This window comes from Leopardus geoffroyi, chromosome D2, assembly GCF_018350155.1.
Source record: "Leopardus geoffroyi isolate Oge1 chromosome D2, O.geoffroyi_Oge1_pat1.0, whole genome shotgun sequence".
NCBI lineage: Eukaryota > Metazoa > Chordata > Mammalia > Carnivora > Felidae > Leopardus > Leopardus geoffroyi.
Genome location: NC_059334.1, coordinates 79,968,614 through 80,252,786, shown reverse-complemented (window position 1 = coordinate 80,252,786; position 284,173 = coordinate 79,968,614). Strand labels below are relative to the sequence as shown.

The window sequence follows — 284,173 nt, the reverse complement described above, 5'->3', positions numbered from 1 at the left end:
AAAGGGGCCGATGATAAATACGTTAGACATCGCGGGCCCGAGAAGTAGAATGGAAGACATGACGCAGGTTCCTGTTTAACAGAGAACACAAACTGCCATAAATATTTACTGACAGGATTTTACGTATAATAATTCAGCACCATCTTTTGGTGATACAGGTCTGCTTAGGAGAGGATGGAATTCTTTTTTGGGGGGTGACTAACATTTCACTTAAAGCGGTTCCAAGTTGGTGTGCCCTAGCGAATCCCTTGGGGACGTTCATCCCTAAAGATCGTCCGCAGCTGTCTCCAGGCCCTGCTCCCCTCCTCCTGAGACGCTCTCACTGAGCAGACCCCAGACCCCGGCCTCCAGAGCAGTTCCCTCCTGGCTCCGCCTCTTCTGTCTGATCTTGAAATGTTGGGGGTGGGGGGAGAGGGGGGGGACACGCTCTGTCCTCAGCCCTCTTAGCTAGCTGTCCTCTCCTGTGACTGCGTTACCCAGTCCATGGTCTACACCGCCACCTCTATGCTGATGGCTCCCAGGCCTCGGCTGGTGCGTGTCCAGGTGGGGCCACCACATCTCCACACTAACTGAGCACCCCCCCTCCTCCCAGCCCTTGGGGTCTGACCCTGCCCCACTGGGCCCTGCCCCGCTGGGCTCTCCCCTGCTGGGGTCCTCCCCCTCTGGCCCCTCCCCCTCTGGCCCCTCCCTCTCTGGGCCATACCCCGCTGAGCCCCTCCCCCTCTGGTCCCTCCTCCCCTGGGCCCCTCCCCCTCAGGGTCCCTCTCCTGCTGGGCCCTTCCTCCTCTAGGGCCTCCCCTACTGGGCCCTACCCCGCTGGGCCCCTCCCCCTCTGGGCCCTCCTCCTCTGGGCCCCTCCCCCTCAGGGTCCCTCCACCACTGGGCCCCTCCTCATCAGGGTCACTCTCCTGCTGGGCCTCTCCTCTGCTAGGTCTCTCCTCCACTGGGCCCCTCCCCCCACTGGGCCCCTCCCCCGCTGGCTCCCACCTCAGTCACAGTAGCCAGCCAATGTAGACGAAATCTTTGAGCTCCCACCTGATCCCTGACGCCTGTCCCACCAACCCTGGAACCCACCTCCCCTGCCCTCCCGCTCTGCTTCTCGCAAGGCGGTTCCCTCCGCCCCTTCACTGCCTCCTTCAGGCTCTTGGAGCCTGACTCCAGACTCTTGGAGTCTCATCCTTGGACCACCTTGACTAAACAGTCACTCCCTACCCCTTCCCAAGCCACTCTCTCACTCCTCTCCTCTTCCCTACCTCCCAGAAGCCGCCATTCTGCTGCCTCTGCCCCCCCCCCCCCCCCCCCGATCCCGACCGTTCCTCGCCACCAGCCCTGTATTAATCATGGTTTTAATTTCTGTATTTCATGATGCTTTGACTTCTCGGGGGTCCTTCGGCCCTCCCGGGGCCAGCTTTCTCCTAGAGAGGGCAAACAACCCCCTGGTGAGTGAGCCTTTCATATGCAAGCCAGCCCCATCCAAGCCCCTGCTCCAAACCACCTCCTTCATGGGTCATCCCAGGTCCAGGGGCCAGACAACCGGGACAGCCCCTGGCCTGAGCCCATCCAAGTCACTGCAACCAGCCCGTCTTAACCCTGCTTAGCCTGATTACCTGCTTAGCCCATTTCTTCCCTGGTCAAGACATGACGGTGGCCTGCTGCTCCCACCTCCCTGCATCCCCTTCTGTGACCTGCATCCACCCGGACAGGACGAGGCTAAGCCAGGCATGCCGCTGGGCCTCTGGAAGAGCCCCTGCCTTCCTGGGGGGGAGGGGGGGAGCAGGTGGGGCTGCCCACTCCACGGGGCCCTCCCACTTCTGTCTGAGGCTTTCTCAGAGCCCGGGAATCCGGGGCTGTCCCAGCAGCCAGTTCTGAGGTTAAGAAGAGGCCCCCCTGTGGCCGGCAGCTCCTCCTTGCGCTGCGAGTTCGAATCATGACTCAGGAATGGGGAGTGGCCGCCTTCCTCGGTTGGGGCTGGCCTCCAGAGCTCAGGGGGGCAGCCAGACATCTCACCGTTGCCATGGAGACCATTTGTTTACTCCTACCTCCAAATGAGATAATCTGGAGAACTGCCATTTTCTGTACTTTCAACATAATGGAATTCAGGAAAATTCCAAACCCAAGCCAGCCCCCAGTTCTAAAGACGGAGACCTCGGCAGCCCGCGTGGACGTCAGGATGTGGGCAAACTTCTCTGGCCGGCCTCTGATCTCCTCCTTCCCCTGAGAGCATGTATCTCACCGATGCTCGATCGTTTCCTGCCTCCCTGACTTTGCCCGAGCTGTTACTCTTCCCCCCCCCCAAGGGGCCCCCTCCCCGCTTTTCAACTGAATCAGCATCTTACTCCGCCCCAAGGCCAAGTTCAAGTGTGGCCTCCTCCTCCGTGATGGCCTCCTGGATTCGACCCACCCTCCCACTTCTTGACCTGCATGAGAAGGTCTCCCCCATATTAGTCACGCTCCCAACTAGTGCATCCTTGGCTTTCTAGCTGACTCCATGGTCATTCCCACCAGTCGGCCCACAGCAAAGCCTGGGGAGCCCTATCCCCAGATAGCCAGCAGTGGAATGAGGGAGGCAGTGGGTGCCTGGAGAGAAAAACGAGCCGGAAGCCTTGGAGCTGGATAATACTGGGCAAGTGACTTCACTTCTCTGTGCCTCAGTTTTCCCTAGCTACCCACCAGGCGTTGGGGCCTAGAGGATTTCAGGGGCCCTTTCAGATCCGCCCCTCTCTTTGATTTATTGCCTTTTGGAAACCTGCCGCTTTCCCCACGGCGCTTAACGTCCTAAGGCGTTTTGCAGAGGCAGTGCGTGGAGAGGAGGTGGAGACAGGGGTGAGGGTGGGGACTGGCAACCCGCTCCCTAACCTTCTGGGGTTCTGGGGATTGCTGCCCTGGGGAGCGGGAGGCACGGAAATGCAGCCCCGCGCTGCCCCCGTGTGGCCTGCATGGGCACTGCAGCGAGGAAGCCTTGCTCAGCCAACCTTTGGGAGGGCTGTCCTGGCGGATGTCCACCACCCATCGGGACGCTCGCTGTCTTCCCCCTCACCTCTCGCCTAGGCCAGGGAGCCCCCGGGAACCAAGAGTAACCCCAATAACAGGGCGCCCAAGGGTGGAAGGGCGCAAGGTCTCAATTCAGCCAGTTAGGAACATTGTTCTGAAGGCACCCGGGTGTGGGAGGAAAGGGTGGTCTTGGGGGCCCCCAGGGGTGCATCCCGCCTGCTTCTTGGTCTCCAGACTTTTAGGCATGATCACGCCCAAAGTGTCTGCAGGGAAAGGGAGGCTTGGAGAGGGCCAGTCGCAGAGCTGACTCCCCATCGGGTGCTCCCTTCACTCCATGGGGGACTTCCAGAACTCGCCTTCCCAATGGGCTGAGCTGAGACCCTTTGTACCTGGCAGTGGTCCACACACGTCCTCCCCAGCCCCTCCCCACCTCGCTCCTCCCACCTGAGATGCCTCCCCTTCCCAGCCCTCACCCCCGAGGGACCCTTCCAAGCACCCAGTCCTGAGGCAGCCTGTGGGTGGCCAAGGAGGGCCCTGAGGGAGCCATCACCTACCCCAGTGGGCCTCGGAGGTGGGGGTGGAGGTGATGGGGAGGGCCTGGGCTTGCGGCTTCTGCCCGCAGACACACAGAACTCCATCCCTGCCCATCCTCTGTGCTTCTGCCTTCTGGCTTCTCCCTTGCATCCTCCCCTGGCTGGGCTCTCCTCTATGCTCCCTCGCCCCCCCCCCCCCCAAAAAAAAAGACCTGCCTGCCTGCAGGTCTCACCTCCTTAAGCCTTGCCTCTGTGGCCTCTTGGTCCCAGGAGGCAGACTCTGCTCCCCCTGTCCCTGAGCCATCCCTTCCCAGATGGGGAGGGAGGAGCTCGGTGGGTCCAGGGAGCTGCTGGGCTCCCCCCACCTCCTCTCCCAGAGCCTCCCTGTGCTAACTGAGCACCTGTCCCGCTTTAGTTTAGACACCCTAGGGGTCTGGGACCTCCATGTGTCCACGGGAACTCATCCTCCTTGACCCAGTTTAACAGGGCAGACCTGACCTCCCCTCTGTCCCTTTGCCTTTGCGTTCTTCCTGTGCCTTCCCCCCATTTCCTCCCCACTTGCTGTCCTTCCAACAGCAAGGAATTTGCTGGACTCAGCATGCTGGGCTGTACTGAGAACGGCTGGGTTACACTGGGCACAGCTGGGCCGGGCTGAGCTAGGGTCCTGAAGGGCAGATCATAACCCAGATAAATCCCTCTGCCCTCCATTGCCAGGACATTTAAAGACACACAGTCTAACCATCACAGGAAGTGATCTCAGTTTACTAGCATCTGCGGACAGACACTTTTCTCTGGCTCCTCGGGCTCACGGGCTTTCGTACGTCACGGCAGCTCCCAGACTTCTCCCTCGCCAGCTGGGGGCTGCTCCTTCTGGAACATTCGAGCTTCTGGGCTGGGCATCAGAGGAGAGAACTCACCCCTGCCTCTTCTGAGAAGTGAGCAGAGAACAGTCTGCTCAGATTGCCGGGGCCAGAGCTTGCCCGGGGCAGGACGTCTAGAAAGTGCCCAGATGGAAAACCCATTGTTGGCTTCTCTGCCGTTTCGGTGGAATCCTTCCTGATTCCAGCCTGGCCCTTCCTTTGTGCCTCCCAGGTTCTACCTGCCCCCAGAATACATCTGCACTGCACCCTGTGAAATACCCTTACGTTGATCTCCCCGTCCATCAAATCTTCCTGCTTGTCTAACCCCCATTGTCCTCACTCAACTGTTGGTTTTAGTTTTTAAATGACATTTGGGGATCACTTTCAGTTTGGGGACTTCAGTGTGGTTCATTTTCAAGTCTTATTTTTTCACGGAATCTTGTTCTTTGCATATGGTTTTTATTCCTTCTTCACATGATCGTTTTAAGCATACTTTAAATATGATTTACGATCTCAGCTGAACTATTCTGTTATTTAAATATGATTTATAAATGACTTAAATTTATATATGATTTAAATACACTTTGTAGTTTCGCACATTATAAAACGTAAGTCATAAGTATAAATATGATTTATAATTTCATTTGAACTGTTCTGTTATTGCAAGGACTGGGGCGGGGGCAGGGGGCTCCAATCTTGTTTATCTGCTGACTTTGCCTCACCGAGAGTTGTTTCCTTGTGTAGTTTGTGACTTAAAAAAAATTATTGAGTCTTTCTTCAGGTAGTGTTACCAGTTTTTGCTATGGGGCTGGGGGCGGGGGGCTTGTCTCACATGCCCTGGGGGTGGAAAGTGTCTCCAGGAAAGCACTCGTCTCTGCTGTGGCCTTGATCCAAGGGGTCACGTTTCTGAAATCAAATTTTGCCGTAACTTTTTGGTTGGGGATGTCCTTGCTTTTTGGGGAAGTATAAATTGAAACTTTCCATCTGGAGTTTTGGTTTCGAACGGGAGCTTTTTTTCCACCTTCACCTTTTCTGAGCAGAGTCAAGCTTTGTTCCTGAGACTTATCTCTGGTTTTCCTAATTCCTCTTATAAGGAAGGGCCAGTCTGCCAGGGTCCTGGCTTTGTTCTGAAGCCTGAATTCATCTCTGTCTTTTTAATGTCAGGGCCGTATTTCCTCTCCAACCAGCTTCGAAAACCAGGGAGGTTCTTAAAAGGTCCCCTCTACATGCCAAATGAAATGCAACTTGATTCTCGAAAAGCAATTCGATCTTCGTAAATAAATAAATAACCTCGAGCCCTGAGGACACATACTTGCATTTGCCATTTCCCTGGGTTTAAGTGGTGGTGGCTCTTCAATGTTCCCTCTGGCTCATAGTTCCTAACTTTATTTCTGGCTCAAGAAATGCTCCCTTTCCTTCTTTCAAGTTTGCCTCTGAGTCGCAAAGAACTTGACGGTAGATTTGGGCGCAGAGATGGTTAGCAGGGCACAGATGGGAATTTTCTAGTTGGCTTTTTGTTATTAATTCCTAGGTTAATTTCATGGGGATCAGAATACTTACCTGTGAATGATGTAAATCTCTTACCACTTGTTGGAGCTTGCTTGATGACTCACTATATGGTTCATCTTATTAAATGTGCACTTGAAGAGGTGCATTCTGTCGTTGTTGGGACCGTGTTAATTAGGTCAAGCTAGTTGTGCTGTTCAGACATCTTCCCGCTTTCCTATTTCTGTTGAGAGGACTATGCCCATGTCTGCTAATATTATTGTGGGTTTGTCTCTTTCTCCTTTTTTTTAAAGTTTATTTATTTTGAGATAGAGGAGGGGGAGGAGCAGAGAGAGAGAGGGAGAGAGAGAATCCCACGCAGGCTCCACGCTGTCAGCACAGAGCCCGACGCGGGGCTCGAACTCACGAACCGAGAGATCATGGCCTGAGCTGAAGTCGGACGCTCAACCGACTGAGCCACCCAGGCGCCCCTAGTCCATTCACATTTACCGTAATTATTAATATATTGGGAATTTTTTAACTACAATTTTACTATTTATTTTGTATTTGTTGCACCTAATTTATGTTGCTTTTCCACACCTTTGTTTTCATGTTTTCTTTCTAGGTTAATAGCTTGATGATTTTATTTTCCCTGTACAAACTTGGTACTAAATTATTCTTTGATTTGTATTTTCACAATTGTCCTAGATATTACAATATATATCCTCTGCTTATTACCATCTAATATAATGTAAGATTTTTATTTCTGCCACACAAAGTTAAGGTCTTAGAATGTTGTATTTTCTCACCCTTTCCTGTTACTGTTAAGGATTTTAATTCTACATGTATTTTATTTTTATTTTTTTAATTTAATTTTTTTAAATTTACATCCAAATTAGTTAGCATATAGTGAAACAATGATTTCAGGAGTAGATTCCTTAATGCCCCTGACCCAGTGAGCCCATCCCCTCTCCCACACCCTCTCCAGTAACCCTCTGTTTGTTCTCCATCTTTAAGAGTCTCTTCTGTTTTGTCCCCCTCCCTGTTTTTATATTATTTTTGCTTCCCTTCCCTTATGTTCATTTGTTTTGTCTCTTAAAGTCCTCATATGAGTGAAGTCATATGATTTTTGTCTTTCTCTGACTGACTAACTTCACTTAGCATAATACCCTCTGGTTCCCTCCACGTAGTTGCAAATGGCAAGATTTCATTCTTTTTGATTGCCGAGTAATACTCCCATTCTCTCTCTCTCTCTCTCTATATATATATATACCACTTCTCCTTTATCCATTCATCCACCGATGGACATTTGGGCTCTTTCCAAACTTTGGCTATCATCGATAGTGCTGCTATAAACATGGGGGTGCATGTGTCCCTTCGAAAGAGCACACCCGTATCCCGTGGATCAATGCCTAGTAGTGCCATTGCTGGGTCGTAGGGTAGTTCTGTTTTCAGTTGTTTGAGGAACCTCCATACTGTTTTCCAGAGTGGCTGCACCAGCTTGCATTCCCACTATAAATATTTTAAATCAGAATGCTATGCCCACCGTGGGGAGCCCTGAAAGTCTCAGAGCACAGGAACAGGAAAGATGAGGAAGGGGGCCATCACTGCATTTGGTCTATTTCAGGGAGGAGAGGACGTATACATCATCCAGATAGCCAAAGGCAGAACCTGCCTGCCTCATCCCTGCAGGATGACCTGGGACTACAAACAAAACGAAGGATAAAGGTGGCAAGTTCCCTGGCTTGTAACTTCTTCAAGGGCTGTGGTCTCAGGCTAACAAAAGATTCAGGAAGATATGCAGAAATGTTTTCCTTCATGAGCAGGAACTTCCCTTCCAGATAAGGCAGAGCCAGATGGCCAGGAGCAGACCTTCTGGGAGACAGGAGCAAGGAACAGGCCGCAACAAACCCCGACTAGGGAACACGGGCTCCGGGACCTGGTGTGTCAACTTCTCCAAGTGCGTGGGCCAAGGGGCTGAAAACAAAAGGGGGCAACGGTGTCTGTGAAAGACGGCAAAAAGCACAGTTGGGAACTTGCCAGAGCCCGGTAAGAAGGCCTGGGGCCTCGGTGGTCCCTCCCCGTCTGCAATAACCTTGCACGTCAAGTTGCCCAAAGGCCTGGTGCCAGCAGCCACCCTGGAACCCCGCTGGCCCCCAATTAGGAATTTATAAGCAATTCTGGGTTTCTAAGAATCAAAAGCATATTCCTGCCCCAGGAGAGTATGTCCAGACCCAGAAACAGGGGCGGGGGGCTCCTGTGACTCAGTCGGTTAAGCACCAGACTTGGGTTTAGGTCATGATCTCACGGTTTGTGAGTGCGAGCCTTGCGTCGGGTTCTCTGCTGTTGGCACAGAGCCTGGTTTGGATTCTCGGTCCCCCTCTCTCTCTGACCCTTCCCTGCTCATTCCTATAAACAAGCAAACAAACAACCTTTAAAAAATTAAAAAAAAAAAAAAAAAAAAAAGATCCAGAAACAGTCACACAAGGAAAGAACAAAATAAACAAAATCTCTGGTGAGTTACATTCAGGGTGTCTGAAGGTGGTGTTGGCCTTCGGTGACCCACTTGTCTTGGGTTCCCCAGGACTTTCCTCTTTTCAGCCATGATTGTCCTGCTCTCTGGAAACCTCCCCATGGCCCCCCAGTTGGCCTGCTGGGCTGGCATTGCACGGCGAGCCAGACTGGGGGGGCCAGAATTCTGTTCCTCTGCCGAGTCCAGCCGCCCCCCACCCTCCCCCACTGCCACTGTGGCTCCAGTGTGCCTGAATGGTGGGCGGGCTGGGGGGGATGGCGAAGGCTCCTTCCTCTTGACTGCTCCCTCTTCCTCCCCTGCTTCCTAGGCTGGAAATTGGAGGACATATATTGAAAATATTAAAACAGAACATAAACGATTGACCATCTATTCCAGCAGAGAAGACACAAGAAGCACATGGCCTTCTAACCTGACCACCCTCTGCAGGGCACCGACCTCAGGGCTCTGGGGAGCAACAGACTGGTACAGGTCTCTGGGGGCCTGGGGAGGAGCTGAGCTGGAGCCGAGCCTCCCCCAGGGGGTGCTCCCGGGGAGGAGCGGGGGACTCCCGTGTGCCCTACCTCCTTCCCTGCCCGGCCCAGGGTGGAGAAAGGTTTGCAGTGAGGCCAGGACACTGAAACTCAGAACCCAAAGGAAAGTCATTCCCACTCCCCTGCCCCCCCAAACATGTCGATACGTGTCTCTGTTCCTCCTATGCTGCTTATCAGCATTTTTCAGTGTTTCCCTGATAGCCTGAGAGCTTTGCAGGATTAGCTCAGCAATCAGGACAAGACATACTTCCCAAGCTTGTACCTTCCCCTTGTATCCCGTTTCACTGGTCCCACTGCTTAAAAAAGAAGTGTCAGGGTCGCTTCTCATAAATCATTGTTCATAATCAATACTTAATACGCTGTAGTGCATTTTAAAAGTACCCATAGTCAGGTAGAGCTGGTTTTTCAGGCTTTCCTGGGCTCCTGGCCGGAAGCTTTCAGCCAGGAATGGGTGGGGGAGGCAGGAGGAGAAAAGAATCAAGCCCTGTGTGTGTGTGTGTGTGTGTGTGTGTGTGTGAATATCTTGTACCCTGAGTGAGGCTCCAGGGTTGGGTCCCGCAAGGTGCAGAAAGGATGTTCCTTTCCACGAAGGTCCCCTAGAGCAGCAGAGACCGTCTGGATCCCCGGTCCCCAGGTAGTGGGGCCCCACGTCACCCCCGGAGTGTGTTGGCAGAAAAGCAGCAGGTGGCTGCAGGGGGCAGGGCAGAAGAGGCCTCTGGGAGGGTGGGTCTTCGGTGTTCAGACGCTGAGTGCCCATCAGGGCTGGGGACTGTTCCAGGGCTGGGAACGTAGCCCCGGGCAAGATGAGTGTCTGTCCTCAAGGAAATCAGGGCACTTCCTGGAGGAGGCAGGAAAACACACAACCAGTTGAGGTCCTTTCTGGGGCTACCGTGGGCCACGGAAAGCGTGAGCCAGGGCAGTGTGGGAGAGCGTGGCTGGGTGCAGTGCTGCCTGGACAGGAGGCCAGGGCAGGAAAGGGACGTGGGTGTGGGTGGCCCCGCTGAGGCCGAGAGGGGAGGGGGCATCACTGTAGTTCATTCCGGCCAGACTTCTCTCCAGAGTTCTGGACTGCCACATCCAGCCGCCTGACGTCTAGCGAGCACCTCACACGCCTGACCTTCGCTGACCTTCACCGCCTCAGGCACCTGCTGCCCGCCTCCTTCCCTGCCTCAAGGGCCGATACCTCCGGCCTCCCCACAGCTCAGGCCCCCGGCCAGGAGCCGTTCTCAGCTCTGCTCTCCCACCCACGCCCCATTGGCTGGGATTCCGCAGGCACATCCTTGAACTAAGTCCCGATTCTGACCACCCCTTGCCTTCTCCATGGCTGCTGCCCAAGCGCGCACCTCCATCATCCCGCTGCACTGGCATGCCCCTGCCTGGGACACTCCCCTCACCTGGCAGGAAAGCCACCCTGACCCTCTGCTCTTCTTTTTGTCACGGGGCTTTCATCTTCTCTGCAATTATCACTTAGTTACTAAGTTGCTTTTGCGTACTTACTATCGCTTTCTCAAGAGCTCCGTGGAGGTGAGGAGTTTTGACTGTTTGCCCCCTGGTGCCTCCTGTTGTAAGATCTCAGCTCAGTGCCTGCCTGACACACGGTCTGTGCTCCGTAGATGCTGCTGCTGGAAGTTGGGTGAACTTGAGTCCCAGTTGGCCGCGGAGGGAACGTGAGTTTTTTTTCTGGCCACTGGAATCGGCAATGGGAAGATTTAGGCAAAAGTGTGATGCGAGCTGCTTTACGCTTTAGGAACCCCACCCCCCCCGCCCCCACCGCCTGCCACGTGGAAGAGGGACCGGGATGGGGGCAGGACACCCAGGAGCAGGCGGGGATCCTGGTCTCTTTTGCTCCGGGGTAGGTCCTGGGGCAGTGCTTGCTGCCATGGTGGAAATGCTCTGTACCTGTGCTGTGCAGTGCTCAGCCACCGGCCCCTTGTGGCCACTGAGCACGGGAGACCCGCTGGTGTGACGGAGGGGCTGGATTTTCAATGTCACTTTATGTTAATTCACTGAGACTTAAATGGTGACACGTGGCTGTGAGGCTCTGTATGAACACTGCAGTCCTAGGATCGGGGAAACAAGGCAGCTGGTAGGGGAGGTCACACGTGGGATGCGTTTGGGAGGGAGACCCCAGAGGCTTGGACTGGGGCAGAGGGAGAGAGGCTTTGGCCTGAGCGGCAGACAGGGACGGCTTAGGGGGAGAGGTGTGGATGGGAACACACGATGCTGGTCTACTGCAAGAGTCTGGGGCACGGGGACTCTGTCCCCTGCAGGGAGATGAGCCTTCATCCTGAGGAAGAGCCGAGTCCTCGGAGGGAAAACGTATAGCTGGGGCCCAGAGAGGCCGGGTCCTCCCTGACATGGGCCCCCAGCGGCTAGATTCCGTTTGTTGCTATTAGGTGAATGGGCACTGGACTCCCAGGTTAGGTCCAGGTGGAGAACACGACTGCCTGTCCTGCCGCCCGGGTTGTGTCCGGTCAAGTTCATTCTTGCCGTAGATGGTGGCCCACGAGCAGAGCCCAGGGTCCCCGCTGAGGGAGCGCCACGCCAGACTTTCTTCCACAAATACTCAAGTAAAAGCGGCTGATGAGAAGCCAGTCTGCCTGGAGGCTGGGATTTTATGGGTGATTAAGTCTGGGTCGTGGAAAGAGGCAAATCTTTTCCCACAGGACTTCCGATTCTCCATCTGTGTCCTGTGGGAGCCGAGAGCATGTCTGTGGCAACTGATGGAAAGCTCTGAAAATATCTAGACCGACTATAACAATGAAATTAACGGGGGGGGGGGGCATCTCAGTTGAAGGTGGTAGTTTACAAAACACTTTTCTCAATGCTGTTTGCACCTCAGCCCCTGTTTTTAAATGTCGAGGGTTTCAGCGAAGCCCTGAGTCAAATGTTTTAGGCATGTTGGTCTTGAGGGTCGAATTCCAAGCTGCCTCTGGAACCTGAACCCCAGCTTGTATCACAAGGTCCCTTGTTAAGGACCTACTGGCAGGCGGTCAAGGGGAGAGAACTCTGGAAAGAGAGCGATACTCTTATGTCCCACGTTGATCTGAATGGCCCCCGGCGTGCAGAGATGAGGTGGCCTGGAGCCCGGCTCTTTTACCCGCTGACCCTCTACACCCCCTCCCTGCCCCCAGCTGGGAAAAAATACGCTGCTCATTTTATGTAATTCAAGCAGGCATTTCACTGACCTGCAGGGTATAAATGGACAGTTCTCAGTCCGAACACGCGGGTAGCTTGGGTGATTCACGGGTACCTGGTACTCTATTATTGTTTTCGTGAATTGTCACTCCCAGGTTACGAGCTTGGACCTGAAAAGGGCCTCTGAGTCCCCGATGTGAGAATGCGGACTCCATTTTCGGGTCCCTCGATGGGCCCAGCAGAGGGCAGGCTGGTCCTGGGAATGTGCTTGGAGGCGGCTCCCAGTGAGAGGCGCCAGCTTCCCCGAAGAGCCCGTGGACGCCTGACTCCCTGACTCCCTCCAGGCCCCAAGTTACTCCCCATCAAAGAGAAAATCTCTGGGAGTTCTCAGCCAGGTCCGTCTCCCTTCCTACCGTGCCCTGCCCTCCTCCATCGACAGGAATGTCCTGGCTCACCTGCCTCCTGGGGGCTGGGGGTGTGGGGGCTTGAGGCCCAGATCTTGAGAGAGGACTGCTCCCTTCCTCCCTTCTGCCGCCTTTTCAGCGCGAGCTGCCTTGGTCACCGAGCCAGCGGCTGGTAGCCAGCTCTAGGCCTGCTGAGCCCACATGACAGGCCTGTGCGCCAACCCCCCCTCCCCCCATTTCATTTCCACCCTGTCCTGCCTAGACAGCCTGGCACAGAGGTTAGGAGTCTGCATTCCAGACCGGCCTGGGCGCCACCATTCAGTGCAAAGTGACCTTGGCTCTCCACAATTTGTTTTCTCATCTGTAAAATGGGACTAAATGGGTTGATATCGGAGAACAGCTCAGAAGCATGTCTGTTCTCTAATCTGAGGTCGATGGATACGTGATAGACGATACACGACAGATATAGACGATATATACAATTTTCTTACGCTGTGGAACGCTTGAAGACTTTGGGGACCCCAGTATCTCGAGGTGGGGTGCGGGCAGCCAAAGCAGAGGCAGACACTCCCCAGCCAGAAACTTGCTTGTGTCTGAGCTCTGTCAGCCCGTGGGCGGGGCCGGCCTCCCGGATCTCTCGGCTGCTGCGTCCAGTGTGCGTGGTGCCGGTGTGGGATTTTCTCTGAAAGAGACGTGACCCCGCCAAGCCCCGGCCCCAGTGTGCCGTGGAAGGAAAGGGATCGAGTTTTCCTGCTCTTTCTTTTAAACGCTTAGAGGTTGAGTTTCAGCACCAGCCCTGAAAAGTAAGGAAACCCTGCATTTATATATGGGTCTGGGATCATTCCAGAAGCCCCCAGAGAGACACAAGACTGCTTCTCCACGCCCCTCCCTGGCGGCCTGGGCACGGGCAGCAGGCGCTCAGCCGGGGCTTTGTGTGGCCAGAGGAGGCGGGGGCTCGGAGGGGACAGAGGACACAGCAGTGCCCAGGGGCCCATGTCCTCCCTGCGGGTCACAGCACAGGAGACTGGACCCTGCACGAGGCTCCTTTATCCGGCTTAACCTCAGCCCAGAGTTTGCTCCCGAGGTCACCAGCGGGCCCCCCACCCCCCACCCCATCCCAGGCAGGCCATTCTTTCCGACAAAGTCCACTGGACGCAGTCCTGTTCCTTCTCTGCTTCAGCAGCTTGTGTTGGCTCCTTCTGCGTCCGTCCGTATTTTAATAGAAGGTGTGTGCGTTGTGCGAATTCCAAAATGAAACCTTTCGTGCTCATCATCTTTGTTTTGCCAGGTTTCCTCTGACTCCGTCGAAATATTAATTCTAGAAAGAAGGCCAGGCACATAGAGCTGGGGTGAGTTGGTCTGGTTCCTTCATAAACAAGGAGGAAACAGGCCTGACTGCGGGGAAGTGACTTGCCCTGGGTCATCAGCCCCTGGCAGAGCGGGGGCTCCAGCCCAGGCCTCCTGAGCCCCTTCCTCGGTCCCCAGGGCTTTCTTCTACGTCGTCGTGGCTGGCTCAGCCTGCATCTCTAGCACTGATCTCCCTGCGAGTGGTAAAGCACTAGAATGATCCATGAGCTCAGGGGGCCCCAGCAGGATCTTGAGGCTTCTTGGAAAGCCGCGCCACTGTTTGATGGCGGGTGTGGGACAAGGGGAGGAGACACAGAGCTCTTCCTTTCCTGCTTCAGTCATTCATCAAGTGGGGACCCCAGCGCCCCTGACGTCCCTGGGGTGACGGGTGAGATGGGGGCTCTGCCGTCCCAGAGGCTGCCCTCAGATCGGAGCGGGGAGGGGCCAGGCTGTGGCTCGTGCAGGAGGGGGGCCAGGAAAGCAGCACTCACGGATGGGCCACGGGTCCTGGGCAGATCAGAGCCTCAGTTTCCCCATCTGCACACGGAAGGGGGGGGTGATGCTGCAGCTAGTTTCACAGTGTTATAAGGATAACATGGGAATATCCGAGAGCCTTTGCTAGCAGGAAAGCTTCAAGAGGAGCCGACAGTTACTTTACGACGACCCACGCACACAGGTCCTGCCGGTTTGGTTGGAGGAATGAATGGGCCATGTCACTAGCGTTACAGTAATGAAACAAGGAGGCCGTTACACTAGGTGGCTCTGATGCCTTGGTAGCCCACGTAAGTCAACCCGAACCGAAGCCCAAGTCCGTGCCCTGGACTGGAGAAAATGAAACTTCAGAACAATGGGTCCCAGACAACTAGCTTTTCCCCAGTAAGGCAACCACTTAAGCTACAGCCAATCAAATAAATTTCCTTGTTCTGCTTTGATGTCTTCTCTACAAAAACCTCTCCTCCAGCTCCTGTTGGTGGAGTGTTCCGAACCTCTGGGCTCAAATCAACGTATGCTCAAACAAACGTGCCTCAGTGTATCTCTTTACCGCTAAGCACTTTGCACAATGACCCACCATCAGCCTCCTCCAACCCCGGCGGGTGGAGATGGGGAGGGGGCGCCCAGGCAGGTGGTTCAGGCACTGAGAAGGTTCTCAGCCCTGGGCGCACGACTCCAGGAAAGCCTGTTCTGGCCCCGGATGGGGGTGGGGGGCAGCTGTGGCTCGCAGCTTGAGGGTGTCCTCACCCCTCTCCCCCCCCGCCCAGGGCCCCTCCAGCCTAATGAAGGACGGAGATGGGCAGACCTGCCCCTTCCTCCCAAAATGAGTCAGGTCATTTCCCATCACGGAGGGTCTGCAGGTCTGGCTGGGGAGTGGCGCCCAAGTTTCTGAGGGTGGAGGTTTCTAGCAGGGGGAGAACAGACTCACCGCGACCCGGAGGCTCTGTGCAGTGAGGAGGTGGGGTTTGGACACCAGCTGTGAGCAGTGGCTGGTAAATACCCAGGCCTTTCGAAGCCAGTCGATGCAGTGCGTGGAGGGGCCGGCGTAGACCGCAAACCACACCCCTCCACACTGCATTTCCTTCTGTCCACACCAAGCCGTGGAAGGTCAGAGTGCCTGATTTTTGATTTATTTATTTTTATTGAATTTTTTTAAATGTTTTTTACTTTTGCGACAGAGAGAGAGACGGAGCATGAGCGGGGGAGGGGCAGAGAGAGAGAGGGAGACCCAGAATCCGCAGCAGGCTCCAGGCTCTGAGCTCTCAGCACAGAGCTCGACGCGGGGCTCGAACTCGTCAACCGTGAGATCATGACCTGAGCCGGAGTCGGACGCTCAACCGACTGAGCCACCCGGGCGCCCCCAGGGTGCCTGACTGGGGGCGGCCAGCCTCCCTTAAATAGCCATGGCCCAGGTGGTGCTCATGCATGCATTTGTGTGTGTGCGTGTGTGTGCGTGTGTGTGCGTGCGTGTGAGGATTTTAGGTGGTGGTGTTTCTGAGACTGGGTTTGGAGCACGTGGGTTTGTTCCAAGTTTAGAAGGCAAATGTGTGAAGGGCGCTGGGAGCACTGCCAGGGAGTGTGGGCTGGTGCATCTCGGTGCCTCTTCTGGAAATTAAGGAAGAAGGGTTCTAGCCTGAGTCCTATTGCCCCAGACGTGTGATCTTGGGAAGGCGTTTCCGTCCTGGGGCTGCCACTTCTCAGCTGCTATCGTTCATCACGGGCACTGCAGACTCTCTCCCAGGGCTATGCTTTGGGGTGACGAGGGACCCCCATCCTCTTGGGGTTGGGTGGGGCTGGAAGATGGCAGAGAAGACCGGAAGTCCCAGGCTGGCGCCTTATTCCAGGAGCACCGAGTGAAGGTGCCTCGGGCTGCAGGCTCCTGCCTGCACAGCGCTTCCAAGAAGTTTTCCTTTGAAATGAGGATTTTGCCGTTCCATATCATCTGGAAATCCTCGCCTCCAGAGCTGGAACGTTCGACGATTCTGCAGCAAGCCCTCCTTCTAATACCAGCCGTGTGGTTTTGCTCAGGACTGAGGCTCCAGTGCTGAGGCTGGGAATGTTCTGGACGAGCAAGGCCGGTTAGCCACCCCATCACGTCCTCATTGGAACAGCTTATCTTTTGGGGAGGGAAAGACACCCCATTTAGACAGCCTCCTTGATGCCCGTGTGCCAGGAAAAATGGGATTGGTAACCCGATCCAGTAGTAACACTGGAGGGGAAGGGGAGGGAAGCTCATTCCATCTGTTTCTGAAAAAGAAGCTTTTATTTTAACTTACAAAACACAGAGCGAAGGCAACTGGAGCCAGGGGTGGTGTGACTGATGGGAGGGGAAGGGGGAACTTGAAAAAAGGAGAAGAGTTTCACACTGAATCTCTTAATCTGTTTTACAAAGAGGTTCCTAAAACCTTAAGATAGTCCCTGGACTGTCGTATTTATAGGCACGGTCATTGGCCAGCACAGCAACCGCAGAGCTCGGGGTGTGCCCAGAGAGCCTGCAGGGTCTCCCCAGTCCAGAGCCACCTCCCGGCAGGGTAAGGTGGGACAGCTGGGGGCCCCGCCACACCCAGGAAGCCGAGCTTTGACCTCTTCTGAGGTTCCCGGTCTCTTGCTCTGGTCTGAGAGCTCGATCGTGCCCAGCCCTGCTCCAGTTCTCAGGGAGGGAGCGGAGCCCAGGCCCCCGTAAACCCCGGGGGCATTTTACTCTTCTAGATGAAGCAAAGTGCCACATCCATGGCAGCGTGTGACTTCACTAGCATAGTGGCCACACCTGTGGTGCATTCGAGAACGGCTGGAGGTAGCCGAGAAGGAAGGGGGGGCTGGCTGAGGGGACAGGGGGGCTCCCGTGGGAGGGGAGGGGACCCGGGCCGGGCTCCAAAGCATTATGGGAAGGCAGAAGGGAGGGCACTGTAGGCATGGGGAGAGACGAGGAGGCCGAGTGAGCAGGTGCCTGGAGGGCAGGAAGAAGCGGGTGCCCCAAGTTGGGGGGTATTAAGATGAGGGACAAAGTCCACCCTAGTCCTGGCCTTGGAGACAAGAAGAAAACCAAGCAAAGCTTGTGTTTGCAAAGAGCTTACAGTCTAGATTCTACCTGGCAGAGATGAACTTGGCAACAGGTGTGGGAGCAGCACTGCTGGGACCACGGGCCAGTCCGAGTCCGTGGAGGCCGGATATTTAAACAGAAGTGGGACAAGCCACTGCCACGGGCCGACCTTCCAGACCGCATTCTCTTCTCTTTTCTCTCCGCTCCTGTCACTGCCCCAGGAATCTGGGAACTGGCATGACCCTGCGTTAACATAATGGCTTCTTAATTTTCTCCTCTTACTTGCTTTAGAGAAGTCATTTCCAAACAGTGGTCTCCGCAGAGAAAATGAAGGAAGAGCCGTGCGTTCCCTGCTCCAAGGCAAGGTGTGAAAAATAAAGAAAAGGTAATGAGTTTTTCATAAAGCTAAGTTCGTTCAACTTACAGGAATAGCCTCGATGCTGGGAGTGCGCTGTGCCCGTCCTTGTGGCTGTGTGATGGGCATTCTTTAATGGGATTGTGGTGAAAGAATGTGGTTGTAATTCCTCTGCTTTGTTCTGTTTGTTTGTCTTAAGCTGGCGACCCAGTATCAGTCCCCGATTGAACTTCACGTTAAGAGTAATTTCAGATTCCTGAAATCCTGAAGGCTGAGGACCACGGATTGGACCACCGACTTTCTCCCTGGCTAGAATATATGTCAGCGTAGCTTGGAAGTTGGACGTAGGGACATTAGACATCAAGAAGACAGAAGCGTGTGGACCGTGGGGGACCAAGCCCTAACGGGTTGTGCCGTAGAGCACGCTGGGTTCACGTAACAGGCAAACCCCCAAACTTCCCTCCTGCCTCCTTGGTTTTGTCTCTCGGAAGATGTGCGTTACTCTGGTGTTGGAAGGTGGGGACAAATTGGGAGGGAGTTGGGTGATACTATAAGATTAGAACGAACAGGGGCACCCGGGTGGCTCAGTTGGCTAAGTGTCCCGCTCTTGGTTTCAGCTCAGGTCAGGATCTCATGGTTCATGAGGTCAAGCCCTGAGTTGGGCTCTACATTGAGGGTGGAGCTTGCTTGGGATTCTCTCTCTGTCCCTCTCTCCCTGCCCCTCCCCGACATGCACACTCTCTCTCTGTCTCTTCAAAATAAGTAAACATTTTTTAAAAAGATCAGAACGTGCAAAATCTTTCCGAAAGTTTGTTTCTTTGAGCCAGGCTTGGGATGGGGAAGAGTTTTCTGTCCTTTGCCCTAGACACAAGTGAGATCAGAAGGTCTCCTAAGATGCCGAGAGCTGGCCCACTCTCCGAGGCTTGTTACCTCTCTTTCTCTGGACTTCTTCTGGCCATGCCCATTCCCAGAGGGTCAAAGAGTCCAAAAGTCAAGTTGACATGCCCACCTGGAGACCGCGCCCCCTTCTTTCTGGACGATGCTTCAGTTCACGGAAAGAAGTCTCTTAAAAGTCTCTGTCGAAATGGCTGCAAAGTCCTTCTGGGGCTGGGCTGGCTTCCTTCTTTGGTCCTACGCCCCCGGATGGACCATGCTATTGGGTGAGTACTTCTAGGCCCACAACATGGCCAAGGCCAAGGGGGGCTATTTGCAGGGTGAGGGACAGAGCGCAGACTGTGAGGATCTGGGGGCGGTGACCATTTGTATGCATGAGGGATGGTCCAGGGTAAGCAGGGATGGGAAGGGAGAGTGGGGAGGCCAGGCCAGCTCTTGCCTCTCTGCATGTGCCAGAGCAGAGCTCCAAGGAGAACTCTCAGAGACTGGAAATACGATAGCATCTATTTACAAAACCCTAGATGAGTCAGAAGAAATTGGGGAGAGAAAGAAAAAGGGAAAACAGGAGAGACGAGGTAGAAAATCAGAAGATCAAGTTAGAAAGTCTAATATCTGCAGAAGAATGCCAGAAAGAGGGCACAAAGATAGCGGAGAGGAGCAAATTGTCAAAGAAATAATTCGTAAATGCATCTGTCAATGCGATGTCTTCATCTGGGTGAAGGGTAAGCCTGCTGAAGCCAAAACAGAACTCCGAGCGCTCCTGCACCCCACGCCCTGCTTTTAACACGCTTCCTCCCAGACACATCTCCCATGCTGTCCTACCTCAGCGACAGCACGGTCATGGGCCCAGGAGATGGAGCTGGGACAGGAGGCCACCACGGGCTCTGTGACCATCTTCCCCACTCAGGGACACTGCTGGGAGCCAGGCAGTGATGACTCCACACTTCCCAAGCACGGGACCTGGGGGTGAGTCATGGCCCCGGGAAAGGGTCTGACTCCTGACTCGATTAGATGATTCACTTCACTTGCTCCTGTCCACACTATTTACAGCGGAGAGCTGAGCCCATCGAGCCGAGCGGCAGACAGAAAGGAACCAGCCTAAGACCTATGTGCAGTTTCAGCAGGAAGAAAAAGCGAGGAGGAAAGGAATGGAAGTAGAAGTCAGATGAACAGCAGGCCGCTTCTAAGGCGGGCTTGCTCGCCGAAGGAAAGGAAAAGATCAAACGAGTTGCCCGCGATCCCGCAGAAACCACAGACGCAGGGGTCTTGAAGAAGGGGGCTCCGCTGAGGTCTGTGGATGTTTCCAGCACGAGGCTCTGGGACAGCAGAAAAACACAAAAAGCGAGCTGGCAGCAATGGGGAAACGGTGAAGAAGAAAAATAAAACGTTGCAGGGACAAAAATCACATGCAAAAAAGCAAAAACCTATCAACACGAGTCTGACCAAATCGTGCAAAACAAACTTGCACCAACAGAGAGGCAAACGTGATTGTGGAGATGATTCACACGGAAGCAAACGATGAGAGGGTGCTTCCAAAGAGGAGGCCAGAACGGACGGAACAGAGAAGACGTTTGAGGGAAGACAAGAATGAAACTTGAGCCCATGGACCGCGAGATCGTGACCTGAGCCGAAGCTGGACGCTTAACCCACTGAGCCACTCAGGCGCCCCGGAAGGACTTGCATCTTGAATCCAACAAAGTATCCTGTGTCCCAGAAAAAAAAAGGCACAGAGGGATTAATGCTGAGACAGAACCACGTTTAGCCACTGAACACCAGGACAGAGGCAGAATCCTATGAAGAACAAAGCCAAACAAACTGAAACAAGGCACCAACCCTCCCCCCCCCCACACCCCCCACGGCATTCCAGTGGCTGAGGATTGTGGCCAAGGTCTGCGGAGCCTGCAGGGAAGGGAAATGTGACCCCGCAGTCCCTGGGATACAGAGGTGGCGAACAGTTCCGAACAGAACCCCGAGAAATCAAACCACAGCTCTCAGAAACCAGCCAGGGTCCTAAAGCGGTTGGTGGTGAGTATAGACTCTATTCTGTTCGGGAATGAAGAGCCTACCCTTCTTGGAATCACAGCACGAATAGAACATAGGTGTTAGGGCGCTGACAGGCGTAAATCATGGTGCCAGCAAATCAAACTGGAAGGGAAGGGGGGGCGAGCGGGGGGGCCCCTCATCTTTCACAGCAGAAAGCCCAACTCGGACACACGGTGCCCTCAAAATATTATAATCCCAAGTTCCCACCGTTTTTACACTCTTTTTCTCCCTTAATTTTACAGACATCTTTTGGTCCTTTTTCTATGGCTTGCATTTTTTTTTTTAATGAGCATTTTTTAACACCCCCCCCCAGATAAAAGCTGTTATTCTTAAAATATTTCTTTTGAGTTTTCTCTTTTCCATCTGGTTTGCTTCATTTCAAAACAAAACAGAACAAAAGAACAAAGAATTTCCGTGCCTTTGAAAGGCAGCTAACCTCATTCGACATCCCCAGGGCAGGGAAGGAGCTGAAGGCTGGCAGACAGGAGCCTGGGAAGGGGGTGTGTGTGGGTGGGGGGGGGGGGTCCCCCTGCTTTCTGCGGAGTGGGGCCAGGCTGAGAGGCTCTGGGAGCACCTGACTCTCAGAGAAAAAGGGTCCATGGTCAGCAGGGGGGCAGGCGGGGGCACCCTGTGCTTTGGATGGGGCTTGCTTGGTAGGGCCAGACCCTGAGAGACGGGCAAAGAAACTAATTGCCCAAAGCCATTCCGGAAGGAGATTGTTGGGGGCTCCCCTCTTCCCCCTTCTATACCTGGGGCCGGGTACTCAGGTTTGGGGTCCGACTCTCCCAGAACAGCAAGCTTGCCTGCTGCCCCCTCTTTGTCCGGTCTCGAACTGTGCCCTTTCCAAGCTGGAGCTTGAGTGGAGAGAAACCAAGCGTGCACGTGGGGCAGGAAGAGACCGGGGGACGCCGTTCATTCCTCCGTTCATTTGTGTGCTGTGTGGCCCCTGCGTGCAGGCTTGCACGGTCTCCGGGGACTTGGAGATGCTGTGACGCTCTCAGGCCTCTGGGTGTCTCTGTCTGGGATGAGGAGACCACTGAGGAAGCCCTCTCGTAAGACTCAGGGCTCCAGGAGAGATGGGGGGAGGGAGGGGGGGCTCTGGCTCTGTTCCAGGCACCGCCCTAAGAGTGGGCAAGACGGCGGCTCCGGGCCGGGAAGAGGGTTGAGTTCACTGCTGGAACTCAAAGGTGACACTGGAGTGGATCACGTTGGGTCTCTTCCACGTTGGCTCTTAGCTCTGGTGGAAGCCTCTCCTGCCCTTAGATGCCAATGTCTTCTTGCCTCCAGGCCGTGCTGACTGCTTGGGGCTGGGAAGCCCTGACCTGCTTGGCCCAATCAGAGTGACAGAGCCCCCAGATGGCTTGGTTCAGATCCCAGCTGCCTGGCGGATCGGCCGGGTTGAGCTTGGGCAGGCCGGTACCTGCTCTGTGCCTCTGTTTCTGAACGTGAAACGGAGCCAAGCCCTGGGTTGGCTCCACCCTGGGTTGCGGGAGGATGCGATGAGGCACCCGGGAGACAATGGCACTGATGCGCCCAGGAGATCGGAGATGTCCTGGGTCTCCAAGGGCATGGCTTCTTCTGCTTCGGGTCCTTCCCAAAGCCTGACTTTTCTCTTGTTCTTGGAGTCCGTAATCCAACCTGTGTTTTCAGGATCAGTTGTCCTTTTGGCGGCGGTGGTCTGTTTCTTGCTCTGGTGTCCCAGATGGGGGGCCAGGGGGATGGATGCCTTCTAGGGCCTGATGGCCAGGAACACAGCTAAGCAAGCTCGGGCCCATGCCATTCGCCCAGAGCGCGGAGCGTTGCCAGGGGCCACGTCAGCCCGGCGGGCAGGCAAATAGGGACCAGGCTGCGGGGACCTAGGTGGCAGCCACGGTGCCGAGCGTGGGCCGCAGCACATCTTAGGTACCAGGAAGGACTAGCTTCCACCTCCCCGCCGCCTGGCGCCAGTGAGCCCCCTGCTCCTGCCCACCCGCATCAGCCTCCCCTGTAAGGGGATGATCGCACTAGAGGGTCTCCGAGACCCTTTCCAGCCCAAGAAGCTGGGCTAACGGTGCGCTGTGTGTGTGCAATTTGTGAAATGTGATAATACAGCTCACGCTTGAGTAGGCACTCCTCACCCCCCCCCCCCCCAGCATCATCTCATGCAAACCTTATCTCCCTGCTCTCCATGGATAGATGGGGACGCAGAGGCTGGAGAGGTGCTCACCTACAAGCAGTTACTGGCTGAGACACCTGTACCTAGCTCCTTCCTTCCTTCCTTCCTTCCTTCCTTCCTTCCTTCCTTCCTCTCTTCTTTCTTTCTTTCTTTCTTCCTTTCTTCCTTTCTCTTTCTTTCTCATGGAGCCCAGCGCGGGGCTCGATCCTACAACCCCAGGATGATGACCTGAGCCAAAATCAAGAGTGGGACGCTCAACCGACGGAGCCACCCGGGGGCCCGTTGTACCTGGCTTTTCTAGCTCCAAATCTCTTACGTTTAATTAGTATATCCTTCTGCTTATTTGTGGCCTATTGAAATGATTCCCCCCCCCCCCCTTCTAACTGGTGAGTAACAGAATACTCAAAGGGAAGAACTCGTCAATGCTGCAGAAAGGACAATGAGCAGGAAGGAAGGAATGGGACTGGAGTGAGGACTGTCGGGGAAGAACTGTGCCAGAGCCATTTCCCCTTAATTGAGAAAGTGTTTGGAAAATACTCCCTTTCCTGCATAATGAAAGACCAAAACTGGCTTATTTTAAGGTACCATGAGCTAATGCATATGCATGTGAACACTGATGCACAGATTTGTGTTATGTCTGCCTTTTCATGTGTTTTCTCTGGATGTGTCTGCGTTTAATGTACATCACAAAATGCCTCCATTATGATCCGTTTCTCATTGAGAGAAAAAAAGAAAAAAGCCCAAGGTTTAGAAACCTAGTCTAGGACCGAGAGCTCTTCACTCATCGCCTTCATCGAAAAACAAAGCACAACAAGGTAAAATGAAACGAGGCCCTTGGTTCCGTAAAGAAGAGGTTTTGCGACCATCTTGGCGAAACTGTCCTCGGCACGCGGCCCGCCCTCCACCCCCCAGGCTGCTATCACTTGCCCCGCAGAGCCTTCCTGGCCTGAACGCTCAAGTAGGTGTTTGCTGTGTGGCCCCAGAAAGAAAGCGCTCTCCCTTTAGAGAGAACCCAATTATCTGAACTTTTGTATCAAAGGCCCATCTGGAGAATTTTAATCATTCCAGCAGAATCCGGGATTCTGGTGGCTCTCGGTTGATCTCTGTGACTGCATTTTCATCTCCGTGATTACGCAGTTTTATTATCTCTCAAGGTAAGCAAAGACGCTCTCCCCGAGATGCTCATCACCAGGGCATGTGGGCCAAGCGCCCTGTGGTCTTAGGAGGGGGTATTGTGTCTCCAGCTGAGAGGGGTTTTGTATCACATTTCAGGGGGATTAAATTGCATACGTACCCTTGGTTCTTTGGGTCCCGTTAGTACTGTCATATAATATGAGGACCTCACTGGGTCGCACCCTAGGCCTGTCCCATCGCCCACTGATAGTGGTGCTGCTTGCATTGACCTGCCCCTATTATTCTTGCCACCTCTGGCCCCTCCCAGAACACTGTCACCAGGCTGAATTAGCAGGTGTCTTGCCAGCCCCGAGGTGGGCGGGGGATAGTGGCCGTAAAGGCTTGGGTGGACAGGAGAGGTGTGGCAGGGAGGGGGTGGGCACAGTGAGTATTTTCAACAATGATCTCTGCTGTCTTTTCTCCAAGTTCCCAGTGGCGACACTGGCTTTAATGTCGCAGGGCCCTCTACCTGGTCTCATTTTCCCTCTGGCCCTTCTCCCGGCTGAGGTAGGACCATCCGTGACTCCACTTCTGGCTCCGCCGGGGCCAGCCCAAACCTAACCTCACATCTCCTGACCCGACGCTGTCCTCAGGGAGCTCACAGGATGGTCGCCACGCAGGGCAGTCTGTGCTTCGATCTGAGTATGAGGGGAACAGCAGCAGTGCCCGGTGGCCCGGGGAGCACAGAGGACTGAAGGCGGAGGACAGAGGACAGAGGCCGTCTTCTGGAGGATGCGATGCCGAACTGAGCTTTGGAGGGCGAATGGGAAATACGTGGGTGAAGAGGGGCCGAGAGAGGTTCTGGGCAGAAGGAACAGAGCACGGAAGGGCCTGGAGGCACACAATCTCACGGTTGGGGATTCTAGGTGGTTAGACAGAAGGTCCCTGTCACAGATGGGCACAGGGAGGCCAGAGAGATCTGGGGGCCGAAGACCTTCATTGTTAGACTCGAGACCACAGGGAACAGTTGTGTGGGTTGTGTACTGCACCATTCTCGGAGCACCCCTAAACCTGTGCAGTGCACAACCAGAACAATCGAACAGGGTGACCCTGCTCTTCTGCTAAGGGAAGGGAGCTTTATCCTGGTGGCAGTGGGAAGTCTTCAAAGGATTGTGGGCAGAAAAGCCACGTGATTACAAACATGGCTGTGGGGGGCCGGGGGGTTGGGGGAGGAAAGAGAGGAGGCAGGAGCAACAGAGCAGCAGCTGGAGGAAGCCACGGCGGGCGGTCGAGGTGACGGGCTGCTCGAAGGCAGTGCTGGGAAGAAGGGTGAGGGCGACCCGCTGTGCAGGGCGTCGGGGGCGGGGAGGTGGGGGTGCGTTCTGCAGGGCTTGGAGCCGGACAGCATCAGTGCGCCCAAGGCAGAAAACGCCCCAGCCGCTGTCAACACCTTCAGCGAATAACTACGGGCGTGTAAAATTAGCCTCCGATTGTCACTGCTTCCGCCACCGACACTTTCCAGGATTTTCTCCTCCCCAGTTTCGGTGATGCTTGAAAAATTACTTTTTGGTTGCCGATCATAGGCACCCTTCGAGGGACTTCCGCGTTTCACTGTCTCTTCCGAGCCGGGAGCCAACGCCTTTTTCTCTTTTATGACCTAAAGAAGGCGTCTGATGCGACAGCCCTCGCGCCGCCTTGGTTCTGGAGAAGAGGAAAAACTTGGGTGCTTGCGGGCGCCCAGCCCCGCGTCTGCTTCCGTCCTTTCCCCGCCTGGTGCTTGCGGCTCTGTGGCCTCAGCCGGGGCCAGGTGCCTCCAGCAGAGTTTGCTGGAGGCTGACCCCCACCCCGTGGCTCAGCTCCCCACCCCCAACACGCAAGGGTTGCAATCCCCTCACCTCCTTTCTCTCTCCCACTGCTAAATCCGGCCTGCTGGGTCGTCTCCTGACTTCTGCGCTCTGCATAACGAAGAGAGAGGAGATTCTGGAGTTCCTAGAGGCAGGGGTGAGGCAGAGGGAGGAAGGATCGGGGGAGGGAAGAGAGGACCCAGTGACACATGGGGGAGATGAGAGAGTTTCTGGAGAAGGAATGGTTCCAGCGGTGGCATGGCCGGAGAAAGACCCAGAACGCGATTCAAATAGAACTCTGCACAGAAGCAACTTCGTGTGAGCTGGCCGCTGACAAACCGAAATCCAAACAAGTCGTGTTTCAACACGGCGCCGTTCAGGTCCTGCTCACAGAGCAGCCTGGGGGTTGGCTGTCTGCCTCGGAGTCACTCGGGGCCCTGTGCCCCTCTCCATCCTCGCCTGCCTCCGTCAGCGTGAAGGGAGGGAAGCTGGAGCAGAACCTGTGTGGGGTTCTGACAGGTCAGTCTCGGGAGGGCGCCTTCGGCTCAGGTCGTGATCTTGTGGTTTGTGAGTTCGAGCCCCCTGTCCGGCCTGGGCCCCTTCAGATCCTCCCTCTCCCTTTCTCTCTGCCCCCCCTCCCCTCCTCTGCGTGCGCCCCCCTCTCTGCTCTCCCCGCCCCCCATCCCCCCCACTCCCTCCTCCTCTTGCACACTCGCACTCTCTCTCTCTCTCAAAAACAAATAAAAAAAAAATTTTTTTTTTTAAAAAGAGGAGATTCACTACAGTAGGTAGGTGATGGGAAAGAAAATCTTTAAACAACACAAAACATAAAATAAAATAGAATAAAAACCGTATCAGTCCTGGAAATAAATGGCATGCTCATTTCTTTTATTTATTTATTTTTAAATAAGTTAATCGAGATATGGCTCACATATCATACAATTTGCCCATTTCAGATGTACAATTCGGTAATTTTCAGTAACTTTAGAACATTTTCATCACAGCCCCCCCCCCCCCATAAGATCCTGTGTGCCCATTTCCTGTTTCTACTCCCTACGTAATGCCTAATTTACTTTTCATCTCTACGGATTTGCCTATTCTGAACATTTGCTGTGAATAAAATCATACAACGTGTGGTCTCTCGTGTCTGGCGTCTTTCACGGCGCATAACGTGTCTGAGGCTCATCCTGACACAGTCTGGGTCAATAGTTTGCTCCTTCTTGATGCTGAGGACTTTTCTATTATATGCGGAGAGGGTGGCGGGTCCCCCCGCCCCCGCTCCCCTCCCATTGGCTAGAACTCAAGTCACATGGCCAAGCCCAACCGCAAGGGAAGCCGGGAAAGGTAGTCCGTGTGCCCAAAGGAAGGCATCCTGTCCTGAGCAGAGAGCGCTCTGCCCCGGGACCCCCTCGCTGCCGCCGATTACCGTGTTCAAAACCTGTATACACACAGATGCCCCACGAGAGTGGTATGTGTGGGTGGGTGGGAGTGGTATGTGCGTGTGCGTGTGCATTTGCATGCGTGTGCCTGTGTGCGTGTGTCGAAAAGGCAAAGTCCGGGTCGAGTGGGCTCCATGAGCAACCCACAGTGTGCGCAGGAGGAGGTGAGAGGGGGCACAAGCCACACCAGGGGCCAGGGGTGACCTTGGGGACATGAACATAAGCCCTTCCCTGCTCTGCCAGAAACGTGGACGGACTTCCACGGACCCTGGAGAAGGGTCCGTGCAGATCTTAGCCAGCTCCAACGAGGCAGGGAGACACGTGGGTCACAATTAATGGAATCATTGCAAACGCACTTGAGACAGTTCCTGAGCGGGACCTTCTGGGGGCGTAGGAGGGGTGGGGAGCCCTTCAAAGACCTCTCTTTGGTGCTCTTGGATTTGCCCGTCAGCAGCTTCTTGTTGACTCTGCGTCGCTGCTGATGAATATACATCAGCACAGCTCCAAGCCTGGAGGCGGACTTTTAGAAGAAAATATGAACTCTCCTTACATTCCTGGAATAGTCGTCAAGGGGGGAAATGACTTTCAGAAAAATCGTGGTCTTTGTAGGCGAGGGAAAGGAACTGCACCCCTGGGCCCTTCCCGAAGTCGATGCTGCTGCCAGAAGCGCGGGGCGAAGCTACTGGTCCGGCAGCCTGGGAGTCATTTCAGGACACGTCCGACCCTGGCCCCCTTTGATTCTCAGCAATGTTTTTCACTTAATATTAATCACTTGGCCAGAACGGGAGGCTAATTCCTTCATGGACCCAGGGAGCTTTCCAGGCCACAGGATTCCAGCACCTTACATAATGAGCCCAGCTGCCCACACCGACCTGCGGGGGGCCTGCTTCTAGGGCTGCGATCGCCACACACCTGCTCTGCAGGGCTTACAACTCGGGCCTGAGAAGGGTCAACCATCTTAACGATTCAAAGAAGTATTGTCATTTCTTCCCTTAGGACGCCGGATGTTGGAAATGCGGCAGAGATTCTGTTTTCCAGGGGGGGAGCCGGGGAGGGCGGTTAGAAAATTCCGCCAATAACTCTGAGGAGTCATCCCCAGATTTGCTCTGCCCCATCCAGAAATTCTTGTCCAGCCACAAAGCATCCATCTGAAGAGGGTCAAGAAGAAGAGAGAGCGTGAGCAGCGTTTTGCTGAAACTTTGCAGTCGTGTTTTAGGAAAGCGGCTCTGTTTTCCCGAGTCCTGCACTGTGGCAATGCCGAATGCTTGGGATCCATACCTGGTTCAGTCCCTTTATTTCAAAGACCTGGAGAGCAGAAATGAGTGAGTCTGTCAGACCCGGAAGCAAAACACGGTAGGGTTTGTTTCATGCCTTGAGAGCCTGCATCAGACCTCCTGTTTCCATCTACCCGAAGGAGGAGGGGAGCCAGATTTGGGGTAGACTGCCGTACGGGGGGCTGTTTTCAGCATACTGCCTATGTGCTCAGGTACTCCCCCCCCCCCCCCCCCCGCCGCCCAGCTCACTAGGTATACACTGTTGTTATTCTCCTTGTATGGACTGAAGAAATCGAATTAGGCACCTCTCTGGAGGTCACACAGCAGGCAGAAAAGACAGCTGGGATTCGAACCCAGGTCTGCCTCAAGCCCAAGCCTGGGCTCTTTGTACAACGTCGTGGATGAAGGGTTCCTGACATTTTAACCTTGCAGGGCTCCCATATCCTGTGCCAAGCTGTGGAGTGTTGCGGATGGCCCCAGCTTGGAAGCAGCAGCAGGTGGCCAAGATCACGGGCTTCTTTAAATAGAATCTCAGAAAGGACCTGCCCCGGCCTCAGCTCTGGATTCAGAAATGCCTTCTTAGAGTCACGGATGGCATTGACTCTTCTCCGTGGGACAGCAGGGACTCTGTCTCCTCCTCCCTCCAGGACCAAGGCAGGCTGTGCTTGTCTGTGCAGGCGGAGTAACCACGCTGGACAGCCCCACCATGGCCTTGGTCCAGGACCTCCACTCACTGGGGCTGTCAGCAGTGTCTCGGCAACCTGGCTTCAGCCCATTGGCACACGCGTGCCCCGACCATACGGCCAGCGGTGACGTTTTTATGATCCTGCTTGTTATTTTTCTCTGCACTTCGCAGACATGCAATGCAGCCCAAGGGAGCGTCTGGCCTTCCTTGCAGCCTGCTGGCCCCCTGAGGATTGGTCTCTTGCTGATCATTTCCGAGATCATGCTTGAGTCCACAGAGATCCCCGGGGTGTCACAGGCTGATATCGTCGTTGTTGCTGTCATCGTTTGTGATCATACATTGCCCCACTTGTATATTGTGCATTGAACTTGTACGGTCAAATGATGTACTCTGTGTAACATTCAGTAAATGTTAAAATCACGAGTCTCGGAAAGTACGAAACGGACACAAGCAAGTTGAACTCATCCTTTAATGAGCAAACCAACAGTATGTTACATCAGTTCAAAGGAAACTCCAAGGAACACACAAATACAGAGGTAATCAGGAAAGCCCAAGTGAATGCAGAAAATGCGAAACTAGTCAATATCCGCGGGGCAATCATCAATTGCATTCTCACTATGGACAAGAATCATTTGCATTGTTCTAGGTGTTCTATAACCTACAGCATAGCCTACTGGCTCAAAGACAATGAGAGGGGCAGACCCCCCCCCCCCCCAAACCAGATGACCCTGGAGGGGCGGGCTAGGCTGGGAGCCAGTAACCTTTTCGGTCTATTTCAAATTCTTGCAAATTTCCCTGACGCCCTCATGAAGGTCTACCTTGTGAGCCGTCATTTATCCGTGTTGGGTTAAACATTAAAACGATGCCTTAAAATTACTCAGTTACAGTTTGAAATGTGTCTTCCAGAAAGATATGTTGAGGCCCTGACCCCTACTACCTCAGAATGTGACAACATTTGAAATAAGGTTGTTGCAGATATCATTTCGATGAGGCCATGTTTTGATGAGTCGGGAGGGCCCTTAATCCGATATGACTGGTGTCCTTATAAGGAGCGGGGAAGAGACGCGGAAGCTCAGGCAGGAGGGGAATGCCGTGTGACGGTGGGGTCCGGCTGCCAGCCGAGGGGCAGGACAATTGTCAACAGCCACCAGAGGCTGAAACAGGCAACGGGGTGCTCCTCCAGAGCCTTCAGCTGGAGCCCGCCCTGCCGACGCTCCATTCTGGGCTTCTGTCCTCTGGATCCGTGACACAGCGCATGTGTCGTTGAAGCCCCCCACTGTGAGGTACTTCGTTATGGGACCCCCAGGAAATGAGACGCTCACCACGGAGACAAGAGACCCATCAGGGGCCAATGCAGGCTTTTCCGCACTGTGGCTTCCACATCCACAGCGCCCTCACCTCCTGGACAGAAGTGCCCTTGTGCCTCCCATCCCACCTCCCAAAATTCTGTGTCGGCTTTTTTTTTTTCTTAAATTCCTACCCCCCATCTTTTTTGTAAAGTCTTATTTATTCTGAGAGGGAGAGGGAGCGCTCAGGGGAGGGGCAGAGAGAGAGAGAGAGAGAGAGAGGGAGAATCCCAAGCAGGCTCCACACTCAGCACAGAGCCCGACACGGGGCTTGATCCCACAAACTGGGAGATCAAGACCCGAGTCGAAATCAAGAGCCGGATGCTTAATGGACTGAGCCACCCGGGCGCCCTGGCTTTATATGCTCAAAGTGGAGGAGAAAAGCTGACTTGTTTGAGCCTACACACAGGTCATTGGCCAAGGCAGGATTGGAATCCAGGTCTGACTCCGGAACCGGGCCCCTTCTGCTTTGCCTCACCAAGAGCTAGCGTGTGACCCAGCAGGTCCAAACCCACTGGAGCCACCGAGAGGGGAGACTTCTTGAACCTGCCTTGCCCTCTGCCCCCAGGGCCCTGCTCCGTGCCGCTTTCTGGGTTCGGCTTGAATACGTGGGTCCTGTTTCCGACCTTCCCCGAGGCAGGCCCAGGTAGAGCACATCGCCATGGTAACCCTTGTTTCCGAGGGACGGCCTATTGCTTCTGGAAAACATGACACCTTGGTTCCCAACACTTAGTGCTCTGTGGGTCTGCAGGACGAGTTTGACTGGCACCGCTCACAGTTGGCGAGGCGGATACGCTTCTCAGCTTTACGTCCCTGATGTGGTATCCAGGATACCAGGAAACATGATGTGTTTGCTCCCAGAGAAGAGGGAGAAAGGGAGCCGGGTGTGCCGTCTGCACTGGCTCCGGGCTGTCTGATGAGAGGGGCTGGCCGTGCTGGTGCTCTGGCTGGGCTATGGGGACACCTGGGCTGTGTCCCACCTGTGTCCCCCAGCGAGGGTCCCCTGGGCTGTGTCGCACCCGCGTCCCAGATGAGTGCTGCCTCCCGTGGCCACCACCTGTACTGTGTTGAAATCTGGCACGACCCCCCCTGAGTTTCCACTGGCCCCCAGGAGACAGAGAAGAGAGGGATGCCATCGATCGCTTGCAAGTTGACGATGGCAGACACGGCTGGTCCGTCAGCCGGTAGCGATTCCCCTTTCTTGCCTTCTGAAGCGTCTGCCGTGCTAACTGCTTTCCCTTTTGCCAGACGCACATTCTCCCAGGCTCCCCTATGGCCCACGTGGCCACCAGACAGAGTGCTGGCCAGGGAGATATTTGGGGACATTTCCCCCTGGGAGGCAGATTGTTTGGGGGCAGTTGTTCCCTTCCTAGTAAAAAGAACAGATGCTGGAAAAGAGCCCCTTTCTGCCTCCTGTCGGGGATCACTCATGTGAGGACATGCCATTTGCAGCCATCTTGGGGTCAGGAGAATCGCTGACACTGACCAAGCGTGTTGACACGACTGAGCTGCATCTCTCCACTTGTGGTCTCTGGCTGTGTGACATGACGAAGGACTTAAATTTTTTTTTTAAGTTTACGTATGTATTTTGAGAGAGAGAGGGAGAGGGAGTGAGAGAGTGAGTGCGTGCAAGTCGGGAAAGGGCAGAGAGGGAGCGAGAGAGAATCCCAAGCAAGCTCCACGAAGTCAGCACCGAGCCCCCTGTGGGGCTCGAACCCACGAACCGTGAGATCATGACCTGAGCCGGAATCAAGAGTTTCGTGCTTCCCGACTGAGCCACCCAGGCGCCCCACGAAATACTTGGTGTTGTCTGAGGCCTTGCTACTCAAAGCGTGATCCCAGATCCGCACCTTTGGTATCCCCCAGGAGCGTGTTAGAAATACAGATGCCGCGGCCCGGCCCCAGACCTACCGAATCAGAATATACATTTAGAAAAGACCTCCAAGTGATTCGTGTGTACATAAAAGTGTTAGAAACACAGACCTGGCTGCGGGAATGGTGGAGGGTGGGTATTGGTGGTACATATAAACCTCTCATAAGAACTGAGATGTTTCTGGAGACTCATTTTCTTGGTGGTATTTTTGCGTTTACACTTCTTTGAGCTAGGAGCAATGAAATCTTAATTCCATGAAAAGGAAGGCAAAGCGTCCCCCCCACCCCCTCAGCAGCCCCCCCCCTCCCCATCCGGCTGCAGAAATGCAAGGGGGCGGGCGGGTCCAGGATCCAAGACTGATGGCTGTGGGCGCAGGGCACATTTGTACTTGGCCCATCCCTCTTAGGGTTCTATCTTCCCTCATCTTTTCTGAAATCTGAGGTTTACCTTTAGAAAGATTAAAACCTGCATGTTCAAAACAGAGCCCTGCAAAGTAAAAAGTGTTGCCTGAGGCTTTTTCTTTTAAAAAGCTTGTTTCCCTTCCCAGACAAGCAGTCAGGAGGCTCAGAGGAGAAAACTTTCTCCTCCGGTGTGAATTTTAGCTTCAAGGAATTGTCAGGAGGCGGGGAAAGGGGAGTTCTTTCTTTAAGACGTACACAATGACCTCAAATCCCTCATAGTCAGTCCCCACAATGCCAGGGTTTTAGAGTCTGGGTTTTCCCTTCCAACAGGGCTCAGTGCTGGAGAAGCATGTTGGCTGATAGAAGGTGGGATGCAGGGACCACAACGTTAGAACGCCAGAGAAGATTCTTGGTACCAGAGTGAGAAGGGAGGCACCCCGGCTTGCAGTTCAGCATCTGCTCCCCCAACCCCCGCACAGAAGGAGGTCTGAGGCCAGGAGGGAACCGGGCTTTCCGGAGTGCGGAGTCGGGGCCAGAACCCAAGGCCACGTTAGCCCCGCCACTGTCCCCCATGCCTGAGTTACCAGGAGAGGAACTCGAAGGCCACCTGGACTCCCCCCGTGTTCTCAGGGAAGCCAAGGCCTGGAGAGGGGACATTGCTGGTGCTTCAAATTTGGCCAAGGTCCCAACTTTGCTCCTTCGAGCCGCCCTTGACCTCTCAGAGCTCCGTTCCCTCCTCTGGTTGAGATGCCGAAGGACGTGATATTCACAACCTTCCCCACCACCTTCTAGCCAGCAGCCTGGCCTTGCGGCACTTGCCTCCTGGTCCTCCCCCTGGAAAACGAGGTGAAAGTTCCAGAGGTTGCAGAAGAAGCCAAGGCAAGGGGGCTGATGAGTGACCCCAGAGGTAGACAGAAGATCAGACCCAGGAACCAGGAAGTGGAGTGTGGAGAGCAGGACGGCACGAAGCAGGGCGGGAAAGGCCACTGAGCAAGAGACTGGAGAGTAGAGAATGTTTTAGAGAGATCTTGAGTGTCTTGTCATTTAATTCCCTCTCAAGGCAAGACATTCAACCAAGACCTTCATTCCTGTTTGCGGCTTCTTGGAGGTACCTTTCCATTTTGCTCGGGTCCACGTTGGTGGTGCCGAGATGGGGCTCAAAGTGGCCTCGTTTTACTTGGGGGACATGTAAAGCACGTGTACTACCTCTTCTGTGTGCCCGTCACCCAGAAACAGAGCCCCTGCACCAACCTGAGGCCCCCCCACCGTAGGAAGCAACGTGCAGCCAAGAAGAGCCACAGACGCTTCTGGAATCTTTTGAGCAATCATCGGTTTCTGACCCATCTGCTCCTGTAGTTACTGATGGGTCTTCAGATGGCATTAAGGCATAATGGTTCAGACCAGATGCTCTGGAGTCGGGCTTCAGGTTCTGGACTGTTCCTCGTTGCCTGGTGACTTGGGAAAGTTGATTTACTTACCGCCTTTGGGCCTTCGTTTCCTTGTCAGTTAAAGGGGGGGTGATAAAGCTGACCTCACAGAGCTGTTCGGGGGATTAGATGAAATAATAGATGCAAAGGACAGGGCCTAATCCTTGATAAAAAATTAAATAATCGTAGATGAGGATGATGATAATGGTGGTGATGATGATGAGAGTGGCGGTGGTGGTGATGGTGATTATGATAACGGCAATGATGATGCTTGTTTCTCTAGCCAGATCTTTGCTCAGAGTCCTGCCCTGACCCTCTTGCACACCTTGGCCCTTTTTCTTCCTTACTGCCTTGGGCGGTTCCAGGCCTGGACTCCTGTCCCGTATACCAGCTTCTAAGCGTCTGGCACCGAACTTAACCAGCCACAGTGGGAGGAGCAGTTAAGGCATGGGGTGGGGTGAGGGGATCCCTTATCTCCCTGCCGGAGCTGTTGAAGCTGGCCCTGGGCTCTACCCTCAGTGTCCGGGCCTTTCTGGCCAGGAAAGGGTTGTCCCAGCAGTCTCACCCCGTCAGAGGCGGGGCTTCAAGTGACATATGCCGTCAAGCCCTGGGCTCTCCGTGCTGAGCTGTGATGGCCCCTGGAGCCCAGACTGGGAGTTCCCGCCCTTCAGGGCTCCCTTTGGGCCTAGCCCCTCAGTCTCCTGGTACCAGCCAGAGGGCAGCTGCCTCTGCTCGAGCCCCCCTGACCGCTGGAAATGGCACCAGTTCAAGTCCTTGTTCATTCAGAACGTAGCTCTCCCTGAGACAGGCCATGCTTTGATGTCAAACCCGTGCGAGCTCTGGCTGCCTTGTCGGTTCCCGCTCCGTGCAACAGACTTACTAGTCACCATGAACAGGACTGAGCGCCAAGGACTGAGCATTAGGCCTGACAGCAGGCCGCTTACCCGCCCCGTATCCTGCTGTACAGGTCCCTTCCTTCGGAGACAAAGAGACGGAGGGAGCAAAGCGGAGTAACCAGTTAATAGATCTGGAACCTGGGCAGAGACGGGAAAACATCTGTAGAATGGAACGATCGAGAGCTTTCTACCTCGACCGTGCCTGCCTTACCGCTTGGCCTCGAGAGGGCTTCTGCCGCTTCCTCCAATTCCAGGGCGTGAGGATTCACCTGATGGCAGCCGGACAGCAGGTGAAGGCCGGGCACCGGAGTCGGGAGGAATGTGACGCCACGCCCACCCGCCCCCGAGCGGACAGGATGCACAGTGGCCAGCCTCGCGCGCCGCGTCGGGTTCCAGCAGCAGGCGGTGCTCAGCAAATCCGCAAGCAGGGAGGGAGGAGAACGGGCCCTGCGCTCCTCACCCTTTACGCGGGTGGGCCAGGCCTGCCCAGGAGACCGAAGAACCAGGCCCACTTTTTTTTTTTTTTTTAATTTAATTTTATTTTATTTTTTTCAACGTTTATTTATTTTTGGGACAGAGAGAGACAGAGCATGAACAGGGGAGGGGCAGAGAGAGAGGGAGACACAGAATCGGAAACAGGCTCAGGCTCTGAGCCCTCAGCCCAGGGCCTGACGCGGGGCTCGAACTCACGGACCGCGAGATCGTGACCTGGCTGAAGTCGGACGCTTAACCGACTGCGCCACCCAGGCGCCCCCAGGCCCACTTTTTACTTTCCACATGACAGCCCCGACTAGAAACCAGGCCGGCTCTGGGCACGGGGTTCAGAGGACCCCTTCTTTCACTTGGGGTTTGTAGTGGGTTGAATAGGGATCCTCCCAAAACTGCGCATGTGACTTTATTTGGAAGTAGGGGCTTTGCATGTGTAATCAAGTCAAGATGAGGTCAAACTGCATTAGGGTGGGCCCCGAATCCGGGGGCATGTTTGGAGCAGGGACACGGACCCGCGGGGGAGAAGGCTCAGCGGAGACAGAGGCAGAGACTGGAACGATTCCTCGACAAGCCAAGGGACACCAAGGATGGCCAGCCATCCCCCGAGGCTGGAAGAGGAAAGGGAAGATCTTCTTCTGGAACCTCCAGCGGGGAGCACGGCCCAGCTGACCCTGTGATTTTTGGACTTCTGGCTTCCAGAACCCCGAGAGACTATATTTCTCTTGTTTTAAGCCCCCAGTTTGCGGTATTTTGTTACAGCGAGTCTAGGACACTCCCACCGTGCCCTCGACTCCTGTCTCAGCAGTGGGCACTGAAGGTGATCTGCCGGGACGTTTCTCCCTTCTCTTTCGCTAACGGAACCTTACCCGTGCTCAGGTATTACCCCCATCCCCTGCTCCCACATGAGTGAAGTGAAGGTGATGTGCCCTGGCCCCAGACAGCCCCAATTCCCCTACACAGGCCTGGTCATGTCGCCCAGCGTCCCTGCCTGTGTCTGGCTTTGCGGCAAGAAGACACGAGGGGCTTCCCGGGGGAGGTTTCTGGGAAGAAAGGTTTGTTTGGTCTCTCAAGGAGCCTCCAGGGAAGAAGGCGGCCTCTTCCTCCCGTGCACTTGTCAAGGGGTAGTGGCCTCGCAAGGCCTGCCTGGGGGTGGGGAAGAGAGGGGGGCGGCACAGGCAGGAGTGGGGCTCAATTTTGTAAGATGCCGCATCATTGTTATTTAAGCCAATTTGAGTTGGGGTGGGGGGTGGTTTCTGTTTTGCAGCCCAAGGCGTCCTGACTGACGGCCCCGGGCCTGGTCGCAGAGTGAGTAAGGAAGGCAGGTGACCACAGACCCCGTGGCCCGGCAGGAGAACACAGAACTGGCCGGCTGCTAGGCCGTCTGCCCACCACGCAGCTGCTGCCCAGATTTCGGTCGGCGTCCTTCTTTGTTTCTTCAAGTCCAAATATGGTGACATCACTTTTGGGCTTTCTTCTTGATGTCTCTCACGGCTCGTCCGTGTTGAATTCTTTATTTATTTTTATTTTTTTTATGATTAAAAAAATTTTTTTTAACGTTTAGTTATTATTAAAAGACAGAGAGAGTCAGAGCGTGAGCAGGGGAGGGGCAGAGGGAGAGGGAGACACAGAGTCTGAAGCAGGCTCCGGGCTCCGAGCTGTCAGCACAGAGCCCAACGTGGGGCTCGAACTCACAGACCGCGAGATCGTGACCTCAGCTGAAGTCAGATGCTCAACCGACTGAGCCACCCAGGCGTCCCTTATTTTTATTTTTTTAATTTAAATCCAAGTTAGACAACATATAGTGAGATGCTGATTTCAGGAACAGAATTTAGGGATTCCTCACTTCCATACGCCACCCAGTGTTCATCCCGACGAGTGTCCTCCTCAACGCCCATCCCCCAGCTAGCCCATCCCCCCAGCCACCTCTGTCTTCCAGCACCCCTCGGTTTGTTCTCTGCGTTTAGGAGTCTCTGATGGTTTGTCTCTCTCTCTCTTGTTTTTTTCTTATTTTTCCTTCCCTCGTCCATGTTGAATGATCCCCTCCCCTTGCAGGATCGGAACACCTGGGATTTGTTTAATCCAAAGGCAACCGGTCCTGGGTGAACGCTAGACAAGGGGACCCGGACATTAGGCGGTCGACGCAGGGCCGCTGCCATTGGCTGCACGTGGTGTTGCTGTTGGAGACTGGCCCTGCTTGTCCCTCCTCGTGATGTCCTCACTGCCCACTCCCTGTCCAGGCCACAGTGGGGCCCCGTGCCTGGTTGCAAGGCTGTATGCGAGGTGAGGGCTAATTTCCACCTCCTCGCTCAGTGATTATCCCTAATACACACTCCCAGGGGGGTCTGGTCCTGAGATCTTCCTGTCTCTGCCGTAGGTCCCAGCTCCAGGGGACACAGGCACACTACATTTCAGAGTTGTGCTGTAGGAGTCCTATTTTATGGCTCATAACGTTTTAGAGAACGAACCCTCCCCGGTCGGCCTCTGCCTTGTGCGCCCCCAGCCAGGCCTCTCCCTGTAGGGACCCTTGGTATATTTCACTACCTGTCATACTACAAAAGCATTTTCACTGACACCAACTCTTTTCTTTACTTTTCTTTTCTTTTCTTTTCTTTTCTTTTCTTTTCTTTTCTTTTCTTTTCTTTTCGAGCAAGAGCAGGGGAGGGGCAGAGAGAGAGGGAGAGAAGGAATCCCAAGCAGGCTCCACACCGTCAGCCCAGAGCCCAATGTGGGGCTCGAACCCACGAACCGTGAGATTGTGACCTGAGCCGAAATCAAGAGTCAGACGCTCAACTGACTCAGTCACCCAGGCGCCCCAGACACCAGCTCTTTTCCATTCTCAGACCCAAGGCCAACACCAAGCCCTTCTCAGACACCAGCAGGTGTCCGAGAATTCAACTCGATTTTCATACTGTCCACCTGGAGGTGTAGCATCAGAGTCCACGGGCTAAGGGGCTCGTTCCTCTAAGACTTCCCATCCTTCACTTCAGATACCGGGCGCAAGCCTCAGGCTGGCACCTGTGCTCCTGACCAGCCCGTACGGATTGGAGGCTCCAATGATCCTCTCCTTATGGTAGATAGATTTGCTAGAATGCCATGCGGAACTCGGGGAAAGGCTTCCGCTCATCAGTTTATGAGAGGACATAACAGAGGGTATGAATCAATAACCAGATGAAGAAGTATATTGGGTGAGGTCTGGAACAAGGGAGATTCTGTTCTTGTGAAGTTCTGGGCCTGGCTGGGCGGCATGGGGAAACATACGGGCTCCCCAAACATGGAAACGCTCCCAAGTCAAATGGCCAAAGCTGCCCTCTTGGGTTTCGATGGCGGCTTCACTACGGAGTCATGATTGGCTAAGCCGTGGGCTACTGGCTGATTCAGCCTCCAGTCCCTCTCCCTTCTCCCCTCCCCGGACATGGGGGGCACTGACCATTCTAACCCTAGAATCATAAGACTGGTCTTTCTTTAACCAGCGCCACCCTCGGGCAGTCACCTTCAGTAATAACAAATCACCGATTTCAACTTTATGGCTCTGAAAGGTTTTCAGGAACCGTGCATGAAGGCCAAATGTATCTGAGAAATATGTATTTGGTCATCTGAGTGGTTTCCTATAAATCACTCTACGTTGGCATCTCTTAGTTGACTCCCACATTTCCCACACTTGGTGCACTGGAGCTCTGGGTACAGGCATCAGCGTTCTGAACCCTCCTTCCCCAGAGGCCCTTGCGTTCCTTGCAAATTGGCCCACTGGGCGCCCAGAGTCTTGCATTCAGGGAGAAGCTAATTTAAGCAGACACTGTCTTAGCATTGTGGGGAATGAGATCTCAAGGAGCAGGGTGGGGGTCAGGGGAGTACCCGGGAGGATAGGGAGTCTGCACAAAGTTGCATTATTGAGTCGGCCACTGCAAAAGGCAGCGAGGTGCCCGATCCCGCAGACTCTCTGAGCATGCTATGTAATGTGTCTTAGAACTACACGCCCAGGGAACGAAGTGGGAAATACTCCGCTAGCTCCTGACCCCATTGGTCAAGGGTATCCCATGGGTATCCCTCAACTAGCAAGTTGAGGGCGAGGGCTCTGAGGTCAGTCTAAAGCCTGCTCAGAGCTGGTTGCTGCAGCAAAGGTGGAGTGAGCAGTGGGCTGAGAGCCCTCTGGAGGGGTGCCCAAGGGTAGCGGGATACCACCCCCTGCCCCCCACAAGGGAAGCTTGGCCTCCTGACTTTGCACCTGCATAACCATGCACTGAGTCTGGCCAAAGCCCTGGACAAAGATGACTGGTTTCACACTGGCCACATCTCTGCCTAAGAGGTAGCTGACACAATCCTTTTCTAAGACTCACATGCTCTAATCCACACCTTGTTGCCCTGTTTTTTATTTTTTTTTATTATTTATTTATTTATTTTTTAATTTTGTAAATGTTTATTATTGAGAGACAGAGAGAGACAGAGCATGAGCAGGGGAGGGGAAGAGAGAGAGGGAGACACAGAATCCGAAGCGGGCTCCCGGCTCCGAGCCATCAGCACAGAGCCCGACGCGGGGCTGGAACTCACGAACCGCGAGATCGTGACCTGAGCCGAAGTCGGACGCTCAACCGACTGAGCCATCCAAGCGCCCCTTGAGTGGCTTTTAAAAAACAGGGCAACAAGGGGTACCTGGGTGGCTCAGTCGGTTGAGCGTCTGACTTCGGCTAAGGTCACGATCTCACGGTTCATGGGTTCGAGCCCCGCCTCGGGCTCTGTGCTGATGGCTCGGAGCCTGGAGCCTGCTTCGGATTCTGTGTCTCCCTCGCTCTCTGCCCCTCCCCCCCAATAAACAAACATTAAAAAAAATTAAAACAAACAGCCAAGGGAGGAGGTGTGTGGGGCAGAGCCCAGGCACTTCCAAGCACGATGCACCTAGACGTTCTCTCCCAGCGAGAGTCGTGGACTTTCCCCGGCAGCAACGTGGATAACACACACATAAAATTTTGCCGACGGGGGAAGCGCTCCTGAGCCTTGGTGCCCAGTGTTTTTATTGGATCTGTTTCGTGTAGACCGGGTTGGGTGCTCAGGGCCGACCTCAGTCTGCAGCCTCTCTGGAGGTCGAGCTGATCGCCCATGGCCCAAAGAAAGCATCCACCATAAAGCACAGTGTTAGGTTATCTGCTGTGTGGCCCGGGGCCTCCAGGCAAACAGACGAACGACTCTTACCAGGCAGGACATTCCAAGGGTTTGGAGGTCATCTCCCAGGAGCCGAGGACAAAGGCCAGACCTCTCTTCTGCCAAGGTTAATTCCTAACCGCACGGTACCGAGGACACACGTGTCCGTGAACATGCACGTCTACACACAGACTTCCGGGAATGGAAGTTCCATTAGTCTGGGGTTGTTCAAGGAGTCATTTCCCCCAAAGTTCCTCTCGCCTCCCTTTCTCCTTCGTTACATAGCAAATAGACATCCGAGGCCCTCTCTTGTTGCCGCACCCTCCCACTGGCGGCCAGTCCCTTCCTTACGTTTTTGGGGGCCCCCCCCTGCCTGGTGCCTTAGTCTGTGTGGGCTGCTCCAACGAAGTACCGCCCCCTGGGCGGCCCATAAACAACCGAAACTGACTTGGCACAGAGTTGGAGGCTGAGTCTGCCGTCGGGGCGCCGGCACAGTCAGCTTCTGGCGAGGGCCCTCTTCTGGGCCGCCGACGGCCAAGCTCTCCTTGCGTCCATGCGAGGGAGGCAGGGGGCAGGGAGGGAACGGCACACTTGTGATTCTTACAAGGGCACGGATCCCATTCGCGGAGACGCCACCCTGACCTCATCAAACTCACTTACCTTCCAAGGCCGCAGGTCCTAACGCCATCACACCGAGGGGTAGAGCTTCGACCCGGGTTGGGTGGGCCACATTCAGCCCTTAACAACCGGGGAGGCTCAGTGGTCCACACTCAATGCTGAGGGTGCCTGCGGTCAAGTCGTCCTCACGGGTGTGGCTGGACACTGGAGCCTGGGCCGTAAACCAGGACGTTATGGCAAATCCAGTGTGGCTAAGTCCCCCCACCCCCCACCCCCTGTCTACACTCGGATCTGCGGCTAGGGGGATGAAAGTTTTATTAGCTCATTACCAAGCGCTGGCGACTTCCTGGGCCGCTCATTCTCTACAGCCGCGAAGGAGAGTGATAATCAGACATGAAACCATCCGATTAAAATTAACGCCGGGAAATGCCATTGTGAATTATTCTGGGGAGCTTTCTTTTAGTGACTTGTGGGAGCCAGTCTTCAGCTGTCTTCCCCCCCCCCCCCCCCCCCCCCCGCTTTTACCGTAACAGGGAAATCAAAACCACATGCGGCTCTCAGGCGTGTTTTGAATTTTCAGATCCCAGCTCCCCCCCCCCCCCCCCCGACTGGAGGTCTGAGGGGCTGGTTATCTTTTGGGCGCGTGTGCCCTTGGAGGGTCCGATGGCAGCGGAGGGCCGGGCCGCTTTGGAGCCGCGTTGGGCGGCCCGAGCGAGCACCGGGAATCCGTGCGGGTGCCGGCGAGAAGTGCGCGTATGCTCGCCCGGCCGCCCCTCCAGGCCGCTCCCTGGCCCAGAGAGGACTGCGTGCCTTTGGAATGTCTCAGGCCCAAGATAAACTAAAGCTGGAGACAGGGGGCTGCTGGAAGCCCCGCCACCCGGTTTGTTTTTATTCTGCGGACAGCACCTCTGCCTCTAGCTCAGCCGACAGCAGACTCAAGGCCTCTGATCGGCACACTGAGAGCAGGTCTGGGAGGCAAGCCGGGGGCTTCGGGGGAAGAGCCTGGGGACCCCCGGGTGACACTGGGCGCGGGTTTTCCCAGGAAAGTTAACAGAGGCATCGAGGTGTTCAGTGGCGAGCAGGCCTTTCGGTGTGTTTCGCCTATGGGGGTGAGCGGGGGCCGGGGCAGTAGCTACGCCGGAGAGGGTTCCCGGGAAACAGCCACGGATGGGGCAGCGGAACGTGTGCCTGTGCAGGACACACATGTCAAGGCCACTTTCGCGGGAGCTCGAGGCCGACCCAGGAGGCCCCGGCTGCAGGGAGGCCGGCCCCAGCAGTTGGGAATGTGTGTTTCTGGCGTTCTGCCCCTTGCTGGGGGTTATGGGTAGGGCATCTGGACGTGAGGGAGGTCTGGCTGGGGGCAGGCTGTCTCTCTAGGGGGTGTACCCTCGCCCCCGGGGAGGGCTGTTTGCCGCTCCGGGCTGTCGTCAAAGCAGGAGATCTGGGTGGCTGGTCACTCGGAGGTCGTCATTTTAAGACAAGACTCGTAGAAGGCAGAGGAACGTCTCCCTGCAGGAGTAGAGACGGGGAGGAGAGGAGCAGTGCCTGTGACTTTGGCTGGAGCACCTGCTTCAGCCCAGGACCTAAAGGGAAGTGAAAGAGCTAGTGCAGGGGCAAATGAGGCTTCCTCCAGGGTGGCCTCCCGGCTTTCCTCCTCCCATACCTATTGTCTGCTTGGTCCTCAGTTTGCCTGCTCTCTGCTCAGGTGCAGCCGCTCTTCTATAATTTCTCCCTTGGCAGGGACCCCGGAGGCTCTAGCCCACAAAGCCACCAAGGGGGCCAACCAGGGAGCCCCCAGCTCCGTAAGGCTGAGTCAGCCTCGTTCGCTCCGGGAGACGGTCTGCTGGTGCCCCAGCCCGTTGGCTTCTCAGACCCCTCACCGTGGCTGTTCCAATCCAGCTTGTATGCTGAGCCATCGCCTGTCCTGGCACTGCCGGCCCCGTCCCCATTGCCCGTGACAACTCTCTTTCTCAGACAAGGACCTTAAGATGCCATCTGGCTTCAAGCCCGCTGGCTTCTTGAGGATTCTCTGGCCCAGCCTCCTGTCCAGCAGAGGGCCCAGCTGCAGGCTGCCTGGAGGAGTGTCCCCTGCTCCACTGAGGACCACTGGTGGCTTCCCAGGCACTCGCTGGGGCAGCCCCATATCCTAGTTACTGTTATGTAACAAAACATCCCACACTTAGTGGCAATAAGCGACTACTTTTTTGTGCTCCCGGATTCTGTGGGCCAGGAATCTGGAAAGAAGTCAGTGGTCGTCTCTGTTTTCTGATGTCTGAGAAGATTCAAAGACTGTGTTACCTTGGGCAAGGTGCTTCACCTCTCTGTGCCTCAATTTCCTCATCTATAAAGCGAGGATGACATTAGTACTTGTGGGGTCCCAGGGAAGAGTGAAGGAATTCCTGTGTGTACAGAGTTAGAGTGCTGCCCAGCTGTGTTGAGTGTTTGTTCTTCCGACAGTTTGCTAGAATCTGCTGGTTCATTTCTCACAACTCTTCGAGGCGGATGCTGTTAGCATGCCCATTTTATAGAGGAGGACACTGAGGCACAGGGGGCATTATGCGGGTCTAGTATCATTGGAGGGTGGGGCATAGGGGGCTGCCAGAGAAGGAGCCTCAAGGGAGCCACAAGGGAGATAAGGAAAGAGGAGAGACAGTGCTTCTCGTTCAGGCAGCAACATGTGCAAAGGCCCGGGGGTGAGCCAGAGCATGGGGCATGGAAGACACTGCATGTGGAGCATGGCCGAGCCTGGAAACCGGGTGCTGACGATGAGAAAGGCGGCAGAGGTTGGTGAGGCCTGCCCTCCACACATCGAGCCTTTGCTGGCTTCTTATTAGGTGCTGGGCCCTGTACTTCATCTGGGTAAGCTGGGCCTTTCCCCGAGAGGCTCTATTACTTAGGATACACTTGGCTGGGACTCAGGAAACCTGAGCAGCGATGACTTAAGGAAGTCAAGGAAATTCCCTCACATGACAATAAGTCTAGAGCCCCGCAGTCCCGGGCTGGTAGCAACTCAGAAGCCCCGGGGGGCTCCACTCTTGTCCTGGCTTTTTGCTACGTCTTGTGGTTTTAGTCCATGAGGCTGCAGTCCTCATGGTTGCTATTTGGTTGCTGTATCTCCAGACATCACATCATGTTTCAGGCACTCGTGCACGCTTATGTGAGCGTGCGCGTGCGTACACACACACACACACACACACACACACACACAAGGGCAAAGAGTAAAGGGCCACAACAAAAGGGAGCCAGGCCAGCTGAGTCTATCTCCTTCAAGAAGGCTTTGTAGTGAGCCAGACCATGTGGCGGGGCAGCTAATGGCAAGAGACTCTAGGAGGGCGCGTAGTTTTACCCCCCTGTGCAAAGATGATGTTCTCTAAGTTCTGAAGGAGGGGAGAATGGGTGTTGGGGAGGCCACTGGTCGTGTCTGTCACAGCATTCCGGGTTGAGGGAGAGGGACATACTTGCGAATGGATGATTCCAACAAACCCTGGTCGGTGGACGACAGAGGCACACTGAGGTCATTGGGGGCCCATCAAGGGGCGTCCAGCACAAGGAGAGCTTCTCCGAGACGGTGGTGTCTGGGTTCAATCTTAGCAACAGCGAGAACGAGCAGAGAGAACTGCTTTCAAAGCATCATAAGCACGTACGTGTGACCGGGGGCATTTTTGCCTAGTGCGTAAACCTTGGAGACTGCTTTTGACCGTACTACGTTATGGCAACTCCTTACGGCTGCATCTCTAAGCTCCACGAGATTTGTTCAACACCGCATATCTGGTTCCCAGAATCGAGCCTTGACACTTAGCGCGTTGTCAGTAAGTATTTGACGAATGGCCGAATGAATACGTGGATGAATGAACGGGCGACTCTTATCATCCAGAGGAGGACCTGACGGGTACACAGAAGATGGAAACACTGTGGCAGGTGTGGCGGGTGGGGAAGCGCGGTGTCGGGCAGGGGAGCCAGAAGTGTTACCTTGCAACACGCAAGAGAGAGATTTGGGAGATGCCAATTTCATTGGATGCGTACAATTTGCAAATGTTTTGGCACCGGTGTGGGATTTCCAGGAGGACGTTTACGAATTAGAGTGTGTTTTAAATTCGTGCATTTCAAGTAAATTCACTCTAGGATGTGAGCTGGTTGCCGATGCCACTATTTCTCTCTGTACGCTAATTAGCAATCAAAATGCCGACGTGTCCTGCAGGTTTAACAAACGCTGGCAACGATGATCTTTGATTCACTGGAAACAAATTAATAAGTGTGTGAGATTCTTTCTAACAATCCCCACTCTTTAATGAGCTCTGGAAACTTGCCGAAGAACTAGGCAAGCATTCAGGCCTGACTTCTTGGATTTTTTTTTTTTTAAAGTGATATAGCTTTTACCTGGTAGAGATTACCCTGAATTAAGAAAAGTAGCCAGCGGACGGGACCCCCGAATCTCTTGCTGCTAAAGCCTTATGTGTGAAGCAGGGGGGAAAGCATCAGATTTGGGGCTTAATTTGGTTCCACTGGCCACATCTTCTTCCCTCCTGTCTGTGGGTGGTAGGCTTCTGCAGGTCAGCTGGGCGTGAGGTCACTGGACTGTATACAGCAGGGGCTCCCGTCATACCTAAATGGGTATGTTAATGAATTGCTATGGGAACTGGAACCCTCAGTCTTTAATAAAATTTGTCAAATTTACAGAATGCACATTTCACCCAGATTCATTTGAACATTTTGCCATATTTGATTTCTCTCTCTCTATGACCATATCTACATCTGTTATCTTACTGTAGATATGTAATGCACACACACACACACACACGTATCATCTGGAAGCAAGTTCTGACCTTTATGACATTCCACACCTAAATTCTAATTCTTCCGTACATATCTCTTGAGAACAAGACACTTTCTTGTATCAACCAATATTTTATTACGTTAAAACTAATTATTTTAACTATATAATATTCAGTCCTAGTCCGTATTTCTTCAACTATGCCAAGAGTGTGTTTCACAGCTATTTTTTAGTTTTTAAATTTTTACTATTATTTTTAAATTTTTAATGCTTATTTTGAGAGAGAGAGAGTGAGAGAGAAAACGAGTGGGGGAGGGACAGAGAGAGAGGGAGACATAGAATGTGAAGTAGGCTCCAGGCTCTGAGCTGTCAGTACAGAGCCTGACGCGGGGCTCAAACCCATGAACCATGAGACCATGACCTGAGCCGAGGTCGGACGCTTAACCGACTGAGCCACCCAGGTGCCCGTCGAATTCTTTTTAATTTAGGATGATTACTCTACTTTTTTTTTTTTTTTTGCTTTTCTGCAACATTAGTTTTTTGAAGAATGCAGACCAGTTGTCTTATAGAATGCCCCACGTTTTCAATTGGTCTTATCATGTCCTTGTGGCTTCTGTATGTTCTTTCTTTCTTTCTTTAAGCTTATTCATTTATTTTGAGAGAGAGAGAGAGCAAGCAGGGGAGGGGCAGAGAGAGAGAGGGAGACAGAGAATCCCAAGCAGGCTCTGCACTGTCAGCGCTGATCCCGACTCGGGGCTCGAACCCACAAAGCCGTGAGATCACGACCTGAGCCAAAGCCAAGAGTCAGTCGCCTAAGCAACTGAGCCACCCAGGCACCCCCTAGCTTTTGTATGTTCTTCTAGCCCCCGTATCTCCTCTGAATTAGGAGGGAGGTTCTGGAGGCTTCGTTGGAGCTTCGTTGGCTTCTTTGGGGGGAAGTGCTGTGTCCTAGGCTGAGGGCGGGGACTTTGCAGGCTCCAGCAGGACCACAGCAGCAGGCTGAACCCCTGCTGGTGATCCCGTCACTCCGTCAAGGGGGCAACAGTGACAGGAGGCGCGTCTTTCTCTTTGCAGTTTCTTCCGTGTGATGACACATCGTCACCGTGTGACTATCTGGCTTCCCCACAACTTTTCACCAGTGATTCCAGCCCGAGTTCCGTGGGCCCGACTTCATTATCGCACGGGTTGGGGGAGTGGGGGGTACAAAATGGAACTCTTTTTTCCCTTTTGCCAGAGCTGGGGGGCATTCCAGAGAGAAGGCACTCCCCCTCCCCCGCTGCCCCCAGACCCACCCCCTTGGAAAATTCTCTCCCTTCCCTGAGCCTCCATATCTTCGGGGAGATTAACCTCAACTCTCAGAAATATCGTGAGACCCAGCGAGGCAAAGTGCGGTTTATAAACTGCAAAGTACGGTACTTATCTCTGGCCACCAGGCCGGCCACTTCCCCGCGAGGGGCCTTGCAAACACAGCGCGTGACCACCGTGGTGTGCGTGGGGGAACGAGTATGCCACACGCTCCAGTGGAAAAGCAGTAAACTACCACGGGGAAGACAATCACTTCCAGGCAACATTTTTACCCCTTTCAAGTTAGAAAAACAAATCTTGAACCTGACCTTGAATCTTGAATCTGCCCTTATTCCCCCCGAGCTCTGCCGGTCTCCGGGACCATTCCAGTGAAGACAACCGGACCCACCGCCCGCTCTTCAGAAATCACTGCCCATGAAGTTTCTGAAGTGTGAAGTGTTCTTTTTTTTTAAAGTTTGTTTATTTTTGAGACAGAGAGAGACAGAGCATGAACGGGGGAGGGTCAGGGAGAGGGAGACACAGAATCGGAAACAGGCTCCAGGCGCTGAGCCGTCAGCACAGAGCCCGACGCGGGGCTCGAACCCACGGATCGCGAGATCGTGACCTGAGCCGAAGTCGGCCACTCAACCGACTGAACCACCCAGGCGCCCCTTCTGAAGTGTTCTTAAGCGCAGTTGTGTTTTCTCCCCAGGGGACGTCTGGCCACACCTGCGGACATTCTTGGTCGTCAGCACCGCCGGGGTGGTGGGTGCTTCTGGGCTCCAGGGGCTACAGCCCAGGGGGGCCGCAGACCATGCGACTGTGCCCTGGACAACCCCGCGATGGAGACATGGATGCCCCACCACCACGTCGACAGCGCTCAGGTTGGGAAATCGTCTAAGAGACGGGAGATCCTCATTTAAAGGGAAGAGGCCCAAAGGGTCTGGTTTGGCAGAAGGCCTCCGTTTCTCCTCTCTGTTCCTGGAAGAGGCAGAAGTCAGGATTCTTCTCCCTTCCGAAATGCCTGTCTTTCTCTTCTTGACTTAGGCCGATGATGGGTGCCTGGGGCCGCCCCCGTGACGACCCTGCAGGGCCCCTGAATTTGCTTGGTTTGCCTCCGAGCCTCTCGCTGTGTCCACCGTCTGGAGGCTGAGCTCACGCATTTCTGCAGGCTGTTTTCGTCCGGTTGTCCCTTGAGACCGATGAGCTGCGCTGGTTCTGTGCACAGCCTCTCTGAAGCTTTCGCATCCGTCAGGACTTCCGCTGGCCAGCTGGTTTCTGTTCTTCTGGGTGTTTTGTCTTGTTGTGCTTGGGCTTTTTTGTTCCTTGCAGTTGATGAGGTTATCAGTTGTGGAGCAGTGATTACCGTTAGCGTCTTGGAGAGTCTTTTCCATAAAGACTTCTTTGTCCATGTAAACAGAATTAAGAACTTTTTAGGCAGGCTAAAACTCTAATGTTCAGTGATTTGGAACTCTAGGTTTCTGCTTGTTGGTTTGTTTGTTTGTTTTGATCTCAGTTACTTTGAGTAACTGGAACCCCATGAACATGAGCGGCATTTGGTTTTCCATGTTCTTCATCCAGTGGGCACTCTCTCCCATCCCTTCTGTCTAAAAAGAAACCATCGCCGATAAACATGGGATTTTTCTTATAATGAAACCAAGACACCGACTGCCTTTTTCAAACTAACCAGTGCTCTAGAAGGGATTCTTTTAACATCATAAAAATAGTTGATCATCCACTGAAATTGTGGAAAATAAAAAACATAATAAACGAAGAGCAAAATTACCAAGAGTTTGGGGGGCTCAGTCGGTTGAGCGTCCGACTTCGGCTCAGGTCATGATCTCGCGGTCTGTGGGTTTGAGCCCCGCGTCGGGCTCTGTGCTGATGGCTCGGAGCCCGGAGCCCTCTTTGGATTCTGTGTCTCCTCCTCTCTCTGCCCCTCCCCCACTCACGCTCTGTCTGTCTCTGTCTCTCAATAATAAATAAACGTTAAGGAAAAAAGAAATTACCAAGAGTTCTTTCACCAAAAGAAGTCACTAATAACGCTTTATTGTCCTTGCATCTACTCCATTGTCTATGAAGAAGCATATTGCAATCATGCTGTTGGACATAACTGGAATCATATCTATTTAATTCTGTATCATGATTTTTTTTTTTTTTTAATTTTTTTTTTTTCAACGTTTATTTATTTTTGGGACAGAGAGAGACAGAGCATGAACGGGGGAGGGGCAGAGAGAGAGGGAGACACAGAATCGGAAACAGGCTCCAGGCTCTGAGCCATCAGCCCAGAGCCTGACGCGGGGCTCAAACTCACGGACCGCGAGATCGTGACCTGGCTGAAGTCGGACGCTTAACCGACTGCGCCACCCAGGCGCCCCTATCATGATTTTTTTAAGCATTAGGTCATAGGAACTTTTCAAGGTTATTACCAACCCTTTGTAAACTAATTTTATAGTGTTCTTACTTTTTCAGTTTCTTTATTTTGTGATTTACCTACTACTAGTGATAAATTCTCGTGGTTTTATGTCTTCTCTTTCAACCCTAAATAATATTGTTGCTACATATGGGTTTCTGGCTTGATAGTTCTTGCCTTTGAGCAACTTTAAAAATAATTTCCAGCTGTCCTCTGGTCGCCATGGTTTCTGCTAAGAAATCTGCAGTCATTCAAGTTGTCATTCTTCCCTGTGTAACCACCATTTTTTTCTGACTGCGTTCAGGAATTTATCTTTGGTTTTCAGCAGTTGTTTTTTTAATCTTTTTTTTTTTCTTAACATTTATTTATCCTGGAGAGACAGAGTGAGAGAGGGGGAGAGGGAGAGAAAGGGAGACACAGAATCTGAAGCAGCCTCCAGGCTGTCAGCACAGAGCCTGATGCGGGGCTCAAACTCACAAACCATGAGATCATGACCTGAGCTGAGGTTGGACGCTTAACCGACTGAGCACCCCAGGCGTCCCTGGTTTCAGCAGTTTTCATTATCATGTATCTTAATGTGGTTTTCTTTAAGCTTATTTTGCCTGGGTTTTGCTGAGTTTCTTGAATCTGTGAATTTGTGTCTTTTACCAAATTTGAGAATTTAAAAACATTCTTTCTTCTTCTTCTTATTTTTTAATATCACACTCTTTCTGGGTCTCCAATGACATGAATACTAGGCCTTTTGATATTGTCCCAAAGGACTCTGAGACTGTTGGTTTTTTTTTTTCCAATCTTTTTTCTCCCTGTCATTGGATAATTTCTATTGCACTGTCCTTACGTTAACTGGCTCATTCCTTTCTCATATCCATTCTGTTGTTGTGTCCCTCCAGTGATTCAAAGAAAAAAAAATTTTGTTTTCTTGAAAGCTGTTGTTAAAAAAAATATTTATTTATCTTTGAGAGAGAGAGAGAGAGAGAGAGAGAGCACATGTGTGCATGCATGAATGGGGGAGGAGCAAGGAGAGGGAGAAATAGAAATCCAAGCAGGCTCTGTGCTGTCAGTGTGGAACCTGACACGGGGTTTGATCTCACAAACAACCAAATCATGACCTGAGTCAACATTGAGTTGGACGCTCAACCCACTGAGCCACCCAGATGCCCCTTAAAGAAAATTTCAGTTTTAAAATCTCCACGTGGTTCTTTCTTATTGGTTCTACTTCTTTGCTGAGAACTGTTGACTTTTTGTTTCCTTTTTAAAAAATTTTTTAATGTTTATTTATATTTGAGAGAGAGAGAGAGAGAGAGAGAGAGAGAGCGCACACAAGCGGGGGAGGGGCAGAGAGAGAGGGAGACACAGAATCCGAAGCAGGTTCCAGGCTCTGAGCTGTTAGCACAGAGCCCTCCGTGGGGCCCTAACTCACAAACTGCGAGATCGTGACCTGAGCCAAATTCAGACGCTTAACCGACTGAGCCACCCAGGCAACCCAGTTTTTTAAATTTATTTCAACAGTGTTCTTTCCTCCTTCATTGAGTATGGTTGTCATGTTTATTTTAAGTCTTTTAGGTCATGCCACCAGTTGGGCCATCTTCTGGTGGGCTTGTCTTGATTGTCTTTTCCCTTGAGAGCTGTTGGGATTTACCTGGTTCTTTGTATGCTTTTCAGGTTGTATCTCGGATAGTTTGAATACTGTGTCGTGAGATTCTGAGTGCTGTAAAAAGCCTCGGGTAAATGTTGATTGTTTTTTTTTTGTTTTAGGGTCAACCAAACCTGCTTAGGGTTGGCCCCAAGTCCCCACCCACCTTCCGCGGGCTACAGTTTCAACGTCAGCCTCCTTTCCAAAGCCTTTGCGGTACCATTCAGATCTGTCCTGTGTCTGCACCACACAGGGTCCAGCCTGGCGTCTGGGTGGCATTCACACTGCAGTGAAGTTCTTGAAGACTTGTCTCTGTTGCTTTGTGTCCACACACGCACGGTGCAGAGATGAGCCTGGGGCTTCATGCTCATATTCAAGGATCTCTTTCTCCCGTTTCCTCCATGTGTCCCGGCTCCCAGGGCTTCCTCTCCTGGTGGTTTGACTGGAAAGCTGGGGCTTTTAGCTTCCTCGTATTTGCACACGTACCCCATGGCTGGGTCCACCTTGGGGACAAAGCAGCTAGAAAAAAAAGAGAAAGAAAACGTTACAAGCATTCTTCCTGCCTCCCTCTTCGAACCCCAGGAACCCCCCTTCCTGGCTCCTCTAGTCAGAGAAAGTTGTTTTCTCCGAATTTTAAGCACTTGCATGGCTGGGGATTCTCTCCACGCTCTGGACTGCAGGGGCCGCCTGCTGGTTCTCTGGCCGGAAAGAGAGGAATTCTCTTGGAATTTATTTTGTCCACATCTGCTGCATGGTTTTGGGATTGGACTGCCTTCATGTCTAAGCCAGAAAATACGGGCGGGGACCCCAAGACACTCACCATCGCGTTTGTATTTCTTCAACTTTTTTTTTAAAATGTATTTTTGTTAACGTTTAGTTAGTTTTGAGAGACAGAGAATCGGTGGGGGAGGAGCAGAATCCGAAACAGTCTCCAGGCTCCGAGTCGTCAGCACAGAGCCCGACGCGGGGCTCGAACTCACAAACCGTGAGATGGTGACCTGAGCCGAAGTCGGACGCTCAACCGACTGAGCCCCCCAGGCGCCCCTGTATTTCTTCAACTTTTGATTTCTCTTCCCACTCTGCTGTTTCCTACTTATTTCTTCGAGCCCCCTTATAATTATTTCATCCATTCTATTCAGGTTTTCAGTCGTAAGCAGTGGGAAGGATGGGGTGGGGCATACCTCGCAGCCAGAATCAAAGCCTGGGAAGTTATTTTTCATGGCTGGGCAGTATTTCATCAAACACATGGGTCACGTTCCTTGAAATTTTCTCCTATTGGATTTGGGGTCATTTTTATTTGTTACCATTATTATGAATAAGCCACAGGGAATCCTTTTTTTTTTTTTTTTTCTGGGTGAAGAATTGTTATTTTACAACAGATATTCAGGAGCAGGATTACGGAAGGCAGTAAGGTAAACATTTTTATTTGTTTTTAGTTTTTAGGTTTTTTTCAAGACTCTGCATTTTTGGAAGTTTCTTTATGTATTTTGAGAGAGAGAGACAGGGAACGAGTGGGGGAGGGGCAGAGAGAGAGAGGGAGAGAAAGAGACACAGAGAATCCCAAGCAGTCTGGGGGGCTTGAACTCACGAACCGTGAGATCATAACCTGAGCTGAAGTCGGACGCTCAACCGACTGAGCCACCCAGGCGCCCCTCAACTCTCTCTCTCTCTCTCTTTTTGTTTTAAATAAAATTTATTGTCACATCGGTTTCCATACAACACCCAGTGCTCATCCCCACAAGTGCCCTCCTTAATGTCAACTCTCAATTTAAATGTCGCCTCCTCAGGAGGCCCCTGCCTCCTCCATCATCTGCCGTATACTCTCGATCACAGCGTACTATTTCAACTTCTTCCTGGCTCATTTCTCTGTGTGAACTTGTCACACCCATCATTTCCCTGCTGGGTGTCCCCCCCTGTAATCTGTAACGCCTCCAGTGCAGGGAGAAGGCGGTCGCACTTGCTGTGGTCTCCCCGGCGCCCAGCACCGTGTCTGGCACAGAGAAGATGCGTAAAGAATGGTGGTTGAACAGATGACGTAGCACAGCGTTTAAGCATCTGTGTTCTTAGCCTGCCTGGGCTCTCGTGCTCACTCAGAGCTCCAGGACTGTCGGGCGTGTGGAGGACAACGTACGAGAAGCCCAGGGCCTGGGGTATGGCGAGTGTTCAGGGGACGTCCGTGCTTACGGTGGGCCGTCCTCGAATTGTTACTTCTGTCCAACGGGGCTCCTAGTCCTTCCCCCCATGTCATTGTACAAGAGGAGAATGTCAGTGGGGGCACGTGTGGACGTTGGGTAGGAAGGGGCCGTTAAAATCTGAGGCATTCTGGGGGCGCCTGGGTGGCTCCGTCGGTGAAGCGTCCGACTTCGGCTCCGGTCACGATCTCACGGTTCGCGGGTTCGAGCCCCGCGTCGGGCTCTGCGCTGACAGCCCGGAGCCTGGAGCCTGCTTCGGATTCTGTGTCTCCCTCTCTCGCTCTGCCCCTCCCTCATTCATGCTCTGTCTCTCTCTCCTTCAAAAATAAGTAAAAACATTAAGAAGGAATTAAAATCTGAGGCCATATGGCTATTATGCATACAAAATAGCAAGAAAATTCCAAAGGGAATTTTGTGAAGCCCATTACATCCGTCTGCTGAGCGCCGCGGTTGAAAGGAAGGTTCCGTCCGCGGGCTCTGCCCGCCTCCCCAGTGCCTTTGCAATGTTTCGTTTTGAAGGAAAGGGTTGAAAACAGTCCAGGCTGGGTGTAAGAAAGGACTGCGTAATTTAATTATTTTCATGACATTAATGATGTCAGTCACTGTAACTTTCCTTCCTGCGGCTGGGTACCTCAGAGTGGATCCTTAATTAGAAGTGATCTTTTCTATGGGCTTCTCTGGAGAGGTGTTCCGGGGAGACTCATGACACTCTGAATATTTTGGCATCTGGTGATCGTATAGGTCTATTTTCATCTCCCAGTCCCCTCCCTCTTCTGCCTCAAGCTCTCTCTGAGTGTCTGTGCCCCCAGCCCACCTCACTCGGTTTCACAAAGGCCAGACTCAGCCTCCCCTCCCCGTGCCCCCCCTCCTCGCTCCCTCCTGTCTTCTACTTTTCCGCAAGGCCTTCTCCCCTGACCCCTTCCTTCCTTTCTCCCTCCTGCCCTCTCTAGCCACCGGAGGGCAGGTGGGAGGCAGCTCGAGCCAGAGCTGGAAGGGACCCTTGAGATGATGCGGGCAGAGCAAACCGACGAACGTTACTTTGATGCGTGCTGTGTGCCAGGCTCCGAGCCAACGGTAGTCGAGACCCAAGGTCCCTGCCCTTGAGGAACTTCTGAGTTAATGAGATCAGACGCGGGCACACACGGGAAAGTTTACCAGAGAGAGCTAAGGCCGCCCGAGAAAAACGGCCAGCTGCAATGAATAGAAAGTCCAGCGGGACTGTGGGAAGGAGCAGGCCCTGTCCCACCAAGTTGGTGTGTGGGGTGGGGGCGGGTTGAACTCAGTAGCTTGGGGGCTTGGCTGTCTCAGTCTTACAGATCTGGATTTAGAAGCCCAGAATAATTCAGAGCCTCGTGCAGTTTATAGCTCGTCAGTGGCTCTGTACCCCAGGCCCCCCCCGCCCTCACCCTATGGGTCCCTCCTCTTCTGCCTTCCCCTAGACACCCCGTCACACAAATGATGGCATTTTGCTCCTACCCCAAGGATGCGGTTCAAGCTCAAGAGTGGCCAACACAGGGCCTCCAGGGCTGGAAATGGGCGGTGGCTGAGATAATCTCCCTCCTGCAGGAATTTGGATTTGCACTCAAGTGCGAGCCCGAGAACGGAATAAGTCTCATGCCAAGTGGCCTGAACTCCACAAGCTGCCAGAGCCGGCGGCTGGTTCCCCAGAGGGCACGGAGAGGGGCTCTGGTCTGGGAGCTAGAGAGGACCCCGGCTGCTGGCTGCGGCAGCAGAAACCTGCTCATCCCCCAGGAGGGGGCTTTTCTGGAAGACTCCAGAAGCCTTCAGTGGAACTCCAGGGCTGGGGCTGCTCACCGGCCTCCAGAGCAACCAGAACTGGAACTGGACCATCTAGAGGACCCTTTCTCAGTCTCCTGTGGTCTGCTTAGCTTCCAAAGTAGTACTGACTGGTCTGGACAGATTCTGAGACACAGTGACGGTAAATCAGACACAGTCCCTGTCCTCAGGGAGCCACAGACCAGCAAGGAAAGTTGACATGACACAAGGCAAGAAGCTAATAAAAAATGACCAGGGTGTTAAGTAGCAGAAAGAAAACAGGCGGCTGGCTGAGATGGAGAACAGTAGGCGGGCTTATTTTGGATAGACAGAGGGAGGAGGGCTCTCTGGGGGCTGAAGTGCAAACAGACCAGGAAGAAGCAGGTGTATGAAGGGCAGGACAGACACCATCCCCACAGAGGAACAGTGAGTGCAGAGGCTCCAAGGCAGGGAAGAGCCCACAGTTTTGAGAAAATTCAAGAAGCTGGTTGGGGGAGGGATGGGGAAGGAGCCAGGGAAGCTGCTGGAGGGACAGGTCCAATTTCGACCGCCTGAGAAAGGAGTTAGTTCTTGATCTTGACACGACACAGACCCTTGAAAGGGTTTAAAGCAGGGGCGTGACTCGATCCAATGTTTGATGTAAACTGATCCCTCTGTCTGCAGAGCAAACTGGGGGCAGGGGAGGTGAGCAAGCGGGGGCAAGGGGACTGGTTAGGTGGCCATCGAGCAAACTCCGGCTGGAGACAGCGGTGGCTAGGACGGGAGCTGGGATTTTAGGGGATACGAGGAGAAAAGGGGCTCGTGGTTCATTCTGGAGGTTGAATCAACATGGCACACTGATGGCTGCTATGTCGGGGGTGTGGAAATGAAGCCAAGGGCCAGGTTTCCGGTTTAAGTCAGCATCCGGGAATAGGATGGTGTCATTTACTGAGAAGAGAAAACAAGTTTGAGGGAAGCCAATCGAGAATTCACTTTGGATTGCCGTCCGGGATGTTGATGCAATGTCTAAGTGGAGAGGTCTGGGAGGCTGTGGACATACCAACCTGGAGTTTGGGGAGGCTGCTGGGGCCTGGGGGCTACCTGTGACCCATCTGCCTGTGTGGTATTTAAACCCACAGGAAAGGACGAGAGCCCCTGGAGAGAGGAGGGGGAGAGCTGTAGGAACAAGGGCCCCACCGCGGGCTGAAGGGCAGGACGGTCTGAAGGATGGGGAGGCGAGGAAGCCCGGTCAGGGCGGTGGGAAGAAAGCCAAGGAAGCGAGGCAGCCAGCATCCAAGATGGGGGAGTGTTTGGAAAGCAAGCCACAGTCCACAGTGTCCAACGTTGCTGAGAGCCTGGGGAAGAATCTTGACCCCCGTGGTCATGCTTGGCTGCGGGGAGCCCACGGCTGACCTTGGCAAGAGCTGCATCGACCCTCGGTTTGACCAAAGTCACTTCTCAGTCCACAGAGCAGCTTAGAATCCTTCTGAGCGTTCTCCATCCACAGGATGAGACGCCAGCCAACACGGACTGCCCTGCCCGTCCTTCAGGTGGAACCCAGATCCCCAAGGGAGGGAGTGTGCGGTCGTCGCCCCCGGGGCCATCAGGCGCCGCCTGGTTGGGGAGTTGCGGGGTGTGTGGGTCGGGGCAGGTCCCAGCTTCTGGAAGGGGGCCGGACCAACACTTGGAAGGAGGCCCTCCACATCTGGTTAGACTCGGTGCAAGGCGTCCTCCCGAGCCTCATCCCCAGGGCCCCGGAGCTGCTGGTCACCATGGAAACGGAAGCTTCGTTCACCACTTCCCCTTCTCTTTCTCACTCCACCTCCTCCCAACTCCCCTTCTTTCCCGTCTTCACAGCCCCTCGCTGCTCTCCTTTCCTACTTCTATTTTTACTCTTCCTTTTCTATCTCGCCTGCCCTGATTTCCTCATTTATTTACTTATTTATTTTATTACTCTTCTATGTGTAGCTTTGTCAGCCACCTTTCATTCCCTCTGTGGGTCTACGGCCATACCACCCTGAACGCGCCCGATCTCGTCTAGTTCCCTCTGTGGGACTCAGGTGGTGAATACATGGCCGTGTTCATTTAGACATAGGCGCAGCCCCGCCTACACGCGCGGGCCCATTCGTGATGCGAGAATCCTGGAGCTCTTTGACCAGGCCAGTGCTGCCCCCAAAGGTGAGTAGAAAGGAAATAAAGAGCGGGGACGTGCGTTCCAGCCTTGCCTTTCACCAGCTGCTACCGGGAGTACAGGATTTTCTTTTCGATTATCCCGAGACCCGCATTTAGACAAGACAGCTTCTTTGGCATATCCGTGAAAAACTCGGAACAGCCAGGGTTTGATTGCTCCAATCTTCACAAGCATAGCTATCAGTCATGCTCAGCTAAAAACACCCACGGCGCATCTTTTATTTTATGTACACACACAACCACTCCAGGTTCTTCCAAGAATGCCTCTGCCAAAGTCGATCCGCATTAATCAAATCAAGGCAGCGAGCCCAACAGCCAACTCCAGGGAGAGCTGTGCAGATCCAGAGCTCTCCACCTCTCCAGAGCGGAGCCTGGGAGCCTTCTCCATCCGTAGGCGGTCTTCCAGCATCCCAGGAACCGGGGACCGCCGGGGAGCTCCCCGAGCGGGCTGGCCCCCGTCAGCTGTGGGTGCGGTTCCGAAGGAGACAGCTGACCAGGGCTGGCAGTCCCCTCACGACCCGCAGGGCCAGTTGGCGAATGAAACAACAACAAAAAGAATTGAACCCGAGAGCTGGCTCCAGAGACACAGAAATAACTAGATGGTAACTGGATTGGGAATGTTGCTTGTTTGTTTTTTTTTTTAAATGCTAAGTTGGGGCGCCTGGATGGCTCAGTTGGTTAAGCACTGGGTCTCGGGTCATGATCTCGCGGTTCGTGGCTCAAGCCCCACATCGGGCTCTGGGCTGACGGTGTAGAGCCCACTTTGGATCCTCTGTCTCCCTGTCTCCCTGTACCCCGCTCCCTACCTCTCAAAAATAAATACACATTTAAAAAAAAGATTTGTAAAAAAAAATGCTAAGTCATGAGACTCAAAATGGCAAGAGTGGTCTATTTACAAGGCCCAGCACGAAATGAGTTAATTGCCCTTCACCACTGGGCCGGATGTGGGGTAGCTGGGGTCGGGTCAGGCCCCTGAGCCCTGGAAGGTCTTCCTCAAGAGGTGAGCCCCAGGCCGAGTGCCCCAGAGGGAGCTAAAAATGAAACATCAAACTGCCCCCGGCCGCCAGCCTGCCTCCTCTTTTCCCCCTCGAGGACCGTTCTCTCTCTGAAGCACCAGCCTGCAGATGCGGGCTGTGGCCTGAGCTTTGCAGCGGAGTCCCCCAGTCCAGCCTTTCCTGCCCCTCGTGTGACCTGGGGAGATGGGCCTCAGTTTCCTCACCCGTGCGGTGGGCGTGAGAACCCTCCCTGGAAGGGTTGAGCGGGGTTACGGGAGCCGGAGAGGGCTCCGTAGGGTGGGTAGCAATGGTGCCTGTTGTCAGAGGCCCCTGGGCGCTCTGGGATGCCTCGCCTTCACGGCGACCTGGTGGGTGCCCCACGTGACCTCTGGACTGACCCCCGCGCGCCTCTCACCGCCTCTCTGTTTCAGCTGCGCTGACTTACTCATCTCCTAGAGGCTCTACGCCGCTCTCATTTCTGGCTTCTGGGAACTCCCTCTGCCCAGGGCCTTGCTGCCTGGTATTCGGCTGCAGATCACAGCTCTGTTATCCTCTCCCCTCCGAGATGCACCCTGGATGCTCTAAGACTGAGAGAGGAACCCCACCAGGGAGAGGTGCTGCTGTGGGCCCGAGTGTCCCTGCTCTGCTCTGCGGTTGGCCACAAACTTGTCCTGGGACCATGAGGCTTTGCACCAGGAGTCCCTACTCTTAGCACGGGGCCTGGAATGCAATAGGTGCTCAATAAATGCTTGCCGATTGACTTAGTGACTGAAAGAGTCATCAAACTCGATAGATCAAGGGAAACATAATTCGGGTTTGTTCTGGGCTGAATTGTGTCCCCACAAAAAAGATATGTTGAAGCCCTACCCCCCCCCCCCCCCCCCAGTATCTACGAATGTGACCTTATTTGGAAATAGCTTCTTTGTGGATTGGATCAAGTTAAGATGAGGTCATTAGGGTGGCCTTAGACCCTGTAAACTGCTGTCCTCATAAGAAGGAGGAGATTTGGGTACAGACGCAGGCCCACGTGGAGAATGCCTTGTGACAGCAGAAAGGGACAGACAGAGGGAAGACCGCTGTGTAAAGCTGGCGGCAGAGATCGGAGCCATGTGGCCACAAGCCAAGGAACATGTAGGGCCACAGGGGCTGCAAGAGGAAGGACGGATCCTCCCCTAGAGGCTCTGGACGGAGCAGGTCTGCTGACACCTTGAGTTTGGGCTTCTGGCCCCCAGAACCCTGGGAGGACGACTCTGCACTCTTGGAAACCACCCAGTTGGTTCTACTCGTTACAGCAGCCCTGGGAGACGGCTACAAGGTCAGTGGCGAGCCAGAGATGAGGTGCAGTGGGCTGGGAGACTGTCGACACGTCCGTCGGTGTCTACGGCAGTCTAGCGCATTTCCAGGAATGTTTCGTGATCGACAATTCAGAGCCGCACCGGTGCGCGTCCCTGGGCGGGCACTACGGGGAGGGCCGCCGAGGTGGAGGAAGCTGGGGCCCTGCGGGAACCTCGCCCCTGCAGCCCCCCTGTAGGCCCGGCTCTGAGGGGAGGCAGGGTCCCCAGAACCTACGGGTGGTGGGAGCGGGTGACGAATGCTGATATATGACTTTGGAGGTCCTCTCCCGGGGTAGGACACACAGTCTCGGTCACTCATTTGAAGAAGAACCCACATCCAAGGCCACGGGTGCAGAGAGGGGGACGGAGTAAGGGCTCAGCCTGGTGACCCGGGGCTCTGACGTTATATAGCAAGACATCAGTGTGGCGTAGCTGAGAGAAGAGAGGGCTGCATCGAGAGCGAGGCAGGTACGCAGGGCCCAAGGGTGCAGGTGGGTTTGGGCTCCGAGAAGGCGTGGCCATCAGAGGCTCACCCCGGCGTTCCAGGCCTGTCTGCAGAGGGGCCTGTGACGGTCCCGCCTACCCGCCTCTGCATGGCTCTCCTGGGTGGTACCACCCCTTGACATTGGGGAAGCTCCAAATGCCCCCCTCCATTGTCAAAGAACATGACAGAAGAGGAGCTTGTGTAGTTATCCACTCATCCTCGCCTTCCTGGCTTCTTTTAAATGAAATCAGAATGATTTGTTGAAAGCTGCTCCTCGGGGAGCTTTTGCTGGCTTTCCATTTGAGTCACGCTCTCGACTTTGAACACTGACTACCTATCTCTGCGTGTGGGGATGTGTCAACAGAGATTTAGCGATGTGCGATGGAAAGAGAGATATTCCGGGGTTGTCGAATAGCCCAGCAATTAAACACTATCCGAAACGCACTGCCTTGGACAAAGGTGTTTCGAGCTAAATGACCCGCTGGGGGGAAAAGGTAACAAATGGCAGGGACACAGGCTTTGATCTGTTACACGTAACCGGGCAGAACATAAATTATGTAGCTGCTTTCTGGGCATGGCACCAGTTCATTACTGTGATCAGCACAGATTCGGTACTTTGGCAGAAGATGTTCTTAGGAAAGAGTTAAGCCTGGCGTGGACTGCAGTCTGAATTCATAGAAGCAGAATTTGGGAGGTGGAGGGGACTTGCCTGGGGCAAGTCAGACCCGCAGGCCCCAAACGCCGGCCACCGGTGGGACGTGGGTCAGCAGGATGCTCCCTGGAAGCCTTTCCTGGACGTAGAACTTCAAAGTGGATGGAAAATGAGTGTCTTATGATGCGGGCAATATATAGATCCTGCTGTCCGGTGACAGCTTCTCTGGCAGGAAGCACCTTGCGTGAGGTCGGCGGCAGGGTGTGCCCAAGCATAGCAGAGTGCGTGAAACCACAGCTTCCAAAGGACGGAGTGCCTTTTTTGTTTTTGTTTTTTGTTTTTTTTTGAGAGAAAGAGAGATTGTGAGCAGGAGCGGGGGAAGGGCAGAGAGAGAGGGAGACACAGAATCCCCAGTAGGCTCTGTGCAGCCAACACAGAGTGCGACACGGGGCTCAAACTCACAAGACCGTGAGATCATGACCTGAGCTGAAATCAAGAGTCGGGCACTTAACCGACCGAGCCACCCAGGCGCCCAGAAGTGCTCCTTAAAAGGTAGTCGGTATGAGGGGCGATCGTAAAGTGTTCAGTCAAACCTAGCGAACGTTAAAAAATGAACTTGGTTGCTTTTTGGGGGTTCACTGTTTTAAATCCCTTTTGAAAAAAAAAACAAAATTAAGATTGTATACTCCGAATACTGTAACGCGGGATACAAGTCATTTACACACTTGTCCGAACTCCTTAGAACATACGGTACCAGGGGTGAACCCTGACATACGCTACAGACTGTGAGTGATGATGGTCCGTTGATGTAGATTCGTCCACTGTAACAGTGTGATGCTTTGCTGGGGGTGGTGATGGTGGGAGGCTGTGTGTGTGTGTGTGTGCAGGGGCAGAGGGTATGAGAGAATCTCTCTACCTTCCTCTAAATTTTGCCATGAGCCGAAAACTGCTCTAAAACAAGCCAACTCTTTCATCGATAAGAAGTTAAGGCATAATGGAAGGGTAGTGAAAGGTACATGTAGTGAAATAGGTAATTAAACGCACAGTCGGCCGATTTTAAACAAATGTACACCCAGCGCTCCGATAGGGGTGTGGAGCATTTTCATCACGGCAGGAAGTGCCCGGGCACCGTGTGGCAGTCGGGGATTTCACAGCTGTTTAAACTCTCAACTCTGAGCGTGTGGACAGATGTCGCTAACTCCAGATGTTCTGGGAGACTCCACCTGGTTGCCCGGCCCCTGTGCAGCTGTCCCTGGCACCTTAGTCAGACGGGCCAGGTGGCCTTTAAGACTTTCTCAGAGATGGCGTCCCTGCCCAACCTTACCTCGAAGAGGACCCCGCTTTCTCTCTGCCACAGCTCTGTGCCTCCCTGCCTCCTCTCCCCTGCCTCCCTCTCCCCCTCCTCCCTTTCCCCTGCCTTCCTCTCCCCTGCCTCTCTGTGTCCCTCCTCCGTTCCTTGTCCCTCCCTGCAGTCCTCTCCCATTTCCTCTTTCTTCCTTTTTCTTTCTTAAGTACTTACCCAAAGCTATATGTTTTGTCGATGCACTAAACACCTCCCTCTCTCTAGAATATAAGCTCCATGGGGGCAGTGGCAATGCCTCCCGTGCACATCCGTGCATTCCATCCCAGGCCCTCTCTTGGCACCCAAGAGCCACCCACTGACCATTTCCGAACGCACGGTGAACCTAGGAGAGGGGCTCTGTGATCCTGTGATGAGAATCGTGGAAGAAACATTAAAAGTTATTCTCCGGGGAGGGGGGGGCGTGTTCTCAGGGACTCTCAGCTGTTTCCTAAGAGTGCACAGGGGCTGCTCTGTGTCACCAGCTGTGCTTCTGGGCAGGGACAGGGCAGGCTGTGGAGTGGCGGTAGAGGCCTGGGGGGGTGGCGACACTGTCCTCCCTCTGCCGCGTGGGGGTGGTGCCGACGCCGTGGGGACCCCGCTCGGGCTCGCGCTCCCTCAGCGACGCTGCCTGCTCTGCATGTGGTTCGTTCCGGGTAAATGCATTTTCGCGATGACACCGTTTAAAGCACAGGCATTTGAGCAAAGGGGAAAATCGGACTTGAAGAATGGTCTCTCCTAGTAACAGAAGGTTGTGGGGTTTGCAAGGAAAGGAGTTTTCCATCAGGAGGCCTCTAAAAATAGTCATTGTGGTTTGAACCGCCGTCTGCCGTTTCAGCCCGAATGTTAATTACATTAGCAAATCCTTCTGGCAGCTGGGACAGGTATCCCTACCACGCGCGGCAGCCTCGTAAACACTCCATGCTGACGGGGGCCCCCTGGAAACACAGCTCTTTAGGACATGCACACACACACACGCACACGCACACACACACCCCATTCTGGTGCTCCTCACAGGTGTCTCTCAGCATGAGGCTCATTGCGCTGAACTCGCAGCGGAAGAAGCTCACAAATCCTTGGGGTGACCTGCACGCGGGTGTTAGACATCCGTCAAGCAGCTGCCGGGCAGCTGGAAATTTCAGGGGTAGAAGCGGACAGGGGCTGGTTGTTGCAGGGAGGGCGGCCACATGGAAAGCGGCGTAGACATCCCCCTCCTCTGTCCCCCGGCACCATTCAGGGGTTGCTTTCCATCATTCCGGCCCACGTGGCTTCGGACCCTGCTTCTCTGTCTCCTTGTAGAAAATGCTTGAGTCCCGAGGAAATGCGGGAGGTTTCTTGCACGGGTTTCTTATCTTTGGAAGGCCCCCAGGTCTCGTGGAGCCATGTTTGGGAGAATTCAGCGCCCATAGGGGAAAAATGTAGTATTTGTTTATTATTATTATTTTGGTCTGCCTTGCCATGGCGGGGAATTTGCAGTGGGATGTTTACGAAGCGTTACAGCTTCTGGATTTAATTTAAACTTTATCCCGATATCGTGCACACATGGCCAGAGGCTCAGACACAGCCGAGTGGGGCTGACATGATTTATGGCAGGGATATTTGGGGAGCGGCAATCTGGCAGACCCCTCAGGATCCTGTGGCTGTCTGAAGAAGGGTGCCACATGTATTGATTGGACTGGGGAGGCTACCAGAGGCTGGAGAGGGAGACAGCCTTGGCTTAGCATCAGCCCGGCCTTTCCGAGGTGTTTCCCGTTTGTGACGCATCTTAATTCCATCTCTTTTCGGAGCTTGGTGGGCATTCGTGTCCCATTTTTTAAAAAAAATTTAATGTTTTATTTATTTTAGAGAAGGGGGGAGGGGCAGAGAGAGAGAGGGAGACACAGAATCCGAAGCAGGCTCCGGGCTCCGAGCTGTCAGCACAGAGCCCGACGCGGGGCTCGAACCCACGAACCGCGGGATCGTGAACAGAGCCCAAGTCGGACGCTTAACCGACAGAGCCACCCAGGCGCCCCTAGTGTCCCATTTTATAGATGAGGAGTCCGAGGCTCAATAAGGTGAAATGTGAGGTTAGCACGTGGCCTGCCTGTGTCTCCCTTTCTGACACGTGTCTATGGAGACTTCTGGAATGAAGTTCAGAGATGGGGAGATCTGGAATGGGAGGCAGTGGGAGGCTTCCTGCAGAGGGGTGTGGGGGAGCAAGAGTGTGTGGGGGCCACGCGCATGCTGTGACCTCGGTTCCTACCTAGACATCCCTGGGGGAGGGAGAGGCGGAGGGGAGCGCGGGGGAGGTGAGGCCTGGCCGGTGCATGCGGACCAGGGGTTTGGACATCATCTTCCGGAGGGCAGGGAAGCGTCCAAGTGTTTGGCTTGTGCACTGACAGAGGGAAGGGTGAGGAGTCTCAGAGCAGGACGCGGGATGGAGGGGCGAGTTTGGGGGTGGGAGGCAGGGAGGTGAGAGAAATCACTGGCAGGAGGGCCTGTGATTCTGCTGTCTGGGTGAGCTGACGCTGGGGTACACGGAGCCAGAGAAGGGGGTGGCTGGGTAGGAAGAAGGAGGGGCCTGACCGTGACAGACAAGGCAGGCACGAAGCAGGTTGGGTTCCGGGGCCACAGGGAGGTCCGGAGCTTGACGTGGTGGGTTGAGCCATTTCGGGGTCATTGGCGTCTTCCGTCCTGGACTGCTTCAGGGACGCAGTCACGGTGCATCACGAGGTCAGGGGCTGCAGGCGGAGGGGTCTCCGGGGCCACCTGCCAAATGCCCTGCTTTTGCGGATGGGGTGACCGAGGCTCTGAAAGGCTAAGGCACAAAGAGTGGTGTCCCTAGAACCACAGTGACTTGGGTCCAGTGCCCTCTCCGCATACTGCCCTCTCTGGGACCAGGACTTCATCCTCAAGGTCACACCATGCGCCAGTCTGGAAACACCTGGCTGCGAGACCCAGCTGCCAGGCTATATTGTGTCCTCCTCATTTCTCCGGGTCCCCCTGGGCCTGTGTGGGAAGGCTGCATCGCGGCACGCGCCCGTCAGAAGTGGTCTCTGGGCGCCTGGGCGGCTCAGTCGGTTAAGCGTCTGACTTCAGCTCAGGTCACGATCTCGCGGTTCGTGGGTTCGAGCCCCGCGTCGGGCTCTGTGCTGACGGCTCGGAGCCTGGAGCCTGCTGCCACTTCTGTGTGTGTGTCTCTCTCTGCTCCTCTCTCTCTCTCTCTCTCTCTCTCTCTCTCTCTCAAAAATAAATAAATATTTTTTTAAAAATTTAAGAAGCGGGAGTGAGCTTGGAAACACAGGTTAAGGCCAGAGTTGGGAAGAGCCTGTGCCAGCCTTTACTGAACCCTGACCCCATGCCAGAAACTGTGCCCAATGTAGCCACACCCCAGTGAATAAGACGTATGAAGTTAACAGTGGGGAGGGCGATAATATCCTTTAATGCTTCCCAGGCTCTGTTCTCGGCACTGCACCCACATGAGCTCATTCACCACTGTCCACAAGTCTGTGGGTGGCAGCTATTATTATCCCCATTTTCCAGAAGGAGACACTGAGGCACAGAGGGCTGAGGGACACAGCTGGTGAGTGGCTGAGCCAGCATTTGAACTCAGGTATCTGCTCCAAGGCCTACTATCCTGGTCACTGAACCAGCCTGTCTCTTATTCAAGCATCAGAACAATCAGGAGACCATGACCAAGGGTGGTGGGTGCAGCGAAGAAAAAGCAGGATACAGAGCTAGGAAATGAGGACAGGAGGAAAGTTCTATTTGAAATAGAATCTTCCAGAAAGGGCTCTCTGTAGAAGTGCCATTTAAACTGAACCCTGAGGTGCCTGGGTGGCTCAGCTGAGTGTCCGACGTTGGCTCAGGTCATGATCTAGGCTCAGGCCATGATCTCACAGTTCATGAGTTCGAGCCCCGCGTCGGGCTCTGTGCTGACAGCTCAGAGCCTGGAGCCTGCTTTGGACTCTGTGTCTCCCTCTCTGCCCCTCCCCCGCTCACGCTCTGTCTCTCTCGCCCTCAAAAATAAACATTAAAAAATTTTAAAAAATAAATTGTAGATAAATAAACTGAACCCTGAATGGGGTGCCTGGCTGGCTCAGTCGGTAGAGCGTGCAACTCTTGACCTTGGGGTCACGAGTTCAAGCCCCACGATAGGTGTAGAGCTTACTCGAAAACAAATAAGCAAACACAAAACTGAGACCTGAAGGATGAAGGGAATAGTATTTACTGAAAAATTCTTATTTGAAGGGATTTAACGAGCTCCTGGGAAGGCTTCCTTTGAAAAAGAAAATATCGCATACCGATTTTAATTGTTGGTATGCCAATTTTATTTTGCCTTGTAAGTCTCATTTATTTTGTTCTCCGAGGAGGGGGCTAAGCAGTCTATTGGCTGAAGTGGCGTGAACTCACAGGGTTTGACTGGGGCAGGCGCGGGTCCTGACCAGGCTGACCCATGCCAGCCCCATGCCGGAAGCTGAGAGCTTCCCAGAAAATCGCCTATTTTTGTCAGGCTATAGCTATGCCTGGCAAACCTTGTTTCATTTGGATCTCTGGGGTGTTTAAAAAATTAATTGGTTTGGCTCCAGCTTTCCCTTCGTGGAGCCCTCCTTCCCCCTGGCCCGGGTCGCACGGCCAGGAGAGAAGTTGGTGCCCTGGTCTCAGGGAAAGAGTGAAGTCTTCCCCCTCGCGTTGTGCACCCGTCCCTCGGAGGGTTTCAACAGCGCGGGAGGTGGGAGGGACCCCAGGACTGGGCAATGCTACAGTTGGGATAGCATCAGAGGGAGTCCCAGGTTTTCAGTCCAGGCCAGAAGGCTGGGAGGGGCCCCATGAGGAAAATGCAGTCCAGCCGATGTGGGCTTTGAAAGTCAATGTCATCGCATGACCGTTTGTTGAGCACCTACTGTGAGCCAGACACTGGGATAGGCCCTGGAGGGGGCGCACAAAGAAATCAGGCTCTGGACTCTGCTCTCAAGTTCTTTTCATGCAGCCATCCAGGCAGCATTTACTGAGCGCCTTCGGCATGCAGGAGACAGGCCAACTGCTTTCCAACGTTTTGGGCCTTGATGGAGTTCCCTGGGTCGTGAGGAAATCATTGCCGTGCCTACCTATCCTGAGGGCCGTGGGAGCCATGTGCAGGATGCCACGGGAGCCTGTAGAGGAGGGACAGGGAGAGAGGACCTCCCCCCCAGTGCAGGGAGGAGGACTTCCCCAGGAGTGGGACCTTGGAGCATGAGCAGGAGTTTGCCGGGAAGGGAAGGGCCAGAGAGCATCCAGGTAGTGGAACAGCATGTGCAAAGTGAGGGGAGCATGGGGGATGGTGATGAGTAGAGAATGAAGTGCGTGTGGTGTGGAGGTCTCTTTCCTCCTTTAGGCAGTAACGAGCACGAGCCTTGCTCCGATAGGGCAGAAAAAACAACGGATAACAGGCACAGAAGCTAAGCCTTGCTAAGCACTTACTATGTGCCCAGGCATTACATTACTAAAGCCTCACCATGGTTCTCTGCTAGGTTGGGGTAGGATTCTCCCACTTGACAGATGCATAAACTGAGGGTTTGACAGCTGACAGCGAGGGAAAGGTTGGATCAGGATGAGAGGTCCTCCGGCCCACGTTGGTCTGACCCGGGTGGGTAACCTGCTCGTGGTCCAGGCTATACGGCCCCCAGACGGACCCTTCTTGCTTCGGAAGCCACGTCTGCAGGCTGTTTATATAGCACAACATACAACTGAAACACTTCAATATCTAACATGCCTCGCCCCCACCTCCAGGATGGAGAATGGAAACGCGAACAAACATACTTTCTGTTTTATCCATTGGACTGGGCAGGCTTGGGTTTAAAAAAGATTTAAGAATTTTCTCCAGGTTGTTTCTGTGGCTGCCAAATTTGGTTGGATACACAAAGCATCAGATTTTCGGCCTTGGAAGTTAACCTTCTTAGAAATAGAAACGGATTCTTAGTATAGACTGTATTACTGGATGTGACGGCTTCGCTTCCTTAGCACATGGAGGAGAAAATGTGCTGGGGTGGAGGGAAAGGAAGCGTTTGCTGCTCCCAAGAGCTCCCATTTTTTATGCCTGAGCCACTGCATTTGCTTACCTATGCCTAACATCTGTGACTCTCTGGCAGTAATCAGAAAAGTTAAGGAAGAATAAAAAGGTTCCTCCGTGTTACCAAAGGATTAATTAATCGGGGTTGACTCTAGGAGGTAGCACCATAAAATCGACTGGTTTATTCAATTCAGTGGAAAAGAAAAAAAAAAAAAATCCGTGAAGCTGGCTAAAAAAATCAGTGAAGTCTTCTGTTTTCAAATGGCAATGTAGAGATGGTTTTTGTGATTTGCATCCTGACTCAATGTAATATTCTATATTGGTACAAGCATTCTAGCAGGAAAGAAAGTGCTTCTCAGCTAACGTTTTTCTTTTTCACTGGGTTTGTAATTTTCTCTTGTACAAATAATGGGCATTCAAATATGGTGGACATGTGTTCATTTGGAAAGCCTCAGGGTACATGAGTCTGCCTTCCAGATGGAGTCACCTAGTCATCTCCGTGCCCACTGGTAGTGCTTGAGGGGTGCCTATGATGTCCCCCCATCGTCACCGACACGACACTATCCAGCTTTCTCATTTCTGCTCAGCTGATGGTTGCCAGTGGATACCTCCTCATTTAAATTGTCACTTTCCTGGTTACTACCGACTATGCATCTCTATATGTCATTAATTAGCTTGTTTAGTTTTCCCTTCTGTGAGTAGCCTGTTCATACTCTGCTGTTTTTCTATTAGGGCTTCTCTTTCTTTCTTCCTTATGTATCATGGATATGATTTTTTGGTCAGATTGAGACATGGCTGGTGTCATCTCCCAGAGTGTTAGCTGCCCGTTCTGTCCAGGGTGTCCTTTGTGGGACATAAATTCGTTATCTCAGTATAAGCAACGTCACCGATTCTTCTTCCTCTTATGTTTTGCTTGTGGTTTGTACTTCTGAGGCTTTATTTAAAAAGTCTGTCCCATCTGTAGGTCACAAAGATATTTCCCTGTATTTTCTTCTGTGATCTTTATGGTCCCATTTTTCGCATTCAGTTCATTAATCCGTTTGGAATTGACCTTGGTGAGTGGTGTCAGATAAGGATCCAGGCTTAGTTTTCTGACTCAGAGAACACCCCAAGGCCAGATGGTGAGGATTCTAACCTGGATTTGTAATGTTTTTTTATTATGCCTTGTTTCTGATGTACTACACGTAAATCTGCACCTAAGCCCTCTCTTTTGTTACGTGAGTTTGTGGTTTGTTTTTGTGACGATATCATGATTTCTATTCCTTTCTCTCTCTCTTTTCTTTTCTTTTCTTTTTTTTCAGCTGCGACTTTGTAAGGTGTCCTAATATCTAGTTGGGTAAATGTAAGTTCTTTTAGTTTTTTCAGGACTTCTTCCTTCTGTATATAGTTTAAAATAAATTTATTGAATTTCTCAAAAAATCCAACTGTTTTTTTATTGCTTATCATGTACTTATTTTTATGATTATTTTATTTCTAGATTCATTTGTTGAGGGGGGAGAATTGAATCTTTGTAGATACTAAGTTGGCCATGAAAGCACATGGAGTATCTTGCCATTAGCTCAGGACATCTTCCACGTACTCTATTAAATTCCAAGATTGCTGGGGCGCCTGGGTGGCGCAGTCGGTGAAGCGTCCGACTTCAGCCAGGTCACGATCTCGCGGTCCGTGAGTTCGAGCCCCGCGTCGGGCTCTGGGCTGATGGCTCAGAGCCTGGAGCCTGTTTCCGATTCTGTGTCTCCCTCTCTCTCTGCCCCTCCCCCGTTCATGCTCTGTCTCTCTCTGTCCCAAAAATAAATAAATGTTGAAAAAAAAAATTTAAAAAAAAAAAAAATTAAAAAAAAAAAATTCCAAGATTGCTTCCTTGCGGGGTTTCTGAATTCTTTGTCAGATAAATTCCAAAGTAATTCCAGCCATAATTAGCTACTATTGTGAATTTATATCTTGTATTATATTTTCTGCTTTGTTATTATTGGTGTCGGGAAATGATACTGATTTTTAAAAATTTATCTTCTGTTAATCTATCTTGCAAGACTATGCTTTCTTGCGTCTGATGATTCCAATGGTCTTTCCTGGATAAACGATCAGATTATGAATCTCTAACAATAAAGGATTTTTTCTCTTTCCTTCTTAAATTTACACATTTTCTGTCCTTTTCTTTCTCTGTAGCACTGACTACAGCTTTTAGGACCATGAAAAAATTATAATGATTGTGGACATCTGGCCTTAACTCTAGTCTTAAAGAGAATGCATCTAAATAGGCTCCATTAATTATAATGTTTGCTGTGGATTTTTGGTATATAGCCTTTATCAAGATAAGAAAATTCCCTTTTATTTGTAGTTTAAGAGTTTCTTCCCTAAATTGGTGTTGAATTTTAAGAAATGCTTTCCAGATTCAGATAATTCATTTACAAGTGATTGATTCAGATAATCATATAATTTTTGTCTTTTAGTCTATTGATGTGATGAATTACATAGATTTTTGGTGTTGTTGTTGAACTCTCCTTATATTTCTAAAACAAGACTGTCTTCCTTACTCCATATTAAAAAAATAAACTATTGGGGGCACCTGGATGGCTCAGTTGGTTAAGCGTCCCACTTTGGCTCAGGTCATGATCTCACGGTTCATGGGTTCGAGCCCTGCATCAGGTTCTATGCTGACAGCTTGGAGCCTGGAGCCTGTTTCAGATTCTGTGTCTCCCTCTCTCTCTGCCCCTCCCCTGCTCATGCTGTCTCCTTCTCTCTCTCTCAAAAGTAAATAAACATTAAAAAATTAAAAAAAAAATATTGGATTCTGTTAGCTAATATCTGACTTAGGATTTTTTGCATCTATGTTCATAATGAAATGAGCCCTTTTATAGACTTATGTTGCCATTCTTTTGTTTTAGAATCAAGATTACACTAGCCACATAAAATGATCTAAGCAGCTTTCAGGGTTTTTTTTGTTTGTTTGTTTGTTTCCCAGAATAAAACTTTGTAAGATGGGAATTTTGGCTTTTAAAAAAGTTTGGTAAATTCATTTGTAAGACCACTGGAACTTCTTTATAGAAACTAGTTGATTTCCATTTTTAGAAAAATTTTTAAATGTTTTATTTATTTTTGAGAGAGAGAGAGAGAGAGAGACGAAGTGCAAGTTGGGGAGGGGCAGAGAGAGAGGGAGACACGGAATTCCAAGCAGGCTCCAGGCTCTGAGCTGTCAGCACAGAGCCCGACGCGGGGCTCGAACCCACGAACCGTGAGGTCATGACCTGAGCTGAAGTCGGACACTTAACCGACTGAGCCCCCCCAGGCGCCCCTGATTTCCATTTTAACTTTGGGTTCTCTCTTGTGGTGTCAACTTTGGCATTATATATTTTTCCTAGGAATTTGTTACGCTTTTTAATTTGTTCAGCTCATAATCCTTTCTTATTATATTTGTAGCCTCTATTCTGTCAAGCTCAGTGATGTGGGGAGAGGCAGGCATGTTCTCCTGCAGAAACGCCAGACCCTGCTTTTGGGTTCCGTTGCCTGAGCATGGGCTACAGGTGTGGGTTGCCTTTTCCATCCCTGTGGCCTCCCCGAGTTTGGGGACCAACTGCATTTGGCGTTGGTGTTTTAGACAGCCTTGCACCCGGGGGGGGGGGGGGGCGGAGAAAGAGGGGCGGGCTGGAGCCTGAGGCCTTCGGAACCCTTTCTTCTGATTCTGCGCCAGAGTGCGCGGCCCCGTGAGCGTGGTGGTGGTGGGCTGGGGGCCGGGGCAGTGTCTCCCTAGGCTTAGCTTTTTGGTCTTTCTCATTGAGTTTCTCTTCGTGAGCATGAAGAGATTACTGTGCCTTCTCTTCTGGGCCTCATGCATTGATTGGCCACAGGAGCGGCTCCAGAATTTCTAAATTTGGGGAACTCAGATCCCAAGGAATCCCATCGGAAGGATGGGCTAGGGCTTTGCTGGGGGCCAAAGCCGCCCCGCAGAACCCCTCGCGACCAGCACCGGGGCCTGTGGTACGTACCCTTACTGCGCACTCTGCCCGAGCGCCTCCAGGGCCGCGTGGTGGCCCAGAATCCCCTTTGCCCTGAGATTGTCACACTGGAGGCAGAGGTGTGGACCTGGACAGTTGGAGCTTAAATGCCTGATTCAATCGCTTGTGAAGTGGATGACTTTCAGCAAGTGTTTGAGCGATTTGGGGTTCCCTCGGCTGTGGGAATGGGGGAGAATCGCTCTCCCTTCGCAAGGCCTGGGGAGGATTGTGGCAGGCACCCGGCAGGAACAGAGGCACGCACAGATGAAATGACTTGAATAAAGCCCGGATGCTTGGGCAGGACCGAGGGGACAAACAGGGGATACTGAGGCACCAGAGACCAGCGACATCAGGGCTAAGCCTGCAGGAAGCCATTACTGCTGTGAAATCTTCATAAAGGGAGCCACTAAAATGAAGTCAGGGGCCAGCAGGGGGAGCTCTAACGCCCCACAGCTTGTCCTCAAGTGCAAATCCAACGGGAAGAGAGAGACCCTGCAGGGTGGATACTACTTTATTACCCTGCAGGAGGAAGAAAGTTTTTTCTTTTCCCCTGGCAACAGCCCAGCCAATGAGAGGCGGCCACGAGTCAGCCAACGCAAAATCACTACAAAACTCCAAAGGACATTTTGTTTATAACAGCCCTCCCGACATCCACCTTTCCTCTATAAAAGAGTGTTCCTCTCCTTTGTTCTCGGGACTTGCCTGTGGTTTTGCCGTAACTTGTTCCAGATTGCAATTCTCTGCGATTCCCGAACAAACTCATCTTTTGCTGGTGACATAACTGGCGGTTTTATTTTTTCAGGTTAACACTGCCCACCGGCCTGCGAAAACTGGAGCAGAGGAGGAAGGCTTCAGGGCAGTGACAGAGCTGCAGCCACCACCGGGACCCCTGGGGCCAAAGTAGGGAGGGATAGGGAAGCGTTGTGGGAAAAGGGAAGAAGCACCCAGATCTCCCCATCTCTCCGCCCCTGCCAGCCCCCCACTCCTGCTGCCGGTACCTCCCACTGACCATACCCCCCCCAGAAACCAGAGGCCAGGGATACACAGCCCATAAGAGTCAGGCTCCCGGGAGTGGAGGGCTGAGAGGGATGGAGATTGGACAGGGTGCAGACAGACAAAAAGAAGCACAAAGGTTAGATGTGGCCATATCTGGTAGTAGTCTTGCACATAGTAGGTGACCAAGAAATCCCGGATCTCCAGGGATACTGTGTCTCCACAGTACGGAGTGTCCGTGGGCACAATGTCTTAACAGTTTCACAACAGCATCTTGTGTTTACAAATGGAATAACTCAAGCCAAAGTGCATTTCCCCAGGTCAAATTAAAAATGACCTGAGTAGAGGCAACAGCGAAGAAGGGAACTGGGTTGCAGGGGGACCCATGAACTCAGAATAAGGCTTATTACAAGATGCCGAATCTACAGAGCATAGGAGTGAGAACAAACATGTTGAAAATTAAATATGAAAGGGGTAATTACATAGTAATGAGACTGAGGACATTACAAAGGACGCTGCCATTTAAACCACCACATCTCAACAGAGTAATGAGCGGGAAAAACCCTCCAGCTTCGTAATTATCATCATAGTTGCCATAACAACTTAGTATCTCTCTCTGTGAGCATCTATCTCAAGACTATATTTTTAGCCATGACTGTGCCTGAGCATGTATTTTTCTTTATATAGCAGCTAATTTTTCAAATTACTGATCTTAAAAAAAAAAAACAACCCACAATTCCATTTTCATTTCTGAGTGTAAAAGTCTCAGGGATAATTAGGGAAATGAGCAGGTGTGAGAGTCCGTTATGAAAAACCCTATAAAAGTATTGATGCCTTGACAACATTTGTTTCAACAGAATGTTCTAGGGACCTGCACACTCTATTGTTCCTTGTCAAGCAGCTGTGCGGCTCATAAATATTTGAAAAATTATTAACTCTGCAAGGCGTTTGAAGATTATTTGACAAGTACAGATGTATGTTGTGTAACAGAAGTTGGCTTCGCGGAATCCTGAGTCCCGGGAATGAATGAATGAGTGAAGAAACATTGGCTTACCTTGCTGAACAGAAATGCCCATAACGGATTCCCAACTGAAGCAAATCATGGGTTGACTTTAAAGGATGCCATTTTAATTTTTTTTTTCAACGTTTTAATTTATTTTTTGGGACAGAGAGAGATAGAGCATGAACAGGGGAGGGGCAGAGAGAGAGGGAGACACAGAATCGGAAACAGGCTCCAGGCTCTGAGCCATCAGCTCAGAGCCCGACGCGGGGCTTGAACTCACAGACCGCGAGATCGTGACCTGGCTGAAGTCGGACGCTTAACCGACTGCGCCACCCAGGCGCCCCAAAAGGATGCCATTTTAAAAACTCAGACACCAGGAGGGATTCTGAGCTGCATTTTGGTTTCCGAACGTGCCCCCAGCTGCTCTGCCCAGTTGGAGGGTTTGGTTTTGTAGCATGGCAAGTGTCCAAGAAAAGCCAACACGTTACTAGGCTCCACTTAGACTTTTGGGAGATGCTGACAGCCCTTTGTTAGAATCCCAGACTCAAGCTAAATAAACAAATTATTAGGTTGAGAACAAGATCTCAGAAAGAAGCACTCTTTGATGACGCTACCAAAAATCCTTAACCAACGTTGGGCATGCAACAAGAATTTACTGAGAACTTTCTGTCTTTCTTGTTTCTATTGTTTCTGTGGAGGTTGTAAAATTAGCACATGATAATAATCACTAGTTTATAAAGAGCTTAGGCACACCGTGCGAGGGGAAAGAGTATGCTGTATTGTTTTGGGCCACTGGTGAGCCGGGAGAGCTAAGTTTGGGTGAATATGTGAACCGGAGTCCTATGCGGAGGGATTCGGTGGGGTTAGTAAACACTCTGTGCACTTCGATAGGAGAGCAACATTGTAAACGGGCGTTTTAGGGAGAAAGTTCGGTAGCTTCTCTGGGGTGGACAGCAAGTCATGGAGGCCAGAAGCAAGGAGCCCTGCTGAGCAAATGTTCCAACAATCTGGCTGGGCTCTGAACAATGGGAACGTTGTTACCATTGCCAGAGGGAACCGGGGAAGAGGTGAGTTAAAGGCTCTGTGCCTAGGAAGATGCTAGAACTTCCTGATGTGTCAGAAGTGGCAGAAGGTAATGCATAACTGGGACAAAGCCTTCATCTGGAGGGGCTGAAGAATGAGAACAGCCTCCCTGGCAGATGGCTGGGCTGAGAAGGAGGATGAGGCTTGGAGATGAAGAGAACGAGGAAGCTTGGCCATCCCGTCTTTCCATCCTTCATGAACTCTGGCCGTGCCCAGCAAATTTGCAGGTGAGCCGTCCGAGAAAGAGGGAATCGGAGGTGTACAAAGGCAGCTCCGGGAACCGTGCAGTAGGTTGCCATGTGCTGGGAGCATTGGCATCGACGCGATCAATTCTTGCTCTGTTTGTTCTGCTCGCTTTAATTATGTGTCTCTCTGTGGAAAACAAACAAGCCATGCTAGGGAGAACAGTGATTAGTGGGATTTGTTTCCTGATTCGAGGGATGTGTTGAGAATCACGTTGGAGTGGGGGCATTCTCTGAATGTACAAGACACTGCACTGTAGGTGTGTGTTAATTTATTTCCCTGAGAGGTGCCAGGAAAGCGAAATGTTTTTAGAACTTGTGGGTTTGGGGTTAACAAGATGCGGCCTGCCTTAGTGTAATTATTGGGGAAAGGTGAGTCTTGACTGTAGTTAGCCTGCCATGTGCCCTTGGGGAGTCTGGGCCTCAGGTTCCTCCTCTGTAAAATGGGTGAGAAGAGGTCAGTCTCAAGTTTTAACTGTATCAGAATTATTTCAGGAGCTTCTTAGACGTGCCAGCGCTCAATCCCAAAATGATTCTGGGAAGTCTGGGGTGGGGCCTGCGCATCTGCATGTTTAGCAAGCCCCGGGGGGCTCTGATGGAGGTGGTGCAGGGTGCAACCCTGTCTGGATGGTCTCTAGGCCCCTTCTGGCCAGGATTCTAGGTGGTTCTCTTTCCTGTGCTTCGTACAGCTTGCTGCTGTTTGGCCACAAAGCCCTGCTTTGTTGTCTGGAGGGCTTGGCTTCAGATAAAAGAGCCCCACATGAGTGAGCCCTGGGGATATAGCATGGTCAAGGCGGGGTCGGGGGGCAAGGATCCTCCCAGACCAGGCCCACTTGGAGAGTGGTGGGAGGGGAAGGGGGCCCTTCTCCGTCACTCTGAAGACTTCTGCAGGCTCTGGATTCCAGAATTTTCGGCAGGTGTGGGGGCTGTTGATAGTCAGGTCCAAGACTTCCTGGCCCTTGGAGACAGGGCGGGGTCCGGCCTCATCCTGGAGTCTCCTGCTCTCACTCTGGCCATCCTCTCTGGTCTGTGACCTGGGACCCCGTGAGACCTGCCCTAAACGACCTGGTTAGGCGGCCTGCCTGTGTGAGGACAGTGAGAGGAAACGAGGTGGCATATGGAGAGGCCAGTAGGCAGCTGTCCTGGCCCAAGCCCTGCCCACTGTGTGGGCTCAGAAATGAGACCCCAGGGGAATGGGGAGGCCTTGCTTGGATGGCCAGATGCAGCTCAGTGGCATCCTGGAATGTCAGGTCCAAAGGCGCTGGGAAGGTGATAGCCCAGCTTAGGGTTGAGGGTCGGTCCAGCCCTGTGGTAGGCGGAATGGCCCCCGAAGTCCTCTCTAGCTGAGTCCCAGGGACTGTGAATCGGTTACATGGTAAAATGGACCGCACAGGTGTGATGGAGAGTGCTACTTTAAGAGGGGAGATTCTTCTGGATTAGCTGGGTGGGCCATCTAGTCACAGGAGCACTTCCTCCAGCTGAGGCACGTTAGATGCCCAGAAGGGGAAGTCAGAGGGCTCTGAAGCCCCGGGGGGAGGAATTCCACGTGTCAGTGCTGGCTCTGAGGTGCAGGGCCCACATGCAAGGACCAGAGAGAAGCTCCCAGAATGCCTCATGGGAAGCATGAGAAGGAACGCAGGCAGTCAGGGGGAGGGAAGGCTGGCGGTGCTGACAGCCAGCAGGTACCCTGGGACCTAGGTGTTACCACCCGGAGGAACCGAGCTCACCCAGCACCCGGTGTGAACCTGAAAGCAGGGTGTCCCCCAGACGCTCCACGGGGCAGTGCCGCCTGCTGATTTTAGCCTGGTGACAGGGCTCACACTTCTAACCTGAAGCGCTGTTAAAGATAATAGATACGGGTTGTTTTAAACCACTAAATTGGTGGTACTGGTACTTTGTTACAGCAGCAGTGGGAAACCAGGGCAGACTTCTTTCCACTCAACATCCCAGCAGGAAGGACCCACTCGACGCTGTCCAAGGACGGAAGGTACTTTCTCCTAAGTTAGTGAGCTCCCTGCCTGCCCCCTTAGAAGGCGCTCCCGGCAGGAGCCTGCTCTTTGGAGGAACCAATGTCCGCTGGAACCTTCAGGATGGCAGACCCCAGGATAACTAACTCCCTCTCTCTCTCTCCGTCTCTCCCTCCCTCTCTCTATTGTCCAACAGAGTCCCTGTGTCAGACTGGACCTGGGGCCCTCCAGGGTCACCGGGCCCCGCCCCCACGGAAACTTTACTCCTAGGAACCCTGGGGACCCCGGGGGGAGGGGGGCTCAGGAATGCTTTATTCACGGTTCCTGAAATAGGATCATGGTCAAGTTGAGCAAAAGGTTTGAACAGCCAGTGGAGAACCTGGTCTGGTGTGGAGCCAGGCACGGGGCAGGGGTCAGGAGAGCTGGAGGCTAGGCTTTAGGAGGTTGGGAGAGCCCTTTCCCTCGGCGGGCCACGTTTCTGCAACCTGTGGACGGGCCCCGGCTTCCTCCTGGACGGAAAGTCCTCTGAGACCCTGGGGAGGCGGGCGCGCCGCAGGGCAGCTCACCGGCCGGCGTCGGGGCAGCGGGAGGGACAAGGTTTGGGGACAGTCATGGGATGAAGGGGGCTCCCACACCTGCCTCCGGGGCCGGCGGGGAGAGGGAGGGAAGACGGAAGGGCGGGGCCGGCCCCCTGCGCCCGCCCCGCGCCTCGGCGCGCCCCTGCCCGCCCCCGGCCCGGCCCAGCCCAGCCCAGCCCAGCCCGGCCCAGCCCCGCGGGCCGGTCACACGCGCCGCAGGCCGGCAGCCTCCCGCGCCCCGTGCGCCGCGCTGCCGTCCCGGCGCCCCTGCCCCCGCGCCGCCGCCCGCGCCCGCCGTCCGCCCGGCGCTCCCGGCGCCCGTGACCCTGCCCAGGGCGCGCGGGGCGGAGCAGGCATGGCCCGCCGGGGGGCCGCCGCGCTGGCGCTGGCCCTCGCGCTCCTGGCGGTGGCCCTGGCCCGGGTGGGCGCCCAGGGCGCAGCCCTCCAGGCCCCGGACTACTCCGTGCAGGAGACCTGGAGCCGGGAGCCCTACTACGCGCGCCCGGAGCCCGAGCCCGAGCCCTTCTCGCCGCCGCTGCCCGCGGGGACCGGGAACGGGGAGCGGGAGCCGCGCCCGCCCGAGTCCAGGCCGCCCAAGACGGCGACCAAGCCCAAGAAAGCTCCCAAGAGGGAGAAGCTGGCTCCCGAGGCGCCTCCGCCAGGTAAGTGACTTTGTGCGCTGGGCGGCCCGAGGGGGCGCCCGTGGCCACGCGCCTCTCCCAGCGGTGGCCCTCTGGTGCGAGGGGACAGCCGGCTTCCAGGCCCGTGTGTCTGGGGCGCGACCCACCCGTCGCTGCCCCCGCCTCGCTGGGGGACTGCCCTGCGCCTCCCGCCGGCCGCCCCGAGCTCCCGGGCGCCTCAACCGGCGGGCGCTCCCCTCGCGGGTCCAGGTGCGCCCAGTGGGGAAGCTGCCTGGGGAGCTGGTGGCCCCGGTTGGAAACTGACCGAGCAAAGGCTCTTTCTGCCGGGCACCCTTCCTTCTCTGTCTACTTTTTTCAGTCTTCCTCCAGGGCGTGTTCTGGGGAGTGAATTTACGATTTGGCACAACGGCCTGCTGGGAGAAAGCTCAGCAGTGGGCCTTTACCCAGCCACTGTCCCCTCTCAGCGCCCTCCCTGGGTCTGGTGAGTCCCCTGCCCAGTTGGGGCAGGACGGCAGAGCCTCTGCTGGGGAGGCTCCTGTGCCCGCGGAGAGGTTGGGCTGCAGATGGCGGGAAAGCCTAGGGGCGCCTGGCAGCCTGCGGGCCAGCCTTCCATCCATCCGCCTCTGCCAGCCCTGTCTTGGCAAATGACTTCCATGCGGTTTCACTCCTTGTGAAGGGGGGGGGGGACTTTCTCTTAATTGTTCCAAAGGTTCTTTGCTTCAACCGCAGAGGGCCGTGGTCCTAGTATTTCAGGATTGGGGAGTGAGCAGGCTTGTAGCCAAATTCCCTGGCCTCGTCATGGCCTTCCTTGAAAGGAGATGCATGCTGGTGGCACCCTCACACAGCGCCTGGCGTGGAAGGAATTGCTTTTGCTTGGCTAAAGGCTTCAGAAAGTCAGCAGGAGGTGACAGGCAACGGGAGGGGGTGGGGACACCGAACTCTTAAATGTGTGGGCCCATCTCAGCAGCCCCTCTGCACATGTACAGGGTTGAGGGTTGGGCCCTGCCATGCTTCAGCGTGTGAACAAACTCTGCGACTGGGCAGGCGGTGCTGTGAGTTGTGTAACCCTGAACAGAACCATCCAGAAATTCCAATATCTGCTGGGGAATTAGGAGAGTTAAGATGCATAAAACCACAGTGGTTTGATAACAGCAGTAGGAGGAGACACTCACATTTGTAGACCATCTGCTGTGCCTCTGTGAGGAGCTTTGTGTATAACTGTGTCATCTAATTCTTTCAGTGGCTGTGAGGCGTGGGTATTCTTTTTATGTTACAGGTGAGGAACCCGAGGCACTGACCCTTTTAGGAAATTAGCGTCACTGGTTGGCTTGGGAGATTTGAAAGCCCTTCTCCTGCGCTTTTGGACCCAAGGCCTTTTTTGCTTTGGTAGTTTGGATCAGATTTGCAGGTGCTTTTGGTTTTTAGTACCTGCTGTGGGATTATCTCAGGGCTGGGCATGGTGGGCGGGAGACACGTATGTTGGGTTCTGGGACTCACTGCGGGGAGGGCAGGGGAATCTAAGAGAAGCCCCGGACGGACTCTGAGGACCACACTTCATACCCGGGTCTGGGGCTCGGCACTCAGCTTCCTGACTCTTGGTGTCCTCATCCACAAAGGAAGCCCGAACCTGCCACCTCTCTTGGCTCGGTCAGTTGTTTTAAAAGCTGTTCAACAAAACCTTCCAGTGTGTCAGCTGATGGCTGTGCTAGTCTGTCTGTGAGTTGTTCGTTCATTCCTCAGGTGGTTACCAAGGACCTGTTTGACACCAAGTGTTAAATAAGGTCCAGTGGGTAGAGAGCGCGGGTCACATCCCCTGCCCCTGTAGACAGCGTGGAAGTTGGGGGGGGGGGCTTTGAAAAAGTCATCACAGCTGTGCTGAGGGCTGGATCGCTGATCCCCAAACTGGAAAAAGGTCCTTGGAAATTCCAGACACCCCACTTTGAGGCTCCCTGGGAGAACTGCCTCCCCCAGCCTGCCATTCTTTGTAATGAGCTGGGTGAGCTTTTAAGAGCCCTCTCCCCCTCCCTCCCAGCAAGGACAAGCAAAGTGGGACGTTAACAGCAACTTAAAACTCCGGTCCTCTGTTTTTTTACCCCCCCCCCCCCCGTTTTTGAGTGTTTGGCCGGTGGAACCCTCCACCCCTGGGCTCTAAGTGGAGGAGACGGGTTTAAGAATGACTCCACTGGGGGAGTCCATGGTGGTTGTGTGCAGTTACACTGTGTTGGGAAAGTGGTTTTCCCCCACTGTAAGCGGCCGTTCGGTGTCTGTGCCACTCGTGATGCAACGGAAGCATTCGTTCCTTCATTGGACTTTCTCACAAGCGGGTGGTCATTATGTCGTCGGGAGGCATGTGCGGAGGAAGGAACATTGTATCGCAGCCTGGGGTGTGTAATGTGAACTTCCCGACCTGGCTTCACGGGGTGGATGGTGCATGATACACACACCAGGCTCCGGAGGCCTGGTGGGGGAGCGAGGGGCTAGATTTAGAGGGCAGTAAGGTGGTAAACGTGTATGTGACTAATGTAAACGTTGATCATGTGCTTTGTCTTTACAGATGGTACCTCTTTTTTAGACCACCCTGTCTTGCGTAAAGGTCGGGCTCGAGGGAAGCGGAAGGCAGAGGTTCTGTGTGGTAGGCTCCAGAGGGAGTCTTGTCTTAATCTCAGAGGAGGGTTTGCTTAAGGAACCGAGGATTTTGGGGACTTGATCTTAGTGTGAATTCGGCCCTGAGCCGTGGCTGTTCTGTCACGCCACCACCGAAATGTGTGCCGTTCCCCCGGAGGTGGCTTGGACGGCTGAATCCTTTGGTTAATTGAGCCCGTCGCGTTTTTTTTCCAGGAGCGGCTGACGGATTCCCAGGGAGGTAGAGCCCTGATGTACTGAACGTTGTGGGATCTTTTTTAAGGCTTCATTTTAACATAATTATAGGCTCACAGGCAATTGTAAAAATAGTATGGGGAGGTCCTGCGTAACCCGATGATAAGATTTTGTAGAACTGTAGTACAGAATTTCCCTGCCTTGGCAGTATTGAGGTTCTGTGCCAGTCGTATATGTTGTGGGGGTAGGATGGGGGGACTGTCCTGGGCGTTGTAGGCTGCAGCAGCCTCCCTGGCCTCAACCAGCGGCACCCTCCTCTTAGTTGTGACAGCCAGAAATGTCTTTACACATTGCCAGATGTCCCGAGTGGGTTAGGATCACCGCTCTGTGCAGGGTCAAAGCTGTAAATGGACATCGACACAATACTATTCACTGTTTTACATACTTCACGTGTGTGTGTGTGTGTGTGTGTGTGTGTGTGTGTGTTTTCTGTAATTTTATCACTGGTACGGGTTCCTGCAACCTCTCTTACCATCAGGATACAGACCCGAGGACTTCTTTTTTTGAGGTTGAGTGGGACTCATGATGGCGCAGTTTCTGAGGTCCTCGTGGTGAACATTGGTTAATCCCAGAATTCTAGAACTTGGAGGAAACCGTGTGGTCGTGCGTGTGAATTCTTGGTCGCCGCAAGAGTCCTATGCTGGGCTGCCCGGTGTCCGCTCACACTCTTCCACCGATGGACTCTTCCTACCTCGTCCATTGGATGAATGGTACTGACTGCTAGAGTGTTCTTTCTCGTAGGGACCTACCCATCTCTTTCTAATTCCATTTATTCAGCTGTTACGAGCCACATTCAATGGTTTCTAGGTCCCTGCAGTTGGAATGCTTTGGGGTCCAGAGATGGAGGTCTAGGTGCCCAGTTTCCACGATCCCAGCACGAGGGGCGCCATAGGGGACCACGTTTTAGGCACGTGTGTAGATTTGGGACGTTCTTACCTTGCACGTCATCTCCAAAGGGTTTGTGGCTATACTTTTTGTAGAAGATAAAATGGGACAGAAAAGCAAACCATAGGGGCGCCTGGGTGGCTCAGTCGGTTAAGCATCCGACTTCAGCCAGGTCACGATCTCGCGGTCTGTGAGTTCGAGCCCCGCGTCGGGCCCTGTGCTGACAGCTCAGAGCCTGGAGCCCGCTTCCGATTCTGTGTCTCCCTCTCCCTCTGCCCCTCCCCTGCTCACGACCGGTGTCTCTCTGTGTCTCAACGATAGAGAAACATTAACAAAAAATTAGAAAAGTCAACCGTAGTTCATAGACGTCACTCACCTTTTCCCTCCCCAGTGGTAGTGAGAAACAAACAGGCTGATACAGCAGACACTAAATAGAAGATGTTGTTTCTTCCCCCTCCAAGGCCTTGGGTTCCTTTCGGGCTTCTGCTTGTGGGCCTGTTTGTTGCTTTCTTCCGGGACTGGCGAGAAGGCGCCGCTGTTTTCAGTGTGGGCACCCGCCGTCCTGGCCCACGGTCCCGAGCCTGTGGAATTTGCAGAGCGGGCCGCGAGCCACGTTCGTTTGTGTGTCTGTGCCCGGGATCAGCGAGTTTGTGTTCCGTGCTGGGTTGTGCCCCCGTCGCGGGGGCGGGGGGTGGGGGGGCGGAAATAACCAAAGACTCGTTATTTGAGCATATGTGGTGGTAAACAAAGCCCCTTCTGTTGTGTGCTGCAAGCCAGTTGTTGGAAGGGGCCTCGCTTCAGAGGTTTGCCTCGTCTCCCTTCAGAGCGTCTTGCTGTGTTCGGCCTTCGGCTGGACACGTCGTCTCTTGGGCAGAGCTGGAGCGTGGGGATCGGGAGAACGTGTCAGCACGTCACTGTGTATTTTAAAAGCAATCACGGGGCCATCAGCACGCATGAGCGTGTAGCAAGAGCTCTTTACGTCAGGGTGTTAAACACTCAGTCGAAGGGTGACATCCGAAGCATTTGTCCAGATAAGCTCCCTATAAAATTCTGAGGGAAAGGATGCTTTATGAAGAAGGCCGTTTGATGTGCCCCAGCAAGCAGCTTTCTAAGACACCGCCTCTCTTTCCAGAATGCTTTCCAAAGTCAACTCGTCATGCTGGCAAGCCCCCAGCCTGTGCCCGTGCTTCCAGAAGCCAGGGTCTGTGCGTGGGTGACGAAGGGGAGACACTCCCATGTTAGGGGGAGGCTGGGTGAGATGCCACGGTTCTTAAAAAGTAGCCCTTGTGTTCTCTGTGCACCTCAAGGGTCCAAGGCTGCTGGATCTCATGGCAGATGGTGCCTTCAGTGCTGGGAAAGGACAGCCAGGGCCTCTGAGGCTGGGTGTTGAGGTGAGGATGTCCTCTGGATGTCCCCACCGGGGCCGGGGAGCCTGGGCTGTCAGGCTTGGCATCTCCAGCAGTGACTCTGCCCTCTGTGGCTTTTTGAGGTCCCTGCCACCATAGTGCCACTCTGGGATCACGAAACCCATGAAATTAGGGTGTCTTTGGATGGCTGGTGCCCAGAACTGATTGGCACCTAGTTGGCTCCTCATCCAGGCATCACGGAATGGTCCGAGGGGCACAGAACACCTCCAGAATGTTGACCGAGGACTCCAGTGGCACAGATTTGTATGGAATTCTCGATCACGCGAAGGCACGTGTGGGTTGTTTGGCAGTTCACAATTCAGAGAGGGCTGGGATCGAAATCTGGTTCGGCCACTCAGGGGCACGTGTGGCTTCTCCAAGCCTCGGATTCCTCACTGTGACACAGGACTCAGGATGCTTCCAGAGGTGTGGCAGGTCAACTTCCAGCCTCCCGGCCCCCGGAGACGCGGTATGGGGGCCCCTCCTACCCGGTCCCCCAGAGTCCCCAGCCAGGCTGAGTCCCGGTGGGTCTCACTCAGTAAGGCGGCCTAGGTTTATTGGTATTTCCTTCTCTGCATCTTTCTTCCCTTGAACTCCATGAAGTCACCTCCCAGATATACCTCTGCACCCAAGGCTGCGTCTCAGGCTGTTTCCAGATGGCACCCAGCCGAGACAGGCAAGTACTAGCGGTGGCCTGCCCAGCGCCTGGCCCATCCCCATCTGTTGCTTTTCCGCTGGTGGATCCTTCGAAGCAAAGGGCTTCTTATGTGGTTGCAGGTCAGGAAGGTGTCTGCCCCTGTGTAGATGTCGGGAGCGGCTGGCCCTCACGCCCCTGAGGCCCTGCTGGGGACCAAGCCTGCACGAGAGGCTGGCCCAGAGGAGGGGAGGGTGGCCTGCTAGTTTCCCAGGGAATAATACCCAGCAGAGCGGGGAGGGGAGAGCTTTTGACTGATTGGCTGACTGGTTGATTTGGGTCTAGCCCTGGTGAAAAGTATTTAGAGAGCTGTGCTAAGTGCCTCCCGGCTCCACCCCAGACCTTCAAGGTCCCCGATTCACGGAGGCAGGTGTCTCATTCAACCACTCAGCCTGCCTTTCGGGATCTACTCGGTCCTCGGATTCCTGTCTCTACCAGGAGCTTGACTTTCTCAGAACTGGAGGAGACACAGGCTAATTCCCTCCCCACGTCATGGCCCTAGGCCCGCGAACACCCGCACACACGTTCACCTGCCGCGTCTTCCCGGCTGCCACGCGTGAGGGTTCTCTGCGGACGTGCATGGTTGTGGAACCGTAATTACTGTCTGTCCTGAGCATCTGCATTTTGGGGGAGCTCCCGAGAACCCGTTGTGCGCTTGGCCGAGGCCCCTTCCTCTCACGTGGGTTCCTTAGCAAGAGGCAGGAGAGGAACTTAGGGCCCCCGGGCTGAATCCTTCACCAGAGAGAGCACAGACCCCCTTGGGCTGGAATTTCCTGGGGAGAATGCAAAATATGCAGCAAAGAATTTTTTTTTCAGTTTCTGGAAGGGGGGGGGGTTGCGACTGGAAGCTCCTTGTATATAGAGTGGGGAAAAAATAGTTTCCTATCAACCAAGAAGCATGATGTTTATCACCATAGACCAGAATAGAACATGTGGCCCTCGTCCGCACTTCATTTTGCTACTTTTAAGGAATTCGCTTTTGTCACGCAGCCCAGATGGAGTTGTTGATTTTCTCTGCGCATTATTCCGCCGTCCTTTCATCTTCCTTCTGTGCCGACCGCGTGCTGCCTTTCTTGCTGGAAGAGAGGAAGGGGACTGGGAAGGGCCTCACCTCGGAGCCCGCCTCCGGCTCTCCCGCCTCCTGGCTCTGTCAGTGACCGTGGGTGGGCCTCTTCTCTCCCGCTTCTGTGCCTCAGTGTCCCCGTCTGCAATTCACAGTCAGCTTCCTGCCCTCTCTGGGTCCTTGCCCACACCCAGTGTTGCGATCCACGTGAAAGTGCCTCCCAGGTTGTGACTCACGCTTCACGTGTGAGCGGTTATCCTTTAGCGGCTGGGGTGGCGCTTCGTGACGAGTGGGGCCGGGGGGGCTGGGGGGTGGCATCGGTGACGGAGAGAGAGAGAGACGCTGTCTTTTATTTGGTGGTTGCGGCAGGCCAGGCACTGCCCTGAACGCTTGACGTACGTTGTTTGTCTCCTCCCCTAAGTTCCACTGAGACAGGTGCCGTGTCTCCTTGTGTTGTCAATGAGGGCACGGAGCCTAGAGAGTGAGGTGGGTCACCGTGGGGCAGGGCAGCGGCAGAACCCGGCTGCCCGGGGCTGGGGCCCGAGCCGTAGGCCTACGATAAGCTGGAACTGTGTCACCGGATAACCAGAGGAGGTGACAGGGCTTCTGTGATCTATGCCCCCTTGCCACCTCCTCGGGGATTGTGTTCCCCACATGTCGGTCCCCCCTGGGGAGTCCAACTCTCAGGGCTTTGACATCTGCCCCGCACCTGGGCCCCCGGTGGCTCCCCTGAGCTGTGTGGGCACGTTTGTGTCATGGGCGTCGATGCGGCACACGGGAGGTGAGGCTGGGGGTGTCACCGGGCCCCACTCTTTGACGCTTGCCCCCATGGTGGCATGGAGGCTCCACAGAGGTTGTCCTGGGAGAGAGAAGGCTTGCAACCAGTGGCCGACTTCGGGGGAGGGTTGGGATGGAACATTCTTTTCCAGAACTTTGGCTTTTCCCTCACATATTTTGTAAAACTTTTCTCGTCCTTAATAACCTATCTTTCTGCCCAATAAGACTCCACACTCGTAAAAGTTATGGCACCGGTTTTGCGAACAACCAAGATCTTTATGGACCCTTGGTCAGGCCCTTCAGAGGGGGCCATCTTTGGAGGTCACTGGCCGTGACATTCCTCCCCACAGAAGAGGGCAGATGCTGAGGTGACATCAGGCTGATGTCAGATGCTTGTAGGTTCTCTGGCTCAGCTCTCTTCTGAACATTTTGGCTCTTTGGCTTTCTTGACCTGAGGGGGCACTTTCATGGAAAATGAAAGATACTCCCAGCAGGCATCACTCCAGAATACGATGGAGAGAGCATCAGCTTTGGCTGGACCCAATGTGCCCTTTGAATTTTTTGAAGATTTAAGGTTTTCTTGATGAGTATCTTTTTTTTGGGGGGGGGGGTGGTGGTGACTGTAGAACAGTCTGAAATGATTCATTAATTGGCACAAAGTCCACTAGATGTTTTTGGTATTTTTCAACTTGCTTTTTAAAGTCCAAATAAACGTCCTTCTCCGCAGACCTGCCCTTCCTTATTCTCGTCTGTTTGTCATTTAGTGACTCATTAGCTTGTTCATTCATTCATTCATCACAGCTTATTACATACCAGACTCCAGAGATACGGCAGTAAACAGAACGAGACACAGTCCCTGCCCTCATGAACAGAGTGACATATGTTACACGCATGTGATGATGCTTCACAGCACAGGTAGTGGGGGCTCCGGGACCCCGCCCGGGCCCTCTTTTCCTGTAGGTACACCCGTATCCCAGCTGCTGGGGTCTTGGCTGTGATGGCTCATAGCCGATCCCTTCTCCAGAATATAGGTGGGAAACGTAGATCTGTCACTCTTTAGTTGGTTGATGTGTGGCCAAGCTAACCAACTGCAGAAAAGGTGGCTTCTTGTCTCAAGGTGGGGACAATGCTCTGTGTGTCGTTCCTGCTCCAGAGCTGCCCGTGGGATCAGGCTGAATCCGCCTCTGGCTGAGAGAGAATTCAGCCTTACTCAGCTCCTTCCTCTGCCCTGTCCTTCTTCTCCCTCCCCTTTCCCTTAAGAACCCCGCCCCCTTCCCTCCCAGCCCCCCCCCCCCCGTGATATATCGTGTGTAACTGAACCCCTGCATCAGGCTCCGCTTAGAGGCAACTCTACCTAAGAAAGGTGTTATCAGAGCCCATCCGAGGAGACATTGATTTAGCTGGGGAGTTCGGGAAAGCCAAAAGAGGAGGTGCCAAAGCTGAGATGTGCAAGATTAGCAGGAGTTAATTAGAGAACAATGCAAGGAGGAGGACCAGCGCGTGAACTTAAGGCTGAAAGGAGGCTGGTATTTCAGGAGCAGAGAGAGGGAGTACAGCATGACAGAAGCTGGAAGGACCAGGGGAATGAGCAGACAGGCTTCCTAGAGTCTGGTAAGGAGTCTTTCCGATTGGTGGGAGCATCATCACTCCCATTCCCCCAGCCAGGGCCTTGGAGAGAACTGGTAGGAGGAGCCCAACCTGGTGGGAAATCCTAGCGCTGTGGTCAGAAGTCCTGAGTTCCCAGCTCCGTTTTATCAATTAGGTGTGGTGTCACCGCCTGGGCGCCCCCCCACCCCCACCCCCGAGGGTCAAAGTCCTACTGCAGGGTATTTTGCAGTTTTCGAATAGGGACGGCCTGCATGTATGCACTGTTTTTATGGGGAGTGTTAATTTCCCTGGGTGTTCACAGCGACCCACTTCATCTCCTGTGACCGCAAGCCCCTCAGCGTCCAGGGTGCCAACACTGGGGACAGGGGAGGCAGAGGGTGGGGGCGCTACTCTGCCGACGATGCTTGAATTCTCACCATCCTGGGAGGACTCTGACATGTGTGGAAGTAAAGGCATTTCTCTCTCTCCTTCTTTTTAGGTAAAAATAGCAGCAGAAAAGGCGTGAGAACCAAGAGCTCTGAGAAGGCTGCCAGTGATGATCACAGCGTCCCCGTGGCCCGTGACGAAGTCAGAGAGGGTGAGTGAGGCCCTGTGGAGAGCCTCCACCGGCCCAGGGCGGGCAGAGTCCCTTGGAACAGCTGCCAGCTGCAGACTCCCCTGGGGCTGCCTGGGGCTGCCTGCTGTCTGCGGGCCTCTCTGGCCTCTGCGGCCTCTCTTTTACCATTATCGTATGGGGGCGGGGGGAAACATTCAGGGCCACTCTCTCTCCTGCAGGGCGCAGAAACTCACAGCCGCATTTCCCCCACTGACTCAACTGAAGTCATTGCAGAATCTCTGTAGGGTGGGTTGCCTTGTCCGCCCCCCGCCCTTTGCCCCCTCGCAAGGCAACCTCATTTCCTTTCTGGTGGGGCCTCATAGCTGCCCGTGTACATTGCGTGTACGTTTCTTATCTCCCAGCCAGACCCAGGGGCCTCTGGAGTCAGAGAGAGAGTCTCCTATTTACAAACCACGTGATGCTAGTCTTGGGGTCCTACTCCATTGCAAAAATACTGGTCTTTTAATTACTTACCTTAGGATGGCCGAAGACATCGGCTCTAGACTCCTGGGTCAAGTCTGGCCCACTAGCGCTCGCTGTTACCGTGATCGACTGTGACCGTCACTGTTACTGTATCTCTATTACGCTAAGCTCTGGTATCTAGGATTGCCCTTCTCCTAATATTAATAGCAACCATTTCTTAAACATTTCAACTTTCAGTAGCTTAAGGCCAGGCACTGGGCCTCGTGTGCAGTATCTCTCAATGTCTCTCTGCGTGCCGTGGATATTACCGGTATCGTCATTATCATTATCCATATTTTTTTTTATTTTTAATGTTTTTATTTATTTTTTTGAGAGAGAGAGAGAGGGAGACAGAGCATGAGCAGGGGGAGGGGCAGAGAGAGAGGGAGACCCAGAATCCAGAGCAGCTCCAGGCTCCGAGCTGTCAGCATAGAGCCCGATGCGGGGCTCGAACTCACGGACTGCGAGATCGTGACCTGAGCCGAAGTCGGACACTCAGCCGACTGAGCCACCCGGGCGCCCTGTACCATTATCCATATTTCATGGATAAGGAGAATGAGACGTGGTAGTATGTGTCATTTGCTTGTGGTTATGCAGCCTGTAAGTGGCAAAACGGGGATGGGAACCCAAGATTTTGAGTCTAGACTTTCTGCTTAGCAGTGCAGCCGCTTAAGTAAACACAATGTTTCACAACTTTGCCTTTAAGGAGGCAGGCTCTGTTTTCAGCTGCTCTGGGAGCCCATCCACGTGTAATAGAGTCGGGTGTCATAAAGGGAGCTGCAAATTCCCTTAGGCGTAATGTCATGGTTTGGGGCTGTGTTTCTAACCAAAAACTTACCATCTAAGAAATCATAGGTATGACCAACAGTGCCTCCTAAAATACAAACGGAAATTCAACAAACTTCTGTAATCACTTAACAAGTAGGAATTCTCTCCCATTTTAAAGCAGACAGGCACGCACTGTTGCCATTGCCATCAGTCTGTGGTAGGGTCCCCTCCCTAAGGAGAGAAAAAAAAGAGAGAAAAGAAAAACACACACAAAAAAACCCGTGAAGGTAGCCTGACTATGCGCCTACGTGACAAGATCCCTCATGACCTTGTAAACATGAGACCACTTGATCAGACTGCATGTTTGTGTGTTACCATAAATGGGAGGCAAAGAAATAGAAAATGTATAAAAAAAACTACTCTACGTGGCGTGCGGGGCTCCGTTCTTCGGGTACGAACCCAACTGAGCGGTGCCGGCACGAATAAAGTTGCTTCCTGGAAAGAGAAGCCTCAGGGTCACGACTCTGTGTGAGAATCCGGCCACGTATCAGGAAGGTGAGCTGAGGACGCGTGATGTGGGGCTGCGTCTCCGCTTCTTCCCCCTGGTGGACCCTGTGACCTTGGGGGTCGCAGTGAAATGGGTGGTAATCGGATGCCCACCTCGGGCGGGCCTTGGGCACGACTTTTGTCCCTGTGTCCCAGCAGGCTGATCAAAACGCCAGCTGTCCCTTCAGGATCACAGGGTTGGTTAACGCCTTCCAGGGCTGGGTTCTTGCTGCCCTCAGATGCGGGCCGCAGAGGCCTTTACTGTTTTGTTCATTTTTGAGTACTTTAAACATTAGAAAAAATATTTTGTCTAGATCTTTTTTTTTTTTATCTTTTCTTTTAGCTTTGGCACGGGGGTTGGTTCAAATTGTTTTAGTTGTTCATTCCCAGGGCTGGAAGTTATTAAAATTTGGGGAGGCATTTGCAGGAAGATTTTTCAAGGCCCACTTCTTTACACATGTGTGTACGTGCGTGCACACACGCGCACGTGTGCTCTAGCCCACTCAGAGTTGTGTCCCTGGCCTCGGCCTCAGAGCGCTGTCTGTGTGGGCTGGGGTCCCTGGTCTCCAGGACAGCCGGCACGGTTCCGATTCACTGAGTCCGCTGCAAGGGATTTCGGTGCGTGGGACTTCTTTACATCGCCCTCCTGTTAAAACAAAATCGAGGCATTGGGGGTAACCCAGGGGGCAGAGGAGCCGTGTGGGGGGCCGTGATGTGCAAATATAGGAGGGAGAGAGAAGCCCTGGCCGTGGAGGTGGTGCACGGAGGCAGGTACCCCTGCAGTTAGGAACCCTGGCCTGGGGTCAGGCAGGAGCCCCCGGGGGAGGTGCTGGGCAGAACGGGGGGCCTCACATACGTAGCCGGGCATTCTCAGAATCCGGTGCCCAGCCTCCTCTCCGTCTCTCCCCAAATCTCGCTGGACAGGTGGCAGGATGAAGGGGTCGGGTGGCAGGTGGACAGACGTCACCTGCATCGTGGCCGATGGAGATGTCACCCGCTTCATCTTCAAGGTGTGGGTGGTCCAGACATCAGCCCCGTCTCGTTATGTGAGCGGGTGCCATCAAGGGCTTGTGTCAGATGCGGACTTCTCCCCTTGGGGACTCTGGCTTGGAGGACACGTGACTGAGGAGCACTGTCAGCTCGGGCAGGTTTCCAAAGCGCATCTTAGATACTGTCCTGAGATGGTCCATGCGATTGGTTGCATCATTGGTCTAGTTCGTCAGCTCTCCTTGTGTCCGCCCCATTGTCATGTGACTTTTCAGTTCCCTTCACAGCAGGCGAGAGCCCCTTGACTTTGGGCTGGTCTGTGTGCCTTGCCGGGTCCGGCAAGAATAGAATAAGGCGAATGCCAAGGTGCCAGTTCTGAGCTGAGGCCTTGACACAGTTTACTTGTTTCTGTTTGCCCCTCATTTCTGATCTCTGCCTCCTTTTTTTTTTTTTTTTTTTTAAGTTTATTTGCTTATTTTGAGAGAGAGCGAGCGCAGAAGTGGGGGAAGGCAGAAAGGGAGAGAGAGAGAGAATCCCAAGCAGGCTCTGCACCATCAGCTCAGAGCCCCGTGCAAGGTTCAAACCCACAAACTGCAAGATCATGACCTGAGCCAAAATCACGAGTTGGACGCTTAACTGACTGAGCCCCCCCCCACCATCCAGGCGCCCCTGCCTCCTTTTTCACCCCAGCCAGACACGGGCTTGTTTCTTACACGTGTCGTGTGCTGAGAACATGGGTCGTGTGTTTTCTCCCAAGGGAACTGGACGGGCGTCTGAGTTGGTAACGGAGAGGGCATCTTGGGATCAGGCTTTACCGTCACTGGCTGTGCGACTCTGGGCAAGGCCCTAACTTCTCTGTGACTCAGTTTCCTCCTCTGCGGAGTGGGGAGGACATCCCTTTATGGGGCTACATGAACGTGAAATAGCGTCCGAAGGATGCCGCACGCAGAGCACACGGCAAGCCCTCGGCGAGCATTAGCGATGGCTTTTATTTGCTATCTGGGATTCGTTTTGTGCGTGTGTCTCAGTTACAGGAGTTGGCAGACGTTTTTAAAGGATCAGACCGTAAATATGTGGTTTGTTGGCCAAGAGGCAAAATTGAGGACATTATGTACTTAAATAACCATTTAAAATGTAACCATTAAAAACTACAAAACTATTCTTATCTCTTGGGCCCTACAAACACAGGTGGTGGCCTGGATTTGGCCATCACATGGGCTGAGGCTTGCCAACCCCTGCCTTAGAACTTCAGTTTTCTGCAAATGCTGCCTCCAGGAAGCCTGCCCTGATCACCTCTCTTTCATTTTCCTAGACCCTTCCTCAGGGTCCAGTCCCCTCCTCTGTCACATCCTAGTGACTCCTACGGGCAGCCCTTCTCTTCTGTGAGGATATGAGTCTCAAGAGCTCGGGATCCTCTGATTCTTCTCAGGATACACCCAGTGCTCGACATGAATGGCGGACTCGTTTACTGAGCCCCTGCCCCGTGCTGGAACTAGCGTTCTGGGCTATAGAACGCGTATTCTGTGTGTGTTCAAGCGGATTCTTCGTGACCCAGGACAGCTGAGCCAGCCTCCGTAGGAAGTGTTCTTTGATCTGTAGGAAAGGAATGTGATTTCCTGCCATCGTGGGTGTAGAATGGGTTTCCCCAAGGGATGCATGTCGGTGAATGGGAGCTTCCTTATGCCTGGGCTGGGTGAGATTTGAGGCTTTAAGCAGGTACCCTGCTTGGGGATTGACCTACTCTGTGTGTGTGTGTGTGTGTGTCTGTGTGTGTGATACATGAGAGTGTTTCACTGCTGTGGGCACAGTTTGGTTTTTCATCCAAGCCCTTGTTGTGAGCCTTTCCCTACTGTTGTGTGGTCAGACACTCCCTGGGGCTCAGCTCTGGTCTCCCCTAGACATCTGGCAGAGCTGTTGAGGGCAGGGGAGCGAGTCTGAGACTCCCGATTCTGGAAGAGGTGCGGCTGATGTGGTCCCGGCAGTGATACGCGGTCACGTCTGTATTTCAGACCCCTTGGAAGTGAGGGGGGGCGGCCAGGCGCCAGGATTGGGATGGGGTCGCACCCCTCTCGGACATACCTTGCTCGGGAAACCTGATGAATGTGGGCATCTGGGACACCTCCACACTTTGCTAGCCCCCCACTTTCAACTCTGTCTCAAACTTGCCTAGAAAGTTCTTTCAGTCTCTTGCGGCACCTGGGTGGCTTAGTTGGTTAAATGTCCGACTCTTGGTTTCAGCTCAGGTCCTGATCTCACGGTGCGTGGATTTGAGCCCCGCATCGGGCTCTGGACTCACAGCGCGGAACCTGCTTGGCATTCTCTCTCTCTCCCTCTCTCTCTCTGCCTCTCCCTCACTTATGCTCTCTCTCTGTCTCTCAAAAATAAGTAAACTTAAAAAAAGAAGAAAGTTATTCTTCAGTCTCTGAAGTGAAACATGTCTTGTAAGGATTTCCCAGGCTTCCTTTGCAACGTGAGAGATTTATTTTGTTCTTCCAGTGGTTTTGTGGCAGGGCCTTCCCCGGGTCGGGTTAGGGGTCCTGGGCTCGCCATTGCCCACGGTACGCTGTGAGCTGAGTGTCTGTTAATGCCGTGTGGGCCATGGTGAGCCTGGGGCCACAGGCTGCAGAGGCCTTGGTTTGGAACCAGGGCCACCCACAGTGCACTTGCCGGCAGAGAAATTCCTTCCAGACGAGGGGTCAGGGGACGGAGCTCTGACGTGGTCGGGAACACCATGGGCTCCGCTCACTTTCTGTCACCCAGCTGACCCCGGGTACGGTTCCGGGCCACCAAGGTCACATTAGTGACCTTGCCGAGGAGACATTGTAGCTCCTTTGAGCCCGCGCAGCGGAGGCCAGCACACGTCCTCCTTGTTGGCTCTCGGGATTTTGCTCGCGTGACCTTTCTGCCTGTCTTCTTCCCATCCTGCCGATGCTTCTGTGATGAGACCCTCCTCTGTAATTCTGCTCCTCTGGCTCTGGGATGGGCTTAGCAGAAAACCGAATTTGGCACGTCACCCCCTGAAACTTAGGAAGAGACACAGAAATTGAATTCCACGTAAAGTACAAGTTGTTCTAGAATAGATTTCTTCCCTGGCCTGTGAAACGTGTCGACCACGCGAGTAGTGGTGGACACTTTGAAAGATGCAGAAAACAAAGACGAGAATAAAACAGATCCACAGTCTTATCTTCCAGAGACAACCGCAGTCAGCATTTGGAGTCTGTCTCTCCACTCTTGTCTGTGTGTGTGTGTGTGTGTGTGTGTGTGAATTTATAAAACCTCCTTATATGTGAAGGACAAGAGACCCTCCGTTTATATGTTGCAGTGTAGTTAAGAACTCAGGAACCGTACTGAGTGGAACTCAAAACCCAGTCCACCGTTTATTAGCTGTGTGCTCTCGGGTGTGTCATTTAACTTCTCTGTGCCTCAGTTTCCTCAGATACAAAATGGGGGTAATAATTGGACATCCCCATCGGATCGGGATAAGTGTCTAATAAGGTCACTTGAATAAAGCACTTGCAACAGTGGCTGACAAGTAGGTTCCAGTGAACGAGCTTTGTATCAGTCATTGATGTGGGCCCCGAGGGCCCTTGCCGCGTGTTTTAAAGGCCTGGACCAGGGCAGGAACATGGAATGATCTGTTCCTCGAACGTTTGAAAGAACGAGATAGTAAATTCCTTTGAACTAGGCGTTTTCCCCCCAAGAAATTCTTTGATCAATCTGCTTCCTTTCATGGTTACTGATCTGTCAGAGTTTTTATTTTTGTAGTAATTTTGATAAGGTTTATTTTGAAGACATCAGCGCTCAATTGACGTGTTTTCTTTTTGCAGTGTGTGTGCTTATGTTTTGTTAATTTGTCAGCTTATTTATTTTCGAGAGGTTTTAGATTTTAGATTTAGAAAAATGAAGGGAGAGTACAGAGAGTTGCTCTGTATCTCCACTCCTCTGCTTTCCTACCGTGATACGTTTGTTGCAAGTGTTGGGAATATCGATACGTTCTTATTAACCGAAGCTCATAGGTTACATGAAGGCTTCCGGTTTTTGTCTTTGTCTTACATTCTCTGGGTTTTGGCAAATGTATGACGACACGTAGCTACCATTAGAGTACCATACAGAATGGTTTCACTGCCCTAAAAATCCCCGGTACTCCAGCGACTTATTTCTCTCTCCCTCCCCTGAACCCCTGGCAACCACTGATCTTTTGACTGTCTTCAGAGTTTTACCTTCTCCACAATGTCACCTAGTGGGAATCATAGAGCAAGTAGCTTTTCTCATTTCTTTCACTTAGTAATACGCATTTAAAGTTCCTCCCTGTCTTTTCAAGGCTTGATAGCTCATTTCTTTTTATCACCGAATAATATTCCATCGTCTGGCTGCACTGCCCACAATGTACTCATCCATCGAAGGACATTTTGGTTGCTTCCAAGTTCTGGCAATTATGAATAAAGCTGATATAAATATTCATGGGCAGGTTTTTTGTGTGGCCATGTTTTCAACTCATTTGGGCAAATCCCAGGGAACGCAATTACTGGATATTATGGTAAGAGTATTTTAAGTTTTATAAGGAATTTTGTCTCCTTTATAGTACCCCCCCGACAACAACAAAAAATTGGTGTTACTGTTTCTTTTTTTTTTTGTCCTTTCAATATGCATTCTGAAATCTTAAAACAATTTTTTTTAATGTTTATTTATTTTTGAGGGGGGGAGGGGCAGAGAGAGAAGGAGACACAGAATCCAAAGCAGGCGCCAGCCGCCAACATGGGGCTCGAGCCCACGAACCACAAGATCATGACTTGAACCGAACTCGGGTGTTCAACTGACTGAGCCACCCAGGCACCCCTAACTTTCTTTCTTGCTTTCTTTTTTTAAGTTTGTTTGTTTTTGAGAGAGAGAGCGTGAGCGAGGGAGAGGCAGAGGCAGAGCCCTGGGTGCCGTAAGCCCAGAGCCCCATGTGGGGCTCAGTCCCACGAACCGTGAGATCAGGACCTGAGCTGAAATCAAGAGTCAGACGCTTGACTGAAGGAGCCACCCACACACCCCTGCATTCTGAAACCTTTACAAATTTGTTACCACATCACTGATGTGATTTTCTGCTCATAATATTTCACTCTTACTGCTTCATGCAGGATATTTCCTACTTTTCTTTTGAAATAAAGCAGACATACAGAAAAACTACATATAATATATATGTTCTTTTAACAAACATTTGTAAAGCTAATCCCTGTGTAACCATCACCCGAATCAAGAAGGAAGAGTATTGTCAATCTTCCCTGTCACATCGTTATCCCTTCCACTGTCGAGGTGACCTCTATTCCAGCTTTGACAGATTTTCCTCATAGTTTTACTGCTTATGTTTGTATCTCTGGATAAGTTAGTTTGGCCTAATTTTGAAATTTACATAAATGGAATCATACTGTGTGTATTCGGTCACACATATCTTGTCATTTTCTATCAATGTTCTAGATTTCTTTTGTTCATTCATTCCATCACTATATAGGATTCCATCATAGCACTACATGACAATTTGTTTATCCTATTTTAGTGCTGATGGATATTTGATTTATTTCCCGATTCTATATTTTATGAAAAGTGCCACTGTGAAAACTCTTATACACGCATGGGCATCGGTTTTCTTTCCATAATTCTTGCACCCGTGGGCGTAGGTTTCTCCAAGTATATATACATTTTGGAATAGCTGGGTTTAGCTTCCCTGTTGAACAAATGCTCAGTTGTTTCCCTCAGGGGGCATGCCATTCGGACTTCCTGGTCAACACTGTGTGAGCTCCAGACTTCACATTCCAAACAACTGTTGTATGATCAGACTTTCATATGTGGCCAATCTGGTGGGTGTATAATGATGATTCATTGTGATATCATCTACATTTCCTAATTATTAATGAGGTTCAGCATCTTTTCATGTATTTACTTGCCATTTGGATCTTTTTTTTTGGTGACATTTCTGTTCAGTTGTTTTCTTACAAATGTTTCCACTCTAAGTGTAGATTTTACGGTGTCGATGGCAAATACATTCTCTGTTTATGGCTTGCTTTTCATTCTTGCGGGGTCATAATGAACGAAAGTTCTTAATTGTAATGTAGTCAAATATGCCAATTTCTTTTCCTCTGGTTGCTACTATTTGTGACTTGTTTTAGAAATCCCTTCTTACTCCATAAGCGTAAAGATATTTTATAGTGTCTTCTAAAGCTTCCTTTTTCCTTTTTGATTTTGCACAGTTAGGCCTTCAAACCCCTGGAATGGATTTTGTTTATGATAGGAAGTCAGAATTCAGTTTTATTTTTTTCCTTGAAGTACGCAAGTGGGGTGATAATTGTTTGCCTGCTGTTTTGCAGTGTCTGTTGGGGATTAAGAGTCCATATATGTATGGTTTTGTTTTCGGGCTTCCTGTCCTTTATCATTAATTCATTTTTCTACCCACACGTGAAATACCTTACTCTCTTAACTACTATAGCTTTATAACAAATCTTGATACCCAGTACAGCAGGACCTAGTTGTCCTTTAAAAGTTTTCGTTATTCTTGACTCCTCGTGTGCACATGTGCGTGCATGTGTGTGAGTGCACACACACACATTTACACCACCTGGTCAGGTGCTTCAAATACCTTTCTGAAAACTTGGGGGACTTTGATGGCAGTTGCATTGATGTCATAAATCAATTTGGGGAGAATTAACATATTGAAAACATTATGTCTTACAATCCATGAACATGGTATATCTCCCCCCCCGTTGTTCAGTCTTTTAAAATCTCTCCCAATAAACAGATCTTGCCCATCTTTAAAAGATTTATTCTTCGATATTTGCTATTTTACGATGCTTTTAATTTCAGTTTTCTCACTCTTTCTTGCTAGTATACAGGAGGACAGTCAATGTTTTCTATGATTTATATCCAGCGACATCGCTAAACTCTTATTCAAAACAACTATTTATGTATTTACTTGGATTGGGGTACAAAATCATAATATGTGCTCAATAATGACAATTTTGTTTTTTCTTTCCATCTCTTACACTTTTTACTTATTTTTCTTGACTTCATCGGCAGAGATCCCCACTTAAAAATAATAGGTCTTTCCTTACAGGTTTTAATTCTGCCTTTGGGTTTGTAGTTTTCTTGATATTTGGCCTTAATTTAAATATTTTTTTTTCTATACTTGGGATGAATAATTTCTGGGAAAATATTTTCCTGGTTATTACATGAAATCACTTTAAGAGGTACCTTCCTTCTCAGAGTCTTTTGGGTGATACATCTCGTGTTCTTTTGTGTGGAATTTTGTCCTTCGTAGACTGCCTATCAGTGTTTATTCTTTACTATCTTTTAATGAGGCAAAATGCAGCCAGATTTCCTCCACTGGGGGGCAGTTGCAGCCCTTTCTTAGGTCTATAGATGTTGACCCGGTCAGCACGCAAACCCCCGGTACAGTTTCCACTTCAAGCAGCCCTTCATCAGCTACATAATTTTGCTTCCCCGAGGCGCTGACTTCTTCCTGGCTGCAGTTCTTAGACGCTTTGGTCTGATGGGACACATGGGAGAACTGTAATGACCTTCCTATGCTGTCATCAGTGTCCTTGTCTTGGTGCCACACTGTCATTCTGTGTGACAACTGTCCCTCCTTCCTGTCCTGTTGTTTTCTGAAAGTTTCCGAACCGAACAGTGTGGCAACTTGATGGGGGTTGGGGAGGAGAGGTGAGCACCTGGCCGCCTCAGCCACATCTGAGCTTTAGAGGTGGCGTCCAGTTTTCTAATTGCTGCAGACCCTGAACTTCAAAACAGAGGCATCAAGGGGGATGGAGGGTTTCCTGCCCCTCCTCTGGTTGTCTCCAGTTTTCCCCCAGCTGTCTCTGTCTGACTCAGCTGTGGGGAATATTCTCGCACATCTGGCACTAGGTCGAAGCATTGTTGAGAATTTTTCCTTTGGAGAGCCTTTGTAGGTTTTTAGGATGTGTTTCGGAGAGGTCGCAGAAATTTAAGCTAGAATTCCCTGAAGTCTGTGATGCTTCCGTACAACTGGTGAGTTTATGAGATACGTCAAATAACCCTGAATACGTTGCGAGAAAGTCTTTTTAAAGAGATCTTAAGGGGCGCCTGGGTGGCGCAGTCGGTTAAGCGTCCGACTTCAGCCAGGTCACGATCTCGCGGTCCGTGAGTTCGAGCCCCGCGTCGGGCTCTGGGCGGATGGCTCAGAGCCTGGAGCCTGTTTCCGATTCTGTGTCTCCCTCTCTCTCTGCCCCTCCCCCGTTCATGCTCTGTCTCTCTCTGTCCCAAAAATAAATAAACGTTGAAAAAAAAATTAAAAAAAAAAAAGATCTTAAAAAGCAAACAGCTCTTTATTTTGAAACAATTACAGAGTCACAGGAAGCTGTGCACAAATGGGTGCCGTGCACCCTTCAGGCTGCCTCCTTCAGTGCTGACATTTTGCATAATTGTGACACAGTAACAACATTTACAGATCACATTCAGATTCTACCCGTTATACGTGTGTGCGTGTCTGTATGTGCACACAGTCCTGTGTCCTTGTATTGCATGTGCCGTTTCGTGGAAATGCCACCAACACAGAGGTACTGGGCCGTCCCTTTATGGTGGCTCTTCCTCGTGCCATTGCTTCATAGCCACCACCCCCCTCAGAGTCCCTGACTCCTGGCAGCCGCTAAGCTGGTCTCCATGTTTATAGTCCTGTGTTTTCAAGAATGTTAGATGGATTAGATCATACGGTGTGTAACTTTGAGACTGGCTCTTTTCTCTCAGCATAATTCTCTCTTCCTCTTTCTGAACTGGACAAGTAGACTTGGTTGGTATTCGTATGATGTCGCTGTCGGGAAAAACAAAGTCTTCTACTCCTTCCCCTCCCCCTCCCCCTCCTCCCCCTCCCCCTCCTCCTCCCTTCCTCTCCCCCTCCTCCCCCTCCCCCTCCTCCTCCCTTCCTCTCCCCCTCCTCCCCCTCCCCCTCCTCCTCCCTTCCTCTCCCCCTCCTCCTCCCCCTCCTCCTCCTCCTCCTCCCCCCTCCTCCTCCCCCTCCTCCTCCCTTCCTCTCCCCCTTCTCCTCCTCCTCCTCCCCCCTCCTCTCCCCCCTCTCACCCTCCTCCTCCCCTCCTCTCCCCCTTCTCCTCCCCCTCCTCCTCCCCCTCCCTCCTCCCCTTCCTCCTCCCTTCCTCTCCCCCTTCTCCTCCTCCTCCCCCTCCTCTCCCCTTTCTCCTCCTCCCCTCCCTTCCTCTCCCCCTTCTCCTTCTCCTCCTCCTCCCCCTTCTTCTCCCTCTCCTCCTCCTCCTCCCTTCCTCTCCCCCTTCTCTTCCTCCTCCTCCCCTCCTCCCTTCCTCTCCCCCTTCTCCTCCTCCTCCTTTTCCTCCCCCTCCTCCTCTCCCTCCTCTCCCCTTCCCCCTCCTCCTCCCCCTCCTCCTCCCTTCCTCTCCCCCTTCTCCTCTTCCTCCTCCCCCTCCTCCTCCCCCTCCTCCTCCCTTCCTCTCCCCCTTCTCCTCTTCCTCCTACCCCCTCCTCTCCCCCCTCTCCCCCTCCTCCTCCCCTCCTCTCCCCCTTCTCCTCCTCCCCCTCTCCTCCCCCCCCCCTTTTCTTATTCTTCTTATATAATACACATGCAGGAAAGTCTTGAAATCACAAGAGCATAACACATTGGATTGTCACATGCACCACTCACATATAATGTAAATGCACTAAACTATCATTTAGATCAGAAATAGATGATCAGACCAATGAGGCCTCCCTCCCACCCCAGTTAGTCACTAGTCCTGTTCTCTCTCAAAGAGAATCACCATCAGAGATTCCTCTTGCCTGTTTTTGAACTTAATATTCACGGAATCGCACATTGTGTCTGGTTTCTGTCACTTAATATTATGTTTATGAGATTCCTACATGTCGTTGTGTATACTTACGGTTCATGTATTTTCATTGATGTGGCGTGGCTATACCAGATCTATTTATTCATTCTCAAGTTAATGGGCATCTGGGTTGTTCTCCGTTTTTGGGTATCACAAATGGTGCGCATAAAAGTCTTCTGGAGTGTGTGTGAGCATGTTTCTGTTGGGTATATCACCAGGGTAGGATCGCTGGGTCACAGGGCATGGGTATTTACATTTTTAGTAAATTCTCCTGGAGGGTTTTCTGGATCAGTTGTACCCATCAACACTTCTCTACCAGTGTTGTTGCTTTGCTTCCTTGCAACTTTTGATGTATGTCTTTTTGATTGTATCCATATGGGTGTGTGTGTACTCCCATCTCCTAGTGGCCTTCATTGGTGTTTTCCTGAAGACAAATGACTTATGCTCATTCACTGTCAGAATATCTTCCTTTGTGAACGCCTGCTCAGTTCTTTTGTTCATTGTTTTTCTTATTGATTTATAGGATGGTTTATTATATGTTTGCCTTTCTTAAAAATACTGTGGATAGGAGTCCTTTGTCAGAGGTATGCACAGTAATATCTTTTCACACTCCTTATCTTACGTCTGTACGTAAGTAATGCTATCTTTTGTGAATTTTTAATTTTTTAATTTTTTTAACGTTTATTTTTGAGAGAGAGAGAGAGAGAGCGAGAGAGAGCGCACACAGCAGAGGAGGGGCAGACAGAGAAGGGAGGCACAGAATCTGAAGCAGGCTCCAGGCTCTGGGCTGTGAGCACAGAGCCCGACGTGGGGCTCGAACTCACGAACCGTGAGATCATGACCTGAGCCGAAATCAAGAGTGAGACACATAACCGACTGAGCCACCCAGGTGCCTCAGTGCTATCTTTTGAATACCATATGTTCTTAAGTTTAGTATAGAACAATCATCAGTATTTTCCTTTAGTGCTGTTTGTTGCATGTTTAAATTCTTCTTCTTCTTTTTTTTTGCCTACTGCAAGATCACAAAGCTATTTCCCTGTGTTGCCTTCTAGAATAAGGTTTCCTTTTACATCAACTCATTTCCATTAAAACTCTTGATTTTAATAAGAATATACAGTAATAGTGCAGGTGCTACATGGGTATGGAAAAATTCATGAAGATAATAAGCAGGTGATCGAAGTTTGAGAAATGCAATTTTGAAACAATAATTACTCCTTTTTCGGCTTAATAAGCAATGTACAGAGAACAAAATACTAACTCTCCGCAGCTGGTGCAGGCATAATGATTATCAGTTCTGATGGATCATAATACACATTCATTCATTTACTTGGGAAATATTGATTGGCCTTTGGGGATTCAGTGATGGAAAGTCCTAGTTGCTGCCCTGTGATGGAAACAGTGTGCTTTGTACCTTTGTTAGGCGGGGGTGGGGGGGTAGGATGAGAGGGTTGAGTGTCAGGGAGGAAGCCTTGGATGCTTTTCAAGCAAGGCAGCCACCCATCAGCCATCAGTGGGCGGCAGTCAGAGCCTCTGTGATGTGGGTGCTCTGGGCAGGTTCTGGGCGTGAGAGGCATTAGCCCGCGGTCCATACTGCTCCTAGAGGGTTTCCTCTGCCTGATCGGCGGGACCTGCACAAGGGAGCTCTGAGCTTGTGCAGCTTCAAGGGAAGAGACACCAGCCAGGTTCTGAGGGGCTCAGAAGATCGCCCGGGAGCTTTAGAGACCAGGGCCGCTCTGCAAGCCTGTCCATCAGAATCTCTGGGGAGGACTGTGGGCATCAGTTTTTTTTTAAGGCTCCCCAGGAGATTCTGATTCTGATGTCAGGTCAGGGTGAGGACAAATTGGGGAAGGAGTCCCGTGGTGAGGGGGGTGCTTTCGAAGGGTGGCTGGATAAGACCCAGATCAGCTCCTTCCCCAAAGACCCTGGGCATGGCACGCCCCTCTGGGAAGCCCGAGGTATCTGAGACCGGCAAAGAGTGCTGAAGACGTGTCCTCCAGGGCAGCAGGAAGCCGCCTCCACACCCATCCATCAAAGAGAATGTCAGGTTCAGAAAGGCGAAGGATGGAATGTTGTAAGTCAGAGCTGTCTGATTTATGGCGACAGTGTGGCTGTGAGCCTGTCCTCCGCAGCGCTCTCGAGGTCTTGGAGAATTCTTTGCTCTGCTTCCAGCAGACGATCACAGCAGGCCCAATGGCCTGGGACACTGAGCTCCCTTGGGCCAGCTGGTGACGCCTGTCCCAGCCTCACAGCTTTCTCCGGTGTGACCCCAAACGCCACCGCGAAACTCACGTTTGTCTTACGCTCTTGCGTTTTCAAGTCAGATGGCGGTGGCTTACGACCGTGCCTGGGCTTTTATTTCAGAGCCGATCTTCGCATTTCACTTTGCTGTTTAACTCTGTTTAAGACTCCTTCGGTCTTAGGGGCGCCTGGTTGGCTCAGTCGGTAAGCGTCCGACTTCAGCTCAGGTCACGATCTTGCGGTTCTTGAGTTCGAGCCCCGCGTCCGGCTCTGTATTGACAGCTCAGAGCCTGGAGCCTCCTTCAGATTCTGTGTCTCCCTCTCTTTCTCCCCCTCCCCTGCTTGGGCGCTCACTCGCTCTCTCTCTCCCTGAAAATAAATAAACATTAAAAATTAAAAAAAAAAAAAGACTTCTTCGGTCTTAGTTTGTGTGCGTGTAGAATGGGGACAATGACACCCTTCTCTCGTGGTGCTTAACGGAGATTCAATCACCAAATGTCTTCAGAGCGTCTGGCTCGTGGTGATGATGGCAGGTTCGCCCCATCGCTCCCCCAAATCATTTCTCTTTTAAAATAGTTTTCATGACCAGTCTGTCACGACACCTTCCCCCCCAGAGGGATCGGGGTCAGAGGGGGGAGGTAGAGGGAGGCAGACGATCCCACTTCGCCCCCCTGCTTACAAAGAGAGCACAGGCCTCGTGGACAGTGCGCGCTCAGCACAGGGCACTCGCAGAGTCATGCTGCCTTTAGGAGCAAAGCGGAGTCATCTTTGATGACTGTCCCCGTCTTCCCTCTGGGCTGTGACACATCTCTCTTGTCTAATTACTGTCTCCCTGAAGTGTCCTTTTCACACCCGTCTTCATGTTGTTCTCCCCCCACGTGCTCCCGAGGGTTGGTCTCTGTGTTCTTAGAAACAACAAAAGCTTGGCTTGATGACCAAGGATTTTTGCTTGTTTGTTTTGTAGGAGGAGCGGGGAGCAGCGCCTTGGGGGTTCTGTGCAGCCTGGCTGGCCAGGTTCGGGGCGGGGGGCGGGAGCTGAGGTTCCCCACCGATTCCCAGCAGGCTGTAAACCGGAGAGCGGTCTCCTCAGTTGACATTACAGTTGTGGGAGAAATGCAAGCCTATTAGAGTTCCAGCTTCTGGTCTTTTTACTCTCTGATTGTGGGCATTTACATCGAGCTCCGAAGCACTTGTTTCTTCTCTGTTTTACTCGCTCATCGGGGCAGCCCTGCTGTCCTCTGCCGACGGGTAGTGGGTTCGAGATTCGAATTTGCTTTTCCTGAGCCCTGGGATGGCCATTGAGAAGTCTCGTGCTGGACTGATTATCACTGCCTTGACAGCTTCCAGCGGTCAAAGGAAAGGCAGCGACTGTTGTTGGGCTGGTACTTATGGCTCCTTTCTACCCTCTCTGCCCTCCTGGAATTCTGGGGTTTTTTGCTTATTTGTTTTTTAATGTTTATTTATTTATTTTGAGTGAGAGAGAGAGTGCACGCATGCCAGCAGGGGGAAGGGCAGAGAGAGACTCCCAAGCAGGCCCTTTGCTGTCAGGGGTGAGCCTGACGTGGGGCTGGATCCCACGAACTGTGAGATCGTGACCTGAGCCGAAATCAAGAAGTCAGACGCTTAACTGACTGAGCCACCCAGGTGCCCCTAGAATTCCGGTTTTTGAAGACGTGGAGGCTAATTCATTCTGTGGATTTTGCTCGGCTGCTTTCTGTCCCTGCGGTTGTTAACGTTAGTGTCTCCTGTAGTGTCCCAAACCAGGGAGCAGCTGAGCGACTGAAGTTTTGCGGGTGTCCCCTCAAGGAGTAGGAAGTGGCCCCGAGCCTGAGGGTGGCCTGAGGGTGGTGGGGCCTGGTGGCCAGATGTGGTCAACCTGCCCCTTCCTGCTTTTTGTCTTTGTATTGCGCTTGGGTCTTTGATAGCTCAGGGTGCAGCTGGAGGGAGGGTGGTCCCCGTACCCCTCTGTAGGCCTCTGCACACTTGAGGGCCTTCGTTGGTGTCACTGCTCCAGCAGGGAGCACACACCTGGCCTTGGGGCATCTGAGACCTGCAGGCTATTCTGTGTGTTCCTGATTTCCTCTCTGCACATTTCTCTGGAGCGGCCGAGTGCCCTTTGCAGTGGTTTCTGAATTGTCCTCTGCAGTTTTCTTTCCAATGTGGTAGTGTTCCCTTTTGCAGGTGAACCCAAGGCTCATTTTGCTCACCGTGGGCTTGGGGGAGACCTGCCTAAAATCTTGAGGGTGGTGTTCCCAGGGTAGAAGGAAGAGGAGAAAAACGAATCAGGTGGAAATACACTGAAATTCATCAGAGTCAAGTATTTAATATTGCAGTCCTCTGCATTTTGAATTCATTGAGAATCTCTAAACCAGAAGATCATTGCCCTGTCCTTTATTTTCCCATCCTTCAGTCTAAGAAAATCCTTCATTTTTCTAAACGCGGAGATTCCTGTGTCAGACTTTCAGTGTAAACCGTTACGAGAGGCCTAAGAACTTTTGGTCCAGAACAGCATGACTTTTGACCTGGGATTTTTGCCTCACCGACCCTTGCATAAAGGGATGTGGGATAGACGGTTTGTGCTAAATGGCTTTACGTTTAAATTTTCTGTTAATTAAAACAAGTTCGAAAATGTGATTTTGGGAAGGCGGGGAACTCCCAGCGGGCGTAGCACGTAGGTTCAGCCGAGCCTAGCAGGGGGGGACCGCGTTGCAGAGCACGGCTCGATTCCCAGAACTACCGATGCCGTGTCGGCGGGACGCGGGACATGTGCGTTGAGCTGAGTTGCATGGATAGTTCTGGGAACCGAGCGAAAGCCCGTGGAAAACAGACGTGTGGTGGCAGGAAAGGAGCGGAGGTCCTCAAAGGAGAAGAGAGAGTGGTAGTGCAACAAAGGGGAACTTCAAGGGTGAGGACCTCACTGGTGCTGCGCGTCCGGGACCCCTGCGGAGGACGAGAAGGTCACTAGAGCCGTGGAGAGCGTCATCAGCGTGGGGAAGACAGTTGGGACATCTCAGCGATAATATTCGCATCCACCGCTGGCCAGAGCCACCAGGGTCTCTGTCTGGTCTCCAGATACACTCAGGGGAGAGGTCCTGGCTTGAAACCTCCTTGGACGGGTGACTTGACTCCTGCTGGCATAGATAGCACGTGTCATCGTGCGGATGCAACCATGGCGCCCATGCAGATTGTTAAGGGGAGGAGGAAGGAAGACTTTCCAGGGGTCGGAGGCTTGCAAACCTCAGCTGAGGGAGAGGAAAGGGCTCCTTCAACAGGGAAGACGGAGGGGGAGTAACAGGGAAACATCACTGCTGTGGCCTGAATGTTTGTGCTCCCCCCCACCCGCCCCAGAACCCGTGTGTGGAAATCCTAACCCCTAGGGTGACGCCACGAGGAGGCAGGGGCTTTGGGAGGTACTGACGTCCCGAGGGTGGAGCCCTCGGATTCGTGCCCTTGTTCAAGAGGCCCCTTGCCTCTTCTGCCAGGTGAGGATCTGGTGAGAAGGGGTGGCCGTGACCCAGGCGGGGGGCCCTCAGCACGGAGCCACCGTGCTCGTGCCTTGACCTTGGGCTTTCCAGCCTCCAGGCACGTGAGCCATAAACTTCTGTTTATAAGCCACCTGTCCGGGGTTTTTGTTACAGCAGCCCGAACCCACTAAGATAGTCGCATTATGAAAACCATGGGGCAGGAAGAGCCAAGAGGGAGCAGACTCAGGTCTGCTCTTGAGGCCGTCGAACGAGGAGAGCCGCCGTGCCTGGGGACAGAAACCAGAGTGTGGAATGCGAGGTCAAGAAAGAGATGGGTGGAGAGGGAGGGGACTCGGGGCCGGGCAGCGAGGGCAGGTGCCTGCAGAACCCATCACACCGCGCTGTGCAGGGCTGCGTAGGGCGGGACTTGCCTGCCGGGCTGCACACGGAGCTCCCTACACCTGTCCCATGCGCCTGCAGGTGGGAACTGGAGACCTGCATCCATTGACCCTGCTGACAACACCTGACTTCAGTGGGCAGACCGGTGATGTGACGGGCCAGGCCCTCTCTGGGGCGACTGATGTGAGGTGGGGGGCAGACCCTCAGGGGGTACGGTGTGGCTGAAACTGCTGTCGGGGTCTGTCCGATCCTCTGGCAGCACACAATTTGCGGTTTCTGCTGGTGTGGAGGGCTCCACCCTGCACCTGTCCCACGTCCCTGCCGTGGTCCCTTCTGGGAGCCTTCTGCCAGTCCTCTAGTGATCCCCATTCCCGCTTAAGTTAACCATCGTTGGTTTCTTTCTTCTTTTTTTTTTTTTTTAATTTGACTTTTTAAAATTAACATCTAAACTAGTTAGCATATCGTGCAACAATGATTTCAGGAGTAGATTCCTTAATGCCCCTGACCCATGTAGCCCATCCCCCCTCTCCCCCCTCCCTCCAGTCACCCTCTGTTTGTTCTCCGTATTTAAGAGTCTCTGCTGTTTTGTCCCCCTCCCTGGTTTTATATTATTTTTGTTTCCCTTCCCTTATGTTCGTCTGTTTTGTCTCTTCAAGTCCTCATAGGAGTGAAGTCATACGATTTTTGTCTTTCTCTGACTAATTTCGCTTAGCAGAATACCCTCCAGTTCCATCCACGTAGTTGCAAATGGCACGATTTCATTCTTTCTGATTGCCGAGTAACACTCCACTGTATGTATGTCTGTGTGTGTATACACACACACACACACACACATACCACATCTCCTTTATCCATTCATCCACCGATGGATATTTGGGCTCTTTCCATACTTTGGCTACTGTTGCTAGTGCTGCTATAAACATGGGGGTGCAGGTGTCCCTTCAAAACAGCACACCTGTATCCCTTGGATAAATGCCTAGTAGTGCAATTGCTGGGTCGCAGGGTACTTCTGTTTTTAGTTTTTTGAGGAACCTCCGTGCTGTTTTCCAGAGTGGCTGCCCCAGCTTGCATTCCCAACCATCGTTGTTTTCTAACAACCGGAGACGCCTCAGTGACCTCCGTGCATCAGTGACTTGGCCGTGGCCTGGCGAGGGCTTTGCACTTCCTCAGTGTGGATCTCTAGCGTCTTTCGTCATGGCGTGAATGACGGAGATGACTCCCAAACAAAACAAAATTCTCTGAAGATAGTGTCTTCTGATAAGCAAAACCCAGCCTTATTAGGACTCGGGGAAGACTGCGTTTGCACGCAGGCTGGGTGTGTGTGTGCGTGTTTGCCTGGGCTCCTCACCAAGGACGTCGTCAGCTGTCCTGTGGACCGGATGAGTGGCTTTTCTGGCTTACGCCGTCGCGTCATCTCAAGAGTGGGCAAGCGTGGACACTGGATGTGGCAGCTGACGGTGGTGTCGGCTGCGTGGGGCTCACGCTTGCCTCGTGTACGTGGTGGTTGGGCCCCTCGAGAGGGCAGGCGTTGAGCTCTTGAGTCGTTATTAGATGTGTGATCCGTAAACACCCCACTTACGGGCATTTTCTTTTCAGCCCTTGTGTGCCCCGGTGAGAGGGAGGCAGGGCTTCCGCGTAGCAATTCAAGAGTGGTTTTGATGAATATGTTAGTTTCTTCAGGTCCTTCCTTTTTGAATTAAAATATTCATGGGCATAGGAGAGGTTTCCTTTCCGTGCAAGAAATGCCCTGGATAGCAGTTGTTGTTCCTTTGTCTCACGAGTAAATAAACGTTTGCGTCATCCCTCTGTCCGTTTGTCTGGCTGGCCGTCTAAATGCTGTGAGTGGAAGGTGTTACCTCCACAAAGTGCCTAGAATTCCCCACCTGCTGTGTCTTCTGCTAAGGAGGAGGGACCTGGGGATGTGAACGCATCTGAACCGGCTGCCGAAGAGGCTCCTTGACACGGCAGCAAATTCTTTTTGTATTTCTGACGCTTGCTTATGTGGGACCCCTGGGCCTCTGAATGCAGCACCAGGACATGGAAGGACACACCAGTGCCCTGTTCCCTGTCAGGCTCTGAAACTTAAGCAGGCAAGCCTGGCGGGATTGGGATGCAGAGCCCATTTCCGGGACACGGGGAATCGTCCAGCGGAACCGCCGACTGGCCACTTTGGTGTCAGGGCTCACGGGATGTGGGCTGTTCCTGAGGATGCTGATGTGCCCGAAGCAAGGTGTGCTGGGACTCAGTGACAGGGAGCAGAGGGGACAGCGGGTGGCATCTCCGGCTGAGGGAGCCTCTCAGCCCAGGGCCGGGGCCGGGGCTGAGTGGCAGGTTGAAGGACATTCTGGAGTCTAACCTCCCAGAGGGGACGAGAAGTGATCTTATCTTCGGTCCTTGCCCCCGCGTCTGGACCAGGGACCACCGGGGTCTGAGACGCTGGAGGGATATGGCCCAGAGAGGAGAGCAGCAGAGAGAGAAGCGGGACAGCGGGACAGGGTGGGGGGCGTGGGGGGCCGGGCTCCTGCCGTCTTGCATCCTGGGCCCAGGGCCTGAGCTGTGGAGGGGCAGGTGTGGCTGCTTTCACGTTAGCATAAGCAGGTTCCACGACTAGGCATGGCTGGTGGAGGCAGGCAGCAGGGCTTTCTGAGTGTATGTAAGAAATATTTGGCTCAGTCATCAGACACTTGGTCAGTTTCCTGTAGGCATGATGGAGAATTACGCGTTTGACCCTGGACCCGAGGAAATGCCTCCCATGTGGGTCCTCCAGGCATGGAAAGTGCCCAGGGCAAACCCTAGTGGGGGAAGAGGGTTGTGATAACTAGAGGACCCTCTGTGAGGTCAGCCTTGGGTGGCCAGGGACGCTTGCTGCACGGACCCCCACTGGCTGTGTCCCCTGCCCTTGCTGCACGACTTCCCCGTTCATTCTGTGGTCCCCACTGGCTACGCGCCCTCTGCCCCGCCCCCCCCCCCGGTGCCCTGCGTGGTTTCTGCTCACACGGCCTCGCTTGAGCCACGGCCCCCTCTGGCGGCACCCGGCTGGAGCACCATCGCTTAAGGTGCCACCTGGAGCCTCCTGGGTCCTCCTGCGGTGTCCGGTGCGTGGCAGGGTCACCGTTACCCCCCTCCTGGTGCTCCTCGCCGTGCCGGGCACCAGTACCTCCGTCCCCGGCACAGATGGCTGATGCATATGTACCGATCCAGGCAGCCACCTGGCAGGTGTGGACAGGGCCAGGGAAGCAGTGTGGCGGCGTTTGACAGCCTGGAGCTGAGAATCTGGAGGCCCAGGATCTGAAAATCGAGCTTTGCTGCTGGCAGAGATGCTTTGGATGGCTCACCTTGAGCCTTGGGGCCTCAGCTTCCTCTGTGAGCACTCAAGAGCAGGCCTAGATGCGTCTTGGGGCCTGGAGGGTCTAAATCTCTCTGGCAGCAGCCGTAAGGCAGACCCTCATACCCAGCTGCCCGCAGACCCCCTCCAGCATCCTGAGGCCAGAGGGGCTTTCTCCCCACTGGCGTTTTCGTGGGTGCACAGACACCCGCACATCCTCAGGTGCCCTGGGGTCCCGTCTCAGCGGTGACCCACACAGCTTTTTAAACATGCCTCTGACGTTAGGGATTTCTCGTACCAATAGAAATAGATTTTACTTCTCCCGAGTTTTTGTTTGCTTCCTCCAGGGTCAGATTTGAGGATACGGATAGCTTATATCTTGGAGACTTCTAGCCCCAAGGCGAGGAGAGAAGTCGGGGTGTCGGGAGGCCTGGGATCCAGCCCCAGCACTGCTGTTAAAGCTCTTCCCCTCAGGGATGATGGTCTGGACCGGGAGGATTGCCAAGGGTCTGCCCAAGTGCCAGCATCTTATCCCAGGGGCAGCTTGGACCAAACTGGGTTTGGTAGCTGTTCTCAACACTTATCAGTTTTGCCAAGAACAGGGAACAGTAGATTTTTTTTCTATTTATATTGCCTTGCTCATTAGCATGCACAATGCAAAGGCCAGAGTTGCTGAAGCAAAATCAACAAGTTCTGATTCATTTGCAGAGCTCAACCCCGGGATCGCTCTGAAATTTCTAACCTGTAGGGCTCCCTGGCTGAGTCACATTGTGGAAGGTTCCTTAATTGGAAACAGCCTCAGACAGTAGCATGGACAGCAACAGAGAGAAGGGCTATCAGAGCACAAACAGCCGGAAAGGAAGTGCCGACAAGAAAGGCAGTTGGGGCACTGTTGACGGCCGAGTCGACAGCATCTGTCCGGAGACACCGGACAGGCGGGGGGTGGGCTTCCCCGACGGGCAGGGCTTCGGCGGGTGGTGGGGGGGGGGGGGACGGGAAAGCGGAGGCCAGATTTGGGAAACCACAAACTTGTCTTTGAACACCTGTCGTTGTTTTAACAAGCTTTATCCTTTCTAGGTTGCCCACCTCTTGGTCTGGAAACTTTAAAAATCACAGACTTCCAGCTTCACGCATCCACTTCGAAGCGCTACGGGCTGGGGGCGCATCGAGGGAGACTCAACATCCAGGTACCAGCGGGGCCAGAAGGACCCTGCTCGCATGGCTCGCTGCTCTGGCGATAGACGCAGCAGTGGTTCGTTGACCGTGGGTCGATACCATGCATGGCATTTATAAATGCATGAGCTTCGGGGCGCCTGGGTGGCTCAGTCGGTTAAGCATCTGACTCTTGGTTTTGGCTCAGGTTATGATCTCACCGTTCGTGAGATCGAGCCCCAAGTTGGGCTCTGCACGGACAGCCTGGAGCCTGCTTGGGACTCTCTCTGGCTCTCTCTGTCTCTCTCTCTGGCTCTCTCTCAAACTAACTAAATAAATAAAAACTTAAAAAGAAATGCGTTAGCTCCACTTCTCCCACCAGGAGGGGGTTGCCTCCAATCCTCTGTCTCACGGAGAGGGTCCTGAGACTCTGGGTTCGTGTCTTCTACAAAGAGCACTGAGTACGAAGGATGCTGCTGGTGCCTAGACCCAGGTCGGCCCCCCCTGCGCCTCTTGAGCTCTTCCCCTCTGTCTGGACCAGGCAGGAGGAGGGCGCTGAACTCCGGAGGACGCGGGCAGCCAATGACATTTGTCCTCTTTCCCCTGCCACTCTTACCACCACCCACACCTCTTCCAGGCTTTTCTGCGGCTCCCCCCGGGTCAGACCCTTAGTGGCTCACCTGGGCCCCAGCACGTCATGTCTGGCCTCCTTCTCTGAGGCTCGCGGGTCGTGTAACCTTGTCGCTCATTACTGTCAAGCTCCTACTCCAGGAAGGAGTAAGAATCCACTCCTGCACGCGGGTTTTATACCCTGCGCGGTTCTTGACTTCTTGCCTTTTCTCAGGCAGGTTCCCCTGCCCGCGAGCCCTTGCCCTCCCCCCTGCCGGTCAGTGTACATCCTGTGACATCCGTGGTGTTCATTTCCTTGTGCTGCCCTCACAGCTTCTCATAAATGCAGCCACTTAGGCCACGCGAGCGTCTTCTCTTCCGGTTCTGGAGGACAGAAGCCCCATCGGGCTAAAGCAAGGTGTGGGCAGGGCCGCGTTCCTGCCGGAGCTGGAGGGGAGAGCCCAGTTCTTCTCCTTTTCCAGCTTCTAGAGGTGCCTACATGCCCTGCGTGTGGTCCTCTCCTTCTAAGCCTCTGGGCCCTTCTTCTGCTTCCCTCTTCCACTTTTAAGGAGGCTGGTAGGGACATCGGACCCTCCTGGATGACCCAGGATCATCTCCCTAACTCAAGCCACCTTAATTGTACCTGCAGACTTCATTCCCTTTTACTCTCTGGCCTCGACTGTTCCCGGGCTCCAGGTGACGTTGGCATCTCTGTTGGGGAGGGGGCGTTATTCCACCAGCCCATCCCGAAGCCTTTTTCCTCCAGATCCTGCTGTTCTGTCCCTACCCGGCTCAGCGTTGGGTCGCGCGCTGTCCTGCGTGGGTCTCTGGTATTCTAGTTGTCTTTCCCCCAGCTGCTCCATCACTGTGTGTGTTTTCTAAACCCTTTCTGTGCATGCATCATCTCGTCTAGCCTCCTGGGAGGGGGGTGGTTCTCTCTCCACCCCACCCTCCCCGCCGCCGAGATGTGGGGCCATCAAGGGTAACGGCTGCTGAGTACCAGCGTCAACATCTGCTGTGAACATACTGCAGGGAACTGGACGAGAGCGGACGAGGTCCCTCCCAGGGGCACCCGGGCTCTGGGGTGTCTGAGCAGAGCTCCGACTCTGAGCGTCGGCCCCTCCCTCCTCCCTCAACACTGCCACACCACACAGACTTTCAGACCACTCAACCTCAACTGGCACCGCTTGGCAGTCCCAGAATTCCAGTAGAACATTTCCAGACCTGACTTTAATGAAAACCAAAGGTTGGTTTATAAGTGTGTGTGTGTTTTTTTAAATGTGTATTAATTTTTGAGAAAGAGAGAGATCGTGAGTGGGGAGAGGCAGAGAGTGAGGGAGACAGAGAATCCCAAGCAGGCTCTGAGTTGTCAGTGTGGGACAGCGGAACTTGCACTCAGGAACTGCGAGATCATGACCAGAGCCGAAATCGAGAGCTGGACGCTTAACCGACTGAGCCACCCAGGCGCCCAGGATTATTGTTTTTTAATAACAGCTGATAAGAAACATTTGAATGTGCACAACTGAGACACTGTGTTTTCCAAGAGGGTGATTTCTCCAAGTTTCACAAGAGTGACCATGAATAATGTGAGTGCCTGCAGCACCTTGAACGAAAGGTTCAAGGCTTCCTCAGAAATAAGGTCAGGGCGAGCGGGGCCAGATTCAAATGGGTGTGGGGCTGTTTCGTTCATCATTAGAGGAGTGGTCACCTAATGCCCGAATGCTCTCTCTGTAAATGAAGTTACCCTTTTTTAAAGAGGAAGCGTTCCCATTTATAAGGCTTTCAGACAAACATTGAACGGCTCCATTAGTCCTGAGTTTATTGGTGGGGGTAGGGGCTATGAGTAGTGTTGTTCCAGTTGGGGATTCTATGACCACAGTGGGCAGGTGGAACGTGGGGGGTCATCGTGCAGGGGTCCTAGGCGTGCAGAGTTCAGACCTTGGCCTTGACACTTCTAGATTTGGGGACCCTCACAACCATTATCTCATGGCTCCGAGCCTCAGTTGCCTCAGCAGAGAAGAGGGAGTCATGGGATTTGTTGAGCAATGAAATCAGGTGATTTATAATTTTAAAATTTGCTGGATCATTTCACTTCTCTGCTTGCAGCTTCTAGTAGCTTCCAGGTGCTCCTGGAAACTCCTAGCTGGCCCTGTGTGACTGGCCCCTCTTAATCCTGTGTGGTGCTGCCCCTCCCTGAATGTTGGTGGCTTGTTTTGGGGTGATACCTGACCCTCCTTGAGCAGGAGCCCCAGATTAGAAGGGGCTTGGTCTCTCGTCCTCTCCCTTCCCCCCAGCCCAGAACATCGCCCGGCACACAGGACGTATACAGAGGGTGTCAGGTGAAGGCCTGGCCGAAGGGGAGATGGTGGGCGTTTGCCGCCCTGCCTTTGCTGGGCCCCACAGCAGGTCCCCCGGGGGGACGCTCATCCGGCAGGGAGCAGCTGGCTGGGCTGTCCTGTGTCCTCGTCATCTTTCCTGGCTACCTCATCCTTCATCCAGGGAGAAGGCAGGTTTCCTGGGCTGGAGGTGTGGACAGACCCACCCTCCTGACTTCAGTCAACATGAACTAGGACAGTTGCTGAAAACCACCATAATCAGTGCTGTTTATCCTGGGGGGAGGTATTGTTATCTTCAGTGGTCTATCATTTCCCCAAATGCCCTCCGACTAGAACATCTCTGCACCTGCTCTTAGGATGTGAAGTTGCTGCTTTAACAGGGAGTCCCAGGCCAGCCGCCCCCGAGCCTGCCGGAGCCCCCACCCCCATGGGTTATGTGGTGTTAAACACGGAAGGCAGAGCGTTGCCTACGGCACGTGTGAGGGCCTTCGACACAACCCTCCGTGGGCAAACGATGACTCGGTGGGAGCCCCTTTCGGGGTTCTTAACCTTCCAGAATCAGTGTCCCACGAAGCCTGATGTCATCGCCACAGGTGCTCTGAAATGCGTCCTCCCACACGGACGATCTGAAATGCAGTTTAAAAATACCACCTTGTCTCACTTAGGAGTATTTTGCAGGCATGCCAAGCTGATGGGATTTTTGTGCGAGAAACACCAAGGTGTCAGGGGTCCGAAGTGTTTCAAGGCCGTCGTCTGGCATGTGGACGGGGTTGCCCAGCCCTTTGCCGGCCCAGCCTCCGCAGGCGTGGGTGGGGTCCCCCCAGAGCGCACGGGGCTGGCGGGCTGGCCGGGCGTCGCGGTGCACCTGCCGACGGGCCGAGTGGCTCCAGGCCACACGCTGCCTCGTCCAAGGCTTGGTGTCGTCATCAGCGGATGGAGCCCGGCCACCGGCACTGCCACCTCATCAGAATGTGAGGATCGGACAAAATGAAGACAGAGAATCGTCCTCGGCAGTTTTCAGATGCCGTTTTCGCGCCCGTCGAAAATTCGCTCGCTCCGCTGACCCCGCGGAGTGCCAGGAACTGTGTGCTGTAGCCTGAGCGGGCAGAGATGCCCGTGTCCCGCCTGTCCCCAAATGCAGAGGGAGAGCGGAATCGGCTCGGGCAGGTGTTGGCGCCGTGCCGAGCGCTTTCTGCCCGGTATTTCTTTTCGCCTTCGGCAGGAGACAAGTACTGTTTTTATTATTATTACCTCCGCCTTATAGAAGACAGACGCATGCATCGTGAGAGTCACTCGGTTAAGCGTCCCCGGGAGAGGCGGTGTGTGAATCGAAGCTGCTGTAAACCTGGAGTCCTTGCCTGGAACGGCTCCACAGAACTGCCCCCAGGTCAGCAGGTGGCAGTGTTCTAGGTGCGTCTGGGACGATGGTGAGACCAAGCACCCCTCTCCTTTCTGACCGTTATCTCACGCTGATTTAGTCGTCTGTCACCCTCACCCAACGATTTGCCGGTGATGGGAGTCTTGCTTTCCTGGGTATTCGTTCCCCCGCGGTGTCAGCAGCGTCCACGCATCCCTGTGTGCTCCACAGATGTTTCTGGATGGTCGCCACGATGCAGGAGGGTACCGTGGCTGCCGTGAAGAAGTCCTGGAGGGGGCGGTGCTGGCCGGTCTGCTGCTGTTTTGCTATCGGAGACTCGCTCCTAGCGACGGCTCATGACCTGAGCCGAAGTTGGATGCTCAACCGACTGAGCCACCCAGGCGCCCCAATGTAGGTTTTGAATAGTCTGGCTAGGACTCTATTTTTCCTGTGACCTCAGTTTCCAGAGTGCAGATTTTGCAGACCGTGGGCTTTGGCCGAATGGCACCTGCCGCCTGATAGCAGAAACACTTGTCTTTGTCTTCGTCCTTTTGAGCTGCTATGATGATATCGTATCTCCAGGGGCTTGTGAACTACGCAAACTTATTTCTCACAGTTCTGGCGGCTGGGAAGTCCAAGGTCAAGATGCTGGCAGACTGGGTGTTCAGTGGGGACTCTCTTCCTGGTTCGTAGGTGGCCTCCTTCTTCTGCGTGCTCGTGTGGCAAACGAAGCTGGGGGCTCTGGAGGGCACTAATCCCACCCACAAAGCCTCCACCCTCCACAACCCGTCACTTCCTTAAGGCCCCACCTCCCAACACCAATCACTTTAAGGACTCTTTCCAACAGACGAACTTTCAGGAGACGCACACAATCTATGGCACTCTTGGTCCTCACTTTAAGCAGAAGACTTTGGAAGAGTAAAACCACCGATGACTCCACTTAAAACCTCTTTTTTTCCCCTTGCAAGTGGCATTTTGCTAATGTTGATTTAATAGTCCAGACTTAGGAAGAAGCCCCCAAATGCACAGTTCTTCATATTGAGGCAAGGATAGACCTTCCAAGAATTCAAAGAGACCCCGTTCAGCAGGATGGCCCAGATTTGTCCTCTCACCAGTCGGTCTTCTTCCAGCCCAAGATTCTCCAGCACTGACCCCCTCGGAGGATGTGATCTCACTTGGAGACAATCACCTATTCTTCTGCTCCAGGAACAGCCACAGGCAGAAAGTAACACTCCAGGTCTCAAGAGAACGTTTCGGCAATGAGCTCTAAAATCACTTTTGGATCGTCGTTGGCCTCTAGTTGGTCTTAGGAGGCGGCTTCATACTCAGGTGGGTCATGGAATGGCAGCTTATCACCTGTCCTGTCCCTGCAGAATCCTCTGAGGAACCCAAGAGATTTTCCATGGCTCCTCAAAGCAAGGTGGGGTCTGAGACCTCACTATTCCCTGAGTGATTTATCCCCCCCTACCATTGTTACATCAGATGCCTGCCTGCCTTCCTTTCGAGGGAGAGACAGAATGTGAACAGGGGAGGGGCAGAGAGAGATCGGAAGACACAGAATCTGAAGCAGACTCTGAGCTGTCAGCACAGAGTCTGACGCGGGGCTCGAACCCACGAACTGTGAGGTCATGACCTGAGCCGAAGTCGGACACCTAACCAACTGAGCCACCCAGGCGCCACAACCCCCCCCCCCCCCGATGCTTTCTTTGCTGTAATTCCTCGAGCAACTTACAGCAGCACTTGAGCCACCTCAAAGGGCTGGGTTTCAGTTTCATTCTTAAGACTCTAAAACTATGGTAAGTAGGAGCCTGACATGTGATCAGAAGAAATGAAATCCCCAGAGCATGGCTGGAACCCAGGATATCACGACAATTCCTGCCTAGAACTGGGAACACAAGACGGTTGGTGCTCAGATCCGACTCTGGAAGAAAGGGTTGACATTTTGAGGTCACAGGAAAAAACTCGGCACACCGCCTTAACATCGCCAGGTGTCTTTGTGGTGCCTGTTCACAGTCATGTGACGTTCTGTGGCCCAGGTCTTGTCTCGCATGTGCTGGGTATGATCCAGAGTTTGACCCCTGAGAGGAGTTCACCTCTCGTACCGCTCTCATGAGGAAACGTCTGGTTATAAGGAGAGCATCTGTCTGAGCCTTTTCTTAGCACCGCTGAAATCAGCCAGAATTCCTCTTGTTAGTAATTCCAGTAAAGGAGTCTCTGAAGTCCACTTCCAACGTCCTGATGATCTTTTTACCTGAAATGAGGTGTCAGCCGTGAAGAAGACCGAGCCCTGTGGCTCGGGACGTCCCCGGCAGGAAGACACGAAGTCGGTCACGGAACACGGAACCAGGTTTTATCCGGGTGTCAAAGTTGGCATGTGTGGGCACACCCCATCTTTCGTCTCCCTGTCTCCTTTGGCACTCCTGGTGCCCCATCTTGTGCAAATGTGGGGACCGCCTGGGGCAGCACTGTTTTCACAGGCATCCCTGTCTGCGCGCCCCACTCCTGCCTCACCGATGGCGTTACCTGCTCCCAGCGTCCTCTGACCACAGCCTGTCTGTTCCATCAGACCATCCCGATTCTCTGGGTGCTCAGCCTCCGGTCTGTTTCTGGCTGCACCAAACCTGGCTGTGTAACTCTGCAGGTCCTTACCGGGGGCTGTAAATGTGCTAGTTGCTGCGGAGGCAAAAATAATCACAGTGGGGGTATGGCTTCCAAACCAAGGAATGTCCTGCTCGCTCCGATAAAGGGATTTTGTTCTGTATCTGGTTTTAAGAAACAGTCTGGGAGACAGTGTTTGGATGCCAAAATGCTGGAATTTTGGATGTTTGGATTTTTATGGGAATAACAGGACCAAATATTCTAAATCACGAGTCTCTTGGAAAATTGAAAAGGAGAATTTATCACAATGATGATGATGCATTGCTGTCTATATTCTCCAGCAGCTTGCGTCATGCACACACGAGCAGAAGGGCAAACAGTAAGACAGAAGGAAGGGGCCCCAAGGTAGCAAAAGCTCCCTGGCCTGTGAACCACAGATTTTTTTTTTTTTTTAAGCAGGTCAGATTTTTTTTAAAAAATGTTTACTTTTGAGAGAGAGAGTGAGAGCAGGGGAGGGGCAGAGAGAGAAGGGGACAGAGGATCCAAAGCAGGCTCTGCCCTGACAGCAGTGAGCCCGATGCGGGGCTCGAACCCACAAACCGTGAGATCGTGACCTGAGTCAGAGTGGGACGGTCAACCAGCTGCGCCCCCCAGGCACCCCTGAACCACAGGTTATTAAGAAACCACAGGGCTTTCTGGTTCGGATGCGGGTTCTATTCCACTCGCTATGTGAATTTTCTTTACTGTTTCATTAAATCTCATTAAATTCATACTTCATTTCCTCTTCCATATAGCCGAAGGGAAACTCTGTTTCAGAGATACGGAAATTGGAGTCAGAGGTCGAACGACCTGCCCCCGACCCCACAGCTAGTAAGTGCCGAGCTGAGACTCAAATTCAAGGTTTCTGGCTGCATTTTAGCCCTTTGGTATCTCCGGTACCCACAAGAAGGTTCAGTGTGTTCCCTAGCTTCTGGCCTTGGCTGGCATCCCGTCTCGTGACTCACCTCCCTGCCCGCTGGCTTGAGCGTCCCCCAGTACCTTCCAGCCCCATCCTGGCAGGGCCCAGAGAAGCCTGACGGGTGTCAGCAGTCACAGGCACGCGCCTCGCATCCATTCAGCCGTCTGGGCTGTCTGCTTCGCCACGGGCAGCCCAGCCAGGCTGTCTCCTGGACGTGTGCCGGTCACTTTGCATAGGGCTTCCGTGGGCACAACAGACCGCACTAGGTGGAGAAGCCTGTGTGAGGAGGAGATGGAGGAGAGAGACAGGGAGAGGAGAAGAGAAGACCTTGGGGCCCCTTTTATCGATCGATCGATTGATTGGTTTCCTTAACACAAACCCACTTCCAGTCCTGGGGTAGCAGTGATGAGTGAGACTAGAAATAGTCCTGATATTTCAGCAGACATCCAGGGAGGATCTGCTCTGTGCTTGTCTCGGTGCTTGGGATACTTCAGGGGCCAAACAGACAAAGATCCTTGCCGTCTGAAAGCTTCTATTCTATGGGGCGCCTGGGTGGCTCGGTCAGTTGGGCGTCCGACTTCGGCTCAGGTCATGATCTCACGGTCCGTGGGTTCGAGCCCCGCGTCGGGCTCTGTGCTGACAGCTCAGAGCCTGGAGCCTGCTTCGGATTCTGTGTCTTCCTGCCTCTCTGCCCCTCCTCCCTCTCACAGTCTGTCTCTCTCTCTATCAAAAAAAAATAAACATTAAAAACAATTTAAAAAAAATAAACATTAAAAAAATTTTTTTGAAAGCTTCTATTCTAGTGGGGGAGGCACAGAAAAGCAAGAAATGTAATAAAATACAACTTTTCTAATATGTCCGAAGCTGGTGAGTGCTATGGAGAGAGAAGAAAAACCAAACAAACATAGCCGGCAGTGGGGGTCAGGAGGGAGGCTCTGGGGAGGGGGCGGGCTGTAGTTAAAGGTGAGCAAGATTGGCTTCATTGAGGTGGGGGTGTTTGGACCGAGTGGGCTTTGAGGAGATCATCAGGGACTCAGGTAGCTGTGGGAGCGGCATTCCGGGCGATGGGGATGGCTTGTGCAAATGTCCTGCGGTGACTGCGTGCACAACCACCAAGGAGCAGCAGAAGGCTGGTGTGGCCGGAGCAGAGTGACCACGCAGGGGAGGAGGTGCAGGCCCAGAAATAACACTGGGAGGACTTTGGCTTTGGCTTTCGTTCTTAAGTCAACCGGGAGAGCCGTGGCAGGTGTTTTGGGCGCAGGAATGACACGCTGTGATTTCTGCGAAGGACTGACCCAGTTGTGCGTTGACTTCGGGGAGCAGTGTGGAAGCGGGAGGCCTGTTGGGGTGTGACTCCAGCTCCCCAGACAAGAGATGGCACTGGCTGGGCTGTGACAGGAGTAGCGGAGGCGGTGAGAAGCGGAGGTATTTTGGACAGTTTGAAAGCAGGATTTTCGGGTGGGGGTGGAAGGCGCCTGGATGAGGGGTGTGAGAGAGACCAAGAGGAGACAGGGATGCCGCCAGTGTGTTTTGGCCTATAACTCCGATCATCCAATGGGGAAACGAAGCCATTAAAAAGATCTATCACCAGCGGAAGCCCCAAAATAGCCTTCGATGAGGACTCGCAAGGAAGCACCGTGTATTAGCTTCCTTGGGCGACGGTAAAAACAGCACAGACTGGTGGTTTACCGCAACGGGGATCTATTCTTTCCAGTTCTGGAGGCTGCAAGCCTGCAGTCGAGGGGTGAGCAGGCCTGTTCTCCCTCCAGAGCCCCTGGGGACCAGGCAAGACTCCTTCTTTGCGTCCCCGGCTTCTGGTAGCCCGGGCATCCCGTGGTGTTCCTGGCCTTATAGCGGCGCCACTTGAGTTTCCGCCCCCAGGGTCACACGGCGGCCTCCCGTGTGCCCCTACGCCATCTTCCCTCTGTGCGTGTCTGCCTCTGTGTCCCGATTTCCCCTTCTTGTGAGGACACCGGTCATCAGCTTTAGAGCCCACCCGACTCCAGCCTGACCTCATGTTCACTTAGCTCATTTCATCGGCAACGACCCTATTCCCGAATCAGGGCACACTCTGAACTTTCAGGGGCTCGGACTTGCACATATCTTTTTGGAGGACGTCATGACCCATACCGCCGTGGTTCCCTACGCTTCGTAAACCTGTCTCAGACACCGGGTGGAGGAGACTTTCCTAGGGATGGGTACATGGGCTAAGATTTGAAGCAGGATGGACAGTGGAGAGGTTATCAGACACGGGGTGGGCAGAAGGGGAAGAAGAGGGTTCCAGGTTGAAGGGAATGGTGTGTACAAAGGCCCTGTGGTTATAGGGAATGTGACCTATTTGAGAGGCTGAAGCAAAGACCGTGTGGCTGGAGCTGAGCTATAGTTACAGAGCAACGTCATGGCCGGTGAACCAAAGAACAGGCCTGAGTAAATACAAATTCGTCCCTGAGTAAATACAAATGAAAACCCCAATGAGATATGACACATGGGCACCAGAATGGCTTTAAAGAAAAGGGACAGTATCAAGTATGGGCACAGATGTGGAGCAATAGACAATTTTACACAGTGCTGAGAATGTAAAACGGCAGAGCTTCGGAAATCTTTTTGGGGTATCTGCTAAAGCTCAGCATTCTCCTACCTGTTCACCTGAGAAATTCAGTCTTATGCCTAATAGACATGCATTCATATGCACATGGTAAGACAGGTACAGGTGGGTTCAGAGCATCATTACTCATGATAGCAACCCCCGTGTCCATCAACATATAATGAATAAGTCATTCTATGTGTGTGCGATGGAGTACTATGCAACAGTGAAAAAGAGTATGTTATTGCTGTTTGCAATAACGTGAATTAATCTCACAGATATCATATGGAGCAAAAGAAGCCAGGCACAAGAGAGAGTAGTTATGATGAGTTTCGTCTGTATAAAATTTATTTATTTTTTATTTTTTTAACTTTATTTATTTTAAGAGAGAGACAGAGACAGGCAGAATGTGTACATGTATGCGTGTATATGCAGAGAGAGAGAGAGAGAGAGAATCCCAAGTAGGGCTGTCAGCTCAGAGCCTGATGTGGGGCTTGAACTCACGAACTGTGAGATCATGACCTGGGCTGAAAACAAGAGTCGGATGCTTAACTGAATTCCCGACTCAAGTCGGATGCTTGCCTGAGCCACCCAGGCACCCCGTATGAAATTTAATTTTTTTTTTTTAACGTTTATTTATTTTTGAGACAGAGAGAGACAGAGCATGAACAGGGGAGGGGCAGAGAGAGAGAGAGAGAGGGAGACACAGAATCGGAAGCAGGCTCCAGGCTCTGAGCCATCAGCCCAGAGCCCGACGCGGGGCCCGTATGAAATTTAAATACAGGAAAACCAGTCTAGGGAAATGGAAGTCCGAACAGAGGTTGCTTTGGGGGGGAAGGTAATACTGGAGGCCGCAAAAGGGGGGCATTCTGGCCATGTTCTAGATCTTGAGCTGGGTGTGGACACATGGGTGAGTGTGCGGTAAAACTTATTGAACTTCACACTTAGGGCTTGTGCACTTTTTTGTATATATTTTAATGGTAAAAATCTTAATTTCAGCTTTTATTGAAATTTGAAGTAAACAATAACAGACTCATGTACCTGTTCTCCTGCTTTCGCATCGTATTTCAGAATTACCTTTTCTTTGGTTCTTAATAATGTTAATTCCAATACCGGCATACCTTGGAGGTATTGTGATAGAGTGAGTCACATGATGTTTTTGGCTTCCCACTGCATAGAAAAGTTACGTTTACACTATAGTCTATTACGTGTGCAATAGCATTATGTCTAAAAAAAACACTTATTTAAACGACACTTTATTACTAAGAAATGCTAACCTTCATCTGAGCTTTTAGTCACAATCACTGATCACAGGTCACCGTAACAAATGTGACAGTAATACGGAAGTTTGAACTATTGCGAGAATTACTGAAATGTGACACAGAGACGTGAAATGAGCAAATGCTGCTGGAAACATGCCACCAACAGACTTGCTTGATGTGGGGTTGCCACAAACCTTCCATCTGGGAAAAAACACAATTATCTGTGGACTACAAAAAGGGAAGTGCAATGAAACAAGGTACGCCTGTATAGGACTATTATTTAGTTACTAAAAATGATTTTAATATCTTTTATTACAATTTTTTTAATGTTTATTTTTTTGTGGGGGGGGAGGCGGCAGAGAGAGAGGGAGACAGAATCTGAAGCAGGTTCCAGGCTCTGAGCTGTCAGCACAGAGCCCGATGCGGGGCCCAAACCCATGAACCGTGAGATCACGGCCTGAGCCGAAGTTGGATGCTCCATTGACTGAGCCACCCAGGCGCCCCTTAAAATGATTTTAATATTTTTACATAGATAAACATAAGATTCTTTAGGGGAGCAATTAAAACATTTTTTTTTCATTGAGGTACAGCTGACATACAACATTATATTAGTTTCAGGAGTATAACGTAATGGTTTGATATTTGTATATGTTGTGAGTTGATCACCACAATAAGTCGGGTTAATATCCATCCCCATAAATAGGTACGTTTTTTAAAATTCAATGAAAACTTTAGTAAAATGTGGTAAATCGGGCGCCTGAGTGGCTCAGGCGGTTAAGCGTCCAGCTTTGGCTCAGGTCATGATCTTGTGGCCCATGCGTTTGAGTTCCGCATCAGGCTCTATGCTGACAGCTCGGAGCCCGGAGCCTGCTTCAGAATCTGTATCTCCCTCTCTCCCTGCCCCTCCCCTGCTGGTGCTCTGTCTCTCTCTGAGAGATAAGCATTAAAAAAATTAAAATCTGGTAGGTCATAGAAAGGAAAGGAGGTATATTTGATTTAAACTTTTAAGAGTGAACGTTAATATGATGAATGAAATCAGATGATGAAGGGGCGCCTGGGTGGCGCAGTCGGCTAAACGTCCGACTTCAGCCAGGTCACGATCTCGCGGTCCGTGAGTTCGAGCCCCGCGTCGGGCTCTGGGCTGATGGCTCAGAGCCTGGAGCCTGTTTCCGATTCTGTGTCTCCCTCTCTCTCTCTGCCCCTCCCCCGTTCATGCTCTGTCTCTCTCTGTCCCAAAAATAAACGTTGAAAAAAAAAATTAAAATGTTCAGAGGATAAGAAACAAAACAGATGAAGGGTCGGGGGGTTGGCGGGGGGGAAGAAATGCAAACCAGAAAACAGACTCTTAACTACAGAGAACAAACTGTGGGTCGATGGAGGGAGGGGGGTGGGGGATGGGCTAAATGGGCGATGGGCATTAAGGAGGGCGCTTGTCGCACTGAGCCCCCGGCGTTAATGCGGAATTGTCGAATCACTAAATTCTCCTCCTGAAACTAATATTATTACACTGCATGTTAATTAACTGGAATTTAAGTAAAAACTTGAAACCACAGCAGACACAACTCCCAAACAAAAAGAGAAAAAGAGAATAAGAATCACGTCGTTTCCATAAGAAAAGAAAAGAAAATTTTCAGGGGAGATGTGGACGTAAAGCCAAGAAAACAGTTCAGTAGTCCACGATGAGGCAAACACAAAAGAAGTAAAAATACCATGCCCGAGAAAAGTTGGTGACTCCTGGTGACAAAGAGCATTTGTCAGTGGACTAAACTGACCACTCGACTTGTCACTAGAAGACTTAGCTTTCCTCTTTTTTTAAAATTTTTTTTTAACGTTTATTTATTTTTGAGACAGAGAGAGAGACAGAGCATGAATGGGGGAGGGGCAGAGAGAGAGGGAGACACAGAATCGGAAACAGGCTCCAGGCTCCGAGCCATCAGCCCAGAGCCCGACACGGGGCTCGAACTCACGGACCGCGAGATCGTGACCTGAGCTGAAGTCGGACGCTTCACCGATGGAGCCACCCAGGCGCCCCTTAGGTTTCCTCTTTAAGCGAATTCAACCACAGGTGTCAGCAGAAACCCACCCAAAACAAAGTGAGTCATGCTTGTACCCACGGTGGCTCCCTCTGTGGAGTAGGTGCTGCGTGCCAGGCACGGTGACACTTCCCAGAGGATTTGTGCCGTCCTCGCTAGGTGCTCCTATTGGGTAAATTCTATCCCTGTCCCTACTTTACAGACCTAATGGTGGTCTCCAGATAAGGAGCTGTAGAGCCAGGACTTGAACTTAGCCCACGTGGGACCCCATAGGCAGTTGCTGCTGTGCTGTCCCCTCAGCTGGTTGGAGCACACGGTCTGTCTTTATGTGGATCGCCGATGGGTGAATAAATCCTGGTTTGAGAATTAAAACTAGTTATTCCATCGATAGGCGATTATAGTGACCAGCATGTTTCCCAGGTTTTAGTAGAATTGAATTAGAATGTGGGTGTGGAAATCCTGTACTCTTTTTCAATTAGTATACTCCTTTCCCTATCTTTCCTTTTTTTTTTTCTTTTTTAACAATTAATACACGACTTACCATGTAGTTAGTAGATTTTATTTCAACATGTTTTTAATTTCAAACACTAGATAGTTACTGTTTTCCTTGGCCGGTGCAAGGGACTCCTTAAGACATGGTTTTGGGGGTTTATTTCTTGCTATTTATTTATTAAAGTTTCTTTTTTGATGAAAGATTTTTTTAATGTTAATTTTTGAAAGAGTGAAAGAGACACAGAGCACATGCAGGGGAGGCGCAGAGAGATAGGGGGACACAGGATTCAAAGTGGGCTCCTAGCTGACAGCGGAAAGCCTGATGTGGGGCTCAAACCCACGAACCATGAGATCATGACCTGAGCTGAAGTTGGATGCTCAACTGACTGAGCCGCCCAGACACCCCTATTTATTTTGAGAGAGAGAGAGAGGGAGAGAGAGAGAGCGCCCCTGTGCAAACAGGGGAGGGGCAGAAAGAGAGAGGGAGTGAGAGAATTCCAAGCAGTCTCCATGCTCAGCACGGAGCCATACAACACCCAGTGCCCATCCCAAAAGATGCCCTCTTCAATGCCCATCACCTTCCCTCCCTCCCACCCCCCCCCCATCAACCCTCAGTTTGTTCTCAGTTTTTAAGAGTCTCTTATGCTTTGGCTCTGCTGAGAGATATTTTAAAATAACTATCACATTATTCTATTTTTGTCCAAATAGTCCTGTTATGTCTGCACAGTGGCAGCTGTAAGTCAATTATCCTGGAATTGCTACAATAGTAGTTAGATTCACTTGGATATAACTTTTTAATTTGCTTCCAGATGTTTCTGTAAAGAGGCAGCCCATGATTATGAATTACAGTGCAGATCAGTGACTTCAGAACAGCATAGTAATTTTGAGATTCACCGTTTTCTACATCTACCATAGGGCAGGGTGCTTTTCATAATGCCTAGCATGTAGTAGGAGTTCCGTAGACACCTGGAAAGTGAAAGAGTCAACAAAGCAGGCTTTACACCAGTCACCCTCTATATTCATGTATGCCTTTCCCTTTGCTTTAAAAATTTTTTTTTTATTAACGTTTATTTATTATCAAGAGACAGAGAGAGACAGAGCAGGTGAGGGGCAGGGAGAGGAGGAGACACAGAATCCGAAGCAGGCTCCGGGCTCTGAGCTGTCAGCACAGAGCTCGACGTGGGGCTCTGACTCACGAAGTGTGAGATCATGACCAGAGCTGAAGTCGGACACTTAACTGACTGAGCCACCCAGGTGCCCCTACACTTTATCATTATTATTATTATTTTTTATTTTAGAGAGAGAGAGAGTGCATGAGTGGGGGAGAGGGGTGGAGAGAGAGAGAGAGACAGAAAATCCCGAGCAGGCTCCATGGAGCCCAACTCAGTGCTAGATCCCATGACCATGAGATCAAGAGTTGGATGCTCAACCCACTGAGCCACCCAGGCACTCCAGTACATTGTACCCTTTAAATATAGAAGATATTTATGTCTGATATATTTATGTAATATGTTAAATATAAATATATTAAATACATACAATTATATTTGTCAATTACTCTTCAATAAAACTAGAAAAAAGAAAACCAAAAGGAAGGTGCCTTGCCAGTGCACCCACCCCCACCCACCTCCTAATGCGTCCCACGCTATGAACAAGGCAAGTCCTCCAAACTCCTTTGCATTGTTTCTTTGGGAATTTAAGTCTTTACTTCTAAGTATTACACACAAATTGATATGTACTGGTTTGTACATGTATAGTCTGAATTCATATTATGGAAAATGAAAATTTCACCTCGTTTTTTTTTTTTTTTTTTTCAACGTTTATTTATTTTTGGGACAGAGAGAGACAGAGCATGAACAGGGGAGGGGCAGAGACAGAGGGAGCCACAGAATCGGAAACAGGCTCCAGGCTCTGAGCCATCAGCCCAGAGCCCGACGCGGGGCTCGAACTCACGGACCGCGAGATCGTGACCTGGCTGAAGTCGGACGCTTAACCGACTGCGCCACCCAGGCGCCCCTCACCTCGTTTTTATTATCCCTTTACCTTAACCTCTCTAATCCTTTCAGTGAAATTAGATCTCATATTTTGGGTAAACCTACATTCAAGGTTTTGATTATTACGACTGTGTAAATAGTGCTTACTACCGAGCCAAGAAATAGGGTAGTTTTGAGCCAGGAGATCATGCACTTTATATCATTTCTTGACAACCTTTTGTTTTTCCTAGATCTGCTTTTATTTTTTAAAACATCTCCCATGCCCTGCAATAGGTCTGGGTCTATAGAATATCCTTTGATACAATTTTCTATAAGGTCAAGCCTTGTTCAATGATTTTTTAGTCTCATAGCTGTTTTTTATGTTTCTGTAAGACATTTCCTCCAGAAGCCTTGACTTACTGTGTTCTTTTTTTTTAATGTTTATTTGTTTTTGAGAGAGAGACAGAGTTTGAGCAGGGAAGGGGCAGAGAGAGAGGGAGACACAGAAGCTGAAGCAGGTTCCAGGTTCTGAGCTGTCAGCACAGAGCCTGATGTGGGGCTCGAACTCACCAGCCACAAGATCATGACCTGAGCCGAAGTCGGACGCTTAACCGACCGAACCACCCAGGTGCCCTGACCTGCTGTGTTCTGAATGGGTTTCTTTCCAGTCTTTATACAGCAGCTCTCCTGGGACTGCCTTCTCCATCATTCTGAGAATGCTCTCCTGTGTTAGCATCCTTGATTTCTGGATCTTGTATCCTCTTTTTGGTTTTCTGCTTCATCGTTGTGGAGCACATTCATTTTACAGCTTTATGCAATTGGTACATGAGAATTTCTTGAGGATGTGTGAATCTGGAAATGTCTTTATTTTACCATCACCAGTGACTGATAGTTTGGCCGAATGTAAAATTCTAGGGTGAAAAATCTGTTTCTCCGGAATTTTGACGTCTTCATCCCCCCCCTCCCCCCCATTCTTCGAACTTCAGATGTTGCTACTGAGAATTCTGGTACCTTTCTGATTCCTTTGGCTTTGTTTTATATATTTTCCTTTTTTGTTTCCTCTTGGGATGCTTTTTGGATCTTCTTTTCATTTGCGATATTTTGAAGTTTTACCAAGATATGCCTTGGTGCGGGGCTTCTTCATTATACTAGATTCTTAGTGTTTTGGAGACTTAAAGCTTACAGATCTGGGACATTATTAACTTAGATTATTTGTAATTTCCTTCTCTGCTCTTTTTAGTTTCTCTTATTGCCCATTGTTACTGGAATTTTCACGTTGCGAGCGCTTGACCTAGGACAATGCTTTTTCCACTCTAAGAATATCCCTCTTTTGTTTTATGCAAGCAAGATCTTCTGTTTCAAGGGATATTCATTATAATTTCTTTGAGATTTTCTTCTGTCCTCCATTATATTTTTAGTTTATTTAACTTTGGTTTGGTCTAAGCCTGGCTGCCTTGTGTCCTAGAGCCGAGGCGGGAGGGGAGCTGGGGCGTCTCACCCTTCAGTCTGCGGATAGCCACTGAGTTCTCTGTTTTTATCACATCACACCTGCCATCCTCTGTGTCTGGAATCTCCAAATCCAGAGCCTCTGGGATCGTTGTTGGTTATTTTTCTTTTTTTAAGGAAAAATTTCACATCTTCTGTGGGATGGGAATGGGGATGTGGGAGTCTATTTTGTTTATACATATTTTGAATCACTTCTCCATTTTCAGCCCTGCCTCACCTTCCGAGCTACTTAGGAGTCTAGAGTCTGAGCTTTTTAAAGTCCTGGGTGGCTTGGTTCTCACGGGCGTTCCCCTTGTAAGCTCGCATCTCCCTGTCTTGCTAAGTCATTTCAGGATTCTTACATCTGATTTCCGTCTTCATGTGTTGTAATTAGGAGATTGTAAATGTCTTCTCATTTTGTCAGAGATCAAGCTTGTCTTTCCTTATCTTGTTTTCCTTGGGGGAACTTTTGAGAAACGAACACAGTAAAATCCACATTTCTATCATCTTGAAACAGAAAATTCCCATTTGATCTTAAATGGGTGATATCAGGTTTTCTCTTTGATATGGATTTAATAATGTTGACATTCATCGTAAGCAAAACTTAGTCTATTAGATGCATTGGTGGTTTTTTTTTTTTTTAAGGTAGATAAATGACGTGTATGACCTAATTGCCTAGAGAAAATTACATTAGTTCTTAACTTATTTGGCCCTGTAGTACAAATTATCATTCCATCTTAATGGTGTTTTCAAGACTAGCTTATACTTTAAGGAAACCCACTTTTTATTTCAACAACTTCTGATAGAAATGCCTCCAAAATTTATGAGGGATTGCCTGCATTTTTATCTAAAAAAAATTTTTTTTTAACATTTTATTTTATTTTTTGAGAGACAAAGAGAGGCAGAAGGCAAGTGGGGGGAGGGGCAGAGAGAGAGGGAGACACGGAATCCGAAGCAGGCTCCAGGCTCCGAGCTGTCAGCACAGCGCCCGACACAGGGCTTGAACCCACGAGCACGAGATCATGACCTGGGCTGAAGTCAGACACTCAACCGACTGAGCCACCCGGGCATCCCTTTCTTGCGTTTTTAAATAGAAAAGGACGGATGTAGCCTTCTGTTGGTTTCTCTGACCTCATGCTGATATCCCGGGTTGCGCTGTGCTGTGTTTTGGTGACGCTTCTCGGGCTGGCACCTCCTCTCTCGCTGAATTCTGCCAGGAGCTTGCTTCATAAATTCGTCATCGACTTTGCAGAGGGGGCTGTCACTTCCGTATGAGTCAGCGAGTCAGAAAGGGCCCTCCAGTCCCCTGACACCGTTACTGCATTTAGCAGACTGTCCGGTATGCTCAGGAAGAACTGAGATCGGCAGCAGAGGCAGAATATCCAGGCTGGCGAAACCAGGAGCCTAAAATCGAATGCCAACTATCTGCCAAGTAGGCTTTGGTCGGATAGCGCAGGGAGAGCTCCCCCAAATTTCCGTGATTCTCTCGGAGTGAAAATCCCAGGTTCCGTAGCAGCTCTGTTCTTGTCTGCTCAGCCCACGACCGGGTGTCCCCTGTCTTGGCACCAGTGACATTTGGGCCGAGGCGCTTCTTTGTGGCGGGGGCTGTCTTGTGCATTGCAGGGTGGTCAGCGGCATCCCTGGCCTCTGTCCATTAGTCATCAGTAGCTCCCACTGCTCCCAGTGGTGACAGCCAAAAATAGTCGCAGACATTGCCAAAAACCCCTGGGGGGGGGGGGGGCGGGCAGTGGCAACGTGGATTCCTTTTGAGAACCTCAGACTCTGAGTCTCCTCTTTCTTCAGATTTTCTAACCCTATTCAGGACGTTTGAAGGTGTAGAAAGTGTGACCGCAAGTGCCCAGAAGAGCGTTGTAATTGCTCCTAATTTCACAAAGTGTGAAGCGATTCGTAAAGCACCCGTATTTCCGTAATGTGCCAAACAGTCCTCGCTTTGTACTGATGACATTTGTTGAGGGCTCCCTTATGTGAGGTAACATTTATCGAGCCCACACGGCGTGCCAGGGCCTCTTGCAATCACCCTCGGCACCCTCAGGGAGAAAGGATCGTTGCCCCCGTTGTAGCAGATGGGGAAACTGAGGCACGGGGCTTTTAGGCGCATTGCTGGGGTGTATACAGGGTGCAAATGGCGGAGCTGGGATTCCCACCCGGCAGGGGGACTTTAGAGCACGAGCCCCTCACCCGCACTTTGTGCGGTGGTTGACTTGGAGATGCCAGGACAGAACGCGGGCCGCGTGTGTGGACTTCAGCCCGTCCGCCCGTTCTGAGCACCAAGAGGGCCGGGCTGCACATGTCTTCCCCCTTTGCATTCCCGTCCCCCGGGCCAGGTAGTAGAGGCACAGTGAAGGTGAATGTTGAGAAACGAAATCAGGGGCGCCTGGGTGGCTCAGTCGGTAGAGCGTCCGACTTCGGCTCAGGTCGTGATCTCACAGTTCGTGAGTTCGAGCCCCGCTTCGGGCTCTGTGCTGACAGCTCAGAGCCTGGAGCCTGCTTCGGATTCTGTGTCTCCCTCTCTCTCTCTCTCTCTGTCCCTCCCTGCTCATGCTCTGTCTCTCAAAAATGAATAAACATTAAAAAAAAAAAAAAAAGGAAATCAACGCCAGTCTCGTGGGCTGTTTACGAGAAGAGAGGAGCCCGGTACCAACTAAGTGTTATGGTTTCCTGAAGGAAGCTACGTGGCAGTATTGTAGGTATTGACGTGCTCCAGGTCTCGGTCCTAGACAGGATACCTGCCTTGGGTGAAGAAGTAGGGGGACTGTGTCCTGAGAGCCCCATTATAGGGGAGCTCATTACGTTTCCTGGGGCAGTGGCCCCCTGGTTGGCTAGCACCTCTGGGAAACGAGAGCTTCAGACATTCACACCCTGTGACTTCAGCAAGGCCGGCCGAAGCACATAACACACACTTGCAAGATTTAGCCGTTCCCTGGGGGTTCTGGAAGGCAGAACGTGGTGGCACCTCCAGGTCCTTGGCACAAACGCCCCATATGCCATCAGACCCGAGGTGCCGGTTGATTGAGAGCTTGGGTTTCTGGAGAGCGTGGACTGATGCGTGTTTCCGTTCACCTTCATTTGAGATCGTGGTGCTTCGAGGAGGCCACGAGAGGCGAGTATTCTGACATTTGCCCTCAAAGCTCTTTCAGGATTGTTTGAGGAGGGGGTGAGAGTGCACACATGTGGTTCGGTCCTGATACGAGACCGATGTTAGCCAGCGCAGTGATGGTAGCGTTCCACTTGCGGACCCCTTGGCCACGTTGTTCCTGCGCTGTAGCTGGACTGTGAGTTTCACATCACTGATGCCCATTAGAAGTTAGGCTGCCCCAGAATTCGGGCTGAAAAGTGCTCAGATGGGAAAGATGGGCTGGCCTATCTTTTAAATCCCATTTAGACTTTTTTTTCTCATCTGAGTACATATTTGTGTAATAGCTATAGAAAAAGCCATGGGGTTCATATTGAAAGGGTCTTAGTAAATTAGGAAGCCTCACTTTGTTCAGATGTTCTATTTCGTTTCCTTCCTTCCTTCTCTCCCTTTTCCTTCCTTCCCTCCCTCCCTATTCCTTCCTTTTCTTTCTTTCTTTCTTTCTTTCTTTCTTTCTTTCTTTCTTTCTTTCTTTCTTTCTTCTTCCCTCCCTCCCTCCCTCCTTTCCTTCCTTTCCTCCCTATTCCTTCCTTCCTTCCTTCCTTCCTTCCTTCCTTCCTTCCTTTCCTCTTTCTTTCTTTCTTTCTTTCTTGTCAGAGAATTCTCTCTTGAAATGGTAATAATATAGGGAAAATTCCAGAGCAGAAACGTCACCTACCTTGTAGATTCAGATGAAAAGAATCTTTGGTAGCCATAGGAGCTAAAACTCAATGCATCAAGTGACTTAAATGCCAATGCATACACATTCACTAGATACAATTACCCTTCAACACCCAACTCAGTTATCACCTCTATCCTGGTCTCCACCAGACCAAGTTAGTCATTATCCTTAAGTGCTGCTGTAGCAGTTTGCTCTGCTTCCTGAAATAACACATTCCCCATTGTGTTCTAATTCATCTGTTTTCATGTCTTTCTTCCTGCCTGGATGGTGAGGTTCTGGGAGGGGACGATTCACCTTTGTATTCCCAGCACCTGGCATGTGTAGGCTGGTTCGTAGGAGGCAGTCTGTGCCTGGTGGGTGCATGAGTAATAGGCGAGCTCATTAAATTTCCTCTTCCACACTGGGCAAGAAGAGGACATATCATATTGAAATATTTCCAACTTGTTAATAATAAGCAATCCCATTTTATGATTTAGAATAAGGAGTGTTCAGGGCATAGTATTTTTTTTTTCTTTATCCCCTGCTCATTCTGTTCTGCCCATCAACCCCCCCCCCCCCAAATCTCATGAACATATTCATTGATTCTGGGTCTTTCTGAAGAACATCTCTCTTTCTTTCCAGGCAGGTATTAACGAAAATGATTTTTATGATGGGGCGTGGTGTGCAGGAAGGAATGACCTCCATCAGTGGATTGAAGTGGATGCTAGACGTCTGACCAAATTCACTGGTGTCATCACTCAAGGAAGGAACTCACTTTGGCTGTAAGTGTGGATGGACCTGTGCTTTTGTAGACTCCATGCCTTGGGTCTAATATTCTAGGGTTTGGACAGAGACAGGAAGATGCAGAGAAGTATCTGACGATAAGCAATAGAAAGGAAGAAAATCGGAATGTGGGCAGGATGCTGGGCTTGCTGTGGACACAAGCATCTCTGGAAATGACATTGTCCCCTGTACAAGAACAGAGGGAGGGACCCACCCAGCAGGTTACGCTGAGTAGACCGAGGTATCGTTAAAACAGTGCAGCTTAGGCAGGCGGCTGCCATCTTGGATCTGTGATGGATTACTCGTACCCTGACAGCCCGAGGTGGGAACTCTGGACAAGAAGTGAGTTATAGGTAACAGGTCCAAGCCAGTGTTTGGGAGTAGAAGGCGTGAACCCTTTAGAGTCTGAGAAGGACTGGAAGCCTAGGGAGGTTCCCAAATAGAGGAACTGCTGGAGAAGCAGTAGACGTGAAGCCGGGGTGAGGCCTGAGGACGAGATGGAGCCCATTTGAGCTTGGGCCCAAGGCTGGGTCAACAACGAGATGATCTGATGGGGATCCCAAGAGAGGTAGGCTCTCTGTCCCGGGGTACATACATACGGTGGGATATTACTCATCCCTAAAAAGGGAGGGCATTCTTTTTGTTTTTTTAATTTTTTTTTAACATCTATTTATTTTTGGAAGACAGAGAGAGAGAGAGCACTAGTGGGGAAGGGACAGAGAGCAAGAGGGAGACCCAGAATCCGAAACAGGCTCCAGGCTCTGAGCTGTCAGCACAGAGCCCGATGCGGGGCTTGAACCCAGGAACTGTGAGATCGTGACCTGAGCCGAAGCCGGACGCTTAACTGACTGACCCACCCAGGCGCCCCAGAAAAGAGAGGACATTCTGACACCTGCTATACCATGGCTGAATCTTGAGGACGTGAGGCCAAGTGGGATAAGCCAGTCACGAAAGGGCAAATGTGATTGCGGTTACGCGAGGTTCCTAAGTAGTCAGCTTCGCAGAGCCGAAAGTGGGATGGTGGAGGCCAGGGTCTGGGGGAGGGGAAACGGGGTGTTATTGTCTAAATGGGTACTGAGTTTCAGTTTGGGGTGCTGAAAAGTTCTGGAGGTGGATGGAGGTGGCCGTTGCACAGCGATGTGAACGTGCTTGATGCCCCTGAATTGTACACTTAAAAAACGGTTGAAATGACCCATTTTGTTATGTATTTTTACTACGGAAATGAAAAAAAACGTATGTGCAAAAGCAACGTGCACGAAAAATACGAAACAACGTCCCTGCCTCAACCCAGGGCTGGTTGTAGAGACCAAAGCGGGGCTGCATCTCTGGGGTTGTCCTGTGTCTCCAGCCGTGTAGACAGCAGGCACACGGAGACTGGGGGCTGGGCAGGGCAAAGCAGGGTCCACGGGATCTTGAGTGCTTTCTGAATTTAAGCAAGAGTTTTCAAGTGCCTCTAACATCCGCCTACCACTGAGAAGCCAAGGGCACGAATGCCTCGCACGGTGACATTAGGAAACTGGTCTCATCAGCTAAGACCCCTCCCACCCGCTTCATCTTCCCTGTCTCACTCTCGGATTTCATTTCAGTGTTTGCTAGTTACCTCTTGGCGGTCACGTACAATGTGTCTGTAATTTGTTGATTAGATTAATTTTTAATCCCCGGAAAGGTCAACAGGAATAAATAAACCAGGATAAGAGAGGGGAGCCTGGCATCTGTGCTCATATTTAACTGCCTGTCATTGTCACTGTAAAGGGGACTTTGTTACATGGTGACAATGATCAGGCAATGACTCATCATCTGTTTTCCCTCTGAGCTGCTTTTTTTTTATCGTAAAGACGATATTATTACATCTAGCATCGTTTTAAAACATTACCCACGATTCCACCACCCTTAGACATAGTTTTTTTTTTTACGCCTGTGTAATCCTACTACATATGCAATTATGTTATTTTAACTTAAAAACATATCCAAGCATTTTTCCCCACTGTTCCTCCGACGTCACAATGATCATTTTTCACAGCCTATAATTTACCCAGCCCTGCCTCTGTCACCTTCTTAGTGTTCTGGTATTCCATACCATTTTGCAAGAAAGAATTTTCATACTTTTTTCTTCCTTCCAATTATTTCCTTCAAATACATTTCCAGAGCTGGGATAATCTGTGCATTTTGACAGCAGTCGGTCGTGTGTTTGTGCTGTTTTGTGTAGCGCATTTTGTTTTTTTTCCGCTTTGCTTTTTAGCAGTGCTTGTGTGTATGCTGGTAATGATGATTTTTGCTCTGTGGGGCGCATTGGGCTGTAATCAGCTTATTACCATGACAATTGTTTTCACTGCTCAGATTCTGAAAGGCGAGAATTTGGGGGAAGGGAATGTTGAATGGCTCAACTTGGAACAGAAACTTGGAGAGAAAGACTGATCTGAGATTATGCATAGGGATCAGCGAAGGGATTTTACCTTAATGCTTGGATATTAACCTGTCTAACCGCTGTCATTAGAAATCCTGTAGTTGATTTATTATTGGATTGGAAGGACAGAGCAGGATAGGAATAACACTCACATTCCATCGCATCAAGGACACAAGAGCATTTGGGGTGAACAAGAAACGGCCGTAGAACAAGATCTTTCTTTGGCTTAGCCTAGGACGGGAACATCTTAGAGGGCTAAGACGAGGGATAGAATTGCTTTTAAGAGTCTTTTTCTTTTTAAATGTCTAAATGTATTTCAAGTCAAATTGTTCTTCAAGGACAATGGAAAGAAATGCGATGGGTTTCACTTTGTCTTACCACCCAGAACAGGATGGTCTGCCCCAAAGACTGAAGAAGAAGTGGGACAAAGATGTGTTCTGGTGTCTGAAGCTTGCCCCCTCCCCCCAGGAGGATGAATGAAACTCATTCATTTTGTTAATGAATAATGCTGGAAGCACTGGGATGTGTCCCAGTATGACCAGAAAACATGTCAGCAATAGGAACCATCAAATATGAACAGTGAAGAAGACAGCAGGTGTCCCTCTTTCCCTCTCCCCGCACACTGTTCCCAACACAGGCATCTCTGGTGCCATTTTTTTTTTCAATGTTTATTTATTTTTGAGACAGAGAGAGACACAGCATGAACGGGGGAGGGACAGAGAGAGAGGGAGACACAGAATCGGAAACAGGCTCCAGGCTCTGAGCCATCAGCCCAGAGCCCAACGCGGGGCTCGAACTCACGGACCGCGAGATCGTGACCTGGCTGAAGTCGGACGCTTAACCGACTGCGCCACCCAGGCGCCCCTCTGGTGCCATTTTTAATATTTCTCTTTACGGGCTTCTGTGTTTCTCCCTGCTAGTCTGGAAGCACCTGGCTGATAGAGGTAATACCTGGTCATTTTGCCCAGTCCCAGGCTTCTCTTAGATGCTCGAGTAATGATTTTTTAATGAACGAATATTGTTAGGAAGTAACAAATGGACAAAGGTTCGTTCACAGGGCACAGTAATGAGTTCATTCATCTGCGAGTGTCAGTGACTGAGAGCAAGCTTGGAAATGGGACTAGGGAGAGGGAAGGGGACGCGGGAGATTGAGGAGTGACGATTTCTAGAGAGGATGGCACCCCCAACAGGGTGGCTTTGGAGTCTCGTCACAGCTCTTGACTCTTGTTGGTTATGAATTTTCTCTTCTCCGAGCTTCAGTCTGCTGCCTGAAAGAAGGGAACTGTTCTCCCACTGATAAAGATGCATGGAAGTCAGATAAATTGTTACACTGTTTTAAAATTACCCTGCACATCGGGGCGCCTGGGCAGCTCAGTCTGGTGAGCGTCCGACTTCAGCTCACCGTCTGTGAGTTCGGGCCCCGAGTCGGTCTCTGTGCTGACAGCTCAGAGCCTGGAGCCTGCTTCGGATTCTGTCTCCCTCTCTCTCCGCCCCTCCCCTGCTCACGCTCTGTCTCTCTGTCTCTGAAAAATGAATAAACCTTACAAAAAAAAATTACCCTGCACATACTAAGAGCTCGGTAAACTTTACTTTCCTCCCTCCGCACCTCTTTGGGTTTTATTTAGGACAGTGGCTTTCAAGCTTTATTTTTAGCTACAGAAACATTTAGAAAATAGAGAGAGGTGAGGCTGCTCTGTGTGAATCTGGGGGGGTGGAGGGGAGCGGTGCCTGCCTGGCCCTCCCCTCGCCCCTTGTCGGAGCAGCTCTGGAGGATGCCTTCATCCAAGTATCTCTGGCAGCAAGAATCCCGGACAGCCCGAGGGTGCTTCTGTGCAGGTTACAACTGGGCCAGCTTCTTGAAAGGCTCGTGGCCACTTCCTGAATCTGGCCGGGTGGAGGGGAGATGTGGAATTCAAACCAAGACAAACAAAGGCAGCGTTGGAATTAGAACTTGAGTGTTCTAGTTGAGCCTGCAGAACAGCCCCTAATCTCAGAGCATCCATCCCATTTTGGTTGGGAGTGTTTTAGAAATGGAAGGGCAAGGAGTTGCGGGCTCCTCGAGGTCAGGGCCAGATGGATCCTGCTGTTTAGAAATGGCTTCTGTCTGGTTGTTGAAATAAATATAGGAGCACTTTGGAGTTACAATATGTGTATACTTAAGAATGCTATTCATACTTTCCATCGGCAGGACTTTCTTGATTGGTATTTTTAAGTGAACATCCATAATCTTATATGTTTCTGACATTCTCTTTGTGTGTTCATGGATTCATCTGTTTTGAGCATTCTGTGCTAAGCACTAGGGATATGAGGTGAGCAGAAAGTGGCCTGCCTGCAGGGAGCTTTCAGTCTGGTGGAAAAATCCCGTATGTGAACGGATCCACTGGCATCCACAACATGCCTGTTGACGAGGGGTGGGGGATGGGAGAGCTGTTATCAGATGCATGACACAGATGTGAAGGATGATATGGCAGGTCGCAAGGCTTTAGGTGGTGGCCTGCAACCAGGTTCATAATCCGGTGGACGAAAAGCTGTGATTCTCGGTGTCATAATTTTTCAAATTATTTGGGCTATTTGAAAGTAATAAAATATAACTGTTTTTGTGATATTGAATCATTTGTATGTTTCACCAGTAGAAATTATCCTTCTCCACCACCCTGCAATTTAGTGAAACGTCTCCATACTAATAAAAGCTAATCTTTGGGGCGCCTGGGTGGCTCCGTCGGTTAAGCGTCCGACTTCGGCTCAGGTCATGATCTCATGGGTCGTGAGTTTGAGCCCCGCATCGGGCTCTGCGCTGACAGCTCGGAGCCTGGAGTCTGCTTCAAATTTTGTGTCTCCCTCTCTCTCTCTGCCTCTCCCCCATGCTCGCTCTCTCTCTCTCTCTGTCTCAAAAATAAGTAAACATTAAAAAAATTTTTTTAAAAAGCTAATCTTTAATTTCCCTAATCTCAGAAAGTATATTAGACCTATGGGTGCTACAATCACAACCAGTGTGATGGTTGGAAAGTTAATTATTCTGCCGGAGGTGGATAGATGCTGTCACGACATGGGCGAAATACAGGCAGTTTAAAAATAGCCGAAGGTTTTAAGTCTTACTTGGTTAACCAACAAAACGATTCTCATTCTCTGGAGAGTCTGTGAATGTGTCCTCAAAGTGAGGTAGCAGTCTGCCTGATGAGTTTGTAAGGTGACGGCTGGGAGGGTTTGACTGGGCGGCTGAATTTTTAAACAGCAGTCAGGCTAATCAGAGCCAGATGAACGGAGCCAGGCTGGGAGCCAGGCTTGTGACCAAGGACACAAAGAAGGTGGAGACACAGCCCCAGCCTAAGGGGCTGGCTTTCTGTTTGTCCGTGGAAAGCTGTAGCAAAGGTTCTGAATGTGGGCCTCCGCTGATGGTTCTGGACAGTTCTGATGGTGAAGGAGAGGAGCAGCTGAAGTAGGTGCCCAACCCAGGAGGAAGGCAAGGCCAGGGAAAGGCCCGTTCCCCCTTTCTGCCCTGGGAAGAGCTGTGTTCGCAGGAGGGGCTGGTGGCCGGTGGGGCAGATGGGCGGGGTCCTCTGCAGACAGTGAGTGTGGCGGCTCTAGGGGTTGGCCGCTTACGGCAAGAGGACAGGGAGGGCCCTCAGAGGGCTCAGCGGGTGTCTGGAGCTCATAGGCTTGGACCCGTCCCACCTGGCACTGCAGGCACTTTCTCCACTAGGGGGCGATAGAGTCGATGGCCGAGCCGCTGGAGGAGGTGCAGGGACAAGGGCATTTCGGGAGCTGGCAGGGCACAGAGCGCATTTGGAAGGAGGGGTGTGAGGGTCAGCGCCAGGGCTGGCGGGGGAAGCGGCAGAGGGCTGATTCCCTGGAAGTTCACAGCAAGTTCAAGGAGCCACTAGGGGAAATGAGGCTTCAGAAGTGGACGCGAGCTTGGCCGGGAAGACAGTGGTCATCTGAAAAGTCCACAGGGGCAGTGGAGGTGATCAGCTGGGGCCCAGGGGTGGGGTGGGGGGTGTGAGCGAGCCGGGGGTCGGAGAGGAGTGGGCGTCTGGAAGTCTCGAGGCTGCAGGCTGGCCCCCACTGCCGTCCCTGTTGGGAGAATGTCTGGGACGCGCTGGACCCGAGCTCAGGAGAGGTGAGGAGATGGCCGTAGAGTTGGTGGGGTCTGGCGAGACGCAAAAGTGAGCGCGAGAAGAGGCAGAGCTTAGGAGAGACGCCGCTGGAGGGTGTGCATCCGGAGACGGGGTTGGAGAGGGAACCGCTCCAACACCTGCCTGGCCCGGGATCTGCCCAGCGGCTGGACCCCCGGCTCCCAGCGGGAAGTGTCCACCCAGCCCCTCCCTTAATCTTCAGTTCATCTTGTTTTCTGCTCCCAGAGGACCGACCTCGGCCTTCATGCTTCTCTCGTCCCCCAGGGTTGGGGTCCGGGCCACCAGGGCGCAGAGCAACGCAGCACAGGGGGCTGGGGCCAGGGGCGCGGAGGGGCATCCGGCGGCCCCTGGCACAGAGCTTGAAGGGAGGCTGGCCAGCACTCCATCAATCACCTCCTGGCTTCTTGGGGGAGAGAGAGTGTGTGTTTTCAGAATGCGCGGTACCGGGCCTCCTTCCTCACTTCCTGGCCACATGAAATGTCTGGCACCTTCCGGTGGTGGGGGGTGGGGGGGGGTGGGGGGAGGGCTGGGAAGGCACAAGTTTCCGAACACCTTTCTAACTTCTTTGGAAACTGACAGTCTTTGAATTGCTGAGTTTGGCACGAGATGGAGGGCTTTTAATGAAAACCTCGACAAGTTCAGATAGAGGGCCTGGCATGCAATCATTTCTTCATTTTATGTTCTGTTTCCACCACGCAGGGAGGATTGTTTGAAATCAAACGAAACTCTCACTTAACGGTTGCATGGTCGTACTAGGTTTTCTGGGTGCCGATGACTCAGAAACAGGCTCTTGGAAGGTAACAGCTTTGAAATGGAAACAACTCTCGAGCTCCTTCCTGGGGCTGGAACTTCCACCCTGCTTTACTCAGGGGTCCTCGGTCCCCCTGAGCTGTGACTCCCCCCAGGAAACCCTCCAGAAGGCTGCTGGGTACATCTCATCTTTTTTCTCATCTGTTTCCTGGTAGAGGGGGCCCCACCCCTGCTTAGCTCACATAATGCTTCTACCCCTGGACCCACACAGCCTTTGTGGATTGGCTCGCACTGTCTGTCTGACTGCGCTCCTAGCAGGAGCCTCCTCTGTTCCACAGATGTAGCAGGCATGCTCCTGCCTCAGGGCCTTTGCACGTACCATTCTCTCTGTCTGAAAGTTCAACCCTCTTGCATCAGAGGCTTTTTTTTTTCTCCTGATCATTCTTTTGAAACGCACTCTCAGTAGCTCTGTGCCCCCACTTGGCTTTATTTGATTACCTATGTATTTGTTGTTACTTGCACTGATGTCACTCCCGGGCAGCAGGCAGGACCTGGCTGTTGTTTGCCACTGAGCCCCCAAGTGCTAGGTTGTACCAGCCAACAGAGGGAAGGTCTCAGTGACCGCCCCTCCTGCTGCATCATTCGAAACTGCTCAGATCACGTCCTGCTTCTCTCCCATCCAGAGGCTGGACGGCCACCCCCGGCCCAGAGTAGGTGGGTGGGTGGTCCAGGTGGGCTCCTGGCGATTCCAAGCCTCCTGGTCTTGTAAGGAGAGGTGACGGCTCCCTCTCAGCTTGTTGTGCATGTTCAGTGAGACGCAGATGGTCTCAGAATGGACCGGCACATTCGGGACACAGCGGAGGCACAGTGGGCCGTGGCTGCTGTTATTTACGAAGTCAACATCTCACTGCCCCTTCCTGGGAGCCCCCTCCCCTAGCCATTCAGAGCTTGGACCTCCCGTGTCCCCCGGAGGGCACCCAGGAAAGACGTTAGAACTGGACCAGCCACGTTGCAGCTAAGCAGAGCCTGGCATTTTGTGAAAATGCTCCTCTGACACGTCTGTATTTTGTAGAAATGGATTTGGCCGGCAGGAAATTCCTTGAAAGAAAGTGACATCGCTTCCCTGTGCCGGGGCTGCAGAGCACTTGGCATCACCATACTGGGTGCCTCTCGGTACCTGCCAGGGAGGTCCCTTTCTTGTCCCCATTGTGTGGATGAGAACACTGAGGCTTGGAGAGCACACACAGCTTGATTATCTCCCTCTGCCTCGTCGTGAAGATACTTGTGCTTTCTGCCCTCCCCCTCCTTCTCCCCGCTATTACTCACGATTTTCTCCTGCACCCTGAGGCCTCAAGCCCCCTGAATGGGCTCCTGTGTGCTTCTGAGCACTTGTGGACGCCGGGGGGGCCAGAGGGCGTTGCTGGCCACACCCAGGGCCCACTTACCTGTCAGACACGGTGCCAGGGGCCTTGTGACCTTTAGGGGCCCGTGAACGTGTTTAACCTCCTGTACAACCTGGAAAAAAAAGAAAGGAACGTTGAGGTCAAAGAAAACATTCAAATATATCATGTTACTGTGTTCACCTCTGTACCAATGCGGTCAAAAAAAAAAAAACCATGGCTTAAAAATTGTTTTTATGGAGGAAGCAAGCGGCCTGTGGTCAGCAGGAGAGTAGCCGGCACAGACGTTGACGTCCGAGTCCCAAGAATCTGAGAAGGTGCGAGGTGCCAGGGCACACGGGCCTCAGGGTCGCACGTGGACTTGAGGTTGCTGATCGGCTGACCCGCAAATAGAGACGTGACCCTGGGTTGCCTGGGCGGGCCCGGTGCAGACGCGGCGGTCCTTGACACAAGACACGGGAGCGGCGCAGCAGCTGGGGCTGGCTCTGAGGGTGGAGGAAGGGGCCCCGAGCAGGGAATGGGAGTGGCCTCTAGAAGTTGGAAAAGCAAGGGAACAGATTCCTCCCTGGAGCTTCCAGGAGATACCCGGCCCTTGCCCGACACCCTGATCTCAGAAATTCTGCCCTCCCGAACCGTAAGATAATAAATGCGTCGCTGAAACCGCTAAGTCTGCAGTGGGAAACCAACAGCACCCATGGAGGCAAACGTTTCTCGGGCCCCCGCAAGCCCTCATGTGGCCTGGCCACCCCACGGCTTTGCCCTCTGACGTGAGGTCAGTGCCAGGCGGAGCCGGCCAGGAAGCTCCGGGCTCGACACACGTTCTCGCGGAGCGGGGTTGGAAGCCAACTCTCTTCTCTAATTTTTTTTTTTTAATTTTTTTTAACATTTTTATTTCTGAGAGAGACAGAGACAGAAACAGAGAGACAGAGAGACAGAACGTGAGCAGGGGAGGGGCAGAGAGAGAGGGAGACACGGAATCCGAAGCAGGCTCCAGGCTCCGAGCTGTCGGCACAGAGCCCGACGCGGGGCTCGAACTTGTGAACAGTGAGATCACGACCTGAGCCGAAGTCGGACGCTTAATCGACTGAGCCACCCAGGTGCCCATCTTCTAATTTTGAGGATTCCTGTGAGCTATTTCTTTGGTTCCTTTTTCTCCTGGTCTCTTGAGTGACTCTTTCAGATTTAAAGGACTTTAAATATTTTCTTTTTACTTTCAGTTTTCTGCTGTGGAGTTTCTTAGCTAGGAACTGCCTCGTCCTCTACCCAACTCGATTGGGCTTGGCCTCCAGAGTGGTATTTTCCCTCGCTCATCCTGGTAGACATTTTTTGCTGGAGGTAATGGAAAACTAGATACTATTTCTAAGCTTATAACACTCTCTCCTGTGGTCTGCGTTTGCAAAAGGCCATGGTAACTGGTCCCAACTGAAAAAATCTAATAAATCAGTGGGCTGATTTTTCAGCGTCCAGCGTTTGTCTGTGCTGAGCATATAACACCATTTAAATGTTTTTAATGTTATATTTCTGAGAGACAGAGAGAGAGACAGAGACAGAGCATGAGTCGGGGAGGGGCAGAGAGCGAAGGAGACACAGAATCTGAAGCAGGCTCCAGGCTCTGAGCTGTCAGCACGGAGCCCAATACAGGGCTCGAACTCATGAACCATGAGATCATGACCTGAGTCACAGTTGGTTACTTAACCGACTGAGCCACCCAGGCGCCCCTAGTAGCACACCATTTAACTGCGTCACTGTGGTTCCAGAAGGAGGGAGAGAACAAGAAAGCCGTGCCTGTGTTCTTGAGTGCTGTGAGTAGACAGATGCCTATTGTAGACAAAAGGCAACGCTTCCCCCCTGCCCCCCCGCCCCCCACCTTTTATTTTCAAGATGCTACAAAAGACAAGTTTAGACCTCTGGGGAGCGGTGGTCTTGCCCAGAGTTATAGGTTGGCCGCAGCTTGGATTTGAGCCTGCGAAGCTCTGTCAAGGAGGTGATGGACAGGAAGAGGAAGCTGCCAGGCCCCCCCCCCCCCACCCCAACGGTTCCAGCAGAAAATTGGCCTAAAAACTGAGAGATTGTTGGGCCCTTCCTTCTCTGACTGCAAAGGGATTTCACGGGGCTCTCTCTACTTGTCTGAGAAAGTGGACGACACTCAGTGCTCCTTACAGCTGGGGTTGTGGGTTATTAATGGTCCCTTTCCCGACTGACTTCACTCATTTGCCAGTGCTGTTTGCGGGGGCGGGTGGTGCTTGTTGGTGAGGATGTGGGGAGATTCTCTCTCTTGTGAGGTGGAAAGAGAGAAGAATCTGACCGACAAGGCCGATTGTCGTGAAGGCCCACTGTGGTAGACCCCCCGGGGGTGCCTCAGATCTTACCCTGTGGCCACCCAAAACTAGTTACTTGACTGTGATTTGAGCCACTCCTGTTGTCCCCAGTCACTCCCTTCCTTGTCACTTGGCCCCCTCTGTTGTACAAAAACTTTGAATTTGTACGTGGTTAATATAATCCGTGTCTTAAGGTTTATGTCCTCCTTGTAAAGGCATCGCCCTTCGGAGAACGTGCGTGATTTCCCCCATGTTTTCTTTGAGCACGTTTATGGTTTCGATTTCTACATTGAAATCTTGGAGTCATTGTATTTTGGACTGTGTTTTGGCATAGGTGTAACTGATCAGACTCATTCTCCAGGGGCCACTAGAAATAACGTCCCCGCATTATTTCTTTTCCATACTTTCCCCAGCTGCTACGGCCTGGATGTTGGTATGCCTCTCAAAGTGTATATGCTAAATCCTAACACGTGATGTGATAGTATTTGTGGGTGGAGGCCTTGGGAATCGATTAAGTCATGAGGGTGGAGCCTGCATGCTTGGGATTAGTGCGCTTATAAAAGAGGCCCCACCAAGCTCCCCAGCCCCTTCTTCCGTGGGAGGGTGTAAGGAGAATCTGTGACCAACTGGCACCCGGGCTGGTCTCAGACGTCCCAGCCTCCAGAACTGGGAGTAACAAATCTCTGTTATTTATAAGCCACCCAGTCCGTGGTGTTTGGTTATAACAGCCCACGGGGACTAAGATACCAGCTGCAGGGCCTCCAGCTTGACATTCTAAATTCCTGTCTGTCGTGGGCTTTGTAAATTCCAGCTATGTCTTTTGTCAGATCAACGGTTTGCGAATATTTTCTCCCAGTCCGCAGCTTATTTTTTAATCCTTTCACCCTGGCTTCATGTTAAGCTCTCAGAGAGCAAGGTTTTAATTTCAGCCAAGTATACGCTATTTTTTTTTTTTTTTTCCTTTATGGATTGTGTTTTTGAGGTCAGGTCGAAGAACTCTTTAGTAAGCTCTAGACCCCAAAGACTTACTCCTGTATTATCTTCTGAAGTTTCATAGTGTGACGTTTTACCTTTAAATCTGCGACCCATTTTGAGTTAATTCTTACATAAAGGGTTAGGTTTCGTGGGGTTTAATGATCTATCTCATTAAACCTCATTGTGTGTAATTGCACATAGACACATAATTGCTTCTGCACCAAATGTTGAAAAGACTGTCCCCTCCACCATGAAATTCCTCTTGCGCCTTGGTTCAAAGTCGGTTGGCCATATTTGTGTGGGTTTATTTCTGGGTCCTCTGTTCTGTTCCACAGATCCCTGTGTCTGTTCCTTGTCCATCGTATTGTAGCTGTACAATGTCTTAAAACAGGGTGGATGGATTCCTCTTGCTTTATTCTTTTTCAGAATCGTCTTAGCGATTCTAGTTTCGTCGCCTTTCCATAATCATTTTAGAATAATACTGTTTATACCATAAAAAAAAGCCTAAATAGGATTCAACAGGAATTGTAGTGAATCTTGTCTATTAACTTGGAGAGCATTGACAGCTTCGCTCTACCAAAGCCTCTCGTCCGCAAACAGGGAATGTTTTCTCATTTAATTAGACTTCTTTGATTCCCTTCGTCGGTGTTTTATGGTTTTTTTTTTTTTTTTACGCTTGCAAGTTCAGTACGTGTTTTATCAGATTTATACCTGAGAATTTCATGTCTTTTAAGCAGATGTGAATGGTGTGGTTTACAATTATTTTGTTTAGGATTTTTGCGTCAATATTCATATGTGGCATTAGGTTAAAGTTTCCTCTGTGTGAGCAGTCTTTGTTGATTTTCGGTATCGAGTCTTCCAAGTGAGGGAAGATTTTCTTGCTTTCCCAGCTTTGAGTACATCCAGGCACGAGCATTCAGAGGGGCTTGTGGGGAGCGCTTTTATGACTGCCTTTCTTTCTGCACCAGTGCTCTGGCTGTTTAGATTTTCTGTCTCTTTGCTCGGTTTTGATAAATTCTGTTGTCCTAGAAATCTTGTGTTTAGAAATATATTCATATTTGATTCAGCACAGTTGTTTAAGGATTCGTTTCTTCTGGTCAGTGATTATTTTCTCATTATTTTGAAATATTTGTGCATTTCCTTTTTTTTTCTTCACTAGAGTATTTAATGAATTGTCTATCTTTTTTTTAATGTTTATTTATTTTTGAGAGAGAGAGCGAGCATGAGTGGGGGAGGGGCAGAGAGCGAGACATAGAATCCTAAGCAGGCTCTGGTTCAAACTCATGAACCACAAGATCATGACCTGAGCCAAAGTTGGATGCTTAACCGACTGAGCCACCCAGGTGCCCCAGTGCATTGTCTATCTTACCATTTTCTCCTCCTTTTTAAGGGAGGCATTAGATATTTTAATGAAGAAAAAAAAAGGAAATGGACAAATACTTCAAAATAATGAGAATAATCACTGATCAGAAGAAATGAACCTTTAGACAATTATGCAAGGGAAACAAAAGTCAACGTGAACTATTGGGACTTCATCGAGATAAAAAGCTTCTGCCAGTGAAAGAAACAATCAACAAAACTAAAAGGCAGCCTACGGAATGAGAAATGCTTGCAAATGATATCTGATAAAGGGTTAGTATCCAAAATCTAAGAACTTATCAAACTCAACATCCAAAACAACAAATAACCCAGTTAGGAAATGAACAGAAGACATGAACAGACACTCCTCCAAAGAAGACATCCAGATGGCCAACCGACACATGAAAAAATGCTCAACGTCACTCATCCTCAGGGAACTACAAGTCAAAGCCACACTGAGATACCACCCCACCCCTGTCAGAATGGCTACAATTAACAACACAAGAAACAACAGGTGTTGGCGAGGGTGCGGGGGAAGGAGGAACCCTTTTGCACTGCTGCTGGGAATGCAAACTGGTGCAGCCACCCTGGAAAACAGTATGGAGGCTCCTCAAAAAACAAAAACAAAAACAAAAACTAAAAATAGAACTATCTCACAATCCAGTAATTGTAGTATTTGGTATTTAACCACAGGATACGAAAATACAGATTCGAAGGGATACATGCACCCTGATGTTTATAGCAGCATTATCAACAATAGCCAAGCTATCCATCAATTGACGAATAGAAAAAGAAGATGTGATATAATATACAGTGGAATATTAGTAAGCCATCAAAAGAATGAAATCTTGCCATTTGCAATAACGTGGTTGGAGCTAGAATGTATTATGCTAAGCAAAATAAGCCAATCGGAGAAAGACAAGTACCATAGGATTTCACTCATACGTGGAATTTAAGAGACCAAACAGATGAACATATGGAAAGGGGGGTGGAGAGAAGAGAGGGAAACAGATGACAAGAGACTCATGATGATAGAGAACAAACTGAGGGCTGATGGAGGGAGGTGGGCGGGAGATGGGCTAGATGGGTGATGGGCATTACGGAGAGCACTTGTATGCAAGTGATGAATCACCGAGTTATACTAAAACCAATATTGCACTGTGTGTTAACTAAAATTTAAATTTAAAAAAAGAACAAGCATTCCTTGGAATTACTGATCAGTTCTGCTATTTTTCTGTTTTTGAATTCAATGATTTGTTTAGATTCCTTCCTTTTGCTTTATTCAGATTTTATTATTCAATTAACCCTCTGGGTTCGACTCTTCATTCATTCATTTTTTTTTCTCCCTCTTATTTAGTGATGTCTGCTTGTAGGACTAGAAACTTCTGCCCAGTACTGCTTAACTCTGTCCGGGCAGTTGCTGACATATGAAGTTTTATTACTGTTGTTTTCTAGATGTTCTTTACTTTTGATTTATATTTTCTCTCTGATCAAAGATTATTTGGGAGACTGATTTACATTTCCTGGGGCAAGAGGGCTTGGAATTTTTTATTTTAATTAAAATTTTTTTTTAATGTTTATTTTTGAGAGAGAGAGACAGAGACAGGGACAGAGTGCAAGTCGGGGAGGGGCAGAGAGAGAGGGAGACACAGAATCTGAAGAAGGCTCCAGGCTCTGAGCTGTCAGCACAGAGCCCGATGCAGGGCTCGAACCCACAAACCGTGAGATCATGACCTGAGCTGAAGTTGGACGCTTAACCAGCTGAGCCACCCAGGCGCCCCACACACGTATAGCCGTTAGATTTACCTTCTTAATTAGTGGTGTTTCGTCTCTTTTATGCTGACAGTCCATCATGGCCGAGACTGTCTCCCTCCCTCCTTGTGTCTCCTGTAATTTGTTTCATTTAGTTGGTGCTGTGCTTTAGCACATAGGTATTCACAACTGCTTAATGCCTGATTGTGAGCTGTATCCTTTGGAATCATGCAGGGCCCTTCTTTGTCTGGCTGAATGCTCTCTTTTCCCTGAATTCAGCGGGCAGATTTTACAAGTGTCATCTTGGCCTTCTCTATATTTGCATTTGCCGATATCCCGTGTGCCCAGATTTCTGTTTCAACGTTTCTGAGTCACTCTGTGTGTTTCTCGTGTATATCCACAGAGTGGTATTTCCTCTGATGATGAGGAAGGTCTGTAATGCAGTTCTCCTGGCTCTTTCTCTGACTGCAATTTTCTGCAACGCCTGTAATGCAGTATTTCTTCAGACAGTACCGATTAACACCCTATTATGAACAAATGAGTACATGTATGTAATTCTCCCCCTCTCTCTCTGCTCCTTCTGACTGTAGCTGACTCGTTACCTTGCTTACCGTTTACCTTTGCGCGGGAAGTGTGCCTAAACCTTCCCTACTTAAGTTACTAATATCTTTTAACTGCCCTTCTCCTCCACCAGCTATTAAGAACAGATTAAAACAACCAGGATACCCGGGTTTGGGGTCTCATCTTCCCCCCCCCCCCCCCGGGATGGCCTCTTGAACTTTCTGTGCTCAGTAGCACCGTCTCATGGAAGACACCATAATCCTACCAGGTGCTGCGTTCTATGCGCGGGACTGGCAGCGAACTGTCCCTCTAGTGTGGGACCCCAGGCAAACAACTGGACTTCGTGTGCTTCTGTTTCCTTATCTGTGAAACTGGAATAATGATAGTACTCACGCCGCAGTGTTAATTCCACGCAATAAATTAAGTAGCATAGCTCCAGCGGTGCCTGGTGCGTAGTTCCCGTCCAGTGGGTGTTCCAAATTACCCCCGATGATCCTGGTTAGCGGAACTAGATGAAGCTGGTGGTCGAAAGTGGGCACCACAGAACGTGTCTGCACTAGAGACGTCTGAAGGCTGTGGGGAAAACCAGGGGGCCTGCATCACCCCGGAGAGCCCTTTCTGCGGCAGGGACCGTGCCCTCGAAATTACGGAGCTTCTGTGGGCAGACCTCACAGACCCCAAGCAACGTGGCACCAGAGCACCACTAAAACGGACAACAATCCTGATAAAAATATCAGCGTCAGCGTGTTACGTCCTGTATTCAGGTACAAGAGCAAGTTCAAGTGAAGGGCACTCCTTTCCACAAAAAAGGTGAAGGTAGCTTGGAAGGGTCGAGGCTGCTGCTTGAGAGACAGGGATAGACGGACATCATCGTCAGAAGGGAGGGCGGAGGTCAGCAGCTGCAGACTCTGGCCAGATGTTGTGCGGACAGAGACGGAAGAACTTGGCTTATTATCTTTTGCTTGTTTCTTTTGCATAAAGATAGGGAATAACTGTTCAGGGAACACTTCCAAGTTAGAGCACGTGGCCACACCGAGCAGAGAGGAAGAAGGGGAACGGGCACCATGTGTTGCGATCGTCGTGGCCAGCTGTGTTCAGCTAGGTACCGTGGCATCTTCCATTTGGCTGCTGTGGCTCCGTGGTACGAAGGGTAACGTGCTGGGAAACTACTGTGTGTGGACCACAGTGGATTCTGCCTTCTACTGGCATTGTTCCTCTCTGTCTTCTCTGATGAGTATGTACACACACACACACACACACACGCACAATCACAATCTGTATAGTACATGGTGGGAGAGCCTCTGTGAAGTCTAGCCAGTGGATTCTCTGTATTTTTTTCTGAAGTCCGTTCTGAATTGTGGTCAAGGCACAGTTCAAGTCCAGAAAATGAATGTTTTCCCCTCATAGTCCTCTACCCAGAAGCTTCTGGTCTTCCTGGAATTTCTGGTGGGTGTCCAGCCATCTCAGCAGAAATTTCCAAACCATGTTTGGTAACTTTGATTTGGGGGGAAAGGAGACCTTCAAATAGGAAGAGACACGATTCCTCGGGGTGCATGTTCTCTGGCATTGGCTTGGCCTCTTCCACTCGTACTGGCAAGGTCGCACTTGGGGGAGCGCCTGGGTGTCATTCGGCGTGAGAAGATGTCAAGTTTCATTCCGGAACGGTCATGATGAAGATAACTACCACATGTTGAGCTCCTTCAGGAGTAAATGCATTGTGTGTGTGCTAACTTCGTTCCTTACTGTGCTCCTGGAAGTTAGAATTTAACAATTCACTCTTACCCAGAACTACAGGTGCCAGAGGCAGCAGAGGCTGGTACCTGGCAGAGTGAGTCTCTGAGCCCAGTTCTGTGGCCCGTTTCCAGGACCCCCTCCCAGCAGGAATTGTCAGCGGCTCTCTGCCTGCTCCCCCTTGACGCTCCAAGCTGGGCTCGGGAACGTATAACTCTCCTGGTGTGGATTTTGCTCGCTTGACACAATCTTTCATGCCTGGTAGGAAGGTTTCTATTTTCTACCAAGACCTCTCTCTCTTTCTGGAGGGGAGACTTTTCACGATGTGCTAACGCTTCAGTCCAGGTGGAGGGAGCGGTTGAGCCCGTGAGCTCTCTAAACATTTTTAAAAAGTTAAAATCTTTGCTCAGTTTCCCAAAGTCATTATTTTTCTTCTTTTTAAACAACCTTTCTGATCTCCAGTTTTTCTTTAAAGTTTATTGGAAAAAAAAAAAAAAAAAAAAAAAAAAACAACATTAGCACGGCCAACAGACCAGCCAGTTGGCAATACATTTAGAACACAAGGAGGGCCATAGGAAGTTAAAAGCAAAGGGCTTTCCAATTTTACTCATATAAAATTCCGCTGACTTTCTCTCCAGAGTAACATAGTAAAATGTGAACTCTTGAAAGAAAAATAAAAAAGAAGCCTTGTTTTTTAATCGTGCTTTGAGTTTGTAACTGAGATGTAAATTGGCCTCGATTCTTGCGTGGTTGACGAAAATGAACCTAAACTGGGTGGAGAAATTGAGGAAGTGCCAGAGTGTAGCAGAGATGAGAAAGAGAGACGCGTGGGCATTGACTTTTTAATGAAAAAAATCACGTGTGTACTTTTAAACATCAAAGAGCATTACTTCTAATTAAAGATCGTAACGCAAGGGGCGCCTGGGTGGCTCAGTCAGTTAAGTGTCCGACTCTTGATTTTGGCTCAGATCATGATACTGTGGTTCATGAGATCGAGCCCCATGTCAGGCTCTGCACTGACAGCATGAGAACTGCTTGGAATTCTCCCTCCCTCTCTCTCTCTCTCTCTCTCTCCGTCCCTCCCCCTCACGTGCGTGTGTGTGTGTGTGTGTGTGCGCACACACTCTCTCTCACTCTCTTTCTCAGAAATAACTAAATAAACTAAAAAAATAAAATAGTAGCCTCTATCCCAAACCCTTGATCCCAATTTCCTGATGTCCCCAGGCAACTGCTATTGGAAACCCTTTAGCTGTCTCTTCTATTTTATTTATCTTAATACCTGTATTTCTGAACAAATGCTTTTAGTACTTTTTCATGATTGTTTTATATTACTTATTGTCTATCTGTCCACTTTCTACTGTGAAAGCCAAGGATGTCTCTTATTGACCTACCTTTACTGACCTGTCTCCAATGTGTGTGCATTTTCTCTGTCTCTGTGTCTCTGTCTTTCTCCTCCCATCCTCCCAAAGGAGTATCAATTTTAGCTAAATCAGTATTCAGCATTTGCATCATGGTCATTGTTGAACTATTATTTACAGCTGGGCCACCTGATATACTATAATTATATTTCCTTTCCTCTAGCTTTTTTGCTTTTCCTGGAGGTGATAATCCCTTCTTTTGAATGGTTTTCTAGGTACCTATTACCAATTCATTCCAAAGCTTCCTGATAGGCCCGGAAATCTCCCCTGAATACATCTGTAATATCAACAATTCAGTCTGGTCTTTTCTTCCTGGAGATCACCCTCCTGGGGCCTTCTGGCCTCTGCTGGCCTCTGAATTTGATCTCCGGGCCTATGGCAAAGCCCCTTCGCCGTTCCTTCTGGAATTCTCTTCACCTCCCTTCTGAGCTCTCTTCTGTGTTTCTTAGATCCCCTGTCTCTCTGTTTTCCCATGGATTTTGGTGGTTCATATCTTCTGGGAATGGCACTTGGGAGGTAAAATTTTGGATTCCTTGACTGTCGGGATAAGCATTTTTGTTGACCTTACCCTTGATCGGTAGTTTGGAAATAACTTTCCCTGATAATTTTTAACAACTTTATTGAGATGATCATTCCCATACTATATATCCCACCCATATAATAAATTCGCGGAATCATGGTCTCATCACAACGATCAGTTATGGAGGATCTTTATCCTGAAAAGAAACCTCATACTTGTTAACCCTCACACTTTGGAAACATTTTTCCATTGCCTCTTTGCCTTTCGTGTTGTAATATAGAGATGTGAGGATATTTATACTTATAAATATTTGAACTGTTTTTCCTCAATAAAGTTTTAGGGTTTTTTTTTCTGTATTCCTTGTGCTAAAAACTACCCGGTGTGTGCCTGGTAGCTGGCACTTGACGTGACCTTGAAATGTGGAAATCGTATTTTTTAGTTTGGGGAAATTCCGTTTTTAGATTTTTAACGTTCACGTATTTATTTTGAGAGGGGGCAGGTAGAAGGGGCGGAGAGAGAGGGAGAGGGAGAGAGAGAATCCCTAGAGAATCCGTGCTGAGCACGGAGAGCCGACGTGGGGCTCGATCTCACAAAGAGTGAGGTCATGACCTGAGCCAGAATCGAGTCGGATGCTTACCCGACTGAGCCACCCAGGCGCCCCAGTTTTGGGAAATTCTAATTTTTCTTCTTCCTCCTCTTCTTCCTCCCCTCCCCCCCCCTTCTCGTCCTCCTTCTCATCTTCGTCTTCTTTTCCTTCTTCTCTCCATTTTTTCCTGCCAACTTTTTTGAAGCGATTATTATTTGCATGTTGAATCTCTTGCATTGACTTTTTTCTTTCCGGCTTGAATGCCAACCAATCTTCACCGTGATACGTCCTCTCGCCCTCCGTATTTCAGCTTATGTACCACCTCCCCAGGAACACTTCCCCTGTCCAGCTCTAGAAAAGTCAGCCCACCCCTCCCTCTCCCCTTCCATTTATAAGCTTTCTGTGTTTCCTCTTTGAATAATGTCACAGTTGCAGTTCAGTAATTGATTGTATAGTTAGTTATGCAATCCCTGTCTTCCCCTCTAGACTAAGCTGTCCGAGGCCAAGGGCCAGGTTTGCGCTGAGACGGGCATAGTTTATGAAGACAAGTTTCGGCAGCAGAAAAACGACGTTTCTTCCGGCCGGGGCCTGTCCAGAGCGTTTGGAAAAACACCGGTGTGTGTTCGTCACATGTGGCCGTCAGGCAGCCGAACTGTGTTCTGCGAAGTTGCTTCCGTGCCCACCCTCTTCGTGGGTCATGCGTTTGTTTCTGAGCCCTTCCCGTTATCTAGGCAAGTAAACAGGAACACGTTGAGGGAGCTGGTATTACAGAACAGCCAGCCTGATGGGTAAAAGGTGACCAGCCCTTGAAGACTCTGTGTCGGTTGCCTCGCCAGTGAATTGCCAGTGACACTTAGCCCTCTCTCGGGATGGGTTTGAACAAAGCGAATGGAGTGTTACCCTGTTGTTTTCGAGTTGTCGGATTGGGGTTTCTAAACAGCAGTACTGATGGCCCCTGGGGCTGGATCCCTCTTTGCTAGGGAGTCTGTCCTGGGCAGACATTTTAGAATGTTCTGTGGCGTTCCTGGACTCCGCCCACCAGAGGACCCCGCTGGTAGCACCCTACTTGGTACCCTGACCCCCCGGTCATAACAATCAAAAATGTCTCTAGACGTTGCCATGCGTGCCCTGGGGGGGCAAAATCCCCCCTCATTCAGACACACTGTTGTACACGCAGACATGGGGGCTTTTCACAGACAGATACACCCGGTGATACTAGCCAGGGCCAGTGGGCATCCCCCAGTGTAGGAGAGACGTTCAGTGGTTGGTGGAGGGCTCAGAAGAGCACATCGAGTGTTGGGCTGGATTTGGAAGAGTTTTCGGAAGGCTCCCATGGCCGGTACGATGACCTATTTGTTTTGGCCAGTTGGGCTCACGGTGGGTAAAAAACGAAGGGAGAAGCTGTTTCTGGAAGCGCTTCTGACATTGTGTGGAAGAAGCCAAATGGTTTGAGAGACACCAGGTAACTGAAACTATGGTAAGTGGACCGTGACGTCGAACGTTGATTCGTTCGATCGGAAGGGATTTCCTGCGTGTCTATTTGAACTCGGCTGTCCACTTTGGGAGAGAGACGGGTGTGTTGAGGGGGGCGGTGACTTAGATTTCTGTGGCTGCGGTTTTCTGGCCTAGCCCTAAGCTTCCCACTCACCGCACAGAATTAGGCAACCATTGTTTTATCCTGCTGGGACTGAGGCGGTAGGACGTGTCTGGACCCACAAGCCTGGGGAAGGAGAGAAGGGGTCTGGAATGAGTCTAAGAATGGAACTAGGGTCTGAGTGGGGTTCCTGTGGTGGGCAGACGTCTTCCCACAAGAGGTCCACGTTCTGATCCCTGGAACCTGCGAGTGTGTTACCTTAGATGGCGAAAGGGACTGTGCAGTTGTGATGAAGTTAAGGACTTTGAGATGGAGAGAGGAGCCTGAACTCTGTGGGTGGTCTCCAGAAGCTGGAAGAGGCAGAGAAACAGATTCTCCGTGTAGAGCCTCCAGACCAGCCCTGCTGACACCTTAACCTTAGCCCAGTGAGACTTCCATCCCACAGAACTGTGAGATAATACACGCGTGTTGTTTTAGGCCACTAAATGTGTGGGAATTTGTTCCAGCAGCCATAGGAAATTTATATAGCTCTCAGAGTCTTCGGAGGTCAAAACAAGAATCCGTGAAGCCCAAAGCAGGGCTCTTAGGAACAGGCGTTCTGGAGCAAGCACGTGGTAACCCTTGGCCTGCTAGGGTGTGCGTGTTTGCGTGTGTGCACGCGTGTGTGTGCGCACGTTTGCACCGGCCAGAGTATAGAGCCATGCAGAAGGGAGACATAGCCTACCGTGGGCAGAAGCCCGCATCCCAGCTTACTTGGAAGGCCTTACATCCAAGTACTTACAGCACCACCATCCGCACAAATATCTATCCCAATTTAGTGCTTACATATTCCTTGTCCGGTCCTAGTATTTTTATCGGGAGGTTTGCAAGAGGCCGGACTTATGTTTGTAGTCCATCTCCTACGTTTCTGAGTACCAGAGTTGACGCGTGTTTATACAGGAGCTCCTTTACTCTTCACAGATGGGAGATGTTAGAGTGCAGGGATAATGCTGGTATGCCTTCTCTCCGCACTCAGTTTCGCTGGAAAGCACAAGGAAAAGTGTGGGATTTGGGAGGCCCGGCTGCTCTGTTTCTGTTGGCTCTTCTCAAATATCCCTGTTGTGATGGTAGCGATCTCTGTTTCCTAATCCACCTGCTTTCCTCAAGCTGCAGTGGGGAGTTTGGCGGCCGGCTGGCTGGGCACTTCATCGTCTGCCCTCAGCAGGCTCAGGTTGCTTGGTGGGGCCAGTAGGGCCTTCCGACAACACTTGCCCTTGACGTGCTCCCTGCCCCTCGCCCGTTTCCGGGTACATCAGTCTGGACTGGAGGGTCGTCTCCCCTGTGACAGATACGTGATGGAAGTCGCAAGATGTAGCTAACCCACTCCAGCATCCTAATCTTTGCTTTGCTGTCCTAGCCCCATTGGACCTGTGGACTCACACACGGACCTATGGAGTCACAAAACACAGCTGGTAACAGCTTAACTGCTTGGCTCCTGCGGGACAATTGCCAGCTTCCCAGCCTGGGTTTATACTCTCTGCCCCCCTCAGACGTAGCAAGCCGCGCATTGGAGGATCACTGAACCCTCGGCTGGTTTTTTGAGTAGGACTTCATGGGGTGAAAATCACCAAATCCTGTCCCTTGAGACACACTGTGTGTGTCGGGGAGCTTAAAAGCAGGAGTGGGGGTTGTGAGCTCAGGCTTCTCTGCCGGAACCCGGGGTCCAAGCGCTGTTGGGACTCTCTCCAAGGGTCCTGGTTTTGAGCTTCTCTGTGTGTCTGGCTCACTGTTCTCTCTCTGTAGACTGGCCTCTGCTTCCCCAGCTACATGATGGGGAATGGGACTGCCATCAGCACCCACGGTTTACAGCTTACAACCGCAGCTATATCTTGATCTCAAATCCGAAATCCCAGGGAAGAATGTATTGGCCCTATTTGGGTCAAGTGTCACATGTAGGGAAATCAGCTCTGGGCACATTGTCAAGGTACGGTGATTGGCCTAGTACCCGCCGTTGGGCTGTTCAGCTGTGGCCAAGGTGCTGAGTCATGCTGCCTAAACATCTGCTCCAGAGGTAATCATGTAGAGGGATATTGGTGAAAAGGTACCTCTTTTTTTTTTTAATTTTTTTTTTAAGTTTATTTATTTTTGACAGAGACAGAGTGTGAGCATGAGTTGGGGAGGGGCAGAGAGAGAGAGGGAGACACAGAATCCGAAGCAGGCTCCGGGCTCCGAGCTGTCTGCACAGAGCCCGATGCGGGGCTCAAACTCACGAACCGCGAGATCATGACCTGGGCCAAAGTCAGACGCTTAACCAACTGAGTCACCCAGGCGCCCCGAAAAGGTACCTCTTGAAAACGATAAGGATGAATACACAAAATAATGTGTATCGACAGATACAATGATATCTGTTAGTCCACTGCTATTTTTTTGGAACACCTTCAAATATTTGAGAGTCTCATCTCTACTTATCGAGAACAGCTGATATTACATAATACTCATTAGAAGAGGTTAAGGTGGGGTGCCTGAGGGGCTCAGTTGTCTGAGGTCTGACTCTTGATTTCAGCTCAGGTCATGATCTCACGGTTCTGAGGTTCAAGCCCTGCGTCAGGCACTGCTCTGAGACTGAGCCTGCTTTGGATTCTCTCTCTCTCTCTCTCTGTCTCTCTCTCTGTCTCTGTCTCTCTCTCTCATCCTCCCCTACTCATGCTCTCTGTCTCTCTCTCTCTCTCTCTAAATAAATAAATAAATAAGGAAAGCTTAAGGTATAGATTTCACGTTTAGTTAATGTTTTTAAGATTCGATTTCTTAAGTTTTGAGAGTTGTGTTAGTGACTGTGCATCAGCCTGGGTTGGTGTTTGTACAAAGTGAGATTATTTGCAAGCGACTGAGGAATGCTGATCATGGGCTTGAGATGTGTAAGCATTTGTGACTGAGAGCAATTACTGTGCACAATGTACGGTTCCAGAGAACTTGTTTAAATACCCCCAAACGTTTGGTGATTCATCTGGGGATACTGAAATCCTGGAGGTTGGAGCCTATGGATGAGAGGAGTAGGACAGAGACTGATGTTTGGGAGGCGGGAACATCCCACTGTGGAGAGACAGGAAGCAGAAGCCTATTATGTATACAACATTGAAATAAGTATTTTAGCTGTTTCATTATGTGATATTTATTGGATACAAAGGAACGATGTAATATACGTAAGGTACTAAGCATTACAACGAAACCAACACTCATGAACCCACTTGTGCCAGTAATGCTGGGATTATTTATGCGCTGTTTCCTGATCCCATGCGTGCTTCCTCCCAGAAGTGGGACCATTCTCCTTCTGAGGGTGTATCCCCCTTTGCCTTTTAAAAACCGTCTTATCGCCGTGGATCACACGTGCAAAACGATTCTCTTTCTTGCTTCGAACTTTACAAAAATGACCTTATCCCTGAGGGAGCGTTAGGAACTCGTCTTTTTCCACTCAACGTCCTGCCTCAAAGATCAGCCACGTTGTTACCTGTAGTGTCACTGGATCTGTGACACTGTGAGTGGTACCACTCTTCCTTAAGGTAGACGGGATTGCTCCCTTTCTGACTTTTCATTATTTTATTTTGTTATTATCTTTTTGCTCTTAAAAATAGTGTCGCTCTTCTGTCTCCTGGAGCACGTGTGCAAGGAAACCTCCGGGTTGTATACTGAGGAGTGCAGTATCTGAGTTAGAAAGTATGCAAAGGTGGAGTTTAAGAGAAAAATGACACGTCGTGTTCCAGAGCGGTTACCCGAGTATCTGCTCTTTCTTCGGTAGTGTTTTAGAGTTTCTCTACACCCTCACCAACAATTGGTATTGACTTTTGCCTTGATTTTCAATAGAAAGAGTATCATCAATCTGTAGCTTTCATCATGACCTGCATCCCCTATCACAAATAGGGTTGGACTTCTCCTGTGTTTACTTGCCATTTCTGGTACCTTTACCATGAAATACCTGTCGTGTTTCTCCATCTTTACAGTGTGTGGTTTTTTTTCTTTGTCTCATTGGTTTATAGAATTTAAAAACCAGGGGCGCCTGGGTGGCTCAGTTGGCTAAGCACCCGACTTCAGCTCAGGTCACGATCTCGCAGTTCGTGGGTTCGAGCCCCGTGTCGGGCTCTGTGCCGACAGCTTGGAGTCTGGAGCCTGCTTGGGATTCGGTGTCTCCCTCTCCCTCTGCCCCTCCTGCACTCTCTGTCTCTTTCTCTCTTTTTTTTTTTTTTTAATTTTTTTTTTCAACGTTTTATTTTATTTTTGGGACAGAGAGAGACAGAGCATGAACGGGGGAGGGGCAGAGAGAGAGGGAGACACAGAATCGGAAACAGGCTCCAGGCTCTGAGCCATCAGCCCAGAGCCCGACGCGGGGCTCGAACTCACAGACCGCGAGATCGTGACCTGGCTGAAGTCGGACGCTTAACCGACTGCACCACCCAGGCGCCCCTCTGTCTCTTTCTCAAAAATAAATAAGCATTAAAAAAAATTAAAAAACAAGGAATTTAAAAAATATAGTCTACATATTCATCCTTATGTTAGCTACATGTGCTCAAAATATTTTCTCCCAGCTTCAAGTTTATCTCACTGGTTTCTTTATGATGTCTTTTGAAAAGTAAAAGTTTTTAATTTGAATGGAGCTCAGCTCATTTGTCTTTTATGGCTAAACTGATTGTCTTATGTATAAAATCCTTCCAGACCTCTTAGTTATGAGGTAATTCTCCTATATATTCTTTAGGGTTTTTTTTTTTTTTTAAGTTTTAAGTTTTTAAAGTAGTTTATCCATTCAGTAATGATTTTTATGAAAGATGTGAAACATAAGGCCCCCCATTTCAATTTCGTTTAATATTAGTATCCAGTTGCCTTGAGACCATTTATTTAACAGTTCATTTATTTTCCACTGATATGAAAGACATCTCTATCAAGTTTATGTATGTGCATGGGTCTGTTTCTGGGCTCTTAGTTTTCTTCCATTTATAAAGTTGTCTATATATCCATCATTATCAGTGTCTTAATTACTAAAGCTCCTTAAAATAACTTCTAAAATCTTTTTTATTACTGTTTTATTTATTTTTGATAGAGATTGAGAAAGAGCATGAGTGAGAGAGAGAGACAGAGAGACAGAATCCGAAGCAGGCTCCAGGCTCTGAGCTGTCGGCACAGAGCCCGACGCGGGGCTCGAACTCACGAACCCTGAGATCATAACCAGAGCCAAAGTCGGTCACTTAACCGACCGAGCCACCCAGGTGCCCCGTAACTTCTAATGTCTTGATAGGACAGTTCCCTCCACTGTTTCTTCTTTTCGTAAAGTATCTTGATGATTTTCTTCCATGTAAATTTTAGAATCAGTTGGTCAAGTTTCTTTAATATGCTGTGGGATTTTTGGTAAGAATTGACATGTTTATAATGTTTCTTTTTGGAAAAAATGTTTATTTTATTTATTTATTTTGAGAGAGAGAGGGAGGGAGAGAGAGAATCCCAAGCAGGCTCCGAGCTGCCAGTGCAGAGCCCAACGTGGGACTCAATCCCATGAATCCTGAAATGTGACCTGAAATCAAGAGGTGGACGCTCAACCGACTGAGCCACCCAGGTGCCCCGATTTTTCTATCCACAAACATGTTATAGATTTCCATTTATTTATATCTTTCAAGGCGTCTTTTAATAATAAAGTTTTCTCCATAAATTTCTTACACATCTTTTGTTCATTTCATCTCTAAGTCCCTTATTTTTGGCTGCTGCTGTATAGAACTGCCATTAGTTTTGTATCGTAGTCTTATGTCCAGTCACCTTGCGGAACTATCTTAGCAAGTATAATAATTTTTCTAGTTTCTTTTGAATTGTTTCTTTGCAGGCAATTAAGTTCCTCGGGATTTAAATTTGCTGCTGTTTCTTTCTCACCGAAAGCGTGTTCGTGTGTGTGCGTGGTTTTTAAAAATCGCGAGCTCCCATGTGATTGAATTTGGCCAAACCTCGAGAGCTTATACCAAAGACTCTTCCTCAGAGAGGATTTGTGCGTGCTTCTTTTGGGAGCCAAGCGGGCACTACTGTTCTGAGATCATTTTGGTTCCCTTCGAGGGTCCAGGGAGAAATCCCGGGTTCAACTTCTCTAGCTTCTGTTGTCCTAGGCTTTGTGATTTGATCCTGGCACCGTTAGGTGCATTGTTCCCTGAGGCAGCTCTGCCCTTTTCTCCCAGTGCACAGCTCTTTTCTTTTCCTTGGAGATTTCCATTTACTCAGTGGCAAGCCCACTGATGGTTAAAAACATTCCTTTGTTTGAGCGGGACCAGGAGAGAGTGTGGCACATCTCCTACAAGGTTAGGCCTGTTACTTACTTTCTGTTGTGTTTTGATTATGATTTCTGTTTTAAGGGAGGGAGCTGGCTGGAGCCCAGAGGAGAGTCCCCTCTGTCTGCCTGCGGTCGGAAAGTCTTTCCCACCGATATTTCTTTACTTGGGCTGCGTGGCTTTGCGTTGAAATGTGCAGTCACAGAGAATGAGATGTCAAGGTGGTTTTGGGGATGTGGAAAAATCTCTCTGAGGCAAGTGGAAGAAAGCCACAAAGTGCTGTGAATTTGCAAACCTTCCCCCAAGGATTAAGAGGCCAGGAAACACGGACATTATAGTTCTGAGATCTCCAAAGCTGACTCCGTCATCACAATGGACCTGCCACCACCGCCTCATCGCAATGCTTAATCACATTCTTTTCCCATTTCCAGCTTTCCTCCCTGTCTTCCTCATTAACCTCTAAAACCCACGAGTGAAGAGATCATGTATAATTTACCTTGGTTTTTTTTTTGGTTTTTTGTTTTTCTTTCCCTGAGGCTGACGCGATATCTGTGACACAGTAGGTGCAGGAGGGGCGGGGCTTAACACATTCTACAGTGTTATCAGTGTTAACTTTCAGGCGAGATTCAATCCTACCACAGCATTATGGGTTGGCAAATAACCTCTTCTGGCATCCTGGATCATCAACCTTCGTAATTTTAACGAAGATTTAATTAATTAATTCTTAATTTCTTTATGGCTTTGTCAGATTTGTTCCCCTTACTGGGGTGCAAAGGGGTAAGCTTGAGGAGGAGTCACTTTCTAGAAGTGTCTGGGGGAGCATCGGAATTATGTTTAAAGTGCAGCTGCAGTCCTGTCGTACGGCATTGGACAGCGTATTAATTCACGATAGTGTCATTCTTAAGAGCTGAGATTTATGGATCATTTACTATGTCCCAGGCCCTGTGCTCAGACCCTACGTGCCTTATTACCTCCTTCAATTCTGCATTCTTTGTGCAAAGACATAGAGCTGTTACCTTGTTTCACCGCTGGAGCTCGGAGGTCACATGACTCTCATACATGTCATGGCTCATAGGTGGAAAAAGTAGGATTTTAGTTTGGACTCCTTGACCCTCAAAGCCTGAGGTCTTAAGCACTGTACCAAAACGTCTCTCAATCTTTAAGTTAACGTTCAACCTCCTTGTAGCTATCCTTATTATTTTCGGAAAGGTTTGCCAGCGTGTCAAGTTTATATAGTTAGTAAATGACAAAGCTGGATCTGAGCTGAAGGGCTTTGCACTCGTTTCCGTACTCATATTCTTACTGTACATTTACTAAATGCCGTGACGGTAGCTGCAGATTGTGTGTATGAATAAAACAACGCCTCAGAAGCCAACAAAGTCAAATTTTGTAAGTGCTGCGGGGAAATAATGTCAACCTAGAACTGCCAGCAAAAATATCATTCATACCTGGAGATGAAATAAAGCCACGAGCAGACAATAAAAGCTGAAAACATTTATTCCCAGCATACCTGATTTAACATCAGTATCTGAGGGAGCTCTTCAAGCAGAAAAAAATGACCGGGTGGGAACATGGAAATGCAAAAATAAATGAAGAAGAACCAGAAAGGGTCAATGAGTAGGTTTGTAAATCTTTTTTTTTTTATTTTTAAAAAAATTTTTTTTTCAACATTTATTTTATTTTTGGGACAGAGAGAGACAGAGCATGAATGGGGGAGGGGCAGAGAGAGAGGGAGACACAGAATCGGAAACAGGCTCCAGGCTCTGAGCCATCAGCCCAGAGCCCGACGCGGGGCTCGAACTCACGGACCGCGAGATCGTGACCTGGCTGAAGTCGGACGCTTAACGGACTGCGCCACCCAGGCGCCCCAAGTAGGTTTGTAAATCTTATTCGTATTATTAATAGGAACCAATGGAAATTTATTATGAGATTCAAAAAATATATAGACTAAGATGAATTAAGTATTAAATATAAATATTTAGTACACATAGTAACATTAACAATAAATAGGATTAAAAATTAAAATTGTGTTCCAAAAGAATGCAAAAGCTGGAGGGGTACATGGGCTTGAAGTGTTGGATGGTCGTAGTACGATCATGGAAGCAGCAGAAATTATAATTTGAATAAGACTAGTAACTTAAGGGGGTGGGAGGGAGGGGAGGGTGGGTGATGGGCATTGAGGAGGGCACCTTTTGGGATGAGCACTGGGTGTTGTATGGAAACCAACGTGACAATAAATTTCATATATTGAAAAAAACAGACTAGTGACTTAAGGATACATATTGAAATACTTAAGGTAATTATGAAAAGAATAACGTGAGTATATAACTAGTAAGTTAATAAAGAGAAAATAGAATAATAAGGATATTTGATTTATCAAATAAAAAATGCAAAAAAAAAGTAAAGGGGAAATGAAACCAATGGGTCAAATAGAAAACAAATAGTGAGATGGTAGATATAAATCCAAATACAACATTAGTTGCATTACATTTAAATGAACTGTACATTCTCCAAGAGAAAAATAATATGATCATGTTGTACTTAAGGAGGAAAAAACCTCATAAAACTGAATTGTATGCTGTTTACAGGAGACAGAGTTTATGTTTAAGGAGACAGAAGATTTTAAAAGTAAACGAATCGAAAGAAATAAAAAAATCCTAACCAAAATAAAACAAAATTAGATATCTTAATGTCAGGCATAGTTGACTTTAAGGCAAGAAGCTTTGATAGAAATAAAAAAGGGGCATTTTTAATCATAAAAGTCAATCTGCCAGTACTATGTGAGAGTCTTAGATCTGTATGCACTCCAAGGTTTAGAGAAGGAGAAGGAGAAACAGATAAATTCACCATCAGGTTGATATTCTTTTACACACCTCTTTCTATAACTGATAGAATAAGCAGGCACAAAATCATTAAGTATACAGAAGATCTGAATAACACAGTACATTTGATCAGAATTTTGTATGCAGAACACTGCACGTAATAATTACAGAACTGACATTGGTTTCAAGTGCTCATAGAGCATTAGCCCAAATTGACCATATACTGAGCCATGAAGGACGTCTCAACAAATGTGAAAGGACTGACGTGATTCAAAGTTTGTTCTCTGTCCATTATGGAGTTAAACTAGAAATCAGTAATAAAAAGATAACTGGGAAATCCCCCACACCTGGAAATTTAAAGTTGTACTCCTAAGGGTGCCTGGATGATTCTTGATTTTGGCTTAGGTCACGATCCCAGGATTGTGGGATCGAGCCCTGTGTCAGACTCTGCACTGAGTGTCGAGCCTGCTTGAGATTCTCTCTCCCTCTGCCCCTCTCCCTCACTCTTATGTGCTCTCTCTCTCAAAACAAAACAAAACAATAATAAAAATACAAAACTATACTCCGAAACGGTCCATGATTAAAAGAGAAATCACAACTGGAATTAATATTTTGACTAAATGATAAGGAAGATATGACATATAAAAATTATGGCATGTAGCTAAAGCAGTGCTCAGAAGGAACTTTATAACCTTAAATGCATATATTAGGATTGAAGAAAGACTGAAAATTAATGATCTCAAGAAACTGTACAAAAAGAACAGCACATCAAACCTAAAGAAAGTACCAAGAAGAAAACAATAAAGGTAAGAGTAGAAATTAATAAGATATTAGTTTGCCCCTTAGGAAATTGCTGATAATTAACCATTTCAGTCTCGGTCATATGGTTCCTAAGAGGAAACACATGGTTTTATATGGTTCTTAGTAGGAAACAAATAATAGAGAGGGTAAACGAAATCAAAAGTTGATTGTTTGTAAAGATTAATAAAATTAATAAACTCATGGCTGATTAAGAAAAGAGGGAAAAAGGGGCGCCTGGGTGGCGCAGTCGGTTAAGCGTCCGACTTCAGCCAGGTCACGATCTCGCGGTCTGTGAGTTCGAGCCCCGCGTCGGGCTCTGGGCTGATGGCTCAGAGCCTGGAGCCTGTTTCCGATTCTGTGTCTCCCTCTCTCTCTGCCCCTCCCCCGTTCATGCTCTGTCTCTCTCTGTCCCAAAAATAAATAAACGTTGAAAAAAAAAATTAAAAAAAAAAAAAAAAAGAAAAGAGGGAAAAAATTAATGGCCGATATCAAAATTGCAAAGGGGAGCATCGCTAAAAATGTTACGGACGTTAGACAATAAAATAATACTAAGAACAAGTTTATGCCAATAACATTGAAAATAGCCAAAATACAGCAATTCCTCAAAAAGCACAAGTTATTAAAACTGATGGAAGAAGAAGTAGAATATCAGAGTAGTCCAATATCTACTAAAAATACCAGTTCATTGTTAAATATTGTCCCACAAAAGAAAACCCAAAAAACTCCATTTCAGAAAGTTCGATTGAATTCTTCCAAACACTTAAGAAAGAAATGGCACTTAAAAAAATATAGACAATGAAAACAGCGTAGCATTCCCTAAGTATGAGTTTGCGTAAACCTTGTTATCAAAATCTGATGAGGACGTTACAAAAACAAAATTATGCAACAATTTTTTTTCATGAGCATAGATAGAAAAAATGTCAAGCAGTATATTACTAACTTGAATTCAGCGGTACGTAAAAAGGATCGTACGTCACCACCAAGTGGGATTTATTCTGGGTATATACGCGTAGTTTAGTGTTGTAACCAAACACTATAATTCACCACATAAACAGAACTAAGGAGAAAAATAATATGATCACTCTGATAAATGCAGAAAAGGCATCTGAAAAATTTTATAGCCATTTGTGTTTAAAAGCAAGAAAAAGAGGCTTCATTTTAAACGAGGAATAAATAAGAGCTTCCTTAGTCTGAAAAAATAACATCTATAGAAAAACCTATGATAGAGTGCAGTCAAGCCCCTTGCAGTGAAGGGCTCCAGGGCACATACTGTGGAATCTACCTGGAGCTTCTGCAGTGAGTCTAAAGCTTGCGTGTGCTAACTCATTTCAAGAACTATAGTTTTTCTAATATGGAAAAAAAAAAAAAAAAGCCCAAACAACAGGAATTGCACACTGTCCTGTTACAACATTAGAAAGTGATTTGATAGAAACTGAAAGATACTATCCAATATTTTCTGAACACGGATATGTTATGCAGCTGCAGCAACTAGCTTCCAACCCAAAGACAGTAAGTGTGAAAAATGAGTGTATCTTGATGTTTTCTTAGAACCCCGAGGCAAGTACGAAAAACACCTCCTTAGACCTCAAACAGCGAATATTGAAAAGTGAATGTAGACTGAGCCCTCTCGCAGCGTTCTCTGAGAACCCTGAGAGAGCAAGTGTGAAAAATGAACGTCCGTTGATGTTGACCCTGACACAGCCGACCGGCTGAGTAAGTGCCAGAAGCTGCAGACATTCAGACTTTCTTGTTATTTGCAACATCATGAACTCAGACTTGGTTAAAATGAGAAACAAACAAATGCAGGAAGAAGCTTACAGGAAACATCTTACTCAGCGGTGAAACACCTAAACCTTTCTTCAGTCTCAGGAATGAGACAAGGTCGTCTATTAGCACCACTTCTTTTGGCATTGAACTGGAGGTCCTAGCCAGTGAAATAAATAAGGCGAGAAAAAGAGCAATCGGCCTGACAGTGGGAAATAAGGAAGCAGAGCCGTCATAATGTTCAGAAGACGTGATCGTGTCCTTAAAAGCATCCAAAGGAGATGGCACCTCGGCGGCTCCATTGGTTAAGCGCCGGTTTTGGTTTTTTTTTTTTTTTCTTCTAATTAAAAAAAAAATTAATGTTATTTATTTTTGAGAGAGAGACAGAGACAGAGACAGTGGGGGAGGGGCAGAGAAAGAGGGAGACACAGAATCTGAAGCAGGCTCTGGGCTCAGAGCCATCAGCACAGAGCCCGACGTGGGGCTCGAACCCGCAAACCGTGAGATCATGACCCAAGCCCAAGTCAGACACCCAACCGACTGAGCCACCCAGGCGCCCCTATTTTTTTAATTTTTTTAAAAACATTTATTCATTTTTGAGAGACATGGGCAGAGTGCAAGCAGGGGAGGGGCAGAGGAAGAGGGAGACACAGAATCCGAAGCAGGCTCCAGGCTCCGAGCTGTCAGCACAGAGCCCGACGTGGGGCTGGAACTTAGAGACCACGAGACCATGACCTGACCTGAAGTCGGACACTTAACTGACTGGGCTACCCAGGCGCCCCTGATTTTTTTAAATGTTTATTTATTTATTTGTTTATTTATTTATTTAGAGAGGGAGGGCGGGCAGGGGAGGGGCAGAGAGAGAGGAGAGAGAGAATCCCAAGTAGGGTCTGCACTGACAGCATGGACCTGAGCCAAAATCGAGAGTCAGCAAACGTCTGATTCTCAATTTCAGCTTGGGTCTTGACCTCAGGGTTATGAGTTCAAGCCCTGCATTGGGCTCCAGGCTGAGTGTGAAGTGTGTATAAACACAGACACAGACACACACACACACACACACACACACACACCCAAAGGAATCCCTATTAGACTATTAGAATGAATGAATTAGCAAAGTAACTGGGTACAAAATCAATACACAAGAAGCATTTGTACCTCTACCTATTAGCAACAAACAAGGAGAAAATAGAATTTAAGGTAATATCATTTATAAAATTATGGAAAACATCAACTACCTAGGGGTAAGTCCAATGAAAGATAAGTAAAGCAAGACCTAAATAAATAGGGGAGTTACCATGTTTATGGATTAGAAGATTTAACATTGAGAAATGTTGATTCCCTCAAAACTGACCTATGTATTTAGTGCCATCCCAATTAAAATCCAAAGGTCTTTGTTTTGGAAATTATACGGTGGTTCTAGAATTTATATATGAGAGCACAAAGGGCTAAGAATAGTCAAGGGAACTGTAAAAAGTAAAAACAGAGTGGGAAAAGGTACACTACGAGATATAAAGACTTACTATAAAGTTATATAAATCAAGACAGGATGGGTTTAGTACCAGATAGGAAATAGGCCAATGGAACAGAATAGAGTATTAAGAAACACACCCACCCATATACTATTTCATGATCTATAGCAAATGTGGCACCGAGGCACGGTAGGAAAATAATCATATAAGTGGTTCTAGGTAAGTTGGAAGCCCTGATAGAAAAAAAAAAAAAAAGTCTATCTTGACCCCTACCTCACACCAAACAGTCGTCTCTGTATGGCGTGCAGATCTAAATGTCAGAGGTGAAGCAATGAAGCTTTTGGAAGAAAGCATAGGAGACAATCTTTATGATCTTGGAGTAGGCAAAAATTTATTGAAAAAGGCACAAATACTGGAAACAGTAGAGAAAGAAAAATTAATTTGACTCTGTAAAGACTAAGAAACTCTACCAAAAGCTACCACAAAGAGAACGAAAAAGAGAATCCAAGCTGTAGAAGGTAGTAGCGGTCCATATGTTCAACAAAAAACTCCCATCTAGGATGTAGAAAGAGGGGCTCAATTGGTTAAGTGTCCAGTTAGTGATTCCAGCTCAGGTCTTGGTCTCTTGGTCTCAGGGTTGTGAGTTTGAGCCCTGTATTGGGCTCCGTGCTGGATGTGAAGCCTACATTAAAAAAAAAAAAAAAAACAAAAACCATAAAGAATACATAAAGAGCTCTTACCAATCAAAATGAGAAAGAGCTTAATTAAAAAGGGGGGAATAATTGAATAAGCATTTCGCGGAAAGTGATATTCAGATGCCCAATAAACATACAACATGTCGAAGTTCATTAGTCATCCAGGAAATTAAAATAAAAACCACAATGAAGTAACAGGACACAGCCTTCAGAATGGCTGAAATGAAAAAGAAAGGTAATACCAAGTGCTGACAAGAATGCAGAGCAACCAGAACTCTCATGCTTTGCTGGTTTGCGTATAAATAGAGAGCTAATTTGGAAAACTACTACTACTGAACATATCTATGCCCTGGGACCCTGCGATCCAGCAATCCCGTTTCTAATTGTACACCAAGCAGAACTTTGTATAAATTCACCAAAGATACATGCAAGAATATTTACAGAACCACCGTTCGTAGTGTCCCAAAGTGGAAACTACTCAGATGCTCTATAGCAATAAAATGGACAAAGTGCCCATCCTCTGAGCAGAATACTAGACAGCAGTGAGAATGAAAAAAAATCATAATATGGGCAGTAGTATGAATTGTCAAAGGCCGTGCTAAGCCCAAGATAGAATGGAAGTCTGTTTATTCATGAACCTGTGGCAGGGGGACCTCTGCCATCACTTCTGTTTCAGTGGGAGCTCAAAGGGGGGTAGAAAGGAGAGCCAGTTTCATAGAGGAAACAAGAGACGCTAAGGTAGTCTCTGATTTCCAAGTGTGCTGTTCATAAGGTGGAAGTTTTGCAAGACTTTCTAATTGGTCTTGAGGTGCTTTTGACCATTCTTGATGGACAGCAAGGGGGCTGGCTCCCTACTGCTTGGCAGGGGAAGGTGTACCCCCATCAAGTGGCCCGCAAAGCCCACCCAGCCCCAGTTGTCCTGCTCTGCTTCTCACTCCGCCCTCCAGGAACATCGGCTTCCTTTTGCATCCTCTGAAGTGCCATAGACTCTTCTTCCTCCATCTCTGAGATGCTTATACTCCAGTGGGAGGTAAAGACACCGTCGGGAAATTCTAGAAAGGGATTAAAATTATAAGTGGAATTAAACCATGAAAGAAAGGAACATATAAGAAAAGAAATTGGCTAGATTGCAGGATGAGGGCTGGCTTATCTGATATGGTTTGAAGTCTGAATAATTTAGAGGCAGACAGGATGGTAAAGGAGGAAGATGAAAACAGTATGTGCAAAGGCCCTGAGGCAAGAGAGGGTGTAGTCGCTATCAGGAATTGAAAGAAAGAGCACACAAAGCAAAAGGTAAGCAAGAGGCTTCTAGAACATCATGAGGATTGGGACTTTACCACCAGCGAGTGGTATTTGAAGCAGGTGGTGACATGATAATATTTCATTAGAAAAGCCGTCTCTGACTGCAGGATAGATGGGCAGGCAGTTTAAATGCCAAGAGACCAGTTGGAGGGAAATGCAACGGTCCTGGCCAGAGAGAATAGGCTGGGGTGGTGGCAGTGATGTTGGAGAGAGTTGGAGAGATTCTAGAAAACAACCCGGGAGGTGAAATTGGCAGAACTTGGTGATGGTCTGAGTGGAGGTGGGCAGGTGGGGGAGAGAGAGTGGGGTGCCACAGAGGACCCAGGGATTTTGTTCCCCTGCGGGGATGCCAGTACCTTTTCTAAGGCAGAGGCTTGGTCTGGCCCAGGTTGGGGCTCAGAGCGGAGACATGTATCAGTTGGTTGGGGCGAGGTCAATTTCAGGTGGGGCATGAGAAGTGGAGAGAGGTCAGACAGAACAAATGATGGAGGTCTGGGGTCCAGAGGAGAGGTCAGAACCACGTAAACAATTAATTGCCCTTCAAACATAACTAGCGGATTTGTCCACATTTGTTTCAAGTTTGAGAAATTGTTATTTGGTTTTCATTTGTTTCTTTCTCCCCTTTTGTTTGCAGAGCTTTTTAATTTTTCTTTCCGCCCCTCTCTAATTTGTATGTCTTTTTTTTTCAATTAAATGTTTATTTATTTTGAGAGAGTGCTCATGCAAACGGAGGAGAAGCAGAGAGAGAGGGAGAGAGAGAGGGAGGGAGGGAGGGAGAAAGAGAATCTCAACCAAGCAGGCTCCGCGCTGTCAGCACAGAGCCCGACGTGGGGCTTGATCCCATGAACTATGAGATCATGACCGAAGCTGAAATCAGGAGTCGAATGCTTCACCGGCTGAGCCACCCAGGCGTCCTTTGTGTGTTTCTTTTGACTCAGAGGCTTCCTAAGGCCACCACCTCCGTCTCTGTAGATGGGATGCACCCTTCACCCCTGCGGGCTGCCTTGCCGTGTCACTGTGGGGTGTTACTAGCAGACAGACAGACAGATAACAAAAGGGGCTGCAGTTTCTTTTTTTTTTTTTTTTTTTTTTTTTTTAATTTTTTTTTTTCAACATTTATTTATTTTTGGGACAGAGAGAGACAGAGTATGAACGGGGGAGGGGCAGAGAGAGAGGGAGACACAGAATCGGAAACAGGCTCCAGGCTCTGAGCCATCAGCCCAGAGCCCGACGCGGGGCTCAAACTCACGGACCGCGAGATCGTGACCTGGCTGAAGTCGGACGCTTAACCGACTGCGCCACCCAGGCGCCCCAAGGGGCTGCAGTTTCAAGGCCTTTGGAGGTTATTTGAACGTGGGAAACAGGTTGCTGTTTGGGGCAAGGCTATTTTCCAGCGCAAAAGACCTGAGCTGTGCCGAGGTGCCTTTCAGAAGACATGCCTGGTGCATCTAAATCTGCAGGCGTGGGCTCAGCCTTCACCCTCCTGGGGGTGGGGGACAGGTTGTTGGACAGCTTCTGGCTTTCGGCAGGTATTCAGACGAAGCTGGTGAGGAGGACAGAAGGGGAGAGAGAAGGCTGGAGGGGAGGGTTTGTTTCCAAGCACGAATAAAAGCACCTAGGAATGATTTTCACAAGCCAGATGAGCCAGAATGAATAAACACAGCGCATCTTTCTACGTGAACTTTACTAGGCAGCACTGATTCAGAAACTCAGAACCGTAGCGGGATATACCTGGATCCTGAGTCCAGGCAGATTTCACAGGAGGAAAAGAAGGGCTCCGAGGGCTTCACCTGGCGGAATGTTCCAGAGGATCACTACATTGGTGTTTAGTTCCAGTATTTTAAAAATTAAAAAGGACGGTGCTCAGAAAGAATCTTCCGTATCAATTAACAACGAATGTTATAAACGACTGAGGCTCGAGGGAAAAAGATGTGTTTTCCACACGAAGGTGGTTGTTTCGCGTGGTCTATCGGGTTGACCCCCACTGTGGGAAGTCCATTCATGGCCGTTGTCACCTCCGTGATCTCTGTGCGGTGGGGGGGGGGGGGGGGGGGTGATGGCGGGTCTGGCGTTGGGCCCAGCTGTCACTGGATCATTGCTGGGGGTGGAGGGACAGCCAAGGAGAAGCCCAGTGTCTCTTAGTCAGACTGTTAGGTTTGTGGTTCGTGGCATCTAGTGTGTTATGTTCCCAAGTCATTTTCCAAAGGAAATTTCTAGAGGGACTTGGCAGTTTTTACTGAGGTTGTTTTTCCACGCGGAACTCGACTGTTGTGTGTGATGTAATGTGCAGAATCAACAAATACGTAAACGCTTGTGTCTTTATGTGTGATCAAAAGCGTCTTCCACCTCTGGGACCTGCTGTTGGCCCTCGAACCACGCAGGGGTTAGGGGTGCCGACACCCTGTGCAGTCAAAAATCTGGGTATAACTTCTGACTCTCTAAAAACTTAACCGCTGGGGCATCTGGGTGGCTCAGTCAGTGAGGCGTCCGACTCTTGATTTCAGCTCAGGTCATGATCTCGTGGTTTGTGAGTTTGAGCCCCGAGCTGACAGCACAGAACTTGCTTGGGATTCTCTGTCTCCTTCTCTCTCTCACCTTCCCCTACTCTCTCTCTCTCAAATAAACATTTAAAAATGAAAAAAAAAAAAAAAAATCCGCGTAGAAGTGTACCCGTGCCGTTCATAACCGTGTTGTTCGGGGGCTAACGGCACTTCCCTCATTGCTACGCCTCTACGGGGAATAGATGGGCCTTTTACAACGTGTAGTCCCAGTGACGTTTTATTTTCCCTTAGGAGCGACTGGGTGACCTCCTACAAGGTCATGGTGAGCAATGACAGCCACACGTGGGTCACTGTTAAGAATGGATCGGGAGACATGGTGAGTTTCCTCTTCTCTCTGTGCATGCCCTTGGTGTCCGGCTGTGCGGGTGTGTGCGGAGAGAGGCCGTGCGTGCCCCCTCGCTGTCTGCGGGTTCCGTGTCAACTCACGCCGATGACGGGTGGCGCCCCTCTCGGCCGTGCCCCGAAGCTCAGTGCCAGGTGGCCCGTTTAGAGCTAATGTGCGCTCCCAGCCGCTGGGACGCAGTGTCTTCCACAGCTCCCAGGTCAGCCTTGGGAGACTGGTGGCACGTGCAGTATGCTGGGGTCCCTCGCAGCGGCTCAGTGACAGCAGTTCCCCCGCCTCGTCAGTGACCGACCCCCATCTTTGCGCTCCGTGATCCGCTCCAGATCCGCCGGTTCTGACCATGCCACCCTCTTCCTCCGGTTCTCAGGCGCGTCCTTCCTAACGTGGTGTCCAGAGTCTTGGACAATCTGACGGCAGCCTCCGGTTTCAACCTTCTTTCTCGTTCTCACCCCCTGCACACGCTCCTCCTGTGTTCCAGTGGCAGTGAGCTAGCTACTCTGCTCTTTCTGAATCCCACCTCTGGGCTTCTCCAGTCATTGCTGCTGCTTTTCTCTAGAATCCCTGCCGTCCCTACAGATCTAAATAGTTTGCCTTCGAGGCCAGTTCACACGCCACCTGCTCCCTGAAGCTCTGTCTGGTCCCTCCCTTCTTCTGAAATCCCAGAGCTCCGTTGGCTGTCCCTCTGTCATGGCACTAAGAGCTTTCGCCCGGGTTATCTAAGTATTACCTCCTCCTTTTCTCCCCACTGCCCCAGGAGATTGGGGGCGTCCTGAGGGCAGGGTCTACGCCTGATTCATTTCTCTTCTCCCCTCAATGCCCAGCACATATTGGGCGTTTCTCAGTAAAGTCTTATGGAGTGAATAGTTTACTGACCCTTTTATCCCTTGGCAATCAGGCTCTGAAAGATCCTCCCTTTTCCCCCTCATGCATAAATAGATATTTGAAGGAAACAGTGAAAAAGAGATCCCTGTTCTCAACGAGCTGCCCGTCCCCATGGTGGCCCGCTACATCCGCATAAATCCACGGTCCTGGTTCGACAACGGGAGCATCTGTATGAGGATGGAGATCCTGGGCTGTCCGCTGCCAGGTGGGCTTGCTTTTCCGTATTTGCTGCAGGTGGGGTGCTGGTGGAGAACGGGTGCCTGGCCAAGGTGACTACAGACGTGCCAAGCAATATTTTTCTCGTGGAAAAAAAAAAAAAAATATATATATATATATACATACCACATCTATTGCAGAATGTTTAGAAAACAGAACGAAGCAGAAAGGAAGTAAATAAAAATCTCCCGTAACCCTCCTCGGAAACACCACGGATATTTGGGGGGTAGTAGCAAATGGACGCGCCAGCTGTGGTTTTGCCGACTGGGATTTTAAGAGGATGCGTGTTTCAAGGTTGAAAATTCACTCAACACCACCACTCAGAAGCAAGCAAAAGAAAAAAACTAGAGCGAATTTCTGGTGGCATGTTTCCTTGTCTTTGAGTGTTCCTGCTACTCTGGGTAGAGTGTTCCCGCTACCCTTCCTCTACCCAGACCGTGGGTGGGTACGTGTGGCCGTGTACGTCGCCTCTTTTCGGTTGAAGTCGCTTTGCTTGGGTGCCTGTGTCTTGGGGTAAACGCTTGTCCCTTGAGGCCGTTGTATTCCCCGTGGCCTGTTTTCACACAGTGGCATCTGGGTGTGACCTCAGGGTGGCAGGAAGAGGCGGGCTGGAATTCACACGTGTCGTCTGGATCCTTGCTGGTACCTGCTCTGGACAGGCTGATCTGGTCTGGCTCATGACCGGCTCTGTCTGGCCTTTCAGAACTTGTGAGTTTGTGCCCATGGGAAGCCTTGTGGATGGCAGCCCCTTCATCCTGACTGGACATCTCCAGGGAAGGAAGTGGGCTCCTAGAACGTTCCTAAGGCTCTTCATCAGGGCCTGTAGGAATTTCCACATCCCTGTCCACCCGCAGTCGGTCCCTAGGGTGCAAGGTGTTCAGCTTTGGGTTATAGCTTTCCTTACCATTCTTGCCCAACAAGAGAGTGAGGGCTTGCCACTTCTGGGGCTCCCCTACTTGGAGGAAGTGAACCACCAGCTCTGATGTTCTCAGGTGTTACAGTGTCCATCAGGCCATTTCTGTCGCCATCCAGCCCCCCACACGTTTGCTGTGTTTTCAAAGCATGTTTAATGTCACTTATTGCCTTTCTGTCAATCGCATAATACCCACGTTCTTGCTTCGCCAAGGATGAATGTTTAGAATACAAACTCTGCATTGGTGAGAGAGATGGGCCTCTCTACCTACCTACTCACACTTGCACCAGACAGATTCTTTGTTATCTATTTGTACTTACTAGATCGTGAAACCTTTTTTATGTCATTAAGACCATTAGAGACCATCTGTCTTGTGAATGCGTCATCTAGTCTGTTGACCACGTCCTGTTTTTAGTCTGCCTTGCAGTGGGGTGTTCAGTTGTTCCCAGTGTTTTGGTTCCATAAAGAACCGCACAAGGAATGTCTTTGTTTCTGGGCCCTTGTGTGCTTCCACGATTATTGTCTAAATTACAGGATCATTCAATTTATAGGATTGGCGTTTAACATTAGGTTACGGTAAACAGGATCGCTGGCTCCAAGGGCGTGTGCGTTTTCAAGGCTGATCCAGAGAGGATGTTCGAGGCCAGCCTGGTTTGGGACCTGGGCCTCCTATGGGGCTGGTTTGTGCTGGAGTTGCAATCACAGGTCCTGTGTGCTGCGGCCCAGGGCCTCTGGGCTTTCTGGAATGCGTAGACTGGAGACACAGATGCAGGAGGGTATGTGAGCGGTCCTGTGTGCTCCTGTGTCGCTCAGCACAGCTTCAGTCTGCTTGCTTTAAAGAGAAGGTCCCGGTGTCTGTCTGTGGGCAGGAATTCATCCGTTGTTGGTAAGGGGCAAAGGGCATCCTGTGAGAGTCTCATGAAATAAATATTTCCCCGTGAAGTTATTCTTGGGATGTGTGTGTGTGTTTGAAGATAGGTCCGTGGGGCAACTTAAACACAAAGACAGAGTTAACAGTGTGAATTCCAGGTGGGTTTCAAGTGCAGACTTGGAATGGCTCTCTTTTCCCACCCCAAATGTTTAGGGCCCTCTTTCTTCTCACAGCTACTTAGCAGTCTGCCCAGAGGGGAGCTGGCCTTTGTGACGCCACGTGGTGGTGGTCACATCTGAGGGACTGGGGCCTCACAGGGGCCCCCAAGTCCACATGGGCAAGTGAACCTTGCTCACTGCCCTGTGGTTGGCACGGTCCCTTTGTGCAAGTTCACGAGGCCAAAGGCAGAGATGACCGAACGAACTCAGCCGCCCAGACCTAAGGTGACTTTGTGGTCTGAATGCAACCGCCCGGAGCCTGTTTTTCCTGGAACTCTTATTTATGAAAAATTCATTTACCTTTGCTTCTGCTCTCTTTGTTCTGTTCTTACCATCCTCCTGTGAACCCTCAGGTCGGGGCAGAGGAAGGTGGTGATTCTTTTCAAGTCCGTCATGAGTAATGTTTCCAGAAACTTTTGAACTGGAAAATGAATTACCGCATGCCATAGTCTATTAATAGGATTTTTAAAGCTCAGAACTAAAAGAAAATGGAGAGAGTTGTTTATGCTTACAGTTTCAGTTTTGCAAGATGAGAAGGTTCTAGAGATCTGTCTTACAACAATGCAGATATATTTAACACTACTCAAATGTGCCCTTAAAAACGCTCAGGGGGGCGCCTGGGTGGCGCAGTCGGTGAAGCGTCCGACTTCAGCCAGGTCACGATCTCGCGGTCCGTGAGTTCGAGCCCCGCGTCAGGCTCTGGGCTGATGGCTCGGAGCCTGGAGCCTGTTTCCGATTCTGTGTCTCCCTCTCTCTCTGCCCCTCCCCCGTTCATGCTCTGTCTCTCTCTGTCCCAAAAAAATAAATAAACCTTGAAAAAAAAAAAATTAAAAAAAAAAAAAAAAAACGCTCAGGATGGTGAATTATGTAAATCTTTTACCACAATTAAATTTTTTTACTGTAAAAAATATTTTATTCTTTTTTATTTCTTTATTTTTTTTTTAAGTTTATTTTTTGAGAGAGAGAGAGAGAGAGAGAGCATGAGTGGAGAAGGGGCAGAGAGAGAGGGGGACAGAGGATCTGAAGCGGGCTCCATGCTGACAGCAGAGAGCCCAATGCGGGGCTTGAACCCACACACGGGCGAGATCATGACCTGAGCCAAAGTCAGACGCTTAACCGACTGAGCCACCCAGGGGCCCCTATTCTTTTTTATTTTTGTTTGAGCATAGTTGGCACACAATGTGACATTAGTTTCAGGTGTACAATGTAGCGATTTGATAAGTTTATATGTTATGCTGTGCTCACTCCGAGTATAGCTGTCGTCTGTCACGGTAAACACTGTTGTGGTATCATCGACTATATCCGCTAGGCTTATGCCTTTTATTCCCATGGAAATCCTATGGTATGTATCTTTCTCCGATGGACTTATTTCCCTTAGCATAATGCATTCTAGGTGGTTCATTTTTTTAGACGTTAAAAAGAAAGTCCTCTTCCCCACATTTGAATGGTCTCGTCCATTCTGGATGAGTACACATAAAGATCTATGCATGCCGGAAGCTGGGGAGAGCCTAGGAAGATACATTTTTAACCGTGAATGTTTCAGGTTAAGACACGCTCTGGCTGGGGCACCTGGTTGGCTCCGTCACTTAAGCGTCCGACTTCAGCTCAGGTCATGATCTCACAGTTTGTGAGTTCGAGCCCCGCGTCAGGCTCCGTGCTGACAGCTCAGAGCCTGGAGCCTGCTTCGGATTCTGTGTCTCCCTCTCTCTCTGCCCCTCCATCACTCACGCTCTGTCTCTCTCTCTCTGAAAAATAAACATAAAAAAAAAAGGCACATGCTGGTTGACTTCAAGATCAGTGTGGGGGCACCTGGGAGTCATGATCTTGTGCTTTTGTGAGATCGAGCCCCTCATCAGGCTCTGTGCTGACAGTGCAGAGCCTGCTTGGGATTCTCTCCCTCTCTCTCTCTTCCCCTGCCCCCCTTGTGCTCTCTCTCTCTCTCTCAAAAAAAGAAAATAAAAGATCACAGTGTTGGTGATGTTCAGCTATTTCGTTACTGCAAACAATACTGCCATGTGTAGAATCTGTTTCTGAAAAGGGCCCCATCGCTCTGCACACGATTTCCCCGCAGGGCAACAGGACCGTGGCCAGGATGCCGGGAAGTGACTTTCAGGGCCGGGGATGGCGATGCTTGGGCCCCGCTCCTGCTCGGCGGCTCCTACTGTGAGTGTCTGATCCCTGGGGAACGTCGCCACTCCTCCCCCCCTCGTCTTCCCGGCCACCAGGTCTGAGTGACTGCCCTCCCTCTGCACACCGTGCTGACGTGTCTGGGGTTCTCGGATTCGACTCAGGACCTCACGGGGAGCTGTGCACGGGTCTGGGGATAGGAGCTCGTTTCCTGTCAAGCGTGGGGGGAGCTGCTAAGGGGTGATGCCCCATGTCTATTCCTGCGAGTGGGCTCGGACCCTCAGAGTCCCTCCTAGGGGAGACCCTTCCTTCCTCCTGATACACAGACCCTCCCAGTCATAAATCACTGAGAAAATAGTTCTTTTGCAAGACCACCGCCCATGTTGCTGACCTGGAATGTTTCAGCCAGCGCCCCCCGCCATCATCAATATGGGTAAACTGGGGAAGGAAGGGGCTCCCCTGGGTCAGCATGGCGGCAAAGACCTTGGAAGTTTATTTGCTTTGCTACCTTTCATTTTTCTTCACAAAGGCCACAGCTGGAATACTCACTTATCCCGTGGAACCGGTCATTATTTGGGGCCCAGGCCTGGGCTTTGCAAAGACAGGAATCCACACACAAAGTTACTGTGGCCTTTATTTTATCTTCCTTTGCTGAGGGTGATGTTTTCTCAGCCTCTTTTTCTTTAAATTTTTTTTCAACGTCTTTATTCATTTTTGAGAGAGAGTGAGCAGAGGAGGGCAGAGAGAGAGAGAGAGGGAGACACACAATCGGAAGCAGGCTCCAGGCTCCGAGCTGTCCGCACAGAGCCCGACGCGGGGCTCGAATCCACGAGCCGTGGGATCGTGACCTGAGCCGAAGTCGGACGCTGAACCGACTGAGCCACCCAGGCGCCCCCAGCCTCTTTCTGATGAGACTGGAAGAACTCTTGGGAATGGCTGTGTACCAGCTGCAGCCTGTCTGTGTCATTGCTCATGGCCTGGGCCTTGTCTGATCTGGAAAAAAAAGAGAAGAATCCATGTCCGTTTCAAGGAAGCTGGGTGGATGGAAAGGGCATGAGCTCTGGCTTAGATCAGACCTCGGTTCGTGCTGTAGTATCATCCCCCGGCGCCTGTGCTCTTGTCCAGCTTCTGGAAATACTCTGTGCTTTGCTGGGCTTGGGTCTAAAGCGGAGGTAATCCCTTCCCTGTAGAACTGGGACTAAGTCCTTCTGCCTTTTCCCCCAACATGCCAGTGAAATGACTCAAGCCCTCCCCACGGACCTATGAGAGGTCCTTAGTGTCCCTCCCCGCCCCCTGGGATTTCTGGGGCTACCTGGGGTGGCTGCCTACAGTCTCCAGTCACTTTTGCCTTCTGCTTCACGTGTCTTCTCCCAGTGCTCCGCCTGGTCCGCTTACCCCATTAGTCCCCTACCCCCTTGATTTGAGAGTACGGTCTCCACTGATGTTTATTCACACCGAGCTGTCCGCACAGAGCCTGACGCGGGGCTCGAACTCACGGACCGCGAGATGGTGACCGGAGCCAAAGTCGGATGCTTAACCAACTGAGCCGCCCGGGCGCCCCCTATCTCTTTCTTTTTTAGATAAAGACCATGAATGCCCTTCCTCTCCTTCCTCCCATCCTGGCTTGTTGGAGCCTTGCCTTTCAAAACCACGAGTTCACGAGAAGGACTCAGCTGCTCCCCTGGAATGCACGCAGGCTGCCCTCCTTCTTCATCGTCACTGTTCACTGCCCTTCCATCCCTGATGCACAGGCGCCAGGACGACTAGACGAGAGCCCTCGTGCTCAGTGCAGAACAATTATCATTTTCCCCCACTTCCCCCTCCTTCTTTCACTGCCCTTGGCTGGACAGTTTGGTTCTGTGGCTAACTCATTTCTCAGGTCACCAGACCCCACGGATGATGGGAGGACGAGAGAGAAGGTGTTTCATTTCTTCGTGTCGTGCTTTTGTTTTGTCCCCTGTTATGTAGGGTGTAGGCCACTGGCTGCTCTTACGACCCGCTGACGGGCATCAACCTCTCCTTTTCCAGAAACCAGGACGCCTCCCTCTCCTGTCTCCCGCTTGTGCAGAGGACTCTGAGATTTGGGGTTGAGAGAGCAGGTCACGTGGGGAACCACAGATTTCCCTCCTTCCCCGGGATCAGTAACACAGCAAGAAGCCTACCTCTTACTATACCGAAGTAGCTCAGTTCGGAAAGGGGGGCGGTCCTCCCCTAGTGGCCTTTGCCTTGTAAGGCATGCCATGACTGAGTGCATTGGGTTCTAACCCTAACCCTAACCCTAACCCCCACATTCATGTCCATCTGGAACCTTGGAAGTGATCTTATTTGGAAGTAGGGTCTTTGCGGGTGTGACTGGCGAAGATTAGGGTGGGCCCTAAATCCAATGACTGGTGTCCTTAGGAAGAGAAAACAGACACACAGAGAGAAGGCCATGGGGTGATAGGGGCAGAGATTGCGTGACGTGGCTACAAGCCGGGGGTTGACAGCAACTGCCAGAAGCTAGGAAGGGGCAAGGAAGGACGCTCCCCTAGAGCCTTGAGCTGATTTCAGATCTCTATCGTTCATAGCTGTGAGATGGTAAATTTGTTCCAGGCTACCTAGGTTATGGTACTTTGTTACAGTAGGCCCTAGAAAGCTAGTGCACTAAGGGACCCAGGGGTGGTGTAGGGTTCCCTAATTGTCCCGAATCCCCAGGATGTGATTGTCATTCGCCACCCCCTCTGCCCTGCCTTCTAGTCTTTGTTCTGCCACGGCGATGAGGAATAGCAGCGGACCGTATAGTGGGCTCCTTCTCAGAGGTCTCCTGGCCCCAGAACGTGTTATCCTCTTCATAAACAGTCTTTCCTAAATAACTGGATTGGGATGTGTATCCATCCACCCACCCACCCACTCATTCATTCCTCACTCGTGCATTCGTACATCAGACACGTAGGATGTGCCTGTCCTGGGGCAGGGCCCAGGGATTCCGAGAGGAGGTGGACACTTATGCTGACCCCCCGCCCCCCCTCCCAAGAGCTCTCTCACAGTGTAACAAGGGAAGTGTGCCGGGCATCCTTTCCCCCAGGGAAACCACTCTCCATTCAGGGGGGTCCGGCCTTGCTGGCTGTAGCCTGTCTTTCCTGGAAAGAACCTGCCCTTACTGAGTTTCAATAAACCTGTGGTTTCTCTTCCTGGTGCACCTGCCCCATGTTGGTTATTGGGAAAGTGTAAAAACTTCAGCCCTCCTAACAACTGTCTTTTCTGAGAGGTCCTCCTGTCAGGCTGCCGATTGGCCCCAGGACGGTCTGGAGAAACAACGTCAGATCGGAGGGGTTCCTGGGCTCCTGTGTGCGGCACAGCGGAGCCATTACGCAGTAGGGCTACGTGAAAAGGGGCGAAAAGAAATCGACCTCACCATATGCTCTGCCTTTGCAGCCCCTCGTAGCAGGGTTTGATGCTTCCGCGGACAGTAATGACCTGGCATGAAAACGGCCTCTGTCAGGGGCTCCAGCTCTTCCCCTTCCTCCTCTTGGAGGGACCTTGTCATAACAGTCAGGTGGGGCCTGGACACCTGTGACCTCTTTTCATCAGGGGGCTGGCTCTTTGGTACTCAGCTTGCATCTGGTGCCAGGTTATCTGCACTCAGGAGTCGGGGCTTTGGGCCACAGTGGCGGGCATTTCCTTGGGGAGAGGCCGGGGAGTCCTTTTCTTAAAAAAAAGAAGTGAGGGTCACCTGGGTGGCTCCGTTGGTTCAGCGTCCGACTTCGGCTCAGGTCATGATGTCACGGTTCGTGGGTTCGAGCCCCGCGTCGGGCTCTGTGCGGACAGCTCGGAGCCTGGAGCCTGCTTCGGATGCTGTGTCTCCCCCTCTCTCTCTGCCCCTCCTCTCTCTCTCCTCTCTCTCTCTCTCTCTCCCTCTCTCAAAAATAAACATTAAAAAAAAAAGAAGTGAAACTCACATAATGTACAATTAACCATTTTGAATTTTTTTCATGTTTGTTTATTCTTGAGAGAGGGAGAGACAGAGTGCGAGCAGGGGAGAGGAAGAAAGAGAGGGAGACACAGAGTCCAAAGCAGGATCCAGGCTCCGAGCTGTCAGCACAGAGCCTGACTCATGGCTAGAACTCACAAACCGTGAGACCACGACCTGAGCCCGAGTCAGAAGCTTAACCGACTGAGCCACCCAGGTCCCCTTCAACGAACCATTTTAAAGATACGGTTCCGTGGTACTTAGCACATTCCCAAGCTGTGCAAGCACTGGCTTTGTCTAGTTTCTGAATTTCATCATGACCCATAGACACACCCTGGGTCCATTGAGTAATCGCTTCCTCGCCCTCCTTCCCCGCCGTCCCCACGACCTCTAACCTCTACCCCTGCGTGTTGCCTGCTCTGGATAGAGCATGTCAAAGGAATCGTGAGCCCAGCGGTTCTTGATTGCACGTGAGCCTCCTTTCCAGCAAAGACAGCCTCTCCTCTCCCCGCTGAACGCCCACCCCCAGTCAAGCGAGGTCCCCAAAGTAGCAGAGACAGCGAAGCACATCAGTTCGAGAACCTTGGCTCCCCCCTGGATTTCCAGGGATGGGGTTTGGTCTCGAGTCCTCACTGTTCTTGTAAAAAGAGCCCTGTGTGGTGAGCTGGTGTGTGTTTGGGGACAGGAAGAGCGGGTGTCCGGGCCGTGAGGAGGCAGGGATGTCCCAGGTGCGTAGGCAGTCTCCTGGGGCTCCCATGAAGAGTACCAGAACCTGGGAGGTGATGGTAACACGAAGCTATTGTCTCCGTTCTGGAGGCCAGAAGCCCTAGGTCAAGACGTCAGCAGGGCTGGCTCTTCCTCAGGCCGTGGTGGAGAATCTTCCCCGTGCCTCTGCCCCACTTCTGGGGGCCTGCTGGCAGTCGGTGGTTCTGGGTCTTGTAGATGCATTGCCACACCTGTGCCCTCCCCTCCACCGGGACTCCTCCCTGCCTGCTTACCTCTGTGTCTGCATCCCCCTTGCTGGAGACATCAGGCACGATGCATCAGGGCCCACTCTCGTCACCTCATTCTCTTTTTTTAATGTCTATTTATTTTTGAGAGACAGAGACAGAGAGCAAGCAGAGGAGGGACAGAGAGAGAGGGAGACACAGAATCCCAAGCAGGCTCCAGGCTCCGAGCTGTCAGCATAGAGACCGACACGGGGCTCAAACTCATGAACTGTGAGATCGTGACCTGAGCCGAAGTCGGATGCTTAACCTGTAATGACCACATTTTAACTTGCTGACCTCTGTAAAAACTCTCGCTCCAAATAAGGTCATGTTCTAAAGTACCGGGGGTTAGGACTCTGACATATATTTTTGGGGTGGCAGGGGGGACATAATTCAACCCCCAAAAGGTATAATCAGTAGACAGGTTCAGGCAGAGGAGGATTTTGAGTAGCTGAATAAGAGAAGAACAGTCAGGGAGATGGCATGCTCCACATGCCCCTCCGGGAGTTTGTCCCCATAACTAAGGTGTTCCGGAAGGAATTGACTGGTTTTCAGCACATATGACGTGTGCAACCAAACAAGCCAAGGGAAGCAAGGCAACTGATTTTTCCAAAGCTCCATCTGTGGGGATAAAGGCCTCGCAGACTGAATCGGGACTTGTGTTTCAAATGCCAGAAGCCCTATTCTAATTAGCTTGTGGGGTAGGGGAGGACAGTTTTGGCTCACATACACAAAAACTCCAGGGGTGGATCTGACTCCGACTCTGGCTTCAGGAAAGAGTAGTTCTACTATGTCGGGGCTCCCCTTCTCTCCATCTCACGGACAGGGAGACCAACACCCCAAACCCATCCCACAATGTGAGCAACTCCTACAGAAGGAGAGTCTTGTCCTCCCGTGTCTGGGAGGAAAGTCATCTCATTGGCCCAGCTTGGACCCTAGGATCTTGGGATCCCCTCTGAGCCAGTGACTGTGGGTACAGGGACACATGTTTCATGGCTGGACCTTGGCCACATACTCATGCCTCTGCATGCTGGGCAAGGCAATTTTATCCAAGCCATCTGGAATACATTCCCCGCGGGCAGAAGGGATCTTTTGTCCACAGAAAGAAGAAGGGGACCGTGGCTTTGACCAGTTGGCTCTGTCTGCAGACCCTGGGCCCCCAGAGGGCTTGGCTTGGTTCTTACCCATCTCTTTACCTACAGTACTGAGCTTCTCGTAGGTTCTCAATAAAACCTTATCCAGTCGGAGTAAGTGGGCAAATAAAGAATTCTTTGCTCAAAATGTGGGAGGTAGAAAGTTGTGAAAAATACCGACCTGTGGTTTTGAGACAGTTTTTGGAACTTGTACCCTTGTCCCTAGGCAAATTGATTAGTCTTAAGGAGGGCATGATGTTGCCAAACGTGGAGTTCCTCTGTACTTAGAGTTCTGAGTTTTTCTTCAATCCTTTTGAAGAACCTTCAAGGCCTAATTTGAGTTTGAAGCCCAAGCGGCTTTAAAGAGTTTTGCAAAGAGGCCCCTGGGACTTGGGGAGTGTGGAGTCGCTCTTAGGAAGCATCCTACGGGTAAATAAAGTGCAAATTAACGTGGAAAATATGCTTACCTTTTGCTTTGAGACACACAGGCTTGGAAATCCAAGGGGAGGCGGTTCGCGTGAGGGTGTGGTCAACCCACGCTCCTGGAAGCCGAGTGCTTGAAACTAACTGGGGAGCCTGTGCTAAACTCGATCAGATCTGCTTTTGCTTTCTTTCCTGGACAGCATGCCAGCTCGCCCTGGTTCTAATTCCCTTTCAGTGGCGGTCCTTGTTTCTACTAGTGTTATGGGCAAACCTTGGTGGGTATTAAAATCTGGGTTTTTTGGTGTTTGGGTCTATATGGGATTTTCACCTCATTGCATGTAGCCTCTGTTCTCCAGCGTGAAGCCGGTGGGTTTTCTAGCGTGAAGCCAATGGTTAGTGAACCCTGGCAAGGTCGGTTATGGGCAGTCACGACCTGTGGTTCTGGGGACACAGACATCGTGCAGCTGGTTCAGTTGACGGCAGCTGTGTGCCATGTGTATCGAGTGCCTTGTCCCTGCTGGTGGGGTGCTTAGTACTTTAACACGGTGTTCCTCAGACTTCTGATCTGTAGAATCAGCTGGGATTGTTTTTACGTGTGGATTCTGATTCAGTAGGTCTGGGCTGGGTCTGACAGGCAGCCCGAGGGCTGGCTGGTCTGAGGACCACATTTGGTGGCACAAATCGGGACCCACTGCTCCGGTACCGCTCGGAGCCAACGTCCATCCCTCTGTCACCCGCCACGGCCACTGCCTCTGGAGTCACCCCTTGAGCCACTTGGATCAAACCACGGCTGCTGTGGCTCCAGCCTTGCCCACACCCTTGTCTGGGGTAGGAGAGCGACCTGACTAAAGCAACGTGTGCTCTCTACATCGGGAGCCAGCCAGGATTTCCAGCTTCATCCTCCAGTTGGAGATGCCATGGGGCTGGCTGTAGGTCACGTCCAGAGAAAGACCTCCAGGCCCACTGAGTGCCCCTCCCCCTTCTCCTCCTCCTGACTCCTCTTCTTCCCCAGCCCGTCCTTTCTTCTGAGGGTCCTTTGTTCTCATAATTATGTGAACAACACGGCCTATGTGGATTGACGAAAAGAGTCCATTTATATGGGGTAGAGAATCAAGTTAAGAGCAGACATCTCTCCCCAGACCTCCGAATCCCAGTGTCCATGGGTCACCGGCGTTAATATAGCCTGATCATGCCTGTTGGGGTGTTCCAGCTGCAACAACAGAAACCCCAGTGCCTGCCCTCCCTACCCCCCGCCCGGCTTAGTGGGTAAGGGAATTGGATATCTCATGCGGTTGGGAGTGCCAGGGGAGATTGGTTGGGATCCGATGTAGCGTCACTCGACGGCTCCTGATGCTCGTGGGGTTCTCTCTGTCCTCTACCGCGGAGAGATTCTCACTCACTCCTGCTCTGCACCACTAAAGTCCTTCCCTTCAATCTGGACCAGTAAGAGAGGCCAGGAGATGCTGTGCTCTGATTGGCTGAGACCAGTCACACTGGCCCCCTGAGCTGGGATATGAGGTGTACTTCCTAGAAGTGTTGGGGTGATTCCCAAACTGCACTGGGTTTCTGTTAGGAAGGGTGGAAAGGGACTAGATGGTGGGCGAGTAACTAATAGTGTGCACCACACTTCCAGAAGTTTCCATTCATGTGTATAGCGGTGATATTCATTCACTTATTCATTCATTCAGTGCTGAGAGTTTGCCAGGCACATCAGTGATCCCAGTTAATATTAAGCAAGGAAACACCAACGAGAGAAGGACCTTTCTTCCCTGTTTAGTGGTGAAGAGACTAAGGCAGAAACTGCTCCAGTGACTTAGCCAAGATCACACAGCACTTAAGCAGAAGAGTGGAGATTTGAACCAGGCATTCTGGGTCTAAGTCCGCACTTCCCACCACTGGCTAACTCCGACTCCTGAGCTGCTTCTCAAACGTTGGCTCTCTCCCCTCTGTGCATATGTTCTGAAGCTAGAGATTAGCTTGTGTGTCCACATGAATCAGGCCACTAACAGAACCACCACAAGGAATAGGACGATGTGAGTGAATTTAAAACCGTATTTGTGGGGGCGCCTGGGTGGCTCAGTCGGTTAAGCGTCCGACTTCGGCTCAGGTCACGATCTCACTGTCTGTGAGTTCGAGCCCCGCGTCGGGCTCTGGGCTGACAGCTCAGAGCTTGGAGCCTGTTTCAGATTCTGTGTCTCCCTCTCTCTCTGACCCTCCCCCGTTCATGCTCTGTCTCTCTCTGTCTCAAAAATAAATAAACGTTAAGAAAAAATTAAAAAAAATAAAAATAAAAATAAAATAAAACCGTATTTCTGTCCCCAGATCCAAATAACTATTATCACCGACGGAATGAGATGACCACCACCGACGACTTGGATTTCAAACACCACAACTACAAGGAAATGCGCCAGGTGAGATCCAGATTTCTCAAAGAGCATTGTATCATATGCTTGTGACATAGTTGCTTGTGTGTGTGTGTGCACGTGTGTGTGTGTGTTTCCTTCCAGAAATTAAGATGATGTGTTTGGGGTAGGCATCTGAAGGATCATTTTGGTTTTCTGAAGCCACGCTAAATGCTTGTAGTTTGTAGGTTGAGAATGCCTTGTTGGGGTTCCAGTGACCAGAGGCAGGCTCCCCCTGCAGCAAATAGTTGAAACAGAATTTGAAGCCAGACTTTTCTGATTTAACACAGGGGTTCTTAAGAATCACTGTGTGTTTGGGGCACCTGGGCGGCTCAGTCAGTTGAGCGTCCGACTCTTGATTTTGGCTCAGGTGGTGATCCCAGGGTCATGGGCTCGAGCCCCTCATCAGGCTCTGTGATGAGTGTGGAGACTGCCTTCTCTCTCTCTCTCTCTCTCTCATAAAAAAAAAAAGACTCACTGTGCATGTAAGGGGTAACACTGACTTGTGGATGTTGGTCATAGGCAGTTGAACAAGGAAAAGGATCTAGAATACACTGATAATAGCAATTGCAGGACCTACATCAATTTACTATATTAGCAATTTACCTGCATTAACGTGGTCAGTCTCCTCACCACCCCCGGAGGGCAGGGACCGTTATCCTTCCCTTACCGATGGGGAAACCCAGTTACCAAGGAAAAATATAACACTACCCCTTGGTATTCAGACTCCCTGATCTTGGGTTGTATAACAGAATCACGTGGGGAAATTTGGGAAAATACTTGTACTTGAACCCTACCTTGGGCCACTTTTTAAAGCAGAACCCTTAGGAGAAGGGTCTGGAGGGTCTAAGTTTTTTTTTTTTTTTTTTTTTTAATTTTTTTTTTTTAATGTTTTATTCATTTTTGAGACAGAGAGAGACAGAGCATGAACGGGGGAGGGGCAGAGAGAGAGGGAGACACAGAATCGGAATCAGGCTCCAGGCTCTGAGCCATCAGCCCAGAGCCCGACGCGGGGCTCGAACTCACGGACCGCGAGATCGTGACCTGGCTGAAGTCGGACGCCCAACCGACTGTGCCACCCAGGCGCCCCAGGAGGGTCTAAGTTTTGAAACGCTCTCCTTGGGTTTCTAATGTACGGCCAGGCTTGAGAACTACTGGTTGATGCCTTTGTAGCTCTTAGCACTTTTGTGCCGTTAGGAGCAAAAGTCAATCCCAGCTGAGACTGTCCCCAGATTTAGTTACAGAAACCAAGTAATTCTGAGCTGCCGAGAATATTTGCATACTGGGCCTGGAAGGAGGAAGGGTCCAGCCATTGATTAGGACAGGCTAAAAGAGCAGCCTGAATGCTGAGTGCTCGGCGTGTGAAATCCTGTTCCGCCTTTGCCCCCCGCGTGGTGCTAGAAAACTCAGGGGGTGCTGACGAATGAGAACCCCTTGGATACCTAAGAATCCGTTTGAAGAGACTGAACAGTCAGATAGCCTCACGAATACATTTACAGAACAAGGATTCACCAAGGGCACATTAACGTGGCTCAAAGCAAGGGGTCCTGGGTGCTGAGAGAAGGAGCCAGCCACCCAGGGACAGTGCAGGGGACATTCCTGAGGTCGGAGCAATTAGGCTGAGCTGAGAGGGCTCCCCGCCTCATCCCAGGGAACCCAGAAACCCCAGTTCGTCTCAATGTCATTTAATTTGAGACGCTCACACACAGCTTCCAGACACCTGTCAGCACAGACTTAGAGGTGGGGCTTGCTAAAGAGGTGGTCTTGCTGTCTTGTTCTTCAGAAATCAGGATGTGTTTGGACTTGAGGTCTGTGCATCATCCCTGCGGCTCTGCATTCTCCGGCATTTATACGAGGACTCTGGTCACCATTCTGTTCTACAGAGCACTTGTGTGTTAACTCAGCTTCGCTCCCTGGACATCTTTGCAAGCCCAGAAACTAGGCAAATATCAACTCAGTTGGTGCAATTAACATCAAAAGCAATGAATCTAAATGCACTTAAAATGAGCTACTGCACAGAGTCTGGGTAGCTGGTGTCTTTATTTTTTTATTTTTTTTTTTTAATGTTTATTTATTTTTGAGACAGAGAGAGAGCATGAACGGGGGAGGGTCAGAGAGAGAGGGAGACACCGAATCCGAAGCTGGCTCCAGGCTCCGAGCTGTCAGCACAGAGCCCGACGCGGGGCTCGAACTCACAGACCGCGAGATCATGACCTGAGCTGAAGTCGGACGCTCAACCGACTGAGCCCCCCGGGCGCCATGCTGGTGTCTTTAAATAGTTGTTCTGTGTGGAAGATCGGGGCCCTTCCAGAAAGGCGGAGCTAGTGGAGTGTGCTTTGTTACCCTGGGTGATTCTGCTTACCATCATCGTGGTGATGTAGGGCCAAGAGGAGTCAGGGAGTGGTCAATGCAGCCCCTGCAGGTGGCGTTGGGTGACCCCAGGGCCCCGCAGCGCTCCACTGGAAGCTATTCAGGGGAGCATCTATCAATCCTGAAGAGCGTCCAAGCCGGAAGTGATTTGCCATTTGCATTCCTGGCTCCTGGGGATGAAAAAGAAGCCAGCATTTTTAGCAATTCCCCGTATGGAGTCTGCGAGGTTACTATAGAAATCTCTCGACTTCGGGGGGGAAAAAAAATGTTAGTTTATCCTAGTATTGAGAACAACATTTCCAACAAACAAACACAAAAAAAGAGAAACAGCCGTGGAGCAGGACGAGAGAAGAGAAAATAGAAAAACATATTGCATTGGAAGGGGAAAATGCTGAGAATGTGTGCAGGAAATATTTCTAGAGCACTGACTTCTGAGGCACTGTTCTCCCACAGGGGGAGCGCCGCAGGGTGGGACGGGGAGGGAAAGGGAGAGCAGAGAGCAGGTTGCACGTGCCTGGTGTCGTGAGTGAGCTCGCCCTTCCAGGAAAGCTACTGCCTTTACAGCACGAGTCATGGTTTCCAATTGTTGAGTTACCTGTTTGTATGAGCCTCCTTCACCTGGGACCATGAGGGCAGAAACCCTGCCACTTTGTCATAAACTCGTAACGGGTACCAGATAAATATGTACGTTGGAGGTCTTTCCGGGGGAGACGTTTGGGGAATAGGAGGGAGAAGCGACTGGTCCATTGGCCTGGTTGGGAAGGGATTTGGTTGCAGATGGGGTCGGTTATCATCGCTGGCCAGCCTTGGGCAGGTGAAGACAGAAGGGCGAGCACCCCAGGCAGCGAGAGCAAAGGTATGGGGGTAGGAGCGAATGGCATGTTTCTGGAACAGTCTGCTGGGAGAAGCTTTTGCACTGAGTCTGAGAATCAGAGGAAGTTTTCGCGTGGCCGAGTAGTGTTTCGGGGAGATTAGCCTGGAAGTCACGTGGGGAGTAGACTGGCAGGGATGGCCGCAGTCCCCAGGAGAGAGGCCGCTGGGCCTGAAGAAGGATGAGAGAGAGGCTCCTCTGAGCAGGACTGACTAGTCCTAGGTCACCTGCTGGAATGAGTTGGGGAGAGGAGGGGTCTGGCGTGCCTCCGAAGAGGGCGGGGTACCATCCACAAAGGGAGAAAGTAAGTGGTTTGGAGGCAACGGTTGATGATCTGACTTTGGCTTTGGATGTGGTGCAGCCAGGTCTCGATGCACAGGAAGTTTGAGGAGGCTGACCGTAAGTGGGCTGTGATACAGAGACATGGGTTGGAAGGTGGCCAGCTAGTGGCACTGATTTCCAGGGCAGCGGCGGTGGGGCAGGGGCACGAGGCCGTGGGACAGCAGCCGAGCCTACCCTGGGGGTGGGTGACGGTGGGTGACGGCCTGCAGATCCGGACGAGCCCACCTCCTCACCCGTGGGATGCTCCTACTGCCATTCTGTCCCTCCCCCTCCCTCTGGGTTCCTTCTCCAGGGGACCAGATGCAGTGTCTGTTTCTCAGGCAAATGAAGAAAGCCGGTGGAAGAGGACTTTTTCTCTTCTCCCCCCGCCCTTTTCAAAACCGTTTTAATTCATTGGAGGCGCCATTTTGCATCAGCACCAAATGCAAACCCCAAGGCTCAAGGTCAGTCCTCCTTGAACCCACACCCTAAAGAATCAGCCAGTTGTATCTTTCGCCCGTCCCCATCCAGTGCTTCAGCTTCTGTGCTCGCAGAATTCCTACGATTTTGATCAGAGGATGGTTGTAATCTGGCCCTGCTTTCCTCAGTGAATATTGGATCACGGGCCATTTTCCATGGTGTCCTCATAGTTGTAATTATGCTGGTGCAGAACGTTCCAGGGAGTGGGAACGGCGTGCTCAGCCTTCCTGCCCTGGAGCGCTTGGCCATCTCCCAGCTTTGTGCCCCCGGGGAAAGGCTGCAGCATCACAGCAAGTGCCACCGAGCATGTCACTGTCCCATCCTTTATGCAGAAGCCCCTTCTTGTATATTGCTAGAAACCGAATTTCTGGAGGAGGGGCCTCGAGTTCTGCTTCCTGCAGAGGAGGGAAGCAGCAGAACCTAGGATTCAGTAGATACGAGGTTGGCAAAGCGTATTCCCATCTGGGGTGAGGAGGCAGAGTCTTGATGAAGCTAGGACTCTGCAAAGCCAGGCGCTCTCTAGCTGATCGTTCTCAGCCTGGTTTCATTGTCACTCCCCACCCCAGGAGGCTTTTTAGACACCGTCTCAATTATCCTCCACCCATTATATGAAATACTGATGAGTAAGACTTTGTTGGGTAGCACTGAGCTCTGGAGAGCCACAAAGCATCGTGATCTGGAAGGTGTTTAGCCCCTGATGACCAGTTTTCACCTCCGGGGGGCGGGGGGGCGGTGATGTCACCCCTGCTAAGAATGCATGCTCTCGGGCCAGGAAGAAATTCTAGTCCTTATTGTCGCATTAACCATCAAGGCTCCGGGTGCCTGGATGGCTCAGTTGGTTAAGCGCCTGACTTTGGCTCGGGTCATTATCTCATTGTTTGTGATTTTGAGTCCCATATAGGGTGAGCCCTGCTTCTCTCTTTCTGCCCCTCCCTCACTGGTGCCCTCTCTCTCTCTCAAAACAAACAAACAAAAAGACTCCAACTCCAGTAAGACATCCTTGACCCTTTTCAGGAATAAGCAAGGTGGACCCCCTGCCAGGTCTTTAACGGGGCTGGTGGCCGCTGGAGGCACCTCCCTGGCATTTCAGAGAGAATTTCTCTCTGTGCAGAGGGAATTGTAAAGAACCTTCATGAAGGAGATTCTTTACATGCCCGTGTCCTCTTTGCCGTGTGTAGAAGGGGGTGCCCGTGACACCACAACACGAGGAGGGAGGGTGGCCGGTACAAAACCACTGTGATGGGCGGGGTATGAAGAGGTGACTGTTGAGTCCTGGCTGAGGCCGTGCCCTACGGAGCGATGTCTCCACGGCGAAGTGTGCGTTCCGCGGAAGGTGGAGGTTCTTCTTCTCCGGCGTCGAGGTCATGATCTCTAACACAGGTGGCACATTGCTTCTGTCTCTGATTGAACGGGGGAGGAGGGTAAGCCCTAAACGACAGCCAGGCTCTGTGCTGGATGGCGGTGTTTGTTGCCTAGTTAAGGATGACCCGAGTGCAGAAATAGTCATTGATCTGAACCAAGACAGTGGATCACGTGCCGATCAGGATTTCCTGAGGACGATTCTGGTAGCTGAGGGGGACTACAGTCTGCAGGGACTGGCGCGTGGGGCCCCGACTCGGATGGTGGCTGTGCCACGGCCGTCTTCAGCCTGGCGTGGTGTGCCGCTGACAAAACGGGCCGCAGAGATGTGCCGGTGTCGATTGCTTTGCTCCACCTTCAAGGACAGAGAAGAGCCCTCAGAGTCCAGAGCCCTGGCCACATCTGGTACCGGCTGAGTGACCCCGGGCAGATCGCTCAGTGTCTCTCTGAGCCTCAGTCTCCGTATCTGTAGAGGGGGAACAATCACCTCTGCCTTACCTACTTCCCCTGGCGGTCGTGATCGTGAAATTCAGTGAGGACACAGATGCGTGACGAATAGAATCGTTGACCTTATTAGTGATATTATTACTGTGCTTCTGGGGAAGGCGGGGTGCGACGCATGTGGTTCCACGTCAGCCCTGCACGATGTATGTGTCCCTCATGGTGACGGGGGTAGAAGCTATGGGACCCTTGCATGCTGATCCTCCACTGACGGTGAGTTTCTGCTTTGGCCTTGTTGCGGACAACGGTCCTTTATAATCAGCTTCTCCTTTCTCGTAAGGGCAGCCTGTGCTCCTGTGATCAGCAGATGAGCCCTCCTTACCTCCTTTGGCAGCTTGGTGCACCCCTCGCCCCCTCCCGCTGAGGCTGTTCATCTAACGACCTTGACTTCAGAAGTAGAATTCAGGAGTGCCTGGGGGGCTCAGTCTGTTGAGCATCTGACTCTTGATTTTGGCTCAGGTCATGATGCCAGGGTCGTGGGATCGAGCCCTGTGCCGGGCTCTGCACTGAGTGTGGAGCCTGCTTGGGATTCTCTGTCTCTGTCTCTGTCTCTGTCTCTGTCTCTCTCTCGCTCAAAAAAATTAAAATCTTTTAAAAACAATTAAAAAAGTAAAATCCAGGGAATAACGCATATCTATTTCACTTCCTTGCATTTCCTTGTCAAGGCCCGCTTTCCTCCCCCTTGTAACCACATGACCCCCATTATCATGGCTTCTCTGGACCCCTTCATTTAGCACCCGTGAATTGGGTCATCAAATGACTACTCTCTGTTGCTGCACCGTGAGCTCCAGGGGGGTGGGAGTGCTGTCCCTTTCCTCAGCCTGGCATCAAAGATGCTCATTAAGTTATGAGAAAAATTGATATTCAGTAATAAATATTTATTTAGGCAGGGATAGGGAGATACAAGGCACAGTGTGTCCCTTAAAGGATCTGTAGTCTAGCGAGGAAACAACAAGAACCCAGGAAACCACAGTAAAAATGGTAATACCATCCTCAAGGGAGGTGATAATCACAACTGGAGGAGAACATTCCAGGCAGAAGGGATAGCGCTGGTGTTGGGGGGCGGGGAGGGCACGCAGGGGGCCGTGGGAGGGGAATGGCAGGTGGCCGTCTTGGGAGCCCTTCGCCATGAATGCATAGCCATCGTTGCTCAGAGCCTTAACTGCATTTTGCTTTTCAGTTGATGAAGGTCGTGAACGAAATGTGCCCCAACATCACCAGAATTTACAACATTGGCAAGAGCCACCAGGGCCTGAAGCTGTATGCCGTGGAGATCTCCGACCACCCTGGGGAGCACGAAGTCGGTGAGGTGGCCCCTCTGTGATGCCCCTGTCGCTCCCTGTCTGGTGCCTTCTTAAAGAGCAAGGAGATGGTTCACCCCTGCGAGAACATTCATGAAATAGGCCAGGAGCTGTCCATGCACCGCCCTCACATAGGCAGATTCTGCAAATTTTGGTTCTGTGAACCTCTTACCTTGTGATATGGGCTGTTGACTCATCTAAGCAAGAGATACCTTTCTTTTCTCCAAATGAACCACATTTAATTCTGCCCTCCAGCTCTGAGACCAGTCACACTAACCAAAGAAAACAGTGGCCAGAGACAGGACAGAATCCTTTTATCGAAGAAAATTCTGGACTCCCTGGTCATTAAGGGCTCAAGTGAGAGGAGGTCCCCTAAATGTCTTTGTAAATCTCAATTCTGTTTTCACGCATTTCCTATTTTCAGCCTTTTCCCGAACCCGGATTCTCCTCTGGGTCAGAGGGACTTCTCTGGGTTTTCTTCTTGGTAAATCTGCGAGTCCTTTAGAAACCCATCGATATTTAAGTCTGGGACCGGTCTGCTTCATTCAGCTCTAAATTCATCATTATTTCAGGAGTTCCTCCTAGAAGTTCCTTCTAGAAGAAAGGGTGAGGGCTTTATCTGCGGGTAAAATCACATTTCCTCAAAAGCAGTAGCTTTGTCGGTGAGAAAAGGAGAAATATTGTCAGCTTATGCCCGGCACTGATAAACACAACACTGGGAAAGCTGAGCTGTTAAAAGGGAAAAACTCAAAGGCAGCCCCCTTGTAGAATTGTGTCAGTGCCTGTTTCCCCTGCTGAACTGTTTTCCCCTTCTATTCATTCATCTTTGTGTCCTTGTAAGACTTAATAGGAACTTCTCTTAAGAAGAACGATTGCCTCCCCAAAGAGAAAAATAATTGCTCTGGCTTGTGTTTAATTTGTAAATTTTAAACCTTAAGCCCTGTGCTACTTTACCCTTTCTTGCTAAATAAGAATAAACACCATTCCCCAGGGGCTGGTGTCATCTATGATTTTTCTACACGTTTTCTTCTATACCTGACTATTGGCGAATTAAAAAAAAAAATGGTACTGATACAATTTGGGGAGGGGGTATTTGTTTTTATTTTTAATTTTTTTTTAATGTTTATTTATTTCTGAGAGAGAGAGACAGAGCATGAGTGGGGGAGGGGCAGAGAGAGAGGGAGACACAGAATCCGAAGCAGGCTCCAGGCTCCGAGCTGTCAGCACAGAGCCCGACGCGGGGCTCGAACTCACAAACCGTGAGATTGTGACCTGAGCCGAAGTGGGTCGCTCAACCGACTGAGCCACCCAGGCGCCCTGGGGCGGGGGTTTTTGTAAGAAGAGATAGGGTAAAATTGTAAGTATTTGTCAGGGATTTTTTTTTTTTTTTTTTTTTTACCCTAAATGGTAAGGGCTGTTTTGCTAGAAGCATCCACATGAACCTGTGTTTTTTCCCGTCTTGGAGTAAAGGCGAGCCAGAGTTCCACTACATGGCGGGCGCCCACGGCAACGAGGTGCTGGGCCGCGAGCTGATGCTTTTGCTGCTGCAGTTCCTGTGTCAGGAGTACTTGGCCGGGAACCCCCGCATCGTCCACCTGGTGGAGGGGACCCGGATCCACATCCTCCCCTCCCTCAACCCCGATGGCTACGAGAAGGCCTACGAAGGGGTAATGATGCCACCCCGCGTGCCCAGGGCAGCGGCGAGGCCCCCGCCGGCAGAGCGCCGATCTCACTCACACGTCATTAGCTTTCCTTTGAGCGTCTCCCTGCTGAGCCAGGGGAGCCCGGCGGGTGTATGAAAGACACAAAGCAGGGATTGAGAATCGTGGGGATCTGAGACCCGCCAACGAGTGGGAAAAGTGAACGTGAAGGATGATACTTGGCACGTTTTCACTAACAGCAGTAGACTAGAATAAAAAGAACACTGAGCACGGTTCGAGCGCAGCATCGGGGCAGGCCCTCTCCTCTATTATTGCCTGTTTGCCAGTGCTCCGAGGAGAGTGGTGTGTGTGATCCTGATCCGTTGTTTATATTTGAGGCTCTAACTGTGACGTAGAATGTGGTAGGTCACTGACCATACATACTGTAGAATTATGTGTAGAGGATTGTTCGTATTATCTGGGAATAAAATGGGAAACGGTCCTGGGTACCCGTCCCGTAAACATTTACAGTACAGACTTTGGGTTGCGTTTATTGGTGCAGAGCTGGTGAGGGGTTCTCAGTCCCAGATTTGCCAAGGCCAGGTGGTTAGGGGTTTGTGAGCCGGACTCGTGGACACGGCAGAGAGAATCCGTTGACGCGGTGGTGGTTGATTTGGCAACGCCAGACTCTTAGAGTCATCCCTCCTCAGAGTTCCTCATCTGACCATTCTAGAAGCTTTCATGGGAGGGAAGGAGGAGGAAGGGGCGTAATACTTCTTGAGCTCGGCCATGTGGCAGGGGTGATGCCCTCCCTCTTGGAGGGATTTGGCTGTATTACTCACCACCCACCAAGTGGTAATAGGAGATGCTTCAGTGTTCCCTTCTGGGCGCCATCTTTGGGCCAGACGATGTGTAGAGGCTTAGAGATCCACCCAGATGGGGATGGGTGGCGGACCTAGAGATAGAGACATCTTGTGTGAGAAGAGTCCAGAAGCCCTGTGGGTCCCTCACGTTCGGAATTGTCTCCCAGGGCTCGGAGCTGGGCGGCTGGTCCCTGGGGCGCTGGACCCACGATGGCATCGACATCAACAACAACTTTCCTGACCTAAACACGCTGCTCTGGGAGGCAGAGGACCGACAGAATCTCCCGAGGAAAGTTCCCAATCACTACATTGCGATCCCTGAGTGGTTTCTGTCTGAAAATGCCACGGTGAGTAAAAATACCCCACGTGCAGAGCTGAGGAAGGCCACGGTGAACACCCACTGGCGTTGGTAGAGCATCTGACATTTAAGAACAAGACAACGCCAGTTTTCCTGTCATGTTTTCTCCAAAAGTGGGGAAGTGTGCTAGAGAGCAACTACCTTTAGCGTTGGTATTTTCAGCTCTTCTTCATAAAAGAGAAATCATCGAATCATATTTCTTTACAACCACACAGGGCTCCAACAACAAAGGGCGCCCCGCACCCTTCCCCTGCGTCGTGCGCGTTCATTACCGTCCTCGTTGCCCTGAGCTTTGGTGGTGCCATGGAGTTGCTTTGGGATTGGCCGCAGTCCTTCCTGATTGCTTGAGATACCTTATTTTTATTTTCATAAGTCTTCATGGATTATTTCATGTTGTGCTTCTTTGGAAGGAAAAACGCATTGAATGAGAAAGGCGTTCCTCGAATTTTCAGGTGTTCTTTCACAAAGAGCGTGTTGTAGAAGAAAGACTTTGCACAAAATTTCACGTGCCTTTTATTGCCTGCCCTGCCCATAGTAATCTACCCCTCTACCCCTGACCTCTGAGTGTGTGTGTCCTTCAAGAGATCTGCCTTGAGTTAGGGGTAAGTTCAGTGGGAGCAACAGAAAAACCAAAATGACGATAGCTTAATGAGGTAGACATTTTGGGGGTTTTTTGGTGTTTGTTTGTTTGTGTTTCACATAGAAAGACCCTAAAGGTAGACGACAGAAGCCAAGCAGCCAAACAGAAGCCCCGTGATCATCAGGAACCAAGGACTCCTCTGTCTGTCTCCACCATGTTAGCGTGTGACTTTCATTCTCAAGGTCATAATCTAAGATGGCAGTTGGTACTCCAGCTGTCGTGTCTGTGATGGAAGAGGAGAGAAAGAGTTAAGAAAAAAACAAACCAATAAAGATCCTCCTTTCAGACTCATGGATTAATTTTAAGAGGCATTCTCAGAATTTCTAATAATACTTATGTCTTGATCTCATTGGCCAGAATTTAGTCAAAACATGTTATCAACCTATCATGAGGAAGGCTGGAAAATGCTGTGTTTTAGACAGCACTTTGCAAGGTAAAAAAGAAAATACAGACATGAAGCACTGGCTTCTCTTCCTGAGGAATCCAAAGAGAAATGATGAGTGTATAGAAGGCAGCCCCCCTGTTCTGCCTCAGGGCTCCAGCCCACAGCAGAAGAAGACCAGCATGGTTGCCTCACTTAGGGATGCACAGGGTGATGTTACGTAGACCTTCAAGAAGCAACCAGTCAAGCAGTGTGGACAGACCTTGGCGATGCCCTGTGGGGTAATTCGGATGCCCAGGGGCAGCTTACTGGGGGTAAAAGGATTCAGGTCTTCTGAGTCTTCTGCCTTCTCTCTCCTATTTCCTAATTCCATCCTGCTCAATCCCCTCCTCCCGCCCCCCCTCCTTTTTTTTTTTTTAAACTAGCGTACTAATGATGTCTGGTAAAGCTGGGAATTCAAATGATGTTATAATTTTGGAACTCTTGGACCAGAATTGGAATATGGTTGCCAGCGTCCTTGGCCCTGTGGCCATGAGCGACCAGGAACAAGTTCAGCACAGTCCTAGAAACCCTGGGATTTCAGTCTTTGCTTTAAGACTAGAATTTCGCTTTTTGAGCTTGTTGTGTTTTGGAAACACAGGGAGAATTACGTAGATCTGCCACCACTAACACCTTTTTTCGGTTAGATAAGAAGTCAGCAAAGTAAAGACTTGAATAGCAGTTGACAGGCTTGACACAGGGACCTGGAAGAATTCTACACCCCCGTTAGAGAATGCATATTCTCCTGAGTAATCCCTGGAGCATTTTCAAAAACAGATGATGCTCTGGGCTGTAAAGGAAATCTCAACCATTTTCGGAGAAGAGAAGTCAGACCGTGATGCTCTCACCATCATATAGTTCAACTAGAAGACAGTAATAAGGTTAATGAAAATATCAGCATGTATTTAGAAAATTAAAAAAAAAAAACCCCAAAACTTCTAAATAATGGGTCAAAGAAAAAGATTATACTAGCAACTAAAAAATAATTAGAACACAGAGATAATGAAAATATTACATATCAAAATTTGTGGAAAGCTGCAAAACCCTCCTGTGTTTTTTGGAGTTTTGTATCTTTTCATGATTATATTCCTAAGAAGAGAGGCTAAAAATGAGCTAAAGAAACTAGCGAACAAATAACAGAAGAACCACCCTCCCCCCCCCCACACACACACAATGTATAAAGATTGTGATCAAAACATAAGAGCAGAATCAATGAAATGATAGAAAAACAAGAAAAAAATATGAAGTGATTTGTCTGCAGAAAGAATCATTTGATAAGATTTAATAATCACTGTCGGTAAAATCTCTCAGTGAAACTTTGTCATATAGATAGCTAGTTTCAGAGTGAAGAAAGCTATTCCAAATGACATTAATCATAAAATAAAAGATTAATAAACTCAACTACATCGAAATAAGAAAGCTTGCTCATCAAAAATTTAAAAACTGTAAGAGGGAAGCTAAAAACTGAGAGAAATTATTTGCAGATTAAATAACCGGAAAAGAATTAAAAATTCAAGAGACATAAAGAATAACAGATGAGAAAAATATAAACTGCTCAATAGAAAAATGGGTAAGAGATATGAAGAGGCAATTTGTGGCAGAGGAAACTTGGTTAATAAACATGAAAATATGTTCAGCCTTACTAGTACTAAGGAATGCAAAAAAGAGAACATTTTACACCCACTGGTTGGCAAATTAAGAAGTCTGACAGTAGCTGAGCGTTGGAGAGGACTTGGGGCCAGTGGATCTCTTATGCGTTGTGGGTGCAAGTATAAATTAGCACAGTGATTTTGGAAAATAATTTGGTTATCTTGTAAGGTGGAACATGTGTATATGCTAGGTCTCTGCGGTTCCACTTCTGCTGATTTATGCAAGATACATTTCAGCACGTGTATGCCAGAACAAAGTTCAAAGCAACACTGTCCAGTACAGCAAAAAATTGAAAGTTACCTGGATGCCCATCATCACAAGGACAGAGCAATGATGAGATCTTAGCACCGAAGTGGAGAATACTGAGCTGTAGCTTTATGCTACAGTTCAGGTGCCTCGCGAAACATGCATTGAGATGAAAAAATTGCAGAAGACAGGGACGCCCGGGTGGCTCGGTCGGTTAAGCCTCTGACTTCGGCTCAGATCGTGGTCTCACGGTTCATGGGTTTGAGCCCCGTTTCAGGCTCTGTGCTGACAGCTCAGAGCCTGGAGCCTGCTTCCGGTTCTCTGTCTCCCTCTCTCTCTCTCTCTGCCCCTTCCTCTCTCTCTCTCTCTCTCTCTCTCTCTCTCTCCAGATAAAGAAACATTAAATTTTTTTTAAAAAAATTGCAGAAGACAACAGTGTGGCTACCCCCTCTTTTTTAAGATCGAAAGCAAGTAAAACCACATAATCTATTTTTAGGTATACACATATAGGATAAAACAAAACAGAAAGAATCAGAATCGTATATCATTGAGGATACAGTGGTTGCCTCTGAGTGGGAAGCAGGAGGAAGGGAGGGACGGAATCACATATTACATAGAAATTGTCTATAAGATCTGGTTTGGGGCATGGATGGTGGGTTCACGGGTGTTTATTATATTAAAATACAGAGAAGGACAAGCGTGGACCAATGATGATATGGTGTATTGAGCTAAGTTCTATGATTAGTCCATTCCAGGGCTCCTGATGTGTTCAGGAACAAAAACAAAACTTAATGAATCCTATCAAGTCAATTTCATTCCTTAATCAACTTTCTGTGCTGCACAGTTAAGCCATTTCCAGTGTTTATTTCTTTTCCATTATCAGACTTTATTTTGCTGGGACTATCTTCATAGGAGTCAGTAACTTAGGGTAAATAATTAGATTCATGAGCAGTATTTGACCCTGTCAACCTAATTTTTGCATCTAATGTTGTCAGTTCTTTTTCTTTCTTTCTTTCCTTCTTTCTTTCCCTTCCTTCCTTCCTTCCTTCCTTCCTTCCTTTCTCTTTCTTTCTTTCTTTCCTTCCTCCCTTCTTTCCTTCCTTCCTTCCTTCCTTTCTCTTTCTTTCTTTCTTTCTTTTCTTTCTTTCTTTCTTTCTTTCTTTCTTTCTTTCTTTCTTTCTTTCTCTCCCTCCCTTCTTTCCTTCCTTCTCTTCCCTTCCCTTCCTCTTAACCCTCTCTCCCTTCCTTCTTTCCTTCCTTCAACTTTTTGTCATAAAAAATGCCATTCATAGAAAATTAGAAAGCTCTGAGGGTCCCCATGTGCATCTCAACTTCAGTGCCTGTCGATTCACCTTCCCATCTACATCTGTACCCACTTTCTCCCCCTCTCCAGAATTACTGGGGCGAATCCCAGGTGTGGTATCATTTCATTTGCAAATACCTCAGTAAGTATCTCTAAAAGCTTCAGGTCTCTTTTAAAACCATAAATGATTCCCATTATCGTATCAAAATAAATTATTGCTTGGTATTATAACATATCCAGTCAGTGTTCACGTTTTCCCTATTATCATTCTCCATCGCGCTCTCTCTCATAGTTGGTTTAAATCCGGAGCCAACTAAAGGGCCCCCATCGTGATTGAGGGCTGCGTCTTCCAAGTCTCCCCTACCTTGTCGGTTTCTGCCGTTTCGCTTGCTGTCTTTTATCCTCTTGCCCGCGTCGCTGCTTCTCTTCTAACAACTAAGTTATAAGCAAGCAGATTACATCACCTTGTAGCCTTTCCCACTGCCTGGGTGCTGCCGACTGAATACCTGCCATGTCACGTAACCTCTTCTTCTGCTTTCTGTAAACTGGCAGAGAGATTGAGACCAGACTGGGCTCCACAGAACAGGGGTTGGGGAACTACAGCCCGTAGGTGGGCCTCTTGCTGCCCAGGCTTGTTTGTGTAAGTGTTTTGTGTTTTATTGGAACACAGCCACATTCATCTGTGTATCGTCTCTGATGCTTCTGGCTACAAGGACAGAGTTGAGTAGTTGGGAAAGAGACCACAGAGCCCTCCAAACCTCAAGCATTTCCCATATGGTCCTTGACAGGAATAGGCTGCCGGCCCCTGGATGGGAGGCTTGGTCATATTCCGGGTTGATGTTCTCTCTTAGGTGTTTCTTCCCTCGAGGGACAGACTGTATTGCCTTTCTCTTTCTCTGTGCTTTGCGGCCATGGATGAACATCCCTGGCCCCTTAACTCATGGGACTTGCCGAGTATTGACAATCTAACTCTGTCTTTCCCTCCGTGCATCAACTGGAATATTCCTACCAAAAGAAAACTTCCCTCGATTTATCTTTTTTGTGTAATCCACGATTTCCACAGAACTCGGTCTTCCCCGGACGGATTTTTGAAATTCTACGTTTTGCTAAAAGTGTTCCGCGAAACGGTTGCTCTTTCCACTGTGTCCCCGTTTGGGAGGTAGGGAGAGAAAGCAGTCCCCGTCCCATTTTCGCCCCGTGTAAATTCGCCCTGTTCACAGGTGGCGGTGGAGACCAGGGCCGTCATAGCCTGGATGGAGAAGATCCCCTTCGTGCTGGGTGGGAACCTGCAGGGCGGCGAGCTGGTGGTGGCATACCCCTACGACATGGTGCGGTCCCTGTGGAAGACGCAGGAGCACAGCCCCACGCCCGACGACCACGTGTTCCGCTGGCTGGCCTACTCCTACGCCTCCACGCACCGCCTCATGACCGACGCCAGGAGGAGGGTGTGCCACACGGAAGACTTCCAGAAAGAGGACGGGACCGTCAACGGGGCCTCCTGGCACACCGTTGCCGGAAGTAAGTCTCTGGCGGCCCTGCTGTCGTCATGGAGCCGGACAGGGAGGGACCCACGGGCCATCCCCTCCCAGCCCTCCCTTATCACTTGTCACGGGTATAATAGCGACCGTGGTCCGCCATCTACAGGGTGCCAGCACTCTACGTCGACTGCTCCTTAATCCTTCCAGTGGTCTTGGGGGGCTGTGGCTACTCCCCACTTTACGAATGAGACAGCCGGGGCCTGGTGACTACAAGGGATCTCTCCGTTTGGCCCTGTGGCCCGCTCGTAGCTCCTGAGCCATTCGGATTCTGTAGGGGGTCAGAGATGAGCAAAGGTACACTTGGATGAAGGATCGGACCAAATGGCACACCCGGCCAAGGGACAGACAGCACGCTGGTGTTGGCACTGGAGCCAGGGTGTTTTCACCCGGAGCTGTTCCCATTACTGGGACGTCCCCTGCGGTAGGTACCCGGAGGGGCCGGGCGTTGATCCCATACTCAGGGGTGAAGCGACTCCACGCTGCAGGTGTTTCCTGAGGCCTGACATGGTGTGATCGCTGTTTCACAAATCTCCTGTCTTCTGGAGGTCAGTAGACCGGCCTCCCAGGCACAGCAGAGCCTTTGGTCGAAGCCCGACTGCATACGATGCAGGGAATAGGTGGTATTGCTTCTGGCATCCGCACAGGACCAGAGAAGCTTCCAGAAGGGACTTCGGGAATTCCTTCACATCAGCCCCAGAGGACGCCATAGTCCCAGTTTCAGGATAAGCTTTCTTTGCTGTGTCCAGGCTGCCCCGGCCCAGGGCTCCCAAATGTGGAAGGATGAGGATGTCACATTCCCTAAGGTCCCTCAGCTTTGGGATGGCAGGACCCCAAGCAGCATGGTCATTGCCTATTTTCTTGACTCTGGGTGGGGGGGTGGGGGTGGTCAACCCAGCGATGAATTTGAAAAATATTCCATGTGAAGTGGACCCGGATTCAAATTCCATTTCATCACTCAGATGCTGTGTGACCCTGGGCAAGTGACTTTCCCTCTCTGACCCCCATATTTCCCATTTGTGAAATGGGCACGGCAAACGATGAAGGTGATAGGCCCTTTGGGGCTGTCGTGAGGCTCGCGTGGGGGCTGGTGCGAGTGTGGGTGCGGGTGTGTTCTCTGTGTAACCGATCAGAGGCACGCAGCCGTGACTCTTGCCCGTATCCGCCTTCACGTACTTTTCAGGTACGTGTCCGTGCTTGGGAAAAGAAAAATTTCCAAGTAGTAAATAGATTGGTTCCTGTGGCCACTTTTTAACAGGTACAGAAATCTTGCCATTTCTTTCTTGGTTACCTCCCCCACAGAGGTATTCTATTTATCCCCATCATCGTTTGGCCCTACACAGAATAAAAAGCACATAAAGGCAGATCCCTGTCGAGCAAGATAACCTTCTCGCGGCCACAAACCATTCTTGCTTTTTCCAGTTCTAGCCCCGGAAACCCACAGCCACCTTTCCGCGAAGTATCTGTTTATTTTTCTTTTTTTTTTTTAATTTTTTTTTTTTCAACGTTTATTTATTTTGGGGACAGAGAGAGACAGAGCATGAACGGGGGAGGGGCAGAGAGAGAGGGAGACACAGAATCGGAAACAGGCTCCAGGCTCTGAGCCATCAGCCCAGAGCCCGACGCGGGGCTCGAACTCCCGGACCGCGAGATCGTGACCTGGCTGAAGTCGGACGCTTAACCGACTGCGCCACCCAGGCGCCCCGTATCTGTTTATTTTTCATGGCTGCGGTGTCTAAATCCGGCCCGGACCCGGCCGGATTTGTCACGCCAGGTCAAGAGTCACGTTTCGAAAAGCTGGCCGCCACACAACCACGAAGGCAGCATTTGCTTTTTCCCTATCAGTTATATTTTCCATTATTTCAGGGACTTGTGTGCAGAGCCACATGGCGGCTCGAGCCTTCATCCCGCTTCCTCCCGGCGGTGTGGGGAAGTGTGCCGATTCATCTCGCTGTAGATTAATGAAATGTGACTTCTAATTTCCTTCCCTCCCCCTCCCCCTCCGCCCCATCTTTTTGTTCGGATCTTGTTCACTCATTAGCGGTGACTGACAGGCGTTAGTCGACGGAGATGGGGCGGTGGAGAGCAGGCTTCGGGGAAGCTCGGAACACACATCGCTCGTCGTGTGTGTGTGTTTCCAGTCCAGAACGATGTCAGAGCCCCTTTGTTCCTGGCCTGCCATCTTGCATCCCCTGCCCCACGATGAAGGACGGGCGGAGTTGGCGACAGGCACACGGGCCTTACGGGACGCACGGCTCCGTGCTCCACGTAGAAGCCGTGACACTAGGGATCTAGGCGAACAGAGGAACGTCTCGCCCACCCGGCAGGGACACGGGGTTTGTGGGGACTGTGTGGGTCATGCCCCAGCTCCTTGCCCACGTGTTCTGCTTTCGAAGCCATTCCTCAAGGAGTATTCTCAGCTCACGGGCCAGAAGTCAGCAGCAGAGGTGGCCGGGTTCAAGCTTTTGCACCCTTCTCCTGGCCGTTCAGCATCTCACCGACTCTGCTGGCACTTAGACTGCTTTGAAGGCACATGGCAAGGTGGCAGACCCGCTCCAGGGTTTCGCACGTGGCACTGATTCATTTCCGTACCCACAAGGCCTCAAAGATAGGGGGTGATGAAAATGTTACGTGCACAGCGGCATTCGGCCATCCCAGCGTGTCCTCCCCGTGCTAACCAGGGAACGTGGCATTCGTCGGGCCCGCTGTGCCCTCTTGTAACTCCACACTTCGGGTTCGAGTGAATGAGTCGATGTGGCGTTTTGACCAACCCTCTCCAACCAGACCAGGCCCCCGCGAAGGATGTTCCGTTAACGTGGCACGGGCCCACTCCCTCCATACCTCAGCTCTCTGTCCCTGTCCTCGTTTTATCACAAATGTGGTCAGAAGCTAATCTGGTGACACGTGACCGTTTCACGTCTGGAACCCGCCGGAGAGAGTGGCTGTATGCTGAGTGCCGTTTTGGCTGTGACTTGAGCAATCGATTAGGCAGCAGATTGATAACAGACCCAGGGCCCCGACTTTTAATCCGGTCTTCCTGCTGAGCATGACGGCGGGAGGAGGCGGGAGGGAGGGAAGACGCGTGGCGAGCACCAAGGCTGGTTGACAAGCGGGACCTGCTCCTTTGCTCAGTCACTGTAGGGAAACCCAGTGCACCCGACCTCTAATCTCTTAGTCCTGGCCATCAGAACCCACGAGGGGAGCTCATGCAGGGGCCTCCTGCTGGGCGTGTGCCACCTGGGGTCACGCAGGCCATAGCTGCACCGTGTTCTTCCTGATCACCCTGTTCCCCCAAGACGAAAATGTTGGAAAGAGCTTAATGCCCCCTAACATTCATTTGTTCACTTTGCAAATATTGGGTGCTGTAGTGGGTTGAATGGTGACCCCTCCCCCCGCCACCCCGAAAGTAATATATCCCTGCTTCCTAGCCTCTGGAACCTGTGACTATGACCTCTTTGAAGACTGGGTCTTTGCCGGTGTAATTAAGTTAAAGGTCTCAAGGTGGGGTCATCTTGGGTTACCTGGATGGGCCCTAAAAATCATTGACAAATGTCCTCATGAGGGACAGAAGAGAAGACATAGCAGAGAAGGCCATGTGAAGACAGAGGCAGAGATTGGGGTGACGTGGCCACAAGCCGGGGGCCACCAGAAGCTAGAGGAGGCAAGAGAGTTTCCTCCCTTAGAGACTTGGGAGGGAGCACAGCCCTGCCAACCGTGTCCTTGATGTTGGACTTCCAGCCTCTAGAAGTATGAGAGGAGGGGCACCTGGGTGGCGCAGTCGGTTGGGCGTCCGACTTCAGCCAGGTCACGATCTCGCGGTCCGTGAGTTCGAGCCCCGCGTCGGGCTCTGGGCTGATGGCTCAGAGCCTGGAGCCTGTTTCCGATTCTGTGTCTCCCTCTCTCTCTGCCCCTCCCCCGTTCATGCTTTGTCTCTCTCTGTCCCAAAAATGAATAAACGTTGAAAAAAAATTTTTAAAAAAAAAATTAAAAAAAAAAAAAAAAAAAAAGAAGTATGAGAGGATACATCGGTGCTGTGTTAAGCCCCCCAGTTTGTGGTCATTTGTCATAGCAGCCCCAGGACCCCAGTGCAGAGACTGACCCCGTGCCAGGCTGGGCGCTTCACATCCCGTTGCAATGGCGTCAGGATGCGCGAGGTGAATCTTCCGTGGGGCTCAGTGGGTGGGGGTGTTTGTCCTCCAGCCCCCTCCGGCCAAGCTCTGGAGGTCTAATGACTGCATCTTAACTTCATCGCGTCTTTAGAGATGCTTGTTTCAAATACAGTCACGTTCTCAGAGCAAGGTCTTGGTTCAAAGCCTGACCCTGGCTCTTTTCCAAGACCTGGTCCTGCATACATTTCGTAGCTGTTCTCTCCCTCATTTTTCTTGTCTGTAGAATTGTGCTGTGCTGCCTCCCTCTCTGCCGGGCTTGTGGTCAGCGGATACAGAGTGCTGACCACAGGTCCTGGCCTTACGGGTGGCACTCAGCAAAGGGTCGTAGGGATAGCTGTTGTTGTGGAAAACGGCCAGCTCGGGGCAGCCTAACTGTAGACAGAAACTTAAACGCTTAGAACCCATACTGTTAACTCATGTCACTTTATTCTACAATTATATATATTCTAAAACTATACATTATTCTAAAACCGACCGGGGGGCTCGGTTAAGCGTCCCGACTCTTGATTTCGGCTCAGGTCATGATCTCACAGTCGTGAGATTAAGCCCCGCATTGGGCTCTGTGCTGAGTGTGGAGCCTGCTTGGGATTCTCTCTCTCTCTCTCTCTCTCTCTCTCTCTCTCTCTCTCTCTCCCTCTCCCTCCTCTCTCTCCCTCTCTCTCCCCATCAGCATGTGTGTATGCATGCACGTGTGTGAGCGCTCTCTCTCTGTCTCGAAATAAAAACACTTAAAAAACATAAAAATCGTATCTTAAGCTATTTCTGAGTTTACTAAACAGAATCTGAGTCCTCCTCTTGTCAGAGATGTTCCTGTATGTGCCTGTCTTCCCCATAAACCATCCCGGCCGTGTCCTCCCCTCCACCTCCATCCCCTCCCCTCGCGTTTGCTGTCATCCGTGGTCTGTAGTAGGTGCTTGATACGTCCCTGTTCAAATGAAGTCTTCTGAGCCCCATTCTTGAACGTTCTTGCCGTCTCCCTCCTGCCACTCTGAGCACCGTTCAGTGACCATGGTGTCGGTTGGCTCGGCAGGTCTCAATGACTTCAGCTACCTTCACACAAACTGCTTCGAGCTGTCCATCTACGTGGGCTGTGACAAGTATCCGCACGAGAGCCAGCTGCCCGAGGAGTGGGAGAACAATCGGGAGTCCTTAATCGTGTTCATGGAGCAGGTACGGGTGGCCTGAGACACGCTGTGCTGGGGGCCGGCTCAGGACGGGGGTCGTTAGGGGGCTGAAAGCCCGAGACCGAGCTCACGCTTCGGACGATGGCTGTCATGCTGGGCCGGCCACAAACAGCGCTGGTGGGAACCATCGTCTGTCTGCACTTGATTCAGCCCCACGAGGTGAGCTGTGAAGGCCATGTCGATTGCCCGCACTGGGTCATAGCGAGTGCGACCGGATGCTGCCCTGTAGGGAGGGGTGACGCGTGTCCGAGCCAGCGTGCCCGGACCCCTCGTGTTCGTCTGGTGGGGCCGCCTAAAAGCATAGACGCACAGGGAGCTTAAGCAACAGAAATTACAGTTCTAGAGTAGGCAAGTCCGAGATCAGGGTGTCAGCAGGTTGGTTTCATTCCGAGGCCTCTCCTTGGCTGGCAGGTGGCCGTCTTCTCCCTGGGTCCTCACGTGGTCTTTCCTCTGTGCACACACACTCCTGGGGTCTCTGTGTGTCTACGTTTCCTCTTCTTATAAGGGAAGGTCAGAGCCACCCCAGTGACCTCACCTTAGTGTCATCACATCTTCAAAGACGCTGTCTCCAAATACAGTCACATTCTAAGTTCCTGGGAGTAAGGACTTCACCAGGAATTTGGGGGGACACTGTGCCCCTCGCACGTGCTGCAGGTGACGGGGTGCTCCCCGGGAGCAGGTGTCACAGGCACCTGCCAGGGTTCTGCTCGCGGCTGGTGAGGAAGCCCCGCGGTGCACGCTGGGAACCTCACACACCTTCCCTTCCTCCTGCTCTCGGGGACACGCCCCTGTTGCAGCTCTGAGTAAACCAGTTCTCGTTCGGTGCTACAACGAATCCGCTAACATCCACGCCCTACTAAGGAACAGACTAACCGGAAACCAGAGGAATAAACAAAAACGAACACTGGGCCTCAGTTATGTGCCTGTACCGTGATTCCCCATCCATTTGGAAGGACGGTCCTGAGGCTTGCAGGATTGCACACGGAGGCCGCCCTTCCTGTGGGTTGTTGTAGGTGAGGGGGAAGAAACTTTCAGGCAGGGCTAGCGTCCCAGTCTGCCCCACCAGGGTCCCCAGAGACCCTGTGCAGCCCCCAGTGCTTGGCACAGGGGGTGTGAGCCTGTTCTGTCTTGCAAAGCTGTGAACGCTGTCTGCGCCCTGGAATTTGTGAGGGAAGGCTCTTTCTCATTTCATCCGTGGAAGGAGAGAAGGTTCTGATTATTCTGAAGTAATCCTGTGTAGCCAAGGTGCCTGCTGTGGATAAAATGCACAGGCACAGTAATACGTATAAAGAGTGTCATTGAAAACGATGGTATGCCGGCTTGGGTTGTCACATCATTCTACGGATGGGGAAACTGAGGTACAAGTTTCAGAGTGACACATGTCATGTGACACAGCTAATCCGCAGAAGGGCCCTGTGGACATGTGACATTATAGGAATGTCATGTAGGAATGTCAATGTCATTATAGGAATGCCTTTGACTCTCTTCTTTCCTCTCTGACTCTTACATCATTGGGTCTACGTATTAAGTCATTATCGATTAGGGAAGTCCAAATAAACGTGCCTCTAAAAAATTAAATTCCATTTTTACCGGGTGTGGTTTTTATGAACCATCTAAGGTCCTAAGATTTTTTAAGCCTCTGGAATAATTGAACTTCAGGGGAAGACTTCCCAGTACATGGACCCAAAAGGAATACAGAAATTTGCACACCAAATCCAGGCACAGCCAGGGAACTTTTGAGCTAGATACGGCTTTGAGAGGCTTCCTGGGGGCACTGGGCTGGCATTCGGCTTACAGCCGTCTTCACTGTGCATGTTGGGTTGAGCGAGTCGTGAGCTCACCGTTTCCTGTCGTGTTTCTGAGCAGGTCCATCGTGGCATCAAAGGCATGGTGAGGGACGCCCACGGAAAAGGAATTCCCAATGCCATCATCTCCGTGGAAGGTGTTAACCACGACATCCGAACAGGTAACCGCGAGTGTAGATGAACTGTCTCTTGGTAGGAAATATCTGTTTCCTTGAAGCATTTTTCTTGGGTCAACACCACATGTTGCATGCCAGAAACTTCGTACGGAGAGCTGAACGATTGTCTCCTGCCTCAAACTTAACCGTGGAGACCCTGGCAAGCAAGGCGCTCAGCCTGTGCTTTCTGGTGTCTCCCTCATTCGTGTGAAAACCAGATGCTCGGCGGGGGGTGGGGGCGGTTAAAGGACCCACTGGTGGGTGGAGCCTGGGTTCAGGCGTCTGACTCCCAGCCCCAGGCATGTCCCTGCTCACTCAGGGCTTTCGTGCTGCTGTGAAACCCATGAAGTCTCTCCCTTGTGCCCAGGGCCATCATCACCTGGGGTGGCGCTCAGTGTGTTCGGTGGGATATGAGAAAACACTGACCTTGACTTTGACGGGTAGTGTGGGCAGCATGATGTCGTGGCAGGTGCACCGGGAACAGAATTGGCGAGAAGCCTAAATCCATTTGTGTGCAGGGGCTCTGGTGGAGACGGTGCGTCTGCACACAGAGGTTTTCGTCCGCCGGGGACACTCTGGGGAGCGCTGCATGCGTCATAGTGTAGGCGGATGTCCTTTGCTTTGGTGTCAGCTGTAGTGAGCGAGGCATTGGAACCGGGCCCTGTGTTTGTTTCCCGCGGGGGGGGGGGGACAACTGACCACAAACTTAAAGAACTAGAAATTTATTCCCTCACTGCTATGGCGGCTGAAGGTGTCAGCAGGGCCGTCCTCCCTCTGGAGCCCCTGGGGAGGAAACTTCCTTGGCTCTTGTGGCTTCTGGTGGCTGTACGTGCCCCTGAGCTTCCTTGGCCCCATCACTCCAGTCTCTGCCTCCATCTTCCGTGGCCTTTCCCTGTGTCTCCTCTCTCTCAGATAAGGACACCTGTCATTGGATTTAGGGCCTACCTAGGCCATCCAGGATGGTCTCATCTTGAGATCCTTAGTTATATCTGCAAAGATCCTTTTCCCAAACAAGGTCACATTCGCAGGGTCTGGATTAGGGTCTAGGTAGTAGGATGTGGACCCTTCTGGGGGCCGTCATTCAACCTACTACGGGTCCCACCTGGGCACAGAGAACCGACTCAGTAGGAGAAGGGAAATCGTGATTGCCATGAGAAAGACCTGTTCAGCCCTCGGACACACTTGAACAACTGGGAGAGACAGGATATGAGGCCAGCTCAGCAGGTGTTTAGTGTGGCCTGACCTGTACCTCTTGGCTCAGGGGCTTACGCTGTGCTGGGTCGGCCAGCGGTCTGGGTTTGCCTGGGACTGGGGGTGGTTCCCAGGATGTATGACTTCAGATTTAAAATGGGGGACAGTCCCAGGGAAACCGGGTCAAGTTCATTTTCCTCCTGTGTCCCCCATGTGCTATCACCTGTAAAGCCGATGAGAGTTGGGATGATACACAAGGTGCCCATACGGAACAGATGCTCCGCCTTGGTTCTGCCCTACAACCCCCGCTCTGTCAGCACATAGATACAGAATCTATGCCCGCTCACCTCCTCCTTAGCTGCCAGCCGGTCCGACCCGTGGCACCTGCCAGGCTCACCGTGGTACCCCGGGCAGGCTTCTCCTATGTCTGCCCTCGTAGCCCCGCAGCCAGGGCAAGCTTGTTATCAGCTAACTGGGTCATATCACCCTTTTATTGAACCCCACAGGGGCACCCCAAAGTCCTCAGGGCACGCGCGTGGCCATACAGGATTAGGCTGCTCGTTACCTCCCAAACCTCTCCTGGGGTGACCGGCTATCTTGCTTGGTTTGCCCAGGACTGTCCCCATTTAAAAGTGAAAATCGTTGAGTCTCCGTTTCGGTCAAACAGGAACAGTCACTGCCCTGTGCTTGCTGTCCTCGGTAGTCCCCGCCGGCTCCTTCCTCGAGGACTCAGGCCACACCTTGGGGTCCTCGCTCCAGACCCCTCCTACTGCCCGAACCTCCTTCCCTCGAGAACCCCTCGGTTCCTTCCTCGTCCCCTTCGGGTCGCTGCTCAGATGTCACCGTGTCAACGGGGCCCACCATGGTGGCCACGTTTTCTAACCCCGTTCGCCTGCCCCCTACTACCTGCTGCTTCCTCTCAGCCTCCAGCTTTCTCCTCCCGTAGCGTCTCCACCGCCGGCCTCTGACACCCTGCAGGCCAAGCCCGTACCTCTGGTGCCTGTTTTGTTCCTGCTTCTCCCCCGCTGGCTCCAGACCGGGCGTCCTTGACTCTTTCGTGCCTCGGTGAAGTGCACTCAGTAGGTGCTTAATGAATATCTGTTGAACGCATGGATGAAGGGATGAGTTTGAACGAATGAATGGACACGGCATGGAGAATGGCAGAGGTGGGATTTGAGCCAGGGGCTTGAGACTGTGAATGCAGTGCCCCTGCCCCTTTTCTCCACCAAGCCTTCACATGCATTAACAGACCCGGTCCTTCCAACAAATGATCCCATTTGACCTGTGAGGAACCGAAGCCTCTGGGGCCTTAGGACGGAGTAGGCTGGGATTCAGTCAGCCCAGAGCCCGACGCGGGGCTCGAACCCATACAGCACGAGATCACGACCTGAGCCGAAGTCGGAGGCTTCGCCGACTGAGCCACCCAGGCGCCCCAAGCCAATTATTGTTCCAGTGGGTGAAATGGAGCTGAAATGCCACGCGGTGTGATGCCATGACTCGCCTTCCTGTTTTCTGAAACTCCCTCCTGCTCGTGCTTGAGGACCTTACAGCCCCTGCCCGTGAGGCTTCACATTGTGCGGCGTGGCGTTTCGTACATCGAGGCCCCTCCCGGGCAGCCGCTGGTTCCTTCGTTCATTCACTTACTCATTCATGCATTCAGCACGCAGATTCCAGACTTGCGATGGGCCGGGTGTTACGCAAGGTGCTGGAGATCGTTAGGAACAGAAGGGACTGTATTTTAAACGTTGCCAACAAGCTCCTGTGAAAGAATGATTCATAAAAGAGCCTAGAACATTCTTGGGACAATTCGTGCTTTGTACATAATGTGAGAAAACATGAGGGTTTTAAATGGAATTGGAGAGAAAGAGTCCCAGGGACCCCACAAGCCCGAAGAGAGTGCTATGCCTACTGAGCTCTGAACCTCAAGCCCCTGTAATCGCAGAGGCGGTTTCGATGAGCCGGTGGGAGCCGCCTGCCCGTCTGCCTTTATTTTCCCCCCGAAAATAATTTCCCAGTGTATTCTCATGATACATAAACTCCATACTTCACACATGGCTCTTTACTATATTGGTTTCAGCCTCTTTCGGTGCTCGACTTAAGCCCTGCATTTGCCTTGATTTCCCTCTGAGCTTCTGTGACCTGACAAGTTTTGTTTCCGGAGGGATGTTGCAGAAACTAAACAGGGGAATTGAATTTCACGGAGAGAGAAGCGAGTACGAATGCTTTCTAGACGCACGTAATAAGTATGTTGGCCAAACACCTGGCTCAGGAAGCCCCATGAGTGTCCTCTGTCTAGTGGGCACTGACCTGACCTGCTAACGAGTGGACATTTGTTAGCGCCTGGGTTGTTCCTTCTGTCCACCGTGCTGAACGATGCCAGCTGCGGAAGTGCCCCCCCCCCCCATAATTCCGCAGAACATTCACCCTTGAACACAGACCTGCTCACCCGGTGATAGGGGTAGTGACCTAACACGCTGATCCCTGAGTTTCACAAGGTAGATGGTTCTAGACTTTACCAGGGGTCGGGGCTGGAAGCACATAACAAGAGCCCTGGGGGTAAGCGTGGGGAAAGCCGACGCAAGAACTTCCGGGGGAGAGGGTGCATAGCCACGCAGATGAGAGAATCAGGCCTCTTCCGTGTTTCTGAAACGGAAACTTATAGATTACAGAGCTGGCCCACCTCATTCTGATTCCGTGAATCGAAACAAATTCCCGATGGTTTCATTTTTTTGGGGGGTGGGAATTTTTAATGTTTATTTTTGAGAGAGAGGGAGAGTCAGAGTGCGAGCGGGGGGAGGAGCAGAGAGAGAGGAGACACAGAATCTGAAGCAGACTCCAGGCCCTGAGCTGTCAGCCCAGAGCCTGATGTGGGGCTCGAGCCCACAACTCGTGAGATCATGGCCTGAGCCGCAGTTGGACGCTTAACCCACTGAGCCACCCAGGCACCCCTGCCATGGTTTCGTTTTTAACGTATCCTGTTGAGCACCTCCTGTATGCTGGCCTGGAGATACTGTGGTAAAGGAGATAGATATGCCCCTCACCTCAAACAGTATACATTCTAGTGGGGGGAGACATACAAGTAGTTGTCAAGGAAAATTTAAAAGTTAATTGCAGACTATGATGATAGCCCAGAAAGAATTTGGAGGATATATAGAAACTGGTGGGAAAGCCAAAGAAGGTTCCCTCCCTGAAGGGATGAGCACAAGCTGGTCTTTGGAAGAACAGGGAACAGTATTTTGGTTGGAAGAAACAGTAATTACAGAGGTTTAGAATCAAGAGTTAAAAGACCAAACTTGTGGGGTTTGTTTGTGGCTGGAGGGGGTGGGGAGCAAGGGGGAGTGGCCTTCGAGGAGTGGGGATTTTCTTGGAAAACTCATCCCCTAGAGGCATGGAACAGAACTCATTGCTTTTGAATTACAAAAAGTTGGCTTTATTATTAAGAAACAAACTTTAGGCATTTAAAAACATCTCAAGGATAAAAGAGCACAGGCGTTGGGGGGACAGCATATGCAAAGGCCCTGAGGTGTAAGGTGTGTGGCCCATTCCGGGAACCAGTTGGAGGTGTTCTGAGTGCCTGGGATGCAGCAATGGGGGCTGCCCATGTGACCGTGCTCAAAAGACAGGTTCAAGGACAGGGCAGCATGACTTGAGAAGAAGGAGGTCCCCACCATGTGGAGGAGGGAGCCTTCTGCTTTGGAGGAAGAAGAATCCCTTCTTACAAACCTCCTTATACACTTAGCGGTGCCCATCAGCATTTATTAATTATGGGGTTTTTTTTCCCCCTTCTCTGCTCAGTGAGCACCTCCCTTGGTGAGGACCCTGCCCCCTTCCCTGGGGTGTTTCAAAATGACCCAAAGTACTCTCGAGATGGTGCACTCTGAGAGGTCTCGCCTCCAGAGGCCTCTAGCCGCTCAGACAGCCTTTCCGGGCGGCCGGCTCTTGGCCTTAACACATCCGTCTGGTGTTCGCAGGGGAAAAAGCATCCACAGGAGTTAGGACTTAGTAAGTTCAAGTTCACGTGTTAATAAGACATTGGGTTCCACGTGTGTGTTTCTCTTTACCACATTCAATCCCCCAGGCATTCACAGAGGGCACACCGTACGAAACACACTAGAAGTGTTGAGGAGTGAGACACAGGCTCTTAAGGAGCCGACAGCTTAGCACAGGGCCTAGCCTCACACTCGAGGACGCGCGGTCTGGTAGGACAGGTGAGAAGCGTGAAGGGGGCGGCATGTTCAGGTTTGCCCGGGGGCCGCGGGACCCCAGAGGGAAGTCTCAAAGGGTGAATGGCATTGTGACGCTCAGGGAACCCCTGACGGGCTCTTGCCTCCTGAAAAGCATGAGATGGCCTTTTATTTGGTTGAAAAGCTTGCATTGTCCCCCAAGGAAGACATAGGGTGGGCGCAGCACTGAGAAAGCCGGGGAGCCAGCCACGTGCGTTGTATGCACCCCGACCTCTCACCCTGAGTCCTGTTTACCAGTTAGCAGGCCGAACTGCCTGCATAGTTCGTTTTTGTTTTTTTTTTAACGTTTTATTTATTTTTGAGACAGAGAGAGACAGAGCATGAACGGGGGAGGGGCAGAGAGAGAGGGAGACACAGAATCGGAAGCAGGCTCCAGGCTCTGAGCCATCAGCCCAGAGCCCGACGCGGGGCTCGAACTCACGGACCGCGAGATCGTGACCTGAGCTGAAGTCGGACGCTTAACCGACTGAGCCACCCAGGCGCCCCTGCATAGTTCGTTTTTTACGGCATTTGGTGTTCTCGTGAGCTCACTTAATTGCATCCGTGTGTCTCAGATGAATAAAGATTATCCTCTACACCTGATGGCTTCAAAGCATCATGTGTTTGTGGGAGATGCATATTCACGCACGCACACAGAGTTTTCTCCCGTCCCTTGGAAGACTTCAGGGCTTGTGTAGACACGTGAGCCTTGCCCAGGGCCTCCTTAGCCCCTTTCCTCGTCCTCTCCTGGCCCCAAAGCTTTAGGGCAGCTGGGACACTCAGATTGCCATAAGAGAGAGAGCCTAACCTGCTGATTACTAGCCGTGCGACCTTGTGCGGGACTTTATGCCTCCCTGGGCATCAGATTACTCAGGTAGAAAAGGGAGTAATCATACAACGTGTGTTAAAGGCTTGCTTGGAGGCTCAGTGGATCAGTGCCTGCCTTGACCTTCCGGGTACCACGTCCTCTGCGGGGTCACTGGTTACCCATGCCCTGAAGTCTCTTTAACGTCGGGGGTCTGCGTGGCCTCGGCAGGCTGCAGTCTCCTGGGGAGGAGAGCCTTGGCCTGGAACCCATCTATGCAACAGAGATCTAGCCTAGAGCTAGGACACGGGTCCCATTACGTGCTTATGGGGTGACTGACCAGCAGTGTCCCTGGGGAGACAGGAGCTCAGGCTTGCAGCATTGGTATGTCACTGCCCCTGAAGCTTCAGGCTTCTCTTGGCCCCCGGGCCGAGAATGAGGGCCATGGAATGGGGTGCAGATACCACGCCTCTTCCCAGATCATTTGGCCCTGGCCCCCTGTGGTCCTTTATTTCTCTTTTCAAAAGTGAAGAGTCCCACCCCTTGAAAGAATTCCTATTCTGTATTTATAGCCATGCTAAGGGAGGCCAGGAAGCCAGGCACTGATGGCTTTTCAAGATGGCATTTTGTGGCGAGGGCACACCATTTGGAAGCTCAGCTTGGTAATGAATGGCGTGTATTGTCACAGAGGAAGGAGTGTGAGTGATCGTTTCTCCATCTCCACTCACGAGTATTAACACCACGGGGAGCCTTCACCTCGAACCCCTGCCTGGTAAAACCATTAAGGTGGCTTCCAAAGAGGAAAACATCTCAGCTCCCAAAATGCATGAAGAATTTGCATCGGCGGGGGCTCAGATTCCACACCGCCTGCCTCTGAGTCTCTGTCCGGCTGGGAGGCTGGTCCCGGAGTCACAGGACTGGTGGTATAGCTGTGTTAGAAGAGAACCTCTGAATTCCCTGCTTTCTTTTCACAGCCAGCGATGGGGACTACTGGCGCCTCCTGAACCCCGGGGAGTACGTGGTCACGGCCAAGGCGGAAGGGTTCACCTCGTCCACCAAGAACTGCATGGTCGGCTACGACATGGGGGCCACACAGTGTGACTTCACTCTCAGCAAAACCAACCTGGCCAGGATCAGGGAGATCATGGAAAAGTTTGGGAAGCAGCCCGTCAGCCTGCCAGCCAGGCGGCTGAAGCTGCGCGGGCGGAAGAGACGGCAGCGCGGGGGACGTGCCAACACTTGAGGCCTGTCCCGGACCCTTGCAAATTAAACCACCCCCGTAGCTCCATAGAGGACTCCCTGCTGTTTTTCTCTGTAATTCACGAAGGCCTGGGAGAATGCGTGCATTGCAAGCCTGGCCCCGAGGGGAGGGCTGAAAGCTTAGGATTTTTTTTTTCTTTGTTCCATTTTTCCAAATAACTTGGACAGATCAGCACAGAAAGGCTGGTAGGAGTGAGATTTCAGCAGCTCAGCCTGGGAATCGGAGACAGAGAGGGGGCCTTGCCCGCTCAGGGTCTCCTGGCCGCACAGGAAGGGAAGCCAAGGCTTCCCCTGCTGCCATGCCAGCAAGAGCCCCTCACGCATTTGCATTTTGCTGGGCTCCAATCTCAGCGTCCTGGGGCCCTGCTGTCCCAGAAGTTACCATCTGAGACGCTTCTGGGCCCTCTGAGAGAATCCACCCTCTCTGGCCCCGGGGCATTCCAAGCTGCTGCAGATTGATTCTGCCCTCTGTGGACAATGGAGACATTACCAAGTGAGCAGCCATGAGCCTCTAGAATCCATTCGGTCTCCCTTTCAACAAAGGACAGTGTTTCTAAAAGGAGAGAAAGGCTGAGCTAGTCCACCAGTGATTGGTCGGCAGCTGCCAGGGGGGCTCATCTGCAGGGTCCAGCAGCCCTGGGGGCGGAGCGGGAGGGAGCCCGGCATCTAGCCCGGTCCCCTCTTTGATCTGCGGGGACTTGAGAAGGGCCAGGAGGCAGATCACCGGCAGCCCTCTCACTGCCTCAGATGTGCCCCCTTTCACGGAAAATGCGCGCACGTAAGTTGGCTTAACATCGCCAAGGGAGTTATTTTTGATGTGTGGGATGCCAGACCTTCGAATTAGGCCACGAGTGATGAAAAGGTCCTAGAATTATCTGTGGATTATTGGTTTGGGAGGGGTTGTCGGATGACCATCCAAGAACACAGCCTGTCTACTTTTTCTTGATATTGCTGCCTCACTGACCTGGGAAGAAAGAAAAATAAAGCAAGCAAATGGTGACATCTTTCCGGCGTGTGGTTTTCCTGAGCAGACCTGCGCCCACCCCAGGGGCTCGCCCCACTGCCTCTCCCAGAGGTCAGGCAGCCCCAGAGAAGAGCCTGCCCGGGGAGGGGTATCCCGTGGGCCTACCAAGTTTGGTAGCGGGTGCTGACAGCTGTGTGTTCCCTGCCCCCTCCCCAGGAGAGCCGTGCGCCTAGGTAAAAGCGCCCTGACACCGGGGACCTACTAGTGACTGCTGGGGATGTCAGGGAGCCTCTTTCCGGAAACGATCCGGATGCGACTTTCTGACAGTCTACACCAGGGATTGCAAACTTGCCTTCTAAAGGATCAGATAGTAATCATTTCAGGCTCGGCGGCCAGTTTCTGTCACCCGTACTTAACCCTGCTATGGTGGCACAGAAGCAGACGTGCGTAAAACACAAAGGGACAGGCATGGGTGTGTTTCAGTAAAACTTTGTAAAGCCTGGGGGGCTCAGTCGGTTGAGCGCCCGACTCTTGCTTTCGGCTCAGGTCATGATCCCAGGGTGGTGGGACTGAGCCCCGCATCAGACTCCACTCTGAATGTGGAGCCTGCTTAAGAGTCTCTCTCTCGTGGGCTCTCTCTCCCTCTGCCCCCCTCTCTCACGTGCACATGCTCTCTCTCTCTCTCTCTCAAACAAAACTTGATTTATCAAAACGCATAGTAGTTGGATTTGAACCCTCAAGCCGGGGCGCAGCTAGCTGGCCCCGGCTCCAAGCCAGGGCTGTGCGATAGAACTTTCTGGGATGACGGGAATGTTCTATTCCGTGCCATCTCACACAGCAGTCACTAGACGCATGTGACCAGTGGGCACTTGAAATGTGGTTTGTGCCACTTAGGGCCAGAATTTCTAGCGCTAAATCCTTTCCGGTAATTTAAGTTTCACTTTTAATCGCCACACTAGCCCGTGTAGCTCTCCACCGAGCCACTGGTCGGAAAAATTGGCGGCCTTAGATGGGGTGGGTGGTGATAGGAATAAAGCCTTTGAGACGAGAAGCCAGCGCGGCAGCGCAGAAGGACTAACCGCGGCAAGCGCATCAGCTCAGCAGACTGGGTTTGTCAGGTCCCTGCACTTGGGTGCTGAGATGAGTCAGTCTTCCTGCCAGTGACTAGCCCCGTACCCTTCGGGCTGCGGTACACAGCTTCGTGTCTGTGACATTCTCTGCCGTCTGCAGGCCTGCCGTCAGCCCTGGCCCACTAACAGCAGTCTGGGGCTTGCGGGCGTGGGCTCTGGGGGCTCTGGGCCGCGCCACCCCTGCTGCGTGGCCTTGGACTTGGCAAGCTCCCTGCTCCCTCATCCGTTCCTGCCAAGTCGACCCAAGGCCTTGATGGGTGGGGGGAGCCGCCACCCTCAAAGCCCCCCTCGGCGGGACTGGCCAGAAAGCTGCAGAGGCTGGTCTCCCACAGCCTGATTCTGCAGCCGCGCTCTGAGCACCGGGAGAACCTCTCCTGGGGCCGCGGGCGCTCTTTCTCCTGCCCGTCTACACCTGCTGCATAAACACAGCCCCAGCTTCCCAGCCACCGCACCGGGAGTCCAGGGGAACTTAGACAAAGGGAATGAGGCGTGAAGCACGTGGGGTACAGAGGAGAATGACCGGTCTTTAGAGCTGAGGGATGTTTCTAGACAAATGCGTCCAGGGACGGCAGACGGGTTTCCTCTCGCAAGCCAGCTCTGATTTATCGGTGGTAGTTGCCTGAAGCGGTGTGTTAAGGATTCTGAGACCGAGTCCTGGCTCAGTGGGATAAGACGGGGCAACGTCTCTGGATGCGTTTCCATCCCCAGACTAGCCCGATCCCCCTGGGTTTAGAGATGGGAAAACTGAGGCCCAGGGAGAAGCGTTCTTCCTCCGTCCCAGTAGAGTGGTGTAATTCGGTGCTGGAGCAGCTGCCCAGGACATTTTTTAAGTGTTTGTTTATTTATTTTCAGAAAGAGTAGGGGGGGGAGAGGGGCCGAGGGAAAGGGAGAGAGAAAATCCCAAGTAGACTCTGCACTGTCAGCACAGAGCCTCACGTGGGGCTCGATCCCATGAACCATGAGGCCATGACCTGAGCGGAAATCAAGAGTCAGCCGCTCACCCGACTGAGCCCCCCAGGCGCCCCTTGGCTGACTTTCTGAGGAGCAAAGCCCCCCCAGGCGGTGATGGAAGCCTTGGGAGGCACGGGTGCCTTTCCGAAGTCAGATGACAGGGGATTGGAATCCTCATTTGATCAGCTGGCCCAGGAGCTGAGCGCTTAGTCCCGGTGTGCCCCCCACCCCGTCCCCCGCCTGCTTCTGCACACGATGTGCGTCATAGCTCGGCGCCTGCTTCAGACGACCTAACGCCTAGGCCACGTCCCCACTCCCCGGGGCCCGTTCGATGTTCGGTTGGTGACATTCATCAGAGGTGCCGCTTGTGTGTCCTTGGCGGCTTTCTGGGCTGCAGGAGGTCAGCACCACCCTGGCGTTTCTTGTCTGTCGCCAGAACAAGCACGACGGAGGAAGGGGACAGTGACTCCACGCACGCTCATTGGCGGCTCAGCTGGTGGGCTCTGTCCCCAGCAGGAGGGAGGCCCCTTCGAGCCTCCCCCCGGCCCGTCTCGGGAGCAAGGCTGGGGTGCGGAGGAGCCGAGCCGTCCGTCCGTCCGTTCCCGGGGGTCGGCTCCAGCCCAGCCTCCTCCAGGTTGTCGCAGAGCAAGGTGTGCCAGAACCTCGTCTTTGGGGTCCGGGGTGGGGGGGGGGGGGCCGAGCTGTAGTCCCAGCCCTGCCTCTTAACCCTCCAGGCGGCCTTGTAACCTCGCGCCTCCGTCTTCCCATCCACAGAGCGGGCACCGTAGCGGGCTTCCCACACGACGGGGACCTCCGCTGTGAGCAGCGAGGCTGGCACCCGGCACGCCGCCAGCACCCAGATGCAGAGGAGAAGCCGAGTGTTTGTCTCCCGGTACTGCGTTCCCGGCACCGGGGACACGGCGTCTCGTCCCCACGGCTGCGTTAGAGGTGCCTGTTGTGTATTTTTCAAATGAGGCAGCTGAGGCTTAGGGCAGGCACAGACCATCTGCTTTGATTTTTTTTTTTTTTAACCAATCACGAATCTGGAAGCTACCCGAGCCCGAGCCACTCCTTCGGCGGCTCTCAAAACCTGCGTCAGGTGAGCCACCACTGAGGCAGTAGGAGGTGAGCCGAGGGCACAGGTGACCCCAGAGCTACAGGAGAGACCTCCTGGCTGCCCCTGCCTCGTCCTCCCCAGGCGTGTGCTCTTGCTGACAGACCCTGCCCCCTCCCCATCCTGCCACCCCAGACGGGCCGGGGGGGGGGGGGGACACAGCAAAGGCCACTATTCTCTGGGTATTGTCTCCTTCCAGCTCAGGCAAGTGGAGAGCCTCTAGGACGTCAGCATCCGGCTCTGCACTTTCTGCCACTTCATCTAAAACACCCTGCACGGGGCCTGGGGGATTTGTGGGGGCAAGAAGAGGAGGGAGACCCGGGAAGCCCATGGAGGAAGTTTCCATGGCATCCCTAGGCCCGTGGAGGGAGGAGAGAGCCCACCAATCGCTGCACCTCCTGGGGGGGCAGTGGGATCCAGAGCCTCCAGAGTGGGGTGGGCGGGGGAGGGGGAGGGGACGGAGCTTTGGGACCGAACGGGCTTAAGCTTGATCCCAGGCCTGCCTCTTACTATCCGAGTGATGTTGAACAAGCAGCCTCATCTCTAAGATGGATTTAATAATCCCTGCCTCTCAGCGCCGTTGTGGAGGTATAATCAATGCTAATAAATTTAAAACGCTCGGAATCGTCAGCATCGAAAAGATCTAGAAATGAAAACGGGCTGTTTTTAGAGAAAAGTACAGCCACTTCAGAAAACAGTCTGGCCGTTTCCCAAAAGGTTCAACATCGTGGGACCACATGACCCAGCCATTCCACTCCTGGGTCCGCACGCAAGAGAAACGAAAACATATGTCCATGCAGAATTTGTACAGGAATGTTCAACGCAGTGCTATTCATTTAGCCAAAAGGTAAAGACAATCCAAACGTCCATCTACTTGCCAGTGGATACACGAAACACTATCCACACAATGGAATATTATTCAGCCATAAAAAGGACTGAGAATATTACAACGTGGTTGAAGTTGGAAAACATTATGCGAAGTGAAAAACGTTGATCACCAAAGACCGCATGTTGTATGGTTCCATTTTTACTCAAACTGTCCCATGTAGGCAAATCATAGGGACAGACAGTGGGTCCCTAGGATTTGGGGGAAGAGGGAGACTAGGGTGGGGTAGTGGCTAAGGAGCACGGGGTTTCTTTTCGGGGTGACAACAATGTTCTAAAACTCACTGTGCACAACTCTGAACAACCACCGAATTAATTGTATCCTTTAACTCAATTGTCTGCTACGGATCATATCTCATCAAAGCTCTTTTTTCAAAAACCATGGCCGTACCAAATCAATAAGCATCATTTTCAAATGCGACATTCTAGGTAAGAACTTGGTTGCATAACCAATGTTTTCCAATCATATCCTAGTAAAACCAGGACAGGTTCCTCCTGAACCTGTACAAACAATTACACGACCATGCAAAGTAGGGAGACTCAGAGTTTCTGAATTCAGGTTTTAGAAACCAAGCCAAGGGCACCTAGGTGGCTCAGTCAGTTGAGCGTCCCATCCCTGACTCTTGATTTTGGCTCAGGTCATGATGCCAGGGTCGTGGGATCAAGCCCCGTGTTGGGCTCTGTGCTAAATGTGGAGTCTGCTTGGGATTCTCTCTCTCTCCCTCTACCCCTCTCCCCTGCTTGTGCTGCCTCTAAATGTGTCCGTAAATAAACATTTAAAAAATTCTCCGTTCCCATTTCCAATACAGAAAACACTCATGGTTCTAACTCTAAAATCGATAGCTCTTCGGGGGTCTTCCCTAAGTTCTATGAGGTAAAGGCATCTGGAGACCAAAAGAAATCTGAGAAACGTTGCTTCAGGACAAAACCAGTGTTTTGCTTGAAAACTAGAAGCGTGTATACAGTTGTATTTCTCGACCACTGGTGCCTAAGTAACCACACTGACACACTACAAAACACAATTACGGTTGAAATAGAGTTTTTTCAGAAAGATTCAATTGAGTGGAACACAGCTTTACATTTTTCATCACCTTAAACATTAGCTAGGAAAGATGTCAGCTTCTTTGATCAGCCGAAGGGAGTAAGTCCAGGGAAAAAAACATACCTGGTAGGATAAAATGTAGCTCGTATGATATATAGCATTAATAAAGTAGAGAAGACCTAGCTATTTTTTTAAATTAAAATGATTAAACTAGTCTCATTTGCCAAAGAGTTACCTTAATTACATGGGTTCCTAAAATGCTTCTAAGTTAGAGTCACATAAAGTATTAGGAGATTAGAATAATGTTCTTATTTTCGGACAATTATAGGAAACGATTTCTACAAGTGTTTATCTCGTAAGCCAAACAGATCCACATTCCTTTAGTTTAAGAGACTTTGTAATTTAATTTATTAATGCCCTCTGGAGAGAGGCAAACATCAAATGTATCACGGACGATAGAATTCTTTCTGACTAACAGACGCACGGACATAGACGTCCCTAGAGGATCTATAGCTGCGACTCTACCATTTTAACCACCGTTGCCACCATTGACAAGAACTCCCAGGTCCAAATAGCAATGGTATTTCTGTTTTCTTTCCAGGTGGGCACACCATTCTTAGCTGACGTGACCTGAAAATAGACAAATGGACAAAGACCACTTGTAGGTGACCTGTTACTTTCAACAGCCAGCGATGGCCTTTCTAGGTACAAGGCTGCCCTCAAATTTCAGCGTTTGCCTTGCTTGTGTTTGCAAAGCCAGAGAGTCTGGGAACACATCTCCCCTGGAGCACTCCCTCCTCAGTGAGTGAGGGGTGAGCGTGTGTAAATAGTCTGGTTCCTTTGATTCTGAGCAGGACTTTTATGAGTTGAACCGACGCTGTCCCAAAGCTCTCGGTGGGACGGGTCAAGGTTGCCCTTGGTGGGAATGGGCTTAACCTAACATCACATCCGAGGGGCTCCTGGGTGGCTTGGTCGGTTAAGCGTCCGACTTTGGCTCAGGTCGTGATCTCGTGGTTCGTGGGTTCGAGCCCCGCGACGGGCTCTGTGCTGACAGCTCTGAGCCTGGACCCTGCTTCAGATTCTGTGTCTCCCTCTCTGCCCCTGTCCTGTTCACGCTGTGTCTCTCTCTCTGTCTCTCAAAAAATAAACATTAAAAAAAAAAAAAACCCAATCATGTCCTACCTTAGATCCTTTTCCTGATCCAAGGTCTCCATGCCCCTCCCAAGTTTTCCTGGACTCACTTCCCAATAAATCTCCCTTCTATATGAATCCTTTCCTTGGAAGCTGCATCCAGAGAGCCCACCCCTAGGGTCTACCTAATCTCAGCTTCACGTTTAGTAGCTGAACCCTGGGTATATTCGGGGTTATTTTATGTGGACAAGAAAAAGGCTACGTTTCTAAACATAGAAATAGGGGCAGGGGTGGCAGCAGGCTATAAAGAAGTTCTGGATAACGAGATATGAAAATTCTAAGAAGTGAGAAGAAAAGGCAGGCATGTCTTTTCTTCTTTGTTCTCCGTCAGCCTGGAACAGAGACACGAAGGCTGGCACCCCAGCAGCCATCTTTGATATTGACCTTGACGATGGAGACCAAGCATCGAGGATGGCAGAGCCTGGGGCTTGCAGATACCGAAGTGCCACCATATCAGCTCTCTGCTGTCTCCCTCTAGATGTTTCCAACCTAATCGCTTCCGCCACGGCGAGAGGAGATTTTAAGTTCTCTCCAGCAGGTCTTTATCCTAACTGACGCAAGGCTCAGATTCAGGTCTCTCCGATGCAGAACTTAGCATCTCCAACCCATAAGCAATGCTGAACTCAGGAACATTTTTGCATATATTTTTCTAATTTAATCTGCCTCAGAACTCCAGAAACCCAAAGCCAACATGCTAAACTGGGACTAAAAAGAAGAACCGTGTCGTTGGGGGTATTTTCAGCCTCAGTTTTCAGATGTTCCGTTAGGCACTGAGGTCCCTTATGAACATCCTCACCTGCTATTTTCTAATGTTTCTCAAGCTGTCGCTGGGTACTACCTCCTCACTCAGCAGCCTCTGTTACAGATTATAAAGCAAGAGTAAGACGCGTCAGTGTGCTGACCTCGTTGGAGCTGCGAACGCCGCTGAGTTCACACATTTGAGTGGGGACCTTCAGCCCGGGGAATCTTCCTCAGTGACCCCGGGTGATTTTGCACCTGCCGAGAATATGAGCATGATGTTTCCAAACTTTGCCTCACACCTTCTGGCTGACCGATACTTCAAGATACTTCTTTGGGTTAACAGAAAGGTAATGAGCCGCCACGGGGGTTTGCTTTGCTGATTCAGCTGCCCCAGTAGGGATCAAGTTAACCTGTGTTCTCTTAAACCCCCCGTAAAGAAATGTGTCCTGTTTCAGAGGGTGTATGTTTCGAGTCAGGTGGTGGAGGGGAGTGAGAAACTAAATGTGCAAATGGACGACAGCCAGACCAGAGATAAAAGTAGAAATCTGACCCACAGTCTGCGGAATCCAGCCCGGGAAACCAGCCTGCTGTCTACAAGTCAGACTTGGAGGAGGTTAGACTCCTATCTCGTATAGTGAGGAAGTCAAACGTTAACCCTTGAAGCAATCAGCCCCAAGTGGCCAGGACATGATCAGTAACCGACCCCTTCCCGGATTTCTGTCCCTGCTTCCAAGTTAGGACCTACCAGCGAAAAGTCCAATCTGCTCCCCTAGCCAACCATGTAGGATAGCCTACGTTTTGTTAGCCAGCCTCCAGCTTCCCCAGGCCAACAGCCTCCAATCAGGGCTTACCTGAAGCCTTCCCTTTTCCTGCTACGAAGCTTTCCCACCTTTCTGCCTGCTTTCCAGTCACTGCCAAAATGCAAGAGACGGTTGCAGACCCCCTGCTCTACCAAGCTCTGAATAAGCATCCCTTGTTAGGTGGTCTTCACGTATTCTGCGGGAGGGAGTTCAGCCACTGGAAGGGGAAAGAAATGGACTTGACCTCAGACTCTGCCGCTCCCTGCCTTTGTGACTCCAGGCAAGTCACATGACCTTGCTCAGACTCGGTGTTCTCACCTGCGAAACGGGTCAGCAAAGGTAACCACACAGCATCTCTGATGATCTGGAAGGAGACGGTATAATAAATCATGCTGCCTGGTGCGGACACAGAACAAGCATGTAGGAAATGAGGAATCCTTCTGCATTACTCCAGTCACTTCCTAAAAAATCGATTCTGTTACTTTTAGACTTTTTTTCTTTTCTCTGCTTTTCTTTTCTTTTCTCTTCTTTTCTTTTCTCTTCTTCCTCTCTTTCTTTCTTTTCTTTTTTAAGGAACACTGGGTAAATATTTTTTTTTCCAGTTTACAGAGGTTTTGCACATCCAGTATTTTATTTGTCCCTCTCGGCGACCCCCTGGTTTCTAGTCGGCCCCATGATGCAGCTGGGAAAGTGAGGCTGGAGTGGTTAAACCCAATGTGTTTGCTTAGCACCTGGGAGTACGTGTTGAGGATTTAGAGCCTTCCAATGTGCTGCCAACTACTGGGTTTTGCCTACGTGCAGCCCTTGGGTCGGTTCTCGGGGCCACTCTCTAGTTCATTCTGGTCTGACGCCCTGTTATCCACGCATCAGGGATCATTCGAGACCAAAATGGGATGCTGGTGCTCCTGAGGACTGGAAGGCCAGAGTTGTAGAGATGTCCAAGTCCTTCCCTGTAAATCACCTCTTGCTACAGGCGTCAAGGCCACTTTATTAAGATCTGAGCCAGCGATGGCTTCTTTGGTCACAAACCAAGCCCTGCCCCCCACCAACGGCAGTGCTGGACCAGCGATTTCAGCCGGGCCCACGGCCCTGCACAATGAAGAGGGAATCCTTGTGAAGCCCTGCCTAGGTCTGAGCTGGGGCTCAAGAGGGTGAGAGAATAGAGGTTCCCCCCTTTGAATGCATAACCCCACCCAGTGTGAAAACACAGACGTGTGGTTGTCATGGGTTCTGGCCAAGCGACAATGAGCTCAGCCCTCAGGAGTGACAGAGGAACATAGGGGAAGTTTGGGGCAGACTTTGAACGGGAAGAGACCAAAGTATCCGCTGTGCCTCCCAGGATGCTTTATAATTAAAATGTAAAGGCATCCGGGGTCCCTGGGTGGCTCAGTCGGTTAAGCGTCCGACTTCGGCTCAGGTCATGATCTCGCGGTTTGTGGGTTCGAGCCCCGCATCGGGCTCTGTGCTGACAACTTGGAGCCTGGAGCCTGCTTCACATTCTGTGTCTCCCCCTCTCTCTGCCCCTCCCCTGCTCACAATCTGTCTCTGTCTCTCTCTCTCTCCCTTAAAAATAAACGTTATATATATATATTTTTAATGTAAAGTCATCCTACACGGAAATGGAACCCAGCCATTCCAACCACCACGTGGCTTATCTTACCTTCTTCTATGAAGAAACTCTTGTGTCTTGCCCTCCGTGGATTCCCTCGAAATGAAGGTTTGTCATAAGATGAGCTTTGTCATCAAAAGCATTTACTGAGTGCCTGCTGTGGGCCCATCCTGAGAGGCCCTTGGGACGCAGGGTGGATGTTGGAACACAGGCAAAACCCGGCCAACCGGCACTTTGATGGCCGTTCTAGAGACTGGCCAGTTCTCTCTGACGACCTGGGGTGATGCCGGGCAGGACAGGTGACCTGTAGCTGTGGTTGGAAGATAAACCAGACATCGCCTGGCAGACTAGGAGAGGGAAGAGCAGGCCTCTCCGGGGAGAGGGGACTGTCTGTGCAGTGGCACAAGGACACGCATGTCACATTATAGGTGAGGCTTTGTAAGGCAGGGGCACATCAGGGAGGGGAAAAAAATCCGATGACGGCCAAGAGGAGAGCAAGGGCAGGTTCATGCCAGGCCTCAGGTGCTGGATCAGGTTTTACGCAGGGCACTGTGGATGCCCGTGGAGAACTCAGCAAAGGGTATATGCCCAATTCTAAGAAATGCAAGCGAGCAGGAACACAGCTTCTTGCTGAGAAATAACAGGGCCATTTCGGTGAGTGGTTACTTCAGGCTAAAAATACCCATGTTGGAAACCTTTCTTTTAATACGAGGAATGGAAAAATTGTTCAGTTCTGAAGAAAGAAGGACAAGGAGGCTTTTTTTTTTTTTTAAATCAAGAAACTGCAGGATATAATTGCAAACCCAAATTTGGCGCATCTTGGTCCCTTTGCAACCGCTTCTCACACATTAGTGTGTCCAGTGCTGTCTCCCAGGACAGCGGTGAAATTGGGGAAGGTGGATGGGATTATTTCCGTTTTATCAATGGGGAAATGAGGCCTGAGAATGGTCAGGAACTTGCCTAAGCTCTTTTCGGTTTATCAAAAAGCAGTAATTTTGCAAAGATAGCATTTGGTAAAAAGATAATTGCAGGACAGTTTGCAATATGGGGATTTGGGGCAGAAAGTGTCCACCGAGGGACATTTTGTCGAGCTGTCTGCCTTGGTCTGGGGTTCTGTGAAGGTGAAGTCTGGGATGAAAACTTGGGTGCAGGGAGTTTATTTGGGGGGTGGGGGTGGGGTGACCCCAGGAAGCAGGAGTAAAGGGGGCAGGAAAGTGAGTGTGGGAGGAAGCCAAGAGGCGGCCACTGCTGTAGACAATGGCAGATGCCCCCAGGGATCTTGAGAAAAATCTGAATGCTTCCTGCTAGGGTCCACCTGAGAGACGGAAGCTAGGGCTGACAGGATGCCTGATGGGCTCCTGGGTGTCAGAGGAGGACCCGAGGGTAAGAAGCAAGTGGCGCAGAGCCTGGAAGGGGTCACTTCCAGCAGGAGGCCAGGGTAAAGCTCAGTGACAGGTGTGCGTGGAGGCATTGGCATGAGCCATCAAATGCCCCTGCAACCCCAGAAAGTCATGGCGGAGAAGTGGGTCCAGGAAACTGCCCCCCCACACGTGATGACTGAGCGGAAGATGCTCTGAATTCACCCCTCTGTGCCCCGGAGGGGTGGAGACCCCAGTCATCTCTGTCCCCTCATCTCCCTGTTACACGGCTGGTTTCAAGGAATCCCAAACCCCTGGTAACTGGAGGGAAGCAAGTGAACTGAAGTGTGGCGTTAAACTGGTGCTAAGTTGGTGGGATTCAGCGTTCATGTGGCTGAGCCAAGGATGAGTGGTCTTTCTCCAGTTCTTTCATTCTGTGTTTTAGGAAGAAAGTTTTGATGGCAGCGGGAAGGAAGGAAGGCCCTGGGAGGAGAAGACTGGGGGAATGGGGACCCAATTGGAAGCTGCTGTACCAAGCCCTGTGAGAGATGACAAAGGTCTGGAGCAGGGCAGCAACCGCGGGGGGTAGTGACACATCTCAGACATCGTAGGGTTTGCTCAGAGAGATTCTATGCTTCGGGCTCCAATGGAAACGCCGGGTCTCCAGTCCAACGCGTCTAAGTCACCCGTCAGTCCTTAAAAATGTTGAAGCTAGGCCTGGCCCCTGGTGTTTCCAAGCCGATCCCTCTGCCCTGCCCCCCATCAGATAGGACAGAATCCAAGGCCCTGACTCTTCAAGGGCTCAGGATCAGTCAGGCCCTCGTGGGCCATCCCAGTACAGTGGACCTGTTCTGGGCGGTATAACCGACGAGAATGCGTTGTCTAGTCCTTGCCTATTCAAGTATCTCGGTATCCGTGTGTCACGTAATGTTTCCCGCACAAAACAACTGATATCCTTCTGAAAAAGAAACGCGCCTTCTGTGGGAAGGAAAACACCACCGACAGTAGCCGTGTCCTACAAAGAAACGATGTGTTTTCCGGGGATGCGTCAGGCTCCTGAAAAATTAGCGGGGATCAGCTCCCACATTCCAGTGACCAGCTACCAATCATCCCACTCTCCCTAAATGCCAGAGGCTGATTGACATGCTCGTTTCTGACGTGAGTCCTGGATTTAGCATTTAATCGGGTGATTGAGAAATAATTGCAGGCGAGGGGCGCCTGGGTGGCTCAGGCAGTTAAGTGTCTGACTCTTGACTTCGGCGCAGGTCATGATCTCACGGTTTGTGAGTTCGAGCCCCGAGTCGGGCGCTGCGCTGACAGCCTGAGATTCTGTCTTCCTCTCTCTCTGCCCCTCCCCTGCTCGCTGTCTCTCTGTCTCTAAGTAAATAAAAATAAACTTAAAAAAATAACTGTAAATATTAAAGAAATATTAAAGAAAGGGGGTCCCCTGGGGCCAGGAAAGGAAGTAGGAGAGCATGAGGTTCTTTCTAGGGGTACCCTTCTGTTGGCATCCTTGCCAACTCCCAGCCTCCATGTCGTGAGGGGTTGCCCTCCCAGAGCCCAAACCTCCTGGACGACTAGGTGTTAGTGGGAGTGGTTTCCACAAATCCCCATGTTCTCCCTAAAAGGTGAGTCACCTGTTTGCCCAGCAGTTTCCTGGGCCAGGCGGCTGGTTTGCGGGAGGAAAAACCAAGCTGCCGTCGTTCAAGCTGAGACTCAGGACGCGAGCGGCGGTCGAGCGGGCCAGGCCAGGAGCAGGTGGCTGTGCAGCGGGCTCGCCCAGCCCAGAATTACGGAGCACCGCATCGAAAGGTGGCTCAGCATTACCAGATCTGCTGACTTCTGAAGAAAAGCAAGAACTCAGGACTTCTGTGGAATCAGTCTGTTGGTCACTAATTCAAATAAAAATAATGTCTGAGACGAGATTTGGTTTGTGGGCCCAAGTTTGTGACTTCTAATTCGAAACCACTCTGTTAATGTTTCCTTTTCTTTTCTTTCCGCCTCCCCGGCCCACACCCGGAGAACGAGTGTTGTGACCTAAGGCTCTAAAATCATACCAAGAGCTCTAGGAAACAAGGCCATCTTTATTTGAACTTGCAGGATCTGATCTAATGCTTTGTAAACAAAGCATTTCACTCAAGGACAGCTTAAGCCAGTCCCCAAGACAATGTTGCTGGAGATAACATGAGGTTACCAAGACCACTTTTGGGGTGACTTAAAAAAATTTTTTTTTAACGTTTGATTTATTCTTGAGAGACAGACAGAGACAGAGCACGAGCAGGGGAGGGGCAGAGCAAGAGAGGGACACAGAATCCGAAGCAGGCTCCAGGCTCTGAGCTGTCAGCACAGAGCCCGATGTGGGGCTCGAGCTCACAAGCTATGAGATCATGACCTGAGCCGAAGTTGGGTGCCTTACCGACTGAGCCACCCAGGCGCCCCTGGGGTGATTTTTTTTAATGTTTCTCCTTTGCTAAAGTTCATTTATTTTTGAGGGGGGGAGGGGCGGAGTGAGAGGAAGAGAGAGAGAGAATCCCAAGCAGGCTCCCCCCAGGGCTCTATCTCACGAACCGTGAGATTATGACTTGAGCCAAAATCAAGAGTCAGATGCTCAACCGACTGAGCCGTCCAGTACCCGTGGGGTGATTTTTATTAACTGTTAGGGGAACAGCTCCCATTGGTCTCCAAGCAATTCAAATAAAGGATCTTCTGTGTTCAAACTTGTTCGTAACCCCCGCTGTCTGCCGATTCTTAATGGGAAAAGCTGTATCCTGCATTTCTTGGCCTTGTCTGACCTCGAAAAGCTCAGTCAGATGCTACATGTTGCTTCTGTCTGATCTCCTCTCTTGGCAGGAAGACAGGGAAGCAGGTAAGAAAGGGGGTCCCCTGGGGCCAGGAAAGGAAGTAGGAGAGAAGCCTCTCCTAGAACTGTGGTTCCTGGCACCAAAAATGATTCTGAAGGAAAGGGATGGGGGCCAGGTGGCTACCCCAAATGGGCTGGCAACGTAGAAAGATCTGGGGTATTGGGAGTGAAGGTGGGGTACACGTCGGGGAGGGGGGTAGTGCTGGTTTGGGGGAGTGGAGAAGAGGAGAGAACTAATGACTGGGAGTGGTCTGAGTAAGCAGAAAACGGGTACAGTGAGGGGAAGAGATTTGATTTGTCCCTTGACGTGGCTCGTCAAGAGTAGTTCTTCTTGCAATGAGCACAGAGGGTCCTCTTTATCACACAGGTTAGGGCTCTTTCGTTGCAATTGGTAGAAACACAACTGAAATGGGCTCTAGATGCAGGGAATTCACTGACTAATGCAAATGAAACTTTGGGAGTATGTGGACATCAGGCATGGCTGGATCTGGGCCCAGATGATATCACGCAGCCCCTCTCTCTGCTATCTCTTGTGTCTGGTTTCCTCTAAAGTTGCTTCATGGCGAGAGGGTTCTCAACATGTACTATTAGAGGTAAATCTTCGTAGGGCCGGACTTCCATTCTACCAGCTCGACAACAGCAGGAGAGGAAAACTCCTCCTCCCTAATAATTCCAAGCAGGTCTTCAGATTGACCAGGATTCTCTGAACTTGGGTTGTGTCTAGGCAAAATGCAGTTTTCTTTTACCCTCACGCTAAATACTTCTGAAACCAGATGCGTGGGTTTTGTCCACACCAACCAGTTCTCCAACACCAGCGGAGTATCCTACAATCCAATTCGGTTCTGGCGCCATCTATCTGTTAGATGGACGTCCACCTGTTAATGGAGTTTAGTGTTAGATACAACAAATTAAAGTCCCAGACCCACAAGATGGCCTCACTTTGGATGCCAGTTCCAAGTCCCAGGTCGCCAACTGCACTTCTGACCAACTGTCTATAAATCGAGGTTCCCATGACTTCCTCCTTGGGGTTTGATGTTTTGCCACAATGGCTGGCAGAACTCAGAGAAACACTTGCTTACATTTACTGGCTTATGACACAATGAAGGATATGATAAAGGGTGCAGATAGGCTTCCAGATGAAGAGACACAGAGGGAGAGGCCCGGCAGGGTCCCGAGGCAGGAACTTCTGTCCCCGTAGAGCTGGTGCAGCACCCTCCCCTCCCGGTACTCAAACATGTTCACCCCCCCCCCCCGCCGGAAGCCCCCGAAACCTGTTCTGTAGGGATTTTTGTGGAAGCTTCAACAAGAAGATATGACCAATTATTAACTCGATTTCCAGCCCCTCCCGCCCCTCTGAAGAATGACAGGTGGGACTGGAAATTCTAAGCTTTGAATCAAGGCTTGGCCTTTTTGTGAAAAGCCCTATCACCCTTGGTCACTTTATTCAAACAAAAAACATTCTTTTTACACTTGATGTTAGCCAAAAGGCTGAGAAGCAATAAAATATTTTTTTTCATGTTTATTTATTTATTTATTTATTTAGAGAGCGAGTGGGAGAGGGGCAGAGAGAGAAGGAGAGACAGAACCCCAGGCAGGCTCCGTGCTGTCAGTACAGAGCTCGACATGGGGCTCGAACCCACGAACTGTCAGATCGTGACCTGAGCCAAGATCAGGAGACAGTTGCTTAACTGACTGAGCCTCCCAGGTGCCCCCCAGACAAAAGACACTCTATCACCCAGGAAGCTCTAAGGGATTTAGGATCTGGAGTTAAAAACCAAATATTAGCAGGAACTGAGGGCAGATACCAAAATAGATGTTTTTTTTTTTTAAAAAATCTTTAATCTTTATTCACTGACGTGTAATTAACAACCAGTGTTTTCAGGTGTCAACATAGCAATGCGACGATTCTATACATTCCTCAGTGCTCACATGGGAAATGGCGTCACCATCTGTCACTGAACAACATCCTTACAGTTATTCGCTGTATCCCTTATGCGATCCTTCTCATCTCCGTGACTCGTTTATTTCGTAACTGGAAGTCTGTATCTCCGTTTCCCCCATCCACCACCCGCCCCCCCACCTTCCCTCTGGCAACCACCGGTTTGTTCTCTGTGCTTAAGAGTCTGTGTTTTTGTTTGTTTCTTTGTTGGTTGGTTCTGGTTTTTCAGATTCCACATTATAAGTGAAATCAGATGGTGTCTTTCTCTGACTTATTTCACTTAGCAGAATACCCTCCAGATCCATCCACGTTGTTTGTTTCTTATTATCTCCCAGATCGCATGCCCATCTCTGACCCAATTCCTTTGGCACAGGGGACGCAGTAGTCTGAGGGGCCAGGCCTGGCTCACGCGTCCCCATCCGGGGCTGGGAAGGGGGATCGTGCCTATCCTAAGAACGTGGTGTGGGAGAATGGGGGAGCGGGCGCTTCTGCGAAGGAAAACCGGGGTGCTGTCCCCAGAAAAGAGGGATTGCCAGGCTGCAAAAGCACCACATTAGCTCTGGGAAGACAGGGACTCTTGATGTTCTGTTGACCACTGTGTCACTGGGGCCACATGTCCACTCTGCTGCAGGCACTGGACTGGGGAGCAGCAGGAACACCGTGATCGGTTCCTCGCTGCAAATACCTGTAAGTGATCTCACGTAACCAGGCCTCTCCGTTCCCTTCAAGCACTAGATTGTCTCTGAGTCTGATTAATAAAGATCCACAAACCTCACCGGGAAATTTGTCTCCCTCCCTGCTGGGTGTAGCCCATGCCTGTCTCTAAAGTAGACTACCCCCCGCGTGGGGTCTACAGAAACAGCACCCGCGAGCAGATAGCACCTGCACCCCATTTTCTCCCTGCTTGCCCTGCTGAGAACTGGGGAAGGCCCTTTCCCTTTGGCATTTAGTGACCCTAAAGGACATGCCGTGTTGTGGGAGAGGCAGCAGGGACGTGGGTCTCTTGGATGTGAAGGGAGCAGACACAGATGGCATGTTTCTTTGGCTCGGGTCCCGCTCGCAACGTCAATTCGCAGATGCCTTTCTTTGTTTGCATTTTCCAAATCCCATCGATCTCTTCATGAGCCTTTGCCTCGCTGGTGGGATGTCCTTCCCGAGTCTGCGTTTGAGAAAACGAGAAGAAACCCTTGAACCTGTAGTAGTGCGTTTCTGCCATCAAAACTCGGGCCGCGGGCTTCCTTTTTTAACACAGAATTTCTGTCTACAAGTGCACTTTGCAATGGCACGATGACTGACTCTGCATTGGGCTCTAGAAGGGCCTGAACAAGGACTTCATTTGAAGGTCTAGTAAGGGATCAAAGCACAGTCCTGAGTGGCGGGGTAGGTCATCCTGTCCTCCTGCATCCACCTGCTGATTTCTCTTCTCATCTCCCTGGACCTGACCAAGGGTGGGGTCGGGCCTAGGAACTGGGGACACGGCTTTGAACAATCCTGGTGGAAATGTCTCAGTGGCGTTAAGGGATGCCTGGAGTCAGATAATCTAGGGCGGGGAGATCAGGCGTCGTCTCTGCTTTGGAACCAGCCGATCCCCAGGGGGGCCTGGGACTCATGCAGTTTTGGGTTCCTGAGGACAGTCTGGGCACCATGTTTGTTCTCAACAAAAGGCCAAGTCCGGGAAGACTGGGGGGAGCATACCGGCAGAGACCGCATGCTGGGCCAGAGTTTCCAGGAGCAAATGGGCCTAACCTGGGGTCCCCGTGCAGGAATCTGAGTGCACGTGAGGACCCAGAGGTCACCTGCTTCCTGCCGTGCCGTCGGCTGGCTTGGAATGGCCACAGGAGAGAGCAGGCCCTGTACGATATCACACTGTCACCCGCCCTTCACGCCCAAGCAGGGCAGGTGTGGGCAGAGTTACCACAGACTCGAGAAGCCTGTGCTTCCCTTTTCCTGCAGAAGCCCCTCCCTCCCCCTCGGCCTCCCCCACCTGCTCCCTCCACTCCTGCCTTCCCACTCCTGCCACCCTGGCTTCAGTGCTAATCAGGGCCGTGTCAGCATGACCCCAAGGACTCACTCGGTTTATACCAGTGTCTTTTATCCCACTTATGGCACAGACCTCCCTGAGGCCCACTGGAACGGCTATGTTTGACTCTGGATTCACCACTTAGTAAGTCTGAGACCCTAACCTCTCCGGGATGAACTATTTTCATATATTTTTTTAATGTTTATTTATTTTTGAGAGACAGAGAGTGTGAGGGGGGAAGAGGCAGAGAGAGAGAGAGAGAGAGAGAGAGAGAGAGTGAGAATCTAAAGCAGGCTCCATACCGTCAATGCAAAGCCCGATGTGGGGCTGGAACCCACGAACTGTGAGACCATGACCTTAGCTGAGGTTGGGCATTCAACCGACTGAGCCAACCCAGGTGCCCCTAAACTGTTCTCATCTTTTAAATGCGGATCACAACACCAACATTGCCAGGTAAATATAATGATGTTTATAAAGTGCTTGACACATGGAAGATAGTTCTTCGGGACTGTGGGTTCTTCTCCAAGAAAATTTGCCTATGAAAATCCATCGATGTTGGTGTCATTCTGATTAAAACACTGGTGTTTACAAAAGCAGCAGCACTTGTGAATGATGGCCCCTCACCCCCTTCGCCTCCTGTCGTGTTTATCCACAACACCTCCTGATGTTTCCAGACTAAGGGAACTGCCCACTTGTTCCGTCCCTCCCATCAGCCCCTTCCTCGAGGGCTCCACCTGAGTTCTCTTTTGTCCTCTCAGGATGGCCTTGGTGCTTATTTGAAGCTTGGTTCTAATCCACAGGAACCATGTGGGGAAGGCTTGGGTGGGTGCACACCGAGATTTGTTGTAGTTCTCTTGACCTTCATCCCTGTGGGCCCGACCCTGGCGGACCCAGCAGGTGATCCGAGAGAGGTCAGGCCGCCTCCATTCTGAGGATGAAAAGGAAAGAGAGAGGGGGAGGGGCTGGTTCCTTCTAATGGCAGCCCCGTGAGTCTTGCCACGGTACCATCAGTGTCCCAGCCAAGTCTTACGTGGCAACTCTCATGGCCTCGACTTAAAGATCTGGTCTTCCCCATCGGCCGACACGTGAGAATGCCTTGAACCTTCGAAGGAGGGACCACCTGTGGGGTCTTGGCTGGAACCCATTTTTCTAAAGCAAACCTCACCATTTCCTGCTAAGGGGCTGAAAGAGTTATCATGTCACAGGTTCCAGAGGATAGAACATTGAGTCTGTTGGCGGAGTTCTTAATTTTTCTCCCCCCAAACATGTATATCTTCTTTTTTCTTCTCTTTTTGGATTTTGAAAATGTTTTGGAGAGTTTCATCCTCTCTGAGTGCTTTAAAGTGGTTGATCCCACTTACTATTTTTTTTTGAATGTTTATTTACTTTTGAGAGAGAGAGAGAGAGAGACAGAGCACGAGTGGGGGAGGGGCAGAGAGAGAGGGAGACACAGAATCTGAAGCAGGATCCAGGCTCCGAGCTGCCAGCACAGAGCCTGATGCAGGGTTTAAACCCACAGACCGTGAGATCATGACCTGAGCCAAAGTCGGACACTCAATCGACTGAGCCACCCAGGCGCCCCATGATCCCACTTATTAAAGGAATAACTGGGGCACAGTACATTCTAAGGAAATATTAGAGGAAGACCATTTAAGAGACTATGCAGTTTGGAATGACCCACACTCGGGTTCAGGTCTGGATCCTCACATCCCAAGGAGTAACCTTAGGCAAATCACTTAATCTTCATGAGACTCAATATACTCACTTATAAAGTCTAATAAAAACAGCTTCGACCTTTTTTTCTCTTAGACTTACCTTCTGGAGAGCAGTTTTTAATTTTATGAAGTCCAGTTTATCCATTTGTCATTTTACATCTAAAACCTGATTTTACATCTAAAACCTGAGCTCACAAATATTTTCCCTTCTTCTTCTTCGACAAATCTTATGGTTTTAGGTTTTACATTTAGGTCTGTGATCCATCCCTTGGAGAAAACTCTTTGCAAAGTCTCTGGCAAAGAACACGTTTTCCGAATATATAAAGAACCCTCTAAACTCAACCAGAAAAAGACCCATACAGCTGAATTAAAGAAATAGGCAAAAAGTTGAGCAAGCTTTATTAAAGAAGATATAGGGAGGGCAAATCAGCACTTGAAAATATAATCAACCTCATTAGGTAGTAGAGAAATGCAAATTGAAACCACCATGAGAAACCACAACTCACCTATGAGAAAGAGCGACATAAAAAAACAGCCATATTGAATATCAGTGAGGACGTGGAGGACCTAGAACTCTCACCTGCTGCTCGCGGGAATGGAAAATGGTACAATTACTTCGGAAACCATTTGGTTGTTCCTCGAGAAGTTACATAGACTTACTAACTAATCCAGCAGTTCCACTCATGGTTATTTACCCAGGAGAAACAAAAGCATATGTTCACACAAAGATGAGTCCGTAACTATTCATCATAGCTTGGTTTGTAATAGCTCCAAATTGGACACAACCTAAATGCCCATCAACAAGTGAATGGATAAAAAAGACTGTGGTCTATCCATGCCGTGGAATACTACTTAGTAATGAAAAGGAACAAACTCTTGGTAACACACAAGGGACTGGGTGAACCTCAAGGTCATTATGTGAGTGAAAAAAAAGCTCAAAGAGTCACATACTCTATGATCTTCTATACCAATCACGAAATGACAAGCAGGGCATGATAGACACTTGCACACTGGGGCTTTCTCCCGTTAGAACACTTGTTCTCGGAGTTCATTCGTGACACTGTGAAGCCTGAAACCACATGGAGCAGCCATGTGGAGGATACCAGAGACCCACTGGTCAGCAGCCCCAGCAGAGCTCTCAGCCAACAGCCAGCATCACCTGCCATCTTGGACGTTCCGGCCCCATAGAACCCCTGGATGGCTGCAGGCCAACCATCATGACAGGGGGAAGAAGAACCTGCCCTCTGATCCCAGGCAAACCACAAAATTGTGAGAGATAACGACACGATTGTTGCTTTAAGCCAGTTTAGTATAAGCAACAGCCCGCTATGACTGAGCCACAGAGGACTCCCGACAGAGGGAGGAAATGAAAGCATTTGGGGATCCGAGAGGGTTGACATAACTACAGGAAGATCAATCTTTCAGCAGATCACAGGAGATAATTTTAGGTAAAGCATTTTACCCAGTGTCGGGCACATAGTAAGTGCTCAACGATTGCTGGCTGTTACTTTTTTTTTTATATTTGTTCTTATCACGAAACTGTAGTTATAGATTATTAGAAGAACCCTTCCACTGCAGACATTAGCCCATATTTGGTCCCAGCGCTGGCCATATTTACATAGAAGTATATTTGGCTCTGTTTGAAGGACCGTCCCTAGGCTACGTGGCCCCAGTATTCGGAGGCAGAGAAGTGTTGTGCTTGTCTATTTGAAAAGTTGTTGTCTTATTAACTCTCCGCCCCAGGGACTGGACTCTGCGGTAGCTCCTCATTTAGGAGACAAATAACTCAGCCTGGCCTAGTCCTGTCTGGTTTCGAGGTTTCCATGGAGACCGGGATGGAGACAGAGGTAGCTTCGGAAGCTCTGACACCTTCTCGTGCAGCCAGGAGCCCAGCAGTCCTGGAGACTCTTCTGCAAGATCAGGGACAGGTCATGAGATGTGTGTGTGTGTGTGTGTGTGTGTGTGTGTGCACGCACACAAATGTGTGTATGCTAGAGGCTTGGTCTTACATATCCACATGTGCACAGAGGGTCCTCGCTTATGAAAGACAAAGTACTCCTGGAAATCCCAGCGAAGAGCCGTCACTCATGTCCTGGATGATGTAAGGAATCTCTAGGCTGGCCGACCACCAACCCTCTTCCTAACGGGGCCTCCGTGCCGAAGTCCGGCTGTCTACTTGGCACCTTGGTAACCTTCAAGATCAGAGGTTAGGCTGCATCCTAGTTGCAATGCTCTCAATGTACTGGCTTGGGTGCCTGCACGCGGTCTGCTGCAGCGGCGAAGGTGGGAGCTGTGACTCCGGTCTCTTGGAGCCCGGGCTTCTCGCTGTCGCAGGGAGCGTGTGGTTTGGGAGAAGCGGTGGAGACGAGGAGGTATCTGCGTGTCTCTGGCACATGTGCCCCACGTAGGCATCTGGGTCTGTTTTCTCTTGGCCCGACTTCGAGTGAGCACCTGTTGCTTGCTGGGCACTCTTCCGCTGCTGCTGAGTAAGATGCAGCCCTTTTCCTTAAGAAGCTCACAGTCTACGTGGGGAGGTGGACAAGCAAAGCGGGAATCGGAGCCCACATTCCTCAAGCCGCTGGAGAGCCCAAGAACGGAGCCACCACCGTGCCCCTGGGGACCCCCGTTTGCAGAGACCTGTTAGCTCCCTTGCTGCTGAGGCTGGTGCCTTCTAACCGCCCAGGGTACACCTTCTTAGGGACCCCACTCCCGTTGGAGTTGATGGCCCTGTGATCTGCCATCCCCGCCTGCCCCTCCCCTCCCGCCTCTGGTTCGGTGACGCAAGCCAACAATACCCTCCCCCCTCCGCACACCTTTTCCTAACCTAGACTGACTCTGTTTCCTGATACTTGCAGCCCCCTAAAGTTCGCCTCACCCGGGGCGTGACCTGTGACCCAGGGTGTGACTTGTTCCCAAACAAGGCGGCACTTGTCAGTCGGCAAACCGGGGAAGAGCTCTTCGAAGAGGAGAGAGAGCAGAGAAGGGGAGGAGGAGGTGGGACTCCACCTCCCTCCCTCGGTGAGTCCCAGATCACTGGATACCCCACTCGGACGCTGCTGAGTGATCCTACCCTCAACAAGTCGAGCCTCTGCCCTCGCCTCACCCCACCTGTTCTCGTCACATCAAGTTGGTGGAAGCTCTGTCCTCCTCCTTGCCCTTGGGTGAAAGGCCAGGAATCCTGCGACTTGGGTCCCTCCTTCTCTCACACCTGAGCTAATGCCTCAGGCCATCACATTGGTGCTACCAACGAAATATTTCCAGACAGAACAGGTAAGCCACTTGGCTCCTAGGCCCTCGTCCTATGGAGAATGATTCCATTCCCTCTGGCCGTCTTCTGTTGGGACAAAGAGCAGCTCTCGGAGGTGGCCGCGTGGGTGCCTCTGAGCAAGTCACTTCCGCTGTGAAAATAGAAGTGCAGCCCTCAAGGAACATCCGTTCGAGCTGCTGATCATTGACATTAAAAGAAGGAAGGAAAAAACCAACCAGCGAGCGCGCTGGACCAATTTAGTCTTGTTAAATGCACCATAAGAACGGAGTGTGGGAGGGAGCATTTTATCAGCTCCCCGACTGTTTGTCATTGAAAAGGCGCCTGCTTGCTAACATGTCGTGGAGAAAGTCACTCCGAGAGTACAACTGTTGGATAAATAATAAGACGTTTCCTTGAATGTTATAGGCCATGTCGGGGGAGTTTTGAAGAAGCTGAAAATCGGCTGGAAAAGTGGATTCGCGGCTTTTTTTGTTTTCTCATGACTTACGGAGGGGCCACGGGCGGTCCCCAAGTCCTCCTTCCATTTTCCAATGTTTTATTTATTTATTTATATGAAATTTATTGTCAAGCTGGTTTCCATACAACACCCAGTGCTCATCCCAACGGGTGCCCTCCTCAATGCCCATCACCCACCCTCATCAACCCTCAGTTTATGCTCAGTTTTTAAGAGTCTCTTATGGTTTGCCTTCTTCCCTCTCTGTAACTTTCTTTCCCTCTTCCCCTCCCCCAGGGCCTTCTGTTAAGTTTCTCAGCAACTACATGGCTGCCTTTCCAGGAGACGTTAGTTTTCCTGCCCAAGCACATCATGGGGTGATGGCTGGGACTGTGGACATTTCAAGGAGCATGTGTCATGATGAATATTTTGACTTGGAAAACAGTCTTCTCAGCAACCCCGGATGCCTGCAGAAACTCAAGAGGCGGCAGAAAAATCAGTCATGAAAGTCATGAAAGTGCCCCTCATGCAGCGTAGCTAATAATGGGAATTCAGTGACAGAGGCATTTATCCAGTGCCTGCTGTGTACCTGGCTGAGCACTTCCTATGCAGACATGAGTAAGACGTAGCCTCTTTCTTTAAATCTAATGGAGAGAATTGGAGAATTTAAATAATGGTGGAGGCACCTGGGTGGCTTGGTTGGTGGAACGTCCCATTCTTGATTTTGACTCGGCTCGTGATCCCAGGGTTGTGGGATGGAGCCCCACACTGGGCTCCATGCTGAGTGAGGAGCCTGCTTAAGATTCTCTTTCTTGGGGTGCCTGGGCGGCTCAGTCCGTTAAGCGTTCTGACTCTATTTCAGCTCAGGTCATAATCTCACAGTTTGTGGAATTGAGCCTCGCACTGGGCTCTATGCCGACAGAGTAGAGCCCACTTGGGACTCTCTCTCTCTGACTCTCTCTGCCCCTCCCCTAGTCCCTCTCTCTTTTTCAAAATAAATAAATCAACTTAATAAAAATATTCTCTCTCTCTCCCTCTGCCCTTCTACCAATCTCTCTCTCTAAAATAACTAACTAACTAAATAAAATAATGGTGTGTGTAATGAATGCCCCTAACCATCCTCCTTAGGTTCAGACCGAGCCAACAAAAAGAAAGGAGTAGATCAAGGCTTAGATTTTTCTTGAACCAACACCTATTTTGGGTCCATTCTTCATCCCTGAGAGTGATGCTCTCCTGGTCCCGTTCCCACAGCTAGAACCCAGTGCAGGGGCTCTTGGGGTTCGATCCCACCTCCTCCTAAGGCACTCCTGAAAGGCTCAGTGCCACAGTCCCCAAACTGGCCACACACTGGAACCGTCTGCGTTGCTCCCGGAATGTACAGAGGCCAGATCTTCAGCAGAGGCTCTGATCATGCAGGTTTGAGGCTGGTCCCATGGGTTGTGTTTGGCATGATCGGTCCAGGCAGTTCCGACACGCCATCGGGTTTAGGAAACACTCATCTAGGGCCCGAAGGACGGTTTTGCCACCTCTAGCTGCTGGTCCCCGCTCCGCCTCCAGGCTCCTGTGTTTCCGCAAGGCGGGGACCTGGGTACCCACCCACGATGCTGTCCTTCCCTCGCATGCCCGGGGAGGCCTCTCAGAGCCGTCTGGGGAGGAGACGGAGCGGGCGAGGGTGGGCCTGCCGCTCCCAGCCCCTCCACCTGCTTCCCGGGTGACCTAAGCTGGATCCCTTCCCCTCTCTGGCCTCAGTGCAGGGTAAATCTGTGACAAGTGTCAGCAGGAAACCACCCTTTGTATTTTTTTTTCCCCCGGGTGTGGGGAGGGGGGGGACTTCTGCAGGGCGGACGGCAGAGCACCCTGAAGGCAAAGCCTGGGGCTCTGGGTGGAAGCGGTGGGAACCAGGGGGTCACACAGCTGACTGGTGGACTCTGCCCTCAGCACGTGGCCTGCCTGCCCCGGGAGAGCTGGGCTGCCCACAGGTCGGGGACTGTCCAACGGGAGCTCATGCCCACTCCTGACTCATCCAACCCACCCGTCCCCCAGCTTTTGGGCGAGTGCCCCAGACCTTGGCTGAACCCACGACATGCTCCTCCTTGCGCCCCACTTCTGAAGGGGGTGAGAGGTTTGGGGGCGCCTGGGTGGCTCCGTCGGTTAAGCGTCCAACTTTGGGCTCAGGTCGTGATCCCGTGGCTTGCAGGTTCGAGCCCCGCGCCGGGCTCCGTGCTGAGTGTGGAGCCTGCTTAAGATTCTCTCTCTCTCCCTTTGCCCCTCTCCCCCACTCATGTGCACTCTCTCTGTCTCAAATAAAAAAAAAAAAAGGATGAAGTAAAATACATAAGATTTCAAAGTAAACCAATTGTATTAAAATGTAGTTGCCAAAATATTTTAAAATCTACGTTTGCAGTCTGATAACGTATGTGCTTTGTTATTAATATATTTAATGATGAGATCTAGTGATAGTCTCAGATTTGCCATCATTGTAAAAGATGAGCCTCAACAATATTTCAAATATCTGCAACAACGATAAAGTGATTTCTATTGGTGGCAAAGTCATAGGCAGGGGAACACCTATTTATAATTGAAGGCAATGCTGAATTTCAGTTGGAGGTTAGTGGAAATGAAGATGTAATTTTACATCCTACGTTAAATGTTTTCAATGTTTTTATTTATTTTTGAGAGAGGGAGAGAGAGAGAGAGAGAGAGAGAGAGAATGTAAGGAGGGGAGGGGCAAAGACTGGGAGACACAGAATCCCAAGCAGGCTCTAGGCTCTGAGCTGTCAGCACAGAGCCCGACGCGGGACTCGAACCCACAACCCTTGAGGTCATGCCCTGAGCTGAAGTCAGACACTCAACTGGCTGAGCCACCCAGGCACCCCACCACTCAACCTTTTACATTTGCCACTATAGACTAGCCTTTTTTTTTTTTTTTTTAACCAATTCATATCAACGGAAGCCTACGGAATATAACCACAATTTTTTACTCATATGCTGATGGATGTTTGAGTTGTTTTGGGGTACTATGACCATGAAGGTTCTATGAACACTCATGTACAGGTCTTTCTACAGACGTGCTTTCCTTTCTCCTGGGAAATACCTGGTGTGGAATGACTGGACCCGGCGGTACGTGTGAGTTTACCTTTATAAGCAACTGCCAAACTGCTTTCCCGAGTGCTTATGTCATTTTGCATTCCCGCCAGGAGTGTATGGGGGTTTCTGTTGTTCCACATTCTTCCCGACATTTGGTATTGCCCCGGGCAGTGGTAGCTCACGGCGGTTTTAATTTGCACTTTCCTGAAGGCTCGTGATGTTGAGCCCCTTTCTGTGTGCGTGTGGGCCGCGTGCTTATCTTCTTTGGAAGCGTCTATCTGAAGCGTTTGCCCCTTGGTACTGGGTTTTCTTCTGATCTATTCTGGGTACAATTCTTTTGCCAGACACACGTGCTGCAAATATTTCCCCCGTTCTGGAGCTTGTCATTTTCTTAATGGTATTTAAAAGAAATTTTTTTGATGAGGTGTGGTTCAATTTTTTCACAGTCATGTGTTTGACATCCAAGATGTCTTGGCCTGCCCCAGAGTAGCGAGGATTCTCTCCTCTGTTTTCTTCTGGAAGCTGCATGTTTTTAGTCTTTACAGTATTTGGGTGTATGATTCGTTTCAAGTTGAGCTCGTGCATGGGGTGGGTGGTGGCTGAGGGTTCATCGTTTCTGTGCATACCCCAGACACTCCAGTACTGATGGAAGACTTTCCTTTCTCCCACTGAATCGTTTAGCACCTTTGTCAGAATTAACCGACCATATACACGTGGGTCTGTTTCTGGACTCTCGGTTCTTTTCCATTGATTTATGTGAGAAGTAAGAGAGAGGGTTCATTTTCAGATATACCAAATAAAGGGCGCCCGGCTGGCTCAGTTGGTTAAGGATCCAACTTCAGCTCAGGTAGTGATCTCCTGGTCCGTGGGTTCAAGCCCCACATTGGCTCTGTGCTGACAGCTCAGAGCCTGGAGCCTGCTTTGGATTCTGTGTCTCCCTCTCTCTCTGACCCTCCCCTGCTCACGCTCTCTCTCTCCCTTTGTCTCTCTCTCTCCTTCCTCCCTCCCTCTCTCTCAAAAATAAACATTAAAAAATGAGAAAAAGAAATACCAAATAAAAGCTGTGCTGTCTAATTTGCAATAGGTTTACAACCTATTGGAAATATGTACAAACAAGCCCCCCCCCCCCACCCCTGCCCAATGGAATCCCAAACCCTTAGACACTTCACTTCCTGGTTCTTCTCCTCTCTGATTCACAGGCTTATGTTTGCCGGCTTTGCAGTGAGCATGTGCCCAAGAACAGGGAAGAGGGACTGAAAGTCTCTGCATCACCCCAGGGAATGTACATTTGTTCCAGTCAGACTACTTTTGGTTTTATGTGGGCACAGATGTCCAGTCAAGGCAGTAGCCTCTGTAGCACTCAGCCAGTGAGGGACCAGGGGAGGGACTTACTCTGTAGCACTCAGCCAGTGAGGGACCAGGGGAGGGACTTACTCTGTAGCACTCAGCCAGTGAGGGACCAGGGGAGGGACTTGCATGCTAGGAGATAAATTGTCTGCTGTAACTGCCCCAAGTGCGCCTGTCCGTCAGACACCCAGTCTTGCAAGAACATTGATTGATGCCTCGCTTCACTGTCCTCTGAATCTCTGCATCCCTCCTTTGATTGGGTCAGTGGGCTTATTTCTCACAGTTTATATGCCTGATTTACACTACAGCTTTATTTTTTTAAGGTTATTTATTTTGAGAGAGACAGAGAGGAAAAAGTGTGAGTGGGAAAGGGGAAGAGAGAGAGGGAGAGGATCCCAAGCAGGCTCTGCACTGTCAGCACAGAGTCTGATGTGGGGCTCGAACCCATGAACTGTGATGTGAGATCAGAACCTGGGCTGAAGTTGGACACTTAACCGACTGAGCCACCCAGGTGCCCCTATTTTTGAAGATGAGAAATCTGGAGCCAAGAGAGGAAAGAGGCTTGGGACGGAATGTGCCTCTTGTCCGTCCTCTTACTCTTGCCTTAACTCTTGTCGGAAGGCAACAAAGAGGGAAATAGTAAATAATGTGGAAACTGATACAGAAGGACAATGCTTCCCTGGGAGCCCACCAGCCTGACTGTGGGGTCCCTGCAGAATCAGAGGCCAGTGGAGCTGGAGCGGGTTCCTCACGTGGCAGCTGTGGGACCTTGCGTGAGCGGCTCCAACCCTGTAGTCAGGGTTCTCTGAGAAACAGACCCAACAAGATGGAGATACACACACACACACACACACACACACTTATTTATTATAGGAATTGGTTCACGCAATTATGGAGGCTGAGAAGCTTAAGTCTTAGGATCTGCCCTCTGCAAGCTGGACACCCAGATAAGCCAGCAGTGTGATTCTCTCCAAGTCCAAAGACCTGAGAAACAGGCAGCCAAGGTCAGGAGAAGATCAACATCCCAGCTCAATCAGGAAGGAAAGGACAAATTCTTCCCTCCTCCTCCTTCTTGTTCTACTTGGAATCTGGAGGGACTGGGTGAGGCCCACCCTCACTGGGAGGATAAATTGCTTTACTGAGCCCCACTGATTCAAATGCTAATTTCCTCCAGAAAAACCCTCACAGGCACACCCAGAGATAAGGTTCATACCTGGGCACCCCATGATCTGGTCACAATGACACAGGAAGTTAATAACCATCACAATTCTTCAACTGTAGAATAGTTATAAGAATAAAACCAACCTCCTTGGAGTATTAGGGAATGGAAGAAGGTGATGCTTTGGAGATATCTGCCACAGGATCTGGAACACAGTAGGTACTCAGGAATCTGAAGTTCTTCATACCCGTAGTCAGCATAAGGGTGTTTCCTCCCGGAGCCGATCCCAGAGATGTCCCCTGGTGGCGACGAGGCCGTAGTTGGCTGGGACATCCCAATTCCTTCCTCCTTCTTCCTTGTTCCCCTGGGGGCTGGGCTATGACCCACACTCCATACCCCTGAGGCCACCCCAGCCCGCCTCGAGACAGGTGGCTGTTCAGCTCAGCCCCGCAGGGCAGGAAAAGGCCCAATCATAGCCTCGTGAGTGCCTTGTGGCTGTTCTTGAGGCCTCTGGAGTCACGGTGAGGGCAGGGCAGGGACTGTGGGCTCTTGAGGGGGTGTTGGGGAGACTGAACACCGCATGATACCTGGTTGCTGTCAGCAATTACTCATCTAACAAAACCTAAGGAACTGGCCCCAAGTGGCAAAGTCACATGGTGTCAGTTTCTAGCCAGGTGTATTTGGGAGGGGGTGGCTGCTGTGGGCTTGGGAAGGCAAGAGGTGTCCCCAAAGGATGAAGACCTACCCCTCAGAAGGCTGCATGAGGGCCGGGGGTATCTGGGGAGCAGAGAGGGGAGAGAAAAGAGAACACAATCCAGGAAGACAGGAGAGAAAAGCTGTGTAAACTTATGGCCCAGCCTAAAGTTACGGAAAGCCAGCATTTCTGATAATGAACTTGTACATAATAAAAACGTATTCACCACGAGGTCATCACACCGTGGACGAGATTTTAGAACCGGAGGCTTTATTGGACAGAATCACAATATATACTTTTCCCTGTATTAACTATCGATTCTATCATAAAAATATATTACAACATTTGATATGTATTCACAAAACACAAGCCATTGTAAACAGAGCAGGCGACGTTGGCCTTGGATTCAAAAATCTTGAGTCCCATTGCAACAGAACACTAGTGCTGACAAGTGTATTACATGAAAGGCAATGTTGCCACATTGCGAGGGCTTGGAATAATCTGTGTGTGTGTGTGTGTGTGTGTGTGTGTGTGTGTGTGTTTTAATGGAGCTATATTTCCATTTAACAAATTAGGAGAAAATAAAGTTAAAGCTACAATGTTAACAAACAGAGGATGCTAATGGGCACACAGAATCACGGGCGCACAGGTTTATGGGCACATTTGCTCCAACATAAACACACCCATCTTCCTATGGGTCTGACATTAGGGATAGAACATTGTACAGGAGCCAGTCGTTTGCAGATCGCTTTGTCTCCAGGAAAGAAATATCTCTTCTTTGTCTAAATCCTGGTCTCCGAAAGTATTTTTCAAGTGTCCAAATATAAAGTACACTTCCGTGTGGAATGCTAAACTAAGTGGCACATGCCTTAGGTTTCTTTCACGTAGGCCCCCTTGTGTCATCTACGGGTCTGTCCTCGGGATGCCCCAAGCCATGGACGGTGTGAGTCCCCTACCCCACTTTGCACAGACACCAGAAAGTAATGAAATCTATGAAACTCAAGCAATGCAAATAATTTGACTTTGCTGCTCTCGTTACGTGGAGCTTCCAAGAGTTCTCAGGATAAAATTGAACTAGTCTCCTCTCGCTTAAGAGAAGTGATGATTCCCCCATTGGGCACTGAGCAGGGTAAAGCCTCTGTGTGGGAGGCAGGCATGCTCCATCAGGGAGGATGAACAGGGTGGGGGCTGACCTCCACACGACACCACAACAGAGGGATAGACTCATGTCCCCCCACAAACTGTCTCACCAAAATGGATAATGCACATCCAAATGGCAAGGATTTGAATCTCTTCTCCCAAATGAGCCTACAGAAGTAAAGATGGCCTGTTCCAATATTTAGAAAAATGCCCCATGTGGTAATGAGGGGAAGGCAAGGCACCTTTACGACATGTCACCAGACTTCCAAAGCTGTTTGTGACCTGCAGTTAAGCAGGTTTCCCCTGGGGGAAATCTTGCTGGGCTTGGTGAGACACCATCCGCATTAAACATCCCTCAAATGTTCCAGAAGAGATTATATTTATATGCTTGTTGTAAAACAGGATTGTTGAGGTTTGGAATGATATCAGTTTTCAGGGGAACTTGGCATTAGGAGGTTTTTAGAGCATGGGATTTGGTTACAAGTAGTTCCAGCAAAGATTTGGTATTAAACGACTTGAACGCAAGGCAACGGTGAGCTGAGCCTTTAGGGGCTGAGTGGTTGGTATCTTAGCCAGGCATGAGCCCTCGTTTTGCTCTGGTCATCAGGAAACGGACCGGCTCTGGTCAACCAGTCAGTGGTGTGCCATTGTGATGGCATTTGCTGCTCTCCCAAACACATTCCCTACAGACAGGATGGGGTGTTATTGAAGGCAGGGCCTTGATGGTGATAATCTGACTCTCACAACCCAGAGTGGGCTTCTGTGTCCAAATACAGATTTTAGGTTCTTTGAAACTATCGGAACATGGACTGTAGGTTCTGTTAAATGTGGTGCAACAACTCTTCTGCACCAGGGGATAAGGAAGATACTGGCTCCAGAGTCACGGGCCCACGGGAGAAAGGACACAGGAAGTACCACGAGCCTGTGTTCTTAAGAGCACACGCATTCCCAAAGGCGCACACCTAGTCTTTGGAGTCGAAAATCTCAATTATTTAAAAAATCCTTAAATAGTGGTAAATGCGGTAAACGACAGCACTGCTAAGATTGACTGGATTCAAAATGTTTGACCTTTAAATGCCAGAGACATAGTTACGTGACGCACTGCACGAGCCAACTGCACAAAGCCCGGAGACGGTGTGGGTGTGCAGGGAGTGTGGCTGCATCGCTATGCAACCCCGAGGACAACTTTTGCAAATATGGTTGTTTCTGTTGAGTGAATTCTTCCAGTTGTCCCTGGGGGTACGTAGCAGAACCCTTGAGGACCTTGCACTGACACGGAACGTGGACGCGCACTGCCGAAGATGTACCTTCCTTCCTACTCAGGCATGTTGTCAGGGGATGTGCCCTGGCCAAATGCGGGTGATTTCTGAAGAATGAATTATGTCCCCCACCTAGTCACTGTAAATGGAGATGCCCCTCAAAATAAATGCAATGCATTTTGGTCCTTCCTTCCTTTCTCCCTTCCTTCCTTCCTTCTCTTCCTTTTCTTTTCTCGTAGCGAAATGCATATGTGGATTTCCCCCATGTTTTCTCTTTCGAAGGGACCTGATTTTGGTACTCCCTAACTTCAAGACTTGGATCATCTCCCATGGGCCACAGATCACATTCCTTCTCTCGGGAGACACTTTCTGTCCTCGGCGCTCACCCGATATCATGCCCGGACACACACGAAGCTCTAAGCCCATTAGACTCCTTACCAGGCATGTTCACGTCCCCTCTGTGTCTTGTCATATGTTCTTGCCGACTGCAAGTTCTGGGCCCATGTCATTACCTCTAAAAATCCTTCCGGGACCCGCCCTTCCCACTGGCCAAGAGCTTCAGCCCTCCTCTGCACCCCCCAGCAGTGTGCACACACCCCCCCCCCCACCGGGGCGGCCCCGTCTTACACTATAATTTCTTGTCTCCGCCAGAGGCTGACACAACACAGGGCCAGAGGCTGACACAAGCACACAGAAGGTGCTCCATAAATGTGTGAGGAGTGACAGGCAAGTATTTCTGCCGTTGCCACGTGCCACTCCCTGAACTGCTCCAGGACTCTGATTTCCGGGACTCCCCCGCTTCCCGAAGATCACTGCTTCTGCTCAGTGATGTCTGGGTCAGGCTGCACAAAACCGTGGGCTCTCACCACGTCCCTCCCCCGATACAGATTCCCTGGAAAGATGGGCAATCCCATGCCGTGGACTTCTCTTTCCTAGAGAGCCGACCTCCAGAAGGGTCCAGGTCTGGCTCCTTCACCCTATATTTACGGAAGGAGGCATGAAGAGGGCTTTGACTTCGTGGCTACATCTGCCCTGCAGAGGCAGCAGCAGGCCCGAGGCCCCCGCGTGTCTTCCAGGCCAGGGCTTCGGCCAACAACGCAGTGAGGGCAGCTGGCTAAGGGCTGGACCGGCTCTTTTCGGGCTAACAGGCCACTTGGCCTGGACAGAAAGTGGGAGCCCGCTGGAGATGTGAAGAAGCTTACAAACCACACTGCTCCCAGCCAAGTTCCTCCTCCGAACCCCTAACAGCAAACCAAGGACACCGCCTGCGCCCATCCTCCCCTCGTGGCCAGCTCGGCCCAGGGTCCTAAGCCAACACCGGGGTGTTCCATGAAAACCCTTCTGGCTTCAGGGCACGAAGAGGCTGACTTTGGTGGCGGGACAGTGCTGCGCTCTATTAATGTCATAAAGGCTCTTGGCTCAGGCTTTCAGGAAAATTCAGGTTGGCGGTGAGCCCCTCAGACACCTCAAACACCGAGTCAGGTGGGCTTCTTGTGGCGGAAAACGGCCCGTGAGCGATAAATTCCGGGTACAGAGGATGCTGCTCAGTACCAGCCCCCACTGAAACATTTCCCTAGAAACAGGTACAGAGAAAGAGGAGTCTGCGGGAGTCCTTTCCAAGCAAGTGGTGGCCGGATGATGGGAGGGGCCCCAGGGCCCAGCTGGTGGGTGTGGGTGTTTAGCACAGAAGCTGGAAAGCAAGGGTGTTCTGTGCTGCTGATGGACAGATGCCCGCTGCGCCCGCAGCTGCCCCGAGTTGGGTGCATCTGGAGACTCCCCAATGGCACCAACCTACCTTCCTGGAGACCATGGCCCCTGTTTTGTGCTGCCCCTCAAGAGTCTCTCCCTGCTGCCCCGGGACTTACAGATTGTCCCAGATGTCTGAAAAGGACACACTAAGAGTACCTGCATCCTAGGGGCCTGGTACGTACTCTGTAGGATGCACCAGCTGTTAGAGGACTATGGACCACTGTCATTACCAGGAGCTGCTCCCGGGGGACCCGGCAGGGTCAGCCTTGCTGGAGGAAGCGGGGAACCCAAAGCAGACCCACCCCCAGAGCTTGGCATTCAGCGCTGTCTCTCTCTGGCTCTGCCTCAGCCTGGCTCCACTCCCGCGGTATGAGGCGGGGTGGGAAGGGTGTCGGGCTAACTGTGGTTAGCGGCCGAGGGGCCAGATGCCATCGGCTCCCACAGCCAGGCTGCCGGGGGCAGAGGTGGAGTCGGGGCCCGAGCAAGTGTCCCCGTGGGGCCCTCTGAGGACCGGCTTCCTTCTCTCGAACAGAGCGTCCTGGCCCCGAGCCAGCCAGGGCTGACATCCTCTACCAACAGCCTCGTGCATCTGTGTTCACGACCTGAACACAGTCTCACCGGATGGGAAGAGGCTGCTTCGGAAATACCTTTGGAGGGGTGGGTGGCAGCTTGTGTTGGTCCCTCAGAGTCTTCCGAAGACGGGTTTTGAGAATTTCGTGGAATGAGCACTCTGTGTGCGGCTCTGAGAACAAAATGAGTCAGCCCTCGAATGAGGCTGCAGACTGAACTATCTGGAGAATTAGGGAGAGATACAGGCCGACTGAAGCGGAGACACTTAGGAAGGCCCAGCTTTCCGCAGAGTTTTATCCCGGTGTCCAAGATCATCTTTCTCAGGGAAGAGTGGGGAGGCCGCCCGCAGCAGTCCCCTGGGCACTGATGTTTGAAAATGCAGAATCCCGGGTCCTTCCCAGACCTTCTTGGACAGATCTCCGAGGAGGGAGTACAGGAATCTACATTTTGAACGAGCTCCCTTGGTGATGCTTGTGGATAATGAAGTTCAAGAGCCAAAGGCTCTGTTCCAGGTGCTTTAGACCTTGCACAAAGGTGGTGGGAACCACAAATGTATCCAGGACCTCACTCTTCCCTGCGGTGCTCGTGGTCCAAAGGATATGAGCTGATGCAGGGAATATCTGGCACCTGATAAAATATCCTCATTAAAACCAGAGGCAAACTGGCTATCTTGCATTTGGGTTAAATTCTAGAAACGCACAGCCACAGGCCACACCACAGCACTGGCTACCTGCTCCCACGTGTGTAAAAGGGTGGCAACCAGACCATGGGCACGGTCTGTTCTTTCTGTCTCCTCTCAGAGAGAAAGGCACCATGAAAAAGAAAACTAATCTCACAAACATGAGGAGAGAGGTTTACTGCTCAGGGTGATAGAAGGCTGAGCTGAGGGGCGCCTGGGCGGCTCAGTCAGTTAAGCATCCGACTTGAGCTCAGGTCACGATCTCACGGTCTGTGAGTTCGAGCCCCACGTCGGGCTCTGTGCTGACAGCTCAGAGCCTGGAGCCTGCTTCGGATTCTGTGTCTCCCTCTCTCACTGCCCCTCTTCTGCTCATGCTCTGTCTCTCTGACTCTCAAAAATGGAATAAATGTTTAAAAAACATTTTTTTAAGAAAAAGAAGGCTGAGCGGAGTCCCACAAGGAATGTTCCATTGGCATCAGGTGGCTGAAGTCAACTTCCCTCATGACCCGGCCCATTTCTAAGTAAAAACAGGTTGGCTCTTAGTGAAACATCTTTGGGAGGTCAGCCGAGCATGTGATATACAGACCCCAGAAGCCATGACCCTCACCTGAGCTAACAGTTCCTTTAGTGGGCCTTGGGGCTCAGAAATTACCTCCTTCCAGAAGTGTAAGAAAAAGCTGGAATAGTGGCAGAGTGACTGAAAAAGCCACCGGGGGCTGGGATTAAAACCTATATTTCCGATCATGTCGGGCTAGAAACGGAGCCCTTAAGTGTGGGGTTAGGAATCGGATGGCCCCTCCAGGCCAGGCTTGATTTCCAAGCTTCCTGGCATGTTCTCCCACCTGGTCTGGCTGTCCCCCAGAGTCTGGGCCTTGAACCTTGAGCCTCATGCTAGACTAAAGTCAAGTAAGTAATCCTAGGCCCCCTGCTCTCACTGTTTCTGAGTGTTTTACCTGAGAAACCCATGTTACTTTTGATAAATTAAATCACCAAATGAGGTAGATAATTCGCCTGGGAAAAATGAAGCCAGGGGAAGATTTTATAGACTGCGTATAGATGAATACCAACATCCAGGTAAGGGTAATTATAACAGAGTGGGTTGGTGCTGCCCGTCAATGTGGTGATTTTCTCCTTACTTCTCCTTGGCTTTTAATGCCTGTCTAAATGGTAATGAAAACACCCTCTCAGCTTATCTGGCCTTTTGTCTCCGTGATGCCAATATAACTGCTTTTATTGTGGGGTGGTTGTTTTTTTTTTTTTAGCAGTCCTAGGGGTCTGGCAAAAGTTATGACATGTATCTTTAAGATACACGGGGGTGTGGGTGACACGTCTGTTGTTTCTTAGCTCAAGAAGAGCTAAAAGAGATCCAGTTGCTTCCAGGAGCTTAATATGTTGCCCACATGGAATAAGCAGGAAGAGGAAGTGACATTGATGAAAACACATTTTGCTGCTTGAACTTGACTGTCTACTAACCTCATCTACTAGGTCGCTACTACTCTATTGGCCAAGTTTGAGGATATTTGTGTGAAAAGGGAGCTAGTCGGATTCAATTGTGCATATTTTCCTGGCTCCTTACTTGTTTTCGACCTCATCGGTACTTGTTTGGCGTTGGGACAAGGCGGGGGTGAACAGCTACCTGTCACTAGGAAAGAGCCACAAAAATGAACGTCTACGCGTGCAGCCCAACGTGCCCTGTATCAGGGCAAGTTTCCAGTAACACACAAAGTCACGTCTGGGCAGTGGTGTGCTGGTAGATGCTTCCACAACCAGCTCTCAGGGCAGAAGTCCTTCCTTGTAGCCTTTGTGAATTTTCTTGGTGTAAATATTCTCACCACGGCTGATGTCAAGCTACCAACGTGAGATCCCTGAACATGGAATTGGGAAGGGACGTGCCCCACTGGCTCCCCCAGGCAGGTGTGAGCACACCTCCAACTATAACCGAACGGTGCCAAGGCATCAGAGGCTACGTCTGTTCCCGTTCTAACCTGCATGAAAACCTTGAAAGTAGGCAAGACGAGGCCGGGATCAGCTCTCTGTTTGTCAAAAAGGGGAGCTGAGGTGAATAAGACATCTTTGCAAATAGATTCACACAACATTTCCCCGTCTTTCCATACGGGGGCCACCTGGCAGTAAAAAGCGTCGGGCTCTTCCCAGTTGGTCCCTGTTGGACCGTGTCCTCCCCTCTGTACTTCCAAGGTCAGAACACACAGGGCTGGAAAGAGAGAAGGAGCCATCGGAATCTATCGCTCCCCATCCTTTCCACCCTGGAGGCATCAGAAGGGAGCGCTGAGAAGTAACTGTTCTTAGCCTCCACAGGTCATCTGAAATGGTAAACAAAGATGGATGGGCAGAAAGCATGGCCCCCACACCTTGGCTTTTAGTCAATCAAGAAGGGGCCGTGAATGCATTGGCATAGTTATTGAAGTTACAGTTTTCAATGAAAATGTCGCTCTCCCTTCATTAGCACAGGGCACTTTCTCGATCACCTGGGACAGCCTCTACTTTCTGTTGATAGACTCAAAGAGAATAGGAATGGAACCCATAGGATGATGGAATCCAGTGCCTTAGAATCAATGCTACAACCCTGCTCAGGCCAGTTCTTGGGGGTGCATCACACAGGATGTGCCGGACAAGATGTGCGACACGAGGTGAAACGCTTCCTGCCAATTCAGGTCACGACCAGGGGTGGGGGCACCAAGCAGCTGCCTTCCTCCTGCCTCTCCTTGGCTCCAACAGTTATGACATGTGAATCAGAAGAAGGTGACTTCAAGGTCAGACCTCCAAGAACATTATTACATGTATTGCCTGCCTATTTAAGCCGTTTTCATGCTAAGATTGTCTACACACACAAACGTCAGCTTTTGGGGGGAAGAGAGGGACCAGAGTTTAATCCAATATAACCGTTTCTCAGACAACTGCTTGGCCACAATTGGGTAGCCACGGGTTGCTAAACATTTTCCCCCTTGGGCTCAGGGTCCCAAGAGTCCCGGCTGAGCACAACTGAGTGAGTACCTGCTCGGTAATATTTGGGTCAAAGCAGCCACCACGACCATGTGGAGAACAGCAGCCATGCTAGACGTAAGGCCGAACGGCCACTGCCAACCTTACTTGCAGCATGACCGATGTCCCATGGAGACCACCTCTTTTCTTCAGCATGGAGCCCAACGCCTACTGGTTAGGAAGCAGGTGGACGCCATGCTTTCCCACCTGCCACCAGCACTGCGTGTCCTTGATCATGACTGGACTCAGTGTCACTCCTGGGGAGCCTCTGGTGAGCCCAGGCCCTCAAAGGAGCTTCTCAGAAAAAAAAGCCAGAGGAAGCAGCCACAGTCATCCTTTGGTGCAAAATAGGGACAGTCCAGCCTCTGCCCTTGAGGAACCAGGAAGCAGGCTTCAGAGCCCCTACAAGCCAGGGAACCGGGACCGCTGGGCCGGCCAGGTGGGTGGCAGCTGGGGGTGCCCACCCAGGACCCCGAGCCCCCCCCTCCCCGCTTCTCACCAGCTGTCTCCTTCCTCACTCTCCAGCAGGAGCGGCGGCCTTCACTCAGAGACCGGCAGAATGTTCTGGCTGTGGGAGTCGCCGGTGAGGCCCGAGGAGTGGAGGGAGCGCCGGTGGAGAATCCGGTTCAGGATCTCTTTGCAGCTTTTGCGGTACTGGTGTCGCAGCAGGGAGTACACAAAGGGGTCAGACGCGGCCTTGCTGTAGGCCAAGCACTTGGACAGCACCCCCCAGTGGGAGCCGATGGGCACCGAGGAGGACAGCTCCACCAGCCTGCGGAGACACGGGGAGGCCGTTACTGAGAGCACAGCCTCCTGGCGAGCCTCAGCTTCCCGGGACTGCGTCCTCAACAACAACGATGGCAACTGCGATTTACAACAGTAACAGTAACGGACGGTGGACATTCGCCAGGCACTTAGTTTGTTCCGGCTACCGGACTCACTGCATACTTTACACACGTGACTTCTTGGACACCCCCCTACCCGCCCCCCCCTGCCACCACCACCCCTGGCCGGAGATGTGACTATCTCTGTTTTACGAGTGAGGAAACAGATGTCCAAGGAGGTTAAGTAATTTGCCTAAGGTCTCACGGCCAGCAAATTGTAAAGGCAGGATTTGAACCCAGGTCTGTCTGACTCTGGAGCATAAGCTTACCTGAGAAATAGGCTAGTGGCTAATAGTGTCCTGGCCGCAGGCTCCCACTCTCCTGCTGTCCTGCTGTGTGACCCTGGGCAAGTCGCTTCCCTTCCTTGGGCCCGGAGGTTTTAGATGAAAACCGAGGCAGTTAATTAAGACCATCTCTACAATCACTGTAACCGGAAGAGGCCGATTCTCTGCTTCGAGTCCAGCTCTGCCCTCCTGAGAAGGTGGCCTGGGAGGGAGGTCTGCGAATAATTTTGCAACCATTCTGCCAGTTCCCAGTACATCGTGCATCAGGAAGAATCTACAGATGAGGAAGGCCTCTTCCTAGGGTTGGGATTCGGGGGGGCCCTTGGCAACAGCAGCAGTCAGGTACCCTAAAGTGACCCTCATTCTTTGGGAGGGGACGAGGGGAGACACAGCCCATGTCTCAAAGGGGTATTTTTCTGTAGGTCGCCCGGTGCCCATTGAACAACTCCATTTAATGGTGCTAATGTGAGACTGTGGGGAAATAAAGGCCTTCCTCTGTGTAATGGAACCCCCCCCCCCCAAATCAAGTCCCTTACTCTCCTTTCTCTACTGTGTCCAGCACCGTTGGCCATATTTGGACATTATGCAGCATTGGCACAAGGTAGAAAAGGCCACAGACTGAAGATCATAAGTTACCCTCTGTTTGCTGTCAAATGAGGAAATTGAGGCCCAGAGAGGAGACGGGGTTGCCCAGCGTCACACAGCAGATTGTGAGAGAGGAAGGTCCAGCGTCTGTGCCCTGGGATCTGGCACCTGTATTCTCCGGGGGGAGGGGGTGTCTGCAGGATGACGGGCAGCAGCGGTTCTCAGTGTGGCGGGCCGCCCAGGTGAGGCCCCGGCTTCAGAAAGGACTGAGCTTGGGCTGTCACTCTGTGCGGCCAACCTGCGTGCTTTTCCTGGCTTCGGGCCGAGGCTGTGGGGACAAGCTCACAAAGGGAAGGAGGAGAAAGCCGGTGGGATTTGAGCCTCCTGTGCAATGCCCCTTTTTTGAACAGCCCCTTAACGAGCCCGTCTGAAGCCCCCCATTTGGCCTCCTGTTTCTGGCGCCATTGGCTACCCTTGCTCTCTGACCTCATGGGGGGACGTGGCCTCGTTTCTGCTCATGTCCTTGTTAGCCCGAACGGGGAAATGGAGCTGTTAGCATTTGGGAAATCTGTACTTTAAGAAACCTATTTTGGGAAGTGAGGACTTGAAGGGGACAAAAACCCTCAATTTAGAATTCACACCTAATAATGACAATGGAATAGCTGAATGCCAACACATTGTCGCTACCCAAGGCCAAATGGCCTTTCCAAAATGTCTGCTCTTCTCTGTGTCGCTGAATTCAGTTCTTTGCATCCCTGGCCCTCCCGAGAGGATTCTTGAAAGAGCCAAGTATCATTAAACCATCGGGCAAGAATGGCAACATTATTATTTGCAGGCTTTGTAGATTTCACAGGCTAAAACTATTCAGGGCAACATAAGATTTCACCACTGGATAATTAAGAGATAAAATCTACTTCAATCGCTTCTCGGAGATTTTATGCGAAGTCTGAACCCTCTGCCTGGTTCAGTAATAATCATTGCCAGCTGAGTGTCTACTTTGAGCAAAACAACTGATGTGCACAATCTCTCCTCTTACAATTATCCTGTATCCTGTGTCCTGTAGGAGGTATCATTATTCCCATTTTACAGACAAGGAAATCAAGGCTCAGAGAGCCAGCGAAACCCGGTTCCACTCTACGGCTGCCCAAGTCCTGACTAAAGGCCACGCTGGGATTCAGATCCAGCCCCGCAGACTGGACCCGATGAGCTCTGCATCTCTCCCAGCCCCGGGACCGCTTCTCCACGGTTACGCGCTCCCCAGAACCTCGTCACTTGCCCCCGTCCACAGTACACACAATGACTCCTGTTCCGAAAAGCCAGTGCGTGGTCCTTGTCAGGGCCTCCGGGCAAAGAGATGCTCTGGATCAGCACAGGCCTGGACACTGCTCTGGTGTGGCTGCTGGGCCAGCCTGAAGTGGGGATACCCCTTCCGTGCTTGGGTGTGGCTGGCTGACCCACTTCCTGCCTTTCCTGTGCACATGGGACCCCCCCCCCCCCCCCCGCCCCACGCTGTGCACCTGCTGTGGCTAGCTTTGCTCGGACCTAGCTCTGACAGTTCCAAGTCTCCGTTCGTTTGAGGGGACCGAGAAGGGGCAAGGATTTCCACATTGCCACAACTGCTTCTTTCTAATTCTAGATCTGGGCGGGGATAGCACGTGGTTCCCTCCAGCTGACCTTTTACAGAGGGAATCCTCCAGCCCATCTTATACCAAGTCTAGCTCCGCTCACCCCCTCCGAGCGCCCTCCCCTCCAGGAGAGGGAGATTGCCAGTTCTGATCAGTCAGATTCTCCTCGTGGGCAAGGTCACTGCGTGCTAGAAGGTTCCTGCCATGCTCTGCCTCTTCCCTCTTTAGTGAACGAAAAATCCACGTGAGGGATTACTGAACTCCCCTCTCCTGCCCCTACCGACAGCTCTGACCCACGAGCCCCGAGTTTAGGGCTTATTGGGCTCAGGTGCAAAGCAGTCCTTTGTTTCCCTTTGTTATATCACCTCCTGGGTTGAATTCTCTCCCCCAAATTCATATGCTGAAGTCCTAACCCCCAATGCCTCAGAATGTGACCTTATTTGGAAATGGGGTTGTTGCAGATGTAATCAGTTAAGATGGGGTCAGACTGGAGTCAGGTAGGCCCCTAACCCAGGGTGCCTGGTGTCCCTATAAAAGGGGGAAACTTGGACACAGATGCACACGGCGAGAAGGCCATGTGAGGATGATGGCAGAGATTGTGTGATGCTTCTCTAAGCCAAGGAACGCCAGAGACTGACAGCAGACCCCCAGAAGCCAGGGGAGAGCCCTGGAACAAACTCTCCCTCATCCCTGGCCTCAGAAGGCACCAACCTTGCCATCACCTTGATCTTGAACTTCTAACCTCTGGAACTGACACAATGCATTTCTATCGTTTAAGCCACTCGGCTAATGGTAGCCTGAGGAAGCCCATGGGTATGTAGGAGGCTGTGAAGCAGGACTGGTTGTTGTTGCCCTTAACAGCACAACGTGGCACCGAGCCCCCACCCCAGTCCTAGAGCCCCGTGTGCAGCAAGGTGGATGCCGGGGTTACAGAACCGTGAGGGCACTGCCTCTTCTCTGAGCCTCCTGCCCCCAGCCCCTGACCTTCCGTTAAGCACCGAAGTGACTCTCCACGTACTTACTGTCTGGGGTGTGAACCAGAAAGACCTCTGCCAGCAGACCCTGTGCAGGGGGAGACATTTATGCTTCTCTGCTCAAAATGCACCCAGGCCTGCTCCCAGAGCCACAGTTCCTTGTGCATGTCCCCTGGGGTGAGAGCGCACACTCTCATCAGCAGGGCAGGGGGAGGAGAGGGGAAGGGGGCCAGGAATCTGCTTTTCCAAGGGTTCCAGGCGACTCTGAGGCAGGTCGGGTCAGAGTTGCTCGGTGAGCTCCTGGGGGCATCCCGGCACTGCCAGGATGGTGGGAGGTGTGAAATGCTACAGGGTGGGGCCGTTCACAACTCGGAAGCACAGCACAGAGATGTGTATTTTTCTGACTCAGGGCACTGCAGAGCAGATCCCCGCAGATCCCCCGCCTCCACCGGTCCAATGTGCCCGGCCCCCCTTCTACACCCCTTTGTTCTGCATTTGTTGCAGGGGGTGAGGGATTCTTCCTGGGAGCCACGCTCTTCTCTCTTGGCAACAAACTCTCTGATCGGGGTCACTGGCAGGTCTCTGTCCTGGCTGTCACAGCCTAGGGCTGGAAGCCCTCCCCTCTCATCCCTCCCCTGCAGGCCCCACCCCCACCCAGCATCCGGGCCAGTCCCCGCCTCTGGAAGGAGGATGGGGGTACATTTGCCAGAACTCCATTCTCTGGACGCCCAGAGAGACCAATGTCTCAATTCTGCTCGACAATGAGAGTCCCCAAAGAAACCAAGTTCTGGGGTGAGGATAGGAACAGTAATACGGGCAGCTGTAGGCCCGGCAACACTTCTGGGTCCCCCAGGGCTCAGTGCTTCGATAGCCACTTCACAAACGCTGCCTCAAGCCCCTGAGAGTGCTCCCCCTACGGTACAGAGGAGGAGCCACGGCAAAGTGATGCGCCAGTCCGCACGGCCTGGACGTGGAAACACCAGGATTTGAAGCCGGGGCTGTGGGCGCCAGGGACCAGGTGCCTGCCTGGTGCCAGGCTGCCCCTCCCACCTCCTGGACCCCGCTCCAGGGTACCGTCAAAGACCTTTACCTTCAACTCTCACACTTCACGTGGTAAATTGGCTCTTTCCTCCATTTTGAGCTTATTTTGTGTCGGGTGTAAGAAAGCGGTCCAGGTTCATTCCTCTGTCTGTCGCTGTCCAGTTTTCCCAGCACCACTTGCTGAAGAGACCGTCCTTATTCCATTGGATATTCTTTCCTGCTTTGTCAGAGATTGGCTGACCATACATTTGGGGGTCCATTTCTGGGTTCTCTATTCTGTTCCACTGATCTGTCTGTTTTTGTGCCAGTACCACACTGTCTTGATGATGACAGCTTTGCCATGCAGCTTGAAGTCCGGAATTGTGGCGCCTCTGGCGTTGGTTTTCCTTTTCAACTTGGCTTTGGCTATTCGGGGTCTTTTCTGTTCCATACAAATTTTAGAATTGTTTGTTATAGCTCTGCGAAGAATGCTGGTGTTGCTAGACTGCTTCGGGTAGTACAGACATTTTCTCTTCCAATCCATAAGCATGGAATGTTTTTCCATTTCCTTGTGGCTTCTTCAATTTCTCTCATAAGCTTTCTACAGTTTTAAGCATACAGATCTTTTACCTCTTTGGTTAGGTTTATTCTTAGGTAGTTTCTGGGTTTGGGTGCAATTGTACATGGGACCCATCCTTTGATTTCTTTTTCTGCTGCTTCGTTGTTGGTGTGTAGAAATGCAACTGATTTCTGTATGTTGATTTTATATCCTGAGACTTTGTTGAATTCACGTATCAGTTCTACCAGTTTGCTAAATAACAGAGAACTAGCTGGGGGTTCCAGAGGGGAGGTGGTTGAGGGGACGGGCTAAACGGGTGATGGGCATTAAGGAGGGCACTGGCTGGGATGAGCACTGAGTGTTGTATGTAAGTGATGGATCACTAAATTCTATTCCTGAAACCATTATTATGCTATATGCTAACTAACTTGGATTTAAATACAATTAAAAAGCAAAAACAGAAATAAAATATCATTGGACATAAAAAATGAAATCGGTGGTAAATTGGCACCCTCTCTTTCTATCTTACATGCCTCCATCATCTCTCCTGCCCCCACTGCTGTGTGCACACGCACACGTGTATACACACACACATGCACACTGGGCACCAAAAGCAACACGGGCCTCACAACATTCTTTGGGAAGCCAGCCTCAGGTCTGGAGAACTTGGTTTGTGTACTTTGAAGACCTGTAAGTAAGAAGCTGACACTTTACATTTTCGTGAGACATGAGAACGGAAGGCATTTTATTAAAAGAGTATTAACACTGGACAACCAACTGCATATTAAACCCCTCTGCTATCTACATAATTCCATGACTTTGAAAAGCCACAACAATGGTGCTGTCAGATCCACTAATGCTTCAAAGCCCCACGCTGGTGACTTGGGACAGCCATAATCGTTTCTAAGCATATGTTGCTGCAAAGATAATAGCCTTACAAATGCTTCTAGACATGTGAATTTTAATTCAGAAAAATTTAATTAGAGCTTTTGGACGAGAATCTGTTGCCGATCTTCAGACTCTGCTCAAACACTTGGAAAAAGTCAAATGTGACCTAGCAGGGCTTTGAGGGACACAAGAGCCAGTGTCTGTTTTTGAAGGTAGTGGGGGCGCTTGGGTGGCTCAGTCGGTTAGGCGTCCGACTTGGGCTCAGGTCATGATCTCTCGGTCCGTGAGTTCAAGCCCTGCGTCGGGCTCTGTGCTGACAGCCTGTTTCAGATTCTGTGTCTCCCTCTCTCTCTAACCATCACCCATTCATGCTCTGTCTCTCTCTGTCTCAAAAAATAAATAAACGTTAAAAAAACTTTTAAAAAAAGAAGGTAGTGACTCCTATTTAGAGTGAAGGTGGAGATTTCCAAGTGTTTTCCACGGTCATCCGACATGCTCCAAGGTACAGGTGCGAGTGGCTCTTCGGTTGGTACAGTTCAGGGACCTGTCTTTCTGAAAGGTATTTGCTGCACAGCCGGCACTGTGCCAACCAAGTCTACTGATGGCTCCCGCTGCCAGAGCTGATGGCCTCTGGGTCCTAGTCTAGGTCTACCCAAGCTGCCGTCAGCCGTGTGGGAGGTCAGAGGTGACTCCATGCAAACCCACCACTTCTTCTAGCGAAAGGTCTCACGTGCCTACCTGTCTTCACCTATGGGTGCTGTAGGTGCTACGCCGGGTTCACACCGAAGTGCTTGGGTATAGGAAGTTAGATGGGTACCCACCCTGCAAATGGCCATCTCTGTATTTCCAGTTGCCTGGTCCCCAGGCTCTGGACATGTAGCATGGCTGCGAGGCTAAATTATTGCCAATAGGCTCGACACTGACCTTTAACCCTTGATTCTGCCAGCGGCTACTCTTGTGACCATAGATAACTCATCTCACCTCTCTGAACCTCTGTAAGGTAAGGATTCTAGCGCTTACCTTGCAGGAGAGCTGAACTAGGTGCAACCAGGTAGGCATTGGTATCTCCTGGGTGCATTACAGGTGTCCAATGACAGGTGACAGGTGCCGTTATAAAGACTTTGTGTTCTCCAAGAAGGGAAGCCTGAGAACCTATTTGAAGACCCGAATGGTTCTTGACTCAAGACTGATGCTTTCTTACCTGAGAAAGTTATCAGGCGGATGTGACTAACTGGGGACAAAGAGAAGGACCCCCTCCCAGCCCACCAGATCTTGATCAACTCAAAAAGGTGGCAGAGGTCACAGCAGAAGCCCCCTCTCTTCTCCAGTGTTCCAATTCCGCCAGCTCCCGGGGTTCACCACAGGGGTCCTGATGTTGACCTGAACCCTTGCACGTGTCCTCACTTGTAAGGCTGGAATGGGTGAAAGTAGCAAGACAGGCCACCGGGACAGTCACTGCAGTGGTGGGAAACATTAGTGTCTCAGCGAGCAGCTCAACGTCGGGTTTAAGTGACACTCGAATGGCTTGCTCCCAATCATCTCCAAAACTGCACCATTATGGTTCTGAGTGGGTCAAGGCACAGAGTGCCTTCCTACAGCCTTATGGGAGCAGAGTGGGAACCACCATGTTCCCAGAAGAGAAGCAGATCAGTGCGGCGTGAGGCTTTGCACAAGCTTTGGTTTCAGGCAGACCCGAGCTGGAACCCTGGCCGGGTCCATTGCCAGGCAAGGCTAGTTCCCGTCTGAGCCTCAGTAGCCTCATCTTGAAATGAGGAGGTTGTCGAGGCACGAAGGATGGCACAGCCCCAGGCACAGAGCAGGGACTTAACGGGATTATTCTCAGAGACACGGGGCTGGTTCTTTTCCTCTGGATTCCACACGGTCAGCCAGTTACTGCCTCAGTGGCTTTGACTGTTATTTCCATGCACAGGAGGGAAGCAGAGCATAATCCAGGAGAGATCTAAGCAGATTGCCCTCCCCAACTGCGTGGTCGTCAGCCATTCCGTTGACGACTTGAATAGAGCCAGCATCAGAGGGAAGAGGAATTCGCCCCTGGTTTCCCCCTGCCCCACTGGTTGACTTGAGATGTCTTAGCTCAGTTTCTCCAGCCCTTGGACCTGGTCCAGCCCTTGGACCACGACTTATACCATCAGCTTTCCCAGTTGGCTGGGCCTTCAGATTCAAGCTGAGCTACACACACCAGCATTCCTGAGTTTCCGGCTTACAGAGGGCAGATTGTGGGACTTCTCAGACTCTTTTTTTCTCTGTCTCTCTCTGTCTCTGTCCCTCTCTCTCTCTCTATTATCTATCTACCTATCTATCTATTATCTACCTATTATCTATCTATTATCTATCTATATATATATACATATATATATATTATCTATATATTCTCTATCTATCTGTCATTATCTACCTATTATCTATCTATTATCTATCTATTATCTATCTATATATTATCTATATATTATCTATCTATCTATCTATCTATCATTATCTATCTATTATCTATCTACCTATTATCTATCTATTATCTATCTATATATATTATTTATCTATTATCTATCTATCATTATCTATCTATTATCTAGCTATTATCTATCTACCTATTATCTATCTATCTACCTATTATCTATTCTACTTGTCTGTTTGTCTGGAGGGTCCTTATACAACACAGTCATTGACAAGCCTTGGTAATCTACCCCTGGTGGGTAAGAGGGTTCTGGGGCAGGGGCTCACGGAGCCATGTCTGCGTGCCAGGCACTTCTCTGCCACAGCCACAGACGTGAGTGAGAAGCAGGGGAGGACCTTTCTGAGAGCTCGAAGAGCTGGTAGACAGCCCACTGAGGTTGGAAGCCCAGCCCCACCACTGACTCAGTGTGAGACTCTAGGCAATGCAACTGCCCCCCTGCAACCCTGTCCTTGGTTTCCTCCTGGGTGAAGTGTGTGTGTGTGTGTGTGTGTGTGTGTGTGTGTGTGCATGAGAGAGAGAGAGAGAGAGAGAGAGAGAGAGAGAGAACTGGCGCTGTGGTTCTCAACACCACTCATGACTGGAATCTTCTAGGAGATTTTGAAACCACCAATGCCAGGAGCCACACCTGGCGATTCTAATCTCCAAGTTGGCAAACCACCGTGCCAGATTAGGAACTGAAGACGGCACAGCCCGTGTCTCACCTCCTCAGGCAAGGGAGACCTTCCTTCCCTGCGCGCCCCCGCCACTCCCAGCCCGGCTTCACGGTGCCTCTCAACACATGCTCAGGCTGGCCACCGACGCTTGGTCCCAGCTGGCCTGCAAGGTGTCACCGGCTTATGCTCCCTGGATGAGATGCCCACGAAGGGACCTTCCACTTCCAGTACCCACGGCTCTAGGTTCTCCATAAGGCATCATTTCCTGTGAGAAGTTAAATTCTCAACTACATTTCCAGAGCAGGGCCCGTCTTCAGCTTCTTCCGAGACGGGGGCTCGAGTCTACACTTGGAAACCAGCTTGCGAAGAACAGAAGAATCAGTCGCCCCCAGAAGCACTAGCAAACCTCCATGCCAGTGTTGGTGGGGATAGACTCCGCTTCATTCCCTGCATGGGTTATCTGACGTATTCCCTACCAGCCATTGAGTTCTGCAGGCAATCCACGCGTGGTTCTCGGCCCGGACCCTCAGTAACATGGGACACTTTGGGGCAGGTTCTCTGGGAGTGAGCATGAGAGTGAATCCTGCCCCACTCCGACCCCACCGCACCCCGTGTGGCTGTGTGGACATCTGACAGTGGAAATGTAGTTCTGATGGGACCCTGGCCATGCCCGGATGCCTAGAGCCCAGAGAGCTCCCTACGTGTGATGAGCACATTGGCGTATGTCCATCCCCCTGGGGTGTGCCTGGGACCTCCAGTGACCATCAACACAATGCATCTCACCAGAATCTCTTCTCCCCTCAGTCACAGAAGGGATGTAGGGGAGGGGTGAGGAGGGGGTAGGTGGTTCCAAGAGGGGTGTAACTTCAGGGGGACTAACCATGAGGATCTGCCAGCCACAAACTCCCCTGACACCCCTGGTTGGGGTCGGATATGTCCCCTCATTCAGGCCCTCCAAAAGCCCCTGCCTCAGTGCACCTGTCTTGGTGGAGGGTCACAGTGATGTGGCCACTCTGTATACGCTCCTAGATAAACTCTGATACTGAGAAGGACATTGACCGTGGAGGGAAGGGAGGCAGCGAGTTCTGAACACTCGTGCAGGGCATCAGGAATGGAGATCCCAGGGGGTTCCTGGTCAGTGAAGGATGAGTGATAAGAGCAGCCAGAGGTCAAGGGAAAGAGGGTGCTGGGAGGAAGGTCATCGACACACTTCATACCCCAGACCTCCCTGACTACAGACCAGTGCTATTCAATAGGAAGAGAAGGCAAGCCACAGGTGGGAAAAGACGCAGGTAAAATTAATTTTAACTGTGTATTTTATCCCAGATATCACCATTTCACTATGGAATCAGTACAAACAAGCGTATGTATGCTCATGCCAAGCCACGAAACCCAATATGCATTTACACCTACGGTACATCTCAATTCAGACAGGCCATGTTCAAGTGCTCTAAAAGGACCTGTGACTGGTGGACCCTACACAGGGCTCTAACTGCCTCATGCTGTCCCTTCTGCTTGGATTGTCCCTCCTGCATAGCCGAGCCCACTTCACAAGCCTGGTCCAGGAAGCTCCCTCCAGGAGAGCCACTGGACCCTGTCCCTATCAGATGACATGACATGGTGTTCTGTTTGGGTACGAGGGCCATGTCTACAGGGTCAATGTCCCCTCAGAGGGCATCTCTTGCAGGACCGCACCAACCCATGCCTCCTCTGCAGGGCCTTTTATACACTGCGCACAGAGAAGGTGCCGGAAAAAATGTGTGTCAAAATGAAATGAGGGTATGTTTGCATATTGGATGAGGTTTGCTTAGGATGGCTCCTTTGTGCCTATAAGAAAGCCAAGACAGGAGCCGGATAGGGTGGTGACAGCGGGGGAAAGATAGTGCCTGCCACGAACAGTCCTGGGAAAGCTGGGCGGCCACGTGCAGAAGAATGAACCCGGACCGCTTCCTTACACCATACCCCAAAATAAACTCAAAATGGATCAAAGACCTAAATGTCAGACCTCAAACCATAAAACTTCTAAAAGAAAACACGGGCAGTAATGTCTCTGACATCAGCCACGGAAACACTTTTCTAGATCTGTCTCCTCTGGCAAGGGAAACGAAAGCAAAATTAAGCTCTTGGAGCCACACCAAAATAAAAAGCTTCTGCACGGCAAAGGAAACCATCAACAAAATGACAAGGCAACTAGGGAACGGGAGAAGATGTCTGGAAATGGCATATCTGAAAAGGGGTAACATTCAACGTATATAAAGAACTTCTATAGCTCAACACACGAAGAACAATTAACCTAATAAAAAGACGAGCGGAGGACCTGACTTGACATTTTTTTTTCCAAAGAAGATACACGTATGGCCAATAGACACGTGAGAAAATGCTCAACATCACCCATCATCAGGGAAATGCAAATGCATCAGGAAATGCACAATGAGGAATCACCCCACACCTGTCGGAATGGCTAAACTCAAAGTGACTAGAAACAACAAGTGTTGGCGAGGATGTGGAGAAAAAGGAACCCTCGTGCACTGAACTGGTGCAGCCACTGTGGAGGTTCCTCAAAACATTAAAAGAGAAGTACCATTTGATCAAGTTATCTCACCACTGGGTGTTTACCCAAAGAAAATGAGGGGCGCCTGGGTGGCGCAGTCGGTGAAGCGTCCGACTTCAGCCAGGTCACGATCTCGCGGTCCGTGAGTTCGAGCCCCGCGTCAGGCTCTGGGCTGATGGCTCGGAGCCTGGAGCCTGTTTCCGATTCTGTGTCTCCCTCTCTCTCTGCCCCTCCCCCGTTCATGCTCTGTCTCTCTCTGTCCCAAAAATAAATAAACGTTGAAAAAAAAAATTAAAAAAAAAGAAAATGAGAACACTAATTGGAAAAGATATATGAACACCCGTTCATAGCAGCATTATAGGTTCAATAGTCAAGATAAGGAAGCAGCCCAAGTGTCCATCGATCGACGAATGGAGAAAGAGGCCATATACACGTACAATGGAATATCACTGAAGCATAAAACAGAATGAAACCTTGCCATTAGCAACAACGTGGATGGATCTAGAGGGCATTGTGCTAGGTGAAATAAGTCAGTGAGAGAAAAGTACTACACGATTGCACTGATGTGTGGAATTTAAGAAACAAAAGGAGAAACCAAGGGAAAAAGAGACAGACCAAAAAAAAAACCAGACACGTAGGTACAGAGAACAAAGTGGTGGTGGCCAGGGGGAAGGCAGGTGGGGGGACGGATGAAACAGATAAAGGGGATCAAGAGTTCATTTGTCGTGGGGCGCCTGGGGGGCTCAGTCGGTGAAGCGTCCGACTTCAGCTCAGGTCATGATCTCAACAGTCTGTGGGTTTGAGCCCCGCGTCGGGCTCCGTGCTGACAGCTCGGAGCCTGGAGCCTGCTTCCGATTCTGTGTCTCCCTCTCTCTCTGCCCCTCCCCCGCTCACGCTCTGTCTGTCTCTGTCTCAAAAATAAATAAAAACATTAAAAAAAATGTAAAAAAAAAAGAGTTCGCTTGTCGTGACGAGTACTGAGTAATGTACACAATTGTTGAATCATTACACACGTGAAACGAATACAGCACGGCATGTTACTTATAACTCAACAAACAAATAAAATTAAAATTTACCACCTCCCCAAAAAAGAAAGAAAGGCAACAGCTGGGTAGATGGAGATAGGGGGGCTGAGGGTAGCTTCACCAGAGCCCTATCTTGTATTTGCGAGGTTTTCTCGGCATAGCTTTTTCTCCTTAGTACGTTGCCATTCATCCCCATCAAGGATGAACGGTTCTGTGAATATTTTTAAAAATCCCAAGTGCATCAAATCCATTTGGAGGGAGCATATTGCGTTGCGAATCTACCATCAACTTTACTGAAACGTTATTTTCTGGGCACCATTAGAGCAACCGAGCTATAATCAGAAAAAAGGAAAATTTTGTTGGGAAATGAGATTAAGCCAGAGAAAAATCCAATAGTTTAAAGTTGGAGCCACATTACCTATTCTCCTCTGAGGGTTCAAGTTCCCGTCATTAGCCCACAGGTCCCCTTTCCTGTGGGATCTAAGAGGAGGGGCGCCTGCCTGCCCTCCCCTCCTGGTGCCTCTCTCCACAGTGGATTTGATCCCCTCACTGCACGCACCAGCCAGTCCCAGGTCGGCCCGGGGGTGGGCGGGGGGCTCCAAGGACGAGGGAGGGAGCGCCAACCAACCATGCCAGGTCTGTGCTGCCCACGCTCAAATCCCATCAATCCTCAAAACAACCCTAAGAGGCAGGCACCGCTCACTTGGATGGGGCTGGAGGCAAAGAGAGGCGGTATCACTGGCCCAAGGTCACACAGCAGGAAGGAGTGGAGCTATGGTTTGAACCCAGTGGGCACGTTCCAGAGCCCAGGCTGGGAACCGTGCTGTGGCCCCGCCCTTGGACAGCAACAGAAACCTTCCCACCTCTGGTACAGCCTGGGTTTCGTGTCCCCTGGAAAACCTGATCTACGCAAGCTCTGGCGTCCTGGCTGGATGTGGAGTGTCTAGACCAAGGGTTCTCCACCAGGGTGGAGGCTGATCCCCAGGGCCGTGTCTGAAGACATTTCTAGTTGTTAAAACTGGGGAGCAGGAGGGAAGTAGTGGGTGAGTAGGGGACATGGTGCCCTTAACACCCTACGATGCATAGAGCGGCCCCCCCACAAAGGGAGTTCCACACAAGATGTCGGTAGTCTTGCGGTCTGGTGGACGGTTCTAGAAGGAAGAATGGATGGCTCTGCTCTGCCTAGATCAGACCTATCCAGAGACCTGCAGACGGTCCTAGGTCCTTCGTTCAAAGCGAGATTTCGCCCAGAGGAAGCATCTGCGAGAAGACAGTGAAAGACGCTCCAAGAGAAGACAGGGTGGGGACTGCCGTGGTGGGGGGTGGGGGGCAGGCGCACTGTCTGCAAATCGGCAGGACCCGTAAGAGGAGGGGACAGATGCTCCCCTGGGCCAAAGAAAGCGGGCAGCACCACAGGGAACCAGATATCAGCTCAGTAGAAGTACGGACGGGAGAAATGGGGAGACCCGGCTATTGTGGGCAAGCCCACTCTGGGGGCCAGCGAGGCCGGGAGTCCCTTCCAGGTCCCTGCCAGCTGGGGATGCCGGGATGCTAGCCCGTGTTCTCTTCCAATCTCTCTCTCGCGCACACACACACACACACACACACACCCACATACACACCTGCACAGATCCTACTTCCCAGGCTCAACATCCGCTTCCTACTCAAACATCAAAATCCCTTTTTTCATTGTCAACTTCTCAAGTAGTTAAGCCATTTTGGGTACAGAGTCCTGGGGCTTTTTTTTTCCCCCCTCCAGTGTGCAAAATTGATTGGATGATACTTTTTTTTTTTTTTTCCTCCCCCTGGCCAGACCACGGGAAGGAAATTCTGCAGCTCGAGCAGGCTGGCTTTTGGTACACACAGCCCTGAGGCCAGCGTGTCGCGCCCCGGTAGCAGTGGGGGGTGGGGGGGGTGGGTCGGTGAATGGGAGAGAAGGTCACCAGCTCACAACACCCATACCAGAAGCAGGACACCCCCGGTGTGGCAGAGCAGACGGCATGTGGCCCCTGCTGTTGACCAGGGTGTCCTGGCTGAGGATGCCTGGGGGCTGGGCAGTGGGCAGCGGGAACCCAACCGGGGCAGGGCGTTTTCCTCCTTCCATTCTCCCCTGCCCTCCCCTCCCCTCCATTCCCCTCCCCTGTCCTCTCCTCTCCTTTCCTTTCCTGCCTCTTGGGGCCGGAGCCGAGGCCAAAGGGTTAGACGATGAGTGAGCTGGGAATCAGGGGGAGACTCTTCCACCATCCCCTTTGGTTCTGAGTCACCATCCCCAACTGGAGGCTGAAGAGGCAAAGCGCATGCCCTCCTTTTCACCAAACCCGTCCCGGGTGTCGCCCCCAACACACTCTCTGGAAACGCGAGTCCGAGAGAGGCGGGTGCCTGCTCCAGGTCGCGTGGATGCTGGCTTTGCCCTCCAAAGCGAGAGGCGCGCAGGTCAGGCTCACCTGGTAATCACGTAGGGCGCAAAGCACACGAGGAAGGTCCCTATGAAGGTGCTGATCTTCTTGGTGGCACGCTGCCGTCGCCTCTTCTGCTCCTCCAGACAGCGTTCCCGCACACTGCACGCGAGAGGGGGCGAGAGGACGTGCTGTTAGCAAACACAGGCCGGGCGCTGCGTGCAGGGACTCAGACAGGAGCCAGACAGACCCGAGGTCAAGTCCTGGCCCCAGGCGCGTGACCTTGGACACGGGCGTGACCTTGCTAAGCCTTCAGGGTCATCGTCCGTAAAATGGGCATAGTAATATAATAGAATGCCACCAAGGGCTCTTTTGAGACTTGAATGCAAAAAAGCACACAGATGCATGAAGGCGTTCAACGCAGAAAGCACAGAAAGCAATTAGCACAGTGCCCGCGTGCAAATAAACTCATCCCTATTCCTCATGAAATTTCACCGATCACCTGCAATATGCCAGCACCAGAGTCCATATTCTCTAAGTTATATCCTTAATTCTTTTTTTTTAATTTTTTAATGTTTATTTATTTTTGAGAGAGAGAGAGAGAGAGGGAGAGCAACTGGGGGAGGGGCAAAGAGACAGGGAGACATAGAACCCGAAGCAGGCTCCAGGCTCCGAGCTGTCAGCCCAGAGCCCGACGCGGGGCCCCAACCCACAAGCCGAGAGATCGTGACCTGAGCCGAAGTCAGATGCTTAACTGACCGAGCCTCCCAGGCGCCCCATTAATATCTCTAACTCTTGTCTTTACCAACATAGATCCTTCCAGATGTGTTTTACCTGCCCTGTTTTACAGGGAAGAGCAGGAACTCAGAGAAGCCCAATGATTTGCTCAGCTGGTAAGTGGAGACGTGACTTGAACCCTCGTCCATGTTTCTCAAAGCTGGTCCTTTCGACCCGGGGTGGCCTGGACTCTGGGCATGCGGTGTGGCATGGGGCTTCCTTTCCGCCATGTCTTCAGCCCTGCCTCTTCCATCAAGAGCCTCAGCCTTGCCTGGAGCCACAGACACTACGTTCTGGGGTCACCGAAGGAGAAGTCACTTGATTCCTTCAGTGAAGCCAAGAGACTGTCCCCACGAGGGACACGGCGTTGAGGATGGAATCGGGAGCCTGCTGTCTATGCTTCCAACCACACCCTGGTCCTGACTCCACTTGCGCCAGGACCTTTCGAGAACTGACATCTCACGCCAGCTGAGAGAAGTGGTTTGTGTAACCCCTTTCCTGCAGCCACGGGGTAACTCATGAGCAACAGCGAGCTGTCCATTACCACCGTCAGAGAGCCAGAAAGGCAAGGCCAGCCACAGGGTTTCCCACGCCCCCTCCCCTGGCACTCCACGTGGGCATGTGTTCCTACCGTTTCTTTTTGAAATAAATCACATCACTCCAAAAATGAGCAAGGAGGAAGACCGTGGACAGAGTTGCCCAGGAAGTGGAAATAACCTGGCAGGTCCAGGCCCGTGCTGCAGTGACCTGGCTCCACAACGAGGCCAAGTGTGTTCAAGGAAAGCAAGGTGCGGAGAGAAGGTGCACGAGCCAGGTTCCCAGCAGCATTAACGCCGGGGCACCCTCCCCTGCCCCCGGCCAGGACTATCATTTTAACACGGGATCAAAACCCTTGTTCGCCCTGTTTCTGATCACAGGTGGGCAATTCCACATTAGACTGGATTGAAGGCCCTTGAAATTCTTGCAAGATTGTTTCCCCTCGGCTCAGAATGTGGAGCTGGGAACTGGAGTTTGGCTCGGTACGTACAGGTTTCACACTGGTTGAAAAATGATTACTGTTAAGTCACGTTACTCATTTCTAACAACCAACGTTAGTAACAACCCACGTTCCTTGCGTCTTTAATTCGTGCCCTTTGCAGACACTGTGAGGGAGGCTCAGGTGCTTGAGTGTGTTTGATGCTCACAATGTCTCTAGAAATGGAGGACTGGTACAATGGTAGCCTTCTTTTCGGATAAGGAAATGAGGCACAGAGAAGATAAGTAACTTGCTCAACATCACACAGCTGGTGAGTAGTGGTGGTAGGGTGACCAGCTTGTCCTGGGTAATCGGGACTGTCCCAGTTTTTTAAATTGATGGATTGATTGATTAAATTGGAGAGAGAGAGAGAGAGAGAGAGTGCAATCATGGGCACGAGTGTGGGGGAGGGGCAGAGAGAGAGAGAATCCCAAGCAGGCTTCACACTCAGCACAGAGCCCGACACGGACTCGATCCCACGACCCCAGGATTATGACCTGAGCCGAAATCCGGAGTCAGATGCTCAACCGACTGAGCCACCCGGGTGCCCCTGGACTGTCCCAGTTTTAAGACGGAAAGTGCCATGTCTGAGGAACCCCCCCCCCCCCCAACACCACCTAGGACAAACCAGGACAGTCGGTCGTCCTAGGGGATGGCAGGATCTGAGCTCAGGCCATCTGACTCTGGAGCCTTGAGTGTCACCTCCCAAGTAGTTAGGGTCATCACATACCGCTAGGGAGGCCCCGGGGCATCATCTCATCCAGAAAAATCTGAAGAATACAGCTCATGGGGCAGGAAGACTGGGGGGACTTTGCCTGAGGCCACAGAGCAACAGTCAGTCTTAATCGCCTCGCTTTCCATTTATACGTGGGTCTCTGCAGATTCTCCTACCAATGTCCTCTGGCTCCTGTGACATGTGCGTGATATGGGTGGGTGTGGAGAGAAAGCGTAGGTCCCTACCCAGGAGGCCTGGGTGCAGTGAGGTAACCGACTCATCTTGGTCTGTCTGGGATGTCCTGATTCTAACACCCAAAGCCCTGCATCCTAGGAGAGCCCGGTCAGTACTCAGCAAAGCGGGACAAGGGTCGCCCTAGGGCACAATGTGTTTGGCCCAGTCTCCATAACACAGGACTGTTTGTTTCAATATTAAGGTATTGCCCTCCAAACGTTCACGTAATTGACTCGAGAACCGTTGGAGATTTGAGACCTGAGCCAGATGTCCTGAGCCATCACGGTATACTCACCCCACGAGAGAAGCAGAGCATTCTGGGCATCCCCTAAAAAACGAGCGCCAAGTTCATATAAATGAGGGTGGCACCGGGGCTGGGCCCTCCTCCAATCTGTGGCCCTGATGATGCTGTCCATTTCGCAGATGCTTTGGAATAACCCCAGTGAATGAAAGAGCTGTGGGTTGGATGTCCTAGTCCCGGCTCCGCCCTCACTGCTGTGTGGCCTTGGGGAAGTCACTCAATCTCTCTGAACCTGGTTCCTCATTTATCCAAGGGGGATCTCATAATAGCTGTAAGCAGAGCCACCATTGATCAGGGACAGAAATGACTCACCAGCTACCAAGCTCTGGAGGAGTGAGGAGCTTCCTCCAGTACTCCCCCGGAGGAAACGAGGTCGCTGCTGCAGGGCTGAGGACCCCGACGGTCTACCCTCTCCCTGCGGCACCAGATAATCCTGCCTTAACCCCATGAGGAACACTGAAAAGCAGATGTTGGCAAAGCTTTGGAGGCCTTCATAAGGACAAACGGACGCATTGCAGTGACCCAGAGGAATAAAATGGACACTGTACAGGCTAGAATGATCAATGTCACTCCCGTTCACTGTAAAAATCTACGGGGAAAATTTTTATCTGTTCCTGCAAAGCTTTGGCAGCAGGGAGAATTAAACAGCAAGCACCCTGCAGACATGTTACTTCCGTGGGTGCCCCCAGTTCAAAGCTCGACATCTAACACCCAGAAAGCACCCAGTGAGTATATGTTAGGTACGTACACGTGTACATTTCCTCATACATCTTAGGAAAAGTGAGTCTCCGTTATTTTTTTAAGTGACTTCTTCAAAAGAGATGCCAGAAACCTGTCTCTAGAACAGATTCTTTTAAGGGAGCCTTAAAAATCTTGAGCCTATTAAAGGACAAAGCATGGCTCATCGATGGATGTAAGGCCATGAAACTAGAACTTCCACTAGCCGGGAGTTCTCTCTCACTAATAGGCATGTAGCACCCGGGCCAGACTTCTGGGTTCAGATCCAGGCTTCACCCTTCCATTGCTGTGTGGCTGTAGGCAAGTCACACAGCCTCTCTGTTCATCAGCTGCCTCATCTCTAAAACGCCGGTTATAACAGTACCCATCTCATAGGCTCCTCTCGAGGTGAACACCCACAAAGTACCCAGGGCGGTGCCTGACTCAGAGTAAGCACTCAGTAAGGGCTAACCATGATGAGTATCTATTCAGCACGTTTACTGAACAATTACCATGTTCTAGCACTACCTTAGACTCCAAAATCACAGGGCTCCCTCCCACTGCAAAAGTTTTCCTTCTGCCCTGTTTGAGGGAGAGACAGAAACAGGTGCACCCAGAAGCTTGCCAGAGGGGCTGTGAGCTGATCCTGACTCTTATGCTGGCTCGGTGACCCTCTGTGGCCTCCAGGAACCCGGTGGCTGCTGTCCTAATGGCACCTGGCCATTAGCACCTGGCGGGCTGTAGGTGTCTGTGGTGGATGTTGGGTTCCCGTTAGCATCCACGCGGGCCGGGTCATGTCTCTGCTCTGAGACAGACTGGCTAGACTCCACGGTCACACAGTCACGTGTAGTACGGAAAATCCCCGCATCCACCCAACCCAGCTCACGGATGGGGAAAGTGAGGCTCAGAGAAGACAGGGACTTGACCCTGATGAGAGAGTGAGGTGCAGACAGAACTAGAACCTGGTTGCTGACGCCCAGTCCGGCGCTCCTGGCCAGGAACCACACGGCTGCTTCCCTGAGCCCCTGCAAGGGGACAGACCCATCCTCCCTGCTCGGAGCTCCCCCGATTTCTGGGGAAGGACGGGGGATGGCAGGAGAAGGAGGGCAGGGCAGCAGGGCAACCCTCTTGCTTATCATTACTGTTAAGCGCAGTAGGAGAGCAGCCCGGCCAGAACAACATAATAAAATCATTCTGCTCTCGCTCTCATTTTTTTCCCCACCATAGCTTTGCAAAACTGAGTTCCCTGAAATCTCATAGCCCTGGGAGCTATTGTTTTATTTATTTGCAGATGAGGACACTGAGGGCCAGAAGGGTTTATGCCCTGCCCAGGATCCCACAGCGAGTTTGGGACAGAAATAATGGGGACTCATTCCAGCCCTCCTGACTCTAGGACCTGGGGTGTCTCCCCCAGATCCCACTGCACCCCCACCGGATCACAGAGCAAGAAGCAAGCTGTGTCTCGCCACACTAACGCCTTCTGCGGATATTCCTGGGCACGGGGGTAGTGGCTGGAGTCCTCAGACTCGTGGGCAGAATCTCCAGATTCTGAGGGGCCCCAGATTCCCCTGGCCAGGAGCATTCACCCAGAGTCCGAGCATGTACATCAGCGTGGGGGTTCCTGAGGGCTGCGACAGGACACAGGGCTTCCTTGTGACAGAGAGATGGGCTCTCCAGCATTGTGACATGTGGAGCCGGAGAGCTGCTTCCCAGGAGGCTTCAATAAACGGCAAAGGGAATGGAGAAGCCAGGTAATGTCTGAAAAGTGAGTAAATGAGGAAGTCACGGCCGAAATCTTCCAGTCCCAGACACCTCCATGCCCAGCACAATGGTCTGGGCCTTCGGTGGTCCCCAGATGAATTGGAGTCGGTCCTGAGCACACGCTCCGAGTACTCCCGGGGTGATCCAGATTTGTTTTCTGGGCTTTTAGAATAAAAAAAAAAGGCAAGGGGACAGGCTGAGCCATGGTGGAGCAGACCTTGAGGCTGGGGTCAGCACACTAGTGCGAAAAGTCGTGTCCTCAGACCTCACACGAAGGGGCCCTGTCCTGGGTCCTGGACATTGAAGGGACGACGCCCCTCTCATGAAATGCAGACTTCATGTGCCCACCCAGAGCCCACAGCATCCATTCTAGACCAAGTACCTGGAACCTGGACCCCACGTACCTGGAACACAGAACTCCCTGCCCAGATGCCCTGATCCTGCGTCCAGAATGTGTGCCAGCATTCCTCCCCGGGCCCATTCATCCTCACAAGAGTGGACGATGCCAGATGCGTGCCCGGCTCTGGGCCTGAGGAGTGGAGGCTCCCTGCGGTACTGGGTCGGGGTGGGGAGGAGAGGCAGGGGCTGTGTGCTCGGAGTCCGCCCAGCTCTCCCCGCCATGTACGAGGCTGAACTCCAAGGAGCTCGAGAATTCTAAATTTGAACCCAGGCTTGCAAAGTGTTATAAATGTACACTTGTCAAGGTAGGAGGATAGAACATATTTCATTTAACAGTTTGTAAGCTTAATTTAGAACTTCTAAATATTTATATAGATGGTTTGTGAGCCTCTATGGGCACTTTTGTCCCACCCATAAATCTCAGGGGCAGAACTGGGCACAAGTTTGGACTTGAGCCACGTTCTAGATCTGTTCAATTAGGAAGTGCCCTACCTTCCTTCCCTGGGTCTCCCAATTTCCTCACCTATAAAATCAAGGGCACCGTGGGGGTTATCTCTGCAGGCCCTTGCCAGTCTTATGCCCCAACTCCGACGCTTTCCAGAGTTGGCACTTAGCCGACCGTTGGCCGACCCTGACCACGAGGATAAGTATGCTTCACCAACATTCTGCTCTGTGAAATCACTGACCTGTGCTAGCCGAGTGGCAGCCCTCAGCTGCACGGGGAAATGCAGGGATCCAGCCTCGGTGCCCCAGCCCCCACCTATGTCCCACGTCAGAGAACAGCCCAAGTCTCTGGCAGCACGGGGGACAGGACCGGCTACAGCTAGTCCAGAGCTATGGTCTGGGAGAACAGAACCACACAGACTGAGCAATCAGGGGACCAGGAAGGTAATAAATATTAGGAATTCCTAATTGCTTTATGAATGTCACAACTTGAGACACCACGGTAGAAAGACAGGAGTGGGAAATGTCTCTTGGGACAGATTTAATTTAAGACACAGGGTCCCCGACCTTTTGACCGTATGGAAACAAAGGAGTCCAGACTGCCACTTGCTGCTATGTTAAACACTCTGTGGGAAGAACAGGCACGACTGGGGAGCTTCCTGACAAACGTCACCCGGGCCTCAGGGAATTGAAAATGGGTCCTTCCTAATTAAGTCCCAGGAGGCCATTAGTGTGGTGGCGGTTAAGTAAAACCTCCAGCGAGCGGAGCCTCCACCTGCCGCCCTGGCCGTCCAGATAAGGCAACCCGGGTTCTGCTGATCCCCAGGTGTCCTGGCTGTCCGCACTAAACCAGCCCAGGAGGCTTGGCTGATATTTCTGGAGGCTTTGCGCCTAGGACCTGGAGGTTCTAGATGCAGCCTTCTCCATCAGACCACGCTAGCTGCACAGTTTCTCATTTGTGGTGAGGAAGAGTTTGGAGATGCCAAGAAAGAAGCCTGTGGATCAGGTGTCAGGAAGCTGTTGCCCTCCTCTGTGGCCCATTACCTACCCTCTTGCTCTGGGGACCTGGGGACAGAAGGCAGATTGGGTTCATTGAAGGGACAGTGCCATCGTATCTGCCCACTCTGCCATAACCTCTTGCCAGCCCTCAGCCAGTGGGGCCTGTCTGAACTGGCCAAAGGCAATTCCTGTCCCAGAAGCCCTTCCTTTCCCCAGTGCGGATTAATGCTGGCCCTGCAGGCCCCATGGCATCAGAAGTAGGAGCTTCTGAAAGCATCCTGGAGCTTAGAAGAGTTCAAGGTTCCCCTCGAGGGGATCAGAGAGAGCATAGGGGACTGGAGGCGAGCAGAGCAGCAGCCTGGAGTCAGTGACAGATCTGCAATGTTTGCGAGAGTGGAGATGGCCCTATATCCTGCATGGGCTAAAAAGGAGCCACAGCCCCTCCTGTTCTGGAACATGGAGGGACAGGAGGGATGGGATTTGTACTGGTCTGAATAAGGACAGATTCCTCTCCTGGCTCAAACCCTCCTCTACTTAGACTCATGGTTAGGGACCCTGCTATGGGAATCTATATTGTTCAACAACATTGCCTACAGCATCTAAAACAGCCCTGGCCAAGTCCTAAGGATGCACCTGTTTGTTTGTTTTTTTAATTAAGTTTTATTTATTAAGATTTATTTATTTCTTTATTTATTTAGAGACATGGGGAAGGGCAGAGAGAGAGGGAGAGAGAATCCCAAGCAGGCTCCATGCAGAGCCCGACACAGGGCTCGATCCCACAGACCCTGAGATCATGACCTGAGCCCAAATCAAGAGTCAGACGCTTCACCGACTGAGTCACCCAGCCGTCCCCTAGAGATGCACCTTCCAAAGCAAGGTCCTCACACCCCAGGAGGTCGGAACGGGAACAGCTCTGCAATTATGGCTGCAGAATATTTCCTTAAGCGACACTGAACCATGAATAGACACAGGCAGTGAGTCAGCCCAGGTCAGTGTGCATGTATGTCCCCTGGGACATGTGCACATGTGGTGCCCTGTCTGCTCGACACGCGGTTTACACATGACCACATGCGATTGGGTAAGTGAAGCTCACACATTTGCACACATGGGTTCATATGCCCTGGTGTCTGTGCTATTGGTCATTCACATGTACATACTGTGAATGATTCCATAAGGAAGATTCTGTGGCTAGAAGCTTTGGCCCAGCGTGTAATGCGGAAGGGCCATGCTGGGGGGTGGGGAGGGGGGAGCAATGGATACATACACGCATGCCTGTGTATGTGCGGACACAGTGAAGTTTAAGGACTTTTCTTTCTATGGCTCAACGGGCAGAAACAACTCACACTGAAGGAGCCCTCGCTTAGACTGACACCTCCAGTCTGGCCCCTCTCAGTCACGAGCCTGCTTCCCCTTGGATGGGGAGGGGCATTCACACCCTGAGGACGGAGCTCCCTCACTGTCCCCAGCAACCCTCCCCCTTAGGAGCTCTCTGTCTACCTCACTTTCCGCACCGTCTGGAAGCCACAGCCCCCTTACTTAGGACCCGGGCGACAGAGGGGGCGCCCGTCCTTCCCTGGGACGATGGGATCTAAAACAGCAGAGAAATCAGAGACACCACCAGCCGTTTCCTTCCTTGGTTTCCTACTCTCATAATAAAAACCAAGGTGAGCTCAGGACACCTCAGCTGAGAGTCTCCTCCTTCCCTCCCTGAGATGCTCCCAAGGATGGCAGGAGCTCCCAGGGCGTAGCCGCACCTGAGCCACCCACCCTGATCTGCCTTTCTGAGACAGCGGCAGGTGACGGTGGAGGCGGTGTGGACAGGTTTTGTCCCAGGAGCCTCGTGGGTGACGCTCTCCCTCTGCAGGGACCTCTGGGCTCCAAGTCTGGGAGACACGGGACAGTGCCGTCCGGGAAGAGCAAGATCCCCCCTCCAGTCCCCTTAGAGCCCCTCAGATGCTCCTTTAAGGTCCCACAGAGGAAGGTGCAGCCTGAGGACTCACACAACAGGGGATCTGGAGACAGCGGCCGCCCCCGACCCCAGGGAGAAGAAAGACCCAGAAGAGCAGCACTTCCTTGCTGGGAGAGCTCTAGAGGGGCTCCTCAAGCGACTAGGCCACACTCTCGGGGCCTGATTAGAACCTATTCAAGCAGTGAATAGAGATCACTGCCCTCTCCGCAGGCTTTCTAAAGTGAAAACGACAAACACGCAGGACTCTCCGAAGCCGGCCGAAGTGCTGACTCTGTGCTTTCTACCCCGATGCTTCAAAAACTGCACACACTGTGTCACCCCTGCTTTTGGTGGCCCTGCTTGGTGGACGTTCTAGGCACCTGTCTCAAGACAGGCAGCATTGGGCCCTCCCCCCACCTCAGTTTTTCGAAGAAAGAAAGGAGGCACCGTGGCAAGGGGGCCTGCCCGAGGTCGCACGCTGGGGCATGGTGGGGGGGGGGGGGTGGTGGTGGTGGGAAACACAGGGACCCCTTTCCTCCTGCCACGAGCCCTCCCGGAACCGAGTCCCCCATGGCCCTCCCCAGGGCCCTCCCCGCGCCCCCTCCCCTCACCTGGGGTGGATGTCCACGAGCAGCACGAGCGTCTGCATGGTGATCACGTCGATGCGCTTGCAGTGGAAGCGAGCCACCTTGAGCACCTTGAGGTACGTGCAGCAGAGCACGACGAAGGACAGCAGGAAGCTGAGCGCGTGGAAGGCGCCCGTGAAGACGGCGAAGCGCAGGCGCTCGTCCGGCCGCCGGCTGCACAGCGTGCACGACGCGTACAGCTGGTGGAAGCCGAGCCAGGACAGGGCGAGCGCGGCGGCGGGGAAGGCGAGCGCGTGCAGCCACGTGTAGGCCACCATGAGCGCGGCGTCGCGGAGGCGCATCTTGGCGCGGTAGCTCAGGGGGAAGACCACGGCCACCCAGCGGTCGATGCTGAGCGCGGCCATGCTGAGCATGGAGTTGGTGGCCAGGAAGGTGTCGAGGAAGGCGGCCAGGCGGCACAGGCGGTCGCCGGCCGGCTGCCGCTGCGCCACGACGCCGGCCAGCGTGAGCGGCATGTTGAGCACGGTGCACAGCAGGTTGCCGCACGTGAGGTTCAGGGTGAAGAGCGCGGGCGCCTGGCGCCGGATGTCGGCGCTGTGCAGGAGGCAGAGCAGCACCAGCGCGTTGGCCAGCAGCGAGACGCCCATCGTGCCCACCAGCAGCCCCGCCAGGCCCGCGTCCCACGAGTTCATGGTGCGCGCCCCGCCGCCGCGGCGCTCAGGGCCCGCAACCCGGCGCCGCCATGGCGCCCCCGCCGCCGCTCGGCCCCGCGGCGCCGCCCCCGCCCCGCGCCCCCCCGGCCCCCGCCCCCATGCCCTCCCCCCCCCGCGCCCGCGCCCCGAGCTGGCCGGCAGGCGCCTCCCGGCCCTCACCCCATCCCTCTCCGCGCGCGCCCCGCCGGCTCCGCGGCTCTCGCGTCCTGCGCTCTCCCTGCTCGCTCTCCCTTTCTTCTCTCCCCTCCGCCGGCTCTCTCCCTCCCGCCCTCTCCCCCTCTCTCCTGGCGGCGCTTCTCTTCCCTCTCTCCCACTGCTGTTCTCTCCGTCTGTCTCTCCCACCCCCAATTTTCTCCTCCCCTCTCGTTCTTCCCCCTCCTCTGCT

General features: G+C 51.2%; 2 protein-coding genes and 1 long non-coding RNA gene across 6 annotated transcripts; 2 read left to right on the top strand and 1 right to left on the bottom strand.

Moving 5' to 3' along the window:
- The first annotated feature begins 78,606 nt into the window (after positions 1-78,606).
- Positions 78,607-219,557, top strand: CPXM2 (carboxypeptidase X, M14 family member 2). 4 transcript variants are annotated; one of them, XM_045439148.1, is made up of 14 exons: positions 78,607-78,928; positions 88,696-88,794; positions 111,918-112,027; positions 134,116-134,255; positions 173,672-173,756; positions 174,720-174,870; positions 187,827-187,915; positions 194,989-195,112; positions 196,580-196,776; positions 197,780-197,959; positions 203,451-203,748; positions 208,965-209,104; positions 210,985-211,084; positions 218,272-219,557. In XM_045439148.1, exons 1-14 carry the CDS (start codon positions 78,622-78,624, stop codon positions 218,538-218,540), a joined length of 2,289 nt encoding a protein of 762 aa, XP_045295104.1. In that variant the 5' UTR covers positions 78,607-78,621; the 3' UTR covers positions 218,541-219,557. The 4 variants fall into 4 exon arrangements, with proteins under 4 accessions (XP_045295104.1, XP_045295105.1, XP_045295106.1 ...); XM_045439149.1 differs by having other exon boundaries at positions 194,989-195,117; positions 196,585-196,776; XM_045439150.1 differs by lacking the exon at positions 88,696-88,794.
- An 11,827-nt stretch (positions 219,558-231,384) lies between these two features.
- On the top strand, positions 231,385-232,267 carry LOC123577542. The gene is made up of 2 exons (XR_006701914.1): positions 231,385-231,500; positions 231,995-232,267. It is a non-coding gene; the product is annotated as an uncharacterized LOC123577542 (long non-coding RNA).
- Positions 232,268-255,414: 23,147 nt separating this feature from the next.
- On the bottom strand, positions 255,415-283,873 carry GPR26 (G protein-coupled receptor 26). Its single transcript, XM_045439147.1, has 3 exons — positions 283,100-283,873; positions 273,227-273,340; positions 255,415-258,033 (listed from the first exon to the last, which is right to left on the bottom strand). The coding sequence occupies exons 1-3, from the start codon at positions 283,765-283,767 to the stop codon at positions 257,802-257,804; spliced, it is 1,014 nt and encodes a 337-aa protein (XP_045295103.1). The 5' UTR covers positions 283,768-283,873; the 3' UTR covers positions 255,415-257,801.
- Between the last annotated feature and the right edge of the window lie 300 nt (positions 283,874-284,173).

What these genes read in the sequence shown, in the direction of transcription:
- GPR26 (XM_045439147.1), bottom strand. Translation starts at nt 283,767, where the DNA reads ATGAACTCGTGGGACGCGGGCCTGGCGGGGCTGCTGGTGGGCACGATG. An exon ending in CTCGTGGACATCCACCCCAG is followed by an intron (nt 273,341 to 283,099) that starts GTGAGGGGAGGG and finishes TCTCGCGTGCAG; the next exon opens with TGTGCGGGAACGCTGTCTGG. An exon ending in GCGCCCTACGTGATTACCAG is followed by an intron (nt 258,034 to 273,226) that starts GTGAGCCTGACC and finishes GTGTCTCCGCAG; the next exon opens with GCTGGTGGAGCTGTCCTCCT.
- CPXM2 (XM_045439148.1), top strand. Translation starts at nt 78,622, where the DNA reads ATGGCCCGCCGGGGGGCCGCCGCGCTGGCGCTGGCCCTCGCGCTCCTG. An exon ending in CCGTGACGAAGTCAGAGAGG is followed by an intron (nt 88,795 to 111,917) that starts GTGAGTGAGGCC and finishes TATCCTTTCTAG; the next exon opens with GTTGCCCACCTCTTGGTCTG. An exon ending in CCTGGGCTGTCCGCTGCCAG is followed by an intron (nt 174,871 to 187,826) that starts GTGGGCTTGCTT and finishes TTCTGTCCCCAG; the next exon opens with ATCCAAATAACTATTATCAC.